The 226,198-nt window shown below is 40.4% G+C and overlaps 4 protein-coding genes across 19 annotated transcripts; 2 read left to right on the top strand and 2 right to left on the bottom strand.

The window, feature by feature from the left end:
* Window positions 1-21,426: 21,426 nt before the first annotated feature.
* On the top strand, window positions 21,427-103,812 carry ABI1 (abl interactor 1). Of its 10 annotated transcripts, XM_082046466.1 has the most exons (12): window positions 21,427-21,728; window positions 46,403-46,570; window positions 73,315-73,491; window positions 83,505-83,519; window positions 84,244-84,344; window positions 88,967-89,107; window positions 91,084-91,184; window positions 92,357-92,437; window positions 94,111-94,287; window positions 97,114-97,200; window positions 101,263-101,448; window positions 103,119-103,812. In XM_082046466.1, exons 1-12 carry the CDS (start codon window positions 21,612-21,614, stop codon window positions 103,292-103,294), a joined length of 1,527 nt encoding a protein of 508 aa, XP_081902592.1. In that variant the 5' UTR covers window positions 21,427-21,611; the 3' UTR covers window positions 103,295-103,812. The 10 variants fall into 10 exon arrangements, with proteins under 10 accessions (XP_081902592.1, XP_081902593.1, XP_081902584.1 ...); XM_082046467.1 differs by lacking the exon at window positions 92,357-92,437 and having other exon boundaries at window positions 21,444-21,728; XM_082046458.1 differs by lacking the exon at window positions 83,505-83,519 and having other exon boundaries at window positions 21,451-21,728.
* Window positions 103,813-104,248: 436 nt separating this feature from the next.
* On the bottom strand, window positions 104,249-128,144 carry PDSS1 (decaprenyl diphosphate synthase subunit 1). Of its 2 annotated transcripts, XM_082046468.1 has the most exons (11): window positions 127,947-128,144; window positions 126,223-126,287; window positions 125,239-125,362; window positions 124,740-124,870; window positions 117,587-117,728; window positions 116,695-116,806; window positions 116,497-116,606; window positions 109,843-109,923; window positions 109,554-109,667; window positions 106,159-106,239; window positions 104,252-105,408 (listed from the first exon to the last, which is right to left on the bottom strand). In XM_082046468.1, exons 1-11 carry the CDS (start codon window positions 128,076-128,078, stop codon window positions 105,268-105,270), a joined length of 1,233 nt encoding a protein of 410 aa, XP_081902594.1. In that variant the 5' UTR covers window positions 128,079-128,144; the 3' UTR covers window positions 104,252-105,267. The 2 variants fall into 2 exon arrangements, with proteins under 2 accessions (XP_081902595.1, XP_081902594.1); XM_082046469.1 differs by lacking the exons at window positions 124,740-124,870; window positions 125,239-125,362; window positions 126,223-126,287; window positions 127,947-128,144 and adding an exon at window positions 119,407-119,502 and having other exon boundaries at window positions 104,249-105,408.
* Window positions 128,145-128,239: 95 nt separating this feature from the next.
* Window positions 128,240-162,780, top strand: LOC309436881 (protein adenylyltransferase SelO-like). Of its 6 annotated transcripts, XR_014183425.1 has the most exons (21): window positions 128,240-128,718; window positions 129,927-130,045; window positions 130,292-130,420; window positions 131,177-131,241; window positions 131,344-131,400; window positions 131,497-131,595; window positions 135,613-135,680; window positions 136,359-136,446; window positions 138,290-138,359; window positions 138,954-139,026; window positions 139,706-139,789; window positions 141,878-142,007; window positions 142,665-142,709; window positions 142,796-142,877; window positions 142,967-143,059; window positions 146,388-146,467; window positions 147,329-147,372; window positions 152,659-152,738; window positions 153,070-154,053; window positions 154,942-155,019; window positions 155,150-158,922. XR_014183425.1 is itself a non-coding variant. In XM_082046456.1 (19 exons), exons 1-19 carry the CDS (start codon window positions 128,520-128,522, stop codon window positions 153,190-153,192), a joined length of 1,728 nt encoding a protein of 575 aa, XP_081902582.1. In that variant the 5' UTR covers window positions 128,240-128,519; the 3' UTR covers window positions 153,193-158,922. The 6 variants fall into 6 exon arrangements, 2 of the variants coding, with proteins under 2 accessions (XP_081902582.1, XP_081902583.1); XR_014183423.1 differs by adding an exon at window positions 162,270-162,780 and having other exon boundaries at window positions 153,070-156,303; XR_014183424.1 differs by adding an exon at window positions 162,270-162,780 and having other exon boundaries at window positions 153,070-158,658.
* On the bottom strand, window positions 159,056-223,656 carry APBB1IP (amyloid beta precursor protein binding family B member 1 interacting protein). The gene is made up of 14 exons (XM_082046455.1): window positions 223,520-223,656; window positions 206,864-206,935; window positions 204,839-204,926; window positions 202,789-203,081; window positions 199,322-199,399; window positions 196,352-196,511; window positions 192,867-192,988; window positions 185,059-185,133; window positions 183,566-183,709; window positions 180,672-180,782; window positions 167,708-167,806; window positions 166,628-166,745; window positions 162,787-162,884; window positions 159,056-160,511 (listed from the first exon to the last, which is right to left on the bottom strand). The coding sequence occupies exons 2-14, from the start codon at window positions 206,933-206,935 to the stop codon at window positions 159,984-159,986; spliced, it is 1,986 nt and encodes a 661-aa protein (XP_081902581.1). The 5' UTR covers window positions 223,520-223,656; the 3' UTR covers window positions 159,056-159,983.
* Window positions 223,657-226,198: the final 2,542 nt, after the last annotated feature.

Below are 226,198 nucleotides of genomic sequence, written 5' to 3'. Positions count from 1 at the left end.
GAATTAGAGGAGATCAGCCCCTGCTTTGCTGAGCTGGTACATTCCACAAGCTCAGCAACCAGCGGAGCAGGCAAAGCTTTGCTGGAGAGAAGCTGACAATTCCAGAGGTGTTCAAACATGATTCCCTGCACCGAGCAAATGATGAACCTGTGTTGTGAACACCACTGCTCCACTCATGTGAATGCTACACAGGAATTTCTCTGAATTTTCCATTCTGAGTGCTAGATTTCTAAATCTCTTGTGAGCTACGTAGTAAGATCTATCATATTTTTTTTTTTATCCATGAAGGTAGAAATGACAAGCTCAGATCAAAGGGAAGTGTTTGTTTGAAGATAAGTGGGTCTCTATAAATATGGATTCTTGGAGCATGCAAGGAGTTAATTGCAAAAAAAGTAATAAAAACATTAAGGACATCTTGTGAGGCCAGCTGATATGTAAATTCTATTTACCTGAGAAAATCAATAATGACATATGCCATTTTAATTGATTTAAGAGAAATGCAGTCTGCATTTTTATAATGAATGTTGCCAGACTTTCACTGGAAGGAGGCTTTAAAAGAGATGTAAATGACAACCTATTTAGTGGCTGTGTGCAGAAACAGAAGCTTCCCTCTTTGCACTGAAGATGTGTGAGAGTGTGAGATCTGCAGATCCAGAATGAGGCGCTTGAAATAACCCAAAATAGTCAGTACCATCATGCCCTGAGACAAGGATGGAATAGGAAATGAGAAACAAATTTTAAGCACTGGTGAGCATGTGTGAACTTCGCACAAATGACTATTTAATTTAAATGCTTATACATAATACTAATTAGCACTGCTATTAGCTGTCCCTGTGCATGCGTTTTGCATTCTCATTGCAGTGACTTCCATGTAGGGTTAACAATAACCAAATGTGCAGTACAGGTAATAAAGCAGATCCTCTCATCTGTTGCAGACATACAGGAATGGATCTGCAGCTTCATCTCAAGCTGAGGATCTGGACTCCATTCTTTAGGGAACAAATTTATATGATGTTTCTCTGTCATCTGCTGACTACCTATTGGGAATGACCACACACTTGTAAAATCTAATCATAAACTGTGTTGAACTGGGCTGTGTTTCTATTGCTCTGCAAGAGCAGCCTCCAAAGCAATCATAAGTATGACAAGTTCTTACTCTTTTTCTTGATCCAATGTGTGAGAAGCTGAACATTGGGACCTGTGATAGAAAGACTGGCCAGTGACGCCCCTCAGCTGAGGTGTGAGAGAGAGGAGGCCATGGTACTTTGCTACCAGTGTGATTTGGCAGCAAGCACAATGCGTGACACTTCACGTATCTTAGTGCTTTGCTGTTCTCACACTTCACTTGGTATTTCACAATCTGCTTATGGAGAACCTGTGAATTGCTAATATGAGGCATTCCTGGCAATGTTGACACTTAAAAATCTTGCATGAAAGCATGCTGTTGTGGTCCCTGGAGTAGTACACTTAGGGCATGTTTGCAGAAAAGGCAGACAAGCATGATGCTGAGCATAACCTTGGACCTGTCCTTCACAGATGTATTAGGGACGGTTGTCAAGTCCAGTGGTGTTATGGCACAGGACAGTCTATGAAAGTCTGATGTACTGAGCTGCCTTACAATCCTCATTTTGTGGTCTGTTTAAGCTGCCACTGTCCCTTCAGGTTGTTCTCGTTGTGTCCCAGGTCTGCCTTAGTTTTCTAGCAGTTATGTCCAGTGCCAAGCTATGCCCCAGTTCGGCTTGAAGAGCACCTTCATTTTACTTGAGGGACACAGGAGTCAGTTAAATTATGCAAGTGAAAAGCAGAAACTGGAGCCAATTATGCCTATTGCTCCCTCAAGGGTCTGAATCATAGGACTGTATTTTACAGAAGTATTTTTAAATGGTTCTTAAGAAAGTAGACCATAGTCTCATATGCATTATGAGCAAGTTCTGTAAGCTACCAGATCCAAGAGCATGTAATTTTAGCAAAGCTTACTTTTTGAAGTATATAATCCAGCGGGGAGGGAGAATGAATTATTTAAACCTAATAGTCATAATTATGAAGAACTAAATTAGCATTACAATTTCTAAGTCAAATCTACATGCTGATGAAGAATGGAAAGTTGTTGTCTAAGAAGGGTAGAGCTTTTCATAAGAAGTAGTTTTCTACATTGTTTACAGAAGAAAGGCTAAAGTATCAAGTGACATTTACTTACAGGATTTTTTAATGAAATTATGAAGGATATTTGTGTCCAAATCAACAGCTCTGGAGAAAGAGAACTATTTGTCTACCATGAATACAGCAAAAAGAGTAGCTGAAATTTATCTGCCTATGTAGGCCAATCCCTGTTCTTCAGGAAAAGCCCTTTGGGCAAAGGACCAGTTTGACAAAAGCAAGAATGCTTTTGGGGGTGGAAGTTCCCTTGTGAGGTTCAGATACACCCCTTAATAACTCAACTAGAAATACCAATTCATTTCACAGTTGGGGATTAAGTAATGGAATTATTTTTAACCACTATTAACAGCAACTGCTTTGCCCAAGGATCAGGCTCTATGTTATCAAAGGCATTAAAGGTAATATATCCCATTTCAAATCTATCTTGAGCTGTTCAGGTATCTCAGGTCTTTCAGTAATCAATATTTTGAGCTGCATTTTTGTCTCCCCCCATGCCTCCCCACTTCTTACATATTCCAAAAAAGAAGATGCAGTAACAAAAGTGTGAGATCCATTTCATACAATGCTTTTTGAAGAACAAAATACGACCACACTTTCAAAGACATTTAGCAGCATTTGACTTTGCATTGAACTATATAGCACTTATGAAGTCAAAACCTCTTACAGGTTTATATTAATATCTTTGTAGGTCTAAAGTGTAATGCAGTGCCATATTGTGTCTTAAGCCTCTCTTTTTGTCTCCAAGCTTCCTACTCATTTATTTTATGAAATTTTTAATAAAGTTCTGTTTTTCTTATTGCCTCAAGGTATTATTCTTGTAGAGCCAGCAGATAGTTATAACAGAATTGTCCAGATTTAGCATATTCTAGAAAGAACATTTTAAAAATCCTGTTCCCTTACACAGCCATGAAATGAGCTTTGAAAAGTATGTAGTTTCATCTTGCAGCAATGACAAACTGTGTCATATTATAAACAAGAGCAGCAGACAGCTCATAACAAATACTTGTTCTTTTCCCTTCAGTAAAAAATACAGTATCTGGAGGTCAAATTGTGCTGTCATTTACAGTGATCTAAATTTGGATTTACTTGGCTGATTTGGGGATATTTATGGTGTTACACATTTTCATAATGCAAATGAGCAGAATTTGACTCTGAAAAATCTAACTGTCTTGTATATTATTTCTGTTTTGACATTTGTGCTTCTTATCTTCACAACTACTGCTGCTAAAGTTTTAGAAGCCTATCCTTGTGTAATTTGCCTCTTGGGAATAGCAAACAAAATACTGTGACTGTATCATATTAATGTGCTTATGCAATGGTGTATTTATAGCCAGACAGCTCTTGTGATTTTTCTTTTTCATATCTGTAAGGGAAAAAAACAAAACACTCTTAGTTTATGTGTGCTCTTTTAAAATTCTAGAAAAGGAAGGTTGTCATTCTTTCTAGCAAATCTGAAAAATGACTTAGAATCATAAAATCATTTTGGTTGGAAGAGACCCTCAGGATCGAGTTAGGACCTAACCTAACTCTAGCACTAAGCCGTGTCCCTAAGAACCTTAAACTTTGTAGAAATGTTTTCATGACACACGTTTGCCAGTGTGCAAAACCTGGAATATAACTGGGAAAGATAACTGAAGTGTTTTCAGGCCCACATCTGTCATTTGGGATATTTATTCAGGTAGAAAATATACCACTGTGGTTTTAGTTAATGGGTTTCAACAATGTAATCTAACAGATTAAGGGTGAAATGCTGGAGTGCGTCCTCCAACAAACAAGCTGTCAGGATTTAAGACTGAGTTTAATTTGGTCTTTCAGCACAGGACCACCACTTTGTTACTGTTCCCGTTGTCACCCATCTCTGTTGCTGTAGGAGCCCTAGTGAAAAATCCGACTTCCTTAGAAGTCAGTGCCAGCTGGACACTTTTTCCAGCTATAAATCATGGCTTTCTCACTCTCATATGCAGGTCAGGTCTGGTACTGGACATTATCCAAGGAAGTTTATCTGGGAAGCTTTATTGGGAAAGAAATCTGACATTCAGGAACTGTTTCAGTTTATAGCGTTAGATCATTTCTGCTCAGCTGAGGTGAAGCAGCCATCTTTGCTTCAGAGTTTTGGGGTGATAAGGCCTGTCTGCTTCACTGAGGTGAGGGAGACAAGTGAACTACAGCAAAGTACAGCATCTCAAGACCGGAGCCTTCTTGGTTTTCCCATTTAAAACAGACAATTAATTCTTAGCCAGGGAATTCTTAAGCAGAAAATTATTGGATGAATAAATGGGATGGATTAAAATTTAGGAAATGAAGTGTTTGAAGTGGTTGGTTTTTTTTACTTTCCTTTGCACTAAACTGTTCTGGTTACCATAACATACGTTCTGCATGAGAAGTTTAATATCAAAGCTTCTGTAAATGCTGGAAAGGTTAAAGAGGAAAGACAGCTGTCAGTTCTTGTTCTCCAAAAAGTAGAAAAAAAAAATCAAAGAACCTGCTGAATAGTTTTCTAAGTAAATTACCACTCATTTCTAAGAAAAAACCCAAGAAACAGAGACAATTGAGCTGTATGAAATAAAAATTATTACTGAATCCACAGAAGTATTTGAATGCACCTAAACAGAGGGGTTAAAGGTCAAGTCACTCTGCCACAGATAAAGATAGAAATGCAGCCCTAAACTAAATGGAAAGCTGGGCAGCCAGGTCACTGTGACAACAGTGATGTTGGAGTCTGTTTGTCCCCCTGAGTGATCTAATAGAAGGCAGAGGGCAGTTTTGGGAGGCATTACAGATAGATCACTTGAAAACATCCTGAAAACAAAAGTTAATATTACAAATTTGCCATAAAAAAGAAAGACATCACCCCCCCCCCAAAAAAAAAAAAAAAAACACAAACCCAAACCAAACCAAACCAAACCAAAAAAACAGAAAAACAAAATGTGCCCTATTTCTTCTATTTGTTTGCCTAGCTTTTATTACCAGTTTTTAATCTTTCTGTAGCTTTGTTTGCTGGATTAGAGAGGTCACTATTATCCTCCTGAAGGGTTCTCAAATAATCCTATGAATCCTTATAAATAGAAATCAAGCAACCTCTTGATTTCTTTTCTTTCAAATTGAATTAACTGATGCTTCCACTCCAGTTAATTCATTCTTTCATTCTTATGTCTTTCCAATATTTTAACATATTTCTTGAGTCATAGATACTGCTGCCAGGTACACTGCTGCAGTAGTACTTGTATTAATGTCAGAGGCAATAAAACACTGAAGTACCACCGCCTCCAAACTCAACATTCTCATTTGTATGCCCAGAATTCATTGGCCCTTTAGATGCAGAGGTGGACGAAGGGCTCAAAGCACAGAATCCTCTTACCCTGCTGTAGCTGAGGACCCACGTTATAGGTATGTACTCTTAAAGCTTTTGTTCAGAATGATGGAACAGTATTTTGTGGTATTCAGTTATGCTGGTTTTGCAACGAGTTTATCAGATTACTCTATCATGTCAGTCTGTTCTTTTAATTATTTGTCACTCTCCTAATCACTGTGCTTTCTTCAAATTTTATTAGCAGTGAATTTAGTGATTTTATTGTTTTTTTGTAGGTTGTTCAAAATAAGTAAACCAACAAGGAGTCAAGGTCAGTATACCCATTATGACCACATTTGAAATCTATTAGCCATTTCTTTATTTAATATGCACCATAATGATTTTCTATTAAAATAATTTATTTTTAATGCCATTTCTAGATCAAAATCTTATGCAGTCAGATATTTTACAGAAGTATAAATACATTTCTACAACAGAATTACATCTGTAAAACTTGTATTCTCACAGAAAAGGACATTGAGTTACCCTGAATATACATATACTTCTCTATGCATTTCTATTGGTTGGGTTAATTATCTTTCTTTAATTCAGTCATTCTGTCTTATACTTGGGATCAATATTAAGCTGATAGGACTACAATACCTATATATCTTTTTTTCAATATTGGCACAACCTTTGCTTTCTTTCAGGGCTCTGGAGCTTCTCCAAAGTTTGAAAACTGACTAAGAGTGAATATTAACAGTCCATAGTGCTCTTTGGTGGCTCATTACATGTGATTAATCTGTACACACTGATTTAAGAAATCTAAATTTAGAACTGGCAGATAACTAGATCTCCCTTGGTTTTCCTTTTAATGTAAATAAAAAAAAATGGGTTTAAAACACTGTGATTAAAGATCTCATTTTGTAGCTCTGTTCACTCTCCTGGTATTTTACTGTTTCACTGTCTGTTTGAAATCCTGCAAATGGAAAGGCCTCTGAATTTCTAAGATTTTTTTTTAAAGGGAGCTACACATTTCTTTGCAGATTACCTTTGACTTGTATGAACCCTTGGGGTAAATGTCTGGCAGCTACCTTAGCAAATCATGCATTATAAGCAGCTCAGTCCTGTTTCTAACCTTTGCTGGAGGGAGTTGTTGTTCATTTTTCACTTTAAAACTTTTGGAGTGCTTTCTCATCATTCTTTTGTATGGTAGTTCCAAAAATCCCCTGAAATTCTTAAAAAGTAAAGCTTTTGATTATTAGGGTTGTCTGTCCCAAAGTCTAAATTTCTGTGTCATGATAAATGTACTGTGGGCACTATTTACTAGCTTTCTTTTTCAAAAAGTTTTAAAAATATTTAAATATTTGGAGAAAGTACATGAATGTATTTCTGGTTTGTAATACAGGAAACAATACAATGAGTAACCTTATACACATATATTTGTACATACATAATATATAAAGTAGTGAAATTATATGTGAAATTGATTAATACATTATGAACTGTTGGTCAAAGCAATATATTCATTTTAAACAGATCAAAAGAAGAGACTGAAGAGCCCATTCCTGCCTGGATTAGGTGGGTCGAGCAGTGGCTCCCATGGCAGTGGGTGCTCTCCTGGCTGCACAAGCTTCTGACCCGGCTCCCACCACAGCTCCCCCTTTCTTCTGCATAAACAAATCCAAAACTGCAAAGGGGGCAGAGGAAGGAATGAGAGCCATTCACAAAACAGAGACTAAACCACTGTAAGCACAGCCCCATTATGTGTCCTTTGAAGATAAAATACCAGATGCGCTGACTGAGTCTGTGATTATGCACATGTTAAAGCTCACCATCCTGAGCATCCCACTGGTTTCACAACAGTACAATTAAGTCCTGTGTACATTTACAAGGTGGAGCCCTCGGCTGTCAGGAGTTCTGGCATTGTATTTTTCTTCTGCCACCTGCCATTACCCTTATTTCTTGACTCAGATTTGCAGTCCCAGTAAGACTCAGATTGACATGTTGTAAATCATCATAAAGAGTTTAATGTTTGCTGGATGCTGTCATCTGCAACACCAAAACATCACTGCGGTACATTTCATTACAGAATCTCTGTGGCATAATTGGTATAGGGAAACAAAGATAACAGAATAACTATGCACAAAAATGATATAACAATTACATTTTTGACCTCTGATATTGAAAACATGAAGTTGTCTTACATATCTTGAAATGGGAAATTTAGGGTACAAAGAAGAAGGTAAGTCCCCAAATCAACTGATCTGGTTATCTTACCTGAAAAAAAAGGCATAGAAAAGGTACTGGGAATGACTTGAGAAAACACACTTATTTAAAATACTTTTATTAAAAGTAAATGGAGACTCACACCCACTCTAGAAAGCAGCTCTGTGGTACATGTTCATTCATTTCAAAAGGAATCATAGAATGGTTTAGGTTGGAAATGGTTTAGGTTGAGTCCAACCATAAACTTAGCACTGCCAAGTCCACCACTAAACCATGTCCCTAAGTGCCATATCCACATGTCTTTTAGACACCTCCAGGGATGGTAACTCAACCAGTTCCCTGGGCAGCCTGTTCCAATCCCTCACAACCCTTTCAGTCAATATTTTTTTCCTAATATCCAATCTAAACCTCCCCTGGTGCAACTTCAGGCCATTTCCTCTTGTCCTATCACTTGCTATTTGGGAGAAGAGACCAGCGCCCTCCATGCTACAACCTCCTTTCAGGTAGTTGTAGAGAGCGATACAGTCTCCTCTCTGCCTCCTTTTTTCCAGGCTAAACAGCCCCAGTTCCCTCAACCGATTCTCATACAACTTGTGCTCCAGGCCCCTCACCAGCTTTGTTGTCCTCCTCTGAACTCACTCCAGCACCTCAATGTCTTTCTTGTAGTGAGGGGCCCAAAACTGAACAGAGGATTAGAGGTGGGTCCTCACCAGTGATCACTTCCTTAGTCCTGCTGGCCACACTCTTCTTGATACAAGCTGGGATGTTGTTGGCCTGTTTGGCCACCTAGGCACACTGCTGCCTCATATTCAGCTGGCTGTTGATCATCACCTGCAGATCCCTCTCTGCCAGGCAGCTTTCCAACCACTCTTCCCGGAGCCTGTAGCGCTGCCTGGGGTTGTTGTGACCCAGGTGCAGGACCCAGCACTTGGCCTTGTTGAACCTCATACAAGTTGCCTCAGCCCATCGATCCAGCCGGTCCAGATCCCTCTGTAGAGGCTTCCTACCCTCCAGTAGATCAACACTCCCACCCAACTTGGTGTCATCTGCAAACTTACTGAAGGTGCACTCAATCCCCTTGTTCAGATAATTGATAAAGACATGAAACAGAAGTGGCCCCTTGTATTATGGGGGCTTCATTCTCCTCCCTGTCTCTGTCTTCCAGCTCAGGGTGCTGGGTACCCAGATAATAGCTGGTCTTACTATTAAAGACTGAAGCAAAGAAGGTGTTAAGTACCTCAGGCTTTTCCTCATCCTTTGTCACTATGTTTCTCCCCACATCCACTAAAGAATGAAGATTCTTCTTAGCCCTCCTTTTGTTGCTAGTGTTTTTATAGAAACACTTTTTATTGTCTTCTATGGCAGTAGCCATATCAAGTTCCAGTTGGACTTTGGCTCTTCTAATTTTCTTGCTGTATAACCTCATTACATCCTTGTAGTCCTCCTGACTTGCCTGCCACTTCTTCCAAAGGTCGTAATTATACTGTGCTTTTTTTCCTGAGTTCCAGCCAAAGCTCTCTGTTCAACCAGGCCAGTCTTCTCTCCCACCAGCTTGTCTTTCAGCACATGGGGACAGCCTGCTCCTGCAACTTTATGATTTCCTTCTTGAAGAATGTCCAGCCTTTGCCCTCCAGACCTGCCTTTGCAGGAACTCCATCAGCCGGGCCTCTAAACAGGCCAAAGTCTACCTTATAGAAGTCAAAGGTGGCAGTTTTGCTGACCCCCTCCTTATTTCACCAAGAATTGAAAACTCAATCATTTCATGATCACTATGCCCAAGCTGGCCTCCAACCATCACATCACCCACAAGTCCTTCTCTGTTCACAGAGACCATCCTTACTTTCTCACATCAGAATCTTCTTCACATGTGCCTCAAATTATTAATATGTGCTTCCTGGTGGGGCCCACCATACTCAGAACAGTTCATTAACACACTGAAGCTCTTTAAAGTGCATACCATATGTGCACAAAATGTCTTCATTTATCAGACTACCTCACAGATCAAGCACTACTCAAAAGAGCAGAAAGGTGCTAGAACAAGGGTGTCAACTCACCCTGTTAGTGAAACTCAATTCCCCCTTCAAGTCAAAGGCTGGGAATTAAAACCAAAGTAGACACGAATGACTAATTTTCAAGTTTTACACCCTTTTAATTGATAGTGTTCAATTCCATTTTAATAAAGTAAATGCAGTTTCAAACCTCTTTCCATGAACACAGGCTGCATTCACACATTCCCTGCCAGCTACCTGGGAGATGGATGAAGACGTGACCACCTCCTGCATATCCACAGCTGCTGATTGCTGCCTTCCGATCTGTCTCCAGAGCTGCTCTCATAAATGCTTCTCTACCTGTTTCAGCCAGAATAAACCAGGCTCAATTAAAGAGTTTATATTTCTTACAAATCCTCGCTACAGATTTGTCTTGGTGAGGCTGTGTGGGGATGGCCTTGGTTACAAAACTGTGCCAGCACAAGTCTTTTGCATGGATGCAGATGTTTCAACAAATCTCTGTGGTCACAGCACAGTTGTTGTTGTCACCAGGGTTAGTTACACCATCCCATAGTGAAGAACCAGGCTCCCACAGCTAAGCTGAAGCACTTGAGCAATACAGTAACAGGTATTTCTGTCCTGCTGGAGCACACTTTTTGTTTTATTGGTGCTTCTGTATTTATGAGGTAGACAGGCTCATTCATTCACACCCATACAGAAGTGAGGTGTGTCCTAAACATCTGGATTAGGTAGGTAGATAGGATCAGTTCTTTAATCCTGCTGTGACATAATTTGATTCATCTGATGTGGCCCTCCCTGAATAATAAACATGGCAGTATGTTTTATGGTAAACAAATTCCTGTCCTTTCCTTTCTACATGTGTGATGTTGAGAAATGTTTGAGCAAAACCAAATAACTTTAATTGGTAGGAGAAGATGTGCTAAACTATCCTGGATTAATTATTGAGTAATATAAACAAATATCAAAACAGATTTCTAAATGTCAGGAATAGAAATAAGGAAGAAATACTATTCATACCAACCCTCCAGCTAAAATCAGAGACTTACATATTGCCTTTGTGTCCTGAATTTAGCTTTCAGATTACTGATTTATATGAAAACAAACTCTCTTGTGACTAAATCTCTTCCTACTAACCGACACAGAAAGTTAAGAAATACAAGTCATATCAAATAGAGTTTGCAGTTTTAGCCATTATAATGTAAAGCAACTGGTGTATCACTTTACTAAATAAATACAATGCCAACTGAGGGCAAAACGTGTAATTTGATTATTTTGAAGTTTTCCTACACAAATTTGGAATATAAATGATGAGAGATCTGCTTTGGATGGGGCAAACACACAAAACCAGCTGACCATTGTGAGATTTCTGACACACATTAATGCCTTAATTTAAATAGATATAATTGTTTTGGTATTACCCTGCATAGGAAACCTCATTTCACAATGAATAAGCCTTTTTGCTTATTTTATCTTTTGCAGCTTGTAAGTACTTTTGAGACAAAATACTTGTTTTTATTTGATTAAAAACTTTCACACAAAAATGGTTATGTATTGGACAGCATAATTTATACAATCTATTTTGTGAATAAGCCCTAGCAATGGATTAACCATGAATTGTTAGATTGCTGCTGTGACCCTTATTCCTGGGCACTTATAAATAAATATATTCCCCTGTGGTTTCACTAAACCTTTGAAAAGTACATTTGTATGCAAATCTGTGAAAAGTCAAATGGCAATGTCACCGTTAGCACTGTGCAAGTTGTGCAGGACCATAGCAGGCTGTGGAACAGTCTGACAGCTGATGTATTGGAAGCTCTGGGCTGTTTTCAGTGGACATATTTAGAGAGCACAAAAAGCTGGGCTATGAAATACAGAGGACGACTTTTCCACATTCAAGATGATCTGCTAGGCTTTCCTATTAATATCTTATATTGATATATACAATATTCTCATAGTTATTTGCTAACTCTTACTACTGTTTGTTCAGGGGTAAAATAAGTGATGCTCTGATCCAGACAATGCAGCTGTCTGCCATGTGCCAAGGGAATGGTTGGTAGCTACCAGTCCAACGTGGTGTGTGATGGCCAGTAGTGACCACACTGGCAGGTAGGAGGGATGTGATTGACTTGCTGCTACTTCAACCAACACCTCCTGGCTTTCAGCTGAACTGCAGCAACAGAACAACTTGAGCTATAGGCTTGTGTTATAGGTTGATGTAGCTTATATCCACCACAGACCTGTAATGGAAAATCACTTCATAGCAATTTTATTGTTCTAATAGACTACTATAGCATGAGGCTATTGTAAATAATACTAAGAGTGAACTGAAATGAGACTTTTTCAGATATGAAGACATAATGTTTTTGAATGAGGTACCATATGTCAGATTTGCTGCTCTTTTCCTAATGCAGAACAAGAAAACATTTCAATACTGAATTCTTTAATCTGGAATGAGATAAGGAACTTTTTAGGCCACACAATAAAAATAATTTAAAATTATGTACATTAGCCATTTGAGCAAAGACATTCCACCCAATTCTTTTTGACAAAACATTTTTTCTTCCAGTGCAAACCAAAGGAGTTTTCAAAAGAGAGTTTGTTTCAACAAATTTCTAGGATAAAAAAGGCCTGTCCCCTTTATTAGCCGGGATTTCCAAAATGTTGAAAGAAAGTCTGAACATGTCAACATTAGTTTTAAGAATCTCAACTGTAGTTTTAGAGATTTTGACGTGAAAGTGTCAAAATCTTGTCGGGGATTTGGAAAACTTCGCGAGACTGTAAAAAGTTTCACTGGGATTTCCAAAATGTTCCAGGGAACTCTAAACATGTCAACATTGGTTTTAAGAATCTCAACTGGAATTTTAGAGATTTTGACGTGAAAGTGTAAAAATCTTTTCGGGGATTTGGAAAACATTGCGAGAATCATGTTGTCTACGAGACCACAGGATGGTAGCACTTACCAGATAATTAACTGGCCAATATATTGTTTCAGCATGCTAAGAGTTCACTGTGTGGTCAACATCAGTATTTAGCTTTTCAGATCTACAGCAAATGACCTTTACATAACAGGAGTAACTGGCAATGATTGTAGACTGTAGTCCACAGTTTTCTGTGAATTTTGCAGCTATTGTGAGAAAATGAGAGAAAATAAGTTCCTGACACCAAGTCTATGTCCCGTGTGGGAAGTGTCTCTAGTTTTTCAGTGCTCTCCTCAGCCTGCCTGTTCCCAGCCATGATCAGCCCATCCTGTTACAGCACATACCTAAACAATCGGCATCTCATCATAGTTCTTCTTGACCTACTCTTCTTCTCCTCCTCTTTCATACCTGTACATGCCCCTTCTTTCTGGCTCCTGCAAACCCCTCCACTATCTCTTGTCCCAGAATTCATCCAGCTGTCATATTCCAGGTTCCAGGGGACACAACCCACTGTACCATTACCCATCACAATATGAATAAATGCAGAGAAAATCCCTTGGCAACGTACAGCGAAAACATCATCAGCATAGCCCAGTTCCTCAGTGGATGTATCTTAACTTGTAAAAACTCTACTGAGAGTATATAAATATATTGCTTTTAGAAATTTAGGAATTAACCAAAGGTTGTCAGGTTTTCTCAGGAAGAGCAGGAGGTATGTCCCTGAGTATGGTCTTTCGCCAAACTTGAAAGCCCTCATTCAAAATATAGAGCAGCTGGGGCTTTAACCTCTCTACTGAAATATTTGTAATGGATACAATAGAAAGCATTTCTCCTTGTTTCCTTCTCACAAATTCCCTGAAGGGTGGAAAAAAAAAAAAGAAGTCTGAAATAGAAATATATGCTACTAGGGCTAAATTAAGACTGAAAAGTATAAGCAACTGAAAGCAAAGCATTACAAGGGGAACCTTAACTACAAATTTCACATACAGTACAGTGAGGTGTCTGTACTACATCTTCCATGTAAAATAGCATCTTGATTTCTTTTGCAGTCAGAACAGTATTAAATATTTTTTTTTTCCTCAGTGTATCAGCAAAGATATCTAGTTATGAGATATCTTCCAGTTGATGTAAAAACCTAGGTAAGTGCCATCTGATACAATGAAGAAATTGTGAGAAGTACAAACATGTCAGATGCAGACTGAAGGATTAGACATTTAAAGAGAAGCAATGGCAAGCATAATTAGCCCACTTCACACTCAGAATTATGTTTTAAAATGTTAGAAACAGTTTTAATACTAAGTACGTATTTATTATAAGACAGTGTTTAAAAGTTTCCAATCCTTTAGGAAACACACTGGCCGGAAAAAATACTGTGATATTATGATGATTATGACCAAATAAACTGAAACATTCACAGCTAATGTTGACATCAAATAGCTGAGCATAGCAGGAAGCTGCCACTGGTAATTTACATATTCACTTCTAATTGTGCCTGTGCATCATAAAGATAGTTCATATTTGCATTTGCTGCCCTCTAAACCAAGTCATTTTCCAGTGGCATGTATTCACTTTCACTGCAGGTAACTTTCATTAGTTGCAATTAAAGGACAATTTTTACTGCATTATGCTACAGGAAACAATAAGTGGTTGCTGAGATTGATTAATATCTAAACTAAGTTTGAGACATGTAATCAATCTCATAGGCACAAGAGATTGTTCCTGTGAAGTAATGAAAAGTAACTGGAAAGAAAAGCCCTATTTATTCTGAATAGCCAATGCTTACCCTTTAAATTCCGTTGGATTGCACTAAATGGCCTGATTTATTTTTAAATGTTCCCAACAGAGAATAGCCTCAGTCTATGTGTAATGACTTTTTACCCTCATTATCTGCACAGTCCGTGTTCGGGCTCTGACTGGGACAATACCAAGGAGGATGTCAATGTTATCTTAGTGTGGAAATGATTTTCCAGGAGACAACTGCAGCTGAGGGTTGCTGTGCATCCCATCCCACTCCTTTTGCCTTCCATGCCTATTGAAGAGGCTCTTTTTCAAATTCTGCTGAACCCCATAGACTCAATATTGCTTCCAGTTAAAGCTTTGCTGTTTCGCTGGGAGCTGGAACAGACCCAATAGCTGTAATGTGTTTTTACTTGCTAAAAAAAAAAAAAAAAGCTATTATGCTGTGCCTTATTTTGCCATGCAAATATTGTGCGCAGAGAAATATTATCAAGTGCAGAATTGCTATCAAATATTTATTTTTATTGGGAAAATAGCACTCTTTCTGTAGTAGCATGATGTTATCATTTAATTATTTTTTCTTTTCTGCTTTATGATTGAAAGTTACAATTCAATGAAGTATATATTTAAATGCAAAAGAGGCATACCAATTAATCAGTACAGAATATGAATGCTATTAATCTGCCTCAAAAAAGTGGGGCTTAGAAAAACACTAACCTTCTAAAGTATATAAAATTAATTCCTATCCATGCTCACATTTCCTCAAATACAATGAAAAATGGCAATTGTGCAATTAAATTATCGCCACAATAATATACTCTTTTAAGGCTTTGCATTATGCTAAGACCATTTTGATGAGTCTTTGATTTCTTTTTATTTAGCATTAAAATGGACATACATAAATAATTTCAGTTTATTAAAAAAATCAAAAATCCATAGAGACAGATCAAATGCTAGCTCTGAAACACTGAGAACTGAAACATAGATGTTTACTGCTTCCTGGATTTTATGCATATACAGAAACTTAGTACTGAAGATAGGAAATAAATTAGGCTAGAGATTGCAGTTAGGTATAGTCATGAGCATGGACCAATCAATTTTGAAGTGCATATAAACTAGATGATAGTATTATTATAGTCAACTCTCCATTATCTGGGATCATCAGAGACTGGGAACTGGTGAAGAACAGAAGAACTTGGATATTAGCAATGCTCCAGGGAACACCAAACAGAGACATTTTAGTACTGTATCTAGTAAATAGAGTACAAAAGACCTTATTAACTCTGGGTTCAGCACTAGCCAGTGGTTTCAAGACATCGTTTACAGTGTTGCATGTGTTTGCAAAAGCCACCCTAGGCTCTACATCTCCAGGCAGCAGTTATATTCCTGATGACTCTACAAATAATGTCTGAGCCAATAAGCCTCACTAAGCCTGGGATGGCTCTACAGGTATGTGAGTTCACTCTGGAACATTTTTGTTCATGTTATTCTCATAGCTTTTATCAAGCTGTGCAAAACAGAACAGAAATGATGCTAATGGTGTTTTCAGACTTTAGAACATTTCTCAAGACTTGAACAGTGTTTTTTCCTGCTAGGGACACTCACTCCAAAGTGCTAAGTGAGAAGGACACTGGGCCTTTCAGTGCCTGCTTTCAAGTCAGGACACAGGAAACTTGCCTTTGGATCTGCTATATTACCTTTTGCCGCTAATTATCTGAATATTACTTTATTCTGGGCAAGATGTCTCTCTTTCTGCTTCTGACCAGTAGCTCTATGCAGGGTGAGAAACATTTCCCAGGATAAGTTTTATTTCATACATACATATCAAAGAAAGCCTTCTATTTTAAATGATTGGCATCCTCCAACAGCTATTTCATCAGGAAATTCCAATCTGCCCTCTAATGAGTGGGCCAAGCCTGCATGGGTCTATTCAGAAAGCTGACTTTCACTCAGTGCCTACCCCTTGCAATGGGATTGATTCTTTTCATATATAAACTACCCCCTCAAAGCCATTAAATAAAAGAAGGCAAAAAAACATTTGCTAATAAAAAGGAAACTACCAGAAATCCACCTCCTGCTTTAAGTGGTTGCTTTAAAGCCAGATCTACCTCAAAAATTTTTATAACAAAATAGTTTAGCCTCATTTATTACTGGTGTGAGGAGGCCATCTTGTCATTTGTCACACAATACCCAAGTTACCTGGTTTAGGTCTAAGAAGAAAGAAATGGGCTTTCTTGAGGTTTTGCACATGTATGGCTGCATCACCAGGGTCTGGATTCTCCACTTTTCCCTCTTTTTTGTTCATGTTTTTTTTCTGCTCTTAGGGCAATGGATGCCTCCTCTGCCTTGCCAGTATTTTGAGGGATTAAGAAGATAAGCCTACCTTGTGATGGGCAGTTGGAAGTGATGGCAGCAGAAGGGACCTAGATTAGGAGCTGGGAACAGAAGATATGGGAGGAATTCTTTCCTGCAGTGAAAATGGAAAGGCAAAAATCAAGAGGCAACCTGGTGGCTGAAGGCTAAGCTGAGAAAGATGAAATCACAGAATCACAGAAAGTTAGGGATTGGAAGGGACCTCAAAAGATCATCTAGTCCAATCCCCCTGCCAGTGCAGGAACACCTAGATATATGAAATAATGAAGACCAAAATGAAAGAGGGCAAAGGAACAGGGGGGATCCAGCAGAACATGGGAGGGGAACAATCAAGATGACAGACTAAGAAAAGGGTAGCAGGGTTGAGAGAAAAAGGACTGTTGACACCAGAGCACTGCTGAGGAGCAAAGATAAGCATGCAGGAGGGATGAAGGGGAGAGAGTTTTATGAAAAATCAGGTTGAGACAGAAGGCAAATCCTGCAAGTGGAAATACATTAGAGGAGAAAGGTCATGTCAAAATACAGTAGAACTATTTATTTTTGTGCTGCTCTTGTGCATTCTTGAAGCAGCAATTTTGAATCTTATTAGTTTTGTGCTCTCCAGCAGCTCGGGCTACCTAGCAATGCGTGGCTGGCGTGTGCTGCCTCTGCTGCACAGAGCTCGCCGGCTGCCTAGCAACTGGTAGGGGGGCGCCACAGGGTCCCTAGACCAGACTCAAGAGACACAGCCCTACCCCAAACACCCCTGCTCCTACAGAGAGGCAGGAGGGAGCATCTCCAGTTGTTAACAGCTGTGAGGAAAACCTTAAAAACATTAATTGGAAAAAAGGGCATGCAGAGGTGCCCACAAGAGCACAGAGAGCCTGACAGATTGTGTCTGAGAAGTGGGAACAGCCCCATTCATCTCTGCAATAGTCAGACACCCTATGATGATAACTGAAATATCAATATGGTTAATTACTCTGGTTTTTAAGCAAAGGCTAGATCTCTGTGGGTTAGATCTAAAGCACAGGAAGGCAAATCAAGACAGCTATGTAGTTTCTTGAGCAGCTACTTCTAATTTGGTATTGGAAATACCAAAAAGGTGACTTTTGCTCCCAGAAAAAAAAAAATAGCATTAAGTATTCACATAGGATTGTCTCAGTACAGACACACTTTTGTAAATATATCACTGCAGTAAACAAAAATTTTCTTACAAGAACATGAGACTTGGCATTTGGCAGTAGAGCTGATGTGGTGGCCCTTGTGTCCTCTGTGCCTCCAGCTGCCCCTTCAGATCCCTCATCTTCCTTTCCATTGCCTTGTCAAAAGTGCTTGTGCAATGAAACAACCAAATCAGGAATTGATCCTGCTGAGGAACAGTCCAACAAAAAATAAAGGGTTAGTGTCCAACCAACACTACCAAAGCAAGTAATGTTCCCAAGAGAAAAAAAAAAGACACTTGTCAATCCATGGCCTAGGAAAGGCAATAGACAATTACAGAGCTGCACAAATTACAGTGCAGGAGAAGCTGCTTTGATGCTGCTGCTTTGATGCTGTTCTAAACAGGTGTGTTTAGAATACAGTTGCATTTTTCTCTTCCAGTCAAAAATGGGCTATGTCCAAGGAGTACAGTACTGCCCCTGGATATCATCATGCCCCACTGAGGAGGAACAAATCTCAGACAGACAATTGAGACTCCAAGAGAGGATGGGATATCATTCAGGTGATCATTTGGGTAGAGCTTGAGGATCATCATTACCTTTTTTTACTCTGCTAGTTCAGCCACCCTGGCCAGAAAAATTTTAAGTCCCAGATGTCTTGTCCACTTGAAGTACCTTAAGTTAGCTAACTTCTTCTTCTAATCAGCAGTTTATTGTCTAGAGCAATGGGAAGGTGTGATAAGTAAAAAAACCAAACCAAACCAAAACAAAACCCAAGAATAGAACAGCTTCTAAAGAAAAACACAATGAATGCAGTTCAGATGCACACTTGTGTCTTCAGCAAAGGTCAGTTCAAGTCCAGGATTTATTTGCTCTGGCTCAGTGCTGGTTCTGCTAGATTTGGCTAGCACTTGCATTGCTACCCAAATGTCTCTGTGCTTTGGAATCGCTTGGTGTACACACCATGAACACCAACGGAACAAGCTTGGGTCTATTGTGTCTGAGTTAATAAACCCTCCAGGAACCTCAGACATGAGGAAGACACTGCAAAGACACTCAAGTGACCCTGCAGAGCAATTTTGAAAGCAGAAGGGCTAACATGGAATAGGAGCTAATAAGGCCCACTGACCTAACTAGTTGAGCATGTTTGCACCACAATTCTCAATACATCTTGCTCTGCTTGGCCCTCACAGCAGTACTGCCCTGGCTGTATAGCACTAAGTTAAAAATTCCTGCTGGACCTGACCTAGCTCAGTGTGAAGGCAGCTCGGGTGTTTCTGTACCTGTCACAGCTCAATTTACTGGGCATGGGGATAACGCTTGGCTGTGCCAAGAGGGCTGAAAAGTCCCGATGGAGACGTCACAAGGTGGCGCTCTTTGATGGGGTCTTCCAAGGTCTTCTTGAGTTCCGAGCACATTTTGAGGAAGAGTTGGCAGGTTTTTTGGTTTGTGCAAGGCCTTTTGGGTCGAGATCCGTTGGAGGGAATGGGACTGTACTCTCTGCTCTGCTGCTTGAGGCAGGTGTGTTTCCTGGGAGCCAGCAGTGCTCCGCTCAGCTGCTGTCCTGTCATCTGCTTGTAGGACCAGGATGCCTGCCGAAGTACATTTCACAAAACACACACGACTGATTTTTCTCATACTGAAAAATGTTGATGTGCAAGGTCCCACATATCTGCTGTCTCTTGGTACAGGGACGGCAATAACATTTTAAGAAGAGCCGACAACAGTTGTGCTACATTTGAGGATGTTAACAGCTTCCATGAAGCCAGTCTGTGATCTGTAGGCAATTACAGACTCATTCAAACCAATGGGTGTTAAGCAATTTGCAGACTGAATAGAGAAATCAAATTTGTCTTTGTTTTATGATAGCTGGAAACAAAGAGAAGCCCAAGGTGGTTTCTGATCATGCTTGCCTTGGGACCCATTAAAAGCTTGTCTATACCTCAATTCTGTTGCAGAAGAAATTTAATTATTTTACATTAACAGGGTATTTGGAATATAAAATAAAATCTTTTATTGGAAATTACATGCTGTACTAAAGAGAGTTATTAAAACCACTTTGGAAATAATTTTCCTAAGCTGCCAAATGAATTAACCATCAGAAGATAGCAATGTAGGTGCATTTCTACCCCTCAGCAAGTGCTGTGACTATACCAGCTCCTTCCTCTGCTGTCCCAGACAGCATGCAAATATCTCTCTGAGCACCTGTTTAGCTGTTCCCAGCCAGGGGTCGGATTTTTGTAACTCCAACTGCTAAGACCAGGCTCACTGGTGCTTCCCAGGCTCCCTACCATTCAACCTCACCTCATGGCTCTAGACTGAGGTGCTGGACTTTGCTGACCTCAGAGGTGAAGCGAGATCTATTTTTCTTCTCTCCACCTTGATTCAGAGACATCAGCAGGTATACCAAAGGATCCTGATCAGAACGGTTGTCAGTACTGACTCCAAAGACATGCAAAATACACACATTTATGCAGAGGTGAGGCAGTCTGCTCTTATGATACTGTGTTTGAGAGTATTTTTTTCTGAAGCGTGCTGACTTTTCACTGCTGTGGTTTTCTCTGGGATAACTACTAAAATGCAAGGCCTAGTTCCAGTTGCATTTGTAACTGTGTACACACAGCACACAAGGCCAAGGCACGAATAACGGCCTTGGAGACGGCTTCTTCTGGGCCTCTTACTCATTGCAAAGGCAGGCTTGGACAACCCAGCACAGAAACCACCTGCTGTTACTGGCTTTTCTTCTGGTATGATCACAGAAACAGGATTTTGCTTACCAAAAAACAAACAAAAAACCCCCCAAACCAACAAACCAACGACCCCCAAAAAACAAAAACAAACACCCCCCCAACAACACAACAAAAAACAAACCAAAACCCCAACAACACACATGCAAGAGAGATTGTACTAATAATGACTGGACTTTTCTCTTCCATACCTTTTCACCAACCAGAGCAGGCCCTGAAACGATGATAACAACTGAGGTAAAGGAGTGGCAGGAATAATGCATTTACCTCAGCCATATTTAAGTTTGTCTTGTGAAACTAAACCCAGAAAAACGCTAATTGTCAATTATTACTCCTGGGCAGGGCTTCATAAATATCTACACAGTTTAGACAAGAGTATTTCTCCCACCCCCTCAGGGTAATCCCCTGGTGACTAATTAGCCCATCTCAATAATTGTATCGTTTTACCAATTTTGTTGTCATCTCACAAATTTCTAGCCTGAAAGGAGGCTGGACAAGGGCGGCGCTTCCCTTCCAGGCGCTTTTGGGTTCTCCTGAAGGGAGACGCCGCCTCAGGACAGCACTGGTGGGGCGGGGGCTTTTTTTGAGGGAGGGCGGGGGAAGCACACAAGCGTGTCCTCTCGTTTCTAGGACTGTCCCACAGCCCTTCTACCGCTCTCCCGTCGCTCTCCACAGCGGCCGGGCGGGGCAGGCGCCCCAGACACCGCCATCTCCCCTCGGCGGCCGCGGGCGGTGGCTACGAGCAGCGCCCGCCCCATCTCACCTGCGCATGCGCGTTGCGGCGCTGCCTACAGCTCCCGGCCTGCTCTGCAAAACAGGGTGGCGGTGGTTTTTTTCTTTCCCTCCCTCCCGCCTCCCCTCCCCTCCCCTCGGCGGGGGAAGGATGGGTGGGGAAAGCGAGCGCTCACGAAAGCGAGGCGAGGAGGAATCCCACAATACCAGGCGGGTTGCGAGCCCGGCGCTGCCGCTGTCTCTTTAATGCAAGAGGAAGCGATGCGGAGGGGTGGAAAATGGCAGAGTTGCAGATGTTGCTAGAGGAGGAAATCCCTTCTGGCAAGCGGGCTCTGCTCGAGAGCTACCAGAACCTCACTCGAGTCGCCGACTACTGCGAAAACAACTACATCCAGGTGAGGGGCGGCTGGGCAGTGCAGCGGGGCCGGCGCTGGGAGGCTCGGCTGGGCTCGGCTGGGCTCTCCGTGCGGGCGGCGCGGCCGGAGCCGCCTGAGGGGCAGCGCGGCGCCTGGCTGCCCCCGCCGCGGCTCCCTTGGGTTTGCCTTTTCTTTCAACTTTTCCAGCCGAACGAACGGGCTTCCCTCTCCCCGCTCCGGAGGGGAAGGGAGGGGGTTATTATGTCAGTCCGACTCGGAGGGTGTGTCTTTTTTTTTTTTTTCCATTTTTTTTCTTCCCTTCAACCCCCCCCCCCGCCTTCCCTTTTTGTATTTATGTATTTATTATGAGTCATATCCCGGAGACCTCTCTGGGCTGGGGGTGAGTGGGGCGTGAGGGCCGATGAGCCTCCCCGTGCGGCCGGCTCGCAGCCGGTACCTCAGGTTCCCCCTCGCTCCCCGGCGAGGCTCCCTCCGCGGGAAGCCGGCGGGGCGGCGGTTGGTGGCGGTTGCTGAGGCGGGCGGCTCCGCGCCCTCCGCGCCTCACGTGGAACGCGGGTGCCGGCCGGCCCCTCCGCCAGAGCCGCGGCGGCGGCGCGGGGCCGCCATTGGCAGCGGCGCGGGGAGCGGAAGGGGCCCCGCACCCCGGTGACATCACGGAGCTCAGTCATCGGCGGGGATCCGCGCTGGGAACCGCCGGGTCCGCCCGGGCGTGCAGCTCTCGGCCAGGCCGAGGGAGCCGCGGTCTCGGCAGCGCTGCGGTTCGGGGTTTGCGGGGGCGGGAACTGCCCGTGTGCAGGCACCGGTGTGCGAGCGGGAGGCGGCGTTTCAAAATGGCAATCCGTGCCTCCCGCAGGCTTCTCACGCCAAGCAGCCTGCCACACCGGGTTCACAGCGATGCTGGAGAGGCTCCATTGGCTGTAGCGTGTCTCCACCAGTCAGGGTGGATTTTTTTCCCTTAGATTGTCAGTACTTTTTGGCCTTGCTTTAAGTCTAGTTTTGTGAAGCTGCTTTAAGCACAATTTACTATTATTATTTTTTTCAGGATTTGCAGTACACAACTCTGTAAGTCTGTATATGTAGTCACACAAATGTAGACACAGAACCATCCAAAGATGCTCAAATTCAACTTTTTTTTTTTTTTTTTTAGTAAAAAAAATTAAGAAGTAAAGCAAATAAGCTCCACTTCAATTACTGGACAGCTTGTAAAGTGAACTTGTTGAATCTAAGGCTACGTGTGATGAGTATTTAATACAAGTCATTACATTCTCTGACATGTGTCATTCGTAAGCTGTCCTACTGTTTTTTGTAATGGAGGAGCAAATTTGAAACCAGAGCTTTAATAATATGAAGTGAATTTTTTTTAAAGTGAGCTAATTGGATTAAAACTGCTCTTACAAGCCATATTTTTAACTTTTTTTTTTGTGATATGTGAGGTAGTATGAGTTAATGTCTATTTACTCTTCCGAGTTGTTTGCTCCACCCAAAGAAAGCTGCTGATATAATGCTTCAAAGAGGCGAGGTTCATTTGGTTTTAGTCATGGGAAATATGACAAATACATGAGCATGGTAATTGCAGCACAAGTTGTGACCTGTCTCCTGCTCCTGATTTTTTCCCCGTGTCAGAAAGTTACAGAGAATCTTCAGTTACGTCATTTTCTTCAGAGTCCTAAAACTTGTCTTTTATTTCTTCAGGCAAACAAAAAAATCCAACACTTGAGTTAGTTCCCATTCTGTCATTTGGGGTGGGGGGCATGTTTATTTATTTATTTCTTTATTTTAAATTTGGTAGCTCATTTTCACTTAAAGTATCGAGGTCAGCTAGATATGGGATTGGTACGGTCTGTTTTATCTGTGTACAGCTGTGTTTACCCTTTTTGAAAGGAAGCTGGAGTTCTAAAATTCCTAATGAGGACTTGAGCAGTAGCTTTGAAAAACGTCTACCGTGCTTGTATTGTACAGGCGTTATACATTTACTCAATAAAAATGGCAAATACACTGATACAATCACTTTTTTTTTTATGTGTGATGGAGGTGGTTTTTTTAATCAGCACTTTATACAAAGCCATCTGCTCTCCAGTTGGACTCCTGAACAGATTATACTCGCAGTGCCTGTAGTGGTACGGCCGCGGCAGGATTAGGCACTATGAGCCAGGGCACTGGGTTATGAGATTTGGGGGTGTGTATGTATTGTGGGATGGGAAGGGAGGGAAGGAGAGGAAGAGGCTTAACCAGCACATAATACGAAGTGTTTGTATTTAATGTAATAGAGCATTTTATGGAAAAAAAAAAGTCAGGCCAGAACAGAGAACCGGGCCATGAAGTGGCTACGCATTGTAACTTATCGTGTAGCACATACCTGATTCAGTCTGGCCTCTTTGAGTTTGGATAGCTTTGGATTTGGGGAAGTTTTCTCCCATTCTGTGGGAAAGGCCGTGTGCTCCTTAGTAGAAAAACTTACTGTGTGCTGTCACCCACTCTGTGTTGTGGCAGTGAGGTAGAGCAAGTTTTTCTGACTATTCTGAGTGCTGGTGCTAACTATTTATAGTAATCGTAATAGCATTCAGATATTTGTTCTGAACTCTTGATGTTCTCAATCTCATGTTTTGTATTCTCTGATTACTTAAGCGGGAAAGTCATTTCCCACACCCAGTGTTGCTGTATTCAAACTATATCTGTATTTTGGATCTGAAAACGTATGAATCTTGTTTTGTCTCTTTCATTTAATCTGGAAATAATTCTGGTAAAATTTCAGTTCTGCAGAGTTTTTTGAGGATAATTTATCTTTGATGTCTTTAGAGATTATATACACACACACACACACACAAAAAAAAGAGGGGCTTGAGGGGGTAACTCACCTGGGCAGAACTTGGTTATCTTAATAGTGAATGTAGCTCTATTAGGAGTAAGGATCCTTTTAATGAAGCATTTAGGAAAGATGACAGAATTTGTGGCTCTTCAGTTGAAAATATCTGTTCTTAGGAAAGTGGGAAGCAGTTTCTTGCTAAGACAAATTGTGAATAAATCGGAATGCAAGGCAGTTACACAGTTTGCCCTCCAGCCTGTATGTATTCTGATTATCTAGAAGTTTTATCTGATAGGAAGGGAAGAGATTTCAGGAGGGGCAGAGCAAATAAGTTTCTGAGAAAGATCTGCAGTGCTGAAAGGAAAATACAGTGGTGACAGTCCTGGTGGTGATGGGGAAGAGACAGAAAAAGGGTAAGGGAAACCAAATGTAGGAGTAGTAAGTGAAGGAACTTGTAATGCTATTGGTGGGGATTTTGGCTTTGACTAGAAGGAAAAAGACATTAGAAGTATATTACTGTATTTAATCTGTGACAAGGTTTAAAATTTGTGTCTGGTTGGAAGCTTCAGTGATAAGCATGCAGAAAATTAGATGCCTGTTTTCTTTTAGAACAGTGACTTAAACTGACCAGTTTTAAGAACAGGTTTTGAACCTTAAATCTTTAGGAGATAAAAACATACTTTCAGTTAAAGTGAGTTTTCTTAAATATAGAGGAGTTACATTTTTCTTAATATTTTAATTTTTGTTTTCTGGCACTTTAGTGGTGTGACTGCTCTATTATGGTGGATGTGTTTGCGTGTAAGTTGGCATACTATTATAAAAATGCACAGTGAAATTAGGTGAGAGGAGGAGTGGTAAAACTGTCTTATAATGGAAATAAATGACATTTTTATACATGCCATATAAATGTAAGTTCCGGTACTTAATGCCTTCCCCAAGTCTTTTTGCCTGGGAATAAACTTAGGGACTAGTCCCTTTCAGTGTGTGTGTAGCCATGAAAAGTTATCTGAAAATCTGTAGCATAAAGCTGAAGATATTCATGAGGAATTTCATTAGTATCCTAAACAGTATGAACTTCATGAGTACTAATACAGAAGTGACATATGGAGTTAAAGCACTTACAGTTCCAATTATGATTCTTCAGCTGAAAATACTAACTTCCAGAGAAATTCTTCAGTTTCCTGGCTGAATTGAATTATTTTCAGTCTTTAATGAACTTATTTACAATAACTGGCCTATGAAGCTTTACAACAGCACAGAAAACCAGCGTCTCCAGTGTTACGGCACTGATGACTCCTTTTTGGACAACTTCAGTTGACTGGTGTAGCACAGAGAGGCCTCTCTGTGCTGTAAAATGCTGCTTACAGCTCTCCCCCACTGTCTGGACTGCATGTTTCTTACGGTCTTGTTTGTGCATAGGGAGATACATAGTTTTCATCAGCCTCTCTTCTTCTAGACCGTTTGGGAAGATATTTCTTTTTAATGTGGGTTTTTTTTTTTTTAGCTCTGATATTTTAATCTGACTGTGAGAACCTCTAAATGAATAGCTTGAAACATGTACTAGTGTAAATTCTGACCTCAGTGATCTGTGCTGGGTAGATTTAGCAGCTTTAGAAAATAAAATAAGTGAAAGACCTTTTAAGGAAGTGCTGTGTTGCCCAAATGCGTGGTTTTTTTTGTTGTGATGTTGTTTCCTTCTGTAGCTTCCAACTGATATGGGGAAACTAAACCGTGAGTTAACAAGCTATTCTGGGTAAAATAGACAAAATCAGGGACAGATTTCATTTTTACTGTTATTACAAAAAAAATCTAAAGACTGTGGTAGAAAAATAAATGTGTGGGGCTGAGCAGAAGTGTTGTGTGCAAGAAGTTTCACAAATCCTTATGTTCCAGTATGCGTTTCAGAATCCTTTCTGTTTGATAGGTCAGATGCTCTGCATTGTGTATGTGGTAGATAGTATGTTTTGGAAAGGAAATAGCTTTATTCATGGTGTTTCTTTTTCCTTAAATGTTGGTAACTGATCTGACACTGTTTCTCCTTGCCTGGTGTATGGAAGTGGCTTAGATTTGTTCAGTACAAAGAAGTTCACTCAGAATGTCTAATTCATGAAATGACCTGTTTTAAAAGGATAAACTTCTTAAATTGTTGCTAATACAAATCTTTTACATGCTGTGAGAACTTGCATGTTTTATATTCATAGGCTAATTAGTTTGTATTGAGAGTAAATACAGTTTTTTTTTTTTCCTGGTTTCATTGCTAAATTTAGAACATTTTACAGAAAAAGCAAATTAAGCTAGTTCACTTTCTGTAACACCAAAATATAATTCAAAATTAAAGAGCTAGAGAGCAGCAAGATAAAATATGGATATGCCACCCGCTATCCTTTGTAGGTTTAAATCATTCTTTAAGAAAATGTGTTAGCTTATACTTATTTAAAATACATTTGCCATCAGTATAAAAGGCACTGGCTGTTCGGGGGAGAGGGGGCCTCTTTGTTTGTTTGGGTTTTGTTGTTGTTTTTTAATAATAATAATTTGGGTGCAAGTTGGTGGGCTAGGCTAGTAGCTCTTCTGTGCCTTGCATAAGTTGTCTGTGTTTTGGAAAATACAGCTGTATATTTAGCCTGAAAGCAGCAACAGGACAATAGTACAACTTCACTGAATCAGCAAGTGATTACTCTGCACATACAGGAAACGGATCCTGGAGTGTGGTATGTCTGTTTTGTGTCCAACGGAGGTAGATGATACGAGACCAGCTTATCCAAATTTGAAATGTTTCCATTAACTTTGTTTCATTTGGTTTATGAAGACAGCAAGATGTCAGCTGCTCCTCCTGCTCAATTTTTCATTAGTATTTCAGCAGATGATTGTGTCAGCACTGTGCTGCCTTCCATCAGGTGGAGTAAAGTGGATCAGGATGAGCTTTTACAGGTGTGTACTGCTTCTTCCACAATGGAAGCACTGCCTGCTCCCTTCCATTTGCACATATGTTGGAAGAAAGCAGCTTGCAGGTTGTCTGTCAGTGTGTGTTAAGCATGAGTCTTGCTCTCTGTGCTGCTCTTGCTATGCCCTGTGGAACTGTTGGAAGGAAGAAACAAGACATGTGTAAGGGGAGCAACTGTCTAATACTTACCTCCCTCTGGATTTCTGGAAGCTTGTTGCAGTAAGTTGCTCTTACGGTAAAGAGAAAATAGATGGGCCTTGAGGAGGGCTCATAAAGTGGATCACGTTGTAATAAGGTAAGAGTACAGGAGCAGGCTGTGTGCAAGTAGGAAGCACTGTACCTCTGAGGGCAAAGTTCCTGTTAGTATCTGTGCCACTGATCTAAGTTTAAAAACTAAAACCCCAAACTCTTGAAACAAAAAAAAGACCCAAACAAAAAAACAACCTGATGCAACTTCCCAATGTATTTTAGTATTTTGAACAGTGTTCGTTTTATGGAAGCATAAATGGAGGCATAGAATTTATAACTGACTCGTGAAAGGTCATATAGGGACTTGCTGTCAGATTTGGGAACAGAACCTGATTGTTTGGACTTCTAGTGCTGTGCACAAGGGTTCTTGCCCTCACCCCTTTCCGTATTGCCCGTTACACTACAACACATCAAGTGTGTATTTGCAGAAAGTGTCTACAGAGACTGCGCAGTGAATCCCTTGAGAAAAGATGCACCTGAAACCATCATTGAGCTCATTAGCAGCACTACTTTTAAGAGTTTTACATATGTCCTCTCATAAGAACCTTGAGATTCTAATTTTTGCCTTTGTGAACTTCTGGAATTGCATAATGCTCACAGTACTGTCTGTCTGCATGTTGGTGGGTCTCTTGCTTGGCAGAGGCACTGGAAGATACCGCTCTCTTTCCCATTAGTGAAAGCAGTCTGTGTTTGATGGTTCTGGTGACTGAAATCTTATTTATCTGCAGAACAACAGAGTGCAGCTGTACGGACGAAGTGTCAGTAGTAGTGCAGCAAGACATCCTTGAGGGATAAGAGGGTATCTTGCTCTCTCTGTGCCTGCTTTTGGTCCTTAATTAGTAACTTGGAGTCAAAAAGAGTGTGGTGTGGTTTTCATTTGTTGTTACTTGGTAGGAAATGACTTGTGGGCTGTCAGTTATTCAGTGTCTGGGCTTGTTCATAGTTACCCAAGCATTCTTGCTCATTTCAGTATTTATGCTACCCAGGCTGGTGTTCCTCTGATGCTGTTCCTTCTGCGACCACCCGTCAGACTTGGCCCCCCTGAAATCTGAGCACTTGTGACAGAGGCGGGTGGGCTTGGTTACACGGATCCTTCCCTCCACCCCTAAATAAAGGGAAGTGACTGCTGAATTCGTAATAGTAGATACAGTGCCTCTGTGGGGTTCCTCCCTTTTCCTGACCTTGCTGGTGAGGCACCTGCTGCAGACAGAGACTTGATGTCTCCTGTGGGTTGTAGAAATAACCCTTTGCAGCTCAAAACTTGCATAGGCTAATACTGGGGTGCTGTGGAGAAGAGATCATGATGTGCTCCTGAACAGAGCTCTGTGGTATCTGCAGGTGCCTTTTCTCCTTCAGCTCCAGCCCATCAGCATGTCCCTCTCACTGCACTGAAGGGGCTCAGTCAGGTGTCTCATTGGTTTAGGGCCAGGTAGTGAAATAAAAGATACAACACTTCTAACAGGTGATTTCTTTGAGGAATCCATTTATCGCACAACAAATGAAAGCAGAACTCTAAACTCCTCCTCTTAGTATTAGAGGGAATGGCTTTTTTTTTTCCTTGGGTTAATTAATGAGTGTAGGTGTCACTTTTGCTTGAAACTATGCAAATAGTGTTACTCATTACTTATGCAAGCTCTTAATGCTGTTAATGGGAGGGAGCCATGTATGCTTTGTTACTATGATGCTGATGTTTTAGAAGAAAAGGTAGGGGGGTGGACCCTGCAAGAGAATTTCAACTTGGAGTGAAACATGAGTGCAGCATTTTCAGATACAACTTGTAAAATTCAACAGTCTGTATTAATGTGAGTTGAAATTGGTAGCCAACCTGCTGGCTAGGCTGACAAGGCAAATTAGTTTTACTCTGAAAAAGGTTGACTCCTTACAAGGTGAGTTTAATAATATTCTTGTTTTAAGATTCCAGGTCAATTGTATTTTGTTAGTAAGTGCTGGGTTTGGCAAACTGAAAAAGACTCTGAAATTCAAAGCTATTCTTGGTTTGGGCCTCTCCTATGATACAGTCTCTTCATAACAACTGCAGATGATGTGTGCTGTACTGTATCTTCTGCCATGGTGGAATATTCAAAAATAAGATTAAAGGTAGTCTCTTCTGCAATGAGATACAGCTTTCTTATGTTTCTTGTGTGTCTCATGTTAAGATAGCAGATATATTTGTGATAGTATCTTCCGTCCCTCTTCCTTCCTCGCTCCCTCTCCAAAGAGCCTAAAATAATCAACTCTGTGTGTTCTTTCTTCAGCAGATGTTAAAGAGCAAGCACGCTGCTCTGTGTGCAGGGAGGCTCTGATACTGTAGTGATGAGCAGTTAGAGAACTCCTGAGGAAGAAACTGTGCTTCACTTTCCTAATTTTATTTTAACCTCAGAGACAGATAGGAGTAAACAGTGGTACTGTTCCTACTTTTGTTAAGAAAGCAGGGAGGCCTCTCAGAACACAGGCAGAGGCGGCTTACTAAAAGAACTGCCGATTTGACATCCTTAGAGCTGAACGTAATATTCTTACTGGGTGGTCTTAAGGTTATAAATAATACTGAGGAAAAAAAAAATCTGCTTGTTTACTACTTGAAGCATAACAATTCTTTGATACCCTTGGAAAAAAATTTGAAGTGTAGCCTCTTCTGGCTCCTTTCACACCAGTGTTTCACAAGATGTTTTGGTAAGCTATGCTTTATCAGGCAAATGTGTGGTGGTTTGTGTTTTTGTTGTTGTTGGCTTTTTTTTTCTAGCTAATTTTCACTAGATGTGTATCTTCACTTTCATCTTCTGATCTCTTTGCTGTATTTTGGGGTAAGCAAAACCACCAACCAATATCTGTCCTGTGGCAATCACTGTCAGTTGAGCATCTTATTTCACTTTTTTGTAGCAGCTGTGCTACTAATTAATACTTGAACTGTGGTCCCCATGCAATAACTCTGTGTTTTCTGAAGGCTGAGATGAGAAAATGTTTGCGTAAAACAGATGAGAAGAACAAGGTGTCCAGGCAGTTGCATCAGACTACTGCAGTAACATCTAAGCTGCAGAATGTCATGCCGTGGCTTTTCTTTTCACATTCATGCACCTAATAATGGTAGGCACTACTATGTCACTATATGTTACTAGTGACAACGTTTCTCACTTTCCAGGTGCTTCTCCTAGCCTGTGACCTTAATGTGAATTCCTTATTTCTCTCTCATTGAATTCTCCTGTCTGCTTGCTACAGGCTGTTTCCTAGACCTGTTGTTTTCTTACTCTTCTACTGCCACATACTGTGAACTTTCTCTTTTGCTGCCATTGACACAAGAGTCCTTTCATCACAGCATCTACCTCTGAAACAAACTCACATGTTTGCTCTCTACCTCATTGTCTTCCAGTTTCATTTCAGATCTCATCTGAACACCTCTTCTCCCTTGCCTATTTCTTTTAATTAATCTCTTTCTGTTATTTAACTGCATATTTTACTGCCTTGCAGCTTAAATTATGCAGCTGTTTTTCATGATGCCTTTCAGAGAAACAGCTTCTACTAGCATGGGTTTGAATAATTCGAAACTTGCAGCTACTTACATACTTCTTTATTAAATTATCTTTATTGGCACAGAGTTGAGTCTAAGGCCTTGGCTGTGAAGTGGTCTGTAACCACCTAGGGAAGTTGTGATGAGCAGGATACAGAAGAAGCAGAAGGCAGCTGGGGAGACACAGTATGCAATGAGACTGACGTAATTCTGTCTACTAGCAAAATTCTTAGGAGGTCTTGCAGATACATGTGACCAGGCTTTCCTTTGTAAGGAATCTCTCTTGTCCAGGAAGCTGGTCCTTTTGCTACTCTTGAGACCAAGGAGTGGAAAGGGCTCAATAAAACTACTCTGCTTGGAGCACTTTGGATCTCTTAACAGTGAGGGAAAGGTAGATGGACTAGGGGGAATGGTGTTCTGTTAACATTAGTAGGTATGCATCCACAAAGCAGAGCTGGACCTGATCCTGAAGGGTTTTTATAAAATATGACAGTAGCCTACAGATTTCCCACTGTCAGGCCTCGTGGCAGGTGGCTTGGATGATGTTTCAATCAAGGTCCAGAGAGCATCAGACTAACAAATAGAGATATGATGGATCAATGCACTTATGTTGTCAAGATCCTTGGAGACCTGGCTGGGGATTGTTCAGCTTTTGATTTGATGATTGACTTGCAGGATTTCTAAATCTCTGGGAGGAGTTATTTTTTCTGTGAGGCAAACTCCTGGCTTTAGCTGTGTTAGATAAAATGTGTGTCTGGTTTGGAAGTGCTTGGCTCTACAAGGGCTCTCTTCAGATTCTGTGGGTATGTTTCCTGCTGCAGTGTACCATATGTTCTCCCAGCACTGAAATGATCTGGTTGTCGCAGTAGTCCTGAGACTTGTCTGGGAGCACTGAAAGTACATGTTGTCTTAAATGGCAACAGATTTTGTATCTAATCTCTAAGATGTCTTTAGCTCTGAATGTTAGAGAAAATGGTTGTTGCCATAGCTGTAATTGAAGCGTGGGCTCATACGATACTGCTTACTTTGTAAGAAGTCTTCTATCACTTGAATAGGGGCTATGTGATTTCTATATGTATATTTTATTCTTTTTTAGCAGTCTTAGTGGAGAAAGTTAACAGTCAATGGAGAGCTTTCTAGCATGTTACCTTTTTGGAAACTTATTGTCCATGAACAAGAACTGTAAAATCAGCTCCTGTCAGTACTCTGCAGTGAACATTGACGGTTCCATGAGTGAAGGTATCTGTTGTAATTAAGAGAGGCTTGTTTACTGGGGATAGGACACAAGTATGCAGGGATACAGCACCTGTGGGCTGCTGCTCCTCTGCTGAGGGGAGAAAGGTTGCTGGTTTTGTTCCTGAATGTGGGATGAGTGGGGGGATTTGAGTGTGTTCCTCAGGCATGGAAAGGGGGCTTAAGAGTTGATAAAGAATAATCTATGTTGAATAGCTTGCTGGCTGGCTGACAGAAGATGGGAATGGTTTGAAGGATGACTGGAAGGCAAGTAGAAAGTCGAGCAACTCTGAGTTTTCTGCAAAAAGCATAGGAGGAATGGGGGAAGAGCATGTGTGCTCTTGGGCTGTGTGCTTCTCTTCAGCTGCTCTCTTGCCAGCTGTGACGTGGACAAGATTAAAAGCAAATACTGTTTCTATTTGCTTCCTACCTACAGCAGACAGCTAGAGTGGTAGCTTTACTTTTTTCCCAGATTGCTGTAAGTAGTTACTGCAGCAGCACTGGGAGTGGGGGAATATGAACTGAAGCAGGTACTTACTGGCTGTACAACATCCCACGAGGCCTGGGGGAATGAATGTGGGGAATACTGTGAGTCATGGTTGTCCGTCTCATAAACCAGGAGGCTTTTTCAAATTGGCCTTGGAGGGGAAGAGGTGTTTAATGGAGCAGTTGTGAAGGAGTTATGCAAGGAGAAGATAAAAATAATGAGCAAAAGGTACTCAATTAAGCTTCTTGCCTCCTCAGATAATGACTAAATGCAAACTAACCACCGCAAAAGTTAAGAAAAATTCATCATCACTAAGTATAATGGGTGCAAAAATGTGGCCATTCATGATGGTAAGAAAATTCTTTTTGTGACTAGGAAAATGAGTTTCTGTAGTTGTTGAACAGAAAAGGCTTTTTTTTTCCCCAGTTTCCTTTTAAAAAATGACAAGGTGGGAAGCTGAAAAGCAATTTTTACTGTAAGAGCTTGTTAGAGGGGAAGTGGTAAAAAGACTGGTCTTCAGTTTTGCTTTGGACATATCGTCAGTGTTTAGGCAGTTTTTGTATAAAAAGTCTTTCCTTTTCCATTCCCCTATTCATGCAGGATTGTATTTACATATATATATATAGTATATTCTTTAGTAAAATTCAGAGCATGTTTTTAGGGTATAACTTCTTTTTGCTACAGACACAGCCAATTCTTGCTGTTTCAGGCAGAGCTTATCAAATGCTTATCCAGTCCTGGACTTGTTTGCATCTGCTCACATCATAGTAGGACTCTTACCTCTGGTAGTGAAGCCTTGCCAGCAGACTTAATTGGCATATTACTTGCTTGGACTACTTCTCCTGCCTCTCTTGCAACACAGAGAGGCTATCCCAAGCTTTGAAGCAGTTGGATATGCCAGATACGCTGTCCCACATGCTGCTCCACGGTTGTGTGTGTCCTTCCTTGGCCTCCCCTGAGTTTTAACTAATGAGGGCGGGTGCTCAGCTTCCTCTGGGGTGCACACATGTGCAGATAGGCGCAGTGTGGGTATGGGTGGGTACACAATGGTGGCAATATGTGTTCCTGTTGTGAAAGGACTGCTGCTCTAAATACATGTCCTCTGTGGTTGTAATAAGGCCACTCTGTCAAACTGATTACTGATGAGATCGTAGCAAGGTGTCCTGATGGTCCTACTACAAGTGCTGAAATAGAACAGTTCAGGAGTTGTGTTATTACTGGAGGGGGGGGACAGGGAGTGTCCTGCTCTGCTCTGCACTGGTGCAGTCTCACCTGGAGCACTGTGTGCAGTTCTGGGTGCCACAGTATAAAGAAAGATATTATGCTGCTAGAGAGCGTCTGGAAGAGGGCTATGAAGTTGGTGAAGATTTTGGAGGGGAAGCCATATGAGGAGCTGCTAAAGTCACTTGGTTTGTTCAGTCTGGAGGAGACTAAGAGGAGACCTCATGGTGATCTGCAGCTTCCTCACAAGGGGAGGGGGAGGGGAAGGCGAAGGCACAGACCACTTCTCTTTAGTGACCAGTGACAGAACCCGAGGGAATGGCAGGAAGATGTGCCAGGGAAGGCTTAGGTTGGACATTAGGAAAAGGTTTTTCCCGCGGAGGGTGCTGGAGCACTGGAACAGGCTCCCCAAGGAGGTGTCACAGCCCTAAGCCTGACAGTGTTCAAGAAGAGACTGGACAACACTCTCAGACACGTGGTGTGAACTGTGGGGTTGTCATATGCAGGGACAGGAGTTGGACTCAATGATCCTTGTGGGTCCCTTCCAACTCAGGACATTCTATGATTCTGAGTGGTGTGGATGTGACTGTTTTCATGCATCTGGTTGCATGGAAGTGCAAGCACTGCTGTCATCCATTTGACTCTGCACCTCCTGCACCTGCCTAAAGCCACCCTCCTCTACATTGTATGGGAAGGGGAAGCAGTCTTTACAACCATGTGAAAGAGCACCATCAATACACTAGTGGAACTTCAATATGGATTAGAAAATCTTGCTGTAATTGTGTCTGCCAGAGGCATTGCAGCTATATTTCTAGGAAAAGTTACTCACTTGAAGTAGTGCTGTACTGACACCACAGTGACTCCCTCCAAGGGCTTTGTTTAAAAAAAACAAAACAACTCCCTCAGTTCTGAATTTGACTCTTTATTTCCTGTTGAAGAACTTGCTTTCTGTCTTCTGTTGGTGCTAGATGTGGAGATTACCCTTTTTTTTTTATTATTTTTTTGTTACCTACTGTCCTGTTCACATTTTTTTTGGGAAAGAAATAATGGTATATGATTGACTCGCCATTCATTCTCCCTCTCCTTCTCCATTCTCCTGAGCCATCTGTTTTGTTCTGTAGTGTGTGGTTTTTTTTGAGGAGCTAAATTCCTATTTGCTCTAATTGAAACAACCCAGTATTCAAATGGGCTTGGAATGCTTTTGCTAACCATAGGGTCAGATTTTAACATAATAAAAAGTAACTCTTCAAAAAGAAACTGGATGTAGCGTGCTTACAGCAACTATGAGACTAAAAATGTACAGTGGGGTCCAGGAGTGCATAAAAGTCAAAGAAATATTAGCAGCTGTTTATATGATCAGTTAGAAACTAGGTTGATTTTTCTCCACTTACATGCAAGTTCTTGTAAAAACAACCAGTTATTGAATTGCAGTCTGTTGTTATACTTTATTACCATGAGATGACTGTATAGCCTGTGTGCTGTGTGAGTATGCCTTGTACCAGGAAGCAAGCTACTAAAAAACTGTGGGGATCCACTGGTTTCTGCTGTAATAATGTTGTGCCAGTGTTGTGAGATACGTGTAAGCCCTTGGATTGTTTCCTGCTGGAGTGAATATATTGATCTTCAAGATACTGAACAGTCAGCAAAGGATGAAAAGAGAATTTGACCCTGTAACAACCATTGTTTTCTTCTTTGTTTTTAAAATACTGTGATGTTTGGGAACTGTGTGAATTGTAAAATCCGGCCAGTGGCTGTGTGTCAAAAGTGACTTTCTTAAACATGAGAACTCTTCCTGAATTAGGAACATTTGCAGCCCAGACACTGCTGTATGTCAGAAGGCCTGTGTAACTCTTTGCTCTACACTTTAGTGCCTTGGGATTCTTCCTGGCGCTGGACAGGCCTGCTAATGCCTTTCCATGCTCTCTTTCCCCACTTTCCTCCTTGCTTTGCTGTCCTGTGACATTTCTGACATCTCTGTGGGGGGAAACCTATTTCAGTGCAGACTGTAGCTTTGACCTTGCTTACTTTTGGACCAACCCTTTTGTAGATGTTGATGTTCAGTAGGTAGCTGTCTTGCAAACAGCAGTTGATGTTACGCTGTTGTATGCATGCAGAACACTGTTGACCTATAATCTGTGATACCAGGACATGCTGAGGTGACTTGATCCTTTATGCTAATATTATTGTCTTAACTGTGCTTGCTCAATGCTCTCTGGTATGTTTCCAGGCCTGCCTAGAGGGTCCTAGGGAGCACCAGAGAGTGAGGAACTGGAAAGGTAGTCTTGAAAGCTCACCTATAAAAGGTCATTGAATTTTAGCATGTTGCTTGGCTTCAGATATATATTTATTGTAGTATTATGGGCTTATTCCTTCCATTTGATTTGTCAAAATCTTCTAACTGTATGAGCACTCACCAGTCCTTGAGAGTAAACTGAAGAGGTAAATAAAATCCATAGAAGGAAGCACTGTCATTGGTATTAGGAAAAGAGACTTTTTCACACAGTATGAGCTGAAGAGCTTTACCCCAAAACACATTAGTCCAAATTGTCTAGATTCAAAGGCCTGCATGTCATTGAAAACCTACCCAGTTCTGATTTTTCACTCCAGTTATTTTCACTCCAGTTAGCTTCTGTGTTGCTGCCACTATATTACAAGGAGAATATTAAGCTAACTAATAAATGCTAAAGTGTCTACTTCCTATTCCCACCAAAAATAAGTGAAAATTAGTCTTTGACTTATCAGAGATCATGTCCTTGCTAGATGAGCTAAAATTTGTGGGTGGGTGCTGGCACTTCAGAAGATAAACAGAAAGCCATTTTAATTTCAAGCCCCACTGCAAACAGAAAACAGAAGATCAATATTTGAGAGACAGTATATAAGGGAACAAATGAAACATAAGTTCTCTAATTCCCTATTATCTGCTCTCTCGTGTGCCAAAATAATAATATGCTCCAAAGCCTTGGGTAGCTTTTTTAGTGTTGAAGAAGAAAGACCACTATGGAAGTGCCAAGGGTTTCTTTTCTTGGCTGACATTAGTCTGTATTTGGAGCTCTGGCTGATGTTTCTGATGGCAGAGTCTGCTTTATGTCAGCTTTGAAGAAATCTGAGTGTTTGTCATAAGGCAAATCATAGGCACTGCAAGGTAGTTAAAAACATAATTTTGAAGTGACTGTACATGCTAATACTGTGTGCAGTACTTTACAGGAATGGAAGGTGTGGCTTCTGTCCTGGAGCTTGTGTTGCCTAAATCATGTGAAACACAGAATAAAAGGTTCAGACCAAATTCCTTAAGCTTGCTGCATATGCAGTCTTGAAGCCTTACTAATTCAGTGTACAAGGGTTGTGTGAAAATGACACACGGGCATTTCTGCTTCTGTCATTTTAGTTCAGTGTTGTGTGCTATTTTGATTGTATACACAGAATAGAAGAACTCACATTAACAGTGTATTGTGCCAAGATATATATTTACTATGACATCTCTATTGGATTTGGTAGGAGAACTGAAAATTGTGTTTTCAACAATATATTTATAGATATATTTCAGTTTTTAATAAGGGGAGTGGTTCATTTCAGAGCCAACATGAACGCTGTTGGCTGCATTGGGCAGAAAACGCTGCTAACAGAGCAGCTGGCACATATCTTTCTAGGCTCCATCTGTCAGAGTCGGCATTGCTTTGGAAATCGCACTCCTATTGGATAGATTCGTTTCTTGCTATAAGGTTCACAGCCTGGATTTAAACAGAATTCCTAGGTTGATTTTGTTTTGTTTGGGGAGGGGTGGTGGTGGTAGTTATTTACTGTTTAAAAATAAAATATTTTTGTAGGCTACTTGTGCCCTCCTTTACAGATTTGTTAAAGTCTGTGTCAGAGTGCTATGAATGCTGTGTCTTAGTTCAAGAAAAAACAGATGAGGGTAAGGTAGTTATTGAAAGCGTAATCTCAAATACATGGTTCTCTGCCATGTACACAGAGGTCAGAATGGGCTGGGATCTGATGATAATCTGTATCAGTGTATCTGAGAAAGTTAAGTACTTCTTTTTTTTATAAACATCAATGTGCGTATTAATCCCGCATTTTTTGTTATCAAGACTGATACAATTTTACCATTGTGGGGTACGTGTTTGTGTATATAGGTAATAAATGCATGTCTCTTAAACTCTCTTCTTTAGGGGGAAAAGTTCTTTCCAAAGGAAACTCTTCTTCATCTACCTTCCCCCAAAGAGATAATGATTAAGAAAATGGAGAGTCTTCTTTTTACAGTTAATCAACAGAATGAAAAGCAAATTTCAAGTGAAATAAAATCCAGAAGGACACAGCCAGATTGGCTAAATTGGTCTCAGCCCATAGAAATGCTAATTTTGCTATCAAGGCTATTCAGGACTGGTCAGGGGAATATTATTGATGGAAATAAAGGATTTCCTTCTAGTTGATTGTCTAGCATGTCTGGGATTTGGGGGAAGGCCCTGTCTGAAACAGAGCCTGGGAGTTGTAGGCAGTGCTTGTTACGCTGTCTTATGTGTTTGTTAAACTACAGTGATTTGGTATATGTCTTGACCCTTGAGATGGAATAGCTGACTAGTCAACGATTTTTGTCAAGATAGTATTTCTAAAAAGAAACAGACTGAAATCTTCCTTGTGAGCTGTGCTGTGGTGGTGATCAACATATCGTCTGGTATCTTGAATGAATGCCAGATTTATTGTGCAATGTCTTTACCTGGGGAGAAGAGATTTCAAGTTCTACCAGTTCCTCTGCGTTTGGTATAGCTGACTTACTGCATCTTATCTTGGAGAAACTCAATAGACGTGGTGTTATTTCATCCCAATTGGCCTTGTTGTTGTGGATGCTGGAAGGAAGTTCACTTCAGTTGAATTGTAGATGATAGCTTGGCTGTGTTTATTGAGGATTTCTGCCCCAGTAGGTGGGAAGAATTACTGTTTACTGAATGGACTTGAAATAATTTCATTATCTTGGTTTTAATTGTTGACTTAGTGTAGTGAGGGGGATCTTGGGATTTAGAACTGTGCTGAATGGTTAGGCATACTTCTGTCTCCCCTGTCTTTAAATTACTTTGTACTCCTGGAACAGCCAGTTATTTAAGTGTTTGAGAGCTTTGATACTTTGATTTGACACCACTTCTCACTATGTGTAGGGAGAGGTTTGTTGGATAGTCTCTTCTGTTTGTTTTTTTTTCACTGTCAGTGAAGGATTGTCTGCCAGTCCTCTGGAGAGAGGGCCTTCGACAGATGGTGGACATGTTCAGTGACTGCAATATATTGCTATTAATAACTTGCAAGCTATTGGTTAGTTAAGATCTTGAGCTTTCAATGCCTCACCTCCAAGTTCAGGAATGGTAGAAAAGTAGAACAAAATTACTGGCAAATCACTTCAGTAAAGCACTTGAACATTTTTTTGCTGTGCATATTGTAGTACTGACCTTTGTGATGCAGAATTTTAGTTGAGGTTTGCGTGTGCCCTGGGACGTTTGGGGTTTTTTGCCTTAGTTCCCCTTCATATGGAGACTGGGTTTGCCCTGTTGCTTTATCAGACCGTGCTTGTACTAAGTCCCTTCCTGCTCCTTGTTCTCATGTAAATGCTTTATTTTTAGATTTCCCACAGGTGTTTTCACCAATAGTAATGATATGAAGGCCAAGGCAGGTGTTTCCAGAAATATTGATGGTGGCTCATCTGGGACTGGTTATTTGGAAGACAGACAGCAGATGAAGTGTACTGGTGACTCTCTGAAGTGTTATCTGTGATGCTATGGGAGAATGTTTCTTGTGTTAGTATGTTGGGCAAAGGTTGAGCTTGAAGTTCTGAACTAACTCTCCTGAAGGCTGACTTCACTTTCCAGTCAGGGAGTTGAGGTGCTGATCAGTGAGGAACAGCCTGTAACTTGTAGACAGGTAAACACCAGGCCTAGAATAGCCCTGTGGAAATTGAGAAGTATTCCCTGTGTCATCCCCTTGAAGTGCTAGCCTAATGTATTTCAGAGAGGATTTCTTCAATGAGATTGCTGTATGGCATGAGCACAGTAAGCATGTTCCAGGAGGCAGGTGACACATCTGATTCATACTCTGTCCTCATCTGATGGCATACACAGTATAAGCAAAACCTATTTGTGATTTTTGAAGCCTTAGTTTTCCCTGCCACTCTGGAATGGTATATATCCTGTGAGGCTGTGTCTGTGATGAGAGAGACCCTGAATGCTCCCTGCTGAGCACCTGCTAGTAATAACCAGGGCCTGTTTGGATCTCCTTGGGTGGCTTTCAGGTAGGTAGTTGGCTACTGAAAGTTCTTCAGATTGTGTAACCTTGTGGCGCTTGCTGCTGTGACTTGCCAGTTTGACTTTCTTCTCCCATTTATAACTGATACTCTGATGTAATAACAGTAACAGACAAGAAGTCTACCCATGGTGCAGTGTGCTTACAAAGCAATCTAACAAGCTTTGTGAACTATGGATAAGGGGGATTCTGTATCCATGAGCTACCTACTTATTTTGTTATGTAGCTCCTCAGTTACTTACAGTGATCTCTGGATTTACAGTACTTGATATTCAATGTAAATTAGACTTTTGCTCAGTAGGTAAATATTATCTAGTGTGTATGGCATATTTAAACCTTTGGAACATGTTACTGCAGCTTGGATGTGGAATACTTGGTCTAAGCTGAACATACATTGTCAGTAGTTTAGAAATGCCCAGACCCTTTGCCATTAGCAGTCAGAAGTAACAAACAAACAAACCCTCAAGACCAGCTTTGAGTTACTAAAAGCCTTATCAGATCAGTGAAGCAGCAACTTCAAACTCATAGATGCATCTGGAAGCTTCACATAATGTTACAAGCTCTTGCTTTAGGAAGGTTTGAGTGCTCCTGTTTTCTGAGTGGGGAAGCCACTTTTCAGAAATATGTTCCTTCCACCTTGGAGTGTCCCCAGCAAGTTCTGAGTGCAGTAAAGTATTGATATCTAGGAGTCTCCAAGCCACTGCCTGGACATACATCTTCATCATTCTATAAAGGTATTTCCAATTGACTTGAAAAATGAAATGCTGTAGATTGTAGCTACCTTAAGTTAAAAGTTTGGGCTGGATGTTTTTATTCTGAGTAAAACTTCATTCCGGAGTTTGTTGGGACCAGATCTCTGAGCTAAAATGGTACGGCCTTAGTGAAGGAAGCAGAACTTTGAAACCTCAAGTGCAGTATCTGTCTTAGCAGGAAGTATGCATTCTGTAAATGTCAAAGATAGATAAATGACAACATGAACCAAAGAGAATACAAAAAGTCATGTTGATAACTTCGAATGGCAGAATTGTATTCTGTGGATGCTGATACATGATAGAGGTTGCTAAATCCATATGGCAACTGGTTGTAGTAATGCTAATTTTCTGTCTATTCAATTAATGAGAGGTGGAAGCATTTTTAAAAAAGACAACCAAGATGTAAACCCAAACAATTATCTTGTGTTTCCTTGTGAAGCAAACACAAATGTATTGCACTGTTGAATTCATTAAATGTTCATGAGCAATAACAGCAAAGACATATAAAACTGAGTGTGAAGTTGTTCCTGTAGCTTGGTTGCTGAGAGTGATCAAGCCCTTTAACAGAATGCCAAGCCTCTGAACAGGCATTGGGCACTGAATAACTAACAGCTCTGTTTGGCTTAGTGGTTATTGGGCTGCTTTGGGGCAGTGCTCTGTTAGTAGTTTATCCTGGATGGATTTTTCTCTGCTTGAGTTTGCACATATTCTAACAGCTGAAGATGAAAAATGTGGAGCAACACATGCCTCATACTGAGGAGGCAAATTAATTTGTTTTTGCTAGGGCAACTAGTCTTGGTGTGATCTGATGAGCTGCTTTCTGACCTTTGTGAAATGAGCCAGTTCTTCTGGTGAGCATGTTATCTTACAGGGAGTTTTGGGCATAATGAATGGGACTGAAGTGGAAAGAGGGAAAACAGAAGTCAGAGAACATGGAACGAAGGTATGGACCTTGCAACAGAAGGTTTGGCTTCCAAAGACACTTTGCAGTGTGAGCTGATGCAATTTTTGGAGGAAGCTTGATGTATCACTGAAATGAAGAATCAGTAAACAAGCCCCTACTCTCTTTTTACTGTGGCAGTTGCTGGGTGCAGAATCAGTTTTGATTCGACTACAGTAATTATGCAAACTTCTTAAGAAAGCATTATGATACAAGTTTGGATTTGACAAAAATACATGACATGCAGTGTGGAATGCCATGCTAGTTTAACTGACTCTTTAGGTACCCAGTTGGATAATAGGAGAGGGTTGGGGTTTTTTTAGTATTAAACCTAGTTATGTGAGAGCAATTTCGAACTGCAATTTTCCCATAGTAACATGACTGTTGAGAGTCAATACAGGTGGGAGTTTACTTAAGAGAGGGAAACTTTAAAAGCTGTTATGTGCTGGATTTAAAGAATATTCACTTTGCTACCAAAAACTTTCATTTATATCAAGGTCTACTGGAGGAACAGCGGTATCTTTGAAGCTTTTAATGTGAGATCCTAAATTCTAAACTATTAGGAAAAAAGTCAGTTGACAGCATTTGTATTGTGTTGTCTTTAAATCTGGATAGGTAGCTGATACTTATGTATCATGCTGAAGTATCCGAAAGCATGTAAATGTGCAATATCTTCTATAGTACTTTTTGGTTTTACTTAAAGAGGGAGACGAAAGTAACAGTTGAAGAACACCGAAGTCCTGTCTCCCTCCTGTTCCTGCAACATAGCTCTTGGCTTCTCCTGCTCCCCTCCCTGTTCTGCTGGCTGTGAAGCCTTTAACTTCTATCTTGCAAATGCCAGCAGTCCTAATTAAAAGGTGCAAAAGACTTATCAGATTAGTTCTAGTCTAAACCGTTAACTTGGGCAACTTCAGTTTGCAGTTTATCTGCAAAACTTGAATATGTTTCTAAACTAATTCTGCTAGGACATTAAATATGTTCCACATCACAAACCATGTTCATCTAATCCTGCTACTAAACCAGTCATTTTAGCAAATAACTAAAATGTTAGGTGCTTAGGCAAATGAGGGCAAAGCATTTGATCAACAAATCATTAGAGAAGAAAAGAAACTTTGTACACTGAAGTTTTCTCAATTGACAACACTCAGTAATTGAGTGATGTGTCTTTGTAACTTGTTAGTGTTCAGCCTAACATTATTTAGTAGAAACTTAGTAATAAGAAAACTACTTGAGTTTATATGAAGTTAGAATCACAGAATGGTCAGGGTTGGAAGGAACCTCTGAAGTTCATCTAGTCCAACCCACCTGCTAAAGCAGGTTCTCTAGAGCAGATCACACAGGAATGTGTCCAGGTGGGTTTTGAATGTCTCCAGAGATTAGACTTCCACAACCTCTCTGGGCAGCCTGTTCCAGTGCTCTGGCACCCCCAAAGTAAAGAAGTTTCCCCTCATATTCAGATGGAACCTCCTATGCTTTAGTCTGTGCCTGTTGCCCCTCATCCTATTGTTGGGCACCACTGAAAGGAGTCTGGTCCCATCCTCTTGACACCCACCCTTGAGATATTTATAAATATTGATGAGATCCTCTCTCAGCCTTCTCTTCTCCAGGCTGAACAGACCCAGTTCTCTCAGTCTCTCCTCATAAGAAAAATGTTCCAGATCCCTCCTCATCTTCATAGCCTGCTACTGGACTCCCTTCAGTAATTCCTTATTCTTCTTAAACTGGGGAGCCCAGAATTGGATACAGTACTCCAGATGTGGCCTCACCAGGGCAGAGTAGGGGGGGAGGAAAAACCTCCCTTGACCTGTTGGTCACTCTTTTCCTGATGCAGCCCAGGATACAATTGGTCTTCTTGGCCACAAGGGCATATTGTTGGCTCATGGTCAACCTGTTGCCAACCACAACTCCCAAGTCCTTCTCTGCAGTGCTGCTTTCCAGCAGGTCAACCCCTAACCTGTACTGGTGCCTGGGCTTATTCCTCCCCAGGTGAAGGACCCTACACTTGCCCTTGTTGAACTTCCATTATGTTCTTCTCTGCCCAGTCCTCCACCCTGTCCAGGTCTTTCTGAATGGCAGCACAGCCTTTTGGTGTGTTGGCCTTCCCTCCCAGTTTGGTATCATCAACAAATTTGAATGAAATTAATGAATCATGTTGCCTGCTGCCTTTATTGGCTGTGCCTAATTCAGTAAACCTCTTATTTCACATGCCACAGAAGCTGCTACCTGCATTTTCACTGTTGTGCAGAGTGATAGAAGTTGAAGTATAAGTCATCAGTTGTTTCCTTTATGCTCCAGCTCAGTGTTTTTAAAGTTGCTGCTAGTGACGTCTTGAAGTCTAAAATGCCTCTTTGGAAAGCCAGGATGCTTTGGGAAATTTGCTTCTTAAACCTTTAGTAGTTTTAGAGATCTTTTATCACCAAAGTTTATTTTCTGAAGAAGCAAAATGACTCTTACTTTTTTCCTGACAGCTAGAAATGTCAGTATTCTTTTTAGGTGAAAGGAAGCTTTGCTTGCATTTGGAAATACTAAAAATATTTAATAGAGTTTTGTGTAGTGTGGCCTTAGTACATGCAATAGCTGCTTTACCTTTTGGGAACTTTGTATTAAACTGTTCTTGCAGCTTCACATTGTAGAAGGTTGTATGTGAATCTGTTTGAAGGATGGCATTAGCCAAGTGTTCTAATACGTGTCAAAACATTGCTAGGAACATTAATCATGAATATGAACAAATTTGCTGGATGGGGTGGGAATTCACCCCTGTTAAAATAAATAAATAAAAGGTAGCGTAGCTTGTGTTGCAGTATTGAGGTCATGATGCAACTTTATAATGTGTATGAACAGCTTGCCTTCTGGTTTTCTCTGTAAAGCAAGAGAGACGAGAAGGATTCCTTATAGCTGTTGCATCTTTTCATACTTTAACTTGGGGCAGATTCAACACATGTGGATGTTAAACTAAAATATTGAAGTGAAGAAAAAGGAGGCAAGAGTTAAGAATGAGTACGTGGAAAGTGGAAAACACAGGTCTCAGTTGAATGCAAGCAGAATTTCTTTGTTTCCTGACTTTGTTCTCAGTATTGTAACTGTTGTATACAATATGTGTGTTATTCAAAGAAATCGATTTTAAAAAAAAAAACCCAGACAGAAGTCTAGTTGGAAGGGTCAATTAATAGGAACCTCTCCTTTTGTTTGCCGAGGTGGACTGACTATTCCACATACAAATAAAATGCGGAAGAAACTATGCTAACATTGAGTCATCATGTACTGCAAATCCTTCTGCAGTGTACTGTTCCTACAGAGGGAAGAAAAAAGAATCTGGATAGCCACAGTTTGCAAGTTGGGTAACAGAGGAGGTACACGGCCTCCTCCACAGCCAGCTCCCCAGCTGTGATACAGGAGCACTTCAAAATGGGGTGCATATGTATTTTTGAGGTGGAGGTCGTGTTGGTAGCTCCCATCCTTCCAGTTAGAAGGGATTTACTTGGGCCATGTGGTTCAAGTCACATAAGTAGTTGCTGATCTTGGACAGTAACCTGCCCTCTGACTATCTTAAGGAAGATATTATTTCAGTGGGGAAGTGACCCTTTCCTTATATTTTTGCCCTTCAGGGGGAAGCTGTGCTCCTTTCTGACACCTCAGAATATGTGTGTCTTCTCAGTTAATGAAGAACTTCCTCAGCTGTCAAGGAAAGTTTATTTAGCTTTTGTGTGAGGAGGGATAATTTCACAAATACTCCTGCACGGAGGAACCCTCTATGCATGCTGTCTTGATGCTCTGCTCACCCTTCTACTGGGCTGTGGGAGTAGCAGCCAGCATAGCTGGAGGGTTGGCTTTATAGGTGACACATGCAGTAGGAGACACCCAACTGTGGGAAAATATTTTTCTGTCTTTAACTGGCCTGGGCTGCTTGACCTCATAAGAGATGGCAAAAGCTGCATTTCGGTGTTCCTGGGGAGCTGGAAGCTTTTTGGGAAATGACTGGTTGAGCAGGCTTCAGAAACTCAGCTCCGACAAATCATGATAGTGTTGTTTTTTCTCCTGAATGAATTGTTTCTTGGCGTGTAACTTTATTACAGTTAAATATTTTTCAAATTCTTTATCTCCTCCTTATTATTGAGAATTTTTTAAATGTATATGCAGGTCAAGTACTTTTCACAGTCAGATTTTCTTGATTACAGATTCTTCTAAATATAGGTTGTATTTTTTGTTCCTGTCCTTTTCCCTGACCCCCCCCCCCCCTTTTCCTGGCCTTAAGCAAACATCTTGTTCTTTTGCTTTACAGGCTCCAGATAAAAGGAAAGCATTAGAAGAGACCAAAGCCTACACAACTCAATCTTTAGCCAGTGTTGCTTATCAGATCAATGCACTGGCCAACAATGTATTACAACTGCTGGACATCCAAGCTTCCCAGCTACGGAGGATGGAGTCCTCAATCAACCATATCTCACAGGTATATTTTTTCTTTTATTTTTTAATTTTTTTAATAGAGAACTGACAACATTGGGAGGAGGCATTATCTTGTCTCTTGTAGTACTGAGCTGGATAGTTTATGTTGACTTCTTTGAATTCTCTGAGTAACATGATAGAAAATGGTGAGGCTTTTTTCTTTTAATATTTATGAAAGCCACTTTGTGATGGAGGTCATGACTGAAACAAAACAGTTCCTTTATCTAGAAGTGCTTGGAATGTACATTTGCTTTAAAGCAGGAGTTAATTACTAAGATTCTAAGGTCTGAAGCTGCAGTTGAGGGAGTGGTAGAGATGATTTTGTTTCTGAGGGAAATCCAGACAGAAGTACCATATAAGTGTTGGTGTTTTATTTAACATTGCAGCATATACAGTAATCTCTTTTTTTTTTTTTTTTTTAATACCCTTGCAGGATGTAATTTTATGGGCTGTGTGGGATTCCCATGCTGCCACTACCTGCTCAAGCCAAGGCAGCTGAATGTATGAGCTGACCTGACTTGTAGTGTGACTGTAGCATTGCTGATGCAGGGGGGGCGTGGAAATAGATGATGGGAAAGAACAGGCCTGTCCCTGTCAGTGGCAGCCTGTTTGCCCCTGGCTCAGGCTTCACCCTGCCTGGCTGCTGCTAAGGGAGGAGAGTTGATGCCTGTACCTGATCTGTCACTGGCCTGATTGTGTGGTAAGTCAATCAAAAAATGTCTGGAAGTGGCTTATTACATAATCAGGTGTGTGCCATACTAGTGTCAAGGAAAGGATAGACAAGATCCACTCACTATTTAACCCTTAATGTTGCTGTTCTGAAGTGGTGTTGAGTTGTTGAGGGCCCAGTGTCCACTCTGTCATATGCTCTTACTGAAATTCACTTGGATCTTTGATGGGCTTTATGTCCTAGGCCTGTCTGAGACATTTTATAAACAAATCTCAGAGGATTCAAGCTAAAATGTTCTTCAGTGCAGCTGGTGAATTTAAAACCTTTGTTGATCAACTGATACTCTGTTAGTGGTACATGTTAGACCAAAAACTTGAAAGAAAATGCTTCTATTGTATGGCCTCTTCTCTCTGTTTCCCTGTAGGCCCTGGTAGCCTCAGTTTACTGTTCTTTTAGAATAACTGTGGTTTTAAAAAAATCTTTCTGTTAAATGGTAACACAGTGGTTCACTAAAAGCCTGTCAGCAGGCTGAAGATTCTGGTGCATGTGGAAGGGCCCTCATAATAGTAAGCCTTTCAAAAAGATGTGCCAGGGGAGATTTAGGTTGAACATTAGGAAATGGTTCTTCACCCAGAGGAGGTGTCACAGCCCCAAGCCAGACAGTGTTCAAGAAGAGACTGGAAAACACCCTCAGACACATGGTGTGAACTGTGAGGTTGTTATATGCAGGGGCAGGAGTTGAACTCGATGATCTTTGTGGGTCCCTTCCAACTCAGGACATTCTGTGAAAAAGGCTTGTCAAGTTAGTATGTGCCAAGATCTACACAGTGTTCAGAGCTGTATCAGGTATCTAAAAAGTACCTGCTACTGAAATAGGAAAGCAGGTTAAGTACAGTTGTTGTAGATAAATTTCTTATTCTGTCAAGTATTCAAAGACTTCTTGAAGCTAGGGTTATGACTACCTCTGAAGAAATGACTGGATAAAGGACTGAACCTACAGGGCTTTCCCAAGCATTGGGTGTCCTTTCAGACTGAGCACATCTTTTCTTACGTGTTTCAGAGCTGCAGTGTGTGTGAAATGATTATTGTTAAATTCTCCTTGGCCCACTGGTATGACTAACCATGGAAAAATCTAAAATGTTTGATACTAGCACAAAAGGTGTTAACCCTCTGTACTGTTTGCGGCTTGAATTGAAGACGCTATGATGAAAGCTATTGAGTCACCTGATACATGAACTGTTTGCTAAAGACTCTGAACAATCAGTGCTTTGTAGCGCTTTTGAGGAGCGTTTAGCAAGGTCACTTGCTTGTAGTTTCTGTCCTGGTTGGTCTTTCTGAAACTAATCCTTGCTTATAAATGAACCTCTGCAGACTAATTTTGTAGAATTAAACTGGATACAGATAATGCATGCATACCAGCTCAGCTATTTGCTTTGAAATGTTTCTGCTCAAATGCTTCAACTGTATATCTTAAATCTGCTGTGCAGTTGCTTTGATAGTCTGTTTCTAAATTCTCTGAGGTCTCCAGAGTGTCCTTCCCAGTGCTTGTATCAGTTGTGAATATTTTCATGCCATTAAAGCATGGGAATGAACACATTCTCAAAATGGATTTCTTCTTCATGAAAGTAGTATTGCCTAGAAACACAGATCTGAGGCACTGCCGGTCAATTACTCAATTCTGGGTTTTGCAACACAGAGCAGATATCTGTGAGTTAAGGTACAATTTGATAGTTTTTTTTCTGGTTAAAAAAACCTTTCTTCTTTCCATGGAAGAAAATCCTGCAGGCGGTTTCTGTTCCCCTGCTGTGTTTCAGTTCTCTACGCATGTTTTCCAAAATGACTCTAGGCTAAATGGCTAGATAGCTAATCTTGATTAGTAGCCACTCTATATTTTTTTCCTAGCTATGCACCTTCTTCACTCATGATGGAGTGGTGTGTTCTGTTGTTACTGGAGCTTAATTTTACAGATGGAAAGTTTGCTTTTACAAGAAAAAATTAATTCAACTTTGGTTCCTTGTTGAGAGCTTCAGAGAGGCTTCACGCTGTGGTGTGGGAGCCACTGCTCTGAGCACACGGAGGCTGTGAACAGCTCCAGGAATGGCTTTCACATATCTGAGCAGACTTCTCCTCTGGCTGCTACATCTATATTTTCTGCAGTCATAGTTGTCTTTCAGCTGTTATGTGTGGGTCTGGAGTGACCTGCCACGTAATTATTTACTACACCAAATATACAGAGCTGTGGACATACAGTTCAGCTCTTTGGCTTAGACCCTTGGTATTCACATTGAGCTTTTGTTGAGGTTTTGATTACGGGGTGACAAAACCGTGGCAGATGTATTGTTAACCCCTTCTCCCCCCCTTCCCACGTCAGCCTCTCCCTCTCTCCCCACTAAGCACAGGTGATTGGGAGGGAAAGAAGGACAGAGAGAAGAGAGTTGGAAAAATTTAAAATGGTTTACTAATGCTACTAATAAGAATAGGGAAAATAATACAAAATATACAAAACCAATGAAAAAATATACAAAACCAGTGAAAATCCCAGCAACTGCAGAGCTGGCACCCGAAGTCCTGGACTGGACTCTGCAGCCAGCCGGAACTGGATTCAGTCTGTCGCTAGGCCTCAGTTCGCAGGGACGACTAGCAAGGTCCTCTCCTAATGTTAGCCATGAGGAAAAGAGATGAGGTCCTTGTGATCTCCCACTTTTATATGAAGTATGATGTGAATGGGATGGAATACTTCAGTTGGTCAGGTTTTTGGTCACCTGTTTCTCATTGCCCCTCTCAAGTGATGTGCATGCTTTCTTAGCAATGTTATGCAAGGTTATTGATATGTCTGCCAAAACATTAATCTGGCTTTTCAGGAAAATGCAGCTAATATGAAGGCTTTAGCTGACAGGCAAATTCACTAAAAGAGAAACTTGTTTTTAACAAAACCAGGACAGCTTTGCCAAGCTGACTTGACCTTTCCAAGCTTCTCGGATACGACAGAGCAAAGACTTGATCACTGTTCTAGAGAAGTTTGCAAAGCTGTCTGATGTAAGAGAACCTACTCATCCTGTTAGGCAAGATTTGGAGGGAAAAAGATGGCCAGTCTATACTTTGGACCAATGTGAGCATCAAGGCTTCACTACAGACATTAAGGCATATATACCTCTAGACTCCCTGCTATAAGCTTTCTGTTGCAGTCAGGGTTACGTGGCGTATTTCTGTTAGTTCCTGTTCAGTGCTTTACTGTGTTTTTATTTACCTTGACAATGGCCATACTTAGAAGGGAAATTTCAGGTGGGAGTTGAGCTAGTTTTGATGTAAGATGTGAAAGCAGAGCCAGTCTGAGTGCTGCACTGTTACAATGTGGCATCTCAACTGTCCCTATGGGACACTAGTGAAAAGAGGCAACAGAGTAAGGACTTGAGCCCCCTGTGGTTTCTGGCCATCACTGCTGACCAGCCCATCCTCAAATGATAGGGAGTAGCAGAGCAGCAATTCTGTTGTGGTATAAATTGCTTTCAGTTGCAGCAACCAGAAAGAAGTTTTCTTTGAAAAAGATTGAACAACAATACCCAGGTGGTTTCCTTTCTTCATAGCATAAGATGATGTCTGGAATACATAGTATTTTCTTTTGTAGCACTTTTGGGGAAGATGACTGAATGCATGGACTGGACAGTGGAAGGGGAGAGGACAAGCTGTGGGTCAGCCTGTAACTGGATATACCAGGAAGGACCTTGGATATTGAAGTGGGGAGGGAATGAAGACTTTAAGACCTGTTTCCTAAGGTGTGCTGTAACTAAATAAACCCAGGATCTTTTCATGCATGCTGATGATGAGTTAAGAAAGATACTGTATATTTGTGCTCCAAATGCAGTTTCATTATGCTTATTTCCTATGCGTATTAAATGAAATTCTAGTTTCCTTTTTAAACACGTTGTTCATTTGTGTCGTTCTTGCATAGGTCCATGAGTCAATGAGTTACTTATTTAAAAAATAGAATTCAAAAATCCTCTCGTAACGCTTCTCTTCCTTCTGAAAATCAGTATCTTTTAGGAGAGGAGTTAAAAGTTCAGCTTTTCATAGCTTGAATATTTGACAAGGGAAGACTGCTCTAGAAATTTGGGTCTGTGTTCTTTTGCTCTTTTGACTTGCTCTTTCTTGGTTGTCCTCCCTCCTTCCCTCCTCCTTTTGGAGACAAGAGCTGACTTAAACATGTACTTTAAGATAAATTTTTTGCTGCTTCACTTCTACAGACTTCAAGAGAATGAAGATGGGACAGAGCCAGATTCATCTGAGGAGAGATAGGTTGACAGGGACATCCTTGTTTACTGTGTCAAAACCGAAAAATGTAACTGATCAGCGCTTGCATTTATGTCAGAGCAGCTGCAGTACTGGGTGTAGCAATTTTTTTTTTTTTTTTTTTTTTTTTACTGGGTATAAACAGTTTTAAAATAGCTCAGAATTTAAATCCATGCCTCTTGAAGCGTGAAGGAAGCAATAGACTCCTTTTTAAGAAATGATGATTTGCACCAGGAAATAGTGCACCCCTTAAACATTCAGTGTTAATTTTTTTATGTATCTAAAGCTTTCCTGTAATGCAAAATAGGGACTATTACAAAACAATATGTTCTGAAAGCATAACTCTCAGCAAAAAAAATTGGCGTCTTTTGTTACCATTACAAGTTAGAAGCTTTTAGAACTAATAAATAAATAAACAAATTTTAAAATCTCGGAATTAGTTTAGAGGAATCTTGCCTGTCACCATCCACATCAAATTCATTGCATGCGTAATTAAATAGTGCATCCAAGGAGAAAACCAAATGCCTTTTGTTTTTATGGTGTGATTGTCTAGCTGAAGTCGGGACAATAGTGAAGTACACAGATGTTACAATTTCTTGTAGGACTTCTGAAACTTACAGCTATAGCTTATGTTGAGTCACACATACAGACCACCCGTCCCCAATTACTGAGGCCTTTTCCACTGGGTGAGCGACCAGTCAGGACTGATGTGGATTAGTTTTCAGAGAAGCTCTGCTAAAGATGTTCTGGGGCTTGAAGTAGTGCGCTCCAAAGTAGTATCAAGTTGAGAACACAATAACTGGTGTTAGATGCCAGGGAAGGAGAGCACAAGAGCTGTGAGGTGCTCAGCAGGTCTCTGATGTTTAAAGAGGCATAAGGCAGCATACAAACATCATTTGAGTTTGTGGGAGCTTTCCCTTGGAGTGTGAGTGTCTGTCCTTTGGACTGATGTGATACTTGAATTCACGGATTGTGGTATATCATCACAGCGCAGTTCAAATTCATGTCTGAAAGCCAAGAAGTGGAAAGAGGGTAGAAAATATGACAAATCTGTTGATGAATGTGGGTGGTCTTGCCTAGGAACAAGCCATTATGTGAAGTACTTGAGTACACTTTTGGATGGGAGCAAAAACCTCTCTAGATCCTCTTAGTGATGACTGTGCTCCAAAGGACAGCTGTCCAGGTACTTTTATCCTGAAGTTGCCTCTAAAAAGAAGATGCTTAAAACTCTGATCTTGATCTCTGACATGAAGAACATATGGGCTGGACAAAAGGACTGTTAACTGGAAAGAAAATTAGCCAGAACTAGCAAGCAATTGATACCTGCTAACAAGCAGGATTAATACTGAAGCCCAGACTGTTCAGAATATTCTTTGGAGGCCATGCAGGGTTCTAAAGCATGTCCTCAGCAAATCTGGGGATAACTCTAGATTAGGAAAGGTGGTTCAAATGCTGAATGGCAGAACTTCAGTGCAGAGGAACTTTAAGAAACTTGAGGGGTTGAGCCATCAAAAAAACTTGGGAAACTGGGCAAGGTACAAGGACCTGTACCTGAGGTGGAATAACCCTGTGCATTTGTATGTGTTGGGAGGTGACTTTGTGAGTAGCCATTCTGCTGAAGAGGAGCCAGTGTGCTGCTGGATGTTGTGCTGAGCATGAGCCAACAACATCACACCATCTGAATAAGTGAAACAGTGTGACAGGGCTGCGTTTGGAAGGGTGTGGCTGGCATGTGAAGGGCAGTGATTATCATCTGCTCTGCAGTGATGAAGCTTCATCTGGAGTGCGATGTCTGATTTTTTTTTTTTGTTACCCATGCCTTGCTGAAGAGTGATTTAGGGAAACAGGAGATAGTCCAGCAGAGAGGGATGCTGAGATGATCAGGGGCACAGACATGCAACCTCCAAGGAGAGGTTGAAGGCATTGTGCTTGTTTAGTCTGACAAAAATGAAGCAAAACAGTGACATAATGGTAGCCTACAAATGCTTAAGTCTGGCTCTTTCATCTTTGCAGTTAGTCTTTCTCTTTGTAGTGACAGGCTAATGTTGAACAGTTAGCCACAAGTTGAAGCTCAGGCAGGTTAGTGCACAGAGTTGGGAAAATTATTTTTGTTGTAGAGGGTGGTGCAGCACTGGAACAGGTTATCCTCTGGTGTCACTCTTCTTAGTGTTACACTGCAGTAGCTGGATATATCCTAAAAGCTGTCTTTGTGTCCTTGCAAGGCATGTCATAAGCTATGGGAACTAAATAGTAAAGGAGAAGACAATTACTAAATCAGAAGAGAAACTGTCACTCCCTGTCTACAAATCTTTGTAAGCTCCACTTCCATACCAACTCTCCTTTCCACACTTTCAAAAGTGTATGCAGAGACCAAGTGTTTCTGCAGGAACTAGAGCATCATCTACTGTTGTATACATTAGAAAAATGTCTTCTCTCTGGTTCTCTTGGACTGCCCTTGCTTGTTAGCAGACACAAATATTCTAAATATGGTGAAGAAACTTGCACCTTTTGTTTAGATTAACTTTGCCTTGGGTGATGTTCCCTCTCCCAATAAAGTGCTGACAGTTATCTCAGTGACCTTTGCTTCACATCGTGTTCTTCCTGTACTCTCTGTGATAGAGGCCAAGGCTCCAAGAAGTTGTACAGTGCTTGCTCTGGCTACACATCTGCTTGTTAAAATTGTTGTTAACTTTGTGCATATCAGCATCTACATGATATGTATGAATTGCTTAGAATGTAATATAACATGTAAGGGTTGCCTTGTCAGCTGTTCTGTTGTGAAATTCCTTCCGTGACCACAAATGAATACACATAGGATCTGCCTGTAATTCCTATACAGTTCAGCTGATGCAGTTGAAAACCCCAGCACACAACCAACAAGAAAAAAAAAAAAATCAAATTAAAACAAAAAAATCCCCATGATACTTAGTTATTTATACCTATGAGGGAGTAGCCACAACTGACAGCCTTTCTGTGACAGGGAAGCACAGTTGCTTTTATGGAGAGGAAGAAAGAGAGCAAGAAACTTTTGTTTGCTGTCATTCTTTATTGCTATTGTTTTTTTGTGAACACAGGGTTTGAACGCGTTTTTGGGGAATGAGGGAAGTTGCTAACTCTAATAGCTGTTGACTGTAGTGAATTCCTTCACATGCTGATTCCCATTCTGCAGTCTGGTAGAAGGGCAATCTGAATACATAGTTTTCAAGGTGGTTTAGACCATTAAAACCTCCTTTCTGCTGAATGAGTATTTGGCCATAAGCTCTAGATACCTCATTAAATACTAAATTAAGAGGCCTGATGCAGCCTCTTGTTTTTGGAAATCAAAGCCAAAGATCCTAGGACTGTGAACATTTCCCTGAAAGCCTTTTTGATAATTTTGTGCAACAAAGGAGTCAAGGGTGTTTGTGCAATCTTTCTTTTTTAATGAAAACCTCTCTTCTGGAAGATACACCACATAAATGAAACACGTCACTAACCTGCTCATATTGAACTTCTTATTTTTTATTTCAGAGGCATCTGATTAGATCGTTGCCTGAAATTAGTTTCCTTGTGTTTCAAGTCTCAGTAAGCAATCAGTCTTCACATGTGAATAGCTCCTGGTTTATATTGAGTTACCTTTTTTTTACTTCTGTCAATGTTTTAGTGGCAAAGCAGAAAGCAAATGCAGTGTATGAGGTGATGGTTATAAGAACGTTGTGTCTAAAACAGCAGCAGGTAAGGGGCTAGCAAAGTGTTAAGTGGGTCATTGTATTTGCACTATCTAATGTAGCTATTTGGACATTGGTTTTCATGGTAGCTGGGTAGTTGCATGCTTGAACTGACTATTTGGGGAAAAGGAGAGGAAAAGTGAGTACAGGAAGTTTATTGTGGAGCAGATGAGTCTTGGTTGTGCCGCATCACCGAAGCTCCCCCTCTTCATCATCTGCCACTCAGGCACATGAACATGCGTTGCTGGGTGCTTGTGGCTGGACTTCTTGTGCCATTTGGAAGGACTGCTTAGTGCTGTCTGCTGGCTGGTTTTATTTGGGGTCACAAAAGTGCTTGGTTAATGTTAATCTGCAGATGGAAACCCAAGTAATGATTCACATGAGTGGTTTATGAGCCAGCAGTAACACTCTGCCACTCTTTATACTGCTGCTGGTTTGACTTCTCTTTACTAGCAGCCTTTTGGGACCCATTGGTATCTGTTACACCTCTTATAAAACCTCCCTTACAGATTGTATGTGCAGTGAACAAACTCTCTGTTATTAGTTCATAGGAGGTATTTGAATGACTTTTTAGCTGCCCTTCTGAAGCTGGGACAACTTCTGCTGTTTTATTGTAACTTTGAAAGAGTGTGTATGAAGTGTGGAAATCCATCCATCCATCCGTGTTGATCTTATCGAACACTTGTCATGTGGCTGTTGTACCCGGTGTGTGTCCCTTCCCCAACACCATCTGGGACAGTATCACCTCTGCATCACTGGCCAGTTGCAGAGCACAAAGTGAAAATTTTCCCTTTACTGTAATGGAAAAAATGTGTGTGAAATTGTATTACTTGATATAATTTATGGCTAAACACCTAAAGAGAAATAGCTTACCATGAATATTATTTTTTCAGAATTACTTATTCCACTGGAGAATATTGTTAGTTCTTAACTGACCCTGCTGCTAGGGCCACGATGGAAACGGAATTATGGTGGTAGTGGAAATAAGATTGTAGATTTGTTTGGATAAAAGCTGTACTGTATGTAGAGTTTTTTTGAGGAAAATTTGAATATGTTTTGGGCTAGCACAGTTTGAGTGACAACTAGTGGAGACCATGATTATCTTTGTCAGTCCTTCCCATTTAGAACACTGGTTGTGCAGGTAGAAGTGTCTGCCTTTTCCTCAATTTCAAAAAAATAGATGACTAAAGCTGTCATTTTCCTTTCTAATGTTTATTCCTGGTTCTAGCAAAAAGTTATTTAATAATTTTGCCTAATATTGTGCCTAATTGACATGAAAAATCTAAGTAATACGTGACCATGGAATCACATATCGTCTATTCCGTTTGCTTCCTCTTGGAGAATCTGCTAAATAGCTATGACTTTTTCCTGAATGTACCCTTGCATGAATGCTAATGTGTAGTGGTTTTGCAGCTTCACCTGTTCATGCCTGAAAGCACTTCATTTTTCCCCTTGCATGTTGTCCTGCGATAGTAATTTACAACGGATCCATCAGTATAATTCGGTGTGGTGTCACATGGGGATTGAAGCATAGCTTGCTATTTCTCTAACTGGCTTCTCGGTTCTGAAGAAGAATGTCTTGTCAGCCTCATCTTGTTGTGCTATCTCAAAAACCAGGATCAGTAAGGTGTGATTACAAGCTACTAGGCTTCTATACAAAGTGAGAACAAGTAGAATGGGGACCTTAGAGTTAAGATGGGTCATGATGGAAATGATAAAACATATCATTGCTTCAGGAAAGGTCAGTTGGGCTGTCTTTTGAAAATATAAGAACAAGGAAATACTGACTAAAGAGTGAAAGGCTTGATTTGATCGTAGGAGATTCTGCTTTCTTGTTGAATTCAATGTCTTATGGGATTGTTTTTTCTTATTTTTAAATTATATTTTTGAACTGTGTTCAAAACTAGGCTGTATAAGGTTGCAGGATAAGCCTTCAAACCACAAGTCAACCTTTATCTGTCTGGTAAGGGGATAAACGTCGTCTTTGGGAAGCTGATCCTTCTTTGTCCATTTATAGGATTTTCTTACGTTTGTTGTTAAGTATTGGGCAAGACGTAGCAATAGCCAGATGTGGTACAGGACTAAAAGAGATAAGTTATGCCGTAGATAAGGCTTGTCTCCTATGCTAGGCTGAAAAGATGTTACTGAAGTTTTTGAGCAGTGTGTGTATTTTTGCTCTCTAATAGCAGACAGGTGGTATATGGTAAGCTAATAACATGCCAGCTCATGTGGACTAGCAAATTGTTTATTCTTCCTAATCAGAAGAAATTCAAGTACTGTTTAAACCTGGATGTTTTTTAAAAAATAAACTTAGCTTGAAATTATGCAGTTGATCTGCATGTGAATCTTGGCAAATGAAACATGGCATTTGAGAGTGGATGAATGGTAGAAATGTTATTCTAGTGCTCCAACTCTGAACACTTTGCCTGCTGTGTTGATGAGTAAGATGCTGAAGTAACTGAGGATAATCTTCATTAGGGAGATGCAACCTATAAGTCATAGCAGAAATGTGCTATCTTCATGTAATTATGGGTCTTTAAGGTAAAGAGAGAAGTCCAGTCAAACAGCCTGAAACAAATTAGATTTTCTCAACTATCTAATCTCTTGCCTGTGAAACTGTATTTGGATTTAGTTTCCTCATATACCCTAAATCTTATGTTAAGAGACAGCACTGTAAGCCTGTACACTGATAGAAGCAAGGCCGTCCCTTATTTTATTTGGTCCTCTCTGTGCGCTGAGGATGGTCTACTCGCCACTTACGTATTGCTGTTCCAGTCTCCTCCTAAACTGATGTGTAGTTAAGCATATCTGTTTCTGTGCTGCATGGATGGTGTTCATCCATATGACATGTCTGTCAGTGCCTTATTTTGACAGTAGTTTGACAGTTGACCACAGAAGTGCTTGTCCTTCATGTGTTACAGTTTTGAAGCATCCCTGATGTAGTGGTACTGTTTGCTACTCTGGTATCTGGATGCTAAAACTGGAGGACAGAACTTCTGGAGGTGTTCATGGTACTTCAGTTAAAATAATGTGGCTTTCCCTTTTCTAGTACAGGCTGTGGCACATTAACAAATAATGAAACTTCAGGAAGTGGGGGGATGGTTTCCGTAAGCTCTCACTGAGAGAAATTAAAGTTGAATCACTTGGGATTTTGCTGCTTTAAGCAATTCTCCTGCAGTGCAGTGTGCCTCTTGGCGGCAGAGAGAATATCAAGCCTCAGTCCCAGTTAGCTTGCTTCTTACTTCCAGACCTCCAGACCTGGGAGCAAAAGGAGCTTAATGGCAGGAATTCAAGTTATTTGCATTTCACTTTCAACTCAGCATCTTTATGAAACTGTCTTTCCCTGGGCTGTATTGAATGTGTAGTCCTTCAGTCAGTGCAGAAACTCTTCAGAGATGTTGTCTGCTAGAGTTGCTTAAATTACTTGGAATAAATATATCTAATCCATTTATCCTTTTGGAAATTATTTGAAAAACTTTTTAAAGACTGTTTTCCATGTGAAATATTTGCCTGAAATAAGATTGAAGAATGCTGCTGACTGGTCATTGTTGGATAATGACAGGTCACCTAGTTCAATATTGTTTAAAAGCATCACCTAATCAGTAGAAACGGAATAAAGAAAATGTGGTGTGAATTTTTCCAAATGCATTTTTAGAAGGCAGAGGCTCTGCAAATAATTACATGACTTAAGCAAGCATCCTGGAAAAACAGATTGTGAGCAGCCTGCAGATCTTACTTGAATAAAGATGCTTTTCCTGTGTGCTCTTCACCTCCCCCCGGTTACCTAAATTTCTTCATCCATAGTAGTTCTTAAAACAAATGCATAGTTTTTGTTTACATTAGCTATACTTCTTGGAGTAAACACTATCTGTATTGCTGGATGGATATACACAACTTAAATCCAGAAAGTACATTGACCTCACTTAGGAAAACCAGGCTTTACCAAAGCCATGGGCAGGAGGCAGGCCACAGAAGTTTGCACAGCTGTATTTTTGTAGTCCATTAAATTGTGTCCTGATGTACTCCTTTATCTTGCAGGGAAATATCTTGCTCTTCACCAACACCTCCTTTCCTGATTGGGGTAACTGTAGCAGCATGTTGATCCCAGCCACTTTCCCCATGCACCTTGGTTTCTTGGAGAGAAGTTCAGTGACTTTTCAGTGTGTGTTCAGCTGTGCGGTGTTGCACAGGGCAGTTGACCAGTCATGCACCAGTTCATGGTGCTTTTTATTGTGGAGCTGTAAGGCCTTTTCTTGAAATACTGTGGTGTGGCTCAGAAGCTTGTAACCCACCACAGTGTTTGGAGCACCTTCCCCCAGGCACTGGTGTACCTTCCTCAGTTAGCTTTAAACACTTCACTGGGCAGTACTTGTGTAGTGTACATCTAACTTTTGCTTAAAGTGACTCTAAGAGGTGGACAGTCTCTTTTTTTTTTTTCCTGCCATTCTCTCGTGCCAGACAGTGTTTTGTTCTCTGCCTCCCCTTTCCTGAATTGTGGGATCAATTATCCTGGAGACAAGATCTTGAGAACTACAGGCTTCTTTCTGTATGTCATCCCCAATAGCTGACACTCCCCAAGGGTTTGCAATCAAATCTAATCATCATGCTAATAACTACACAGTGGATATGTCTAATTTCTGAACACATGATCAGTCTGACTAATGAATTTACTGTAACAGTGGTGGGATAATGCATTCAGTCATGGGGACACAGATGTCCTCTTCTGTGTGCCTAGGCACAAGACTTCAAGACTTGTACTGCCTTTCCACCTGCCACCGGGCTGCAGCATCTGTGTTCAGGTGCATGTGCACAGGCCAGAGCCAAGAACTCACTGCTGGGTGTGTACAAATACAAGTCTGAGAGGTGGTCCTGGAGAAGGGCTTGACTGGTGGCATGGTTTCTTCTTGGGCCAGGGTCTTTTACCAGAGTGCCCAGTGTAAAAATGTTGGCTGGGGAAGCTTGTTGTTCAGTACTAAGTGCTGCTAGGACTGTTGAGGCTGTCTGGATGTTCACAGCAGATATAATTGCAGTGTTTCATATTGGTAGTAGCCAAGAGTAGGAGGCAAAGGGAAATCCATTTACAGAAACAATGTGTAACTTCCTGTTTTAGTTGTGTGTGGAAATTAAAATGGAAATGGAGAAGTAGAGCAGCCTTAGCAATTCCATCTGTACCCTGTTCCTCCCTACCCTATTAAACTGGTAAATGTCATACATGCTTGTGATTTGGTTGTCTGTCTTCTGCTTTTACTTAATATACCCCAAATTACAAGAAGTCTGTATGAGTCAGTCCAAAATAGTAACACAGTTTTAGGAAACATGTGAGGGACTTTTTAACTCTCCTTTTTTGCTAGAATGTCTTAATAGGCTTCCATGCACAATACTGCAAAACTGGGATTTCAGAAGAAGTTTAAGCTGAGTGAAGTTCATGATACTTCTAAGCTTGTCCTCTGATGTACTTTGAGAAGGGATAGCTGGTTGCTGACCAGGGTTTGCGAAGCAGGGGTCTGGGTCAGAGACTTTAACTGTCTTGTTCTATATTTGCCTTTGAAAATAAAAGTGAGGAGCTTGTCAGATCATAGTTGTTTTGATATTAAAGTGATATGGAAGAGCTCTTGGCTGCAATAATATGCTGAAAGTGGTAGTATGGGTAGTAAGTTAACTGCGGAGTGGAATAAATATAATGAAAACATTTGAGTAGGATCTCTAGTGGCTAAGGGTTGTTCCTGCCATCGTATTTTACTCACTGGCATTGGGGATAAGAGGAAAAATCGGGCCATTGCTGGTTATCTTCCCATTGGAGGAACACTTCATAGCATTGCAACAAAGTTGTTTGCCGTAGAGACTTGCTTCCTTTGTACAAAATCTTGAAGAAATGCAGAACTTTAATAGTTCTCTTCTGGAGAAAATGCAATCTTCAAATTTTGAACATCTGGGAAATAAAGGAAGAGAAAAAGAAATTTCACATGTGGTAAGCTGTGTTTGTGGTACTAAGCCAGAGGTTTTGTGGTGTAGATAATACAGCCTTTAGCCATCTGATGGCTGCTTAATTAATACTCGTGAGTTACTCTTGGTGCAAGAGATTTCCTGCGAACTTATATCACTGCCATCAAATGAGATATGAACTAAGAGGTATAGAAATAACATTGTGCCTTGGATGATTTGTAATCAAAACTATGTTGGCAGGTGGCTAAAGGATACTCAGCATCATTTCCACACATATTGTCCCTGGTTTATGTCTTAGAGAAACAATCTCTCTCAGAACTGTCGATCTTGGACACCTCATAGGCTCTGAATTCACATGGAGAAGGAGGGTGCTTAGGAGAGGAATTTGTGTGTGTATGTGTGGCATTTGCTTGCGTGTTTTTGTTTATTTTGGGTTGTCCAGGTTTTTCTGTTTGGTTTTAAGAAAAGCAAGTTTCTGAAAATCAGTTCAGAAAGCCTTAAAGTAAGTACATGTGACAGATCAGAATAGTTTTTATGTGGGAGTTTTGTTATTCTTTAGCATAATGATTATTTTTGAGATGTGCATTAAATCCACTATCCCAACCATGTAATATAACCGTTATCATTGGAAAATATTTTTACTATTAGATGTGATAAACTAAAGCACTGAAGAGATGATAAATGAAAGCTAAGGCTATGTTGGCTCGCTTCTTTTCATGGGTTCCCCTCCTCCCAATTTGAAATGTGAAGTTACAGATAAATATGTGGGGTTTGGCTTTGGTTTGTTTTGTTTTCCTCAGGTATGAGCATTCTGGCTTGTCATTATTCCAGTTTTGTCAGTTTGTTACCTAAGACAATCTTTCAGAAAGTTCAAACTTGTTCTGTAGAGTTTTTTTTATAGGTTTTTTTTTTTAGATGGTTTCCTTTTCAGCCACCTGCAGGGCTCTTTGCAATTGCACATGTTCATCTCCTATGAAGTTGCTTTTTTTGGCACACAAAATGCTTTTCATTCAACATACAATTTAGTTCTGCTCCCATGGTGGTTCTTCAGTGAGTCCAAACTACTGAAGAAGCCTTTTAATTTTTCCTTTCTATCTTTGTGCTTTCCTTCAGTCAAAAATATTTTTAGATTTGTATGTTTTGTCTAATTCTAGACAAGTTCATTGCTTCCAGTAAGGAAAGGAGGGACTCATTCTGCCACTTTAAAATGCTGAAACTCTCATGTGGGAGCTTGCATAAGCATATTTTGTTTCTACTTTTTTTTTTTTTTAATGAGCCTGCTCATGCATGCATATCTTGAGGAATACCCAGCAAAAATAAATTTGAAATGACTAAAATCTAATTTCAGGTACTGAAATACACTCGCACATACAGTTGGGATTTTGACTTTGCCTAATCAAAAGCATTTATCTGCTTTTTAAGACTGCATATCCCAAATGTTGTTCTGTCAAAATCAATCAGTAGGATTGTACACTTGAAACACTTCTCTTTTGAAGTGGCTTCTATTTTAAAGTCGGTTTTTAATCAGCAGATTTTTGCATTTCTGGCTTGTGTTCAAATATAATAAGTCTTTGGTTCCATTTAGACAGTATTTTCCTCTGAAAACTTGTATTAGTGATGCAACTGGTGTTAGTTAATAATTGAAATGTCTATTCAGTTCACTGTGTAGAACATCTACAGATCACTAGAGGAGAGGGGATGTACCTCAACAGGATTCTGATGAAGGAACTGTTTTGGTGAAGGGAAGGTGAGGGGGGCAGAGGGAGGACTGTAAGAGAACTGCCCTTCAGAAAGGTGTTTATCATACACTGTGACACTCAGGTGGATGGGTGGCAATTGTTAATTTGCCCTGCGCTGTGGTTTTGACCTGGTGCAGAGCTGGGTCTGTGCTCCCTGTTGCACAGCGGTTGTTCAGCAAGGGCTGTGGTGTTTGCCCACAGCTGAACCTCCAGCAAGTACAGGAAAGCGTATTCTAGAGTGATGGGGGATTTTGTGTTAGAACAGAGAACAGCACCATGGAAGCTGCTTCCCTCTCCCCCGTTCCCAGCTTTTGATGCTGAAAAGCCAGAGACTTTAGGAAGCAGGTAGAAAATCATTGCAAATCATCGCCTATCGCCTTTTCTGTGTCTTCCCACAGAGATCTGCATTGAGGAGGCATTCTTTTCTACCTGATTATTATACTCAGACTCTTGAAGAGGGAATTGAACTAGCAGTTGAATTTGAAAGACCAAAAAAAATAATGTAAAAATTTGTGTTGTGCTGCCCTTGAAGATGTATCAGAGATCATTGGAGGGCTTGCCTTTTTTTTAAACAGTAATGTTCACAACAAAATTCTTATTGAAGCGCATGTACATTTGGTTTGCTCAAACAGTTAAAATCAGCAGTAGGGTTTGCCGAAGTACAGGATGTATGATCCATAACTCACTTCTGTGTTTTCACTAGCAATTAAAAGCACAGGTGGAAGCTGTTTTACAGAGATACCTTGGGTATGCTTGTTGCTGCGTTTCACCATGCTCAGAGCAGACACCCATGGCTGTGTTGTCTGTACCTGTGCCCACCTACACTCTGTGTCTGTTCCCAAAGCTGCTGCAGGTGGGCAGCTCTGAGAAGCTGGCCCGAGCAGTGAAGCAACTTGCTTGGTGTAGCGTGGGATGTCTGATGGAGCCAGGAATAGAGCTTCAGTCTGCCATTTCCCAGGCTCTTGCTCCCAGCCGCAGACCCGTCCCACCTCCTCCCTTCACTCCACTGACGTCCCAGCAGACGGCCGCCTCTTGTGTGCTGGGCCAGCTGCTTCTGCATTGCTGTCTGACCTCCATACTCCAGATGTTTGAAGTTCCATTTCCCCCATGCTCATGTGAACTTTAGCAAAGCGCTTCTGGCATTTTACCAATGCAAAGGGGAGGAAGGAAGACTGTTGTCTTAACCCTTTCTTTCCATAATGAGGGCCTCTGTAGAGCTGTTAAAAATCTCTTCATCTGTAGGACTTAAATTCCATTTGCTTTCAGCTGCCATCTGCTAGTCTTCCTTCCCACATCCCTGTCCATGTTCCCAAAGATACTCCTGCAGACCTTCCCTCCTTATGCTCAGTGTTGACATAATCTTCCTTTAAATTTGGGAAGGTGGGGGGCAGAGGGTGAGGCCATTATGAGATGGGCTTGTAGCTCTCTGTAGATGGTTCTCATTTATAGACCCTAATTCTGCAAGGTGGCATTTCACAGATGAGACTTACTGATTTTCTTCAGCTGCCACATTTTATGTTCCCAACACTTGCATGAACATACTCTGAAAGAGCTGTTAAAGAATAATGTGAGAAGCTTCTTTCCTTCTGTCCTGCCTGAAGGATGAATATGTGTTCTCCATAGCAGTCCTCCCATTTCCAGTTGGCACCAGGGAAGAAAAATCAGATGTGAACTCAAAGTCTGGCTCTTGGATGAGTGGGCTGGTTTCTTTGCTCTGATTCTTGTCCTAGAATATCACGCACCCTCTCCCAGCCCTTCTGGTCTGTCCTTGCCTTGTGTCCCCTTTCTGCTCAGCTTTTCCAGCAGAATGTGTGACTAGATTTGCCAATAGGGTACTCTGAAAAGCGTCTATAGAAATAATCCTTTAGCTGAACAGACCTCTCTTCCCTCTCCTTTTCAATGCTGTTGTATAGGTGTATGTGCCACTTCACAGAATCTGTTTTGGAAATTGGGGTCTTTAAGTAGAATTCTCAGTGATTCCTAGTCTTCCTTTTGGAAGAAAGGCTTCCAGTTTTGTAACAGCAGGAGGCCTGAAGGTGAGGCTATTCGTTTACAGCCAGTACACTTTAAATCTGTTTCTCTAGCTCTTGTTTTCAGCTTCTTTATTTTAATGAGGCTTATCAATGCCCCCACTTTTTTTTTGTTTAAGACATATGACTATTTCAACACTTTCAAACACATGTTCTGTTGGTCAGGAATCAATTTTCTGTTAAATATGCCTTGCATGGAAATTGGTACAGCTTAAGAAACAATTCTGGAACAGGACAAACTATGGGCCATGTGCATTATTGTTTTAAATTCTGTGCTTCTGAACTCTAAAACCATGCATCAAGCAAACTGTCCTGAGTAAATGGGATGCCTAGGGTAAACTTCCTTCCCTGACACCGCCCCCCCAGCTTTCCTGATGTCCCAGGAAAAATACTTAGGTAAAAATAGAAAATAACTTCAAACCTTTGCTGAAATCTGGTCTGCTTTATGCTGATAGCTATTGCTAGGAGAATCTGAGAAAATCTGCTATTGTGTATACAGAAAAATATTTAAATTTTTAAGTCAAAAGCTAGCTCCCTATGATAAACTGGCATATAATCTGTGTTCAGACATAGTTAAGAAGTCAAATGATAAACTATCAAAATAAAAAAACATAACCATCGTTTTTCAACCCCCCTGACATTGAATGGTATTAGTAAAATGCATTGTTAGCATTGTGTTTATATACATATACTAAAATATATATTGTTTATGTATAAAAATGTGTGCATATATGTGTGAGTTACCTCTGGAAATAGAATTTAATATTTCTTTCATAATTTTTCCTCTGTTCTGTCTAGTGCCTTTCCACCTCAGATGATTGCAAACATCTTACGTAGGCTGTGCGAGTTGCTGCATCTGTGTTGATGGTCTCAGTTTCCTTGTGTTAATCTGTGAAAGCTCTTGTGAACTCTCTCTGCAGGAGAAGGAAGGTGACATATCAGATTACATGCGACATGGCTTATCTGGCTCATCTAGCCTTTTACCTTAAGAGACCTGGACTTACCAGGACTTTGGGAGATGAAGCGTTCTGGAGAGCCCGTCCTACTGTTGTAACTTGTCTGTATGCTGAAGGAAATCTGTGAGAAACTTCTATCTATAAACCTACAAGAAAACATGGCTGGATTTGCAGCTCTGGAAATAAAACTCTCAAATCTACTTCAGTTGCCTCCTACGTTGCCAGCACTGCATACAAAGCAAACACACAAGGTGAAATTTAGATGTCTGAATGCTTCAGAGATGGCAGGAGACTTGTCTTTCATGGTTCAGCTTCAGAAGTCAAGGCAGGATACTCTGAGGAGTCTCAGATGACATTAGACACTGTTGTTCAGGCAACTGACTTTTAGTCTTAGTGAAAACCAAACTGAAGGGTTGTATATGTGCAATTACAAAGTCCTATATTCTTTAAGAATCTGGTGAACTGAAATAATGCAATTCTTTTTTTTTTTTTTTCCTCTTCTCTGGTAACTCTTGCTTTGTTGCTAGCACTGCCTTTCTTCTGTGGATTGACTGTACTTTAAGAGATGATTCTGGTGGCTGTCCAAGGGGCTGTTAAAGATGTCATGAATTCATCTCTTGGGAGGGGCAGGAATGGTAAGGGGGACCTTTCTCCTTTTTACTGTGAAAATGAAAGATAACCAATAGAAGGCTTCTAGTATGGTACCTTCAGATGAATATTTGTTCAAAGCTGAATAGGGACTTGAAGTTCACACAACTGATGGCTAATTGGGCATAATAAAAATTGCATGTGTCTTGTACCTGAGAGGTAGGATTGGCCCTCCAGTCACCGATAACTTATCAGAGCAGTGATTCTGTTGAAGTTTCTTTCAGGTTTTTTATATGCTTCTCAGATGTTGGTTAACTTAACTAGATGTCTGCACTGAAGAACTGGGAAGAGACAGGTGCACCAAAGTGCCCCTGTCTATAAATGGGTCTATAAATGACACAGCTGGGGTATTCAAGCTATTTCTAGTCAATAGAATTGGCAGTTATAATTCCCAAAGCCAGTAGAGCTTCATACCTTGGAGAAGATCCCCATGGGATAAATGAGAGTGTGCACAATGATAAACAAGGGTAAGCAGTGCCAGTTACGCTGGTGCTCTGCTCTCCACAGCTCCAGTGAGGCCAGGCTTGCTTAGCACTCAGGCTGTCCTGGGCAAGAGATGGAAATAAAGGGTTTTATTTTTGTAAGTAAATTCTTGAGTTTCTTGAACACTATCTTGATGGGCATCAGACAATATATAAGCAATAATAATCGAGTCAAATAAGTTACTTACACTTTCATCAGGAGTTAACGAAAAATGTAATTTGTAACATTATGTAGACATCTGATTGTACATCATGTCTTAAAACCTGAACTATTCGCTTATGCTTTTTGCCTTGAAACAATAATTGATCTTTTCTGTAGGATATTTCTCTTGCAGTGTAAATATGTTCACGTTTTCTTGTGTTGAATATACTGAATTTTCTTTTGAATTTCCTTCACAAAATAACCGCATAAAATGGTGCTCTCCCTAAAGAAGTTAGCTGTCTGGCTGAGCTCATTGAAGCTGGGGATTTTATTGTCCCTTTTGTAGGTCAAACTGACTTACTTGCAGGTAGTCTGTATAATGTGCATTGTCCAGGATGTCTTCAGTGCTGTTATTCAATTAACTGTAACTTCTTTACTTTACAAGTCTTATTAAATATGCTTTGTTTATGGAAGGAGCAGTGGGATAGATCTGTGTTTGTAAAACAGAACAGGTTAATGTTCTTAATCTCGTCAGATTTTTTCATCCAGATATTCCTTGAATTCTGACTGACTTGGGGCCCTGAGCATTTCCCTGGGAGCCTGTTCTAGTGACCGACCCCCTTCTCAGTGAAGAACCATTTCCTGATGTCCAATCTGAACTTACCCTATTGCAGCTTCATTCCATTTCGTTGTGTCCTGTCACTGGTCACCAGAGAGAGGAGATCAGCATCTCCCCTTTCCCTGACCACACAAGGACATCGCAGCCCGCAATGCAGTCACCACCCCTCAGCCTTCTCTTCTGCGGGCTGAACAAACCAAGTGACCTCAGCTGCCCCTCCTAAGTCTTGCCCTCAAGACTTTTTACCATTTGGTCACCCTCCCCTGGACACGCTTTGATAGTTTGATGTCTTTCTTGCATTGAGGTGCCTAAAACAGCATACAGAACTTGAGGTGGGGAACAGATTACTTTTGGGAAGTCCAGCACCACCTTTGTGCAGAACAGGTTACCAAGACTAAGTAAGTGTAATTACACCAAGTATGCTAGAAAAATGAGGGTGGGAAGTGGTAACAGGTCATGCTGCATGCATGGCTGATGTGTCTTGTGTCTCTGTTTCTTCTTGTATAAAGTAATTCTGATCTGTTCTGTTAACATTTAGATATTTATAACACTGATTACCCTGTAACCAGGGCTTTACTTATTTGAAATAAAAGGTTAGTAACAGACCCAACCTGATATTCAACTGCAACCTGAAAGGAAGCAATGTTAAAATTACAGAAGACTGTTGCTAATAACAGGCTGTTTGACCTGCTTTTTCTCCTCACTTTCTCTAAAGCAGCAGCTTTTGTAAACCTGTGGAGTTGGAGCCTCTGTTTCTTCTTGTTTGGGTGAGCCTAGGGACAAACTGAAAAGTTACTGACTTGCAGCTCTGTACAGCACAAGACATTTGTTTGAAGGATGTTCATGATGTGAAAACAAAAGTTCTTAAAACCGTTGCATGAAATGGCCTCAAAAACTGTCGGTAAAAGTGGTGTAATTTTGAGTTTTTATGTCTAATATATTTTGGAAATGCCCCTGAAGTGACTTTTCACTCATCCTCAAATTCATGAGCGAAAGTGTGTGGTGGTTTGATTTTTTTTTTTTTTTAATTATCATATTTTTTTTTTTTCCCCTTTCTCCCTTTGGGTGTTTTAGTGGTTTTGGATGTGGTGTGTTTTGTTTTGTTTTTTAATATGTAGCTTCCAACACTGTATCTTAGACTCTCTTTTAGGGGCTTTGTTTGCCTGCTGTTTTTACCTGATAGCCACCATTTTTGCTGTTGAGGACTGGGAAGCTGTTCTGTTCCCTCAGCACCACTCCACTCTTCCCAAACACCTGGCAGCTTTTTGCAGCTGGCTGGTGAGGTGGCTGTATGGCACACACAGCTTGTCCTGGCCCGGCTGCCAGGTGAGTGTCTGTGCTGTCACAGCCTCATTCTGCAGGAACTGGGGAGCAGCAGAGCAGTTTTCCTGCATGACACTTCTGGAGTATCTGTTAACGCACCGGCAATCTAAAGGGTGTTTGTGTGGTGTAAATCTGGTATTAGTGTAGTGAGTTGTCTTTCAGGACAGCCTGAAGTTGGCAGTGCCTGCTGAGTTGATTTGATGGAGCTTTTTTTTTGTTTTCTCCCTTGCTTTTCATCAGCTGCGTGTGCCATTAGTGAGAGGAGCTGTGGCTGTGCATCTGGCTCATAAATTTGAGTTGCAGTGGTTGAAGACTAAAAAGATTCCCAAAGCTTGAAGTAGTTTTTCTTTATATTTTCTTTTTCCTTTTTTTTTTTTTTTTTAATTATCCCTATATATGTGGGCTTTGTTAAAATATTTAGATATGTTCAAATTAGCTTTGCTGAATGTACTGCAGCCTCTATTTCTTGCAGAGTGTTTGTCCTGGGGTTTCACACTGTAGCACACAGGCAAACTGGTATCTGCAGCACAAAGAGGAGAAAAAAACTATTTGCTGTATCATTGCTGTGCCGCGCTTGGCCTTGAGACTACTTTTGAGGAAGCAAAGAGTTAAAATTTAACTCTACATCCTGTTGATCAACTGTTTGTTTTTTTTAATATGGTTTGAAGCAGACAGATAGTGGAGGCAGCTAATCATTAATCCCTTCAACCTCCAAGTTTAACTTTGCTTCTGGGATTAGCTGGTATGGTCCGTAGCACCCAGTTGCAATGGCAGAGGGGTTTGTTTGATGGTTTAAATTTGCTTCCCAAAGGAAACATGTTGAGCTTTTCGAAGGGCTGTCTTCTTCTCCAAATCAGTATAGCGCTGGACTTTCATGCTGGATTATGTTGCCTAGAAGTGAGAATCCCATTTCTATTCCCCAAATTTTAAATTATGCTATGTATTTATGTTTCAAAATAGGCCAAGTATACTTGAAGCTGGTCTGACTGTTTGCTACGGCTTGTTACCTGCATTAAGCCAAGCCACTTTGCCGTACTTTGCTGTTTTCCATCCTTGATATTTAAAGGTAGTTTTTGTGAATAAAATTGCTGTTTAACTGCCTTGTTACCATATCAGAGTCATAGCTGCAGGTGCCAAGTGTGGCCAGAGCTTTGAGAATGGTCTAGTTATGTGGTATATGTGGCTTGTCTCTTGGGTATTAACTGTTGTCTGGCTGGATAGCTATGCTATCCTGCTAAAAATTGCTTGTGTTTTGGGGTTTTCCTCTTTTGGAAGTGAAAAACATTGCCTATGACTAAACAATAAACTTCCACATGAACATCAAGCAAATAGATATAAATAAAATACAAAGATTAACAACTTACATGCTTTCTATTGCATGATGATCACATAACAATAACATGCAGTCTTTATAAAATCTAGAAGAAGTCATTTCTTCTTGAAGCTGATGGGCAGCATATGTCTCTGAGCAAAGCGCATGCTGGGAGCCTCTGCTTTGCATAGGGGAAAAATACCACCTTGCTTTTCCAGTGTCCCAGATGTGGTAAGAGTTGCAGTCTCATTTGCTTTGAACAGCAAATCAGTCTGTTGTGCAGGCACGCCTGCATGCCTTTCATGATATACATATGTACCATAAGATGCTGCCCTTGCACCCTGTTACAGATAGTCTTCTCTTTGCTTGGTTTACAGTACTGAAATCTGTGGAAAGACTTTACAGATTGCTGCTCTATATTTAATTTTGGATAAGCTGTCTGATATAATTAATATATGCGCTTTTCCTGTTCTAAGGGTTTTTTTCTGTTAAGAAGAATTTGTTGCAAGATAACTTAAGTCATTTTCCAAAGCGTGTATGGTACAGCATCTGTTCCTGGAATTTCTTATACTCTGCTCTAGTAGTTCATGGAATTGTCATTATTCATAGCAGGGAGGAAAAGTCAGTCTTCGTGGATTACCTGCTAGGAGAAGATGCATCTTTTTGTACTGTGAAAGGCTTTATTTCATTTTTTTTCACTTGACGTCAACATTAGGAGAACTCTTTGTATAAAGATGCGTTTTTGTCTATCCACTGAACAAGAAATGAATTTATTAGTAGCAACAGATTCTGTAAATGACAATGAAGTAGAAGCGTGGATTTATTTCAAGAGATGTAGTAATATTTTTAAATACTCTTTTAAAACATTGTAGTATATGTCTTAAATGGATGTTGTCAGATTAATATATTGCTATGTTGTTTAGGTGACTGTAAAGTGTTTTTTTCACCTATGCAGTGCTAATGTATTGCAAAAGATGAAGAGGTGCATATAATTAAAAGAGTTCTCTAAGATAGTTTGGGATGTGGTGGTATCATTTGACAAAAGGGTTCAAGTTGTATGGAGGAATTGGAAGAGAGGTGATTTAAGAACATGTAGCACAGCACTCAGGTAACGTTTCTTGATCTCACTGAAAGCAAACTAAAAGGCAAAGCTAACATATTTATTTTAGTCTTAAAAGGAAAAGAACAAATAATAGCTGGAATTGAAGAAATACAGGTAGTCTTGTTCTTAAGTCTTCACTCTGTCTCTGAAATTGGCTGCCAGAGCAAATGTGGAGTAGTGGCTGGTATGTGATACTGGTGTAGTGGTAAATGCTTGATGTATAGGATTGTCTCATTTGGAAAGGTGCTTTTTATTCCTGACTTTGGAATTTTTCGGAGAATGAGTGTTTAGAACAATAAATCTTGCTCCGAAGCTTTATTGAGATATTTAATTAACTTGTTCCATATAAGCTAATGCAGTCATATGCATTTAACGTCTTGCGTTGCTCTGGAAAATCACAACTCTTATTTCTACTAAGATTCTGCGCGCTTCTAAAGTAAAATAACTTTTTGCCATGTTACAAGTTGTCTATTATTTAGCTTTAAGCTGTGAAAACAAGCTTGCTTGTTATCACTGTTTTAGGTGCTTCTCCACTTGTTTTCACACATAACCTGCAATGCCATGTATCAAAGCTGTTAAGGAGGATTTTATTTCTTTCTCGATTTACTCAGCAGAATTTAAGATTCATTTGAGTGTGTGTACTAGTTAATGAAAAAAACAGTTCAACTGAAGGCATTTCGTAGTGAACTCTCAATGCTGGCTTTCCTAGAAGTGGTTGTTTCCTGGATGCTTACTTTTGTTCATCTTGCCTCATATAGAAGTAGAGTTAAATATAAAGTAATTTTGTGCTTCATCTTTGACTCTGCTTCACTAAACAAAACCTTGCACATCACTATGTCCATTTTAGATGAGGCCATTTCTAGAGATGTACCCAAGCAAAGATTTTTCTTTCTTTGTGAACCTTGACTCTGTTTTTGTGACAGTCTCTCCAGGAGGAATTGATGCTTACAGGCTGAGAATTATTGTCTTTAGTGGAAAAAGTGATGACTTGATACTTTTTGTTCAAAGTCACTTAGTCTGGTGGTTTTTGTCAGATATCGTCTCCTGCAATGAGATCCTGAGGTACTTAAACCAGCAAATTCAATCCCTGAATCTTGAAATAGGCTTCCTAAAGGTGGGACTCCCTGTGGTATCTGATGCCTGATTTATACTTGTCTCCCTCAGCTATGGTTTAAGCAGTGGTTATATTTAAGGATTTCCTAATAAAATGATGGGGCTGAACATGTTTGATATTCTTTTGCTTGCATCTTTAAGGCTCTGTTGTTTGTTTTTTCTTTTAGTAAAGCTGCTATAAACAGTATGACTGAAACGAGCCTCAGTGCTGAAATAAATCCTTCTCTGTGCAGGCTCTTATATGCACTGATGGCTTTGCTGAAAGAAATTACTGCACAGACGTCCAAAGCTTAGTCCCTCTCTGGAGCTGCAGGCAAATTGCTTAGCTTGTCTGTCCTGGTTTCCCAGATGTGGAGTTGGAGTAATTTATTACTAGTGCCAGTCATAAGAATGTTGAGGGTTAATCTGCAAGTACTTGATCTGCATAGTGTCTTTAGAGTGTCAAAGTAGTAATGTATAATTGTAATTTTGTTATTAATGTTGGGTATTTCATTAAAGGATAATTTTCAAACACTGTTCATGTAGATTAAATTCACTTCATCAATAAACTGACATCCTTCCAGCAGCGTTAACCTTCTTCAGACTGTCTCGTAGTGAAGCCTAAACATATAGATAGCTCTGTAAAGAAAGCAGCAAATGCCTAAAGAAACCCATACTTTCTTGTTTTTAATCTAGACTGTGGACATCCATAAAGAAAAGGTCGCTCGCAGAGAGATAGGCATTTTGACGACCAATAAGAACACATCGAGAACTCACAAAATTATAGCACCAGCGAACATGGAACGTCCTGTAAGGTATATTCGAAAACCTATAGACTACACGGTGCTGGATGATGTTGGCCATGGCGTGAAGGTAAGAATACCTGAACACTTGAGGACTCAAGTAACACAGACCAGAAGATAGGCTTGGGGCAGAATGTTAATGACATTAAAATGTTTAGTTCATTTATGGCAGAAAGGATTATGGTTTCAGTATGCTCCAACATGCAAATGTTTTAATAACAAAATGGATTTTTTTTTTTTTACAGTGAGGGTTTTTTGAGCAATGTTTGCTGTAACCTTGTGACTGTCAGTGGTAGTCACAGTGTCTGGAAATAATAGCATATGATCTTGAGCTAAAGACTTGTCAAAAAAGCCATGACTGACTTTTAAAATCATCATTCCTTCCTCCTCTGATTAAATTGTCTCTGCCACTCCCCTTATTTATTTTGTTATTGACAAAAATTAAGTAATTTCTTATGAGGAAAGTGGCGTGGGCTTTATTGTTGGGGTTTTTTTGGAGGGTGGTCAGCAGAAAGGGGGTCAGCTAGTTGGCACTTAAATCTTGGTGGCATTTGATGTCTCACTCCCATTTGTGTTTTTGTACAGCCTCATTTTCACTTTCTCTAAACAAAAGCTTTCATAAATTAATGTCTACCTCCTTTGAAATGGTCATAGTTGAAGTGAATTAATAGAACACCCTTTGCTCCCTGGACACATTTTGATTAAAAAAAAAAGCTTTGTATCCCCCTAGAGCAGGCCTTCCAGGTATATTCAATTCACAACGATCTTTCTTTGAATGGCATTAAAAAGCTTTTATTCAACCCCATGTATCCTCTAAAGCTTGATGTGCTCTGGTCAGTCAGCTGTGCAGCCCATCATGTGCCCTCTGAATCCCTGAGCTCTTGAGGAACTGATCTTTCTGAATTATTCGACACAAAAGAGTGTCAGAGTACCTCTTGCTTCATAGTAACCCTCTGAATGCCCACAGGAGTCTAATTCCAGCATAAGTTAGAAAGCACCTCTATAGCATGACATCTCTGGGCTATGAATTAATGTAGTGACTTCAGACTACCTGATGTTTCGTTTTGTCTGTAGCTAAACCTGTAACTCTTCAAGGTTGTTTTACACTAATAGTTTAAGCAAGACTGGAATTGGCACAATCCTATGTACAAGCCTGAAAGACGTGCCCTGAATGGCTGTAGAGAAACACTAGGGTTGGAGAAAGGGATAATTTTTCAATACAATCTCTGCATTTGACGAGAGAGCTCTATGAATAGCAAATATAGGAATCCACAAATTCAATGTCAGGATATTGGTTTCTGCATATAAGTGTTCCAAGGATTAAGTGCTGCAGAAGACTTTTTAAGAGTAGAGTAACTACTGTTAGTCTCTGAAGTTGATGCTTTGTATCGTGCAGGCTCAAAACAGGTTGCTTGAACCATAAATGCCAAAGTTGTTAAGGTGTAGCAGTTGTATTTTCTAATATGTCTGTTTGCTTTTAGGAGTAACCGTCTTTATTAATGTGACTCTTTTTTGTTTACGGGGTAGCAATGAGGTGCTGCTTACCTATTTCTAGGCATCTTTTACACAACATTTTTAGCAGAGGTTTTTTGAACCTAGTGTGTTAATTTTATATTAAAAGCTTGGTCTGTTCAGAGGTAAAATACCTTCCAGTAGTAACCAAATTAACAATTCATTACAAGTCAACTACAAGTTATATCTGGCTATTGTTTCTTTATTGAGTGCTTTGCCTAAGTCTGTTTTATGACTGTGGAATGCATGAAACACTTAGAAAAATGATGTTGGTATATTCTATAGAAAATTTTCTATAGACTTGTTACACAAATGAAATAAGCTGCCAGCCAGGCCTCAGGTCTATACTTGAAGCTGGTTGTCATGCATTTGACACCTTCACCAGTGTTGACATTCATTGGATACACTGTTGAGAAGAGTGGGCTGAGGTAGTGAGTGATATAATCAGATGTTTCTAGCCATCATAGCTCTGAAGGAAGTAGCTTGCTTTGTCTGCAAACCTAGATGTAGCTAGTGCTGTTATAAGAAAATCAAACCACAACAACTTAAGAAACTGGATGAAGTCCTGTTGGAAGTCAGCACAGATGACACTGAGAATCTGAGTTGCCTCTTGAACATACACGATAGGGTAAACATACAACAGGACAAGAGGAAATGGCCTCAAGTTGCGCCAGGGAAGGTTTAGATTGGATATTAGGAAAAAATTATTCATGGAAGGGGTTGTCAGGTGTTGGAACAGGCTGCCCAGGGAAGTGGTGGAGTCACCATCCCTGGAGGTGTTTAAAAGACATTTAGACAAGATTCCTAGGGACATGGTTTAGTGTTGGACTTAGGTTATGGTTGGACTCCATGATCCCGAGGGTCTTTTCCAACTGAAATGATTCTATTATTCTAATAAATAGAATTACAAAATTTGTCTTGTCCAGAATGGTCTTAGCAGCTGCTTAAGACTCTGAAGTCATATTTTCTTGACCAAAGATTTCACCCCAAGTTGGACAGCAACATTTCCAATGAGGCCTTAGAAACCATGGTTTTCTAGAGGAAAAGAAATTTGAGTTCTGTGTAAAGCAATTGTCAATTTGACTAACATTGCAGATCCTTGAATGTCTTCTGCTGTGACAACTGTCAATAAAATACAGTACCACACGTACATTGACATTTAAGTATTAAAAAAAAGTATGCAACACTTCAAAATCTGTAGATGGCAAATTATTGCTGGTAATGGGATTCTGTGTTGTGTTCTGGTGAAGGATTTGATAAAGAAACAGAAAGGAAAAATATAAGAAAGATGAATCAAAGGTACAAGCTGTTTCTGCTTCTCTTTATTTCATCAAATACTGATCCTAGGAAAAATATCATTAAAATATGCAGTATATTTTAGGGAGTGATCCTGAATGGTTTTATATAAAAAGTGTAAATAAAATTACTGTCTCACAGAATTAATAATAAATAGAAAGATGGGTAATCCTCAGAGTAAATCCTGTCTTGCCCTGTACATCTTCCATCTGAGCAAATGCAGAAACGCTTCCTGCACACACAGAGCTCATTTTCTTTGTGTGTCTCTGCTTCTCCTGACTGTGCAGAGGGGATGCAAAAACAAATGCCTGGGCCATGGGGAAGGGCGCTACGTGTCCCCTCTGTCTCACATGCAGCAGTTGTGGGGGCAGGTGATGAGGGTGGCAGTGATGGCAAGTGGCTGCTCTCCTTAGCAGGTTTTCTCCCTGATGGGAGGACCCCTCCTTGAAAGGCAGTGCTGTTTCACCTCCAGCAGCTTCTTGGTAGAAAACCTGTTTTAAGAGCATCCTAGGATCACAGAAGTACTTTCTCCTTTGGCCTGAAAGCTCCATGGCAGCCCCATCTGCCCCATTCCCTGCCTCTTCCCTTTGCAGGGGCAGATATGCACAAAGTCTCCAAAAGGAGTAAAGTTGCTTTATATATATATATATATATATATATATATATATATTTGTGCCTATGAAGCCAAAACTAGCATCAGTCAAAATCAGGAGAGCTATTAAAGGTGATTTGCTAGTGAGAATGCTTTCCCTGGCAACAGAAATATTTCGTGTAGATGGCTCCAAGAAACACACAGGCAAGCAGTTTTTGCCGGCTTGTTAAATCATTGCTCAACTGTCACCCTCTGGTGAGAGGGGAATGTAGGTGAAGTCATTCTTGGTAAATAAGAGTAACTGTCATGATGTGAGAACCTACCTTCCTGTGTACAGCTTGGTTTAAAATTATTAGGCAGAGGCTACTTTAACATTTCCTTCCTTCCTTCTCTTCCCCTTCCTTTGTGAAATGAAAAAAATATAGTAGTGTGCCAGCAAATAAATAGGTCAAATACAATTACTCATACAGAAAATCCTCAGTTTAAGAGGGGGGAGAAGGAGGAGGAAGCTTGGAAGCTGCCTTAAAAGCCCTGAAGTTGGCCTTTGAATTTATTACTTTTTTTTTTTTTAAATAGGAGGCAGGTGGAATTACAGCAATTTGTAAAATGGCATCTAAGTAGGAAATTGAAATGATGCCTTATGGTAAAGGCAGATAAAATGTTGAATACATGCTAAATTGAAATGCCTAAGAGCTGTAATTGGGTTGGGTTTGTTTTATGGGACTAATAGTTTTTCAAAACCAGATTTTATATGAAGATTGATCACTTTTCAGCTTCGTTTTGAGAAAAAAAATTGGAATTTTGTCACACTTGCATTTCAGTGCGTTAAAACTGTAAGAAGCTTTCTAGCCTAGGAAGTTGAGCAGGAGTTAAATATTCAGAAATCTTTCTGGAGCAAATGGAATGACTCCTTAAAGTAGGGATTGGATCAAAACTTAGCAAATACTAAGCTTAGAGAAGAGAGACTTGCTCTCATGGTGTTAGACTTCTCACCCTGCTCTGCTCACCTGCAGTGCTCACGCTTACATCTGTGTCAGCGCAAAACGAAAATGCAGATGAGGTGCTGATGGGTAGAATCATGCCTGCCATTCCTATAGGATAAGGCCTTTTATGTGTTAGCCACTTGAGTATTAACTTTTAAATAATTCACTGTAATAAAAACAAAGTGAGATGGGGATCCTGAACCTGAGCCTCTGCTGCCTTTGTCCCTGTATTAGCGTCTACCAGGCACGTGCGCTTCAAAAGATGTTATATTGCCAATTTCATTAATGTCACATCATCACTCTGGGGTCATGGCCAAACAGTCAGTATTGCTCTAGGGTAAAAAAAGATTCTCTGGGGGAAGAAGTAACTCATCCCATTGCCAATTCTAATGACTCTGTTGTGAGTGTTGACACTGTGCTTTTCATAGGGCACTTGGAAGCATGTTTAGTGTCATCTGATAAAATGTAGGTTCCAAGCCTTCCTGCTCGCAAAGAAAACTCAAAACTAAGAGGTCTCTTTATTTTCTAATTTTTTTTTTTTTTTACATTAACCTTATTTTGTTATAGTTAGATTCAAAGTTACCAACTCAAAGAATTCAAAAAGCTTGAAGTATTTAAAGGCAGGAATCTAGGTATCTTTCTCTGAACATGACTACTGAGTGCTAAGGGAACAGTGTAAGTGGAATTTTAAATGTTAATAGCAGTTTAATACGGTAAAACATTTTAAGGTCAAATGTGACTTGAAAATTTTTGCCTGCTTAGTTTGGAAACAAAAATAAAAAGAGAAGCAATACTGACAAGCTTCAGCTGGTTACTGTTAAGAGAAGACAATGTAATTACTAGGTTGCAAATAATACTGGGGGAGGTCACAGTTAAAAGATAAAGGCAAAACTACCCTGAAGGGGGACTTACCTACTCATGTTCAATTTTGAAAGAAATATTGATTTGGAACCTAAATTTTCTCAAAATAATCTGCCTTGCAATAGACTATAAAGAAATAAAGAACAAAAAGAGGCTTCTGACCCATTCTAATAAGGAAATTGAGACAAAGGAATAATTTCTTTAAAACTGCACAGAACTAGTGGCAGGAGCATGTTACCCAGAGTGTCTGACACCCACGTACAGTCTGCCTTCTGAAAAACATCTTTGATTACATATCTTGATTTATGTAAGGAAACCATGTTCTAGACTTGGTGTTTTACTGTATCTTTTCCTGAGGCATCCCATACCTTCATGTACAAGTGCACTTCCAGCTCCTTTTCCTTCTCTGACTGTGGCATCTTGTGGTACTCCAGATGCTCCACTGATGTGACAGGAGGCAACCTTGTGTAAAAATCTGAGGGTGCCTGTGGGGCAATGGAATTTCCTAGCTGTAGATCCATAATAGCACTTCAGAAGGTCTTAAGGCCAGCTGCTTTTCTGTAGGGATGTCTCAGGTAATTCTCACTTGACTAATACAGGAAATACCTTTTTATGTAAAAGGGAAGGTTAACTAAAGAGTGATCAAAAGCAATCATTTTTTTCTGCTGCAATTGATGACTGTGATTACTGGTCAAAGGTAACGGATCTAAGGGTGGTTGTTGCTTCTACAGAACACACATATTGAAGTTCTGAGTTTGCCACTTACTGTTAATACAGATTAGACTAGCACAGTTCTAAACCTTTGTTTCCATCGGTCAGCATTTATATTGCATGGTCTTTAACGACGACTTTCAGTGATCCTAGGTGTGGCAGGATATAGTGTGAAATTGGCTCTTTAAATTCAGCAGTTGGAGAAATAGTGAGCGACATACAGCAGGGGAAATACAACCAACCTGCACAGAGACCTGTGTCTGCAGTCTGAAATTGGTGAGTTCACAGCTGAAGTGTGCAGGAGAATCTTGGTGGATGTCAGCGTGATAAGGATTTTGCTCATGTGTGCAAGTGGCCTTTTGTGTTAGATACATTTGCTCACTGAGTTGTGTGTAATGCCCTTCACCCTACTTTTCCAAACACAGTTCCTAACTCAAATAATAGCTTTCTGGTTCTCTTAATCGTGACTAATGTTCCCCTATGAGTTGTTACTTGGCATGGAAACTATTAAAACCAGTTAGATGGCTGCCTCCTGAGGCTAGCCAGCAGAGTCCCTCCAATCTCTGGACACCCTTTGGCCACCAGTAGATAGTATTGATTGCCTCACATGCTACCCTTCCATGCCTTCGTCTCATCTCTTTGGCCCGTTTTACAGACACCTGCGGCACTCCCTCTTTTGGCAGGTCTTTTTGTACTGTTTAGCCCACCAGAACTGAACATGCCGAACTGCTGAAAAAGTTGCCTTAAGCAAATAAGCCTCTTACTTGGTACTTACAGTCAGTGCTTGACTGTCCCAAAACATTGTCCAGTCCAAACCCACAGCTAAAGTTCTCTGTCCAGGTGCTCTGAATTCCTGGCATTGGTGGTTACAGGAGCAGTCTTACTTTTGGCTTTGATAAATGCCTTGCATGGCTGTTGCAAATGCCTGTTTTGGCCATTGACTTAACTGCATTACTCCTTTCTCTCAGTCTTTAGCCGACCTGCTCTCCCACACTGTCAGAACGCACTGGATGTGCCACTGCCCTAGCTGGGATCTTCTGGAAGTGCAGCAAGGTTCACTCCTATTTCTTGAACCTGAGACTGTGGTTTCATGCTCTTAATTTTGTGACAGCCCTTAAAACTTTATCTAGGACTGTCACATGCTTGGCAGGTTTTCCCTGGAAAGGCAAAATTGTTCTGGTTGCTTCTTTAAAACTTCTCTCTGCTCTGATGCTTGCAAGAAACCTCAACCAATACTGCTGCTTACCATGCTGTCTTGTTTCTGGGAACAACCTGATCTGTCTAGTTCTCTGCCTCTGCATCACAAGCATCCCCAGCAAGCCTACACACCACGTTTTTGTTTGGATGTGTATGTCATCCAGGATGCTGGTATCTGGCTGAAAACTGTCTCCTGCATGTACAGTAATACAGCTAGCGGGAGGAGAAGGGAGTCGTGCTCCTTACAGCTTCTGTGGGAGTCCACAGTGCTGCTCTTCATTTGACTAAGCTTTTTTCCTTTTGCACCTCCTATCTCTTATTTTATAGATCACTCTCAGAACAGTCTCTTCCCTCTTCAAGCTGTGAACCTTATGTATGCTGCTGCTGCTGCTTTGCTTCTTCATGCCCTGCATTTCCTTCCTTCCTGACTCTGACCTTCTCAGTACCAATCAAGCAGTTGGTGATGGTCATGTTCTACCAACTGGCTGGCTGGCATAGAGGCTTTTGTAGAGATGCTCAAACTTGCATTAAACATGTACCATTTTTTTTTCTTTTTTTTCCCCATTTTTCCTAAAATCATGATGAGTCTAGACCCTGCTGCCTAAACTGTTCCCAGTTCCGAGCAATTTTTTTAATTGCTTAGAAAGCGTTATGTTTGGTTTTCAGACCAAGAAATGTGGCAAGGTTGACCTCAAGCTGAGCCAATAAATACAAGATGATGTCTCCTTCTAGCTAATTAGGTTATTGACTGTGATTAAATAGCCATATGGTTCATCTTGCTTCAATTAATTTGCTTTCCTTCTTTACTTCTGTCTTTTGGATCAGGAGTTCCTCTCCCATAAGGATCCCTGTTCCGTTTGTCTTCCTTCCTTCTGTGTTTTTCTGCTCATATGATCCTTGTTTGTATTGACAGCAATAGAGAGGACATGTACAGAGCTTTTTACTTCTAGAAAGCAGTTTGACAGCAGTTACTAATTCTGCACAGTAAAGTGTATACATCTGTCTGCATGTTATTTAACTGGTAGCAAAAGAGATGAAGCTCACCTGATACAGTGGTAGAGATAGGAAGAAAGGTCAAGAGCTGTTGGACTTTGGATACATGTTTAGTATGTTAAGCAATACTTAGCAGTAGAAAGGTTTGAAATAACATGAAGATTCCCGAATCATTGCTAGATGTTGATATTTGTGTTGCTGCAGCAGAGGCAGAATGTAACAGTGATTAGGGAGGAGGTGGAAAGACTCACAGGAAGTGCTGAATGATACTCCATAAGGAAAGAGAGGAAGCTTTTGGGCTTTGTATTTTTGAGGCAGGCAAATTTAGCAGTAGAGGCTGGGTGGGAACCCATGCCACCCTTCCTTTTAAGCCTTTAAGAGGTTTCTATCTATGGCTGCTAGGGAGGGACAAAACCAAGAGTTTTGCCTTTTGGTCTCTTTTAACAAATTCCTTGTATTATGCTGTTGCACTTGGCAACTGATGAAGTAAGGGAAAGGGTCACATATTCCTGTGAGAGGGTAAAGCAAGTTTCATTGCTAAAAGCCTGTTTTAAAAATATAATACTTGGGAGACTACCCTGGCATCCTGGAAACTGAGCCTTCATGCTTTTCCATTAAATGAGTATGTGTGGACAGCGTGGTTTAAATGCCTTAATTCTACCACTCTGCTGATGAACCTCTGCCCAAAACCTTCAAACTTACCACAGCTAAACTTTTTAATTTGAGTTTTGGAGCAGGTTTTTGTTTCTGTTCTTGTAATTGAATAACTTAAGGGCAGTTGCTTTCAAACTCTTTCGATTTATTAAACTCCAGCTGTTTTTCAGTGGTTTTGCAGACCGTGTCAGAAATCTCATTGCACATTGCTGTATAGCATGTTTTCTTTATTTTTCTGAGTTTTTAAGAGACCTTTAAACTGGTCTTAGTGTCTTGGAAGAGGAGAAGGTGCAAACTGCAGTTTGAAAACCTGTGCATTAGGAGGCTTGTTCTGGATGTGACAGTTTATTTCCAAACAACCTCAAACAAAAAAACAAAAAACATTTGGACTATTTTATGTTTTGGGGTTTTGTGTTTGCTTGGGTTTGGTTGGTTTGGTGTTGTTTTTTTTTTTTTTTTTTAAAATTAGTGAAACTAATAATTTTCCCCATTCAAAAACTTGAGTGTCGTCCCCCCTCCCCCCCCCCCGAATAAAATCATAGAACTTGAATTTATTTAAAGTTTCACATTCATTTTCCTTATGATGCCAATTTTTTTTTTTAACTCTGCAATTACAAAGCCTGTAAAAATGATGTGGTGGAGTCATATAATGACTTGATTCTAAGATCTGAAATTTCAGAGTAACCATCATTACAGCATTACCAACACAGTTCTGAGCAGCCAGCACTCTCCTGGCTTGAGTCAGATTTCAATCAATAAACCAGAGGTGAAAGGTGCTGCTGCTCATCCTGTTCGAGAAAGCCCTTTTCTTTATTTATCATTCAATGCAGCTGCTAGGATTTCTTCACAGCACATGAAGGTTAAGTGTCAAAACAACAGGCAAGTCTATTCTGCATCATATAGCTGAAACTGTGGTTTTGTGAACGAATTCTTAAGTGCATGTTGCCATTGAAATAGCATTGATTTGGGTTTGGACTTGAATGGTCAGCAAAGTGCTTTTCAACCCTTTATTGCCCATGAGGAGCCTGGCAAAGAAATCTGGCAAAGCTTAGCTAGACTTAATTTTGACACAGGCGGTTTTCCTGTGGTTACTTAGACACAGAACTTTCAATGACGAAGTGAGCTGTTAAAATCTCTGTTAGCGTACTGGGGTGCAGCTAATTATCAGTAGATAGAAATGCATTTTTGAAATGTGATAATCTGTAGTTTAACCTGTCCTATCAGTTATGATGGATCTGCCATTAATTTCTACCTTTTTCCCCCCCTTTTTTTGCCAACGTTAAGTGGCTAAAAGCCAAGGTAAGAAGTGTTATTTCTCCTTTGACCCACAGTGCCTCATGTGACTGATAGTAGAGGCTGCAGAGCCATTAAAACTGAAAACTAGCGCTCTCTTATGCTCTCCTCTGCTTTCCATAGGATATTTAGATTAAAAATGCTCTAGTTGATTTTTTTAAATTTACAGTGTTTACAGTGTGTCAATATATCTGCAATACATTGACATCTGCATTTATACATAGATACATTAATTTCTCTAACACATGTAGTGCTTTGCTCTGAATTCAGTAGATGCCTTCATTCCCTTCACTTACATTTTTTGCAGGAGACTTCCCAGACAACCTGAATGACTCTGCTAGTCAAATAGCAGGGGCAAATTGAGAAATTCTTGCCCATGCTGACTGTATTGTACTGTCGGTGTTAAAGTTTGATTTAAATTATTAATACCCGAATGGAGATGAACAGAAATGTGGCTTCCTTTTAAAGAAAAAGAGGATATAAGAGATTTGTGCATGAACCTGTCAATTGCCTACCTTTCTGATGTCTGTTGTAAATTAATAGCAAAAATAACATTAAGCTTGTGTTTAGACTCTGTGTTTACTGCTGTCTTGCGTGTAGCTGAAAACTTGCTGTTTGACAGCTGTCTGGGAATTCTCACTTCATATTCTTACACTTAAAAAAAAAAAAAAGCTGTCAATAATAGAGCTGCTCTGTTATAAAAATAAAATCATGTTTTCCCTTATTTCAGCATGGAAATAACCAGCCTGCAAGAACTGGCACCTTGTCAAGAACAAATCCGCCTACACAAAAACCACCAAGTCCTCCCATGTCAGGCCGGGGAACTCTGGGGTAAGAATAAAGACTGCTTGGTCCCGCCTGGGTAATAGTTTTAATTGTGCCAGTGTTGGTGTTTCTCAAATACGTGGATAGATGGCAATTCTGATTTTTTTCAGGGAAAAAAAAACATAATTACATCTTCTGTATAAACCCTTTCAGTTGCATTAACTCTTATTTTCATTATGACCCTTTGAAAGAATGTTTTTTTTTCGTGGTGGAAGGCTTTGTTGTACATATGGGTAAATGAGGGGGGTGGTTGTTATTTCCAATTTTGTGGGAGAAATCCTTAGTGACACAAAAGAATATCAATGAGGTTTTAACTTCAGTGGGGGAGAGACTTTATTGTTAAAGTTTTTGTCTACTCATTTTTCAATATTATAAGAGGAATGAAGCGTCTGTTTGGTGCCATATCTCTTTGCATTATCTAAGCAAAATTAGTGGCATTGTGAACACATTGGCAACGTTGATTCTCACAGGCTTGTGCACTTCTATTTTTATGCTTAAATGAGGAAGGATTTTGCTATTCCCAAGTGCTTCTGTGAGCAGAGTTCCCTGCTGTAGCATCTATTTTGCTGCTGTGGACCTGTGGGTAATGAAATCTGCTTATCTTCATGTGCCAGCAAATAGTTTTGTTGCTAGAGAGCAAAACATTAATGCTTGAGAAACTCAGAGCAGGTGCCATATGGTTTTGTATGTCCAACTGTGCAACATCTTCCAAAAGGCATCCCAAAACAAGCCCATCTTACCTATTTGTCACTCTGTCTTTCCTTTATGCTGTGAGGGACTGTGGCACTGTAAAGCTGTGGCATGGTTGTGTGTCGGGGGGAGTAATTTAGGGTTCTGCTTACTGCAGAACAATGTTTAGATTTCTTAAAGAGAAATGCAACTTAAAAGAGTTCGGTGGCAGGTTCATTCTATTATTTACTGCATGGGGGAAATATGCCAAGCCAAATGCTGCTGACCTCTCCAAGTGCCCATATCCGTTCATGAAGCAAACTTTCAGGCACCTTCCCTCCCTGATAACTGTTTGCTCTGCAGTCTGTATTTTAGAACTCCAGAGGCAAACTTTCAGGCAAGGCCTGGTAACTGTATGCAGAACAGACTTTCAGGAGACAAAATTCTTACAAAATAAAAAATTTAATGGAGCAGAATAGCAGAAGGGCTGGCTTAAGCTGGGTACCTGCACAGAGGTCCCCGCAAGCATAGAAAACTACAAACTTCTATATCTTTACAGGCCATTCATACCATGATTCAGTCCAATAGCAATATTTCACTTTGAATCTTCTTGCTTCTCATTGGATCTTTTTTTTGTCGGATTCCATGTGGGCCTTTGTTTTGTTCAGCAGTAGACAATGTTTACGGTCCATAGCCTTGCAGATACTGTTTTGTCTGAATAAATCCTTTTTTCTCAGCTAAGTGCAAAATAGGTCTTGTCTTATCAGTGTTCAGTGTAGTTTGTAGTTGCTTTTGGTAAATATGAGCAGAACTTTACAGCTTAATTTTAGAAAAAGCAGCTTACTAAGTAACATAAAGCAAAGAATATTCTGAAAATCATACAACCTTATATCTCGAAATAATTAATTACATTTAGTATGCATCTACTTAAGCTAAATGATTACTATATTGAACTTGAATTGGGCTCATCCACTGACCTGTGAGTAGTAAAAACAGTGCCATACAGCTCTCTTATTTAGCAGGCAGAGCTCAAAGTGGGCTCATCCAGGCTGTCATATTTGTAGAATAAAGTGGGTGACTCGTAGTCAGATTGCATACAGCAGGAAAGTCTGCACGAGACTCCCTGCGCCCACAAGTTACCGGTGTTCAGTGTGCTGTTCTGCTTCCTTGTGGGTCTCCTGGAAGGAGTTTTTGGCCTGACTGTGGCCCAGGCCCTCACCTCCTCTGGAGCCTGGACCAAACTGCTGCCAGTTTGGCTGTAGGGGAGTTGAGTGCATCCGCCACATTGTGTTGGCTTCAGGTATGTTGTCTGAGAGAGGTGGTGAGCTGGAAAAATGAGGAGCGATGAGATGGAACAGGATGGCAGACGAGCAGCAGAGGTCAAGGAAAATTAGAAGCAGCAACTCCTTTTGTCAAATACTAGCTTTTTTTTTTTTTTTTTTTAATCCTGATTTGGTGTTTTGCTGCTTTACCATGCCAGTGTTTGTTTGGTGTTCTGCAGAGAAATTACCCTGGAGGTTTCCTCAGCATGTTTTGTGAAAATTCCCATTGCTCAAGGGCATGCAATCAGTATTCCAATTGTCTCTCTTATCCCAGCTGAGAAAGAGTTGTTTATCAGCCCTGGCAAGCTGGGTAGCGCTTTCATGTCCTCTTGGACGCTTGCTATTGAAACAGCAGTGTTGATGAGCTTGGTGAGCTGCCTCTCTCTAATGCTCTCCCCTGAACAAGACAGAGCTGTTTGGTTGCCTTAGCTGATGCCTGATAAGGATTAATCAGCTGAATGTCATTTCCAGATGAGCTTGACAAGAGACAGCAGTTGGCTGAGGGGGAGGAATAATGTGGGTGGGTAACAGAGATTTCTATCTGCCCTTCTTGTTCAGGAAGCACAGCTCTTGTCTTGAGCATCCGTGTTCTGCCAAAGCATGAAATATCATAGGCATGACTGTTTCCCTAATATATGCAGAAAAAATTGCTAGAAACTGCAAGGATACTACTCTTCTCCCTTTGATCCAGAAAACAGAGAGAACCATGTAAAATCAGAACTGAGCTTGGTGTGTAACACGGGCTGTCAAATGTGTGCTCTCTATTGTGCAGCTTGTCCCTCTGAGGCAGGACTAGCTGAAGGAATATGGTGGGGATGGAGTTCTGCACAGAAATCATGTGGGCTGAAAAGGGAAAGGGGCTGCAGGAAGCAGGGGTCTCCTTACTGGACCCAGGAGAGACTGTGGAAAAGCTTGGATGCTCTGGGTGGAAGTATCACAGGAGGAGGAGTGAATTTCTGGAGCTGGATGGAGGGAGTAGCCGTTGGGCCTTGAGGGTGCTGGGGCAGAGCAAAGGCCTTGGGCTCCCTGGACCCTCCCTGGTGGCAATGGGCATCACGCCACACTGCAGCATGGAGGGACAGCGGGGCAGGGAGCACCGGGCAGTGTCAGGAGGGAGGGTTCTCCTCTCTGGGGCTGGCAGAGAAGCAAAGGGAAGGAGTGGACTTGAGTGATGGAAAGAAATTGTTTTTGACTTCTCTGGTGCTTTGGAGTTTGAGTTCTTCAATGAAGCTGAGAAGAGCAAAGGAGAAACTGAGGCACGGCTGAACCTGAGGGTGTAGTGGGGGTTTGCTTTTGACAAGATTTTTAATTGTCCAGGCTAAATAAACAGTACTACAGACCTGAGTAGTAGTATCGCCAGGGCCTTCCAGGGTAGAATACCTTAAAACATTTTCAAGGTTATTTCTGTTGGAAGCATATTTAAAATCTTCCTTGGTTATCATTTTATTTGATGGTATTTAGAGCTCTGTCTCTTACAACCGAAATACAAAGTATATTTATTTTTCCCATGACTGATCTCTTTTGGCAGATCTATAGGTGGTGGCAGTCTGCATATTAAAATCATCTGGAGTTCTTTATGTATACAAACTAATTTACAAACACCACAGTGCATGCAAACAATTATGGTATTTCCACTTCTCTCCTTTAGAGGTTTTAATAGTAGAATGTTGTAGTTAAAATTTAGTGCTGTTGCATTCCATATTGTAAAAAGGAAGTCAATAAGTGTCTTAAAATACCAGGAAGCTGTGTAACTTATCAGCTCAGTTAAAACCAGTAACTGAAGAAATGATTAAATGCCAATAGTTAAGTATTTTTGGTTTTGCTTAGCTGGTGCGTTGCCAAATTCCATGCCTTGCAAGGGATCTCTTAGTTACTGGTGAGAACTGAAGAGCTCTGCAATTCAGTACAATAAACACTCTGTTCTTAAGGCAGTAATGGGTCTGGTAAATAGATCTCGCAAGATCTGTGTTATATTTCTGACTCGATGCAGTGTGCTAGGTGACTGTGGGAGTCTCTGGGCTTCACTTCTTTGGGCTGGAAAACGAGACAATGAAGCTCATCCAAAGCACTTTAAGATCTGCCTAAGTGATATGAGGTTGCTGAATTACTGTGTGAAATGATGCTGCTAGGAAGAGCATTGGTGATTGCAAATGTAGCTGTGAATCTTTCAGCCTTACTCCTGTCTCAGTGAGTTGAATACCTTTAGCCAAGAATACTTTTTTGGAAAGCATTTGGGGGGGTGGGGAGGAAGGGAGGAAAGATGATATTGTTACAGTGGAAGAGCTGCTCACAAACACTGTACTGAAAGGTAACTCCAGAATGTTACACAGATGTTAACTATTGTATGTTATGTAATCCAATAATATATTTTGGGTGGTAAATTTACTTCAGGCTTTTTTAACTACTTTATGTGCTGTAGGCCAACTGGTATGGATCTACATAGGAGCACTTAAGAGAGTTGAATGTGACCTGTCTACCCTGCCCGGTGGAATTCGTTTCATATACTGTAATGTGGGTCACTGTGCAGTGATTTCTTATGAAAACTTAAGGAAACAAATGGCTTCACCACTTCATTCATTTATCCTTTTGATCTTCTGCTCATTTATCTGTCTTTAAATATTTTTTTTTGTTGACCAGACGAAATACTCCTTACAAAACCCTGGAGCCAGTCAAACCGCCAACAGTCCCCAACGATTACATGACCAGTCCTGCCAGACTGGGCAGTCAGCACAGTCCAGGAAGGACGGCTTCCTTGAACCAGAGACCAAGAACACACAGGTAGAGCGTTTTCTCACCGTAACTCCTTCCTGCTTGGCATGCTCTTGCTTACTAAAATAATGGAAAAGCTTTGAAGCTTTGTGCCTGTTAGCTTTTTGTTGAGAGGCAAAAGGTGAGTTATTCTGCCACTCCACATTAACAGAACGTGACTGTGTTGTTGACTTCTCTAGCACATTAAACTGTTTTCGTACTCTATGGAAGCCTCATTTAATCTAGCAGGTTCCATAACTACAGGCCTTGTTTTATGTAATAAATTTATTTTGTTCTATGATTTCTTTCCCAAGAATAAGCAAAACTTTAAAATTTATGCAGTTGCAAGGTAAGATAGTGATGGGTCCTAATGGGTTTGAAACTGCATTATAAACCTTAGCCTAAAATACATGTAGGTTTTTATTGTTGTTGTTCTCAAGACCACTAATTGCAAAGGGAAATTTCTGTTGATTAGAAACACCATGATTAAGGTAGTCTGAAAGAGCTGATTGCTTTCTTTTTACTAGAACTTAATGCTCATAATCAGTGCTAGCATAATAGAAGCACAAAATAAAAGCTATTCACAGAGCAGGTATTGGCATCAACCACTTGTTTCCACATGCTGAAGGGCTTTGAAAGAGGAGTGTGTGTTTTGAGTGAGAAGGGCATTTCAGATTGTACCTCGTTGTTTTGGGGTTTTTTTTAGTGCCATTTTTTTTTTCTCGAATTGCAAGGCTTGATCTTTCTCTGAGCCTCTTGAGTGAATTCAGTTTTTTCAGTTTGATTTTTATCATGGGCTTCGAACTGCAGGGGAAAAACAGATGAAAGAATTCGATATAGTTAGAAGTAAATGTTAGCTTATTTTTGAGAGCTTCATTCTTATTTTTTTTTAAGCTCCGAGTAGGCAGTTAAACATGGTAGGTATTGGAGCTTGAGAGAGTATTTTGGACACAGCTGATCATGAGATACTGTCAGAATGTAATAATTCCTAAATCTGGCTGCAACCAAGATCTTGTTAATCTGTTTAGCTGGCTACTGTGAATGCTTCCTACTCTTGTCTCACAAGATTTTCTTTTATGTAGACTGCAGTTAGAAATTCAGCTGCAACCATGGTGACAAGATCAAGGTCTTCAGCATACAGAACACTAATTTCGAAGGAATTATCTTGGCTTCCATTTCACGCCACTGATTTTTCTTTTTTGTAACAGTGTTATTTTCTTAACGTATATTTGTATGATTTGGTCTTGACTCTTGACAGCACTGATTTGTAGCTACCCAGGAATGGTATATAAACTATAGCATCACTGAGTATTCTTTAATTAGCATGGATGGTTTAAAGTGGTGTTTTGACTTCAAAATATCATGAATACTTAGTTCCCTTTATATTATCCGTTTAATCCATGTAAATTCAAGCCTTGGCCTAAGCAGTGCTCTTGGATAAAAATAAGGACAGCTTCTTTTTCAGCTATATACAGAAATGTACAGAAACATACAGAAAATTATCCACATCACACCCCATCACAATTGATTTATCATGGTTGTTGTCAGTTCAGAAGTTCTCAGTCTAAACTTCTGCGGTGAGTGGAGGAAATGTTCCTTCAGCTAACAGTATAAATAATCTTAAATGGTGACTTACAGTTTAGATATTAACTTGTCCATCCCTAGCTTATTACTTTAAATTATTACAAGGCACCAAACTATTACTGCAGTTGTTACTCCATTACCTAGAACTGGTATCATTGTTTACCTTTTTATTTTTTAAAGCATTTAATTACATATTTCATGCATAGTGATGTTTATCAGCTTAGCTAATTCCATTATTAGGAGTTTCATGCATCCAGATTTGATTGGCTCTATGTAACTGTAGGTGGAGACAGAGGCATTTTATAGGGGATTTTTCAACAGTCTAAAATTGAGTTAGGCTAGCAGAGCGTGCACAAAGAGTGTGACTGTTTACAGGCATTGGTAGGAAATGCTGTGCTAATACTTGTGTTTTTATTTTCTAGCGGTAGTAGTGGAGGAAGTGGCAGTCGAGAGAATAGTGGAAGCAGCAGTATTGGCATTCCCATTGCCGTGCCTACCCCTTCGCCGCCAACCGTTGGACCAGGTATGTGGGACTCTTCCCATGTTCACTTAAGGCTGTAATGTCAGTCGCTTGTGTTTGCAGAGGGATTTGGAGTGAATACAACAGGGTAGAAACTGTCCTGAAGCACCATCCTACTCATGAAATATCTTATGAATGCTGAGGGCCATCTAAAGTTTTAATTCTTTACCAAAAGTACTTGGAGAACAATCACTTACAGAATAGCAGATGGTTAAAATACCTTTGTTGGTCCATGTTTTTACAAGATAACCAAGGTGGGGAGGGGATAGAAAGAGAGAGGTGTATCCTTTTAAATTTTATCTTTAAATGCCTATCTGCAATTTGGCATTTCTGGATGCCTCGAGAAGCAGCAGCAGCAACTATGTGCATGTTTGCTGGGAAGCATCTTCTGCAATAGCCTGCTAAAATTACCATCTGCCAGTGATGGTATGTACATGTTATTTTTTTAATAAATTTCTTTACTTCAAATAAAATGCAGAAGATGACAAAACCACTGCTAGTAGTAGAATTCAGGCTTATCCACCAGAGTTGTTTATGCTGTGATTACAGTCTGAAGTTGCTAAGCTATAATGGAGATCACTGAGAGAGGCAGGAGAACTAGTGTGGATAAGATAGTATAGCAATGAAAAAGAACCATGCAGGAACTCTTGGTATCACATGCATATTCCCTTGTATTATGAATGATGAATGGTGAGAATGTGTAGGATCCTTCTTTATTATAAGCCTGGCAGGATTATTATCTTGGTAGTAAACTAATTCTGTCACTTGTTTACTACCTGTGCATTTTGTAAGCACATAATGCTAATTTGCATGAGAAAAGTGTGACGCTTTGGTGTAATGTAATTTTGATATTGCACCTCTTAAATATCTGTTCCTCAGATGACAAGTCTTCACTTTTTTACACACCTGTAGGCTTTCTGTTCCCAGGGGTTTGTGATCCTGCAGTAGTAAAAATAGGCATGAAATATTACTAGTATCTGGCATCCCATAAAAATCAATTGAAATAAAGATCTGCAGGTACAGAACCCTGTCTGGGATCAGGGCCTGAGTTTGTATCAGTTGACCAACGTTGAATTTCTGTACTTATTTGGAAAGCCTGTGAAGTGCCTGTGCTTTATTTGTTTTTTTCTTTATAAAATATATGGCCTAATTGGGAATATAAACTATTTTATTAGCACACATTTCTGTTCCTCCTCCTTCCGGAGCCCCGCCAGCACCACCACTGCCACCACCTCTCCCGCTGGGCAGTCTGATAGGTGAGACTTGTGTCAGTGCTGAAGTGATCGCAGTCATGCTGCATAATCAATAATCATCTCTTCCTAATGGACTCAATGAGGGTGTTTTTTCTTCTGTAGTGGAGTCTACATGATTTTAGTATAAAAATCAGTTCTGGGATTTTTTTTTTTTTTTGTTTTGTTTTGTTTTATTTTTGTTTGTTTTTAAACAAATCTAATCACCACTAATTTCCTGCTGTTAAAGCCTCTGAAGATAAATGCACAAGGTCCAGGGAGAAGGTTGACAGTTGCCTGAAATCTCAGTTCTCAGTAAAGCTCAGATCCAATTAGTCTGATTTATAAGAATTCAAAATCAGCTTGATTATTGGCATTCTGCTTTATCACTCCCACAGCTGAAACTAAGTCACAACAGTTGCACTCTGGCTTACAAATGGTAGCTGATATGTAGGGTGATGTATGTGTTCTGTCCTGTGGGTGTAAGGTGACCGAAAAGCAGAGTGTCTGTCAGAGTGTCTTGGGGTTGATTCTGTAACACTGCAGGCGGGTGGCAAACTGGAAGACTTGAGGACATGAACTAACAGTTCTTGAAAAATTGCTTCAAGCATTACATACAGCTGTTAGCGTGGGATCTAAAAGTAGTACTATTCAAAACAGGTGGGAAAAAATACCCCACCCTTTCCTGTCACAGGCTGATGACAAAATTCACTGACTGTGCTATGAAACCGGCTTTGGAGGCTTTGACCCACGTAACCCTTTGCACTTTCTCGTACTGAAGTGTTAAGTGAAAGTGACTTTGGATAGTATTACAGGGCTGCAAACTTCTGATCACAAGCTGTTTGTGTATATATGTGTGTGTGCAGTTTCGTATATACTTATATATATTCATATTAAGATATATACCTATGTATATAAAAGCACAAAACATTTTATTGCAAAACAATTTTTGCATTTAAAAATTGTGTTGATCCATGTGACCTTAACCTGTGAGATTCATTGGTCTGCAAGGTGTGATTTTTTTTCTCTGTGAGAGGTGAATCCAAAAGAGAACTTAAATTGGCTTATTAACCTTGAAGCTTGTGCAGCAAGCATGTGGAAGGTAAAAATGGGTGTTCATCGTGAAGAATGAGTGACATGTCTTTCTGTGATCTGGCATTGGTGCTTCTGATTTGTTAGTGCAAATTCCATCAATATAAAAGCACAACTAACAAATATGATTGATAAATATGCCATGTGTCTAAAGCTCATTACAGTTGTTTCACTGTTTTATTAGAGTGTCTTTTTATATTAGATTGGAGCCAAGTTCTGGTTCACAATGGAAAACATTTGCTTTGATCAGAATGTTGATTTTTTTGTGTGTGTGTGCTTTTTAATAAAGGGTATTGCATGTAAAATAATTGAGAGATGCTTAGGAGTTGGAAGCTGATTCAGTTTTCCAGTCCAGTCTCTCATAGTTCTCAGCATTTCTCAAATGCCCTTTTATATGAGTGGTTTATGTTTTGTGTGTTTTTTCTCATTATTGATTACAACAGGTATGTTTGTTTTTCTGTTAATCTCCTGTTACTGGCCTTAAATCATTGGAGACGTGTAATCAAGTATTTCCTATGGTCTGGGCTTTTTTTCTATTTTCTGCATTCTATCCCAAGTAATACTCTGCTTAAGTCTTTTCCTCGGTTCCTCTGGCTAATGCTTTTCAGCTGCTCCGGGTTCAGCTCCTGGTTCCCAGTATGGCACAATGACCAGGCAAATCTCGCGACACAACTCTACCACTTCTTCAACATCTTCTGGTGGATACAGACGGAATCCTTCTGTGACTGCCCCATTTTCTGCTCAACCTCATGTTAATGGCGGGCCTCTTTACTCTCAAAATTCAAGTAAGCTTCTCAGCTCTGAAATCACAAACTGTTTTGAGCAAAATTATTGTAAAGGCATGCATGGCATTTTAATTCATTTATGAAGAGCATCAATCAGATTACTGCTTTCTTTCCTAAAACAGAAGGAAAAACAAACAAGAAAAACCATATTGAAGTTGTACAGTGATTGCACTCTATGCAATTATACTGTTTTCCCCTCTGACTTGTTTGCTGTTACTTGTGACAAGAAATTATTATGATTGCCTATCTAATTATAGGCACGTTATACTTAACATTTCAGGTGTGCTTGGAGAACATACACTAAACCCAGATTTTTTTTTGCAGGAGTCGTAATATGGTTGTAGTCCTACAGTCCTTCCACTACTGGGCTAGTGGCAAGAGAGTACTGGCAAAGCACAGTGCTCATGGAACAAACTTTTCTCATTAGAATGTTCTTCCCTGTCTCTGTCTCTTTCCTGATTCCAAGTTTCTCCTTTGTCCTTATTCCTAAGCTTGACTGTTAAAGAAGAGCTCAGTCTCTCTTTAGCAGACTCCTCCACTGTGCTTCCATACTAGTAGCAGTATAGATGGGATGGATGCCATGGGCAAATGAGCAGGGTTCAGTCAGCAGCATTCTGCCCACCTATCCAACAGGGCAAACAAGGTTCACTGCAGGAAGATCTGCAAAACAAGGATCTACTTGAGGGTTGGTAGAAGGCTGTTTCTATCCAGAAATGTCTTCCTTGCTATTTCCATAAATTTTGACCCGATACACAGGGGAGTGATAGTCCTCTAATGGTTTCTCGTGATGTGATGTTCTTCAGCATGTCAACTCTTTAAACTTTGGAGTGCTATTTCTTTTAAAAAGAAATGTTGATGTTTGGGCTGAAGATCGCTTTGGATCAGTGTTTGCTGTTGTGTACTTACTCTTAAGGAAAGAATGCATATAAAGTGTTTGAGACACTGAGGTGAAAAGTTTTCTCTGTGGTTTAGAAGTATTACATTTGTTGGAAAGTATTTTTATATGCAGATGCAGTACCTATCTATTTTGATTTTTTCCAATCCTGATTTTCCTCTCTCACCCATACTGGCCCTTTACTTTCCTCTACACTCTTGTTCCCCCAAATTAACTCACCATAGCAACAAAACCCCTTCCTATTTCAACAGTTGTGTTTTGTTGAAAAAAGAGACCTTTCCTTCTGGAAATAGTTCAGTTGTCTTAAATGCTGTGCACACCACTATTTCTGAACATTTATATTTGTCCAAAGCAATTTTTTGCTCAAATGCAGGTGCTGTTCCTTAATCTAGCCTCTCTGGTGTTTTCAAAATACTGATTGTCAACATTTTTTAAACAGTATTTTGATGGGTGTGTTTTTCTACTTTAAACTGTTTTCCTCTGTTTCTGTAACTGGTGATTTTAAAAATTTGTTTAATGCTACTGTCTTGACATTAAATCCAGGTCCCATGTTCCTGTAAGGTTTTACTTTCCATGCTAACAAATACTTTGGTTTTTTTTTTCTCAGATGTTTACTTCAGTTTTGTGAGAAACCTGTTTGTTCTCCATCTTTTATTGATCATTTCTCCCATACAGTTTATTTGGTCATTGGTTTTGTAATGAACTAAATGCTCCATTTTTATTCATCAAATATTAATCTTAGTTACGGCTTTATTTAAAACTTTTGCTTACTTGGAAGTACAGAACCTCTTTCAAATTTGGTTCCAACTTGGTTACCTGCTGAATTCCCACCTTCACAGGAATTTCTCTGCTTTAGTGCAATAGAAATTCCACTGAGAAGGGGCATGTTATGAACAAATGAGTTGATGTTTTGCTGGGTTTTTTCTTTTTCTTTTTTTTTTCTTCCCCTCTCCTTCATGAGGAGATGTGCTGCCAGAGCTCATCGTTTGAATGGTGTGTCCAGCTGCTGCCCATCCTCTTTCCTACTTGTAGAGGGAAGAGTGGAACATCTCAGCTGTCAGCCCAGCACCTCTGAGCACTGGTGCCACGTCTCATATCTCATTACTCACCAACTAGGTACACACTTCACAGAAAATGAGCTTGCAAGGGTTTCCTGGGGAGCCCTGGGCACTAGTGTAGCCAGTTGAACCTGCTGAAGCCTTTGGCAGCTTCTCAGGCTGCTGAGTGCCTTCTAACCGCAGAAGACTTAATAATTTAAAATAAAGCTCCATTCTGCTCTAAATCCATCTGATTTTCCTAGCAACAAGGCTAGGAAAGGCTTTTTCTATGTTCTATGTTTCTATGTTCTATGTAAAACAAAAACATAGTAAGCCAATCCACTGCCCCAGCAGAACAAACTTACAGGAGGTGCTCTCTACGAGTGTGAGGTGTTGATGTCGCAGCATTGTTTCCCCTGTAAAGCAGCTGGTTTTGCTGTGTGTCAGTGCTGCTTTGCTGCACTCGGGGTAGCACTCCACTCTTATTTTAGAGTCTGGAATCCTGCAAAACATCATCTCTACCTCTAGTCACGTGCTTTTAAAAGATAACTACTAAATTTGAGTAATCCCTATTTGGTAGTAAGAGGGAAAGCTCAATTTTGTGTGTTCCCCAAGTGAAGGAGCAAGTCCCTTCACAGGCGCAACTGCGCTGGGCTTTTGGTTCAGCTGAACTCAGGGGCGTGTTTTGCTTTTGCATCCTCAATTGGCCAACCACAAATTCAGCCTTGTTGGAAGCACAAGCTTGAAGAAGGTTCTTCTGTGTTTGTGTTCTTGTTGTTCTTTACATACTTTGTTTTGTGGTCCTCGTTACTGACGGCTACTTTTGTTGTGTTTCCTTTTTTTTTTCCTTTGTCTGTTTGACTTTCCCCAATATGGTGTGTGTGTTGCTACCAGTTTCTATTGCTCCACCCCCTCCCCCTATGCCTCAGTTGACTCCACAGATACCTCTCACAGGCTTCGTGGCCAGGGTGCAGGAAAACAGTAAGTCTGGACAAGCTGAGCTGTTAAAGGGTAGAGCCTACTTTCTTCTAGCATGCATGGCTGGCAAGTCAGACTCTATTTCGTTTCCTTTTCCAGAAGCTAATACCATCTTGCATTCTAGTGTCAATACGCTATTGGAGCTGAAGGGCACACTCTTCAATACTTTATAACATGCATGATTATTACTGACCCGTTTAAGTTCTGAACTGCACATTTATTATAGAAATACAGTGTGAAATATGGGGCATCTGCTTGATATGAATATAGAAATGTATCTTAATTAAAAATATTAATTTCATGTTGAATCATCCTGCCTGAGGCTTTTTCACTAGGGATAATTGATGAGTTTTTATCAGAAAGGCTTATGTAGACTGTCACAATATGTACTGTATAACCATTGGCTCTAATACTGTAGTAGTTTTCAGGAAGCTGTACAATCAATTGAAAACGTGCAGTTGTATGATCTAATGCCATTACAAAGGAGCTTGTAAGGTATTTCTCCTCTCGTAAGCTTTTCATTCTCTATTTCTTTGTGTTCTCTACCCGGATTTCACTACTGAGCTTCTTGCAACATAGCTCTGCTTGTTAGGTTTGCGAGAGATTTGCTCGCAGGCTGTGAGCTGTGCTGCAAGGTGTTTTGTACTGGTAACTCTGCTTTTACCTTTACTGCTTGATTCATTGATTCATTTCAGGTGAGTGTTACTGTCCCAAATGCTGGTGCGCGTGTAAAGTCATGTTCCTGATCTGGGGACATCTTTGCTGTAGGAGTATTTTGCAGTTCTGTAAACAACAGAATGGATGCAATGTAGAGAGGGCATGAAGTAAGTAGAAAATGTTTTTAAAGTGTTTGGGAGCCACAGCAAAGTCTTCTAGGATCTCAGAGGCTACTACTACATAGTAGCTATGTGGCTCCAGTATACATTTAGGGGCCCCTAGATCTGACTAGCACTGCTGTTCACTTTCCCATTAGAGCTTTTAAGTGGTCCTGTTCTGAGCATTCCTCTAGAGATAGGAGGAATCTCTGGTTCTTATTTGAAAAGGTATTTTGTTAAGTAAATAGTAAGAATGATGTTGATGTAGAATAGTATGCCACAAAACTGTGTTGATGAACCTTTCCAAAATTCAAAGTATAGAGGTAAACCTACAGAAGATGAAGGTTACAGAATGTCTTCACTTGCAGATAAACTTGAGAAAATTGACACCTGCTTCTGAATTGTTCCAAGTATTGTCCTCCTGGAGATAACACAGCCCTTGGGAGAGCGGAGGTGAAAGGGACAGACTTATTTGTGTGTGCAACAACAAAATGCAAGCTGACTTGTGAATGAGATTGCAGCAGAAACAGCTGAAGCTTGAAATCTGGTCTTAGGAATTGTTCTGTTTATTTTCTTTTAACAGTCCCTTGGGTTTGAGTGTTATATAACGAGTATGGCTTGGAGCTGCTGCTGCCTCATGTGGGAGGCAGGGGTGCGTGTGGCAGTCTGCGCATACGCTCAGCAAAACGGGCTTTGGAGGCTGTTGTTGAGTTTTGGCATCGTGTGCTAGACTTTCATCTGCCTCATTTTCTGCAAGAAGTCTACAGGGGAGCAGAGTTAGGGAGACGTGGGGTGGCCTTGTCTGTTACTTATAAAGATCTGTGGCTTCCAAAAGCAACATCCTCTGCCCTGTGGACTTCTTCCAGAGGACAAGGACAGAGGGCTTAGAAACTATGTAACACCTATTTTTTCCTGTGCCCAAACTGTGGGTATCTCCTTCAGAGAGGTTTCCAGTGTGTCCAGTGCCCAGGGACATCCGATTGGATGTAAATCGCTGTACAGTCACACCCAGTCCTTTCAAAAGGAGTCTGCTGGACCCCATTTAAAGAACAGGAATGTGGATACATACAAGAGAAGATATATCAGCTTGGAGCTGTAGAAATACTGGTCATTTTACCCCTTCTCATTTAGTGTGGGTTTTTGTATGCTTTTTTTCCCACCCATAGGAAAAGTAATGCTGTTGTAGAGCCTGCCTGTTTTAAGGTCCGAAGAGGAAAAGTCTAGGTTAAAATCCAAGAGGCAGGGGGATACTTCCATGGGGTGGCACGTGTCTGATTTTTCTGTTCCATTCTCTCCCCTTGTTTAAATGTGAAACTGAATTGTTTTAATTGTTTCCCATAAAGTATGCAGTTTCTGCACTGCATCTCAGGGCATGTGTTGGCACTTTCACACTTGTATTTCCTGCCCTTTTTTTTTTTCTCTTCAAATAAGTGACTTCATTGTTGAACCAATACAACTTTTTGCATTTATTAAAGTAAGGATTTCTCAAGATCTCAAAGGATTGTTGTTTCAGTACGGTTTTTTTTCCCCTGGCCGCAGACAAATATTAAGGGCAGAAACACATTTTGTGAAAGGTGTGCCGAAACTACTGCACAAAACCAATCCATTCACAAACAGCATTGTTATGTGTCTGTGGTGGGTTAATGAAGCCTGCCTGTGAGTGCTATTCAGTAACACAAGCAAGACATAGCGTTCACTCGGCCAAAGACTTTGTTAGGCTGTCTCCAAGTGACATAAATGGGCTTCTGTATGGGAGAGGAGTCACTAACACAGTGGCAACCAGTCTGACTGATGGAGAGAGCTGTGGGATATACAGCTCAGCTGGACTTGCAGGTGAAGAACAGCATTAATGGGCTGGGGGCTGGGGCTGAGGCCGCTGCTGCCCCTCGCCTCCTCCACACCCACACAGCAGTGGGTGCCAGCCGGGACACACGAGCCATGCTCAAGCCCCTTGTCAGGGGTGTGTGGCTGGAGAGCAAAGGTTCGTCACCGCTGGAGTAGCGGCCAGGCAAAAGTAAAGGGCATTAAAGGAAAGAGAAACCTTATTTCTAATCTCCAGTGCCATTGTAACTAGCAGTAGCTAAAGCTTCACTCAGTGTTGTTCTTTCCTTGCCCTGCAGCTTGGCTTTCTGCTCAGAATTAGTGTAGTGTGCTGGAGCACTTGCTCAGCCTGATGGTTTCTTCCAGTCAAACCTTTCCTAGAGCAGTGGTTTTCAGCCTGTGTTTTCAATGTGCAAAGTCCCAAACAAATCTCTTGTAATTAAATCTGTATTGCTACACAATAGAGTTGATTTTAGTGACAGTAGCTTCCTTTCAGCAATTTCTGGCTTCATAGTGCTTACACCTAGCTCCATGTATAGGAATAGGATAAGTGACTTGACGCCTTGCATCTGAGCGTGCTCCCTCTCTCCTTTGCTGACAGCTGCTGAGAATGTTGCTGAAAATTAACTTGATGAACTGATTTGAAGAGCAATTTTTACTATAATGTCTTTCTCTTTTTCCCTTTCCCAAAGCAACTTGTAAATGTGCTGACTGGAGAATCTCAGGGCAGGGATTTGACATTTTGGATTATACACTTAATTCCTTGAGCACTTTTTTCTCCAAGAGCAGCAGCTGCCTGTTGTAGTTCTCCATTTATTAACTGAATCCTGGATGTGTGCACACACAAGCTTGTCTGCAAGATAAGGATCAAAGCTTTTCCTCTGCAGAAGGGATTACTTGGCTTTCTCTTACCTGGTTAAATCTTAACCACTAGTCTCTTCCCTGTTTTATGATCCACACTAGATCTTTTTGTCCCCTTAATGCGAGCTCTGAGAGAGAAGGAATCCAAGGAAGCAGTGTTCAGAAATCAATTGGTTTGTTATAGGCAAAGGATTTGTTCAAAAGCGATCAAGCTGCTGGTGCAGTGCAGAGGCCTGTTGCAGCCTGGCTCAGAGGGTGCCGCTCGGAGTCCTCCCATAGCTCCCGCTGCAGCTCGCCCCCTCTCCGCTGGTGTTCAGCTTTTACCCTGCGGCATGTGCTTTGACTCTAGTAGCATTTACACATAGATTTGACCACTAATCACAAATGTAGTCGTATGTTGTAGCTGTTAATACAAAGCTTCTGTTTCTAATCAGTGCATGGTATTATAGTGCATGCTGTGTGTGTTGTCCCCCCACCCCTTTTATTTACAGTGTACAGCCTCTCAGGTTTGTTTGCATCTCCACACTGTTTTGATTTAAGAGAAAAAATAATCTCCAAACGTTTCTAGTTGCCGATAGCCCGACTCCTCCCCCACCACCGCCTCCCGATGAGATGCCGATGTTTGATGACTCCCCTCCTCCTCCGCCCCCACCCCCCGTGGATTATGAGGATGAGGAGGCTGCTGTTGTGCAGTACAGTGATCCCTACGCAGACGGAGATCCTGCTTGGGCACCTAAAAACTATATAGAGAAAGGTAAGGGAAGCGTTGCAACTCTGTCACTGCGATATCAGAGGATTAATGGTATCTGAACGGAATGAAGGATTTAGCTTGGGTCTGATGAAAATAGTCATTGTCCCTGCTAAGTCAGAACTCAAACCATTATTTTCTTAGTTTGTCTGTGGCTACACCTAATGTGATAAAATATAATCCTTCCTTAGAAGGATTATAAAATACCTTCAAGCATTCTAGAGTGGATTAAAAAAATCCTTAGTTATGAGAGGCAGATTTAAATGGGATGGCTTTCATCTTTGCTGAGCTGCTGGCCTGTGTCTGTAGCCGCTTCAGGATTGCTGGGAGATCATCTAGAAATAGTGTTGCAAAAAGGCCAGAAAGTCCGAGCTCTGTTTACCCCATCAAACCAGACAGCTGGAGTGGATCATTAGACTTTCAACTGTAAAATGTAGTGAGGCTTCCTTGGAGACTTAGCAGTGTCTCTAGATCAGCAGGCTATAAACTGTGCTTAGGTATGAACTCATACAGTAAATGTCCCTTCCCATGAATAATTGAGGTGCTCATTTCCTGCCTGGAGAGTTGTCTGTGTTCTGCCAGCGACTGCTTTGTCAACAGCAACGTTGCAAGTTTTCTCCCGCCCTGGCTGGCACCTGCAGTGCATGTGACACAGGGCAGGGTACCTGTGGCAGCGCTCCTGGCCGAACTGCCACGTTCCATCTCGGCTCCTGGCTGGACTGTGAGCAGGACATACCCATGGCATGAAAATAGCTGATACACCACATCATTATTTGCTAGGCATTAAGACATCATATTTCTGAAAATGTATATGTAAACTAGTAGGTTCTTGGAATTCATAAAACCAATCAATTGCATAAATCCGTGTTAGCTGTTTTGAAGCGTAAGGCTGTGGTGTCCAAAGTTAGTGGATTCCTAGTGGTAGTTCCTCAATTCTAGTATTGGTGGTGACGTTTACTTTCCTTAGGGAGACCTCCACTTTCTAATTGCACGCAATGAGTTGGAGGTTAGTAAGAGTAATATATTTGCTAAGCAGGTACTGCAAGTAGCTGGTGTTGCTGTAAATTTGCTTCTACTTTTTCCTATGGTAACTTTTACACCTGCACTCAGTGCAGCTTCTTGAAAAGTAGCACCAAAACTTCTCACACAGTTCTGTAGCCAAGACCATCCACTTCTGTACAGTGGCTTTATGCAGCTGTGTTAAGATCATACACTGAAGTAGATACTGTAAAGCTGCAGGAGCCGTAGTGTAGGGTTGTGGTTTTTTCCTGTTGGTCCATTTCTACAGGATGATGTATTATTTTTTTATGCTTTCTTTAATCAGGAGATCCCTAGACAGGGCCCTATTGCTTTTGAGGTAGTGTCACCAGAAATGACTGCCACACTCATGGAGCCAGTTATTTCATACTCCAGCTTTCAAGTGTCTGTATGCTCCGCTTTACTGTGTCACAGTCAACTGTACCTCTGTCAACAGTTTAACTGAACATTTCATGTAGTCACCACCCACTTCTTAATGGTAGCTAGTGTTGCAAGAAAAGTGAAATTAATGTTCAACAGGGAAAGCATGGAAAACCCTAGGATAACAAACTAGTCTCTTAAAAAATAACTATACTTCAAAAAATGTTAATACTGGTGCTATTAATAAAATGCTAAACGTGTCCCTGTTCCATCCACAGTTGTTGCTATATATGACTATACAAAGGACAAAGACGATGAGCTGTCGTTTATGGAGGGTGCAATCATTTATGTGATAAAGAAGAACGATGACGGCTGGTATGAAGGAGTTTGCAATCGAGTAACTGGCTTGTTTCCTGGGAATTACGTTGAATCAATCATGCACTATGCCGATTAAAATCCTTTGCTTTTCAAAGCTGGGTCTTGTATTCAGTCATACCATGATTATTTACAAGGGGTAACTAAAAAGCTAACAGAATTGTCTTAATATACTTTCAAAAAAATGTGCCCATTTCTTCAGGCCATACTGTTTTAATGGTATGATTGAATGTCCATCTCTCAAAGTCTCTGGAGACAGTATGTCTTATCTGATGGCAATTTGTAAAACAAGCAACTGTCTACAACTGGTTATACTTATTTACTTATGCATTGTTAATTTTATGACCAGCCTAAATATTCTGGGGAAGTAGGGTATAATATTTAATGAACCATGATCAGATTGTGCCATTACATTTTTCAGTACAGCATGGTAACTAACACTACGTTAGACTAACATATTAAAATCTGGATGAGAAGTTTAATGTTAGTGCTGGTCATATTACTTTTTGTTTAGACTCTTTGCTCATTCTTGAACTATATTTGTTTAAAGCATGCATACAAACTTATGTATTGAAATATACTTTTTTAAAAATCCAAGATGCTTCCAATTGTTGTAATCTTTACCTGGAGTATTCTCACTAAAGTCTATTACAATGAGTTGTTTGGGTCTAAGGTGTCCATGTGAATCAAAAATGGGTGGTCTTATGTATGTGTAATTTGTACCCGAGTTTTTTTAATGAGTAAATTTACATTGACTTTTTCCATTCATAAATATATAAGTGAACCAAAGGTCTTGTCCATTACTTTGTTGGTTGGCTTGGCAAAGAAGTTTGGAATGCTAACGTAGCAAAATCATGGCTGTGTTATCCCAGGCAATGTACTATAAAAAGCAAATGTTTGTAATGTGACTTTATCACTGACAGAGGGCAAATAAATTAGATATTAAATCTGAGTTACACACTTATACATACTCTTAAAAAGTTATTTTCTCCCAAAATTAATTTTGCCAAGGATTCTTGAGTGTATCTAGTGATCTAGACGCAGCAAGTTGGACACCATCTGCAACTGCCATTTCTTAGTGGAAACGAGATCCAGCTTGGTGCTGTGCCCAGCTGAGCAGAGAGGGCAGGTGTCCCTCAAAACGTGACAAAGGGGAGCAACCTTGACAGGATGTGGGTTCTGTTTCCAGGGAATGGAGCAATGTGCTCAGCCAGTGTGTTAAGGGACCACAGGTGGAAATGAGATACTGCCCTGCTCTACAGATTCTGTGGCTTAATTAACCTGACAAGGAATTTGGTAGTGCTGGAGGGTTCCTGTAAGAGGGACTTGAAAGCTGACTTCTAGGAGGGTACTGAATATAAATGAGTGATGGAAGGTGAGGGAATTGAAGCTTTGACTGGTTGTTTAATCCTTCATTTTTAGTTTGAGTTAGAAATACTGAGCCTTTCATTTTCTTAACTGCAGCAATCTCAAATTCTGCATCTTATTAACTGCTAGCAAGTAGCAACAAATAACATCTGTATTTCATATGAATTGGAAAACTTCTCATGTATGTATGTAACCAAGTCTACATATAGTCTTCTATAATGGACCAATTTCCATGTATACAATTCCAGGTTTAACAGCTAGGAAAGCATTCAAACTGTCTCTCTTCACAGGAGTTTACCAGATGGTAACATCCATGCTCTGTTTATTAGTGTGAACAAGTGAAATTTGGAGCAACTTCAGTTCTCATACACTGATTTATATTTATTCTTATTGTGGCCTTTGTGCATCAACATGTAAACATCTTCCCTGCCCACCCACAATTAATAGCCCCCACTAAAACAGTTGTACAGCACGATTTGATTTGCTCTGAATTGTATGACTCCCCACAGTAAAACACTTTAAACTTTTGGTTTTTTAAAAAAAGTAGAACTTCCAGGAAAAAAAAAAAAAAAAGTTTTTTTAAAAAAATAATTTTTGGTAGCCTGTGTTGGAAGCAAATAACTTTTGAAGTAAATTTAGGCACAGTCTGGTAAGTAGCTGCCAGAATGAGTGGAAGGAGTTCTCTCACTTGTCTCGCATGAGTACCATTTCCGTCAGCTGAATGAGGGCTTCTCTCTCTGGGGATGGCCGCAGTTTACTGATCTCTCGTGTGGCTTCGTGGCAGTAGCGCTGGGCGAGGTAGGTCGTTTGCTGCACACCATCACTCTTGCGTAAGAAGAGAGTGAAAGGCAATGGGTAACTGGTCAGCCTCCCTTCCTGCCTTTTGCCTCTTCCAGTTACAGGGGAAGTTTCCAGGGTCAGTAAGTAGCCTGAACACTTAATTATATTCTGAAGGGGAAATTCTGTATTCATTGGATCCTACATCTCTTCCCCGAAGCTTCAAAATACTAAACCTGATCCATGCTAAAATTAAGTATAATTACCATACAACACTGGTATTAATAACATACTATTCAGCAGGATTAGAAACTAATGGTTTAGCACCTCCCATCCTCTCTTAAATTGAGATGTATGAAAAACCCATGGTCTGCTGAAAAAAATGGATTTTCATTTTGCACAGACAATTATTCAGTCTTTTCAGACTGGAATCAATTAAAACTGATACGGAATGTGCACTGCAGTTACAACACTGACTGGTAAGTGTGTGCTGCTTACACCAGTTGCTGGATACAGCTACTCTTCAGCTGAAGGAACTGAGTTCATGCATGAGCTTTTTAAATTATGTGGATTTTATGCTATTGGAGAGAAAAAAAAGAGCGCTTCAGTACCTAGCATTTCTGCTAAAACGCTGTTCCAGTAAGACAGCTGAAGAGTACTAACGGTATTGCGTGTAGCATGCTACTTCACTTGGATTTGAAAATGCAGCCCTGCTGGTGTCCTTCAGAGGCAAGGATTTTCAGAGAGAGCTGAGTGGGGACAGCACTTCAGGAGTTAGATATTTGGTATCAGTCCTACCTGCAACACATATTTGCGTGCACGTTCAACATCTCCTGGCTTACTGAATCGTCTCATTATCATAGCATTCATTTCTGGAAACTAAGCACAAAGAAAGAAGGTTTTGTACCGCTTAGGAGTTGTTTTCTGTGTAGCTGCCTGCTGTGCTAAGGTCAAAAAGAAATGAAAGCACAGACCTCTCCCCCGCCACTGTTGTTGCTACAGCTATAGCTGTAGGTTAATGCCCATAATCTGCACAGGAAAACCCAAGCATTTAAAACTTAAACTGGCTGGCTCTGTTGGCTGTAGGCAGTTGACAGTCAGAGTCAGCATTTGCCGTGGCACATTCTGATGTGGTTACTTCCAGGTGTGTAATCTGGTTCAGGTGTTCCTGTTTCACAAACAATGGGTAGTGTTGGCACACCTAGAAGCAGCACCTCTTCCCCCACATGTACAACAGAGAACCCAGGAGGTTTGTTACATCTATATTGCAGAGTTCAACCTGTAAAATCCTTCATGATACCTTTGACTGTTACACCTACTTACAATTTCCATTGCTCTGGACAGATTTTTTTTTTTTTTTAATAAGAGAAAAATGGTAACTGTGATTTATTCTGTTTTCAATCACATTGAACTTGTAGTTACTCAAGTCCCTACAAGTCAGGTAGATAACTAAAGTCAGTTATCACTTATCTAAACACACAGGCACTTTCTTCAGATAGTCCAGAAGCAGAAAAACCTGGTGCTTAACAAAGGCCACAATTCAAGGCAGCTTCTCTGCAGAAGAATTATTTTTAAAGGAAAGAGTTGTTTGTTCATCTTATCTGAAAGGGTTATAGCCAAAGGAAGTTTGCCATACACTTGTAAACAATGATGTGCTTTCCTTGCACACCTTTGGTCCTGAAACTCTATGAATCTGTTAGGAACAACCAAGTAGCATTCCTCAGTGTTGTAACATCTTCCTATTACTCATAGGCAGTCTTCCTGGAAGATATATTTAAGAAGCTTATTAGTGATTCATACTTGGCTTTCTCTAGTTCCTAGCTTTCTTCCCATGTAATGACAATTTAATTGCAATGTTCATGTAATCCATTTTCATATTATTCATATTTACATCAATATAGGATGCACATGTTTTCACTTTTTATATTTAAGCACTAAAGGATATAAAAATCTCCAAACCTATAATGCAAAGCTGTTATTAGCAGTTCCACAGATTTAATGGGCAGTATATAAGCATTTACAAGAATGCTTAAAATAAACTGTCATTCTTCTGCTCTACTAGTTGAAGCGTGGCTTTAGACTTAGCGTATTCCTTATTTTTTTTTACTGAGTGAACTATAAATACTGAATAAATAGGCCTCGCATCAAGCTAAACATTTTTGTATGAAATCCTGCCCTCAATATTCTAATGCATAAGGATATATTTTAGAGGGAAGGGAGAGGACAAGAAGAAAAGGCATCTCTCATTGAAAATTCAGAGCACATTGAGAACTAAAGTATGTTTGTCAAGAAGACAACGTGAGGATTAGCAGATAGACTGAAGAGCGTGCAGGATAGTAGTAATATTAATTTCAAGATAAAAGACAGCCTGAAGCTAACAATTACATTTTGGGCTATCTGCACATCCTGGCGCGGGAGTTTTTATTCTCAGATACAAATAGATGAAATATGTTTTAGTAGCAGCACAGATAAGCGTCTGTTGAAGCTCCAGATTTTTTTAGCGCTTATACTTTGTTTATGTTTCCCTTATGTCTGTAGTGCTGTTCTTCCCATTTATTGAAAAACGGCAGGAAATTTTCAGCAAACCAGCCTTCCAGTTAATGTGGAAAACTCTGCAAGGTGGTTAAGTTACCTTTCAATGCAAAAAGATCATGCTTCCCATCTATCAATGAGGAGAAGCATTTAAAAGAGACCTACAAAGAATAAGTAAGATTTTAAAATAGAACTGGCAGATTTTCTTTTCTTGTATTTCCATATTACGAACTCATTTATCTTCTAAGGATAATTAAATGATAGATGAAGTTGGAAGTCAGAGACAGCCAACCCAAACAAATGAATAAAAGAATAGTTTTAATTTAAAAAATTGGAATATTCAACACCCACAAGACAATCAGTGTCACCCATTCTCTGCCAAAAATCAGAGTATCTGCAACATGTCCTTGTTTCTCTCTACAAGTAGCTTTAACAGACAAACAAACCATTTCACAGTTGCAACTCTTTCTGTGCCCAAGTCTCTCACTGTTCTTCAGACAACTCCAGTTGCTGATGACTAACAAGATCCTGCTGCTTATCAACAAATTCTGAAAGCGTAAGTTTGTGAATCCCCCAGATGAGTCTGTGGGGAGGAACTGAGAACATGGAGGAGATTGCTCTCAGCATGCGCTTGTCTGCATTCTTAAGTGCCTGATACTCTTTGCTTTCCTGTCTTCTCCGAGACACACATCCTTGTAAATGCCCAAGGGCTGAGGAAATAAACACATACGTATGTTCCACCTCCCTCCACCCCCGGGCTCTTTAAGAAACAGGGAGAAGTAAATGTCATAAAGTCGTATTTTTTTTTTTCAATTAGTTAAAATTTTTCCCATGTCAAGCTCTGAGCAATTCCAGTGAAAGATCAGAGACCAGGGCTCTACTGGAATTAGTTGTGCCAGTTTTTGTATTATACTGTGAAGTTTGGTAGGAAGGACTGCTTTCTGGGTCCCAAATCTTTCCACAGGTGAACCAGAAGCTTGAGCAAGGTGCATTAAGCTGGTTTCTTCCCCTTGTATGCATCAGCACTAATTTCAGTGGTTCTTTTGGTGCTGCTGGTACTTCTCTTTTCCTTGTACTCCTTCACTAAAAATCTTGACCAATTTTAAGCTTATTTATAATACTCCTTTTTCTGTTATCCCAACTACTATCACATTTACCTTCAGAAGGGAGAGCTTCCAATGTTTATAACTGGATAAGACTCAAGGACAATGAGATGAAGAGATCAAATCCGATAAACAGAGGTGCCCACCTAAAAGCTAGGCAGAGATTTAAGTTCTTGGCCTTGGGATGGATACAAAGCCCAGAACATAAGTAAGAAAATACTTAGGAATAACCTGCAGAAAACATGCAAAAACTCTCTGAATATCTGCCCCTTTGCGAAGGTGAAGCACATGAACTAAGGCAACAAAAGAAGACTAGTTCTGCTTTTGATACAAGAGCCTGATGTTAAGAGGACTTGTGTAGGAAAGTGTTTCTCGGCCTGAAAGAACACGTGTGCACACTGAATCCAGCTGATCTGGAACACATTGATTTTTCACACCTGCCCAGGCTGTGCTCATCACTTACACTGTAGACTTCATGTGTTTGGCTGGACCTCTGGGTGTGCTGTGAAGAACACTGAACACTTTTTGCTTTGGGGAAGTAGATTGCTGTTGACTTACCTGTCGACAAGCAAACAAGACAGGGCCTGTGGCTAATCCAAGCTTGAGATCTGCTGCTGCTGGTTTCCCCAAATGGTCAGCACACGATGTAAAATCCAGCACATCATCTATTAGCTGGAAAGAGATAAACATACAGATTATTTTAAAACTTTAATCATTTTATTTTAATGAGAACTAAACACAGAATACTCTTTGTTAAGGAAAGATGGAAAGGATTAAGACTTTGATTTCTAAGGCAGTTTGGAAAAGTCTAGATTTTAGATTCCCTTAAGTTCAACAAAAGCACTACCTGAAAAGCTATGCCAACATTTTTTCCATACTGGTACGCAATCTCATGAACTTTGGGATCAGGACAGCCTAGAATTGAGACCTGAAAAGAAAAAAAAACCCAGGTAAATAGAAAGCTTCAGTCAGCATCCACTTTTAGTCTCTGACCATAGGTGTGACATAGCAAGCATGGACAGTAGGATCTGGGAAAGGAAAATAAGCTGACTCACTAGCACAGCCTGGCTTATCTCAGTTCATGGATACACACAAATAGCCAAGCTTACTAGAAAACAAGGCTGAAGAGCAGTGCAGTATTAAAAATATATTCAGCTCTGGAAAGAGATTAGCTTTATTAAATATTTATCAGACTTAGAAATTGTAATGCAAGGATGAAGAGAGAAGAAACGTGGATGTACTGCACATGCAGGCTAGTAGTGATCCACAGTCCAGTGACAGGGGAATTAAATTTATTACATATATAAATCAGCCAGGATATAATTGGAGGTCAAACAAGAGATAAATGGACATTACATGCCTCATAAAAGATTCACAAAACTTGACGTGTTGCATCCAGTATAGGAGGGACAGTTGAGATAAGGAAGATTATTTTTAAGGGTGATGTTAACTATAACTGAATTGCTCAGGAAGATGAGCTGATTAGCTTGCAGACAGAGGTATCAAGGGATAATTAGTGGCAAAGACAAGACAGTGAATAAGGAATGTATACCAAGCTAAACAAAAGTTATCACTAAACTGAGATAAAATGTTTTCATTGAGTACAGATAAAGGAATTGACTACTTGAGAGACAAAAAGTTTTGCTGAATGAACTCCACAAAGCTAAAATACAGGACACAAATTAAGATTTGAGACTTAATATCTTGCCTTAAAGTGAGGGCACTTACACTTTTGCATGCATATATTGATTAGACCCTTTGCAGAATGAGGTTGGTTATATTTAAATACTCAGATTTATTTCAGCCTTCAATAAAGCAATTAGGAACAGGGGGCAAAAATCCATCCTGGTTCACTGCAGACATTCCAAATGTGCTGTGACTAACAGGAGTGAAGATACATTTCACTTAATGTAAGACTGAAAATACATGCTAGGAAAACCACACAACATAAAATATGTATACATACATAAAAGTTTCTCTTTAAGACTAGGTAAGGTAGGATAATTTTAAAAAAAAAGGCACAAAAAACAACAAAAACCAATCCCAAACTAAAAGCAAGTCCAGCAGTAAGTAGCACTGAAGGTGAAGATGGAAATGAGAAACAAGATTATATCCTAATAAATGCGATGCAACTCGCACAAGATTAGAGACTATTTCATGCATCAGTGCATGTTGTAACTGAACATTCAGAACAGTTCCCACTCATAACCAGCATCCATGGATAATAGTTAACACCCAGAGGAATGTGGATGCCTAAGGCATTAACAGCATCTCACATTTCCCAATTTTATTTAAAAGAGGAGGATCGTACAGCAGGAAAATAATGCTACTTATGTCTAATCACACAAAATCCTGAAGGCTATTAAAACAGAGTGAGCTGCAAATATTAATAGGAGATATTTAAATAGACATTGCTAGGGACTACTAAACTACAGCATTTTCCCCTTTTATCTTCCTCCTGATGCTTGTCTCTTAAATAGTAGTATTTGCCCTGAAGAGCTAATGTCTTCTACTGCTGGTCCATACCTAGCAAACTTTTGGTTGTTTCTGTAATAAAAATCAAATAACATCAGCAAAGCAGGAGGACTACAGCCACCCTGTTTCAATGAAATCTTTATCTACCACCGCATTTTATGCGAAGAATTAAAATACAGAATTCAGTAGAACAGTGACAAGATCCTGGTTAGTGGCCAAGGGTCAGAGTGGGCACGAGTTGGTAGGTGGGCGAGGAAGTGCCACAGAAAGAGAAGAGCTTTCTCATTTAATCTGAAAGGTCAGAGCAGAGCTATTCCTGTAGGTGCACAGTTTTCTGGGGACACAGACATTACCTATATAAATAATCGCAGCAGTACACATATGTTTAAAAAATAGGAGCCTGAGTTACAGACTGCAACACAATCAAAATACATCAATGCAAAATTCTTGCATCTTTGCAAGAGAAGACCTTTATGGCTCCTATGCAGGTTATGAACATTTTCAAAGACAAAATAAAGAAAAAGTTAAAAATCCAGGAGACTGCTGTGCCCATCACACCTCAAGTGAGCAACACTGTGACCATGGCCGCATCATAAACCTGCAATGTGACCGGGTCTTGTCTACCAGGGAGTTCCTCCAGGAGCCAATTTCTCCAATTGCTCTTGTGGATTATTGCCCCCGCATGGACGCACGCTGGGATGCAGACAGGCAGCCTTTCCTGCCAGCCACTCGCTCTCAGAGCGATGGTTTAACTGAAGCCAGACCAGGGTAACATCACGCATTGATAAATGAAAATCAGGATAAAAACGTCAGTCCAACCCCAACCATTCTGTGATATGTTTAAATGATAAAGCTCACCCTTGGAAAGCATCCTATAGTTCTCCTGATATGACTGGCTTGATTACAAATTTAATCTTGCAAGAAGTCAGACTTGTCCTCCACTAAATCCTGATGAAAAATCCTTCCTAATACCAAGTGGAACAAATTCTTTAGAAAGGCTCTTTGAATTCAGTAAAGCAAGTCAGTCTGTTTGGCATTATTTCAAACACACTTTTTAAAATAAAAATCATTTCTATTATTTTATGTTACATGGGAGACTATAAACCAATCTTGCCTCTTTACTGAATTTCACATCTATAAAATATTCTGTCATCAGCGCTGGGCAGATACATTCTGCTCCGTTATTTATCATGTGAGAATAGAGCAGCAGGAGTTGAAAGCCCTTGCATGTCTATACCAGTGCCCTGTAAGAGAGGAAAACCTGCTGCCAGGCAGGGGTAGGCTTGTACCAACAGTGCAAGAGATTGTTTGCTCTCACACTCCTAGATCTCTGGACACTATGGAAAGGAAAAGGCTCCAAAATCTTCCCCTTTTCCAGCCTTTTCCTCCATGCCCATCTCCTGAAGCAGTCAGGATCCTGCCCTCTCATTCATGGCTCATTCACCGCTGTTTTTCCAGACAGGAGCACTGTTCCTCTTTCCAGTGGAATCACACAATAGTTTAGGTTGGAAGGGAACGCTGATTATTTGGTCCAGCCATCTGCTCAAAGCAGAGCTTACTTCACAGTTAGATCAGGTTGCTCAGGGCTGTGTCCAGTTGAATTCTGAGCATCTCCAAGGATGAAGATCCCACAGCCTGTCTGCACAACCTGTTCCAGCATTTGACCAACCTCATGGAGAAAGTTTTCCTAATAGCTAATTGAATTTTAACATGGTACAACTTGTCCTTTCAGTGCGCATCTCTCCATCCTCTCTACCCCCTCCCATTACACAGCTGGAGGCAGCAAGAGGATTCCCCCTGAACCTTCTCTATTCTGCACAAAAACCAGCTCTTTGCATATCACTTGCTCCAGCTGCCCCCAGCCATCATGGCGGCCCTTCACTCATCTCACTCCACAATGTGAACATCTCTCTGGTAGGAGGAAGCCCAGCCTTGAGGTCTCACGTGTGCTGAACAGAGGAGAAGTCACTTCCCTGGATGTGCTGGCTACGCTGGCAGCAATGCAGCCACACTCAGTGCTCAGCGCTCACTTCTCCAGGCTCTTCAAATCCCTTCTGGTAACTACTCTTGGGAGGAAGAGATCTACCCAGCCCCAGCAGACAACTATCTTGTCCTGAGTCTGCACCTTCACACATCTGACCTTTCCTCAAATAATTAATATTTTAACATGTTAACCAAGTACTTGTTTATGAAGAATGGTATTTTTTATTATATATTTACGCTAATCCTTTTAATAGCAAACGTTATGAAGAATAAATACCCCACAAAGAGTTACTGCATTTTAAATAATAAATAAGGAAATTTACTTGCTGACTATAATATCTGATGCTACTGATGCTATCGCCCTACCTCTGTCACTGGACGTCCTTGTGCCCCACATGCCTAGTTGGGCTGGGGGATCAGAGGCCTTATTTGCCTGGACACCAGTTCCAAACCCTGGCAAGATCTTCTGATGGAGCCCTGTGCACACACCAGACTATGAACTAGTTAAAGCAGGAGCTCACAGGTAGATCCAGAGCTGCAGACTGTTCCTTTTCCTCGGTCCCTAAGGCTTGACGCAGCCTCGCCTTACACGAGGAGGCTGCGTGCTTCCTCCTAATGATCAAGAATCTCTAGTGCAACTTTACGCTTATCTCAAAACAAGCATGGTTTAATCCCTCTTCTGAAAGTATGCTATGCAAAATACAAACAGCTTTGTGAAGGTTAGGAGTTCACATTACAGCAGGATTTGAAAAAAGACAGAAAGGAGTCTCCTGCTCAGCTTATTTTGCCATCTCCAGCTTGCCTGATGACTAATAGAAATTCCACTTCAGCTTTATTGTTTCTGAATTCTTGAACCAAAGTCACCTCTCATGTTTCTCTGAAAAATGCCTTTCAGTAACTAAGGCTTCACTGGCCCTCTGGGCCATCTGCCACCATTTCCTTTTGCAACGTATCACTTTGACTGCAATTTCAGTAACATTCCCCCATGCAGAACTATTATAGAAATACACTAGAGACTGGGATGGCTCCAACATCTTGAACAGAGTGTTCTGTCCATTAAAAACTATTTAACTAACTTAAAGGACTTTTGGTTTAAATGCAGAAGGTATCTAATAAAGTGACTAACCAGTGTTGACAGACTATTACCTTCTTCAGACATTTTTCCAGGAATACTCTACTCTTCCATCTCTAAAGCATGACTCTCTAGAATTCTTAAGATGCCACCTGAACTTGTTTGACATCTTCTTTCCAGTTAATACTTTTATTTATGCACAAAAACAAACCACTGGTTTTTCTGATCATTAACAGGAACTGAACTGTTTGTAATGGCACACTAGCCTGGTTGTAACTGATGTTCTGAAAACAATGTCTCTCCTTTGCTTTGTCCCTGAAAATTTGAATACTTGATTTCCAACTGAATTTGCTTTCAAGCTAGAAATAAGGATCCTGCTTATAATTTTCACTACTGAAAACTCCCTTCTTATTTAATCCTTTTCCTTAGTAGCCAAAACCACCTAAACAAACAAAAACTAAAACAAACAAACAAAACAGCTACCACCCCCAAAAAAACCTAAATCACACACACACACAAAAAATCCCCTTTTTACTGGTATCAGTAGAGTTCTCTTAGTCCATGCGGAAAGAAACTGAGGGAGGCATATACATACAAGTCATTGCTATTCTATGCAAAAAGTATGATTTTGCCAGAAAGACAGACCCCTCTCTGGTTTTGCCTTTATAACACACATTTTACTGCATATAAAATTCCAGCACTTTGGCAATAGAACAACTCAGAACAACCACTAAAGGAAAAGCAGCCAAACAGCAGCATCACAGCCACAACCTGGAGGGAAGCACTTAAATCCTTAACTCTTATGAGCTATGAAAAGGAAAAAAAACTCAAAATAGCACATTTGTAAGGAGAATCCAGCCAGTGATTTCTTCTTCTATCTGTGAATGTACTTTTAGTAAGACTGTCCAAGTGAATACAAAAACTTGTATGTTTTTATTGGGGTAGCAGAATAATGTGATGCTCCTTACTAGTCCAATTGGCCACTAATATAAGTGGAGATTTGCAAAGGGAAATTCTTGCCAGGGTCATATTGCTATTAATACGAGCAATCCAGAAGACTTAATTACTTTCCTCCAATTAGAATGAAAGATATTTTCCCTCCCAACAAAATCTGTGTCTCTCATTCTGAGATTGAGATTTTTGAGATGCCTTTTGATTTAAGCAATTTTCAACTGCTATCTATTGCTCAAATGTACCAGTTCTCTGAGAACAAAGGAAGATGACTAACACTAGCACAGATTTTCAGTCTAATTCGCTTAGAATTCCCTCTTGCTATAGGATACACCAGCTATACTGCCTTTTATTAAAAAAAAAAAAAAACAACAAAACAAACCTTGGTGTGAGATTATTGCCCACCTTCTCCATTTTCCACACTAAAAGTAACCACGATTTTTTAATAAGAACATCATCTTCAATCAGATCTTTTTGTAATGAAGTAACAGAACTGAATGAGAACTTAATGGGGTTGGATATAGCAATTGATAATTAAAAACCCCAAGGAAATCAAGAAATGCATGCTTATGTTCTTTTACAATGTAGAGTATACACAATTGTTTCCTCCCACTGTTATCATTTAAGGTCCCACATGGCATCAAGGAGTGGAATCAGACGTCAAAGAAGACTTAAATTATAGGCTCAAGAATTATCAACTGAGATTAAAAACACTATCTCAATGTTGCAGAATTTAATAAATTTAAGTCTGCCACAGTGAACCTCATTTTGATTCAAATGAGATTAACAATAAATCTGTGTATGAATATAAAACAGAAAAGAAAGAGTGAGAAGTAATACTGGGAGCTACAGAGCTGAACTGTGATAAAATGCACAATCACAAACCCATCCACATTCTGGCAGAATACCATTTTAAGGGTTTGCTTTGGAGGGTCTCCAGAGAAAACCGCAATAACTGGGAGTTTAGCTGTGAAGCTTACAGTATGGTAGGTTAACTTTAGAAGAGACAGACGTACATACTGCTTTACAACTGTTTGCTATAAGACTCGCAGTCTTCTTAAAAGTCTTCTCGAGGTAGTGAGCAAATCTCTCGTTCTCATTTTCCTTGGAACCCAACTGGAGGAATTCACCTAAAAAGTTGCACAGATGGGAGTTTTTATTTGTGGGTTTACTGCTTAGGCAAGCAAATCTGAAGATAAAAACAGAAAAAGACCTTACCACGCACCAGATCTTCAATCACCTGAGTTAGAACAGAGATGATAGTAGTGTTTCCAATTCGTGCTAAAGCTAAGGAAGCAGCTGAAAGGATGAAGTCACCAGCTAGAACAGCCTAAGAATTAAAAAAAAAAAAAAAAAAATTGATCTTCTAAGTCTTTTCCTGTTGGTACAGACAGTACAATTTCCTTTATTTGGCAGGTCTACTGACATCACATAATTTTCCTACATAAAGCATTGTAACAGAGAGAAAACAGAAGATAACCAAATATTAAAATCGGAACCACTTTTTAATCCCTGCCTTATAGTGCTGTTTACATTTTTCTGTATCAGCACTGTCTTCCCTGTTTGCAATATCTGAATAGGTTTGCCTGTGAAGTTTTTTTTAACATGACTTTTTTTTAACATGAACTATTCGACCATTTTGTTGGGACTGCTTCACCATGTCAGCTCTGAATTGCCACGATACATTCTGATGCATCGGCAGTGTACTTATCTCCTTGCATTTTCAGATCAAGACCTTCCTTTTACTGCTCCCTAAAGAAACACTTCCCTCAAAAAGTTTTCGTGCTGACTGAAAACCTTTTCGCAATTACTACTGAATCAGGGTAACCTATGGAGTTCTGAATGAGGTACAGGTTTGAAGCATTCCAACAGCACTGCAGAGAATGGCATAGGGAATGTAAAATCACGCTGCAATCAGACATTATCTAATGCTTCCAGCAGTTCAGAAAAGGTACATGCGTTTGTCTTACCCACAATCTTTACACACCTCTGCATACTCTTCCTGGCATATCCCAAGCCTGTGCCTAAGGACAGTAACGTGACAAACCCCCTGGGTATTTGTGCTCTGCTGAAACTCAAAGGCAAGTCTTGCACGTAATAGCAAACTCACCTTCCTCTCTCCCCAGATTTGATTGACTGTCATTTTTCCTCTGCGAGAATTTGCATCATCAATGACATCATCATGAACCAGGCTAGCTGTGTGGATCATCTCAGCAATTATGGCCACAGAGCGCTGGCTTGCTTGCACCTCCCTAAAATAAAAAACAAGAACTGTCAAATAATTAAATCAATTATATGTGCTGCAATAGACTAAAAGAAATCTCTACTAAAACCAAACTAAAAATGTTTCTCTGAAAACAGCTGTTGCACTTTTTCCATGGTCTGAACCCCATCTTTCAAACCTGGAATTAGGAAGACAGGAGAAAGTAAGGTCATGTTAGTACAGTAAGTGCAGTGGGAAATTTCCATCCTTATGAGGCCTGTTTCTGCCTTGCTGGATTAACAGTACTGCAAAACTCCTGAGTTACTGACTCTAATCCCTCTAAATCCAGACTGCAATAAATAGCATAGCAGCAAGGATGCTTGGTTCCAAGGAGATGGAAGTCTGGAAAACAGCAGAGAAAAGAATTCCAGGTAGCTTTGTAGACGAGTTGTCAAGTTGTCATTATCGCTGTGTTGCTCCACCTGTAAGACACAGCATCACAAACTCTTCAAAGCTGAACTCTACTGACCAGCCAGCTGGAGAGATCAGCAGGCACAGAAACCTGCATTCTACATCTGAAAGACATAACTCAGGGATCTTATCCTTTATCTTATCTGATTACCTTAAGACCTTAGAGGTTCTTCCAAAGCCTGAGGAATTAGCTGGAATTATACTGCAATCACTTTAGGACTGTAAACACCAGCTACCTAACACCTCCTGAAATTCAGCCTTTGGGAAGATCTAACATTGATTATTAAAGTCTCGGTAGTTCACACCTACTTTATTTTTTATAACAGGTGAAAAAGAAGGTAATGGAAGAACATAGAAACAATTATCTAGGGATCAAGGTTGGCAAAATGAACACAGAGCAAACTTAGCTCACACAAAGTACCATCTACCCCAGTATCCAACTGCCGCTGCCTTGCTCTAGTATAATCTTTTTCTCTACCTGTTTTCATCATCGGTTGCATGCAGGATCCCAGAAATGGCTATCCCGGTCAGCCTTGCCTTACAGCTGGGACAAGCCCACATCAATGTTTAAAAAAAAGCAAAACAAACCAAAGAAACAACACCAGAAACCCAACAAAACAAAACAAGACACAAAAAAAACAACCAAACAAAAGAACCAAACCCAACAAACAAAACCAACCAACAACAACAACAAAAAAAAAAACACCAAACAAATCAAAACAAAACACCAACCAAACACAAAAAACAAACAAACTAATGAACAAAAACGCCCACTAATACCAAAACAAAAAAAGCCCTTCTGATATATATGTGCGTTACTTCTGATATACAGGTAACAGAGCAAATCACACTATTTTTCCAGCAAAAGAGAAAAAGAACAGAGACAAATAAAAGACAATCATTTCATGAAGGGAATTTAAAATCTTCCTGCATTGCCTATATCTATTAAAATCTAGTGATTAATCACAAAATGAAAGAACATCTTGCAGTCTGCTGACATAACACTGCGTTCTGACACCTACCTCTACGCAGAACACTGCATTGCTGTCAGTGGGAGTTCTACATCCTGAACAACAGCAGGATGTGTGGCTCATAGGCTGTGAAAATGTGGCTTTTGAACAACAGAAAGTAAGAGCTGGAAACCTTCACGGTTGTTTGAAAGTAAGTTTTACTGTGGACTAGTAATTTAGTCAAATGCTAGTTCAGTGTAAGTAGTTTTCCAAAATAAACTATTGTTACTAAGTAGGAGAACTTACCTTCAAAAAAACTGTAAAGGTCTCCAGCCTCTTTCATGCACTGGTCTCCTTTTGGGGACTCCCTTTTTCTTTAATTATGTCAGCAGACTGGACTTCCTGCTGGGAAGTAGCAGTAAATGGCAACACTCACTGACACACCAAAATCTTTCAGTAGTATGAAGAGCACAAGGACAGACACTTCAAGAGCAGGTTTTCAAAGAGTTCTGCATTATAGTGCATTTCATCTCTGACAATGACTAAAATGGCATAGGAATTCTCATGGTTCATGTGTCTGGTTCCTGGAATGTTATATCAAATGTCATAATTTAACATGAAGAGGTGGGCTTTTTTTAAACAACTATTTCTGTAAGGTCTCAAGCAAGGTTCTTCCCATGTCTGGCAAAAAAATTTTCAAGTTTCCTACAAACATCTTGTAGGAGTAATTCTGAATCAGAGCATGCCTATTTTAGGGAAAACACACAAGAAACGGGAGCCTTCTGATTCCCTGCCATTTTTCATTCTGCTTTGCCTGCAAAACAAAAGCAAAAAGTAGCAGTAACTCAAGTCAATAGATAACTAGGTCCCCGCAAGTCCAGTAAGTGGAAAGATGCCATTTTAGGTCATTCTCAAAGTAAAGGCACCTTAAGATAATATATGTTTACACAAAATTTGTATACAACTGTAAGTCAATCTTTTTACACACGCATTATATGTTAATTTTTAAGTCCTTGATCGTGTTCTATGTTTTTCAGTAGGACCCCCTGCTCGATCCTGTGATAAGTTTTTACAGACCTACAGTACCCTGAGGTCTTTTCCATTACAGAACTTGTCTCACTTACACTGAACAAGACCAAGGCTGATCTTACAGGTTAAAATCAAACACGCCTCTCCCTCCACATATCCCTCTTCAGGAAAAAAAAAGGGGGGGATGGTGAGGAGGAACTCAAAACAGCACTAAACAGTGTTTAAGTAATATTTATAGTCTGCAACAAAGAGCTTTGCAACATGTTTGCCAGTAATTAAATATTGCTAGCTTAAAGACAGGAAATGTTGCAAAAGAACTTGCAAAATTAGGTGTTACGACCACACTCCTCAGTTTTTCCTGTTAAGTCCCTGTAGCTGAAAAAAACCAAACATTTAAGAAACACAGCCTGTGACACAGAAGGGTACTGCAAACTGGGGGAAGCGTAGAGAACAGATGTGTTAACATGGGAGCAAATTACAGAACAGCTGAAAACCAGCGCACAGTACAGGTATCTGACAACCATAGTTTGGAGAAATTAAATAGAAGAGGACTAAGGTTGCTGGCAGGTCCTCATATCTTCAGGAAATATTGTTCTTTGAAGTTTGTCCAGGTCATTATATTCAAATATTTCTTGCACCATTCTGATGGATTTATTCCCCTTTTTCCGCCTAAATCTTTTGCGCTCACTATTTTCTCTATTGAGATACCTCTGTAGTTATTTGGCCTTTTCTTATTTGTCTGTCTCTCTCATTTTGATGCAGAAATAGAAATAACAACTACTATTGGCAAACACCTCTGGAGAATACACCTGAAACAAAAACATTAGGTCCAGTCAGGCTAAGTGATAATTCTGTGAAATTCTGCACACAGCTATGTGAAGAAATGCCAGAGGATGTGTGAGACTGAGGATTTGTTTGACCACAGCTTAAACTCTTTACAGCAATTCTCACTCTTGCACAAAGGTAAATTGCTATCATTAAGTAAAAAGCCATTGCCTGAGGGACCTAAGGACTCAGGGCTAGACTTCTGACACTCGGATCTTCAAGGGTAAAATATCAACATACCAGCACAGAACAACATGAATGCTTCACACACATTTTTTTTATAATAGTTCAGATGCTTTATAAAACTGTCATTCTCCTTATTATGACAACACTGAAGTGACATCACTCCAGACAGACAGTTAACCTGCTGAGGACATTCTAAATACTGTTCCTTCCTCAAACCTAAACATACAGATGATGTCCCCTAAACTGTAAGCAGAGCTACCTGCGTGTTCCCTTCCATTCATTTGAGAAGTTTCAACTACTCTGGTGGGGCTCTGTGAAGAAAAAGAGGTGTCCATGATCTGCCTTTTAAGATCAGGACCTATAACCTTACAAAGTTGCATCCTGTTATTTTAACAGCCAAACAAGAAAGAGTATTACCTTTTGTACTAGTATTGCACAAAAAAGAGCAAAAACAAACAGAAAACAAACAACAACAGATGAAAGAACAGGCAAAAGCATGCTGTGTCCAGCAAGTTATATGACATTTGAGAATGGGAGTGAGATGAAGGAGAAACTCAACATCAGTAACACAAACACCAGAGGCAGAACAAACGAAATGCTAGGGATGAACACCACAGGATATTGGCTAGCCCTACATGTCTGCAGATGTTGTGGCCAGTATCTCTGATTGCATGTGAAGGAACTAAAGCTTTAACAACGAAAAACAAGTCTGGGAGAAGAATCAATATTAACTGAGGAAAAGAATGACAAAATGCTTTGAGGGAAATGACAAGCTAGAAGAGGAAAAATATCTTAAAAAATGTCAGGAGAAGCAGAATAGAAAGCAACTATTTTTTCCCCTATGTCAGTAGCAGAGTTACAAATATGCAGTGTTGCCTTCTCTACCTATACAATTTTCCACACAAACAGCAAAAAGTTGGAAGAACAATTTGTCACCTGGAAGCAATGCTGCTTTAAGAAGCAACAATAATGAAAGCAGTATTAGGGTGAACAAGAAGTATATGTATGACAAAGCAGGTGTAAGCCAGCCTGCTTCAAGAAGCTCAAAAGTAAAGATAAGAAAACGCCCATAAAACTTCATCGACTCACAGTAAGTGGGTATCCACAATAAGAAAGTATATTCTTTCGACATGGCCTACTGAACCCTTAAAAGACACTGGTTATCATCCATGAACCAAAAAGCAGTACACTGAAGACTTGTATAAGCATATGTGAATTTTAATTACAAAGTGGGGAAAAGTGGCATGAGGCAAAGAAGAGGAAGGTAAATACCCTGGGATTTCATTCTCTTCCTTTGCTGAAACATTTCTGTTCTCCCTATTCAAAATTTCATTCTAAAAACAACATGACAGAGATAGTGACTCAGTCTGTCCTTATATAAGGAACATTCAGCTTAATGAGAAGGCTTTTAAACATCATGGTTTGGAGGTGCTGACAAAAGCTGCCAAATGACACAGGCATCTATAAATCAGAGCGCTCTATGCTGAGGGTCGACTACTAGGAAGCAAACACTTGCCCCAGGCATATATGGCACTTGAACCCTGAGATCACACATTCTCATGGCATAGGGCAGGTCTGAAAACTGGTCCTGGTGGTTTCAAGACAGCACAATGCGTGGACAAGAACATGTCCATGAGCACATGTGTATGTCAGAAGACAGCAAATACGTTTTGAGCATATAAAGGCAAATTCAGTTCTTTCTACAGCTTTCTTCTCTGATTCACTGCTTACCTCCTACACTATATGACATCAATTCCAGCCTTCAGGGTATTGCATGTACAGTACATAATTTCGTTCATAAGCTTCTCATGCTACACCTGAATGAAATAAAACTATTGTTTTTGTTATTCTGACTAGAAGGATGCTTCAAAAACTCACTCTCCCAGTTGTTAAGCATATCCTCCTATGTTTCCATCCTCTTAGCAACATTGTCCTTTATCTTAAATAGCTCCTTCTGCCCGTTTCCGATAAATTTGCAGACCACAAGTCCCCCACTCTCCCTGATAACCTTTGCGGTCCATCCCTGAAGCTGGTTGGACTTACCTTTTTTGACCACAAGGACCAGGCATGCTGATGATTTCACAAAGCACTACACAAGGGTATAAGCACTCCCATAGCTGAACTAGATATACTATGGTTGATGTATGCTGGGATTACTTTAAGGTTTTTCTTAGAGAAGGTGGCTGTAGATCACATGGGGATTATGCCCTAACAGGACATGCATGAACCTCCAAGCTCAAACAGAAGTTTTTGGTTTATTGCGTTTCTTTTCATTACAACATGGATGGCCAGTCATCAAGAATGATTCTGTTATCAAAAAGTGACATCATCACACTCCTGTTTTTCATATCAAGATCACTTGTGGCTATATTAGGCCAAACAGTACTGTGACGAAGGACATACTCAAGGAGTTCCTTTTGCTACCTCAAAGACAGTGACAAGGAGTGGTATTGAACAGAGAACAGAATCAGGCTGGAATGAAGTTCTTTAATCCTGGACAATATTTTCCTAAAACAAGAGGCATTGGCACACACAGGACAGGACACTGCCAACTAGGTTTTGCTTTCTTCTTCCAAATTATATTCACGCAGGAGGGAGTGTATTGGGAGACGTGCCATAACAAGCAGCAAAGTAGATGCCATGCTCTGAGGTTGAAATCAAGTCCAACAAGGCATTAACCTACCGCTAAGGAAAATACTGAGCAAGACCTGAGAAAAATCCCCTAAGGCTGATGAATTAGTCTAGAAACACTTCTGGCAAAGGACCAAATATTTCATATTTGAAATTCTATACAAGGGAAGACTGGAAATGTAGCTGGAAGGTAGAGAACACTCTGGCCAACATCTTTCCTCAAAATGCAAATGTAACTGATAGGAAAGTGTGGAAAGAAGTGTTTGCAATCAGCCAGAGCAAGGAGTGACAGAGAGTACAGGGTGAGCACGATGTTCTACTCAGTTAAAACTGCTTTCAAATGACAAGTACCTTGAAGAACATGAGGATTACACCAGCTCTAAGATTAGAATATTACAATTAAGTGTAGAAACTTGTTCCTAGAAGGGGAAAAAAAAAATCTATGACTGCTTTTAACATCTCACAGCTTTGAATATTATCATACCACCTACTTCATGGCTTTTCTGCATAATTACAAAAAAAAAGAAAAGGCTATGGAAGTCTCTACTTGTGGCAAAGGTCTTACCTGTGACGAGTTTAATAGCTATATGAATGGTTACAAATGAAAAATATTTTTAATTAAGTTCATATAGTTTCAAGGAGTATTATAAGTTCTAATAAACCATTTATGTAAGAGGCTAAAATTGACTAAAAGCCTCGCAAATATCAGAATTTGGCAACATTATTTATCCATCACCAGTTACAACTGCAATATAGTCCACAGTTTTACACATGGAATCACGTAATAAACCCAGTAGTTCCTTTTGCACTGCTAACTACAAAACTACAGCATCACAATGGAACTTAAATTGAGGTTTTACTGAGGAGCTTTTTCTTTTCAAAAAGTTACTAGACATATTTTTGGGAACACAAGAATGAGAAATTTCAAATACAATATATGTCCATATATCTAAAAGTGACCGACTCACCTGGAATTATTATGGTGAATGTTGCAAGCTCTTGCCATTAGCACCACAATCATTGGTCGAAAGGCTTTTCCTTTCCCATCAAAGTAATAATCACACATTTCCTTAAGTTCTACTGTAGATACAAGTAATTCCTATAAAAGGAAAATAATATATCAGCATAAAAGTCACAAAGCCAATCTGTTTAGTGCAAGCAAAACATTACGCATCTATAAGGTTATTGCCTGTATTCATTATACCAAATGCAAGCTGAAGTAGTTTTTTAAATTACTATGAGTAATCTGAAACATAAATGATCTATTCCAGCAGTATAAACCAGGAGAAAACAAAAATCGCAGTCTGGTCTGATATGCAGTAATGCTCTCTTTGCCTTCAGTTCAAGTTTCAGACAGCTGTTCATGAACATAAAGAATATTATTTCAATAACTATCCTCCAAAGAGGTGGTTGCTATTAAAGTCAGAATCATCACAACATCCCAGAGTAGTCACCAAAATCCATTACCTTTTTAATATCTTCATAGAGATTCTTCAAGTCTTTTCTACCAAGTTGAAAAGGGTCTTGGTATTTTTCATCACTAGCTGTCTTACTGCAGCTGCACAAGTGGGACATACTGGTATGGTGAAACCTGGTGACAGTGTTTTTCAAGACAGTAATATTGTTAAAAGCAAACTTTCCCAGATGCCCCAAACAGAAACATTACAAAGCATTTCCTCCTCGTATCCCCTCACACAAAATTCAAGCAAATGGCTAAAATAAAAACAGAAGGCATCAAAACACTCTTTTCAGCCAGTGAATACAGTGCAAGGACAGCACAGCTGTGTACTGATGATCGCAGACTTTTAGGAGCAGCATTTGTCAAACAATAACACCCCCCCACGCCCTTACCAGATTACAGAAGTCTTCTGAGACACATAAAATGACATTGCTCTCACTGTATTCCTTTTGAATACATTATTGATAATATAGCACACATTTGGAGATGAAGTCTTCATCTTCCAGTTATATAATTATTCTGTTACTTTCTTCCCTCTCCTGTCTGCTCCTGGAAAAATATTCCTGACTTGGATTTGAAAATTTCCCTTTACACACTCAGCTACATTAAACATTACAAATTAAATCAATACTTCTAGGTAGCATGATGATGCTATGGAAGTTCATCAGTGAAAGCTCCACCTGGATGCGTTAAGATGCGGTAGGCTTAGGCCTGATTTTTTTAATGGTCCCTGGAGTTGAAGTTTGTGCCTCTTATTATGTCTCCTTTTTCAAAGTGAACTGGATGGGTTTTCTTGGGGCATTCTTGCCTTGCTTGTTGCTCTCCAGGACAGAAGACTTAGATTCAGATTCAGCACCATAGCAACAGTCTGTACAGAATTACCCAACTATGTACTAGGGCGAAGAAACTTATTTTCAAATTTTACAGCTCACCAAGTTCACCCAATATCTATGTCTTTACCCAGTACACAACAATATGAATCTCCAACTTACCGCCAAAATATATTACATATTTTTGGAAATGAAAAAGTTGAACTTCTTTGGGTAAAGTGACACACCTGCACGAAGAAAAATCAGGGTTAACAGAACTTTAAACAAACAGAAAACATCTGATTACAAAAATTAAGTGTCTGTTCATCAGCACTGCTGTATTTCTCTATTTTAACAACCCAGAAGCAAAGGTAGTCTCCTGATCTCCTTCTATATCACGTGAGAAGTAACTGCCAATAAAACTGACTCTTCCACTCAGGAGCACTGGAGTTTCTCCCCTCACGGGACCAGCCCAGAAGGCGTATCAGGTAACTTCCCAGAACTGCTCTAGTGAAACCTCGCTTTTGCACTCCTGGAAGGGGCAATGTTCAAGTGCTCCCTGTCTCACAGATAAAACTGGACTGCACCAGTCACATAGAAAAGGACAAGAGCCGTTTCTGTAAACCACTACACTAACAGAAGAAAAACATGTTCTTGTTTTCCCCTAAAGCAATTTTAGTTCAGCTTGCCTCTTATGGTAATTTACACCTGCACATCTTCTCTGCTAGATGTCAAGAACCTAACGTCCAAACCCAGCAATCCCTCCAGTGATGCCTCCCTGCAGACAGAGCCCAGGAGCCTGAGAGGAGGTGCAGTCCCAGGCACACCATTCCAGCAGAGATAGGCTGAGAAGGAAGCGCACCTTTTGCTCCACTCCTGGCACGGCTGCTGAGAAGCACCCAACCCTGCCCTGGAGTGCACACTGACTCAGGGCTGACCCAGCCCTCAGTCGCCACAACCCACATGTTAACGGAACTGCCTGTCCGAAAGCCTGCACAGATATGCTCCAGGAGACCCAGAACTGGAGAAGAGTTCCCCCAACTTGCTCCTCGTGCCTCAGTATCTCTTTGCACATGACCTGAAGTCTTGCTCTCCTTGGACATAGGGAGAGAAGCAAGAGCACTGCACAGGCTCCAGGGCACCCTCTCATCCTCCTTGTTTATGGGATGAAAAAAGGTCAGGTAAGGAGATAAGGGAAGGAGAGGAAGAAGAAGAGGAGCCCTAACTTATGATAGATTTGCAGCTCGCTGCTGTCGGACTTAAGTGCCCAGCCCTATAGCCAAGACCATCATAAGATTGCTCTCATATCTCTCACCATTTTCTGTTGCCTAAAAAATAGCCACTCTCTCCCTATTCTTCCTTCAGTGAGGGGACAGACAGACTCTCCTTTACATTGCTGCTTAACACAATCAGATTGGGTCACGCTCGATGCTGGACACACCACAGCCAGATCACTTTACCGTGGGTCAGAACAGTGGCTTGGCGTAAACGGTGCGGTGAGAGAGCTGCCCCTGCTACAGCTCGTCATGCTGAGTTACACACAAACACCTTCAGAATCACACACTACTGGAATCGCTTTCCCTGCTGCCACCCAGAGAAGAATCCAAGAGGTTCTTCCCCACAAGAGTAACCACCCCTGCCCTGAAAGCCCTTCAGCCGGTATTTAACCTTGCACTGAGAGCCCTCCTGCCTCCGGCAAGGTCCCCGGGCACGAAGCCGCCCGGCCGGCCCTCGCACCCCGGAACGGCCTGGGGGCCCCGCGCTGCCCGGCGGGAGTCAGGACGCGGGCTGAGAGGGGCCGAAGGAGCGGCGGCCCCGAGCCGGGGGCAGCCGTGGCCGCTCGGCCCCGCCCGCCGCCCCATTCATTCCCGGTGACCTCCAGGCGCCCGCCACCGTGCCGCACTCACCGCCGCGCCGGGGGCTGGCGGTGGCGGGCTGCGGCAGCCGGGCCCCGGCGGGCGGAGGCGAGGCAGGGAGCCGAGCGCCGGCGCCCGGCGGGACGAGGCGCCGCACCACCGCCACCACCAGCGCAAGGCCATGGTGTTCCCGAGCCGCGCCGCGCCGGCACCGCCTTCCGGCACCGCCGCGACCCGGACGCGGAAGCCCGGCGCCGCCGCCACCCTCTCGCAGGGCTGACGGGAGGACGTCCGGGCAGGCGGGGGCCGCTTCGCTTTGCCTCCTGCCGCTCCGTCGGGGCGCTGAGCTCTGCTGAGGGGGGAGCGGCGCCATCTTTGAGGGCCCGGCCACCACCCCGGCTGTGGGACTGGGCTTGGGCCGCCGCCCTTCACGGGGCACCCGGCTGTGCCAGCCCGCCCGGCCCAGTCAGTGCAGCGAGAGCGGCTTCAGCGACAACCGCCCCGCCCTTCCCGCTCGGAGAGGGACCAGCTCTCCCCTGAAATCTCTGTGAAGAGATCAGAGAGGAGGAGGGAGACTTCGAGCCGGCTTCGTGCGCGGCTTGGTGAGGGCGAGCTGAGGGGAGCATGTGGTGGCCCCCCTGGCTGGCCGCTTGCCTGGCCTGGGCCGCCGGGGCTGGTGCCGAGAGCCGGACCCCGCTCTGCGCCTCCCGCGGGCTGTGCCCGGCCCCGCCCGGCGCCAACGCCTCGCAGCCGGGAGCGGGGCAGTGCCCGCGGGGCGCGACCGACCTGTGCGCCTGGGCCCTGTCCTCCCAGAGCCTCCTCGGTACGGCTGCCCCGCCGCTGCTGCTTGCTGGGGGTAGCAGCTACCAAAGCGAAAGTTCAGTGTGGTGGAGACCTTATATACACAGTCAGATACTACTTTTAAAATTAAAACTAGGTTGGCCAGAAGGAGCTTTTTTTTTTTTTTTTTTTGTATTAGCAATTTATCGGGGTGGAGAGACGTGGGTCCCAATTATGTGTTAATGCAAAATTGATAACCTGACACCTGATGGGAAGTGCACAAAGCAGTGTAGCTCTCAGGCATATACAGAATTGCTTGTAATAATAAATGTAATTTTATTATAATGTTACAGAAATAATTTCTTTGGGTAATGCAATTACTTGCAAGCATTAAGAAATCACAGTCAATGATAAACCTTGTGGCAGCTGGGAATAACAGGGTTTGTCATTAGAGGTACTGAGAAACACAGCTAGCAGCAAGTCTCCGGAGATACTAGATTAACATGATTTTTACAGAACACTGACTATGAGGTATTGGGACTTATTATTAACATGGAATCACAAGGCCATTACAAGCAAAAATCCATAAAGACGTTAAAACACAGTGCAGCATTTTAAAACAATATTTGTCCTTTGTTACCATGGATCAGGGCACAGAGTAGCTCTGAAGGAAGAACAGAGCTCTTCTTTTGAGTACATATGTTGTGGTACAGCGAGACCTGCGTCTTCTGACCCTTTCATTTGCTGTTTACATTACTCAGAGAAGACTTTGAGCTGGTTTCTTAGGTTACTTGGTGATCATTGCTGCATGTGGACTGTATACCACAGCTTCTGGTGCACAGTGACTTCATCTGTCGCACCATGTCGTTCAGCTGGGATGGCAGCTGAACTTCATGCAGGGTTGCATATAACTGAATGCAAAATAAAACTGCCCTGAGACTGTTCTAATCGCAGTTAATTGAAACTGGTTAAATATGTTTCAGATCTTAAAACTGGTGTGCTCTACTAGTTTCTTTAGCTGCATAATTCAATCCTTTTCAAAAATCCCAAACAAAATAAATTCCTGAAATTATTTTGGCTTGCTTTTCACGCAGGTTTAATATACATTGTGGTAAAGAGTGAGGGGTTGTTTCTGAAGTATTTTGATTTAAGAGGAAAGCTATTAAGAATGGTTAATTGTTGGGTTTTTTAGTTTGTTTGCTTTTTGGTTTAGTTGTTAAAAAACATTTATTCTGTACTTCTTGTTGATAGATCCCTTTCCAATTGATGTGATCCAGGAAAATTATGTCCGTAATGTGAGAAACTGCATTTTTTCAGTTGTCTATCCTACACCTTTTAAATCTAGAATTCGTCTTGTAGCTGTTTCAAAGGTTGGCTATTATTTTTTTGCTCCTGTCTAATTAATAGAGATTGTTAGTAAAGTATAACTTAGTTAGTAAAGTATAAAGTATAAAGTACTAAAGTATATTTTAATATTCATATGCTATTTAAACAAATGGAACATATAAACCATATTGTGATATGTCTTTTACTGGCAAAATGGGTAGAGAAAACACATTCATTACCACTGAATACTTTATCCTGTTCAAGTACTACCTGTATTATTTTTTCTCCAGGAGGTTCTTGAAAAGATTTTGGATCTTGATATATCTGTCAAAGGAACATCTGATTTTCTTCAGTTTGTCAGTGGTGGGAAAGTAATATTTGGGTCTGTTCCATTGGCCCATAGATATGGAGGTCATCAGGTAACTATAACACTTGTTCTTCCAGGTGGAATAATGTAGGTCTCTTAATGTGAATTATATTAATCTTGATAATATCTGTAAGTGTATCAGTATACACCTACAAGTATATGAATGCTTACGGACACTTAGATTGTGGATTTTTTCTTCATAAAGGGCTGAAAGTGGAAGAGAACTATAATGTTCTTTCGTGGTACCATGTCTACTTTCTCTGCTTCTGTTTATGCCAGAAGCAAATTGTCTTTTTAACTTCTGTTAGGTGCAGTCTGCTTAGCACCCTGGCAGCTTGACGAGCTCTGATTCGTGGTAGGTATCAGCTCAGAGGAGTGAAGAAGGACAGAGCCTCACTGCATTCAGCAATACCATGATTACTAAGAGTTAAGTTTCATTGAAATTAGTAAGATTATTCATGGAAAATAATATTAGAATTTGATCTGTAATTTGCAACTAAAAAAAATTACAAGCTGTGTCAGTTTAAAGGCTCATTATACAGAAAAGACTGGCCTGTGGCTGTATGTCATAGCTGGAAGGTAGAGAAAAAAATGGAGATTACTGGCATAATTTTTTTTTCTGTGGTTTTCTGATTGATATTGTTGTGCATGTGGAAAACAGCTTTAGGCATCAATATCTTAATGACTACATGAGCAAATCTGTCGTTATATTGTGTGGATCACAGAGAACCTACGTGTAATTTGTACTGTTTAAAATATAAATGCTATAAATGACAGTGGAAAATAACTTGATTTTCATTTTTGTCAGTTTGGTAGCTGGGCAGGGCAGCTGGGTGACGGAAGAGCCCACTTGATCGGAATATATACAAACAGGTGTGATTTTTTTTAAGTGACTGATTCAACTCTGTATTCTATTTAGCTGATTCACATATAGCCTGAGGTGTACTATTTGAAACACTAATGGTATTTTCGCAGGAATGGTGAGAGGTGGGAACTACAGTTAAAGGGGTCAGGAAAGACCCCATACTCCAGGTGAGTTGCAGTTCATCTATGTACATCAAAACTGCTTTGTTATTTGAAATCTACTTTGATTTTATGACCTATTCCTTATTTCTCTGTTCTGCGTAGGAATGGTGACGGCAGAGCTGTGCTTCGCTCTTCTGTACGAGAATTTTTGTGTAGTGAGGCTATGCACTATCTTGGAATTCCTACAAGCAGAGCTGCTAGGTATATTTCTTTTCTTTTTCATATTTTCCTAATTTACAGGTGATTTTATGACTGAGATTCATTGAGCATCAATAAAGCACGACAGTTTCCAAGAAGATAGATCTTTCTTTTCATATGTATGTAATCAGAACAAAACATATACCTCCAGTTTCATAGATTTTTGGATAAAGCTTTCCAGTAATAATGACCTCCAGAAATTAATCAATTCACTTTTGTCTTTGGTATGCTTTAAAGTACTACTTTGTTTAAATACAATACTTCGTAGTGTCTGTGTCTTGCGGTGAACAGCTGTTGTTCGCTTCTTAGACTGTCTTAACTGAATTACCTTAATTTGAAATGTGGTTCATTTTGTAAAGAAAGTAATAAGTGGAAGTTAGATTGAATTATTATATCTGACACTAACTCCCCTCTCCAGCTTTTACTGCAATCAAGAGTTTCTTCTCTTTAAAAAAAAAATGTAATTGTTCTCTCCCTTGTTGCTTGCCAAAAGATTTGCAAAACAACAGGACTAGATTCCTGCCTTGTAAATAATAGTAATACCTTTACTGTATGTAGATAACCAGTGAGTCTATTAATACTTTTTGCATGGTTAATGAGTCTTTTATTACACTAAAGTATTTGGATGAATTTTTCTAGAATCAGGCCAAGTAGGAAAATGTTGGAAGTGGCTCTTTCTGTATTGTCGTAGTCACCTAGTTGCAATTTTTAAGATTGGTAGGAAAAATTTTGAGTCAGATGAATAGACGTTAATATTGGAGGTAGTACTGAAAGTAAGCCATTGCTCTCAATTCCTTATTTGTGCAAACACCCCTTGAGCAGAGAAGGAAATTTCATTAAAAATAATATAAAGCTAATTCTGTTTGACTGATACTAATACATCCACTCATTTGGATAATTTTCTCAGAGTTAAGTAAACTGAATCTTTCAGATTATGGTGTTTAAAATGTCAAGTTCATTTTGTGTTCCAAGTGGTCTCATGTCTGTACTGCAGCATTTCAGGCTTTAAAGAAAGTAAATGTTCTGCTTAAAAGGCCTGTACTCAGCTGCCACATGGGTAGGTGTCTGTATTTGCAAAGTGTCTGCAAATCTCTCAAGCAATAATTCTAACACATTTACTCTGTTGAAGTGCAGTGTTTGTAAATGACATTTTTGATGGTTTATTTACTGACTTCACCTTTAGACCCTCTACTGTTGGCTGTTAATGCAAAACTTTAAATCTGTCCGAATATCAGCAGGAAAGCATCTGGCAAGGTTATAGCCTTTCTTGGCTGTCGTCTCAACAATTTGTTCAGTGCAAAACCAATATGAAATTACTCCTTAATTGTGCACAAGTGCTATTGAGTACACAGTGTGCTTTAGTCCTCTGCTGGCAAATTGGTTAGTGCCTGGCTCTCTTAACTGCTGTACAAGCTCTCCAGGCTGTTTGCAAGACTTCATTTGGAAAAAGCCCAGCTGATATCCATATTCTTCCCAATGGGGAGCAGTTGCACTGACGCTGGTGGGATGCATTTGCAGAGGTCTTGTCAAGTCTTGGCAGAAGTGTGGGGAAAAACCTTACAGACTATCCCAGAACACCCAGCAGGCTGGTTTGCTCTATTAATTTTAAGTACTGTGTTCCCAACGGGGTGCTACAGTTTATGACTACTGCCAGATAAAGAACATTTCTTCATATGGTGCCATTTTAGTCACATACTGGGACTACCAGTTAGCAGTGTTATGTATTAGATCAAAAAAGCAAGTCAATATGCAGTTTTCAGAGTGGCCCTTACTTGCAGAGGGTTTGATGTTTGTGCAGAACAGCAAGCAGAGCACTTGGCAGGTTAAAGTCCAGCCCTTAAGCTAGAGCCAGGTAATCCATTCATCCTTCTGTGAGTACTGTTTCAGCTTCTCTTGTGTGAGAACAGTTTCAGTGCTCTGTTACCTGTGGCTGAGTGTACGTATGGTCTCCTGCTCCCTTCTCTTAAATAATGCTACTTACCAACTACAGGGACCATTTTTAAAAACTTTATAGGGCAAATGGAGCTATCTTTATGTGGCTGCTCCACTATCCGGTCAGCTCTTAAGTGTTGCTCAACCATTAACTCATATTAGTAACTAACCAAACCATCGGGTTTTTTTGTCAGTACTAAGAGAAGTGCTGGTATTCTGCAGGAATTTTGCAGACAGCCCGTTAAGAGTTACGTAGTCAAAAAGAAACAACCCTTCTGGCAGAGGTCTGTTCAAAACAGTAAAATTTAATGTCTTTATGATTCTGACTCCTCTCCCCTAGTGCTCTGATGCAAACGCTATTTTGTTAGTGTCTGGGGTTCATTCCGCGTTTTTGAATATTTTTGGTTTTCTCGAAGGATTAAGTTTTTCTTCCCTTTCATTTATGTCAGCGCTTTTTGTACTTACTCCTACAGACATACTAATCATATATGGTTGTTTCCAAAAGACTCTTTTCCTGCAAAAAAATGCTAATGTTGCCTGTATCAGTATAGCTCCAGTAATGCGAGCAGATAGATTTCTAGATACCTTTTCCCCCTCCTTCTGGTACAATTCACTGCCTGTTCTTTGCAGTTGACAGAGAACATTCACTTTGGATAACCAATAACCTTCAAAAATACAGAATATAATAATAATAATTTAGTTTCAAAGCCACAGTTACTGTTGAAAGCAACTGCACTGTTCAAGAATTCAGACAAATCATTCATTTTCATTGTTTTTGGTACATATTTATGTGCATACCCCACATTTTTAGTCCAGATACTTTAACATCAAAATTTTAGAAGTAATTTATGTAAAATCAGAATCTAGTTTACTCTGAAAATTTAATGATTGGGAGTTGTTTTGACCCTGTGACTGCCTTCAGTCACGTTTATGAATGCCTCTTGTTCTTTTCTATGTACCTCCAAGGGAAGTTTGGTTCTTGGTGCAGTCTTCAACTACCTAATAGACAGCAGCTGTAAGTAGCTGCATTGATTTTCAAATAGCATGCTACCTAAATAATTGGAATAGAATAATATTTTCCAGTTATCAGCAAGCAAACATAAAGAAGAATTATACAAAATGAGCTAAATGTTCCTGCTTCTGGGCTTGAACAAGAAGTCTTCTGTGCCTGTTGAGGGGACAACACCTTTTTCAGATACTACCAAGTGTTACTTCTGCTGGATTGTCAGTGTAATCCCAGTTGCTTTGGAGAGAGAACTTCCTACTTGTTAACTTTAGGGGAATATGATGCCCTTCCATAGTTCGTGAGGATTGATTCCATTTTATTTTCCTGATACAACAGAAAATACAGTGAAATTACATATTTTATTTTAAAAATTAATGTAAGTTGTGAAATACTTCAGAGCCAGCAAAATTGTTCCAAGTACTCGCAGATTTCAATATTTGGATAAACATGAAAATTTATAGGACATGCAGAATTTTAAGGCAAATTAATTTTAAGGCATATGAAAGGAAGAGACTTTTTAAAAAACCCAAGTACAAGTAGCAGTGAAGAAGAAAGGGATAATTACAATGTATCATCAAAATTATGCCTTTTTTGTGTGTTGATACTATTTGAAGAGTTCCTGATTGCTAAAGGTCCCAAATCTGTCCCCCAAGTTCCTGAGACAATAGTTCTAGCTTCTGTAAAGGGCAACCTCCATCTGATAAAACAATTTGGTTTCTAATGTCTCTGTCCATCTAATTTTGCTGTTGTCCTTGGGGAAATTGTGACTTATTTGATGTTATCATCACAGTAATCAGTCCCTGAGATTCCAAATGAGTGCAACACTTTTTTTGAATGCAGCCCCCTCCCCAAGAACAATGTAAGTAGTGGAAATTGGACAACATTATATGAATATAAAGTAACTACATCTTGCTAATGAAAGCCTCAGTTTACTGATTGCCTGTGTCATTTGTAAACACAAAGTTATACCAGCAAAAAGATCTTTATGGAAGAAATAAAGTTACATAAAATATTACTTGATCTTTGCAAGAAATTATTTTTCCTGAAATAACTTTTATGTGTTCATTTCTTGTTTGTTACAGCTTAATTGTAAGTGATGATGATGTGTGGAGAGACCAGTTTTACGATGGAAATATTAGGAAAGAAAGAGGTAATGAACACATTTCAAAATAATATGTTGCAACACTGTAACTTAATTTTCCATTGCAAAAATGAGTTTCAATGTCATATATGTGTAACAAAGGTACTAAATAGGCTTCATTTTGTTTATTAAGACATAAAACCTTTCCTGAGAAAATCAGTCTTAAACATATCTTAGTTAAAGAAATGAAGCCCTATGAACAGGTCTGCTGTGATTATGGGATATGTATTCTAGGTACAAAAATGATATTAAAAACTAGGGAAATTTTCCATTGTTGCGATAGCAATACCAGGATGGTGGGAATGCTGCTGTGGCTGTGCCATTGCTACATCATCTACACCTGCTCTGAAGAAGAGTGAGACGGCACAGCCTGGGGAAAAACCCCCAGGTTTTTCTTTGTTGGTAGCATCTTTGCAGTAATTCTAATATTAATGCAGTACTGGAATTTTGCCTGTGTTTGCTCGTATAGCGAATTAGGCTTTATCATAAAAATATACCTGTAGTAAAGTAATATTATACATGTAATATTATACAATGTTACGCATTGAGCATACTTATAAAAATACCAGTTCAACTATGTATATATAAATTCTGTGTCTATAGAAATAACACAGGATAGCTTTTACTACGGGACTATTGTATTTTGCTGATACTTTGTTTACATTTAAACACATGTCTGTATTTCAGGTGCAATAGTGCTACGTCTTGCCAAATCATGGTTTCGAATAGGATCCTTAGAAATCTTAGCTCATGCTGGGGAACTGGATTTACAAAGGTTTGAATTTATCTTCATAGTAACGATATTAATTTTCTTGTCAATCAAATATGTAGTAGAATGTATATATACAGTTGGAATTTAGACATATATTATTTAGAAAGGAAGATTACATAATTTAAGAAGATAACCTATTTTTCTACAAGCATACAAGCAATCTTACTTCATAAGGGTAAAACCCCCTAGATGTTTTTGAAGATCTGGATCTTACAAAATGAGAAAGGTTTTATAGCTAAAATAGATCTGGTAATTAAGCACTAGGGAGGAATTGTGTGTTTCAGAAAGGTTTGTTAAGTTTAGAGTATAAATTCCTATAAATGCCTGTGAAGCTAAATTAACAGAAATATGAAATAAACCAATAGCCTAAGTGTGTTATATAAAGTATGCTCTCCAGAAACATGCAGCACCAGAGAAGTGTACTATATAGGAAATTATTGCACGGTTTTAAGCCTCTTAGCAATATTAATTGTGTGGTTTATGCCACTTCAAGCAATTAGCATGACAAATTTTTAATTCCACTGTAAATATTTAAGAGTTGGTCATTCCTCCTCAGGAGCAATGTAGAGGTTCATAATCACTTGCAGTTGACATTGTTCTGGGGTGCTTAAAAACAAGCAAGAGCTCATAGCAGTTGTTTGTTGTAGTAACTGATAATTCAGTTAAGCTTCCCGCATGACCCCTATGCTGTCTTTCTTTCCCTATTTTTTTGAAATTTCAGCAGATTTTTGTTGTAAAACTGACAGACTAAATTAAGGAACAAATTTTAAGTTTTGTTTTGGTTTTCTTTTTGGTTAAAGTATTTGCTACCCATTGGATTTAAGCAGCATGTAAAGATCAGTTGTAGTCATGCGGAATAGCTGACTCCTTCCTGCCTGTTTCGGAGGGAAGAGTGGCCAAGAGCACATCAAGGCTGGTGTGACTCTCTGTGCTTTCTCCTCAGAGAAAATCCTCCTGAAAGAGGATGTCCTGGAGCAACCAGCTAAAATTCAGAGGCAATAGGTTGGACACCCCTCTAAAAGTCAGGTTGCTAGGTACTCTGCTAAAACCAACACAGTTTGGGGAGAGTTCAGTGGTTTGCTCCAACAACCTGATCACAAGGTAAAACCTAGATATTTGTGTACACACCCACACAACCCTTGCCCAGGTCCAGTCCTTGTCCAGGTCCAGCCCTTACCTGGGCTGCCCACCCCATGTGTAGATGGTGCTTCCAGATTCCCAGGCCAGTGGCCCTGGCTGCCTCTGGCCACAGGAGCATCCTACAGGGAGCTCCTACGTGTCCTAAATGCCAGCCACTCTACTTTAAAGCTTTAGATCAGCAGAGATATACATCTGACAGGCATTGCAATTTGTAATGCATGTATCCCAATTTCCTCAGCCAGTCTCTTAAGACTATGCAGTGCTGTTTTGGGAATGGCTGGTTACTGTGGCAAGTAACCCTACTGTATAAGAATCCAGCCATAAAATTTTCTTTGTGAGAATTCTGATGTAGAATTATACTTTGTAATCCTATACTTTTTTTTGGATATACAAACTATTTTTTTTCCCCTAAAAATTTGATATTGCTGCATACAAAACAAGATCCTGGTATGTTCTGAAAGTTTAACACATGGGAATAATTTTAACTCTATGTGACCGCCCCTGGTCATATTTGACTGGAACCTTAGGTTTTATCTCCAAGCATTTGGAAGAGCTTAATCCAAGGCTCATTGGAATAAATAGAGTTTTATAATAACTGTTTGCAGCAAGCTGTAGATTAGCATTTAACTGCTTGAAAGAAGAATTTTGAATGATCGATTCTAAAAGTACTGGTTTTGTTTAAAGAATTCTGTCTCTCATATTACAGAAGATTGCTAGACTTTATCATCCAGGAACATTTTCCATCAATAGCCATGGATGATTCAAACAGATATCTGGTAAGTCTTTTTTTTAAAGTTATTTTTATGTTCCACAAGCGTGTGAACAAAAATTATACAAAGCTTTCCAAAGTTTAAAGTTGTAAAAGGTTTTAAAGTTTGAAGTAAGCTTCCAGGTTTTGGTAGCAAAAGTTTGTTAATTCTCTTCAGTAAAAATCTGCTGCTTGAAGTTGTTTTTTTTTCTTGAAGTAAAATATGAACATTCTTCACCATTTTTCATTATGGAAATGTTTATTGGGAAACTTCCATTTTCTGTGAGCAGTGGTCATGAAGTGATGAATTATGCTTTTGCTAGTATAAAAGTAGTATATATAGTATATAGTAGTATATACACTAGTATATATAGTGTCTTTGTTTCTTTTTTTTGACTTTTTAATATATTTTAGGGCATCTGCATGTACTTATTATCTTTGCTGGACAAGGTTATTGTGCAGTCAGATCATTTAGAATGTGAATGAAAAATCCAGACAGAGATATACATTTAAAAATAGAATGTATGTAATATTTCTAAAGTGAATCAAATGTTTATGTTATTTATTGTATTCCATATTTTTGATTAAAAATAATTGAAGTAAAAGATGTATTTGATTTTAGGAATTTTTCTCTACAGTCGTATCAGAGACAGCAGATCTGATTGCATTGTGGATGTCTGTGGGGTTTGCACATGGTAAGCTGCAGTTGATGGCATTGGCTTTACAGGAGTGACTCTTCATAGTCATATGCTTAAAGATGGCTTTTATCTGTCACTTTGTTCTTCAGTTCTTCTGATATCTTCTCCTACAGCAGCATCTGTTATGCATTAACATAAAATACAGGGTTTTTTGTAACAGAGTTAGGAGCGTTTTCTAATATTTCAAAACATGACTATCTGTCAGAATTACAGAATCGTTCAGGTTGGAAAAGACCTGTAAGATGAACAAGTCCAACTGTTAACCTAACACTGTAGAGTCCGCCACTAAATAAATTCTTCAGATTTGTATTATGAAAAATAAAATAGCATTGTCATGCTAACGCAGCACACAAAGCCAGCTTCCAAGAAGGCAGCTAATAACCAGTTTGCAGGATGCTATTTTAATACCATGTAGCACTGAAGGAAAAGGAAACAGTGCCACCTAGGTATACAAAACAGATGCAAGACAATGTAGCAAACTGTTTCTCATTTTCATGCTTCAAATATATGCCAGTCAAGAGTAAGAAAGAAAATTGCTTTCCAGAGTCTGATTTCTGAAAGTTAACTGCTCCAAAGTTCTCTAGTTTCAGTTGATCTATTTCACAGGGAATTTTCGAGAGACTACGGGCTTCAGGTGGGATTTCAACTTTTGTTTCTCCTCGTTCTTTAATTGTAGGTGTGTGCAATACAGACAACTTCAGTTTAGTATCCATAACAATAGATTATGGTCCATTTGGATTTATGGACTCCTATGACCCAAGTGAGTGTAACACCTGGTTTTAATTATTTTTTTTACTTAAAATAATTTTTAAATTGTAATTTATGTAGTTTCTGTGTGCATGAAAACTCTTTAAATTATTAGCAGAAAAATCCTGAGCATCTGTGTTGTTTGAACAGTTTTAAGGAAGAATATTATTTCAGAGGTCACTTTTTGATAGGCTATACAGGTTGCATTTCAAGTGCTGAAAATCTTGTTAATCAAATATTACAATTAAACCCATTTTCATGAGAATGTTTCCAGTTGAACTTTGTCAACTGAATAGATGCTGCAACAGAAACCTAGAAAACTAAAAATTGCATAGTGCTGTAAGCAGCCAAAAGCAAAAGTGCTGTATGGTAACTTTGTACGCATCATCCTCCAGCTTTGTAGTCTCAACAGCTAATTATATGTTCGAAGAAAACGAATCAAACCTCCCCAGTCATAGCAACCTTTATTTGAAAGTACGAACTCAGTCCAGGATTGATAGATATGTGTCCAAGATGTACATAAATGTGTATTGTTAGATAGATTAGACTATTATTAGATACAGTCCTAAAACTACTTTTCGCCATTTGAAAGCAACCACGAGGCTGATGTGGGCCCCATGAAAATGAGTTTGACACCCCTGCTTTAGACATTGCATCCAAGCACTTCAGAACTAGCAGTGATTATCTTGCTATCTGTTTTCATGAGACTGCATCCTCAAATTAAAGAAATCTCATGTGAATAAATGACATATTGTTTCTTTTGTATTGAAAAAATAGGCCTTTCCTGGGTTTAGATTGTCGTATGGTAGGTTGACCCCAGGCAGCAATTAAGGACCCACCAGCCACTCGTTCACTTTCTGCTGCTGCGGATTGGGGGAGAGAACTGGAAGAGCAAAGATGAGAAAAAGCTTACAGGTTAACATGAAGACTGTTGAACAAGTGAAGGGAAAAAAGATGGGGGAGACACCAACAAGTGATGCAAAGGCTATCACTTGCCACCTCCCAACAGCAGACTGATGCCCCATCAGTCCCCAAGCAACAGCTGCCTTGGAAAACTACCCCCAGTTTTTATTGCTAAGCATGGTGCCATATGGTATGGAATGTACCTTTGGTCAACAGGGGTTGGCTGTCCCAGCAGTGTCCCCTCCCAGCCCGTTGCCCATCCCCAGCCTAACTTGCTGGGTTGCAGAGAGAACAGAGAAGGCCTTGAAGGACTGCTCAGCAATAGCTAAACCATTGGTGTGTTAATCACGCCGTTCCAGCCACAAGTCTAAAACACAGTGCCCAACAGGCTTCTAGGAAGGAAAATTAACTCAGTCCCAGCCAGAGCCAGTACACCTCAGAACCAGGTGAAATACTTTAGAGTTCAAACTCAGATTTTAACCACTCACCAGATCTGACACGTGTCACAGGTTTCCTTAATGCTCCATTTGTTATTGATGTCTTCTGAGGGCTCAGGCAGCGCTGTGGGCATTGATCAGCTTATCTGCATTGGATCTGAGCAAGGGACACATGCTGCAGCCAGTCAGAGCCTGCCGCTGGAGGTGTCCAAACAGTTTTCTGCTGGATTACCTGGAACTTTCATAGCAGATATTTATTATCTCTCAAATAATAGATTTAGCATACTGGAACATGTTAGCCATAATTTTTATGTGCGTACCTAAAGCTTGCTTATACAACTGAAACAAATCTTGCTTAGGTGGGCTGTTTAAACACCTGTTTATACATGTTACTTTAAAAAAAATACTTGTAAATCCTGAATCTGGTTGTATAGTTGTTTGCTTAGTCTGTGTGGTAACTAGTAGCACTATATATAGTGAAAACATTGAAGAAGACTATTTCTTTAGCACAAAAATGATCTTTTCTGTTTAGGCATTTAAATTTTGTACCTTCGAGTAGGGGTATGTCCCTTCTGACATACAGGAACTCGTCTGTGAAGGATGTATTCCTTGGATTTGCAAATAATATATCTTGAGTTAATTCACTGTAAATAAGTGTCCTTGTGATCTGATTTTAAATATTCAGTAACTTTAGGGCTTTTATTAGTTTGCTGTGTAAGTATAAAAATGAATGCACTTCAATAATGTTTTGTTTGAAACAGATTTTGTTCCAAATACATCTGATGATGAAAGAAGGTATAAAATAGGAAACCAGGCAAATGTTGGGCTGTTTAATCTGAGCAAGCTGTTACAAGCTCTAAAACCTTTATTGGATCCCAGGCAAAAGCAGCTGTAAGTAATCCTTAAAATATCTTAACACTTAAAAGAGCTAGTGAGATGGGAGATGCTCTAATCACCATATGCGTAGGAAAGAAAGAGATTAGCTTTTAACATGTTTTTTTCTAAGTGGAAATGGATTTTGAATCAATTAATTAATTAAGGCTAGGGGAGGAAAGATTTTTGTTGCGCTTAAATAGTAGCAAAAAATGACAGGAAGGCCGTCCTAGATGTCGTGTAGTCCATTCTGCTTTCCCTTAAGGTAGGACCCAGGCCTGTAGCTTTCTGTTACAGGTTTGTCTAGCTTGTTCTTTAAGGTGCTTACTTATGAAGACTACACATCCTCCTGAAGTAATGAGGTAGTATTTTAATATCTTACTGTAAAGGTTCCTAGTGTGAGTCTTCTGTGCAGTTTAGACTCACGCCTTCTTACTCAATATGAAAGGGAAGAATATTGTATTTTTCTTTTTTGTAGCAGCTATTTATGTTTTTGAAGCCTATTAAAATGTTTCCCATCAGTCTTTTTCCCATTACAGATCCCAGTATATTCAGAATATCAGTGTTTGTGAGGTACCAGACAGAAGAAGTTTTCATTGCTTAGTGTACAGCAGGATTGTACCCACAGTGGTTATTGTAGTTCCCTACAATTTGACGTTTCTTTTGTTTTTGCAGAGCTTCCCAGATTTTGGACGGATATGGTGAGCGCTATTACAGCCGGTATGCAGTTCCAGAACTCAGACTCGTAGTCACAATACTATAAATTATGTTATGTGACAATTTCCTTATTTGGTTACTATTTTCAGTTTCACAGAACTATTCAAAACAAAACTGGGTCTTCTTGGGGAGAATGAGGATGATAACTATCTGATTGCTTTCCTCCTAAAAGTGAGTTTGCTTTGCTAATTTTGTTGGCAGACATCTGGACTGGTACCCCATACTTCAAAAACTCTGATAGAAGTATATTTTTTCACTAGCTTATGGAAGATACAAAGGCTGATTTTACAATGACATTTCGACAGCTCAGCGAAATTACTCAAGACCAGTTGAAGGAGCTGCATATTCCTGAGGTATTAATTCATACAAGCACCCAGTTTTAGGAATATTTAACGTAAAATGAGAAAATCGGGTTGGACATATCCTGGTGAAATAGAGAATGTCTCAAGCCATGATTTGCCTAGGAAACGTGTCATTTTAGCATTATTAAGGAACAGGGAGACTAATGCATCTGTGTCATGATAACCACCCCACATTAAGCTTGTGTCTAGTACTGAAGGATACGTTAATGATGAACGCTGATGAAAGATACATTAATGAAGATTGCTGAAGTAAAATTTTCAGCCTCTAGTCCAAGGCCAATGTGAGTAGTCAGAAAGATTCATACACAGGTGGGAATGTGATTTTTTTTTTCACATTTAAGATGGGTCTGCTAGGAAGAACATTCCTCCTTTCCCCCCACGCCTTCTTTTTGATCATTTTGCTTTGGAATACCTTCTGGTAGTATTTCATAAGACACAAAAGAACTTGGACAGGGCTGGTAAGGAAAATTTCAACCTTGGCTCAATTCAACTGTTCTTAACGTGGGTCTACCAGGTGACCTGAATATCTACTTTCAGGCCCATCAGCTTGTCTCAGTATCTAATGACAAGTGAGATCCCATCTCATCATAAACACCTGCTAGAATCTCAGCCTGGGTGGCTGCAAACTCAACCTAAACTTATTCTTCAGAACCAAGTATAATCAGAAAAAGATGTGAGAGTATTAAAATAAAAGAGATTATCTTCTTACCTGGATATAGTGCAACCTTTAGAAGTGGAAATATGGCTGAAATGTTTGAACTGGAGTGAGATGTTGGACAAATAATAATTGGATAAAATGTAGAGGGGAAATTCTGAAGGAAAGTTTTTAAGTACCCAATCTGGAAAGGAAAAAAAAAATAAAGGCTTTTTGCAAGAGCCAAAATGGACTTTTTTTTCATTTTTGCTTTAATACAGTGCCTTTTTCATGTGAAGAGTATTATTCACTTTGCCTGGGAAACTTCATTATCTTCCTATATCTTCTGAATTGTTTCTGTTTGTCTTTGAATCTAATTTAAAATGAGAGCAGGTGGATTCACAAGGTTGTTTTATGGAGCAGAATGACTATGCAGAAAACAAAATGAGGTGTTACTGTTCCTTTTTCCAGTTGTGTCCTAGATAATTAAGTGATTTTTGACCAAATTATCTATTTTCCCTTGTTTTCTTCTGTTAAGTCAGAGATCTAACCAGAACTTTCTATGAGCTGGAAGCCATTAATAGTTAAAAAGTTGAGATTTTCTAGTGGTAAGCAACAAAAATACAAAGAGCTATAGCTGTGGAATTAGTTATTTGTACAGAAGGGCTGATAAGAGGATGGGTATGTTTGTAAGATAAGGTATTTTTGTCATAGAATACAAAGGATTTTTCAATTTCTTAGTAGCCTGTGTGCAACAGGAAGAGCAGAAGCCACCCTCATGCAGGATGGAGTCAGTCCAGATTTCTGCAGTCATGGCATTTATGGCAACTCCATCTCCCCTTCTTCGAAAGAGGATCTAAGGATCATGGTGTAGTTGTGACCCTGCTGCTACACCAAGGGCCATTTTCAGTCTTCACTTGAAATTATTTAGCCCACAATTTCCTAGTTCCAGAATTGATGTGGTAAAGCAGGTGCAATTGTATGCTGGTCAAAAGTTGGAGTTTTTTTTCAATATTAAAGCAACTTCACCTGCTGTCTGTTCACACACTAATACTTCGTCAGTAACAAAGTCAGTTCTCATATTGATTAGTAGATCACTTATGTTTCTTTCAGCTGCACACCAAAATTGACCCAAAAATGCCAGAACTCTTTGGGAGCACTGCAGGAGTCCTTATATTTAGCATTAACTGGAAACATTCTGAAATTCCTCCTAAAACAGCCTAAGCCTGCACGCATCTTGAACAAACACAAGACTCCCAGGCTCACCTGTTAGCCACCTTGTTGTTTCTCAGCTCTTAGCCACTTCCGTAATTTAAATAGTTTTTATACTCAAATGTGGTTTTAATTACATTTTTTGACTCTCATTCCTTTAAAAGAACACAGATGTGTTCAAAACTTCATTTTGGTCTTGCTTATAATTTCCCTTACTTAACTTTTGCCCATTTTTTTTCTTGTACATCTGCTGTGTACCTCCTTTTATCCACGTCCATTTCTGTCTGGTCTGTGCTCTCTCTGAAGTTCGTTTTCTGTCTCTGAGCTTTGGCTGCTCTCTCTCGGCCAAGCAATATGAAGCAGCTGTTGGCTCGGTGTGGTCAGCCAGGGAGGCCTCGGTGGTGGTTGTTGGCCAACGCTGGAGGCAGTAACCCCAGGCTCTGTTTTCTCTCTGTTTGCCTTTTCCAAGTTCTGTCTCCTCTCCTTCTTCCTCTCCTACTGTCTCGATTCTTCTCAGTTTTCTCTTATCCCTGTAGCCTTACATTTCCCTTTCCCCCCCCACCTTATCTTTCTTTATCAATGTATTTTCCTTATTCCACAATTTTGGAAAAAAAAAAAAAGTCTCTACAAACAGAACTGATCCACTCAGAAAAAAAGTAAAACCTGTATTAGGTAGCCTAAAAAAGAAAATAGGTAAGACAATAAGCCAAGGAACAATAGGAGTAAAGTGCTGGAGGTGTTTGGGCAGGATCTGCCATAACAGAGACGGATTAACATTCATGTGTTGTGCTAGCAAAAAGAAATCACAGTATCACAGTATGTTTGGGATTGGAAGGGTCCTCAAAAGATCATCTAGTCCAATCCCCCTGCTGGAGCAGGAACGCCTAGGTGAGGTCGCACAGGGACATGTCCAGGCGGGTTTTGAATGTCTCCAGAGAAGGAGACTCCACAACCTCCCTGGGCAGCCTGTTCCAGTGCTCTGTCACCCTCACTGAGAAGAAGTTTTTTCTCAAATTTAAGTGGAATCTCTTGTGTTCCAGCTTGATCCCATTACCCCTTGTCCTATCATTGTTTGCCACCGAGAAGAGCCTGGCTCCATCCTCGTGGCACTCACCCTTTATATATTTATAAGCATTAATAAGGTCACTCCTCAGTCTCCTCCAAACTAAAGAGACCCAGCTCCCTCAGCCTTTCTTCATAAGGGAGATGCTCCACTCCCTTAATCATCTTTGTTGCCCTGCGCTGGACCCTCTCCAGCAGTTCCCTGTCCTTCTTGAACTGAGGGGCCCAGAACTGGACACAATAATTTAAATACAGAGGAAAATATGTTAGTGGAATTTTTTGGAGTAAATTCCTTGAAGGGTCATTGTGTGTTTCCCTCATATCTTTTTAATATTCATTTGTTTACTTTGGTTTTTGCTTAATGGGAATAAAATTCTGATCACCTGCCATCAATTGTTTCTTTCTCTTTAGGAGTTCTGGGCTCTCCAGGATCTGGGTAAACACAGGTTATTTTCAGAGTGGGTTTCTATGTACCTCTTGAGATTAAGTCGGTAAGTCTGATGCAGTTTCAAGTGAAAAATAACACAAGGTGTGCATTTTCCAGAAGCAGGCAACTTTAATGTGCAGTCATTTTCATCTGTCTTTAGTGGGTCTGGTAAACTGGCCCAAACATGGGTGGGGTTTTTTTGTCTTTATGGTTCTAGGTTGTGCTAGGTTCCATAATAATTACTGTAGTCATTCTGTTTTGACACACATGACATGGGAGGAGTGGTCTGTAGTTGTTGTCCTTCATTAATCTGATCAGATTTCTTTGGTTAACAAATTTTGTTAAAATACCAGTCCTACAGATTCAGTCCAAGAATGTGAAAGTCAGGCTTTGCAAATACATAGGAATGAAGAGTGTTTCATTACTGGTTAAACATTTATTTTTACTGTGTAATAATATTGCTTTAGGATGACAGCAGGTGGAAGTTGAACAGTTGTGAATACATGGATTGTGTTTGGAAATTGCTGGTGTTGCATAAATAGGGAAATGCATGTTAGAACTTCCTACCAATGCTTTTGTCTTAAATCAATAAAGAATGTAACATGTTTTTCTTAGTTATATATGGTATGCATGGCTGATAGTAGTGAATAGAAGTGCATATCAGGTACCTGGAAGTTTTAGTCAGTAAATATAATTATTAGGGGAAAAAAATTAATACAAGATACAAAACTTACAAGAAAGTGTGCAGTTTTTTCCAAGTCTAATCATTGTTAGAGATTCACACCAGCTTCCACTGAACACAAAAGAAGAACACTTAATGATTTTAATGAAATTCAAGTAAAGTATTTTTGAAAATAAATAAGCATAACCCTCATTAGCTGAAGCACTTTCTTTTTTCTTCTTTTGGTTTGTTTTTCTCGTATAGTAACAAGGGTGATTCAGACACCAAAAGAAGAACAAGAATGACAAGTGAGTAAAACAATCCAAAGGAATTCATATGCTTGGAGATGGCAGTGATCTATTTACATATATTTCTTCCTTGTTAGTTATTTTTCCTTTCTAGTGGAACTAAAATGTACTCTTTTTTCCAAAGAGGAGAAACTCTCATTACATTGCTGTAAATCTTGTGATACTTTCCAATCACTGTGGCTATCTCCAGTTTCACCCAAACTTGTGATTAGAATCTAGCCACGTGTGTATGGCTAGACTTTGAATACGTGCATATGTTTTATATAAGCTAAATGATCAAGATGTTCCTCGACCATGAGACACTCTTCCTCTTTAGGGATCCTTCCTTTTCCCTCCTTAAAAAATCTTTAATTGTCTGCATTTATGAGGAAATTGGTCTGACCCAAACCCCACCTGTTGTAATACAGTCATACTCTTATCAGTTGACCGGGGCATAAGAGTGAGATCACAGAAATGTGCCACCACTACTAGTCCAAGTGGCTCTTCTCTATATTCTGCTGGTTTTGAAGGACAGAGCGCATGTCCATTCATATTTTGGGTGACTGGAATCACAAGTGATGAAAAACTCTTTTCCTCCTGTCAGTGTCCACAAAGGCTGCTCTGACCTGTGTCACACCATATGTGAATATGGACATGGAAGCAATCCAGCTGTGTCCAGCTATGGTCTATACCGTATCAATCTTAATTTGCCTACTTGTTTATTTTTATTTCCCTTATTCGTTGTTTACCTTTCTGTATTTCTTTTTTCTCTTACCTTTTTTTAAATCCCCCTTTTTACAATTTCTGCTTAGGGGCTTAGGAGATGCCAGGCTTCCAGCTTGTCTCATGCTTTGGTGCTTGTGGACTTGATTAATCTTTTTCCCTTTTGATTTCCTTTAAGGAACTTAAGAATTACTGCCCTGTGGGAACATGGTTGTCTGTATCTTGTCATCTCTCAAGTGGGGCCTTACCATAGTGTTTTGAAATGGTGGACATGCTTTGGCTCCTCCCCAGGCTGTAGCTCTTCATTGCAAACTAGGGTGCTTCCTGAAAGGGCCCCTCAGACTTGGTTTCCTTGTGAGAGCTGCCCTTCCTCTTCTGCCGTATCTGCTTTTCCTGAGTGCAAGAAACATCTTCTCCTGGACTTCCTTCCTTCGGCCGTCTGTGAATGTGTCAGTTTGCATTGCTCAGAACATTGTTATTCCTCTGGGATGAACACTTAATAACATCAGGCAAGATTTTGGGAGGTATCCTGTTCTGGCTCAATGGTCTGAGATTTGTCTGAGTGTTCGCATATGTCCAAATCCTTTCTACACGTTATAGAGAATTCGGGTTTCTGATAGGCACCCACTCCTTACTTGTGAAAGGACTATCTAGTCATGAAAGGAAGGTACTTTAATTCTCCAACTTATTCTAAATACAAGTGGTAGAAGTACTGCATTTAGCTGTCTAGCACAGCAGAAACAGCGGGTATGATATTTTAAGAATTGTTCAGTGACTTTTTAGATCTGCAGTAAACTGTGGTCATTTTTGAAATTTGCCTGTTAATGACAATGATCGACTGAAAATCTCTGGGCAAAAGGCAATGAAGGAAATGCGGGATCTGATCAAATTCTGCATGAGAGGTATTGTAAACTTCAATGTTCCATTGCTTTGCAGGATGTTTTATTCTCATTTCTAATAGAAATTACTGTAGTCTTTTGTTAGATATTGATAGGCCTCTTTCTTCAAAAGCTTTAATTGATTTAGTAGTAAAATGGCAGGAATAGCACTGACTTTCAGTAGTAAGACAGTAAAAACTACATAGGGCACAACTTACCATCACATGGACCTTCAAATTTACAATTTTACTTGTACTTTTAGAAAGCTAATATGAAAGCAGTTACCAAGTTTTATTATTTGTGTTTTGGTAGGTTTAAGAAGTTTCAGCTGTGGGACTGATGCTTTCCTCTTTCAAAGTTTTGAGCTCCTCTGTTTTCCTCAGCTGAAATTTAATGTGGAAAACTGTCTAAACACACTTCTTATTTTTCTATGGTTTGCTTAGTTTGCTTTTAGAGAATATCATGATGTTCTGAGTTCTAAATCAGAAAGGCTTCTAGTTTGGGAATGATCTTCTGCAAACCAGCATAGTGTTTTTCCACATGCACCACAGAAGATCTTCTAGTACAGGAGACAGACAAAACAAGGAAAAGGTTTTGCCTCCAAGACCACACTTATGCTAGTGGTCTTAGTTTTGGTAGTTTTCCAAAACCTGATGTTCAAAGATTCATGGTAAAGTTATTTAACCTTTCTTCCATATAATCGGTCATCACTTTATATTTATACAGGAGAGCTATAGAAATTTGTAGCAAGCTACTGACACTGATTTGTTATTGTTTTATTTAAAATTTATTTTTCCTTTTAAAATCATCCTTTTTTTTTTTTTTTTTTTTTGCTAGCTGCTCCATCTTACAGTGTGACTGAAGTTTCTTACAGACTTCGTTGTTCTCTTGTACAACTCTACATTTGAATATATCTCTCAGATACCCCTTGTGGTCTCTTTAAAATTGGGTTGTTTGAAGTATTTGCTTGTGACAGTTGTTCCTTGACAGTACAACTTGCAGCAGAAATCTGGCTTAACTCAGTCAACTGTGCATTTTTACCCAGCATTTCACGTTAAAGAAAAAACTGTCAGGGCTCTCTAGATTTTTGTATGGGTTGGTAAGTCCCACTAGATTTCTTACTGATGTCCTTAGTATTGACTGACCTTGAATATATTGCCATTAACACCTTATTATTCATCACCTTTCTCTCATCGTTAGGATGTCTAGTAAATATCTCATGTCCCAAAGTACATTACCTTGAAGCATTTGAAGTTGATTCATCATCTTTATTTTTTTCTTTCTTCATTTAGTTTTTAGACCTCAGTAGCACTTTCTCTTGTACTGCCTGAACGTAAGTCCTCAGGAGTTGATAAAGAAGTTTTGACAATCGAAATCCCCATACAAGTCTGTCATTGCATTTCTTTATAAAAGAAGCATGTAAAAATAAATCGTAGACTGGATCATAAAATGCTCATAAGGGCACAAAATTTCTTCTGCTTTGTCCTTTTCTTATCTGGCTTGTCTTATTGTCTCATAATTATCTTGTCACTTGTCTTAATTACAGATATTTTTAATGCCACTGTGAAACTTGTCAATTTGCAATTGTTAAGAATATATTTCTGGGACAAATATTCTCTTGCTAATATGAGTCATGATTTTAAAGTGAATTATTATTTTTTGTATGATTCATATATTAACTTTTCCACCTTTGAAATATTCTTTTATATTGTTATCATACTTTACTTTTGAAAACTCTTTTACTGGATTAAATCAAATACTTGGCCAGAGCAAGTTATTTTGCCAAGTGGGAAAACACAATTTTTTTAGCAGTTAGGGCAGAGTGGTGTTGTGACTATGTAGATGTTTTCAGGGTTCCCAATAGTTAGTTGTGTTTATTGGCTTTTGTTTAGTATAGACTCAGAATCGTTTTGGTTGGAGAAGACCTTTAAGATCATCAAGTCCAACCGTTAACCTGACACTCACAAGTCCACCTCTAAACCATGTCCCTGAGAACATTATTTACACGTCTTTTAAACACCTTCAGGGGTGGTGACTCAACCACTTCCCTGTTTCAATGCCCAACAATCCTTTCCATGAAGAAATTTTTCCTGATATCCCATCTAAACCTCCCCTGGTGCAACTTGAGGAAAATAGTTTAGAGGAATTGAGTAGAGGGAAATTTAGGATGGTGATTTTGATGAATACTCTGCTTTTTCTCTGATTGCCTCTTTCAAATATGCTGTAAGGCTACTTACACGAATATTTTATAAAGCTACATGATTTTTGTTTCGAAAGAAATGTATAAAGTATGAGGCTTGAACTAACATTTATTAATACAAAACCTACTGAGACAGTCTCCATCATTGCAGCATCCCCTTTAACGCTGCTTCTGCCACCAGCTCTTTGATCCAAAACTTATTTTGGTAGCCAGGTGAGACAACCAGCCCTTTAGAGCTGTGTGAACTGGAGGCAGAAGATGCCCTGGTGTGAATTCTGGTGTTGTCCTCTGCAGGGACACGAGTTGGACTCAATGATCCTTGTGGGTCCCTTCCAACTCAGGGTGTTTTATGATTCTCTGATCAATGGAAATAGAAGAAACATATGAAGTTTGTGTATGTTGATAAATCACAGACTTTTGTTTTCAAGTCCATGGGTGAAATGCCTCTGGTCTCACTAATTATTCTCTTCATGTAATAATCCGCTACTGGATTTGGGAAAATATGCAGACCACTGTCAAATTAATACTTTCAATGCAAGCTTGAAATGATTGTTACAATTAATCTGTAACATTGTTTTGATCATTAATTCAAGGCAAAACTTTCTGAAGTAGAATCCTAGGCTTTGATTGCAGAGCAAAAATAAGAGCCGCATTGACATTATCTGCTAAAAAAATTGATAATAAAAGCCATATGTGCCTATGAGAATTCTCCTCAGCATACAGTTTGACAGAACTCCTTTTATGAGTCATTAGTTGCCGTCCTGTAAGATACAGCCTGTGTTACTAATTCAGCAGTTTTCATTTTCAATGTACCTATAACCTCAGTGCCACTAATTAGGCATAATCAGCCTGGAATGTGCCAGAGAAGCTTTGCGGCTGTCGTGGGGGTTTCCAAAAAGATACAGCAGATGGTTGTGGAAAAAACTGGGGAACTTCCCCCCCACCAGCACCCCCAGAAAAGAACAGTTGAAAAAGTAGTTGCTAAAAATACAGCTGAAATGCCATATTAAAGGCTTTTATGGCTAAACTTTTGATATATGATATAGAAGAAGGAATATCTAAGTACATATATTTTAATGAATATCTTAATAATTCTTAAATTAGGTAATAAAATATCCATTTCTATGATCTCCAAGAATGTATTGACAATATTGGAGTACGCTTTCCAACAATGTAGCAGGAACCCAGGCCATGGTAAACTCATCACATTTGAAAAGTTTGCTGTTGTTCATAACAGGAAATCCTTTGCATATCAATGTGATGTTCTATACTGATCTAATTTTTGTTTCACACTTTGGCATTACTGATTGCACAAGTTTAAAAAATCCTTTTAGCAGCTTATAAAAATAAACAGATTGATTCATTCCTTTTCCTTTTAATGCATTTTTTTTTTCTTGATTTGGAAATTAAACCTTGTTGAAGATTTCGATGACACATTTCAATGACTATGTTTTGCTTTTGTTGAATAAATTAACTAAAGTTAACATGATTTTCTTTTGGTTTCAGCTGTTAATCCTAGATACATACTTCGGAATTGGATGGCAGAGTCAGCAGTGCAAAAAGCTAAATTGAATGATTTCTCAGAGGTAAAATGATTTCTTTCTTGACATATTTATTAATAATTGGCATAATGGTTAGTGAAAGACTTGTTGAATCTATACTTCGAAACTATATTACACTTTGACCAACATTGTATTTATAGAAATTACTATTAAAATATTAAAACTATTAAAAATATTTATACTGCTAATTATAAAATAAATAGTAGTGACTACATTAATAGTAGCACTAATAATAGTAAGCAACTCTTGGAATACTTTCTGGAGCCAGGTGTGTGCATAATATGAAGTGGCAGAGACTTTTCTTGTTTGCGGGAAAATGTTTGTATCAAAACTTACCCATTTGAGTTGTTTCCAGGTTCATCTCCTACAGCAGATTTTAGAGCGTCCGTTCCAGAGGCAGGAGGCTGCAGAGAAAGCAGGCTACTCCCTGCGCCCCCCGCCTTGGGCCAGGGATCTGAAAGTGAGCTGTTCGTCCTGAGAGAAGTTTGGACCAGCAAGAAAAACGAGCAGGGTCAGAGCTCAGTCCTTCAAATGGGATTAATGGATCAAGCCACAGGAACTTCTCTCCCTGATACTCTGTGTGCTGGTGTCTGCTGCTCTGCTACACAAGAGGCCTTGACCAACTTTGTAAGGTCTAAAGATTGAAGAAATGGACCATGATGTATGGTTGCATCAGCAAATTCTACTGGCATTTATAACTGCCCTTCATATTTAGCTGTGCATTAATTTAAGTCCCAATATTTAAGTTCTGCCAAACTGTCACAGCCATTCCAAGTTCATGGCTGATCATGTGGGTCTCGGCAAGTTTTAATGGCTGGTCAATTTAAAGTACATCTAAGCTAGTTTTAATCATACAGTATTTGATGAAAATTCTCCTTGCTGTTACACACTGTACAAATATAATTGTATTCTGAAGACATTAATGTTCTTAAGTCTTTTCCAGAGCTGAAACAGAGGATTATCTTACACTTAGACCTTGCCAACATTTCTCTTTTTGGCCTTATTTTGTTCCATTAATCTGCCAACAAAGATTTGAAGGAAATTCAATTAAATAGTGAACAAAGGTGTCTGTCTTGAGAGTGACTTGCTCCAAAATAATTTTGGTGTCTTTGCTGGAGTCAGGTGCCTATCAAGCCTGGCCCACACCTCTTTTAAATTATATCTTTTGATAGTCATAGAAGGATTGTTGGTGCATAGATACAATGCCTTGGAAAATTTTCACTGGTTGGATAGGGAAAAGGACTTTCTTGGAAATACCTCACTATGTATATAGTCAGGTCAATATACCTTTTACAACCAATCACCTGATGCTGCAAGGGACTTAAAAAATCTTGCAAGGGTAAGTATTAATTTTAAAATTTAGCTGAAGCTGTTACAAAGAAGTGCTTTGAGTAACAAAGTCTAGTCTTTGAGTCCTGGGTCCTGTTACCTATCCTTGTTTGACACTCCAGTTCCACATCACAAAACTTAGTGTATATTTAAGCCAAAATGAATACATAAGCAGTCAGGTGCAATGTTAGCTTGAAAGTTTACAGCAAAAATTACTTATTTGGCGACCTTGTTACTTTTTGACATTAGCTCGTCTCTTCCCAAATCCAAAGTGGATTGGTTTAGAAACTCCAAATTTGAGTGCCACTTGATTCTGAAATTCTTGATTCTGCTATTAAGTGGCATAATTAGCATTTCTCTAATCTATTTCTAGAAATATGACTAGTGGGGGGAAAAATTTATATTATTAGAAATCTTTTCGTGACTAAAAAAATATTTTAATGCCTTTACTTTTTAAGTATAATCAACACAATTATTCAGGATGGTTCCCTGCCAGGTATACAGCTGTTCCAATGTAAATACAGTTGTTGGAATGTAAATAGCAGTATCATAATGAAAGGCCAGTCTGAAGTTGAAGCAGCTCACACCAGTTCAGCCTGGGTGACCATTCCTGGTGCAGGCAGTACCTGCTCTTCTGCAGCCCTTGGGGTTAATGGTGTAGCTGGCAACACCTCCAGGTACAGGGAGTGTATCTGCTAGGGGTTCTGTGGAAGCCTTTCAACGCTGAGCGACATTCCCAACCTATTAAAACATTGATGTTGATGTCTGTTCTCAGATAATTACAAGCAAAATAGCATATTGTGATGAAATGTGTGAGTATCAGCATTACCACCTGCAGTGGAGTGAGTTAGGCTGCAAGGAAGTGATGATTTGAACATGAAAGTATTTGTGCCAACAGGGTAAATACAGCAGCTATGCAACTTGCGCCCTGGTTTCCCATCAGGGGTGAGGAACTCTGTGTTGAACCAAATATGGGGTAAGTTGTCTGGGGGCCAAACACGGTGGCTTGTACATCTTTACTTCATGGCATAATGACAGAAATGCGAAGCATTTTAATGTTGCTTTCTTCTTAAAATTGTTTTATAAATGTTAAATCCTATTAACAGTAGCAAGTGGACCTGTGCGTCACCCATAGTTAAAAGGAAAGAAAGCCTCCAGCATCTCCACACAGAAACACAACGTCCCAAACGCAGCTGTTTGACAAGCAGTGATGTGCATTGTGAGGCTTTTCCTGGGTTCTTGAGAAGTATCTGACAGGGGAAGCAAGCCCTGAAAAGTGGTTTTGCATATTCCTCTGGCTGCAGAGAGCATGAGGTGAGCTACATCTCTTCTCCAGGAGTTCATTCATGGACTTGGCAATGTCCTCTTTCCTTGATTTATGTGAAAGGAAATCTCCATTTCCCCCCACTCCCCAGTTTTACAATGCAATTTCCATCACCTGGTTTTAGTAATCTTGACTACTCTAATTTCATAATGGTCTGTGCTGACTGTTAATGGTGATCACACTACCTTAGAGTAACTCTTGCTGCAAAGCCGTGAGAATTCGTAAGTCTTGAAGATACTGAATCTCTTCTGCATGTCTCCCTCAAACAGAATATGCCTGTTTCCCAGTTACCGTGTGACTATCAGTGATAAACCATAAATGACAGTTTTGTTCTATAGTGCTGCCACACGATCCACGTAAGTTTCTACTTTTCCACTCTGAAAGTTCCTGAAAAAAGTGTGTGAAAAACACATGAAGAATACAGTTATCGCCACTCTGCCTTTTAACTGTTTTTTAAAAGTAGAGAAATGAGCCCACATCATGCTCAGCATTTTCTGTGATACCACCTCCCTTTCCACTTCTAATCATTGGTTTCAAATCATTGGTTCTAATCGTATGGCTTCTTATGACAATGTAATCATTAATGCTGTGTCTCATGATACAGTTCCTAAAATCCTTGGCTTCCGCCTGTGGTTCCGGAGCTGCCTCTTCCTTCACAGTACACAAACACAGCAGTGCTGCAAGAGCAGATGGGGAAGAAAAATACTGTGGTTGGTAATCAAACGGGTGTTTATTTGTACTGTTTTCCTCTTTCAGAGGACAGTTGGGAGCATCTGCAGTGGTGATGCCCCACTGGTGGACTTTTCCCCAATGATTCGCAGTTGTCTCATACTCAGGTCTGACAGGAGAGTGATCGCTTGCACAAGGTCCTTCTTCTGTATCGGTCATGTAAGAGCCCAAACAAGATGACAACCACTGAGCCTGCTTCCATTTGAGGTAAGGACAAAGGTTAAAACCAACATGCTGCAATTTCAGATCTTTTCAGACTAAAATACTGTAACCACTAGTAGTGTACACACTACTTCAGTCTATATGAATAAGACAATTTCATATGGCAATAGGTTAGATAAAGGTGAAGGATTAATTTCTATTTTTTACAAAGGCTTTGATTTACAGTCTTAGCAAAGACGATATTTTTGTATGTTGCAGCATCTTTTTTTTTGTACCAAATAAAGCCAGATAATTGTGTATCATTAAGATGTTATCTCCGTTCTTTGGAGAGTTTGAATACTTACATTTCAGAAAATCAATGCAACCCTGTACATACACAAAATGGTTGATAGAGGTCTAATCATCACAGCATTTAAATGGATTTCTGGAGTTTTCTGTAGGCTTTGATTCTTTTGTTTTGAAGAAAGCCCAACTTTTTCTTTTGTGTAGATTAAGTGCATGAGTTATGATTGACAGCAGATGTAAAATGTATAAAATTGAGTTTATTGTGCTGTAACAAAAGAGGAGGGAGGAAACAGGGCAGCAGGCTGAGCCTTCTGGCAAGAAGAGTGAATGCTGGGAAAGCCATGTAGAAGTCTTTGTGAATTCAGAGGAACTAGCTTATTGTGCAACATTTTTCTAAGGACATGTTCTGCTTTATTTTGATGCTGGGTGTTTACTTCATAAAAGAAAATTAATTTGATTTAAAAATAGTTGGATAGCAGACAGCTGGTGTCACTTAAGTGTGTTGAAGATGCGCACTCCTAATACCTTGTCAGAAAATGACACGCAGCACTTTAGTGTTCAATGATTCTGCGTAATGCTTGCATCAGTTACATATGGAAAGCATTTGAGAAACATTAATCTTTTTTTTTTTTTTTTTTTTTAACCATAGTTTTAACCATCCTACTTGTAGCTAGTTAGTATTTTTCTTGGAACTAAAGCTTGTACTAAGCGTATGAGTCTTGCACTGGTCTTGAGAGCATTTCTCAGTTTGGCTGTTTGGAGAGAATGGTTCCTTTTGAATGGTCTAGCATGCCAGTTCAAAACTTCAGGGCAACATTTGTATTCTTGGTGAACATAGTTCTTCTGGTGGGAGTTTTTTGCTCAGTTCAGTGAAAATAAGGGAGCTAGAAGACCAGTGAGTGTTGCATGGGCTCTGTCTATATTGCTAAGTAGGAAGGCCACGAACTAGTTGCTTGGCCCCTGAACTGTTACCCTGACCGGCTATAGCTGGACCATGACATCTCTGTACGGGGAGTGAAACCTGCTTTAGACTTGTCCATGTTGTCTGCTGGGAACAGTGCCCAGCCCAGGCAGTTCCTGGAGTCACGCACAGGACCGTGCTGAGGACCACTTCAGCAGTGTGTGTGAGCACTAGGCCAGCGCTCAAGCTTGTGTCCTCATCCTCCTTTATTTAGCAGTAGAGACAAGGATGTACAAGCTGTAGCATCTTGCTAGCAATGCTAGATCCTCAGCCATAGGCTGGAGAGCAAAGAATTGGTTAACAGCAGTTGTTAAAACATTCCCAGCGCCGTATGGCTACACCAGAGTCACTTGGGACAGGCATGATGGGCATGATTATTGCAGAAAAAAACATCCCTTAGCTTCAACTTGTCTCAACTGAACCCAGATTAAATTGTGGGATGTCACATAAACTTTTTTTAGTGACTCACCTGGTGCTTCCCTGGCTGAAGCATCGCTATTCTGAAACACCTGTGCATCCCCAAGTTTCTCCTGTGCCCATCACCGCCCTTGCTGCCGGCTCCTTCCAAGCGCCCATCCTTCCCCTCCTGCTGCTCTGAGCAGGCCCTGCGGCTCCTCCTGGCGCTGAGCTGTGCATGCTCTGCCCTGCATTGCTCCTGCTTGTTGAGGTCTGGCTCCCCAGTCCTGCCTGCTCTTGGTGTGCTCTTCATCGCAGCAGAGGCCTGGTCTGTGCTGTCATATGGATGACTACACTCCTGCAGCCACCAAAATGTGCAGGTGTGGTAGGGGCTCATACACATCTTGCTCTTAGCATCTCTCACACGTACAATCTTGTAAACTTTGTAATTAAAATGCTTTTCCAGTTTTTTTTACAAGTTCAAAAGCAGGGAGGAATATAAACTATAACCACCTTTGCCCACGTACAGATGCGTTTATTGTTCTGTCTCAAGCAGCCACTTCTTCCACCAGAGGCGACGCAGCCATGGGCTTTACCAGTGTTTAAAGCAAAACTATTTCAGTGGCAGGAAGAAACGCATGTGGTTCATAATGTCATTGGTGTTTTCACCTTAAAAAATAAGGAAGTCATTTCAAAAGGAAAGGCACTTTATAGAGACGTGGTTATAGCCTTCATATCTCTGCGAGGCTGTTTTGCAGGTACGTGATTATTGACAAACCACCTTTAAGCCAAAACCAGGACTAGAGATGACCCAGCATTTCCCCAGGCTGTGTCATTCCCTTGCCTCCCACCACCGCTTCTGGACCCAGGGCTCCATTTTGACAAACAGCAGCGCTCTGGCCCCCTGCTCTGTCAGCTACCTTATGTATTTATTTATGTAGACCACACACTTTGCTGTTTATGCCTTTTGTATTGCAAAATAGAGAAATATATTATTTATGGTATCTTAGAAGATCATGTGCATGAGAAGAGGCAAAGACTTGAAGAAATAAAAATAAAGAACAGAAGTGAGAGGCAAAAACTTTTAAAATATTTTAAGTGGTACCAAGTGCCAGTAAAATGTCTGCTGATTAACTATGAGGCTTCGTGCAGATATAGAATAGAAGCTATTTTTATTTGAGAACTCATACTGAATGTTGCCTAAATGAACAACGGAGAATTAAAATGGGAGAACAAATGAAAAAAAATGTAAGAGGAGACATATCAGGTACAAGATAATTACAGAGTCTTTCAGAAGACAGGCTATTTCTAGGTATACTTTGAAGACAAATGTTAACCAGCAGGAAAAAAAAATTCCTGCTTACCAAGGGAAGCATAGAAGATTTTGAAAGAAAAATTTTTCTTTGTCTAAGATTAACTAAATAAACAAGATTAAAAGCCAGCAATGGTGAGTGCTGACAGGTATGACTGGAGCTGCAGATGGAAGCAGGAGAGTGTAACATTTAGTGACACTGTCTGGAAATGGCCACAGTCCCGCTTTGTATCTCGGAATAATCTAGGTGAGTTTTTACTTTTTAAGACAGACTATTTTTGAAAAAGAAATGGGGTCTTTTTATTGAAACACCCCCCCACACACACACCAACTGGGGGTTTTCTGATAAAGAACCTGTAAGAGGAATTCTGTGAAAAGGGATCTTCCCACTTCTCAAAATTTGCATGAGGACGTTGTTGTGTTTTTTCCTTCAGCTCCAGTTCTACCAGAGGGGCAGCACAGAGATGCACTTCACTGGCTGGCCGGCTCTGCGAGTGCTGCTCCACCACCTCTGCTGGCCTGATGCAGTGAAACAAGACCCTGCAGCCAGTTCTTACCTTGGGCTGATGTTGGGATGGTTGTTAATGGAAGTGGGGGGAAGCAGCAGGTTATAGGAACAAAGTGGGGGACAGAGGGCACCCCACCTTACTTGTTGAGACCCCCAGGAGGAACTCTGAAGGAGAATTCCTCCTGGAGGAGCCTGATCCACCACGACCTTTCATGATGCCTCACAAAAACAGCTATGGCTTGAAGTCCACCTGCTCCCAGAGTTCAGGAGGTGCTGCCCCTTTTCTTCTCAAGAGCTTTCATCAGGTCAGACATGAAATCTGCTTGCCTGCCTCCACCCCCAGGTGGGGGTGGCCCAGCTGACCGTGGCTCTCCAGCTTGTCCTGTGTTTTCTGGCCTTTTTGAAGGAAGTGGCACAGGTTTCTTTGTCAGAGGTGGTGGCTTAATGGCGACAGGTGGAGGTGGAGGGGGCAATGGCAGATCTCCGTTAGCGCTGCTGGAGGCTGGCGGCGGTGGAGGCACAAAATCAGGAGGAGGTTCAGAGAAATCAGATGGTGGTGGTGGAAAATCGATCATCAGCGTAGGTGGTGGTGCTGGAAAGCTGTCTGGGTCTGTAAGGAAATCTCCGCTGTCTCGTTTGACTTTGGAGGGTAGGATGGGTGAAACAGAAATGGCAGATGACCGCCTTTCAGGTGGAGGAGGAGGCAGCAGTGAGGTCCTCTTACTCTGGTACTTCTGTGGCCTCATCACTGGCTGTGTCAGGGCAGGCGCGCTGACGTTATTTGGCTTAGCCTTTAATAAGCGGAAGGAATAAAAGGACGAGATACAGTCAGTGCATGTGCAAACTAATGCCATTGCCTAAGAACAGTAGAAAAAATGTGAGAGAGATGAGAAGAGTGCAGTAGACAGACAGTGAAAGGGAGTACATTTTGCCTGAAGAGTGCAAATAGTATTTTGTTTTTTTCCTGGAGCGGCCCACAGAGCTCTGACAGTGGGAATCTCCCCTTTGAAATCTTAACGCACTCATTTTCTGAGGACAGCACTCAAGAAGCACTATGAATACTGTCAAAGCATTGCAGTTAGTAAGACATATAAAGATACTTCCTTGATGTTCCACCCTGCTGCTAATTCCCTGACAACATGACTTAAAAAAAAAAAAATTGTGGTGTGTTTTTACATCCAAAAAAAATGAAAAATATATGAGGACATACAAAGCAAGTATAGTTTTGGCTCCCAGCCCCACTAGCTGTGACTGGTGGATTTCTGGATAAAGCTAAAATAATGAAGTCACCTACCTGTGCCAAACAAATTAGACACAACAGCAGTGAACTGGGCAAAAGGTGGAGCTATGTGGGGACTTGAGTTGTGTGTTTGGTTTCACAGTGCCCGTGGCTCTGCAGCATGGTGTGACACACACCCCCGCAGGGCAGTGCCTTGGCCCACTGCAAAGTGCTGGGAAGGGAGGCGCCTGGGAAAGCTCTGTCCCAGTTCTGTGGGGGGTACAGCAGGGGAAAGAGCTTCCACCGCTGACCTGGCAAGGGCCGCTGCTAAGCATGGGGAAGGGCGTCTTCTGCCTTCTGGGCAAGGTGTATGCACACACCTCCTCCGCTTCTGAACCAACAGTGTGACAAACAGGTCCTTGAAGCCACTAAGTGCAGCCACGTTTGCGAGGTCACGAGATGTTCAAACCCTCTGACAACTTTGCTGAAGGAAAAATGAATCAAAGCATCCCTCATCCAAGTTAAGAAAAATAAAATGTAGGGTAGCAGTTCATTATGGCGATGTTTATTTTGACAAGTTTTTATGTGGCTTTTCTTTTAAATTGTGTTTGCTAGTCAACATTCTGAACATAATTTGCTGGTTTGGTTTTTTTTTGTTTGGCGGTAGCAACTGTTAGCTGTTGACAGTTACTACACAAACATGCTACCTCTTCTTGTAAACCTGGGGAGAAATCTGCTCTCCTGAAAACAAAGCTTTGTAACACATTCATTTCTAGTTATGCTAATCTATCAGTTTAGATCCGGTGAGCTTAGTGCTCTGAACCGTAATACAGTGCACCGTGATCCTTTGGTCCCAGGCTTGTAGAAGCTGTGCGATGAAGGCAGCGACGTGTTTGCTTCTGCTAGAGACAAGCGCTCTGCAACCCTGCTGTCAGCAGTACTAATTCTGGCATTAGCCAAATGTAGCATGCTTGCCCTCTCCTCACTCTCCTTGCCTACAAGGACGGAAGTAAATGAAATCTATGCAGGGCGAACCACTGCCTGAGTTCTGAGAATGTGATCTATTCAGAGGAAGTGAGGTTCAGAATAGAGAAACATTTTTTAAAGGAGGAACTCAAGTCATGAAGAAGCAGCATAGGACACGTAATGCGGGCGACAGAAAAGTTCTAGGAATTTCATTGCACTTGTCCTGTGCACTTTATGTGTGATGGAGGGATTGAACAATGAACTTCAAAAAAATGCAGGTTTGGTTGTTGTTGGTGGTGGTTTTTTTTTTTTCCTGTAGGATGTTTTCAAGTCCTCACACCGTACCCTACTGATATTTTTACAGCCAGAGATGGAGCAAGAAGACAAAATTTGAAGCTGAAACCAAGGAATGCATTTAGAGCCTAATGAAAACATTTACTATTTTCCCTTCTTCACACTTCTACTTACACACTCATCTTCAGCTGTGCACAGTGTTCCCTGCCAAAAACACGACTGTATCCTTTGTGTTACTAAGGCAAGAGACAGAAAACATCCCTGAGGCTCTGGCAGCACAGACTCTGAGACTGTCCCCACAGGCACATTCCTATTTCTGCTACATGAACCCACACCTATTTATTCTGAAGAAGAGAAGTGGCAGGTGGCTGTGCCTACACCCCTGCACTTCTGTGCCACAGCACTGTTTGCTGTGTGTAAAGCATGAGGAGAGACAGCAAGGAACCAGCCCCTTTGCCCAGGAGAGAAATGCTTGTCACAACAGCACACTGGGACTTGGAGGGGACAAGACAGCGGGTGAAGAAAAACAAACTTGGAGAACTGGTTCACAGGTAACATTTAACCAGTGAATTGTAGTAACTGCTGACCTGTGCCTCCGATGCATCCATTTTCTTCTGAGTCTCTGGAAATTCTGTACTGGAACAACAAACAATTTGGGGAATCTGTCCATTTGCCTGAACAGCACCTGTGACAAGGGGAGGAGGCAGAAGGGAAAGAGTGTTACAATTTCATGATCTTAACCAGATCAGGGAATAACAAACTAAGAATAACGCTATGAAAACGTCTTTACAACTTCCAGCAGGGAAACCACTCATTACAGGTTTTATACATAATTCAGTAAAATCCATGAGGATGTCTGTCCTCTACTTCAGGTTTATTTTGTGACTGGTCAAATCAGTTCATTACATAAGGACAATAAACATAATATCTTACATTACAACTAATACCTGTCCACATGCCTCCATGGTTGCAGCTGGCAATCCTACAGGCAGAGCAAGTGGCAGAATGATGAAGACAAAAGACAGAAATGATCAGAGTGTGTAAAGGTGTTGACAAACGAAGAGCTTTTTCTTCTGACTGTGGGAAATGGTGATTACAGAAGACAACCAGAAAGGCTGACACGGGAATAAAGATGGGGAGCTAAGCAGAATTCAAAGTGGCATAGTTAAGCCGACCCTCTGGCATTCTGTTTAAATACCTGTCTTTCATACCAGCGTTTTGAAGTCTGTAGTGTGCTGTAATATTACTACATTCTCAGTCTTATTGCATGTTCTTTCCTTTAGCCTAAAGACTAAAAGCACTATAGTTTCATATCAGTAACAGTCACGAGAGCTGAAGGTTTGAAATCCTATAGGCAGGCTGATCCATTTTCCTTGGTAAATGAGCTAAGAGCTCATAAACTCTACCTGAAACTGTGGAAGATTTGTGAACCTCACTGTGTTCTCAGATTAGTCTTGGATCTGCTGGCTGACTAAGTTAAAGCTCTGCAAAATGTTTGCCCACCATTACTGTGTTTGTGATGGATATACATAAATAACCCAGTACTGCAAATGGAGTAAATGAATGTGAGACCAAAGGACAAATTTGTGGGTTTAATTTGAAAAAAATCCACAGCCCCTGTACAGTGTCATGAGGATTAAAGAAAGTCTCCAGTTTAGTCTGGGGTTTTTGGAAGCTGCACATGTCAAAGGATAATAGCAGATAGTGTTTGGTGCCTAGATACATACACTTGTAAACATTAATGACTGCCTTAGCTCTACTATAATTTACAGTTCTGAGATCCAGTAAAGTTCCACTCATGTACTTCTTGGATGCTAGTGAGCCCTTAGCTGTCTACAATGTAAGTCTAGGCACAATGATGGTTTTAATCTCAACATGTACTTTTCTGATTAGCAAAAAGGTTTCATGACTATAATAAATAGAATAAATTATTTTAATTGCTATGCTGGCAAATCACACACTTGTCAGCGAAGTAAGACAAACTCTGCAGTGTATTGAATTTACTAGGACTATTTAGGCTTCAAGGGATGACAGAAGGTGGTCTGAAGTCCTTGTGTTTTATGCCTCTGCCTGCACGTTGTTCAGCATATTTAATCCAAAGTACCGTTTTGATCATTGAAACTGCAGCCTGTGTTTGTTGAAGGACTAACATAGAAGTCCAATAAAGAGCTAAAATCAGTCTTGTGGCTCTAAGGGCTCAGCAGAGAGAGACGTAAATCCCTGGGTTCCGTGGGCCGTGCCCTCCAGAGCAGAGCAGGAGTTCGCGCTTCACACTGCTCAAAGACTTCGCTGCCCTCAGTCTTGCTGAAATTTAACCAAATGAAAGAGATCAGATAGAGTTCCACTCTATATAGGGCTGGGTATACTGTTCTACTTGGCAAATATGATATACCAGGAAGTTGGGACACGGCTACATTGTAATCTGTTGTCTTCAGTTTCATAAACTGTGCAAGACTTGAAAGCAACATTTGATGTATCGACTCCTGCCACACACCTGCACATACACTTTACACAAAGTCAGCCAGCTAAAGGACTCCCAGTCAATCCAATATCTGAGTTCATGCATTCTATTCTCAAGATTTATTTTTAATTTAAATGTTACAGTATTTGTTGCAAGTCAATTTCTCAAAAATGTATGTTGAATTAATATTTGTTTTAAGGAAAAAAGAAGTCCAAATAGAATGCAAAATATACATACCCAAAATATATAATGCAAAATACTGAGCCTTGCAGTGATACAGAACATCTGAATAAAGCAACATCCTTCATCTTTCAAACACCACGATATTGTGCTGGCACACAACATAACACTGTTTTTTCAGTGTCCAAAGACACAGTGAGGCAGAGAGACAAACAAGATACAGTTTGGGCTACAAGCGAACACACAAATGCTGGCTGCAGCAGCATGACCAGGGAACGCAGGCTACAGGCGATGCGAGAGCAGGACTTCGGCCTGCCTCCTCCAGCTTTTGGCTGCCACAGATTTTAGCCTATGCTGAAATCAGCCCATACCAATGGCTACATGGCCTTTTGAAAACAGAACTGAAGAAAACATGCTTTGTTCCATTTCCAAAACGTGAGCCAAGAACTGTTTACAGTCAGGTGGTTCAGGTTATAGTATTATAGTTGAGCCTCAGGTTATAAAACCTGGGGTTATAAAACCTGTATCAACAGGGCAGTAATGACAACTGTGAGACAGCAGAAATCACAGTGACTTGCCTCAGTTAGAATGCTAATGATCCTTCAGAGATATTTCTATAGAGGCAAAACACATGACTAAAATCTTTCCAGGCTACTTAACCATTTAATGGGCTCCATTAGTCAAGATTAACAGTATATTTTATGATCACATGCAGTGTTCCTGGATTCTAGGCAGCAGCTAAAGTTATACAGATGTATATATATACTTTATAAGGCCTCGATCCTGCCCGTGTCCAGTACAGGCTGCAGCACCTGCTGCCATCAACACCAGAACACAAAATGCTTCACAACTGTCCCATCCACTCTTCCTAAAGTACCCCCACACCCAACCATCAGAAAATCCCCTCATCTCAAAACACTGTTACTGGGTCTCCACATCCCAAATGTGCATTTATTACCATGATTTGACTCAGAGGAATAGTAGAGAGATCCTTCTTGTCGTGTGTACTGAGAAAAGGCAAACTGAAGCCCTGGAGAGCTGTTTGGACGATTTTGAGTTGTCTACATGACAAGTCAGAACATTAACTGCCAACACTGATTTTTACTTTGCCATCTTTGCCACTTTACTTGGCCAGTAAATACTTGGCCATCATGTCCTTCCTAAGAAATAAAACATATCTTAAGCACATAAACTAAAAGCAATCATGTAAGTGACATCTTGTATCATGCACTGTTGTATCCATACAATGATAACATAGGTAACAGCAGTGTGATGAAGCTACTGGAAAAGTAGAGGGTAACCTAATCCTTTCTTCCTCCCCACATTGTAATGCAAATGAGTGAAAGGCTAGGAAAAAGAGTGGCTCACCCTATCATAATCTCTTTCTGAAATGATCATTCTCAGAATATCCCACTCATCCCTTTTACTCGTTGGAAGGAAAGCACCAATACAGCCAATAGAAAACTTCAAGACATGGACCATCAATCAGTCCATGAAACACAGAGGGAGGATAAACGATTCATATTCAGATGCCAACAGAAAAATACAGAAAAATGCAGGTTTAAACTGAAATTTGGTGGGCTGTCATTGTATTCTTCAAGTTCTAACATTAAAGTGAGAGCTCTGCTGCTAGCTTAGTTATAGATCAGAGCTGCACTCAGCTGTCTAGAACGAGATATTATCTTGCTGAATCAATGGGATAGTTTTCTGAAGAAAGACTGTGCAACACTGATGATGACAGAAGTGGGCAATAAATGTGATTTCAACTGCTGTGACAGCATCAGTACCTGCTGATTGGGATTCTGCAGGGGCAGCTGCTTCCACCGTCCCTTGATTTGCCCATCGAGAGGACAAGCCAGCTTTCTTCACGGCACATTTGTAATTATCATATAGTGTCTTGCCATACTGCAAAACAATCAAAACAATACAATAAGCATGGTGTTAAGCTTTAAACATGCCAAGCACTCGTTTTGCTCTTGGACAACTCTTCTGACCCCATTCCTTCCTAGCCAGTTTTGTTAAAAAGTAGTTTTCTACAAGTGGTGTGTCTCTTTCTGTATAGGACCAAGTTGAAATCATCCCTGTAATATCAAAATAAAAAATGAATCCCCATGACCAAACGCAGCCCTACTGATACCATTGTCACCCTTTATGTTCATTTCAGCATCTGTAAACATCGTGAAACTTGGCTTAAAAACCAACTATTCTCAATACATCTCTTTTTCCAATGCTTTCCAAGGATGACATTTTCAGACTGGAGCCTTGGGACATTGAATCCTGGGGTGTAGAGCAAACAGCTCTGCCAGCATAACACACAAAATAATTTCATATTCACCCCACACCTTTGTTGGAAGTTGTCCTGCAGCAGATCTGGCAGAAAAGAATACCTAACAGGAGCAGGTCTGTATAGCCAGTACACTGGGCTATGTATGAATCCATCTCTTTAATGTTTTGTGCAAAACAAAATGGTCTGTGAATTAGGATATTTTTGAAGAGGGTGATGCAGAGAATTTGGGCAGAACTGTCTGAAAAATGTCACAGCTGTACTGATGAGAGATTGCACATTTTTAGCCACAGCATATTATTATTGTGCCAGATAATGGGAGTAAGTTTCATGACTACATGAGTTTTATAGCTACAGAATTCAACCCCTGTGTTAATGAGAAAAATGCTGATAAACAGGGAATGAGAATATTAAAAAAAACCCCATCCTGGTCATGCCCTTCCACTCTTTCTTTCTAAGGTAAAATTAGCATGAATGTCCATTCTTGTCACAATCTTTCCGGTTGAGGTGATAAAAGTCAGTAACCTGAGCAAGACAAGATTTTTCAGAAAACATATTTAGCTAAATTTACTTTTAATCTTACCTTGGCAATTCTTATTCCTGTTACCCATCGATGCAGGGTTGCTTGATCATCGCAGCATAAGTACTTGATATATTGTGACTCTTTTTGAATCTGGGGGTGCTGAAAGATATTAATTCATAAAATAAGGCAAACACAGAAATCAAATCACCCTACAAAAGTGTGAAGGCACTGTAAGCGACCTTGGTGAGAACACTCCCTGTAGGCATCATGATAACACCAAGATGATTAAAAAAAAAAGCAGCAAAAACAGACTATGAGAAAATATAAAAAAAGATGGTGATCATGAACTATACATGAGTTGCCACTGGCAACATTTGCTTGAAATAATTTTAATGCACTGTAATACGAGTTCAAGGGCTACAGAAGTCTAATAATGATCTAGAGTTCAATGCAGTCTACAGATGCTGTGGTTCAAGGTCTAACACTCCATGTATAAACACTGGAAGTCTGTTTCTCATTGCGGTTTGTCATATGTAAGGCATCCAGACTGAACACTGACCATAATTAGTTTTCAAAGAGCATGTTAAATTTGTTTAAGCATAAACTCCCAGCTGAAACAGATTTTTCCTTCTAACTGACTGCCTTCCTTTGAGCTGAGTTCTAGCTTTCTTCCTATACATTTTTATTCTGCTTTACTCTTGCTGTTGTTTGCAAACAGTTATGTAAAGCTGACGTATGCTCTAGACAGAGGATCATTCAAAATGTAACACCATCAGAAGCAATCTTTTTCATTTGGTTTGTACCAGAAACCTTTACAATTTTTAAACCTTTCTTGATTTTTTTTTTTTTTTTGACAAAATTTGGGGTCTCTTCCCCTAACTGATCAACACCATAATGGCATGTGGTGCTGTACCAGTACAACTCAAAGATCACCAAAATGCCAGGCTGTGTGCTTGCCTGAGACTGAACACCTTCTCTAAGACTCTGAAGGAATTTAGTTCTCCTGTTACAGCAGAGAAGGCTCTTTAGTCACTTGGATGGAATAATATACTGCCATCTCTTGATACACAAGGAAAAGAATGAAAACGAAGGAAAAGGGTTCATTATCCCCCATTTATATGTTCATTTCTCTTTGTATAAACTATAGGTGCACTATTAGTGAAATATTGTGAATACAGCCAAATACGTTCCAGGGATATTGCCAAAGCACTCTCTTTTCAGCCTGCACAGTAGAAAATTCAAAGCATACCTCCACCTAGCAGCAAGAACCCTGGTTTTCTAAGGTTCGATAAGCCCCCAAAGCAGAGCAGCGCTGGGTGCGGGGTTGCAGCAGGATCCCCCACAGCCAGCACTGAGACAGGTGCCAGATGTCTCCTCGCAGACACCCGCTGCTGGCTGGGACAATCCCAGACCACAGCCGGCTGATCCAGGGGCTCAAAAGCAGAGCTGAACACAGAGGTCTTGCTCCTCAGCCCTGTGTCCCTGCTCCCCCTCAGTGCTGCAGACACCAGGCTTCCCTTGCTTGTGCTGACCCAACTGTTTATGAGGCCACACTGTGATCTGAAAAAGGGAACCAGTCTGGGTTAAATATAACCCATATAATCATGCTGTAGCTTTGGTTTAATTTTTTTTAAACCCAGCAGTGTACAGTGCAGCCTCACATACAGCATGGAGACAAGGGGCGCTGTGGCTTGGGGAGAGAACAAGTAGCAAGGGATGGATGGGAGAACAGGATCATTCAAGCCAGTATTGCTGCCAAAGCCCCGTGCCATCAAATTACAAAGCAACAGTGAACACACCAGGTACATAACTGTGGGGAAGAAAAAAGCAAAGGTATATTACTCTTGAGGGGTTTCCTAGTGACAGACGTGTCCCAAGGCAGTGCTGTGGGTAACTGGGTTTCAGCAGTGTGTTTGAAGGAGCCATACTGTTCACCATTTTTCCGCAAGCACAGAGCTGGCCATCTCCCCTGGGCTGTGAACATGCAAAGTCTGTTTCAGCCCTCCAGAAGGGCCCAGGGCTACCTTATTGGTACCTAAGGTGAGAGCTAGGGACATCTCACACTGCAATCCCGGAGATGCCAACTCACTGTTACCAGGTGCCTGAAGCGTGGAACAGACGCCATGTCCACCCCATGGCCCTGTGTCTCACCCACCTGGAACACCCACACACCACCCCTTCATACAGTTCAACATACAGAGCCATACCTTGCTGCTGTACACCTGTGCCACATGTCACACAGTGGCAGTGACCAGGGCCCCTGGACGAACAGCCTCCTCCAGCTCCTCAGTGCCTGCCTGTCCCTGTCCTGGTCTCCTGCATCCTTGGCCAGCCTGAACACTGCTCACAGTGGGCTCCGTTACTGCAATATGTGACCAGGACACAATGCCAGACACTCTTTCTCCATTCTCATTCTCATTTCTCCTTCTACCCTTTCTCCATTATGTGACTAAACACAGTGAAAACCAGAAGAGAATTCAGTCTGAATGGTATCACTGAAAGAAATCCATAAGCAGGCACTTCTCTGCATGGCACAGCACAGCCCACAGACCTGCGTTATGTTATCACCAACAGAGCCAAGAGAACCAGAAGATGCAAACAAAAGCACTGCAACCCTGAGTAAATTAAATTCTTCGAGCACTTTTCAACCAGGAATGACCAATTTCACTCATATGTGTAAGGTCTTAATGAACCCAGCAGGTGGCACCCAAAGCTTTCAAAAACGAAGAGAAAAAATCCCCCTCTTTTCATGACAAGTCCAATGGGTCTACGTATCTCCCCTCATTTTCAACCACCACACCTACCAGCAGTTTTTTATTACAAGACAAAAAAATCCTATAATTTAACAGATAATCTATGTAAACATTTGGACAAAAGTGCACACTGCATAAACAAGGCAGAGTAGGACGTGGCATAGAGCAAGCCAGGTAATGGTGCCGCATGTAGACACAGCCCTGCCACAAGGATCTGCTGCAGGGAGCCCAGAGGGGCAGCTGCAAACCTCTGCTCTTGGGAACCCTACAGAAACACCAGTTTCACAAGAACACCTGTACTGTGTCAGATCAAAGGTCCCTGAACCCAGTGTCCCACCTTTGACAGTGGCCACAAATGGATACTGAGGGAAGAGAAAGAACAAGACAAGCATGTAAGATACTTCCCTCTGATACTTCCCCCTCTGCACTCTCCGTCTGCAACTATTTTCAGGTCAGGAGATTTTCTGAGCTGGATGGGGTTTCTCCATATTTAGGTTCTTCAATGGATTTCTCCGCCAGGTACTTTTTCAGCTTTTTATTGGGCCCAGAGAGAGTTCTGGCATCCACAACATCTTCTAGGAACAATCTTCCCAGATTTGGTACACACTCTATTGAGAACCACCTCCTTTTGCTCTGAACCTGACTGCTACTAGTGTTGTTTAATGTACTTGTTTTGGAAGAGACACTGAATGGTTGACCCCTATCCACACCTCTCCGTGCCACTCCTGAGCCTGCAGATCTGCATTATATTCCTGGCAAGTTGTATCTTCTCCACCCTACAGGCTTCTAGTCTCTGCAGTAATTCTTCAAGTCGAAGTAATTCCTTACCTTCGTTTATCCTTGTTGCTCTTCCCTTGATCCTTTTCCAACTTTATTATATCCTCTTTGAGATGAGAGGACCAGAACTGCAGAGGTGAGAGGAAACCCTGGACTTATGACACAGTATGGCAATGTTCACTGTTCCATCATCTGTGCCCCTCCTAATAATTCCTAATACTTAATTTACATATCTGACCACTACTGAGCACTGAAACAGACCTTTTATCAAGGTATATACCACATGAGCATCTTGCTCCTGAATGGTATAGGTCTGCTCAAAGTTAGAAATTCCACAGGGGAAGTTCTGATCACTTTTGTCCCTATGCACATTATTGTCTATATATTTAGACTGTATATTTTTTACAACTTTATTGTCCGGAACCTCAGCCTCGCAAGGCCATTCCAGAATTCTTCAGTCTGCCCTTTCCTCAATGATCTGAATAACGTAGCATCATCAGCAAGCTGCCTCAGCTCACTGCTTACCCTATCTGTCAATGTTCTGAGACTGTGGGGTTGTCACCACCCTGAGAAGTTGAGAGGAAACTGTCAATGAACAAGGCCAGGGTGTCCCATGCCGGACAACATGGGAGTTATTTATGGCCTACCCTCTACCCTGTCTTTTACTAGCTATTGTCTTCACTGGGCAATTCATCTTAACTACTGACATTCACCAGAGGGGCCTATTCCAAATTACCCAAATCAGTTCCTTGATTAAATTACTCCCATCAGCAACCATGATTAAATGCACTGTCACAAGTGTATTTTCTTCACTAGGGTCCAAACTAGCAAGCTGCTGAACACCCAGCTCTGTAGGAAGGCTAAATGCCTCCAAGCCATGCTGGCAGCCTGGGTCTTCACATTGTAACAGCTAAGAACTGTGTGGTCCTTCACTTTCTGAGAAGCACCAGCAGCACTGGCTCTCTTTTTATGCGTAACTTTACCAACGACACATAAAACGTAACTGAGATTGACTGGAAACATCCCCGTTGCCTTTCCTGGGCTTTGGCTCGGCTCTAAGGAGGACCGCTGCATGCTGCCCGTGCCAGGGCTGCCTTCTGCAGCTGTGTGCAAGGCCAGACCATGGCACCAAACACCAGCAGCACCAAGCTTAATGCTGAAGGTTTGTAACTGTAACAGATTATTAGAAAGTGGCTCAGACAGAGGCATTTGGCTTCCTGTGGTTTTTAGATGCATGGAACATGCTGCTTTGCATAGGAAGGGATGTTTCAGCCAAGCACTGTCCCACCCCAGCAGCTTGCTCACCAGGGAAGAAGCATACTGCAGTGAAATTGCTTTGGCAGTACAAATGGCAGAAGTCTCTGCTGTCAACCTTTAGAAGCTTGACTCTGCATTAAAAACTTCAGGTCACATGCAAAATCTGTTATGTAGTGCATAAAAATGCCGACTCACGATAATCAATTCAGAGAACAATCTGGACAGCTGAAAATCCCTGGAAACAATGACCTGGTGTGAAGGTCCATTTGAACCCATTTCCTCCTTTCACAGCTCCAGCGTCTCAGGGTAGTTGTTCAGCACAGCACACAGACGTAGGGAGCTGTAGTCAATAGGCAAGTCTGGTTTGCTAAACTAGATTCATAGTCCCTGGAATAACCTCTCTGTGAGACTAACAGAGGTCATAACAATATCCATCATGACAGTCATGTGAGAAATACTGTATTTTGAAGCAAAGTAACACTAACTTCAGTATGCCACAGCTTACATGTCTCACACATAGAGACAGATAAATTATTTTGTGACACAGTATGCATCATGTCCTGAAAAGGTCACTAAAGTCATCTGACAGCAAAGTGAAAACATCTCCTCTGGAAAGGTTTATCACCTTTGCCTCTGAAACATGCAGCACCAAAATGAATTATGAAAATAAAACTGTTTAAAAAGCAACTACCCCAGAATTCATGGTTTGAATGAAAAGTGGTAATATGCAAGTAGACAGGGACTCCAGATCTTTTCTCACAGAAAAAAAAATTCCCGTGGAATAGCGCTTCAAAAATAATACAGTGTTTTAAAATACAATATAATTTGACTACAGTGCACTTTTTCTGTTGATGTAAAAACTCTTAATAATGATGAATTAGTAGCATCATCAGGCCTGATTTTTGGACGTGTTGGACACCTGGCCAGCTACTTATTAAGGCCTGAGCACCTCAAATGCCAGGTGGCAAAAGGATGTGCCATGTACTGACTGGAAAAGCACTGAAAAGGTGTGGAACAGCATCTAATGTTCTCCTCTGACCCACTGTCTCCTCTATAGGTATCAACTGCCTAGAGATAAAGAATGCAGAAGCACTTGAATATAGAGACCTTATCTTCTGGAGAGCATTAAAAAATATTTGTGCATAAATTACATTTTCAGATGAAAAGCTCTTTGCCCATGGGGGAAAAAAAAAGATAGAACACATTGAAAACCTGAAGAAATGGGAACTAAATGATGTAGTTTCTATGGTTTGTGCCAAAACAAATGACTAAAGGCCATGTGTCCATGAAATGAGAAATTATCCCAATAAAACAGTCTTTTTCTTTGCCTTCTTCCAACACTGAAGATTAAAAGTAAATGGAAGTTATTCAGGCATCTCATTGGATTCCTTGCCCTAAAATATACGCCTCCTTGCTCAGTCTCTGAGGCAGAAACAAAAGCCAGAAGCATCAAGAGAGTAACTTCCGATCAAAAGCTTTGGCTTTAGGCCAGATTTTCACAAAATGGTCAGTGGTTTTGGATACCTTATGTTCTACCAATGACATTGTGCTACCGTGAGCTTGCTTCTCAGAAAAGCTGAGACTCTCTGGTTTCCATGACTGCAAGTAGAATTAATACTCAACACCTTTCAAAAATCACACTGGAGTGGTTTGAAATTTCCATCTACTGGTAAATGTGTCAAATTCTGATGCTATGCCCTCCTTCCGTTAATATGACCAGGCTTAACTGATCTTTTGAAGACAGGTGTGAACTGTACAGATAAAACAGTAACTATCCTATTATAAGGAAATTATCCTTTTGACCCACATTTCTCTAATGACTGAGGCAAAACTTTTAGGTAATTAAAAATATATGTAATAGCCATTGTAACCAGGATGGCTTTATGCAGCACATAATATTTTCCAAAGCTATTATGTTCCATTTCTCACTGTCCATTCTCTGCCTCTGTTCTCCCCATTGCTTATGCACTGATCTCGCAAAACTGTATGCACATAAATATGCCTGTAATCTCACATATCTGAAAGTGGTTTGTAATAAAGAATACTTCTGCTTTTGCTTTTTCAGCAGTGAATTTTACTCTGAAATATTTATCTGAAGCATTCATGCTACCACAACAGTTTTCTAATCTGTCACATAAAGAAATAGAAAATCTCCAGTTTTCTATCCTCGTTTCCTGCACTAGCCATTTGTTTTATATCTTTTTCCTACCATTTTCTATCTCAAACACTGCTAATTCTCACCTTCTACCTTCATTGTGTTGAATGCATAATGTATATGACTCAGTCTGTGACTGAGCACACTGGGTGTGAGGGAGGAGGGAACTGGGAGCTGAGCGACTAAATACTGAATTACCTGCTAGAATGATGCCACTGCTGCAAACAGAAGCTATTGTTCTTGAAAAATTACTTCCAAAATTATTTGGATCACTAGAAATTCTTTTTTTTAAATCGTAGTTTCCCAATGGCACCAGGAAAACTTAGCTGTTTAGATTGCACGGGAAAATGTACCCAGCTGTGGAAATAGAGGATGATTTGCCTTTGTCTCAGTTTATCCCCAGGAAACCAATTTTTTTCATCCTAGATTAATTCAGCATTATGCACCATTACCTCCAGATTACTCAAGCACAACCAGCACCAATAAACTATAATTAAATCCACTCTTTGTCACAGGCACATCAGACTAAACCAGCAAATTTGCATATAGATTACCTTGCTATTTGTCTTCTTTGAAATATTTTTCAACATGGTGTGACAAAAACAGCTCCTGGACTCGTATGTGTGCACGCATGTGCACACACACATATACTATCTTGATGCACAAAAACCCTCATTATGTTCACAATATCTGCTAAATGCAATTAATGCTGTTGCTAGTACGATGAACAGATCCCTCCCCCACAGTGGAATCTCTTGGTTTTGAAGGGTCTTAGCTTTGGAATATGAAATAAACCGCAAAAGATCTCATCCATTTCCACAGTATTCCCCATGTAATGTAGTAAGTGGTGAAAGAGAAGATCTATGCATAAAAACTTGCATTTGTAAATGCAAAGGTGACAGTGAGGAACCAAACCACTCCAACTGAAACTCCTGCTGTGTGTGGTGTGTGAAACTACTTTTTCTGTGAAGGAGAGATTTTTTTGTTCTCCCGCCCTTCCTCTCCCAGGAGAGGCCAGCACTCTGCAGGGCAGAGCGGAGAGCAGCGCTGCTTCCCTCTCCCGCCTCTGCCTGGAACAGACGGACAGACCTCACCATGACAGACACAGGTTTGAGTGTGGGTCTTCTTTCACGCTTCCTTTTCCTTTTCCTTTCCTCTTTTATACTTAGGCAGATGTCTATTCAGAAAAAACTCACTTTACCTCACAACAGTGAAGGGTGGGATCTTTAAATTTTTGTAAGCATTACATTCAGGCTGAGTAGAAAACAGGAAGAGTCTGCATGTTTACAAGAGTGGATGCCCCAAAAGTGGAGGCTCTATTTTTAATATGTTGAGGGTTCTTTGTGTTGTTTTTTGTTTTTTAAATTTGGGACTTTCTTTGGGGGGGAAAGCCTTGTTTAGCACTGGTATAGAACAATTCAAGAAGGTTATAGCTCAGCACAGACCAAGTAGGTACTGGGAAATAAAACAGTTTTTCAAGCTTTACAGTTGCCCCAAAGCCTACAGATTCCTGAAAGCCAACTCCATCAGAGCCTTTGTGCCAGGCTGCACTCTCATCCCCAGGTCCCAGCCACATCAGTTCTGGTTTGCTGCACAGGGACAGCTAAAGGTGACCCTGCTGTCTGACACCAACCAGCCAGCTTTGCTCTTTCTGCTTGGTCTCAGCTGGGTTTTCTGCTGCCTGAGAGGAGCTGATATGAGGAAGCAGCTGCTTTGTTCAGTTGCTGCAATTGTCTCCTGAATCATCCTGAAAGAAAACTCCTGAGTAAGCTCAGCAAAGTGATCTCTTTTGCTGATAGACACTGTGATGTGATTTTGAACTGTTTCTGGCACACCGCCCTTTTCCCCATTATCTCCTCAGTGTCTTGATGGTTAACAAACAAGCAAAAAACTCCCTATTTTTGATCTGAGCTACAGTATTTACAATGAGGTGCTGATGTAATGAGAATAAATGGTAAGCAAGGAGCACCCACACCACATCATGCTTCTCTAGCTGTGAGAGAAACATCTTAGAGCATGCATCCGAAGCCACGGATGTTTATATTTGAGCTACTTTAAAATAGCCAGTCTAGGTGCAGTTCCAACATCACAGGCTGCAAAACCTACCCCAGCTTCTCGCTAAGCATCAAAGCAACATGCCCATGATGTGCACAATCTTGTTGTTGCTACACTAACACCAGTATCCAAGCCAGCATCAGCTACGTAACCCAGGTATGACCACTGAAGCTGAAATCAAATAGCTAGATTAAAAAAGAAGCAGGACAGAGGGAGCTGCTGGCTCCCAGTGATCGGATCACTAGCTAGGCCAGGCACTAGTACCAAAGGCGCACTGTCACTGCAAGCCCCTCACTTGACTGTAGCCCAAGAGAAGAAACGGCACAAAAAGCCCACATCCCATTTAGAGAGATGAAGGAGAAGCACCATTCAAAGAACCATCATGGAGACTTTGACACAAATGTCCATATAGTTCAGGGCAGGGCCAGACGAGCTGAGAAATGTCATTGTTCTAGCTAAAACCAAGCCACCAGGGTTGTGATTAACATTAGTTATAGGGTTCCTCTTTCCCATAAGTTCTTGGTGATGCCTGGCACATAGGTGTAAAAATGTCAGGAATGTTCTGCTTGTTCTTATATCTCTTGAGGGCTCTTCCCTCCATAAAGGCACACCATAAAGACAACCAAAGTTGGGGGGAGGCAAAAATAAATATATTTTTCCCTGCTAATATGAGACAGGAACTTGGAAGGCAGGCACAAATGTTACTGGGTTTAGCCTAGTCATTTGTTTAGAAGGCTCATCATTCAAATGGGGACTGGAGGAAAAGAAGGGATGCTTCCTTCAAGCATGAGACCATATTTACCTCCAGATCAGCCTACCTCACTGGCCATTTGCTGCCATTTGAATGAACAAATGGCACTTCCCCTGTTCTTGAAGTAGGATGCCAATTAGCTTAACCAGTCAGAAATAAATACAACATTTTTTCAGCTCAGTGCTCAAAGCTGGTAAATTATGACTGGTTCTGAATTCATCACAATTTTCCAGCTAGCACAGAAGCAAGATACTGCTGAAGCTGCTAAGTCCTTGCATTTCTCCTGCACTATAAAGTACAAGCTGGTCTCTTGCCTCTGAGCTGGGCATTTTCTTTTGTTACATCTGAAACACATCACAGCAAGTAACTTTGCTGACGACCACTCAGTGTTTTGAGACAGCAGTTCCTAAGGGAACAACAAAAGCAACAATTATTTAAAAAAAAAAAGTATTGGTGTGCTGTTATTCTTGTTATTTGCAAGTGGCATTACAGCCTGCTGGAGCTAATAAGGGCTGCAGATTAACCTGTTTTTCCAAAATGTGAAAAGCTCCTTTGGTTTACAGCCATTGTCAGTGAACAGCTAGCATGGGCTATGGCTGCTGCTCTTTCAATTACTTTCTTCCATTTTCTTCAAAGACAGATAATCATCTCCTGCAGCCACAAACAAGTAGCTGGAAAAGAAGCTCTGCAGAGCTCACTGTACTGAAACACATGCAGGGGAATGGAAGAGTTGTGAAGACACAGTGCAGCCTTGGCTCTGGAGATATTTCCATCTGGCTTGGATTCAGCTGGGCATCCAAATTCCTCCAAAATTACTAGGTTATCAGTATAATAAAGACAAATGTTTACCTGTTAAATCTACTGCCTTTTGCTCGCTGCACCTGTCAGCAAAAGTACTATCATTTCATCTTGAGAACTTTATTCTCAAAATATGGCAGGATGAGAAATATCTCAAGGATGCTGGTTTGTTTTCCTTTGGCATCTCAAGACAAGTGTCTACCAGCAAGAGAGATATTTTCTTCTGTGAGACTTCCATATAAAAACAGATAGGAACAAAATGTGATTAAGTGTAAGAAATGGCTCTGTGTCCCTGTCCACATGCTTTTGTGTCATCAAGCATGCAGTCAGAGAGACCAACATTTAACTTTGCTCTTTCCTGCAGCCCACAGGTCGCAAGATGTATTAAATACTCAGCTCCAACCTCCAAAGGTAAGAGAAGGATATGACAGAATTCAGCTACATGCCTTCAAAAAGGTATCTAGAGAATTCAAACTAATGTACAGAAATTATAGCAAATACGAAACTCTCCATTGCCTCACCCTCAGAAAGCCACCCTAATTGGGAGGCTTCTATTTTTGAAACAACAGAAGATTTGAAGATATCAATACTTGGCCACCCTTCCTGACCAACTCCAGACACTGCAAGACACAACTGTTAAAAGAAGCCAAGTATGAAACTGAGTCAGTCAGGAATCTACCAAATGCTGATTTGTGGCAATTAAATTGAAGAACAACCACTGTATCATAGTCTATTCATCACTAAGTAGCGTTGCTTGGATATAATGATCTTATCAATACAATGTTTGTTCTAGTATACCGCAACACATTTTGGAAGCATCAGAGTGAACAGTTTTGCTGAGTAGGTTTCATGCATTTATAAGCCCATTACACATAAAGCTTGCTCTAGTGAGCTTTTGCTCTTGTTCTTCACATTCCATGTTGAAAGTACAGTGCTAACACCAAACATCCAATAAAGCACCTATTTTAGTAGAAAGGTGACTTTTTTGGTGTAAGGTCTTCCTTATAGCGTACCTCTTTTCACAAAATATGGCAATAAGTCCAGAAAGATTTCCTGGTCATTGTGAACAGTTAAACACATCGCTACATACACATTAAAAGATCATGCTTTAATTTTCATCTGAATATAATGTGAATAACTGTTATTAGTCAGAAACTCGTCTGACCAGTCATCTGTTTAGAAAAACAATTTCCCCTTATTTTTTAAATCAACTCCACTTTTCCTTTTTTTTTCATTTGACGTTGTCTTTTTCAGAAATAAAGCTTACCTGTTAACTTCAGAAGGCTCATCCCTGTTTTACAAAAAAGGATTGCAGAAAACCATAGTATTAAAACTGCTCAGCTGTGTTAATTAGATACATCTGCTTCAGAAAATAAGTCTGAGTCTATAAACCACTTCTGCTTGGCCATGTGTAAATTAGACTGCCCTGTTTCCCTGAAAATAAGACAAGGTCTTACATTAATTTTTGCTCCAAAAGTTGCTTACTTTTTTACATGTATAGCTGCCTGGATGCTATTTAAATTTATTTTTTTATTGAACTGTAACTAGGGCTTGTTTCTGGAGTAGGGCTTATATTTTGAGCATCCTCAAAAATCCTGAAACTGAATAAAATGTGCTATAAGTGTGCAGCTACAGCCAGAAATGTGATATTATAAGTGACCTCTAATACGAATGTTTCTTCTGCTTTTTTTCTGAGATGGCAAGATACTGAGTTCTCTAATACCTTGTTTGCACTGCAGGTCTTTAAATAGCAAAACAGCAACAAGATTACCTTCTGTCTTGTACACAGTAATCTCACTGTATTCTAAAATCTGTATTAATGACAGATAGCAAAAAAGGCCTAATCACTGCAACCTCAGAGCTTCATTTCTGCTATCTGAACTACATGAAAAGCATGGGCTTCTTTCCCTTTCCTGAGAGGAACACAGAATTCCCAGCCTATTTGCAGTGCTATTACCTGGAGAGGCAGCAATGAGATACTTAGTTCAACAGAAAGTACTGAGTTTCATGAGTGGGTGAACAACATCTTTTGCCCTCCTGCCACACAGAGTTGTGCAATAAAATATGCCATCTGTCTATTCCTGCAAGATTTTGCATCTCAGTTCAACAAACCACTGAACAGGTATGACTACGCTGCAAATAAAAAGTAGATATACTTTTTAGTATATAGTCCACAGTGCTCATCACATCAACATTGTTGACTGCCAGTCTTCTCATGTGTGCCAGTTATCAGATGTGCCCAGTCACTGGAAGCATATTCAGTCTTGTTTTGAAGAAAACTTTATAGATACAGTGTAGACATTTATCATAGGACTACCAGTCCTTAAAACTAAGGTTCTAAAGGTATATTGCTGATCAATAATCAAGCAAAGAAGAAAACAGACATGATTTTGAAAGAGGTATACTATCTCATCAGAGCCCTTGAAGTTTCAAACTTAAACATGTTTACATATAAAAGAAACTGTGTATGGCATTTACCTTTAAGACAAAGCAATGATCTGTAGGTGCTTTATACTTCGCTTTGTGTTGAGAACCGTAATAAACATTCATATTCTCAAACTGAATGAAGCATGCCAGATCCCGGGATGTCTAGAAATGAAAACCAAGCACATCATTGTTAGAACAAATTGAATTTTAATGTGAAACTCATTAATAGGACTTTTTCAAGTGTATGACTGCCAAGGCATTTTAAACTGTTATGAAGCTGACTGAAAAAAGGTGATTTTTAAGTGTGTGCATTCTTAAACTAACAATTGGAAGAGGGTCGGTATATATTAGGAATAATATATTACACAGTGCAGCATTTTGCTGCTGTTCTGGTTTTGCTGTGCTTTACTGCTTTGTGTGGACATTCTGGCTTGTGGCTGGTAAGATCAAATAGAACACCATAATAAGAAATAACTTCAGTAAAATAGAAATAGGCCTTGCAAGCACACCCTGACAATTTTGAGTGCAGAAAGAAGGTTTGGGGTTCTAAATTGCTTCAGGAGCTTGATTTTCTTTGGTACATGCAACAAACATAAACTCTCATCAAGAAATAAGCACACATTGCATTGATTTTGCTTTGAATTTTCTCAAATTTCCTGGCATCGTTCCATTTCTGTTTATCATAATATTTGCTTGTTCACAATATGTTGCTGAAGTAACAAGGTTTCTGTTGCTGGCACACTTCTCAGTGCAGAATTCCGCATACAACACATAACTTCTGCAATCCTTTGAGTGGAAATGCAAAAATGGCTGTGTCACATGGTCACTGTTGACTAAACTGAGAAATTGGGAAACTGTGAAAAAAATTTAAAAAACCCAAATCACAAACCCTCTCTATCCCTAAGAATGGAGTCATATTTTTACATAAGCTAGTTCTATGCTGTTCTCATTCTTACTGAAACTTTCATTATGATATGCTCTGGAGTTGGGTTTATTTACAAACTGAGTTTGCAAGTAAGATTTGTGGGCAGAGGAAACACTCCATATTGCTTCTCTCTCATCCTTGTCTCCCCTGAAGCTGATGTCAGGGATTTTGTCATTGACTGTGTGGACCTAGGATTTTCCAACACTATAAATTCCTAAAGGTGCTGAAATCCATGCAGTACGAGTTATTCCCTTCCTTTATGAACCAGGTAATGGCAATTAAGACCAATATGAATGCAGTTGTTATCTTCTTCCAAGTAAGGAACAAATTTTTATGCAAGGGACAAAGGCACTTGTTGGTAGTATTTCTGCAATGTTAACATAACAGAGCAACACAATTAACAGAAACAAATTTTAAAATTGAATCTGCAACATTCATTCTGTTGTTTTGTGACCCTGTCCATTAACAGCATGTTTTTGAATGGGATACAAGTGGAGTAATGATAAAGAAAGAAATTCAGACAGCATCAGTGCTGACTGGTGCCTGGTTTGTTAACAACAACAACAACAAAACACCAAAAAACAAAAAGCACCAAAGACACGAGCGTGAAATTATCTGAATGTGTCCCTGTATTTGCACATTTGCAATGTATTTTACAGCCAACATGAAGTGCCAAAGGTATGCCAGACTTCTTTGCCTTTTTATAACAAGTGAAAACATGATTACATGATGAATTTCAAAACAGCTGCAGCAGCTGAAGATATTCTTGCCCACCAGCTGTTAGTTTCTGTACCTCAGTGAAAGACCATTCTACCCACAACTGAATGACTGCAGCAAGGTGCACGTGTGCTCTTCGTACCACCCTGCCATGGGATGAACTCTCACAATTTAAGGGCTTTGGCTGAAGAGCTCTACTGAATTCTGCTGCAGTGCTTTAAGATGTTCAGCACCCTCACTTGGCCCTGCTCACCTACCAGAGATTACTGTCTCCACAAAAGACATGTACCTGACCCTCAGCTGTTCCAACACACACCCCAGAAATCACCATTAAACACAGATTTGAGCTAAGAGACTTGACTTCCTCCGGAGTGGCTGAGGCATGGACATAAGCATTCCCTTAGAAGCTATTATTTTTTTTTCCCTTTATAATTTAGTCAGGAAATAGCAGAACACACAGTTAAGTTTCATAGCACAAATCATAACAATAAAGCTCTATCAGCAGCACCAGAATTTTTAAATATGAAGCATTAACAGAGCTGTAAGTGGCAACAGAACACAAAAAAGTAGTTTCCATATCATAAAAAAACCTCAAACCACCAGTCCCAGAAGCCACCATTCTACCTCATCACTGTGGAAATAGGAAGCCAGTTGCCCTTATGTGCAACATGTCCAGGAGCCTTTTACTTCTCCAGTGCTGGCAACTCAGACTCTTCAAATATTTTTCAATACTAAATGTCAGTGTGTTTGATTTGGTCAGGTAGACGCTCTGCCTCACTTGTTTCTACAGAATGGACAGTCTTAAAAAGCCTTAAGAGGCACAACGCGTTCTGTAGGTAAAGATCACTGTACGAAAAAATGAATAGTATTTCTGCGTGCCGGTTACTGGCACAGAAAGTCAGCATCAAACAAAATAAAATTCCACCTTTTTTGTGATATTAGTTTACTTGAGAACTTTTAAAATATTCTTCCACAGCAAACCCATATAACAGTGAAGCATTTTGGCAGCATGACACCAGCTGAAGGGTGCTGTGCTATTTTTCTTTCCCCTACTGACTTCCGGAGGAGCGCTATTTCATTAATGCTCTTATCTATCCACAGAAATCAAAAGGAGAGAAACGTGACAGGCTTCAGTGACTACATTCGAATATTTGCACAAGTGGTGTAGTCAAAGTTGAACAAAAAAAACCCTCCAACCCTCTCAGATGCACCAGACAGTGCTCTTAAAATGTCACCTTGGGAGTTCTTCACTTTCACCTCCATGAATTGTTTTATTGCTAAAAGGATTATTTGGCTTCCTGACCTTGGTTTTTCCTTTGGGTACATAATAAATTCCAGAAGCTCGTAGAAGGAAATAACGTCTCTTCCAGGACTTTTTTCCATCTTCTTTTAAATAAAGGGCCCCTTCAAGCTCTGGCACAATGACAGATGCCCCACAGAAGCTTTCCTGTGCAACAAGAATAATAATACACAAAATAAATCGATTTAAGCACAACCATATTAATAAATACCAGAAAAAAATGCTCCCTTGAAAGACAAAGACATTTCCTGTGACAGTGAACATATGAACATGGGGAATGCAGTTACCAGGGAGATGAACACCTTAGACAGGCAAAGGAAACTTTTCCAAGCTAATGTGTGGTAACTCAACTCTGCAAGTTGGGTGCTCACACTGGAAAAGGCGGCTTGCAAAATCTCCATACTCTAAAAGGTCAAGCAAAAAGCTACAAAAGGTTTTAACTGCTCATAGATGTGCTCAGAAAAAGCAATAAAACAGAATGATTGGTACTGCTGCTGGTGGTTTTCCTCTGTCGCTGTATTTATAGGTTCTACAGAGAAACACTTCTGTAGAGAAAATCTCTAGAGACTGCTTAGAGTTCTAAAAACAGCTACAGAAAAAAATCCCCCTCAATCTCTGCTTTCACTTTGAAATACATGCTAGCATTTACAACACTGTTTAAACAAATTATTATACTTCATAGTTTGCTTGAAGGACCTACTGTTGGGTAATTTTTAATGCCAACATACATCTCAATGTTGTCATTTAGAATTTACCAGGACTTCTGCTGGTTGACATCTGGTACATTCATCAGATCACTGATTTTGAAATGGGAATCCTCAGTCACCTGAGAACAGCATTTCCTTTGTGAACTTTCACCAAGTCAAAATGCTTGCCAACGGAACTGTGATAATCTTCTCTTTCATATAGCTCTGGATTTTTCTCTCTCAAACATACAACTGAAGCAAAACTTCAGCAGAAAAGGCAAGAGACTAAGCAGACTTTACGGAAAAGTGCAAAGGTTCATTTTCTCTTGTAGTACAGCTAATAATTTGAGGTAGTGAGAAGTAAATCTACTTCTAACCCAAAAGGTGGTTGTTTGCTACTGATCAACCCTTCTAGCAACATAAAGTTAGAAGGGTTGGCCTAAGGGTGTGGCACAACTGTTTCTTTTATTCATATTTGTACGACACTGCCTTTAGTGTTATCATGGCATCACTCCCTCATAGAAACACTAGGTAAAAACATTTCATGGCATTGGGGTCTATAACAACAAAATAATTCTCCATGATTTAATTTCTCTGATAGGGGATACAATCTGCATTTTTAATGGTGAGCAGCAGATGCAAAGGAAAATCCACATATTAAACCACAGAAACAAAGACACCAACCATCACAGAACTTCCTGTTGTTACACATTTGCCCACAAAGAACTAAACCCTGTTGTTACAGAGGAGATGCAGATCATGGCAGAGTTCTGGTGACATTTGCACCATCAACCTAGAAAGTTGGCTTACCTCCAGTAAAGCCTCTTTGATTTTATCATTCATTTCTTTGCTGTCATTCTTCCCTTTGTTTGCCAGGTAGAAATTCTGATTAAGACACGAAAGAAGTTAATGTTCATTATGGAGACAGCAATACAAGTAACTAGATCACCACGAGCCCATTCAATAGTTATTCAGTCTTTCAATATAGAGTACTCAAGCCAGCAGATGCAAGAGGCAGATGCTCATGGACTCTTATAGAAAACTTTAATCACAGCTTCCTTCTTGTAAGTTTAATTCTTTATTTTGAATATAATTCCAAAGCGATACAAAATTACTTTTGCCTATGTATATACAGCCTCTCAAAATTTTAAAAACACTGGTTTATGTTTTTGGCTGTTTTTCTGGATCAATGGATTTGATTTTACCATTCAGATTTTCACCACTTCCTACACTATTGCAAGCAGTAGAGAACATAACGTTTTATTGCATGCTGATGTATGATGAATACAACGCAGTATCAAAAGGCTAGAAAGCATTTTTCCTAGCAACCCAATCTGCTAATTTGCACGCTTCATATCTAGCACTCTGAATATAACTCAGCTCTTAGCTTTTATTAAAAGTGTTTATATGCCAAAGCCGTTAATCCAAAGTTACTACTTTCTACTTTTAAACCCCTGCTCATGCTTTGCAAAGTATTTTTATGCAATCAACAAGGTATTCAAAAATCTAGAAGAAATAAGAAGAAATGATCACCATGAGGTCTTGGCACATGTGCTCCAGCCTACTGAGGCAAAAGCCTACATTTTGAAATGGCCCTCCGCGTCTGTGACAGAGGGCTGGGAAGCTGCAGACGCCCTCAGAGGACCCAGTGCTGGGCTGCCCCTGCAAACAAGGCAGCACAGCACCTCATGCACACAGTCACCGGTCAAAATAAATTCATCCACTATTAAACAGCAAAACCAATTTTGCATCCATCTGCATTGTACAGACAGACAAAAAGACAGCACTTGGACACACGTGCAAATTCAGGCAGTGGGATAGTAGCTCTGGAGCATGCTAGGACTCGTATAGCACAGCATGTGCAGTGGCCACAGCGTGCAGCAGGCACGGCCGGGAGCAGAGCCCGGCTGCTGCGGATGGTGAGGCAGCTGGGTGTGAAGGAAGCAGCCAGATCAAGGAGCTGGACCACAGTGGCCCACGCATCCAGTAGTGTTTGAATTCATGGGCTTGAGGCCAGAACGCAACACACCCAAAGTTCTTGTGTGTTATCATTTTCTAAACAAAAGTACGTGTTGAAGAGGAGCTTGGGTTTGGAAAATACCTGATGCATGAGACAGTCTTACTGATTTCTCCTGAATTAGTTGAAAAGCTAAGTCTGCAGAACAAAGGGCATAAAACAAACACACACCATTGTCTAGGAAATAGACAAAGTTCTAGAAACCTGACAAATTTTGAAAGCTATCCACTTAAAAATTACTTCTAATTCTGTAATTCTTCAGCAGTTCTGTAGGAAGAAAACTAAGTTCCTCTGACTTTCAATCTCTCTCAATTTTTCATGTCTCAAGACTATGAGAATGTGGCAACATATTTACATGCCTAGAACTGCACAAGGGCTAAACTGCAACACGAACACAAACATTACCAAAAGACGATGAGAATTGTGTAAATGAAGGAACATGCTGTTGCTATGGTCTAAGAAAGAAACAAGTAGTAAATCTGCCCTGCCAGCATACCTTGTTTACAGCAAGGAGGTTTATCTGAGTCAAAGCCTGCTCTTCCACACAACCACATCGTCTTTTTCAAGCCACGCTGTGAACAGCTGTCTGCCAGAACACAAGCCTCATAGCAGACGGTTTTTGGATGGGCACCAGGAGAGGAAGGGGAAGAGGTGTGGATGATCTCGAAAACAGTTCTTTAAAAACTGCTTTCTTAAAAGTTCACATTGAGTCAGAGAGGGGACATCAGACACAAAGCCACCTGCAATTTGGCCTGTGCTGATGCCACATCTGTGGTATGAACACCAGAAAACTTGAACATTGAATACCTCAGACAGTTATGCTAGAAAACACAGCAGTGTTCTTCTCTAGGATATGCAGCAGCACATAGCCAGCTCCAGCTGGCCCAGGCCCAGGCAGTCCCTGGGCACATTTTTAGTCCCTGGATGAAGGTAAGCAAACACTAAGGACCACAGCCCCATGGCTACATCTGAAGATAGTATTCATAGCAGGAAAAAGCCAAACTAGCTCAAAACAAAACCTGCTTGGAAATGTGTTCTCACTGTAGGTCTGACTGACAATGCTCCACACATCCCACTGTTCTGAACAGCTGCAGCCAAGTCCCCTGTCCATGTGCAACAGCTCCTCTTGACAGGGAGAACTATCACAGCACTGCTGGCTTGATGTTGGCATACCCACTATTGCATTGATGAAGGTATGAAGAGAAACCTCAGAGGGCACTGTTGGGCTGGGCTGGGCCTTCAGTCTCTGGGATGGTTTGGAAAGGAGAAGGACAAGCAAGCTGTAAGCCCCTTCTTCTATAGATCTTTATAAAGACATAGTATAACCCCTAAAATACACAAAGAAGATTGCTCACTCAAGGCAAGTACACCTTATCACTGTCTCAACAAGGCTTGGCTCATCAGCTTTTCTACCAGTGGGGAGAGCATTCATCTGGCTCAGTCAGCCTTCAGCGCACTGATAATAAGAAAACAAAGCTCCTCTGATTACAACTGATTCCCATTCAGGCATCTGGCATTTATTTAGCAGAAACACAGACCACCCTGTACTGACATAATCAATGGTAAAGTGAGAAAGGTGGTAATGATATCCATGCTGGATCTCCAAAAATGCAGCTTTTTCATTAGGGAAACAGGACTCTGTCACTCAAGCCAACGTTACACAGATGTACACTGTCATCTTTCACCTGTCAACACACATTTCTTTTATTACTGATTACCTCCTTTATGTCTCTGCCATGCAATCTGGAAGTACATGGTCCTTATTATTTGTCAGTGGCTAAAAACCTGGGGAGCAGACTGTACACTGTACTCATTTTATCATTGTGTGGTCTCCTATTTTTGATCAGAAGCATTCATCCTACAGGAGGCAATCCACATGTGTCCACCAGAGGTCATTCCAAGTCCAGTAGTCAAAGGTCATGATAAAAGGCAAGCTCTTTCTTGTCTGAGGACACCACTGGGAAACGCATGTTTGGCTTCAGATGTCAGGCCATTAATGGGACAAGATGTGGTTATAGGGCAGATCTCTGCATACATGTACAAATCGGAGAATTAACTGTTTGTTACATTCACAAGACAATGTCTTTCTCTTGATAGAGAGCTGAGCTTACTTAACAGGATGGATTCATTGCCTTGGGCTGATAACATAAGAAAGCAAATATAAAGGGTTATTTGAACAAACAAAAAAAATATGCTGGCACATTTTGTCATTGGGTTTGCTTTGGTCGCACTGTTTGGGTTATTTGCTGCAGAAATGAGCAGTCGAGTGTTTTTCCTGCTTTATTCCCTGTGCCTACACACCTCAGACAAGCTGAGACTGACACAAAGCCAGTTGCTCTCCCATGTCATTCTGCCTGACTCAGGCTAATGCAGATCTACAGTGGCAGTTTTGACATGTAATGCTAGGTAGGTATGACATCTTTAAGAGACACTATGCCAGCATTTCCCCCTGTGCTTTGCAGAACTTTGGAAAAATTAGCTGATAACCCATCTGCAGCTTTGCATTAGCAGGGAATTCCATATGCACAAAAGGAAACCTGTAAAGATTTTTTAACCAGCTTAAGTTAATTTTGTGGTTTGTACTGTCAAGTAGCGCTACTCTATGCATACAACCCCTCCACTTAGAGATACAGCTATCTCCTTTTGTGTGGAAAATTAAGGCTGTATCCTTCTCCACTGTATAACCCTCAAACAGTAGAAGACAGAAGGTGTTTTCCATAGTTTCAAAGAACATCTCTGGTAGCATGTAAGCAAACCAAACTTGGATCATGGTGGAAACAGTAGCTTTAACCACTGCACTGCCAAACTCTCTGATCGGTCTTCCATGTCTCTATAATCATAAAAAAGAATTTCCTAAATGAAAAAGCACCTCTCTCATACCTTTCATCTTTTTTAATACACAGCCCCACCCAAGCTGGAATGCAGCAGCTTCTTGTCAGTACATAGCAAAAAAAAAAACAGGTGTTCAAGGCAGTATCATCCCTCTGCCTCCCTTTCTGCTTAGGTTGTATTTTTGCTTTCAAGCTATTGAAACTGTTTTTCCAGAAGATGTGGAAGGTCTGCAACAGCACAGTTCAGACAGTGCAGCAAACAAGGCAGCTGCTCTCTACTCATGACTGTCTTCTCTGTGCAATGAGCTGCCTGTTTACGCTCATCCAAAATGCACCCGCAATGAGGCAAGAACTGGCTGGCTCATGTCCCATGTCAGCGCATTGCAAGTGTGTCCTGAGTGCACCACGCTTTATGCAGAAAAAATAAAGAACACAGTAATATCTGCAACCTATATCGTGATGTGCCCCCTAAAAAATGCACATTAAAAATATTAGAAGATACCTATAATTGCTCTGAAGATGACAAATGTAAATAAATAATTGAAGCTAAAGGCAAAGCTCTTCTGAAGCCTTAAAAACCGATTTTCAACTTTGTTTACTTGATTTTATAATGTTTGAAGAACCCACTATATCTGATTTTTCATGCCCTGAGGATGACGGTCTTCATCATCAAAGAGGAGGGAACATGGAACAAATGAAAGATGTACACAAACTAGGATGCAGTTAACAGCAAATCACTTCATAGGCTGATTATAAGTCACGTGCAAAATGGTTCAACAGCGTGAAGACTGTTTCTGCATTATAGTCCCAATGCAGAAAAAGAAAAATATTATATAAGTAGTATCTTCAACCCAAAACTGTACCATGGTTTAAGATACACTAATAGAGAAATAAATTAAGATTACTAAACAGTGGGAGTACAGTGAAAACCACTTCCCTTTTCTCACTTCCATTTCTTTTCACATTTGCCAGTGCACTCAATAATCAGGTTCCCTGCCACCCTTATATGACTCCTTCACTGGGTAACAGTGGAGACAAAAGAAAAATCTTGATTTATAAAGGTGGCCAAATAACCTTGTTTAAATGAAGCAAAAGCATTTCTTACTTTTTTTGTTGTTGTTGCTGTTCTTTCTTTTTAAGCCTTTTCAGCTGAGAATTATTCTTTGAGCTTTTTGAAGAGAGTTGTTGAGACCCAACAAACTTCCCTTTCAAGAGTCGAGCACAATATCACTCAACTGCATGACAAAGCAATACCTTTCCTATGTTTTAAAGGTTTTCTTTATTTGCACATGTACCAGTATGTATTTTTTGTTTCACTCTTTAGTCATAAACTTGTGATGCCCCATCTCAGCAGATGAGTCACTGATGCCATTCATGGAATTTTCTTTTATTGTGAGTTCCCTGCAGGGTAAATTATATCATGGTGAAGAAAGGGCAAAAGTGTACCTGTCTTTGTGAAGAGAGGGAGACATGAGGATTTTGCAAATGCTTTTTCCAAAATGTGTTCCAAATACTTTAAAAAATTGGTTTCAGAAACAAAGCTGCAGAAAAATATTAGAGGACTACACGACAAGAATGACAGTCTTCAAAGAAAGTCACTGGCATTAGCTGAGCAGCATGTTGCTAGTGCATGGAGTAGAAATCCTGCATCTTGAAATGTCAGTTCCTCCTTAGAAAATGAAACATGTTTAATTAATTGTTGTTTAGTCTATACCAGATATATAACTAGTTCACAGAAAGGAACAATGAATACTGGCACAGGTCATAGATCTTCTCCAGAAGTCTACTTGTTTTAGCAATGCATATGGATATCTTCATAATTATTTTTTAAAAGCACATAATTGTGTCAAATCATTGTAATGAAAAGATAGTGTCACTAATTTGTCTAACAATAAGTTGTAGGCACCTGGCCACCTTTTGAACTCGACTCCTTTTTTCCAGAAAAATACCTGCAAATTACAAAACTGTGAAATCTCCACAGTCAGCCTCTGGCAGAATGAGCACTAAATAAGAACAAGGAACTGCTGCCACGTTACTGACCATGTCAAAATAAACATTCTGCAATTTCTTTTCTCACAAAATGAGTTTACAAAGCAACTTTGACTGAGTTAGGAGGAGGCCAAATACACTGAGAATACAGCATGAGAGCACAGGATTTCAGTTTCCTATGGGTTACACCATGATTTCCGTAAGTAGTTAGTTAGGTAATCAAACACCCTGCCCCCCACCAACTCAGCATTTCTGCTCAGTTTACCTTTTCAGAGACTCACCCCAGATCATGTATTTTACCATGTTTTGTTATCCAGTGTGAGCTTTCTCTGTACAATACTGGTTATTTTCTGCCAAAAAGACAAACTGCCAATATGATTGTACTATTCTGCCTGTCTCACGATGTTTGAATTTACTCAGCCCAACAGATGGTTACACTTTATTACTGGCAAAATATTTCAATAGTGTGATAGCCACAACTGATCCAGTTTCCTTAGGCTGTTCATTTTAGAGCTTATCACAAAAAGGCTGAAGCTCAGGCACCGCAGACATGCCCAGATCAAGCTCAGCATGTCCTGAGATGAGAGGACAGAGCTACACTCTAATTCTGGGTTTGGTTTAGGTCATGTTCTAGAGTTCATTGCACTCAAAATGTCCAGAATCTTCATCAAAGTTTTACTTCCTGCGGAAGGTTCCCAGCCTTGCCCAAAGCCATTCGCCCAAATAACACCGCTAGTGTCCAAATCAAATGTACAGTCGAACCTCTGCTGCTGGGTATGTTTATGTGCATTAGAAACTATGATATCTTGAGCCATCATGTACGTTTTACTTCCAAATTTGGCTTTGCTGTTTCATATTAAAAATCAACATCAAACCATGTACACTGCAGGGTAAGTTTTCTTTCCCTGACTGTGGATACTTTTTATATCAACGAAGGAAACTTCCTCTTTGCAGGTTTTATTTGAAACACTGGCTCATTCTAAAAACAAGAAAAAGAAGTTCCTAATGAGCAGCTTGGCAAGACTGGCTGCCAAGTTATATATTTGACTCATTTTTTCAGCAATGCTGAATTGCTCATTTTTCTCTTGCTGCCCTCAGGAATAAACCAGGTGCTCAGTAAGCTAACAGACCCCTGGTAAGAGGAAAAACTCTAGTACCCCAGAATCCATCAAATGTACGTGCTAGGATACAGTTTTGACCACATATCACGAGAAATAAATCATTTCTGTATACATCTATCCTGAATAATTTGACGCAATTCAGCACGCAGACCCTCTTTTTACAAAGTTAGTGTGCATGAGTTACTGTTCACAGTAACTTCTCTGCAGTCTAAATGAATCCAGATAAACTCTCTGTAATACTCAGCACACTCTTTACCAAGTTTCACATACAACTGGCAAAAACTAGACCTTCAAGGAAATGTTGATTTTCATCAGTAGAAGTACTGGAGAAACTGCAGTAATGACAAAGGCCAGGTTCTTACCGCTGTGCCATCTCACCCCAGTGCTGAGAGCTGTGCCTAACGCAACGGCTTGTACCAGTGGAGAATTACATGCTTCATTTTTTACCACTGCAGATGGGACTTTAAAATAGTATCAGAAAAGAACAGAAAGCACTAATTTTAAAATCCTCGCCTTCAACATTCTGTTTTTCTTTTGTTGCAATTTTGCTTTCTTTAATTCCGAACTGACACATCTGAAAGCAAATTAATAATGCAACAGGCAGCATACAGACTAAATGACATAATTTTAGACTCTGATCCAAATACCATGTTAGCTTACCTGGGGATTTTTAAATAAAGCATATTTTTCACTTTTTTCCAAAAACAGTATCTTATTCTCAGTGTCACGAGTCCAGTCTGATAACACTTCAACAACATTTTCATGGTCTTCAAAAAACCTCTCTGGAGAGACAGAAAAGGTAATGTAAGACACTCAAACTCTCCCCTCTCCTGAGGCTGCAGAAATTCTTATGTAAGAATATAATCATTATCTGATGTTTGCTCAGAATTGGAAAGCCCAGCACACTTTTCCACTGCACAGAAGGGAGCAAAACCACACGAAAATAGTGTCATGTGGAAGCGCAAATCACCTACAGAAGATGCCTTATGTGGCTCTGGCATGGTCCTGGATTCCTCCTGCATCTCTGTGCTGTTGCCCAAAGTCTGCAAAGGATGGAAACAGTGACCCCCTAGGAATAGACGGTTACACCCATGTCTCTCAACGGCTTTCTGCTTTTGTTTAATTTTGGTTTTTTTTAAGGTTTTCAGTATGATTGGGGGGGGTGGAGGAGGTAGTATATATTCACTTTGGCTACTGAATTGAAAAAGAAAAACCACAGTACAAACTTCCTCCCTTGCCTTTTTGCTTATTGGAACAAATGAAAAATTGCTTTTTGTCAGCAGGAAGAATTCTATGCACTGAAAAGAAAAATGTTTTGTTTCAAACAACTGTATTTAAAAACAGAAATAGCAAAACACAGGAAGTAGGAAGACAGAACTGATGTGAAGATATACTGTTTCACCCAGCATCTCTGTAGTTAAAAATCTCACCAGAGATGTGGGAGACCCAGTGTCACTTTTCTCCCTTCCTGAGCTGCTCTGAACCCAGATCCTCCACCCAGGAAAGCCACAGGGTACGCTGAGGTTAGGCAAGTCTGATCTCTTCTTCTGCGGTTTCACTTGTATAAAGTAGCTGAACACTCACATAAACCCGCTTTGGAAGGAAAAGGAATTGAGCATAATTTGACAGGCAATTTTGGAAGGACCCAAACTGCATTTTTCTACAAATTCAGTATTGGGCAGGGAATTCACCCAGCTCCAATCTTCAGTACGCAGTAATTTTTAACAACACAAGCAATGTAATGCTTTTCACTTAGCAACTGATACTTCTGCAGGGCACTGTATAAAATCCAAGTAATGATTTGAAGGGTAAACAGTATCTTATAGTCCAGCACAGCTGTAAAAGAATTGTCAGGTTGTAACACTAGCTATTTAACCCTCATTTTTGCCACATACACATTTGTTTGTTCATTTCCAGTACCAGGCTTTTCTTGTATAAAAGGTATGATCTTACCATCTTCAGGAAAGTCTTTTTATAATTATTGTTACCAAAAAAAAAGGTCAAATTTCAATGCCTATTATAAGCCAATACTGCAAAATACATGCTGGCATGTACAAACCAGTGTTATATCACCATCTTACTACTGAGATTATTTGTGATATTTAACATGCAATTAATCTAAAACTGTAGTTTATTTCACTTGTAATGATTGTCTTTCAAATTAACAGTATATACAAGATACTCTGTCAAGGATCTTCTGATAAAAAAAAACTGGCTTGGACTTTCAGTTCAGCCTGAAATATTTGCTACTCAGATTTACTTCTAAAAGTAAATTAACTTTATTCTCTTGAATACTAACATGGAAAGCAGGTAGAAAGCCTGTCTTCTAAGCATATAGTAATAGATAGTAATAGAGATATCTGGAACTGCCAAGAAGTATACTGACAAGAATAAAGAATAGTTCATATTGTTTTGATTTTGAACAAAATTAACTGCATGTTGCTGTGCACTGGAAGCAGAATAAAGAATATGTACCATTCCAGGCATATCAAAATTCCCTTCTGCAAACAAGAAGGCTCCATTCCCGGCAGATTTGGACCGTGTGACAGACCTCTGCATCAGTACATAGACTTTTTTTCCTGAACCAAATACTGATTTATCTCATTTCCTACTCCTCTTCTGTCCTGGCTTTTAAAATAGTTTTTATTCATTATGAGAGCAATTCCTTACCACACCAATACCCTAACCCAAAGCAAGTGGCATTAGTTGGGGCTAAAGTAACACAAGTAATTTTTATTTACAAAAAAAGGCCTAACCATTAACCCCAATGTTTGTAGCACACAATCTCCCTGATGTCTTCAGTTTTAATTGTGTGATAGAGAATTAAAAATGTCTATCCAGACTATAAGGAAACACAACTACATTATTTTTAATTATTATGGAGATTCAGAAAACCATTTGTTCATATGCTGTTATCCTAACACTCTGAAATGTTTGTCCAAGTCACACTGGACCAGAGGGAGCAACTTTCCAAGACAAGAAAAAACTAAAATTATTCAAATGACACTTGTGACATTTCTAGGGTCTAATGACATTTCAAGTTTTTCCTTAGCTAAAATAAGCAGGTACAAAAGCATGCAGTAACCTTGCTTCGTGTATCATCTTAATGAAGTAGAAAGAACAGACCGGCAGTTAACATCTCTGCCATTCTTACAAGCAGATGAGTATCTCCTTGCTCATGAGCAGTCAGGCTTTTTCCAGCTATTTTTACATGTCTTGGCTTTAGTTTAGCAGGATTATTATTCCTGGGGCTCTTTTAAAGTGCAATATTGATCTCTAACTTCCTTTATGCACTTTTACATCTATGCTGGGAGTCTCTAAACTGCGAATTCTGAAGGCTGCTTGACAATTTCCTGTTTCTCTAGGTCAAATGTGACTCTGGAAGAAAGTTATGGCAATTTTCCTTTTCCTTTTGATGTGAATATTTTTGCAGTCTGGACAGCAAGAAGATTCTGAAACAACTCACAATTAGAGAACACTCAATTCTTAATCATGCTTTAAAGCCTTTTTGAAACAGAACTCATGAAGTTGCACCAAACAATATGTAAGTTTAGCACAGTTTTTTTCTAGGGACCTGGAAGCCAGGTTAGTTTCGTCCTAAATCATCAGGTACCACCAGCAGAGCTGCAGCCCTGTCAGAGAGCAATATCCTTTTCACAACTATACTTTAGAAAATGACTATCACACTTGACAAGCATCAGGAATGACTGAAACACTTCTCAGACAGTCCTGTTTAATTACAATATTTGTTTGGTCAGTATGTAACAACCTGCTGACAGTACTTCAGCAGTGCATCCTCTCTTCGAAGAGCAGAGTTGGGTACTGGTGTGTCTGGGTCTGTCAGTGCCTTGACAAATAGTGACATTCACACAGCCCCTTCACTTTGTGTAAAACAGAATAATGGAAATGGTGGTGGGCAAGGAGGCTTCCGCAGCTGACAGCACAGATAAATGGAATACTCAGTTCTACAGCAAGAACAGCCCAAGTACATTCCTCCAGCATTCCTCAGCTTAGGGACTGCCATGTTGGACATATGGACCAGCGGACACGTGGGCAGAATAAATGTTTTTAATTATCTTTTCAAGATTACCAATAGCATAGGACGCACTATATCTATGTGCTATATGCTCTTTCATGCCACTTACCAATTTGCAGCTCTGGGTACATTTCATACAGACACCAGTTCACGTTGCAGTCGCAATGGGTTTTCTCAAAGAGATTGTCTAAAACATCCCGTGTCACCTGACGCTCATCCACCATCAGTGACTTCGTGCTGTTATCGTACATGTGCACCTTGACAACAAGCTGAGTACAGAGTCACAGAAGAGTCAGTTAATTTCAGAAGCAAGTGAAAGGCTAGTCTGAATCTGCTAACACAGATAAGAAAAATTAAGGCTGAAGGTTATTACTGATTCAAAGGCACCCTGTCCCACAGTGAGCTGAGGGAATGAAACAGCTTGGAAGCTTTCACATTATATTGCCACCAAAATAAAGACCTTTTCTTGAAAAAAGGAAATTGAATCTTGTTCTGTGCATGACTTCAGAAAAGGTATAATTGCTATGGAGAAAAACCAGAAGTTAATCTCTTCTCTAAATCTATTAGATGTTCAATTAAGGAAACTACTTGATAGGGAAACCAAGTACAAAAGGACAGTGTCCTTAATGCAAGCTGAAAATATGGGAGGTTTATTTTTAAATGAGAAAATAAAGGAATCTTGCCATGGCAATAGACTAACCTGAAATCAGATTGTACAAAGGCTGTAGTCCAACACCCATCAATAAGCAAACAGATGAATTACTTAAATTGACCTAATTAAACTGAGATACTCATTATTTCTTCATATTGCAAAGTACTTCTTAAATGAGAAACTGTGCACTTTTTCAGAGAGAAATAATGCAAGAAAATGCTGAAGTACGTAAAATGTGATAAAGAACTGCAAATACTTTATAAGGAAAGTATTTAAAAATGCTCCGTTAGTACTGAAAACAGAAGAAAAATTGTCTACAGGATCTGTACATCGAAACTGGAACTAAACTGATGAGCTGGGAGGACTTCTCCATATAGTCTTGTTTAAATAGCCCCTTATTTTAAAACGTGCATAAGCATCTTTGGCCCAATAGAGACAATCGCTGTTGAAGTTGACGTGGAAGCAGAGAGTGATGATTCCCAAGAGAAAATCTACACTATCTCTGAAGAGTAAAAGCAAATGTAACAAAAAACATGAACTTGCTTTGATTTCAACCCTTGTAAGTATCTTCCCCTCTGAAATAAGCAACTGAGCCATAGTGCAGATTACAGAGAAAAAGAAATGTTGTACATGCATAATCTACAACGTGTCTGCGGAGAAAAAGGGTATTTTTGTCTGGTTATAGTGGACTGCTCAGAAACATGGATGCAGCTTCCATCCTCACAGAATCATAGAATGTTTGAGATTGGAAGGCGCCTCTGGAGACCACCTGGTTCAACCCCTTGCTCAAGCAGGGCCACCTAGAGCCCATTGTCCAGGACCTTGTCCAGATGACTTCTGAGTATCTCCAAGGAGGGACACTCCACAATATCCCTGGGCAACCTGTGCCACTGCTCAGTCACTCTCACAGTGAAAAAGTGTTTCCTGATGTTCAGAGGGAACCTCCTGTGTTTCAGTTTGTGCCCATGGCCTCTGGTCCTGTCACTGGACACCACTGAATAAAGCCTGACTCCATGCTCTTTGCACTGCCCTTTCATGTATTTCTATAGATTGACAAGATCCCCCCAGAGTCCTCTCTAAACTATGCAGTCCCAGCTGTCTCAGCCTTTCCTCACAGGAGAGATGCTCCAGTTCCTTACTTATCTTCATGGACCTTCATTCATTGGAATAGAACTTTCTTGAGCTTGAAGGAGGTGCTCCTTGAATATTAGCCAGCTTTCTGGGGCCCCTCTTCCCTCCAGGGCCTTATCCCATGGGACCCTTCCAAGCAGATCTTTCAAGAAGCCAAAGCCTGCTCTCCTGAAGTCCAGGGCTGTGAGCTTGCTTTTCACCATCCTCCCTGGCTTCTGCCCTCTGATTTCCATAAAAGAGAGAAGACTAGTATTCTTGACAATTATTCAGTCAATTTAGAATTCAAGAGTGACATAGTAATTTCACTATAGTGACACAGCCACAAGAAGATTATATCTTACTTCTGCCCTATGGTTCCAAACATTCAGGGTGGAAAAAAGAAAGTGAAAAAAGTCTTCAAAGTAAATGTTTCCTCCCAAAGAAGAATTGCTAACATTGCAAGAAAAAGAGGGTGACCAGTGAGCAGTCGTAAGTTTAGTTATAGAGCTTTCCAAAGACAACTCGGGCGAAATCCTTCCGACACGTTCTCTCACAAGTAGCATTTGTACATAAATGTAAAGTGTTCCATGGGAACAAACTCAAGTCTGGATACTCGGAAATTTATTGGAAACTTCGATTCTTCTTGGAAGCCCTGCAGGTTCTGATCTCCAGCACTTCCCATCTCCTGTTCGAGCAAGCCTGAAAGGTCATGACTGGGTTTTTTTCACATCCATTTTTCAGAGTTACTGAACATCTGCAGCTTCTGTTGAGTTGGGCCAGAACACTGGCTTATGATGGGTGAGCATAATGACATGACACAATGCAGCACTGAGCAGACACTGCCTGGAAGATTTCTAATTTGTTGGTCTAAAATCATTCCTATTACTCTTGTATATTAGTACACTGCTGTGAAAGGATTTAGCAAGAAGACCCTCATTAATTTAATTGGGATTAGCTAAATCCACATCCACTACAGAAGAAAAGTTTAATACTATGGAGTCAGCACAGCATAAGTAAGCAACATTTTTGTGTACATTCCGCTTTCTTTAAAGCAATCCATCAGAACACTGAGCTTTGCCCCAACGTTGCAAAAAAAGTCCTCTTAAAAAGAAGTCCCTCAAAGGGAGTATTCTCCTGGAGACTTCTCTTCATGGCACGTGACAAGACAGCTCCACAGAATATCTTTAGATGTCTCAAGTTACAGACAGTATACGAAAAAGGCAAGCGACTTTAGTAAGAACTTTATTATTGCAAAGAACGATAATAGATATTTAGCTGGTAGCTCCTGTGGTAGGATTTCACTATTTTAAGGCTCACCTTTTTAACTTTGGCTTCCTTCAGTTTCTCCAATGCAAGTTTAATCTTCTCAGCTTTAGCCTGTGCCTCTCGTTCTTCCTGAAAAGACACAAGATATTTGGTACGCTTCTTGAGTGAGGTCAGCAATTTATGTTAAGATTCCTAAAAATCTCAGTGTTGCCTGGCTCTTCTTTTACAAAGCAGCTGTATCAATATCACGCGTCTCTCTCCTGACTGACATCTCTCTCACTAAACTAAATGTCTTTTGTTTTATCACTGCTTCCCCTGGATACTAGCATCCTTTAGGATGTCAAAAATACAAGGTGAGGTGTGCAACCTGAACGAGATGGCTTCAAGTATGTTTGCTGTTGTCAAATTCTCCAGTGTAAATACCAGGCAATCAGTTTGTCTTTTTTTTTTTTTTTTTTTTTTCTCCACAGGTATGGAAATTTTCATGCTACAGCTCAGAGATGCTTAAGTTGAGAATCCAAAAGTATGGAACTATGGCCCTCCCCATCTCAAAACACCTCTCTGCAGGAAGCAGGAAAATCACCTTCACCAAAGCGGCCGAATGTGGTGCAGGCAGGATTTCTGCTGAGAATTTTAGGCAGGTATAACTCAGGCTTCACTTCCATGAGACCTGTGTTGAACAGAGTTCACACACTGCACAAATCTGTGCGACAGAGCTCTCACCTGAGAGCCTTCACATTTTCATAACCTTCGTCTGTCTTAATGCAGGAAAAGGAAATGATGCAAAGTAAATATGTTAACAGATGCAAAATGTTAGCACTGTTAGAGAAATACCTTCACAGACTAAAAGATTTGTTTTGCCCCTGGAGTATCATCACCTTTTTTTCTGGATTGTCAAACAGAAACACATAATAGTCATCCAGACAATGTCACAGGAAATGTAGAAGCCTTATTTAGCTTAAGAACAGTTCAAAAAAATATCAGAGTTAATGGAAATTCATGCGACAGCTCTATGTTTCCCTGAAAGAAACACTGTAGTTTTTTATTTTGGCATACTTAAAGGTTAGAGAATAGAGTTTTAGTATCACAGAAGATTGGGAATAATTAACACTAGTCTTATCTGACTACAGACAACAAGAAGTGTTTCACTTATCAAGAATCCCGGGAAACAGGAACATGGACTTTGATGAAACAAAAGATATTCCACTGAGAGCTGCATTTCATTCCACTGAGAAGAAATGTCATGTCAAAGCAAATACTAAGCAAGACAGTAAATACTAATTTGAAATCAGTTCTTTCCATATTAATTTTAAATGGTTATTACCTTCATCATTCACACTGTGACTTGTGTAACAGCCCTACAGGCAATTTTGTGGACAGTAAGCCACACAACAGGTATGCAATTAGTATTTGAATACAATCTGTATCAGACAGAGAGGCAAGGGCTATGGGAGAAAGCAGAACCAGTGCCTTAATGAGGAAATCAACTATTGCAAACAGATTCCTTAAAAATGCCTCTGTCTCCTGTTCCCATCCTTTGCTGCCCTCTCCTTGTATTTGGAAAGAGGCCAGAAAACACTGCTAGAGATTTAACCCACTATCTCAGAGGAATGCTTTAATTGAGGGAGACAGAGGTAACTTCCAGTTATGTTTTTGCATAAAAAATTGCATTTGTGTTTAGCAGGCATATCCTCTTTTCACTCAGAAATCTTGTTTGACCGTCAGGTAATGCAAGATGCCAGCTAAGAAAGAATTACAGTAAAAGACCCAAGGGAAAGAACTGTGCAGTACTGTTGATTTCGTTAAGCTTTAGATCACAGCAACCATGAAAGTATTTGTTGGAAGAAAGGTCTGGATATTTGTAATCTGGTTCCCTGCCCAAAGCAGGACTGTCACCAGATCAGGTCAGCCAGGATGTTTTGCCTGGCAAAGTTGGGAAAATCTCCAAAGAAACAGAAGCTGTGATCTCTCTGGGTCACCTGCTCCAGTGCTACACCACTGCCTGGAATGGAAAAGTTTTCCTAATGCCCTGTGGGAAGCAACAAAGCTGCAACATGTAGCTGTTTCGCCTTGTTATACGACCTAATACTACCGTGGAAGAATTTGGCTCCACCAGCTTTGTAGCTGCCATTTAGGTATTTTTAGGCCATCATTAGATGGCCTAGCATCCTCTTTCAGACTAAACAAGCCCAGCTCCCTCAGCATCAGCCTGTCCTCACTGGCCCCTGACCACTCCATGCTCCTGGCCAACCTAGTAGCTCTCTGCTGGACACCTTGCAGTATCTCCACATCCGGAATGGGGTGCAGTACTCCAGGTGTGGCCCCACCAGTGCCATGATGAAGTCTGCTGGCCATCCTACCCCCAACACAATCCAGTGTCCCATTTTGAGATGACCTTGCACTCATGGTTGTTATTCAATGTGGCATTCGCCAGCTCCTTTGCAGCAGGGCTGCTGCTCGGTCTGTTGCCTCTTAAACTGTACAAACACATGGGGTTGTGCCAACTGCAGATGCAGGACCTTGTATGTTGCTGGCTTCCTTAGGGTTTTGCTGGCCCAGTCCTCATATTTCTCAAGGTCTCCCTGCACTGAAGCTGTCATTCATCTTGTCCATCAGTGCCCTTAATTAAAAGCATCTTCAGCACATCTGCAGGTGATTTTTTCTATGTCATCACTCATGTCACAGATGAAAATGTTAAGGAATATGAGCCCCAGTTTGATTCCACCTGTTGCCAGCCACTGAGCCATTGATTACTACACTTTTAGCCAGGCAGTCTGGCCAGTCTGAGCCCACCTAACTAGCTACCCTTCCAGACTGTTCTTCTCAGCTTCCAAATTGTACTATTTAGAAGCTTGGTACTTCCTTAAGGATCTTAAGCTTAAATGGGGATATGTTTGTAGGACAATGGATAAAACTCACATTGACAGCATCTCTTCTATATAATTTATACTAGTTAAATAAAATACTTGAGCTTCTGAAGCTGTCTAGCTGCAGGTTTTGCAAATGTTGATGTTCCTTTAAGATAGGAAGTTAACTATTATCTTTGAGATATGGAAAAAAGGCAAAGTTCCTCCCACATGTTTACAACTTTCACTCTTCAAACAGCACTGAAAGGTCCCATGCAGCAAATGAAGCTTTATACAGTGAATCACTTACTGTATAATCAGAAAGGTCCTCTTCCTACCAAATTTTTTGTTCCTTTCACTAAATATGTTTGCTGTATGATGCTGAACACAGAGGCAGCGGTAGTGTTCAGTTTTTGTGGACATTTAAATTGCAATGAATAACCCATGGTTTTACGCAAAACTCACTGAGATAGTTCTACATGGTCTGACAGAACACTTTCCATGTTCCCTAAAATTCTTCCATTCCCTAAGTGGAAACAATTTCTCTCCATCGTGGTTACTATGCATATGAATATTCAAACAGATACTATTAGACCTTTCTTTTTGCTGAATACCACTTGCAAAATTACAAGAACTACTGAACACTTAGAACAAGGTTCCATGCAGGCTTACCTGGGTGAGGCACTCAGGAGGAGGCGGTGGTGGTGGTGGAGGAAGGTCTAAATCAGGTTCTGGAGGTGGAGGGGGCAAATCATCTCCAAATTGTCCAGTAATGGTAACATAGGGACTCGATTTAGAATAAACGTCACTATCCAAACCTGTTGAAGGCTGAGTGACCACAATTTGCTGGTTGCCAGAAGAAGTTTTCTGGGCTTGTAAAGTTCTCTGTTCAACATCATTTATGTCTGCTACAAGATCAGCCATTAAAGCATCCAGGTCTTTGTCCTCTAGGGTACTTAGGGATTCTGGAAAGAAAACCACAAAATGTGTCAGGGTGAGCGCAACGCAAAACACTGTATTTCCAGTTCAGTGGAGATAAAATGGCAAAAGGCACAGTTACTGTAAGATATAAGGGTTATGGGAAACAACATTTTAAATGAGTTCAAGAAAACAAACATGTTTTAGGAATAGCTATTAATCTGGTCATACTGAAGGTCAGAGTACAAGGAACTCTCAGGCCTTTATGATGTTACAAAACCTGGCCCTGATCCAGCAAGGTTTCTGGGCACATGTTTAGTGATACAGATGCAAGAAATTCCATTAGCTCCCAGGCTATTTACTTAAGTTCATACATAAATGCTTAGCAAGTTTTAGCATGGCAGACAACAAAACATGTAACTGAGGCCTAGATCAAGAATATATTCATATATTAATACTATTCTACAACTCTAAAATTAACACTAAGCAGAATTAGAGAAAAGACAAAAGAAAAAAGACAAAAGAAATTGTATAGTATCATTTGTAGCACATCAGTAATTGTGTAATCAACATCTGTGACATACTTCATATAATATACAGGGGTTTTGAGGATCCTTTACACAAAAGAACAAATCAAGACAGTCTCTTTTTCAAAAGCGCCAACAAGGCAGAAATATTGTTACTATTGCTTTCTGTGTTCTACTCTGCCAGAGTATAAGATAAAATCCTGTACTGGAACTTCATATGCAATTTCTTCTTTGGTTGTTTGAACTAGCAACGGCACAAGAAATCCTGTAGAATAACATCCTGTAGGATGATTTAGCTTTCTAGAAGAGTTCTTTAAGAACCAACAGATTCAGTGGTTTAAATCTCTTTAAAGAATTTAATTTTTTTTTTTAAAAAAAGGTCACAAATTGGGAAAGCTTTAAGTAGGATTTTGGAAAGGGATGGAGAGCATTAAACTAGATATTCAAAAATGCTAATTAGTCCAAGAAATAATAGATCATTCATCAGCCAAAGTGTGAACATGTCACTAGACATGACCGTCTCAGTTTACTCTGCTTTACCTGTTATGCTAATAGGGTAATTTCATAAGCTTTTCAGTGGGAAAGTTGGCTTATGATCCCCTCTATTTACATACCTCTACCCACTTTGTCAGTAGAGGCATTAGGTAACTTAATAGTTAACTGATTCTGGGACAAAAGCACAGGTTAAAACCAACTCACACAAATGCAAACAACCAGCCCTCAGTAAAAAAAGAAACAAAACAAAACACAAACAAAATTAAAAGGGAGGGTTATTTTTTTACACGCAGATAAATTAGCTCCTTTGGTTTGTCACACAGCCTCAACAAGCAGCTACAAGTGCAAACCAGAACGAGAATAAGCAAGGTAAAGGAGAAGCAGCTGAAGCTGGTCCTTCCACCAGACTAAAATGCTTATGCAGTTCTGACCTCACACTGAGGAAGTTTGTTTTCTTTTAAGTTAAATCTTCACATTTAAAAAGTTGCATTTTAGGAAGTAATTAGAGGGACTTCTCACTTTTGTTTACCTCTACACTCAGACATTTAAAAAGTCTGACTCCTACATAAGACTGGGTAATGTCCCTTCAAAACAAATTTGGCCCCTTTGAAGTTTCCTACATTGAGACATACAAATATACCTTCCCCTCTAGCAAAACATTTGTTTTTGTTGTACTTTGTTTTCAGGTTTGATTTTTTTTTTAATCAAAATTTTCTCATTTGTTGCTGTGAGGTATTTTAAATAAGCACAAAAGGCATGAAAGAGTCCACTGAGCTACTTACCATTTAAATCTTTAAAACCAACTGTAAAGCTAAATTCATTGTTGGACACTTTGGGGGATGGAGGTTGTACAGTCTCCACTCCTAAACTCTGTTAAGGTAAAAGAAAAAGAAATTTATCTGATGACATAATTACTGTTACAGACATTAATATTTGTCAATTATCTGAATTTGTTTAATAAAAATAAATTATTCTTCCAGGAACAGAATGACACACTAGTTTCTGTGATTACACCTAGACTGGTAAATTAAATAGGACCAGGACAAGGGTACTAGTACCATCTCACAGTCACGCAAAGTGTTTAATGGTTTACCCACTTCTCAATACAATGTTGACCCATGCCAACTGCAACTCTCGGCAGGTAACACCCAGGCCTGGTGTGGGGGACAGAACACAGGGCTGTTTCTTACAGAGACAGTGGATAAAATCAGACTGATTTTTAGGTTGTTTTTAAGGAAGGGGAGTATTGAAAGAGTTAACTGTGTATGTGTACACATTTGAGCTACGCAGTGCCACTTACTCCAGGATTCTTTATTTACTAATATATACGTAACCAAGCTGTTGCTTTCTCATGCTGTTTGCAAAAAAAAAGCCAAACAACAAACAACAAAACATGCTGCTCTTTGCAATGTAAACTGCAAATCTGCATAGTTAAATAGAGAATTCCTAGTTTGTAGATTGTTGTTCAGGAAGCAGGCAGGGAACCAGTGTTTCACAAGTTAGGAAAAGTGCATACAGTGGAGATAAAAAAGATAATTCTCCCACAGTGAGGAAGGTGATAGCTCTAATAAGCACTGAAGACAAGACTGGAAGGAATTTCAAGGGTCTGTCCAGACCATGCACATGTCCTAAGGGAGGTCAGTTATACCTGGGTCATACCTGAAAAATGTATACCTGACCTGATTTAAAAAGCTTCTTACTAGATAAATTCCATCATCAACTTTGGCAATCTGTTTGACTGCTTCACTGTCAAGAACACTATTCCTGCCATCAAACCTTTCTTGTGACGCTCATCCAAACTTCCTTTGCTGCAGCTAAAGACCATTCCCTGTTGTCCATTCCACAGACATGAGGAATCAAGTACTTCTTTCTGCTCTGACACTGCCTTTTATGTATTTTAAGACTGTTATTTGTCTCCCCTAGATGAAACAACCTCATGCAATCTTTTCTTATAGGTCATGTTTCTTTTCCATCTCATCATTCCCACTGCTTTCCTCTGGATTGTCTCCTGTTGACTCTCCTTCTCCTAAAATGCGGTGCGCACACTGGACACAGTTTCCCTGTTGAGGTCTTACCAACGCTGCACAGAATGGAAAGATTACTTCATATTTCCTACAAGCTATACCCATGTTTATACATCCCTGTGAGATGTCTGTCATGCTCACTCAATTTTTACCAGAGGCATTTACATTTCTTAGAGTTGCCTGAAACTGATGGGCACTTTCCAGGAAAATTAATGCAAAAGTTTTTCTTGGCAGCTCTTTTCACCTATTTCCCACTCAGGACATGTTGGTTTCTTCTGAAGTTAGACAGAACTGGAAACCCAAGCAGTGATAACTTTAAAAACTGTTCCTGTGTTAATACTCTCATAAAAATAGACTTGGTATAAATAGGGGAAGAGGAAGAAATGAAACACATGAGACAGTTGTATGGTGCCCAAGGAAAAAAAAAGAGCAGGGAGAGCACAAAATGTATTGATGAAACAGACTGTTGGAGCTTAAGGAAATACTTTCATTACTAATCTAACAACTAACACCTTACAATGGCCATAAAAGCCCAGAAAAAACCTGAAAGTACATGCAAAGGGCAATTCAAGAGAAAACAAATGAAATGCTAAAAAAAGTTTAAAATGAAGCACACAGAAATAGCGGGAAAGGCCAAGGAGAAATTTAGTTGAAGGTTTTTCAAAATAATGTATCTATATTTATTTGGAGTGGAGGCACATTAAAAACGTAGAAAAGTCGCCTCTTTTCTCTAACACATCATAGCTATTTTTCTAATTTTGATGGAAAAACAGAATTATTTACCTGGGTCAGCATGTCCATCTCCCCAAGTAAATTGCTGAACATTTCATCTATATCATCACATGTTTGCTCCATCTGAAAGAAAAGACAGGGAATCATCACAAGTTCCTTTCAAAGCCAGCAATGGTCAAAACCAGAGGACATACAATATTGTTTTACATTGCATTCCCAATTGACTTTAAAACAACTGTTCATGACTTGCAAAACCCTCCATCCATAGTTGAGAAATAACTACTAACAGATCAGAATCTCAATCCTGTATATGCCTGAACACATACTTAGGCTCCACACTCATTAGGAGTTCCAACAAAGTCCTTGTATTATTTACATTTCATACAAAGTCACTAGCTAATAAAGCACAGTTGTATCTTAAATATCAAAGAAATGTAGCTAGCAAGTGATGGAAGCAAAGTCTGAGGTTGAAAAATCCCTGAATGCTTCATCTTGAAAACTTTGTTTCTTTGGTTTAGATGACTAATGCAAGAGTTGATTAGGTGTTATCTAGTGCAGCACCTGGTTACAGTTAGGTACATGACCAACTTTTTGTCTCAATATTTCTCCCTATTTTCTTTCAAATACCAGTGCACTGAGAGAACTCCAGCATTACCTAACCTCAAGATACCTGAGGGAGAGCACTGAGACAAGGAGAATGGGTACATGCTGCATGACAGTAACTGGTGGTTCTTGTTGCAAGAGGGGGGTGTGAGGGCAGCCACCACATGCTGGTGGTGCTGACATACTGAGGAGATACAGCTTCTGTAATAATCCTCTTCCTCTTTCTCATAAATGTGTTCCTTTGCAGGGAGAGAAGTAGTGTTGACGGTTGGCTGACATGGAACACTGCCAGAGACAAGAACTAGAAGTGTAATTTTCACTGCTACTGGTTCACTGGGCTTGTGTGCACCTGTATTGGGTTTATGTGGCAAGATTTTGGTAGTGGGATGGCTGCAGGGGCGGCTTCTGTGAGAAGACACCAGGAGCTGCCCTATGTCAGACAGAGACAGTAGTTCCAGCTGGCTCTAATATGCACTTGGTGTTGACCAAAACTGAGTCCATCAGCGATGATGGTGGCACCTCTACGACAACATAGTTAAGAAAGGGTAAAAAATGCTGCACCACAATTGTAAGAGAAAATGTGAGACAAACAGCTCTGCAAACACCAAGGTCAGACAAGAAGGGGGAGCAGGAGCTCCAGGTGCCAGTACAGAGATTCCCCTGCAGCCCGTGGTACAGACCATTGTGAAACTGGTTGTTCCTCTACACCCTATGGAGGTTAACGGTGAAGCAGACATCCACCTGCAGCTCATGGAGGACCCCACACCAGAGCAGGTGGATATGCCCTGAAGGAAGCTGCAGGCCACGGTGTGTCCATGCTGTAGCAGCCTCCTGGCAGGAACTGCAGCGTGTGGAGAGGAGCCCGCACGGAGCAGGTTTTCTGGCAGGACCTGTGACCCTGTGGAGGACCCACACTGGAGGAGTTTGTTTCTGAAGGACTGTACCTTCTGGAAAGGACCCACACTGGGGCAGTTCTTGAAGAACTGCAGGCTGTGGAAAGGTCCCATGTTGGAGAAGCTCACGTCTTTCATGGGAGGGCCCCCAATCTGGAGCAGGGAAACAGTGTCAGGAGGAAGCAGCGGCAAAGAGAAAGCATTAGGAACTGACCACAATTCCCATTCCCCAGCCCCATGTGCTGCTTGAGGGGAAGAGGTAGAAGAGTTGAGAGTGAAGCTGAGCTTGGGAAGAAGGGAGGGGTGAGGTAAAGATGTTTTTAGTTTTGTTCTTATTTCTCATTATCCTACTGTCTTATTAATTGGCAATAAATCAATTTAATTTCCCTATGTTGAGCCTGTTTTGTTCAATGGTAGTTGGTAAGTGATCTCCCTGTCCTTCTCTTGACCCATGAGCCTTTCCATCATATTTTCTGCTCCTGTTCTGCTGAGAAGGCAGAGTGATAGAGCAGCTCAGTGAGTAACTGGCTGACCAGCCAATGTCAACTGCAACAGCACCTTAGAGACTGAGGGCCAACCTGATGAAATAAAGCAATCACCTGAGGACAGGAACAACTCAAATGACTACAAAGATTGGTAAGAAAAGAAGATCAGCAATAATCCTGCTCTTCAATCTTAGTGCTTTTCCTTTAGTAGAGCATCTTGAGTCACATAACTATTCAATAGTTATAAAGGCCACTGAACCACTAAAGTCAGAGCCTGTTGTTTGAGAATTATTTAGTAGCGTGTCTTTAATATGATAGTTAATACTGGAGCAATCTGAGCTACTCTGCCTCCTTTGGACTTGGTCTTTCTGGCATGTACATAAGCAAGACCAGCCTGATTTCCACTTGTTCTCTTACCGCCTGTGTTATCTCTGACACCACAACTCTCTAGGAGTGGGCACATACAGCTTCCGTCAGTCAGGCTTGGGGCATATTCTACCCACTTTAGACTTTTTTTTGGTGTAACTAAACAAGGCACAGGCAACCAGAAACTCTCACAGTTTTCTCAGATCCCAAAAATCAAAGACTTGAAAGATTTGGGAACTGGATGCTGTTAAAGACATTTTAGTAGGATGTGGCTGGCAGGGTTGAGGGTACCCCTAGCCCACAGCTGTGCCCATGGAGCAGGGAACACACCTCACATGTGACTGAGCAAATGGAGACCTGAAGTCATCTCATCTGCTTCGCTTCCAGCTGACAAACCCATACTGGATGGCTCACTCTCTCTGAATGTATCATAGTTATCATACAGAGCTTTCTATATAAAATTCTGTTTCTGTAGATCCAGCACTATACTGGTTGAGTAAACGACTACTGAATCTTAATTAATTTATTTGAATCAACAGCTGTGTAGCTTCCTACACAGCTGGCACTTGGAGAATCAATTTTCATAAAAAGGATAGATAAAATGGCACTTATTTGATCAGACAGAATAAACTCAAATTTGTTATGTGACAAAAAATGGAGCTGCATTTCACACTGACAAGTATCTCATTAGTGCTTAAATAATACTGAATAATTTCATGTTTTCCTGCTTTGTGATCTAGGAGAACAAAATATCTGCCAGGGGAATCTTATCAGCTCTAGCCATTTGTACATTTTTGTGGGTTTTTTAAGCACTGGCTAGATCTGCTTTCAGGAACAAGTCTTCATACTGGTTCCCTTGACAAACTGAAATCCTTCTTTGCTACATTATGAAATGGCAATAAAATTACTCTTGGGTTACAACCAGGAGACCTCATGTTTGACCATCATGTTTGTCTAAAAAGGAAAAAAATCAAACAACCAAAACCAAACCAAACCCCTAAGAAACCTCTTCAGTAGTTAACAAAAAAAAAAGACAAGAGAACTGAATATTGGATTATACAACATTTTCAACAAATTACAGGATTTTTAGAGCTTCTAGTAAATTTAGAGCTTCTTTCTTTGCAGTTATATGATTTTCTGAATCTTCAGACACATTTGATTCATAAGGAAAATAATGTAAACCTATGAAAAAGCAATGTGAAAATAATTATGTTAGAATTTCCACTGTAGGTTGGACTTCACTTAGTCACTGATGACTTTTTCTTATCATTTCAAATAAATGACATTTAATACTAGGGTTTTTTTGACCTTAGGCACATGGGGGAAGGGAGAAGGCCTGAGCATATATTTTGAGAGGGAAATACATTCGTGTCCGTTTCAAGTGTCACTTTCAATGAACAGACATCCCTCACTGTCACCAGGCTGATAAGGCCATGTTGTCACCAAGTCATTGCCCTCCCTAGTATCTTTCCCCCCGCTCCGCCTTGAATTTTTATTGATTTGGTTTAGGAAGACAAAATTAGCACCACAATCACCAAATACCCTGAAAATATTTTCTATGTTAAAACACACTGAATGATCTCTTAAGCTGACATGAGAACTCTCCAAATTCATCAGGGATTTTGTCAAGAGCTGCAAAAGCAAAAGATAGCAAAACAAATTCCCAAAATGTGGAAGTGTTCATCTACCCTCCTCCTTTTTGATTCCTCTCCACAATCATTTACATTTTTTTAATTTGATTGCCATAGTAGGAACAAAGAGACAAAACAATACGCAGATTTGGGATCTACCCGATTTAGGGAAGATGTTGCTGCATTTTGGACCACTAAATTCTTTTGACTTTTATAAACAGCCTTGAACTTATTCAAACCAGAAACTCAAAGTGAAACCTGCAGGTGTATGAGCTATTATTAACAAAAAAGGGGAAAAGGTTTACCAAAGTCCCCAGATGAATACTGAGTTTTGTATTCAGTCCTCCTCTATATCCACTAAACAGCAACTTTTCTGTGATCTTTTTGGTATATAGTACTAATAACTCTAAAAATCACTATGAACTGCAATAAACTGAAGAGAAAAAAGAAGATAACACTTTTACAATGTTTCCCATGTTATATATATAAGATTTAAGCAGAGAAAAAAATCAGAATTAAAATAAAAAGCGGAAATTGCAGTTGTCAAGAATAAACATGGTAAGGAGGGGCTTGTGGGAAGACATACATGTAAAACCTAACCTATTTTTAAAGTGATTGATTTTCAAGTTGATGTCTTCTAGACCACTTTTTGAAGTAACACCAAGCATGCAGGCAAAGGCATTCCTGTCTTTTATCTCTCCCAAATTTCACATTCTCAAATCTTCACTGAGCTCTCATGAAAACCCCTTTTAAAAAACAAACCAAATCAAACCTCCCACATTTCTCATACTGTAGGGGTTGGGGCATTTTCTCTTCAGCTTGCTATTCTAACCACCAAGTCTCACTATTTAGTTTACACATATTAAACTCTCACAGGTTTATATAACACATAAATATGGACTCATTGTATTTTGACTCATCAACACATTTATTCACTCCACCATTTACCAGAAGTCCCCCAGACCTACTAGACCTATTTTTTTACCTTCCCAATTTCAGATTTAGCAGCCTCTTTGATGATAAAAATAATATAAACCTAAATTAAGAGACGTGAATAGCAAAACTCTTGTATTTTATTGTAGTCTTTGTACTTCCAGCATTCTTTGTATTTCAACTCACCCAATGAAAAAATACAGTTGCTGTGTATTTGTTCTACTTCTCCTTGCCTGTTAGTGTCTGTCTTTTGTAGCATCTGCCTTTTCTCTGCCACAAACTTTGTTGCCATTTCCAAATACCTATTGCATCCATCCAGGTGCCCCTGTGAGGGACCTCCAACCATTTGCCTTTCACAAGAACCAGCCCACCTTCCCTGGATGACAATACAAAACTCCTGTGCACTAAACTTGTTAACAGACCCACACCAAACTTCTTCCTTCTCCTAAATATCCACTCCATATATAGCCTTATTTTGAAATTGAGATGTAAATTTCTATGTTTTTTGAGCGATGGGCTAGGAGGTTGGAATTAAGTTATTTCATTTCCAATGTCAAAGAAATTTGGTAGATGTACAGAAAGAAAACTAGCCCACAGAGACAGATGGGAAACACTCCCTGGCCCAACTTGTTGCGCTTGCATGAGCAACAGACTTTGCTGACAGCGAACAACACTGTTTTTCCATGGGGACGGCCCAGTATTCAAGGGCACCAAAGGAAAACACTGACTGCGAAGTTTCTTGCTCAGATGCGAGATGGAGAAGCAGTCCTTGCACTCAGTCTCAAGATGCACAATCTTATCTGGACTAAGTAGAATCTCACCTGTGTTATTTAGTGCCATGCACTGACAGGTGAAGCAGGAACTGCCTTTCCTAGTCTATAATATGAACTCAGTAATTAAAATCTGGATATGATTTCTGCACGGTTGCATACTAGAGAGAATAGTAAAACAACTTTATTTTTTTTAAGAATTAAGAAAGTTTTGTGATTTGCACACTTACATAAGACAACAGCACTGCGTCTATGAACAATACATAGGAAACGGAATTGTTTGATAGAATCATTATCACTTGGCAGAAAGCTAAAAGAACAAGTAGTAAAACAATGGCACGAAATTCACCCTGCTTGAAAAAAAACTATTAAAAATATAATGAAAGCTGACAGAGTAATCATATGGTGTAGCTCAAAAAAACCAGGCATGGTACTATACTACACAGAGTTTGAACTGTTAATATCTGATACCTCTGAGAATTACCAAAAGCCAGTCCCTTTCAACAGGAAGAATGGTCTAAGTCACATGGTAACAAGGCTTCTGCACTTGCAATCTGAAAATAAGCTCAAAGCCTTTGTGCAACACCGAACAGGAAACACCAACGATATCGCACATGAGATTACCATCTCTGCAACGCAGTCTCAGTTGAGTTGATGCACTTCAATCAACCTAAGGACTACAAACAAAAAAGGAATGAGAAACAGCATCGTATCAGTAGAACAAAGACATACAGCGGACTCATGCTATGAACAGTGTTAGGGACCAGTCCACACAGTGATCTGGTGAACAGTTACAGACACATTCATTAAATTAAAAGCATTGATGTTATTCTTAAACTGTTACATATGCAAACAGCAAGGATAAAAATACATTAAGTATATTTTTACAAGTCACACGGAAAGACCAAAAGCACACCTTCACCTCCGAATCCCTGCACTACAGTGTGTAAGCGTCGGAGTATCAAGCCCACCAAAACGAACACAAGCTGTTTAACTATCCACATGACCACCACCAGCACTGTAACTCCCTGCTAATGCTTGATGCTTAAATGCTTTCTGGAGTGGAATTAAGAAATCTTTAACATTTTAGAGAGACCTACCAGTAGACCAATGATTACATCTCTCGTATCAGAAGTTCACCCTTACCTACAGCAGACTATGCAAAGTAGATCATCCCATACAAAGACAGAATAAAAGAGGAAGAATCAGGGAAGTGAGATGGAAGTAACAGAAGCCCCACTGTAAAGAACAAAGCTGAGAAGAGGGTAAGTGTCACAGGAAACAGGAAAGTAGTGTGATGCATCAAAACCTAGAAGAAAGTTACTGAGGCATCATTTCATCCTGGCTTATAACACAAAATAAATGGGATAGTTAATGAAACTGAAAGTCTGCACAACTGTTCCAGGGAAATGCACACAGTGTGTGAAACCCATCATCAAAACTGGTGAGGTAGCAAGCTGAGGAGCTGGTTTTCTCTATAAGCACTTGTAGCTATTATGTAAGTGTCAGAATTTCAGAGTTTCAGACAAGGATGATGAACCTCATGTTTCAAGACCTAAAACAAAAGCTCCACCAATTTGCAACCGGAGTAAAGCTTTCATGATAAATGGGTTATGCCGTATCTCCCAGCACAGGATTTCTTTTCCCTCCTTCTGAAACATGTGAGGCCAGCTGGTGTGGGAGACAACTTGCTGGCCAAACTGACTGCAGGTCTGAAATAGATCTATCTAGGTGTCTTACAATGATTTTACTGTTAGGTGTCAAGCAAAACTCTGACTACTGGAATGTCTCTGAAATACTTAGGCGAGGCAGGATGGAAGTTCCTTAACCAGCTATTGCATCATGTCTAGTAAAAAGCCCCTAACAGGTCAATTTTTATGAAATAGAATAAGAAAACATCTATCTCTGCCTAGAAGAATAATCCAGTTAGTTCCTAATTCTAGTAGGTACTAGGAATAGAAATTGAAATATTGGAGTAATAAAGGAGAAATGTCAGCTCCCTCCAAGCTTTCAAAATCAGAATCAGATTTGGAAATTAGCATTTTCCAAATACTTTTCTCTTTTGTACCTACATAAGATGACCCTGTATCATGTAACTCTCTTCTAATACTAACTCGTATTTTGAAAAGGATGGATCAAAAGCACTCAGACTGCTTCCAGCACTGTACTTTCCTAACACAAGCATGGCATTTTCTAAGAAGAAGCTTGTACACACAGATAACTCTGAAAGCAGTTTCTTACTCATATCACCTATTCTTCTGGGAAATCCTGTGTGCCGATGCCTGTAGGTTTATCTGCAGCTGAAATTATATTGCATATTTATCTCAGGGATGGGTGTGACATGTCACAACTCCACTCATGATGGAATGACAGTGACACCCTAAAACACTAGATGCTGCAGGAAGACTGATACAATTGCAACATATCCTTCCTAGTTTAAAATTAAGTCTTTGTATTAATTAAGGCTTTGTATTAAAATAAAACCAGCAGTAATGTATGAGAATCCTTTTCTAAGGCTAACCTGGGGCACCAGAGCATCTTCAGGTGACCAGGCTACAAAAACCACATCACAGCATTTTCCATTGATTGTTCCAGACACGTTTTTACACACACTGTGGAACCAATTTTTACTCCAGTGGCCTTGTTATCTGGTATCACATTGCTCATAATGACTCTAGCAAGACTAAAGACACACTGGATATTTAGGCTCATTACTAACTCCAGAATCATCCACACAGATCTAAGCACAAACGTCTTTAGATAGGAGCACTCCAAACTCACAGATCCCACTTCTGTTTCACAGAAATTCTAACTATGCCATTTATAGAATTAAACCTCTTGAAAGCTTGTTCCCTTTTTTGCTGTTTTAGATGTTCACAGTTAACTCACTTGTATTACAGGAGCAAGCCTACAGTTAGGAGTGAATTTGGAAGAAGTCTTTATTAGTCCAAAAGACCAAGATTTCATAGGCTTGAAAGCTACCCTGCTGCACTTTAATGATGACAGTTGTTGTATTTTATCCTTGTTTTCCAAGCCGATGATGATAATTTAAACACCACAGAAACTCTTACACATGAGTACACCAACTGAGCGCAAGTACACCACCATTATTTTCAGTGATATATATTTGAGCACTTTATTTTCCATTGGTGAGAGAAAGAGAGGAAGAGTTTTAGTATGTTTGTAAAGCACCACAGGACACTAGGTCCGAGGCTGTCCTTCAGATGCTGCTGCTTCAGCACCCATCACCCCAGCGGTCCCCAGACTCCCCCTCTCTCCCACGCTCTGCCCCAAACACAGTCTCTTCTTCACCCCATTTGCTGCAAGTGGTGTTTGGGAGAAGCAGCTGTGGGTGCTGTTCTTGGGGTGAGGCAGGATGGCAGGATTCTTGAATGGTCCCAGAGGCTCCATTAAGAGAGACTGAGGGGAACAAGGGACTACCTAAAAACCTACCCAAAGTGCGTCGGGAGGAAGTTACTCAAGGCAAGAGGAGGGGCTTAGCAAAGGGCTCTTGGGCTAAGATGAAGAACATTTAACCAGCGACAGCATAGGCTGTGACTGTGGAAAAGGAGTACAGAGGGACATGGCATGCAGGCTATGTGCAAGACAGCTCATTCCTCTCCAGAATCGCTCTCAGGCCAGACACAGAGTCTGGATCCTGGGCTCCAGAAAATGTATCCTAAATGTACTGCAGAAGCTGGGAACTAAAAGTTCAAAGCACCTTATGAAAGGGGAAAAAGAAACGCCAGTGTAAAGCACAAACTCAGGGAGGAGAAAGCTGGGGAGCAATTTCTATGTAACAGAACTTCACTTTGTAGCCTCCTGTCACCTCCCAAAGGGGATTGCTTTTATAGAGCTGGAAAGCAGTGCCACTTCTGTTCATCTTTATATAGTATCCTCCCAGCAGATGTGCTTCAATCCGGCCTGTGGCTCTAAGAACACAACAGAAATACTGTATGACTATAGACTGGGTCACCTTCTTTTTCCTTTGTCACAGAATTATTTACTGCAGAATGGTCCAGTTTGGGGACTTTCTCCCCGTGAGCCATATGGGCAGCATAAACTCTCCATGTAGAACAAAATGGCAGGAGATGTATTTCCAGTCCTATGTCCCTATGTCTTCACACGGATTGGTAGAAGAAACAATTCCCTACTCTGTGCCAGATAAATGGCCCATAAGAACAATATCTCCATTCCCCCAACTTATTTTCTCCCGGGAAAGGCAGAAAGCTGGATAGAAGTGTGTCCCCTGAGCTGGATTCAGCTCATGAACCACCAGCTGATCAAGGCTCATCTGTGTTGTGTTGATAGCACTCAGGTATAAACTGCAGACATACAAGTTACCAGAAAATACAAATGTCAGTTACAAGTTCCTCCCATTCCCTGCCGTGATGGAAGACCAGAATAGTGAAAGAGTAATGCAAGCCTGAGTAGCACAAATTTGTTTTGTTTCCACATTCCTTCCCATAATTTGTAGTTTGCTGATGTTGGTTAACATTTTCCTTCTTGTTTCTTCCAGTTACCCAACATTGCTATACGGAACTTATGTAATAAGAGACTGTATTGTACTTTAAAAAGATTGCCAGCAAATGAGAATAGTGCAATTATTAATAATTTTTGGATTCAGCAGAATGCTCAGCCTAAATCCACCCTGCAATGGCACAGATGGGCTATAAACATTTCATTCTCATTTGCTACTTTTGAACTATTTCCAGAACTCCCTTATCCTCAGGTCACTGATCTATAGAAACTGTGTCTTATGGCTCTCTACTAAATGAAGATTTTGATATTTAGCTTCACAATCCGTGTGGTAGAGTGATGCCACATGGGCAGATTGTCTAACAAGCAGAAAATGGCAGACAAGGAAGCCCACAGATGAGAGAGGAACAGGGATCCACAATAGGGGAAAATAATTTCCCACCCCGATTCCCTATAGAATCAAGAGATATTAAGGGTGGAATAATGAAAATAATAGCACAAAGTCAAGAAGAGGAAAAAATGAATGAAAAGTTACAGTACAAAATTGAAGTGCAGGAGCTGCTATGTCAAATAATCAATGGCTCATCTTTTCCAACATTCACTCCCCCCATAATGAGCCATTAGATGTAAGTGCAAGATGTGCTATAAGGGTCCATGACAGAACAGTCTACCCATACAAAGAACTTCTTCCTAGGCCCTAGTCATCAGCAAACGCTCCAAGTCACCATCTTATCTCTTATAATCAAAGGTGCTTTTTACTGCCAGAAATGTTTAAGGGAGGACACACATAGTACGGGAAAGGAAGACTGAAAGAGGAAAAGACACTAGTATAAAATTCTCTAACATGTAAGAGTGAAGCAAAAGGGTGAAAACAAATCCGTAAAAATTGTATTGAACCCATATGTTTGTTTCATACACAGCTCATATATTAAAATCAAAAGCAACTAATGCTTTAGTATTAATGTATAGGTATTTCATTGTAATACAGTGCTCAGTACCATAGTGAGTGGTAGGAAAACTAAATGAAGACTTTTTTTCTACACCTTTTTCTCAGCTTAACTACTGACTGAAGAGTCAGGTGCAATTTCAAGGTCCATTATTAACTTTCCACCTAGAAAACCTGTTTCTTTCAGCTTACATAATGCAAAGTAATCAGAAACAGTTATAATCAGTGGGTTTCAGATGAAGATCCACAAGGAAAGTGGAAGCGTGGAGTCACCACAGATACGATGTTACGTTAGTATGGCTGCGGCTGCTTTGCCTCAGCCCAGCAAGCCCTGAACCGCACAAAGGAAACAGTTATGGGGAAAAAAAACGCAGCAAGAGGAGAAGAACCGTGTGACATTTCCACTGTAATTATTCCTTTTCCGTAAGGTTTTCCATGAGAAGAAAATGCCACTGCCTCCCTCTAATTTTCCCTCAACGAGTGGAGGGGTGATGGGACAACTGATCTGGTCAGAGAGAGCAACTCCATTGTGACACAGGGGAAACAAAGGAGGTTGATCAAGTGACAGATATGAAAGGCTTTGCTGAATTTCATGGAAGAACATGGTCCCCATGGGACAAAACTGCAGTTACATTCATGTTGAATCTCTTCCTGGGACAGACACGCAGAACCAATGGCTTATTCATATTTGCTCTCTCAAACATTAGGTGTGCTGGCCTCCCTTCAGTCATGAAGATGTGGTTATCGAAGTACAAAACTAAGCTGTAACCACAACAAGTATTTGGGAATAGTATCTGCGCTCACGTTTTTAGCATGTATTCTCACTTGCTCAGGATTATCTCACCAACTTAGGCCCCCCAAGCTATGTGTACAGCAGATCTTTAAAATATAAAATTTCATCAAAAAGCACAGAGAACGTAGAGTGGACTGTTACTTAAATGATTATTTTTTTAAAATCTGCAATCAGAGACAAAAAACACATCAACTTTCAAAAACGCTTTTTGGGCTGATACATCATCCTTATTTCTGTGCTTCAATGAAATTCCCATACCAAGTGAGGCAAGGGGGGCTTCTAGTAGTGTTAGAAACTACTAGAAAATCTTGAAAAATACATCAAAATCTTCCTCTGAAGTGGAAGAAAAGTAATCATGTGTCTGCAGTCTGGCCTACCTGAAGATGCAGTGAGAGTACCAAAATGGGTCAGGTAAGGCCACTAAGGAGCAAGTTTTCATTTGCTGGCTATATGGATTTGATGTCAGCAGGTAAATGACAATTCTGTAGAGCTTGCCCACGCTCTTGCTGAGCTGCCTTCTAGGCAGACACGTTATTTTGCCTAAAACTAGGGACTCAGAAGGTTCTTTGCAATTTTTAATCAGCAAAAGTATCTGGTGAGTGCCTCTGATTTCGGCTCTTAGCTGTCCTCTCTATGCTTGATGTACTAGCAATGCTGCTAGAAGCACATCTGTTCCCCAGACATCCCCCCTCTCCCTGATAGGTGTATATACAACGACAACATTTTCACCAACATTTTCATATTATCATTTGGATTGTCTGAGAACAACTGAGAACTTGCCGTTGTCTGTGATATCAGCCATGCAGGGTCTGCCCATCACTGATAGCAGATACACATGGAGCTTCATCCTTTAATATTAGTGTTAACATGCCACACTTTTACATCCGCTGCTTTAAACTACAAGCAAATACAGAGTGAAAGTAAAAAATGGAAATGGACTGACGAAATACATTCAGAGCAAAACTTCCAGCAGAAATGTCTCTGTATGCATTTCTAAACAGAGTATCATAGAAAAATTTGGTTCATACATACTGAACCTTCTTTTTCTTCTAGGATTCATAATGCACATACTCCCCAAAATACTCCTGTTATTCCCAATAACTGTATCCCTAATTTATTTGAGTCTAAACTCATGGCATGTTGGATCAACGCTCAACAAGAAGAAACAGTGCTGTGTGCAGGCTGACGTACCTTCTGGTAGCAAAAATTGTGAGAGCAATTAGCTAGGCACAGATCTAAAAGGTCACTTTATTGAAAGAAAGGCTTTGAAACTAATGACAGATTTAAACTTTGTAAACAATCATTATCAAACTAGTTTGTGAATTCCCACATTAAAGTTCTAAGTCAGATGAAAGCAATTTGTGTTTCCTTTTCAGTCACAGTCCAGGAGCAATGCTATAAATTAATATCGAGGGGTGGTGAGGAACACATGTTCATGCATGCTCATGGAGATGTTCAAAAGTCTCCCACAGAAACTTCAGAAGAACATGGCTCCTAGCTTATTTCTTTCACAATGCAACATACTATCTTCTACACTTGCAGCTTTGCTGCTAATGTCCAGGGACACCCATGAATCAACAGGCTGGATGATAAGGAAAACTGCCTAAAATGCCTGCTTTTCCAAGAGCAATTTTGCTACATCATGGATCACTCCTAATCATGAAGAGTCATATGGTGGAGTTTCTATGACATCTGCATCTGACCTGGTCATCCCAGGCTCTTTTAGTCAATGAAGGGAAAGGCAATTTTATAGAGCACGATTCATGGTAGCCATCTAAAACTGGGCAGCTGAACCACGTTTTAGCAGTACCTATCTTGCTCCATTGACTGTAAAGGTGACTCAGAACCCCAGCTGACTAAAATGCTAATGTCTGGGTGAGCAGGATCCTGCCCGTAAAGTCCAAGAAGCACTTTGGAAGGTCTGCATGGATGCAAGTCACCAGTCACTATAGAGACCTTCCAAAAGAAACAAGCTAAAGTTTCTATATTGCTGCAGGCAAATAAGAGGTCTTATTTTCATTTTCACCCCAGATCCACACCTGACCACATGAAGTCATCGTCACAACAGCTCAGATGTGCCTACAACAAGACAAGTCAAAATGTACTGAAATTAAAGATGAAAAAAAGATCTGTGGGAAAGAAAAACACGTGTAGTTTGTGGAGAAAGCAGGAAAGGAAAGGATAGGGGCCTTGATATCTGAATGGTGTACAGGAAAACCAAATTCAGCTACATTCCTGTAAAGCCACCTCTGAAATATAAACTTTCCAAGAAAATCCACATTCCCACATCTTCTCAAAGGACAGATGTTCATGAATCTGCAAACAAGACAGGTCCTCTCTTGAACAAGGCAACCCTTCCTCTCAGCTCCAGCAGTATTCCAGACTGGTAGTTTTTTAGACATTTTGTAGGGCCAAAGAGATGCAATAGCTGATCCCTCCATCCAGAAGTTATCGAAGTCCTACCTCTCCCTTCACCACAAGCTGCAGAGCAAGAGAAGGAAAGCTTTCTGCCTCTTGTTGCTCTCATTGCTGCGAGACATTTCTTCTAACAGAAAAGGTGAAACACAGCAAAAGCAAAATCTCAGTGGATTGGGTAAATTCTTTACTACCTAAGAAATCTCAGACCACAGTACTAAGTCAAGCTGTTACAGCTTCCAGCTGGCCCCTCTGTTCATACTGCTGCACCCTCTATGGACGTTGTTACCCTCCAAAATGTGTTAGGCTCTAAACCTTTAAGAATTTTTTTTAAAAAAACAAGTTTACAGCCTAATTTACAGGTGCATGAGTTATAGTGCGTGATCTAGTAGACACTGCTCAAGTATAGTGAGAATCTGACTCTTGATCTGTAAAGATCCAACTTAGCTGGAATAAATACATTTGGTAACAAAATAAACCAGCACTTCGAAGGCATCATAACCTGTGGAAGATACTGCACATCAAATAACCACAGATTCCATCATGGAAAATTAAAACACAATTTACTCAATAATAACTTTGAGCATTTGGTCATATTTGCCTCCAATCATCAGAAGAGCCTTTAGTAACCACAGGAGATATTTAAAGAAGAAAAAGACGACACAGGGAATGACTAAAAGCACCCCTTTCAGAGACAGTACATTTTTCCAGTTATGTGCCCTCCCGGATGGATCAGAATTCTCTGAGAACAGAAAACAAAGATCATTCAGCTATTTGTAATGCTCCATTGATTAAACCTCCCAAAGACATTTGTAATCCATATATCAAACCAAATTATCTCCATTTTTAAGCAATGCTTGCACAAAGCATGAAGTACAATGAAATGTAATAGTCTCCTTAGAAAGCCCACAAGTAAAACCAGAATTGAACAGAATCAGCAAGAAGTTAAACATTCTGTTTTAAATATAAAGTTTTAACCTAAATTCATGTTCTTCACAAAGTTTCTAGAAAAAAACTTTGTCAAGTTAGTGAAGATAAATGAGTAGGAGCCTATGGAGGTGGAACAGGTCATCTAGTATATCCCTCTGAAGCACTGGGGCTTACCTATTTGTCTCTAATGAAACAAATATACTAAATTGAGTCCCAGAAACACTATATTTACACCACTGTTGTGCAGCAGCAGGATAACTAGTGATATCAACAGAGCCTCTGTGAAATGAGTATTTTTTATAATCAAGCAGGAACAGATGACAAAACATGCATATCATGAAATTCACAAAGAGGAACTGGAACCAAAGACAAAAGATGACTGCCAAAATCCTGCAAACAGAAGGTTTGATGGGTAGAGTCAAGCTGGACCCATGCTAATCACAGAATCAGAGCAATGTGGGACAGGAAGAGACCTCAGAAAGCCAAACTGTCTGTCCCAGTTTGGTGGTACCCTGCATATTTTGTTTGCAGGCTGCATTTCTGCATCCAAATTTTTAATGACAGTTTAGACAGGCTGGGTGATATACTGATTAAAAGGCCTACCAGATACATCTTCCCAGTGTGACAATGAATGGATTTAATAGCTTCTCCTCTGGTCCACAAGGGATTGAAAAATCAGCCCAAGCCTGTGGAGACTATATTTGTGTTACTTCTGCATGGTGTTCAATGAGGTTACCATGCAGGATGGGCCTTCTCAAAGTCAGGACACACATTTATTTCTTCCCTAAACCACACGGCCAAAAATACCACCAGTGAAGAGATGTAAATTGCCTTCCTTGGAAGTCTGTACTGGCTGTTTTGCCTTAACCACACCACCTTCTTACATACTTAGCTTAAGATTGATAGATTAGCACATTCACATGGTGTATTTTTTGGCAGCTTTGGACCGCATTTTCTCCTGCCTGCCTCCACTTTGCCGAGGCAGCCACCGAAAGCCAGGCCCTGTGTATCCCTGGGGATCCCACCTGCCCCACCAAGCTGCGAGGAAGCTTTTGCAATCCTGCCTTGCAAAACATTAATCTCCCACTGGCCCCTTCAGGGTCTGCGCACAGCGAGGGTCTGATTCAGGTTAATCCAACCGAAGGGAACAACCAACACCGGGACCCACCACCGCAACGCTAAACCCCATGTCAGTCCACCTGAGCCACGCTTGCCGCCCGAAGGCTCCCTACCCCGAGGGGAGCAGGCGGTGTGTGAGGCGGCTTCCCGGGCGGCACGGCGGGGGCTGCCGGGCTCCGCTCCGCGCTGCCCACCCCGGGCTGCCGCTCTGCAGGGCGGCGCCGCTCTCACCCATTCCCATCCCCTGCCGGGGCGGTTTCTCACCACAGCGAGTAGGAGACCCCCCGCCACGCTACTGCTGCGAGCCCTTGGGGGTCCGGCTACTCCCTCCCTGTGCCGCTTACCTTGGCGGGCTGGGGAGGGGGCCGCCGGCTCTCGGAGGCTCTGCGAACAGGAAGCGCGGGACGGCGAGGCGGCTCTGCCCCGGCACGGCGGCTCTGCCCCGGCACGGCGGCTCTGCCCCGGCACGGCGCGACCTCGCTCGCCCTCAGCCTGTGGGGAAGTGGGGCCGCCCCGCGGGCTGCCGGGCGCCCCGAAGCGGCCACCTCCGCGGGAGCCGCCCCGGGGGACGCAGCGCCGCCCTCCGCCTTGGGCCGGGGTGCATCCGCCCCGCAGAGCCCGCGCAGGAGACGGTCTGCTCGGGCTGTGAGAGCCCTTCTGCGGGGGCAGGGGGAGCCTGGTCCGCTCCCTGTGACGGCTGCCCCTCGCGGGGACTCGACGCCCACCCGAGGGCTGTGGAGAACTGGGCGGCCGCGTCCCCTCCGTGCTGTGCCGAGGCCTCCTCCTCCCCAGAGCCTCAGGGGCACCTGGGCTGTCCGCAAAATGGAGCCTGAGGATCGGCTTGGGAAGCTGGAGGCCCAGGCGGAGAGGCTGTGAGCGGTGCCGAGGGCAGCCCAGCCCAGCCCAGCCGAGCCTCCCCTGCTCCGCTCCTCTCCTGCGACCGCTCCTGGGTCACCTCAGCTCGGCCCGGTGGCTCTTGGCAGGGCAGTGCTGTCAGGTGCCCTCTGGTCTTCAGACAGAAATGTGTTTCCTACCCCACTACGTTTAGTGACTCTACATCTCTTTTAAGCAATGCTGCCCCAAGGCAGCAACTTACTTTTATGGCAGTTTTACATCATTTTGTAACATTGCAAAGTGCTGCTTTGAAGTGTATTTGGATTTTTTTTCACTGAGTAGAAATAATTTGATAACATGTTAAAGTCCATAAAAAGACAGGGAGAAAAATATTCAGGGGTTTCCATCTGAAGTTAAAAAGGCAAAGTTCAGTTAGAAAATTCAGTGCAGCCTTAGTGGGATTAATGTAATCAAGTTAAAAAGATGAGATTCTACATGCTGCGGGCAGCATGCAAAGAGACCCCTCTCCTGATCTCAAATCCTGTTTTCATTCTCCATAACTCTGCCAAACCAATGCTTTTAGCTAAATATTTTCTTAGATATCTAAGGCACTGACAGTGTGAATGAAGGTGAAGATGTCACCATCTCCTATTTGTTACTTTAGTTTAGAAAAGTCATCAGGTAGTTTAGCTTAATCTTACATTTACGGGCAATTTATATTAAAGCATCAGGTTTTGCTTCAAAGCAGCCAAGAAATCCCATGTTCTGTTCCTCCAACACTGCTGGAGATAAAATAATTATAGCAGAAGGATGGTAGCATCTTAAATTATCACCATGTTTTGCACAGCAAATATGTTTCAATACTTTAAGGGGCAATTGCTTTGAAAAATTCCAGCTGAAACAGCTCAGCCATATTTAAAAATGTATTTAGGGAATAGTATGTTGTTCTGCTCAAGTTATTTAAAAAAAAACCAAGTTATTTCACTGAGAAGCTGGTTAAAATTTACTAGAGACTTTGCTGAGGTCAGAACTGTGTCTTTGGCCAGGCACGTGAAAATGCATCTAAATTTGGCAAACTTCTTAGCATTTGAAAAATCATGCACCTAGTTAATAAACAGTTGTTAGCTTGGCAGCTTGGGAATCTGAGATTCCATGGATACTGCGTATTCTCTTTGCCTCCTTTCTTTGCAGTTGCTCTTTTTGGCTTTTGTGAGCATTGTGGTGCCAAGGAAAGATTCATTGGCAGTTAACTTTTTTTTTCATTGTCCCAAAGTCAATTTTCAAATCAGCAATTTGCAGTGAATACTGCATATATTAAAAGAATAATATTTGATGGTGTATTTTGTAGTCAGAAAGTGTTATTTCAGTTCTATATGCAACCTAGCCATAAAATGGCCACACCCTGATTACACTAGTGGTTTTGCACTTATTTTTGCTGCTGTTGAAATGTGTGACCAATATATTTGTTATGATAATGTAAAAAACATTCATTCTGCTTGTACAAATGAGCTTTTTGTTTTCTTTGTGTCTAGATTTGTTCCTGTCCTCTCAGAGCATCCTGAAATAAGGCTGAGAAAGTTGAATGGCAGTATTTTCCAGCTCTCCTTGTACCTGGCTGTAACAGGTAGGCATCAACCTCTTGAAGAGCGACAGTGGAGATGAGAATGGCGCATCTCTAGAAGGCAAGGAGAAAACTGTAGAAAGCCCAGAAAATCCGGAATGCTATCTGAGAAGTTTTTTGGCTGCATCCAGGAGTGTGAGCATTGTGCTCCAGTGGGATGGGTGGAGGCCACTATGTCTTCATGAGGAAGAAATGTGGTGAGGGAAGCACTGTAGTAGATATGGACTTGATTAACAGTGTGTGTCTCAGAGAGAGGCAAAGTTTGTGGCAGGAGCAGGTGGAAATATGTAATGCTTCCTAATCTGTTTTATCCTCTCTCAGCTAAAACTAATGTGGAACAGAATCATTCCCCTGAATCCCGGCCTTCCATTCTGCTCTTCTCCAAAAGCTTTTTGTTTTCTAATGGAAAGAAGTGACACACGCCCCACCCACGTTACAATTGTGTGTCTCACAGCAGTTGCATGACTCAAGATCTAACACATGCAATTACAAATCATTCTTTTCCTTTTCTTATCATGGGAGAGTAGATCACTGGGTAGATATGCTGCCATTATACACCCGCAGCTCA

Source organism: Streptopelia decaocto (genome assembly GCF_964273445.1).
Source record: "Streptopelia decaocto genome assembly, chromosome: 2".
Classification (NCBI taxonomy): domain Eukaryota; kingdom Metazoa; phylum Chordata; class Aves; order Columbiformes; family Columbidae; genus Streptopelia; species Streptopelia decaocto.
Note: the sequence above shows the minus strand (reverse complement) of the source record. Positions and strands in the feature narration are given on the sequence as shown.

Excerpts from the sequence above, each read along its gene's own strand:
- ABI1 (XM_082046466.1), top strand. The coding sequence starts at position 21,612 with ATGGCAGAGTTGCAGATGTTGCTAGAGGAGGAAATCCCTTCTGGCAAG. Across the intron at positions 89,108-91,083 it reads CAGAGACCAAGAACACACAG|CGGTAGTAGTGGAGGAAGTG; the intron begins GTAGAGCGTTTT and ends TTTATTTTCTAG. Across the intron at positions 92,438-94,110 it reads CCCGCTGGGCAGTCTGATAG|CTGCTCCGGGTTCAGCTCCT; the intron begins GTGAGACTTGTG and ends AATGCTTTTCAG.
- PDSS1 (XM_082046468.1), bottom strand. The coding sequence starts at position 128,078 with ATGGCCTTGCGCTGGTGGTGGCGGTGGTGCGGCGCCTCGTCCCGCCGG. Across the intron at positions 126,288-127,946 it reads CGCCAGCCCCCGGCGCGGCG|GTGTGTCACTTTACCCAAAG; the intron begins GTGAGTGCGGCA and ends TTCTTCGTGCAG. Across the intron at positions 116,807-117,586 it reads AAATCTGGGGAGAGAGGAAG|GCTGTTCTAGCTGGTGACTT; the intron begins GTGAGTTTGCTA and ends TTTAATTCTTAG.
- LOC309436881 (XM_082046456.1), top strand. The coding sequence starts at position 128,520 with ATGTGGTGGCCCCCCTGGCTGGCCGCTTGCCTGGCCTGGGCCGCCGGG. Across the intron at positions 131,401-131,496 it reads GGAAAGACCCCATACTCCAG|GAATGGTGACGGCAGAGCTG; the intron begins GTGAGTTGCAGT and ends TGTTCTGCGTAG. Across the intron at positions 136,447-138,289 it reads GGGGAACTGGATTTACAAAG|AAGATTGCTAGACTTTATCA; the intron begins GTTTGAATTTAT and ends CTCATATTACAG.
- APBB1IP (XM_082046455.1), bottom strand. The coding sequence starts at position 206,935 with ATGGAGCAAACATGTGATGATATAGATGAAATGTTCAGCAATTTACTT. Across the intron at positions 203,082-204,838 it reads TGGTTTTAAAGATTTAAATG|AATCCCTAAGTACCCTAGAG; the intron begins GTAAGTAGCTCA and ends TTTTCTTTCCAG. Across the intron at positions 192,989-196,351 it reads GTACCCAGAGCTGCAAATTG|AGAGGTTTTTTGAAGACCAT; the intron begins GTAAGTGGCATG and ends CTGTCTCTCCAG.